Raw genomic sequence first — 288358 nt, 5'->3', positions numbered from 1 at the left:
TATGGTAAAGTCTTAGTCTTTCAATGAACCTGTACCTTCAGGCTGTGACCTTTACAAGTATTCCTCAGCTTTCCTCCTTTTCTTAGATGAGACAGGAAGGCTTGAGGAGGCTGGAGTTAGATATTTCTCTTCCCCCAGTTTCGGTAAAACCCAAGTAATTTAGGTTCTGCTAAAGAGTTTCACTTGAGGGCGTGCCTTTGTTAAGAAGAAAGAGTGCTCTGGGCTCATTTCAAGATAGTTGCTTTTCCCCTTCCTGTGCCAAAAGCATAAAGGATTCTCTGATCTTCACCCTGAAACTCTGGACAGGCTCTTGGAAGCAAAACTCATGAAAGTACAGGGCACCCCTAAGATTAGATCCCATGGAGTTTTTTTTTTTTTTTTAACTCTCAATCTAGTCCATATTGGGCCTACAGTGACTCATCAATTACATTTTAAGTGTTTTTATTCATGCTGATTCCTGCTCCTGGGTTTCTGCTCCCAGTACACTGTGATTCTCAGTAATTGTCTAGCTATCCCAAATTTAGGGGGCAGGAGTTTGCCCTGTGACCTCAATTCTCTGATGGATCTACGAAAAGTTGTTGACTTTTATTTTGTTTGCTTTTTCTCTTGTAAGGATGAGAGTGACAACTTCTAAACATTTTCTAGTATTACTTTTTAATAATAGGTCTTAACAATAAAACTTTTGAAACTAGTGATTTCTGTCACCTGAATTTTTTATTTTGCCAGTGTTCACTGTTGCCTATAACTTGCCTTCAATATTAATCCTTGGAATGAGATACTTCTGAAGTTATTTGAAGTATATCCCAAGACCCCCTTATTTGTATCCTCCATTCCAAAACCAGTCCCTTCAGTGTCTCTCTTTCAAACATTTTGCAAAAACCTGTTCCTATCTTCCCTCCTAGAAAACACTTCCTTCTTCCTTTTGTTTAGGCAGAGTCTTCTCAAGCCTTCTCCAGCTAATTTAGTAAATAATAATCTCTCCCTTTTTTGAAATTCCATTGTAAGAATGACTGTACCATCCTGTTTTACTTCATTCCGCCTATAATTTTTTCAGCTGTGTAGATTTTGTCTCCTTGTTTAAATTTTAATGCTTACTGGGAGCAGGCACCTGGTCTTTTAGTGCTTATACTGCTCTTACACCAAATACCTATCCCAGAGCTAGGCACTCAGGGGAATGACAAAGAATAATTGATAGATTGTTACATATCAATATTTGCTAGGAAATTGTGACTGCTCTGCAGAATGATTTATAGACATAAACACCAATTTTCTCTTTAATTACAAAAAAGCAGGTCTACTCTAGATTTTCAAGAGCTGATAATTAAGACACCTCATATATATTAATAGATGAAGGATCATTTTTCAAATCCTCTCTCTAGATTCTTTCTGCAGCCTGTGAAGAGCTGTTTTTGGAAACTGCATTAGAAATGAAGAGGGAAAGGCTTTGTCTGGAGGGACAGGATCAGCTTTCTGCCTTATGCCTGGCAAAGGCTGTGGCTGCCCTACATGTGAAGCTTTAAATCAAACTTAATTTGTGGTGCTTAAGCAGCTCTGGCCTAAAGGGGGTTATCACATAGCAGGTCACACAGAACTAAAAGAATTGAGTATAGTGTGATATACACATAGCAGGGGGAAAATAGAGTAAAATTCAATATAAACCATTAGGACAGTAAATTCCCATTTTTCCTTGTTTAGGTATGTGTTGGGAGAGGAGAAAGAGAGGAAAACTGCAAGTTTAGCCAGGAAGAAAAAAATGAATAGACTACCAGTGAAATATGGTTAAGAAAATTCTTATACTAAAGAGACTTACTCAAGTTACCAACGCCAGTATTGTCAACTCTCTGATATGTATATTATTGGAAGGTAACAGAAATAGGGTTAATTTTAAAAGCATCTCTATTTGGAATATAATCTGGGTTTAGGATTTCAGTATGGGAGATTCTCAGATTCTAAGAACTCCCTCTCACCAACCCAACTTTAAGTCTTTCCTTCTCTTAAAGGGGAGCCAGAAGAGATTAATCCAAACCAAATTGAAATATCAATAAGTATAAATACAAACATGTTTCGAGGAGCCAAAATTTATAAAGTTCACCTTTGGATAATGAAATGTTGGTGTTTAATAACATTCATTTGCATTTGCATATGCCATTTAATCTTGAAATCATTTTACCCATTTTACCCCCACAACAAAGTTAAGTATGGCAGGTATTTTTCCCAACTTAAAGATGAGTTATATTAAGGTGCCATTGAGTTAATTACTTTGTAAGAATACAGCTTGAGCTTGTAAGTGGGAGGCCCATATTTATAACCCAGTTTTCTCTGAGTACAGTTGTCTTTTCCAACTTTATGCTAAATGCCAGTAAATCTGAATGTTCTTCTCTGCCTTCCTAACCAGGTGTCAAAAAGGAGATGAGAATTACTTTAAATGCCCCAAATGTTCCATCTTGCAAATTCATGTATTTAACAACCTCACCCCAGAACTTAACAGCAGGCTTTCCACTATTTAGACTCACAATTTTCTCTTTCTTTGGTCAAAACCAGGAGTTAGAAAGTAATAGTAGGCAGTGTACCTACTTTCACCTCACCCAGGAGGCAGCTGGCCATTGGCAAGAATATAACTCTCCAGAGAAACAAGAGGCACGCTCCTCAGGAAAGGTTCCTGGCAACTCAGCTCCTCTGTGAAGAACAACTGTTACTGGCCATTCAAGAACCTTTGCAACTTCACTTGAGAAAGCAAAAGGCAGCACTATGAGAAAATGTCACATAGGGCAGTTCCTCCTAGGGGCATGGGAGGGTGTGGAGGGAAGGAGAAAGACAAATGGCGAGCAATGTCGGGAGAAAGCAGGGCCATGGTAGGTCATTGGAGGATTAGGGGTATATACCTGCATTGGACAGAAGGCAGGAGAAAGTAGAGAACAGGCTTCTCACTGATATTTGGGGATAAAAGGCCACTAAACACCCTTAGTTTAATTCTCATAAGGCAGTCATTTTCAAGGCCCATTTCTTTACCATCTTGCCCCCTGTTGTCAAAACTCTAGCCTCTGACATAAACTCTACATTTCTACAGACATTTTTCCCTTCATGCCGTGTTGCAAAAATCCAATTTGTTTTCATAAGCTCAGCTTAGAATATGGAGTCCAACGTCTCCTCCTCTTTGCCACACAAATCATATTGGCTTCATTTATCAAAGCCTAGTGGCATGATAATATTTCTTTTTGCTGAGTGAATTCCTCACTTTTTTCATTTTCCATCTGATCTTTGCATTAAGAGTCACTTTTTGTGTTTTCTTTTCCAAGTTTCTGCACATACACCCCGTCAGGACTCTCCAGCCCACTGGAGACCTTAGTAAGCTACGTAACCATCTTTAGTCCTTGCATGGCTGGGCTCTCCCCAAATCAAACCAATTCAGCCAAGAATACTTTCCTTTATTTCAGGCTCCTCAAAGAGCATCTTGGAGAAAAAGAAGTTGAGTTGGCACTCATCTTTGATTCAGTGGTGGAGGCTGACCTGGCAAATTATACCTGCCATGTGGAAAACCGAAATGGACGAAAACATGCAAGTGTTCTGCTGCGTAAAAAGGGTATTTTTTTAAATAACTGTTACTATAGTTTGTTTACCTATCAAGTAACTATTGAAGTTAGGTATGTTTCCTGGCCTGATTTTATCATTTAGTATAAATGTCTATTGAACATTTTGTCTTTTTAAGGAAATATCTCTCTCTTGCTGTGGATATTAGCATAAAATTCCTATGATCTTCCATACCATTAGGAAGTGGATAAATTAAATGAAATGTTGTTATTTGTTAAATCCAGTGAGGTGAAATATACCTTGGTTATAAGTGTTACATAAAATTTGATAGGCATTGATATTAAACATTTTCTCTATATTTCACTTCATCCTATATTGCTTAAATTAAATAATAGGGGTTTTACTATTGGATGAGAAACAAAATCACTTCTTTATTCCCTGACTAAAATATAAATAAAAATAATAGATAGTATCATATAATTTTTACAATTATTATAATAAAGATCATGAACAATATTTCATGATATGACCTGGTGTTGAAGGCCTTCAGCAGGTGCATATATTTTTAAATACTTTGGCATTTATGTAGATCCCTCTCTAGAGTTGATTCCATATGGGGTGGAAATTGTATATAATGAGCAAAGAAAAGAAACTATAAATTTACAAATAAAAGAGATAAAAACAGACATAGGAACAACAATCCCAGCTGCTGGAGCAACTTCTGAGATTGGCTCTTACCATGAAATAACTCCTGATTACTGCAAAAGGCTAAATACTTTCTGTATATGTGCATCTGGCAAAGGTTTTGTAAATGTAACACAACAAATGTTCTCAATCAGTGTTCTTTTTGTCTAGGCTATAGAGCTAGAACAGATTCAATCAGCAAGGTCACTAGTTGTACCTTGTAGCCAAGATGGAATTTCTATTTTCCAACCAGCCCTAATATATAACCTTGACCAGCAGTTCTAGGAGAAGCAGGGAAATGTCATTATTCTGAGAATAATGCTTTTATCTCTCTAGCACCATTTCTTACTCTGTTGGACTTGATTTCATCTTAAAATAATGGAGTATTTAAGTATAGAGGAGTCTAATATAGAAAGTGAAACTAGGAGACCCTGCTTCAGGAAATCCTGGTTCAGCCACTGCCTTGGCTACCTACTTCAGTAGGACTAACTTGTCTGATTAGACATCCTAAACTTTAGTTTCCTCATCTATAAAATAGGCGTAAAAATACCTACCTTGTAGAGTCACTTTAAGGTTCAAATAATAATGATATGGTGTGAAATATACCATGCTCAAACAAGATTTGTTATTAAATGGAATTTGAATAACTTGTATCCACTAAGCAACCACTTGTCCACCTACTTGATGGGCAGACATTGATTATGTCCAGATACCTTCTTGCAAGGATTGCTTTGTTCCTGTCCATCTCAGTCTTATTTTAGGCTTAGAGATCCTCCAAGCCAGACTCTGCTGCACCTCTGTATCCTCAGCAACTTGGGCAGTGTCCGGCCACTAATAGGCACTTAGAACTCATTCTGGTTAATAAATGAATAATGTTCTCTTTTATTATTGAGGATCATGTATAGCAAGCATCGTGTTAGGTACTAGGGAATAGTCATCCCCAAGTCTGTGGGGGGCTTATAGTCTTCAGGGCAGTGAGGGTGCAAAGAAAGACAAAGCTCAAACATGAAACAAAAAATTGCACAAAATGTGTATGGTGTTACAATTAAAAGCCTGCTCTGAGGAAAAATAATGGGGGTCTTACCATATAGTCAGTCAGTAGAGACAGAAATAGCCTTGAGTTTTAAAATAAATCCATTTCCCTTTAATAAGTAAAGCAACCACTAGCAGCTCTTCAAATTTCTAATAATCTGACACTAGAAACCAAGATACGTTGCAAAATTGCTGCCTCCCATGGCTTCTGCAAGGAAATGTGTCTAAATCATGAATAACTGCGCATATTAATTTTCATCTTCCTAATCGTTAAATATTAGAGTTCCCCAGGGTTCAGGTCCCCTTTTCTCACTCACTCCCTAGATGATTTCAATTCCATCTCCACCTCAGTTTTGCTTACGATTTATATGCTGACATCTCCCAAATTTATATCTCTAGCTTGGACTTCTCGCCTAAACTCCAGAGTTGTATTCCTAACTGCCTATTCAGCAACTATTCAAAAACTCCACTAGTAGACATATCTAGCAGGCATATCAAGCTTCACTTGTCCCACACAGGATTCCTGATTTCTCCTCCCTATAAACTTGATCCTCCAGTTGCCTTCTTCATCTCCATCACCATCCTTCCAGTTGCTCAGGCCCAAAATCCTTGGAGTCATCATTGACTTCTTCTTTTCTCTGCTCATACGCTATATCTAGTCTACCAGCAAATTCCATGGCTCTACTTTTAAAACATATGTACTCTGAGCACTTTCCCCATCTTCACTGTTATCATCTGAGTCTAAGCCACCAGCATCAATTGCCTGGATCACTGCAATAGCCCCGTGAACGGTCTCCCTGCTTCCCCCTTGTCCCCTCACAGTCTATTCTCATCACAGCATCTGGAGTGATCCTTTTAATATCTAGGTCAGATCGTATTATTTCCCTAATTAGAACCATCCAATTACAGGACCCTCACTGTTACACTTAGAATGAAACCCCAAATCTTTGCCATGGCCTTCAAGACATTTCTGATCTCATTTTCTACCACAATCTGCCTCAAACCTTGCACACACTAGCCTCCTTTCTATTTCTCACGCTCACCGAGCACAGTCCTGGCTCATGATCTTTGCACTTGCTATTTCCTCTGCCTGAAACACTGCTGTTTCCCCCAGCTGTTCCCATGACTCATTCCCTCTTTTCATACAGGTGCCTGCTTAAATATTACCTACTCAATAGGCCTTTCCCTGGCCACTTTTTATAAAATAGTACTACCCAATCATTTTCTTTTAAAAAAATTTTTAGCTTTATTGAGGTAAAACTGACAAATAAAATTGTATGATATATAGATATATTAAGTGTACAACGTGATGATTTGATATATGTGTACATTGTGAAATGACTCCCCACATTGAGTTAATTAACACATCAATCACCTCACACATCTACATTTTATTTCTGTGTGTGTAAGAACATTTAGGTTGTACCTTCTCAGCAAATTTCAGTTTATACAGTACAGTGTTATCCACTACTGTCACCATGTTATACATTAGATCCTCAGACCAGATTCATCTGCCTGAAAGTTTGTACCCTTTTACTAACCTCTCCCTATTTCCTTTCCCACCGTCCATCCCCTGACAACCACTTTTCTCCTCTCTGTTTCTGTGACTTCAGCTTTTTTTTGAGATTCCACATATAAGTGATACCATGCACTATAATATTTATCTTTCTCGCTCTGGCTTATTTCACTTTGCATAATGCCCTATAGGTTCATCCATGTTGTAGCAAATGACAGAATCTCCTCTTTTAAGGCTGAATAATATTCCATTGTGTATATATGCCATATTTTCTGGATCCATTCATCCATCGATGGACTACCCATCACCTTCTTTTCCCTCTCACTTGGCTCTATTTCTGTTTATTGTATTTACTACTATCTGATATCATATTACATACTTGTTTTCTTCTTGTCTCCCCCCCACTCCCCCCACCCCCCCCCCCACACACACTAGGATGTAAACTTCATAAGAACAGGGACGTTTTCCTGCCTTATTTACTGCTGTATCCCTAGCACATAGAATATAGTAAGTGCTCAAAAACATTTGTTGGGCGAAAATGGTCCTCCTAGAGGACAGGTGCAATAGGATAGAGGATGGGTAACGGGGATTGGTAAAGAGAGGATTTCCCTGAGATCTGGCCTTGACTAGTGTCTATTCTGGGTTATCTGAATGCATTTCTCTTTTCAAAACATTCAATTTCCAGATTGGGGGATAAAAACTCAAAGACATTAATAGCCAGGTAGATATTGAAATTAAAAGAAAAAGAGGGCTGGATATTAAACACAGGCTAGAGGAAACATGCCTTTCTTTAAAGGGCAGTCACTATTCTTTTCTAGATTATTGCCATGCTTGCTGAAATGTGAACCTAAGGATATGAGAGCTTCAAGGTTTTCAAGTGAAGTTGAAAGTCTGGATATGCAATATTTTTATTTTAAAATATTAGTATCTACTTTTTGGGAAACATATAGACCAACAAAAACCTTTTTTCTGGCCCACTGTATACCAGTTTGTACTCCCTGTTTTAGGTAGCATTTAAATTTTTTCACTGCGCTTTGCAAAAGGATACAGTTCATCTTCCCTTACTCCATTTTTTTAGGAGCTATCGACAATATGGTAGAGGTCAAGAAAAGAACAATAAGCCCTATGGTCCTGATCCAGCATATTAAATCAGACTGAGCTCTGGCTTGTATTGCAAAATTTCAGTTATTTCCTTTGGAGTTGAACCTTTCAGGCTTTATCACAACATAGCCTGGCATCAGTAGCCACAGGATTTCCACCTGGAATATGAGTATGGCTCGTTTTATGGAACAATAACTTCCTGATGATCTATAAGTCAAATATCAAAAATGCCATAAGTGATCATTATAGAGAAGAAACATTTCATGAATCCTTTCACAAAGTGAAAAGGCCTTTCGTAAAATGAAAACTCATGTCTAATATATGCAATTAACAGGGTCAGGCATTCTCAAAGCAAGATGTCTCTTACCTATGCAACTTCTACCTTCATTTACTAACCTGCTATGCCCTCACTCTCCAATGAACTATTTGCCAACAAGTACAGCTAACATTTTAGTAAGAAATTCTTTTTTTTTTTTTTTTTTTTTTTGGTGAACCAAGACTCTGAACTTAATGCTAGGAAAATTCTGATAATTATGCCTTCTCTGTATATACTCCCTTTCCCACAAACAGAGACATATCAATGACTCTCTCTTTCTCTTCATTCCTAGTGCTACTGCCCCACCCTGAACCCCCAACCTGTATAGGAGACCCTCAGGTGGGATCTCCTAACCTGCTTCCCAACTTATGAGCAAGCTCAGAACAGTTCCAGTCTTCCTGCTCTCCAGTCCCTTGACTTCAGCTATTATTTGTCCCATTCTATGCTGTCTGATCTTCATGTTCAAAGTGAAGAACTAGCTGGGTTCAAACTAAGAAGGTTAAAAAGAGCTACACTTGTACTTTGGGTGCCTGGAAAAAGTTACAATCCCATAAATATTTGCTCTTCTGGCTATCTCTATCCTTGTGAAGTGTATACACGACACAGTCCAAATAAAATGACTTCCACCTTCTCAGTCAGGAAATGTCCCTAGAAGTATAGATCCTGCTGAGATGGAAAATGGCAGTTGAAAACAGAAGACAAAAGAAAAGCTAGGTGTCAACTGGGTGATGGCAATTCTGCCCTCTGATTATAGGATACATGTTTCCCTTTTAATGTGACTGCCTGTGCTGAATCAAAGAATACTGGTTGAGTCTCAGGGACTCGGTCCACAGTTTTCAATGTAAACAGCCATCACTAGGTAATATCTTTCAAAGATATTTTTATAAAATGGACCCCGAAACCACAAAGGTACTTTTCACACCACAGTTTTCTTCCATATATTTACTGCTGAAAAAGGTGTCTGCTACTTGGGAGCACAAATTGTTCCTGCTGCTGAAGCTTTCCATCTACCTAATAGCAACTCTACTCTGTAAATAACATAGAAATTGCTGGAAAAAAATCCCATTCAGTGACTTTGAAAACAGTTGAAAGCTGTTCTGACCAGAGAGTGAGACAGAGGGAGAGAGACAGAGACAGAGAGTTAACAAAATTACAACATTAAATGAACATTTTACAACAGGAAAAACATGTTGAATCAAGTCAATCAATGACCTAAGATCAAAGAGAATTCAGTTTTCAGAGTAAACAAAAAAAAATCATATTGCCCTGTCAATTTCACACTGGCTAGAAAAACAAATACCGTATGCTAATATATATATGGATTTTTTTTAAAAAATGGTTCTGAAGAACCTAGGGGCAGGACAGGAATAAAGACACAGACATAGAGAATGGACTTGAGGACAGCAGGAGGGGGAAGGGTAAGCTGGGACGAAGTGAGAGAGTGGCATGGACTTATATACACTACAAAATGTAAAACCGAAAGCTAGTGGGAAGGAGCCGCATAGCACAGGGAGATCAGGTCGGTGCTTTGTGATGACCTAGAGGGATGGGATAGGGAGAGTAGGAGGGAGACACAAGAGGGAGGAGATATGGGGGTATATGTATATGTATAGCTGATTCATTTTGTTATAAAGCAGAAACTAGCACACCATTGTAAAGCAATTATACTCCAATAAAGATGTTAAAAAATATAAAGACACTTGATATTTTTTTTGAATAAAAAAAGAATGCATAATTGATAAAACAGTAAGAAAACAAGCAAAGGTTGTGATACTGCAGCCCCACAGAGGTCTCATAAGCAAGCCTGCCTTACCAACCACATAGAGACAGGCAGTGGTTCCTGGGGAGTCATTTTCTATAGGGAGGGCAGGAGGCAGAGCTAATATGAGGTAGGATTATTTTTACCTGAAATTTTGTGGCTTAATTTTCCAAATGACCACCTCTTGCAGTAGGCATGACAGAGATAGATTCCAATTTCCTATCCCTACTCATTATGTGGCCCCTCATAATGCTCCTTATTAATATATTTTGTCTCTCACAACAGCTTCACTCCCTTCTTTTTTCTATCCTTCTCCCTCTCTCCTTACTGAAAAAGAATACATTTATATTTCTTACATTTCTACTCAGCGACTCTCCTCATTGGCCATGCTGTCTCTGGCCACTACCATCTTCTCTATTACTCCACCTCCTTTTAAATACCAAACTCTCTATCTCCCTACAAAACCTAAAACTTTTCATATGCTGGACTCCAAGGAGCCCCTCGTTCCTTCTTGATATAGCTGCAGAATTCTTCAATACCCTCCAATAAACTGTCTGAGATCTGCTCGGCCCTATCATTCTGCCTGGCAATTGTAGTTTAGCTTCTTTCCTTGGAATTGAAAGGGCAGAAGAATCCAAAATTCACCGCAGGTCACATGTTCTTGAAAAGCATTACCAACAGTTCTATGGAGGAAGAGGGAGAAGGAATTTCATCGTCACTTTCCAGAGGAGCTTACAAAACTGTGGTGTAATAAAAAGAACCTTAAATATGAAGTTAGAATATCTGGGCTCAAGTCCCATCTTGGCCACTTCTTAGGTGTATGACCTTGGGTAAGTGAATTAAACTACTGAGTCTTAGATTCTTCAGTGATGAATTTGGACCAACAATTCTTGCCCTAAAGGATTACTTAGAGAATAGATAGTAGACTGGTAGAAAATTTTATCTATAATATACATTACTTGTAGTATATATTATATATGTTCATCTTTTTTCTTAATCTTATTGTTATACTGAGCCTAATTCATCTTGAGCAATAAGCCTATATAGAGACAAGGGACAATCCCAGGGAAAGGCTCATGATTTTACTGTCAAGAGACCTTCAAGAATGGCAGTCTGTCATTGTCATCAATTTGATTTTGTCAGTACCCCAGAATTGATCCATCCAGGGAGGCTGATTGCTGCCAAGCAAACTCATAAGCAACTGATGTACAAACTAAAATGCCACTCCCTTTTTCAGTTTGTAGTTACATGGTAAGCTGAATTAATAATAAAAGAATCACTTGGTAATTGTGGAATTAGATTAAGGGGAGCTTAGCTAATTTTTAAGATAGTTTTATCTGTATTATGTTGAGACCAGTGAATTTCCCTGTCACACAGTGGAAAATATCTCTGGTCTAGTGTCTTCCAGATTCAGCATTTCTCCTCTCGACATTGCTGAATTCATATTCTAAATTCTTCTCTGACTTCCCCTTTCTCTAAATTCCATGATGCTATCCCCTCTTTTGATGATACACCCTAGATTTTGTTAATATCACTAATTAAGCTACATGTAAGTCACTATTTCCTGGGCCTAGGATATACTATGTCTCCTTCCATTATGTGTTGATTTAATTGTTCCAACTCTCAGAGTTCTAGGGGTGCCCCACTGGAAAAGCCTAAGGCTGCTATCAGGTAGCCTGGTGTTGGCTGAATAGGCCAAGTGATTAGCCTAGATTTCTCATTCTCTTTTAGCCCCATTGGGCATATTATATCACATACAAATTATAGTCATTTATTCAGATAAGTAGGGGAAATGGATAAGCTAATTTCCCCTGCCTACCTTCTATTGGATTATGTTCTACTGTGGTTAAATGAAACAGTTAAATCCTGTAGGCTCATCGGATTTTATTTGATTCTGAGAATAATTTTATGATGCTGTTCTCCTGTAGAAGAATAGGGCCTGTGGCCTAAGAAGTATTAGATTGTAATCTTGCTAAGCCAAAAGATAATTTAACAGAAACAACAAAATATTGGACCTGAACCCAGTAAAAGGCAGCTCTAATAGTTTCCTGAAGTACACTTAAAGCAAAAGTATACATGTGAGGTCTAGATGTGTTCAAAACAAAGTGGGAGAGACTATTCTTTTTCAGATAGACATCACTTTCAACAGTAAAAAATTTCAAATATTTAGAAAAGAGTTAATTTAACAAGAAATTGATTTACACAAATGTATCAAGAATGCATCTACTTACTGCATTAAGCAAGAATCTTCTGTAAAGAAAAACAGAATGGGTTGTACATCTTAGAGACTAGAAATATGGGAAGTTCCTCAGTGTTGCTGATTTAATTACCTTTTCCTGCTTATTTTATTTGTTCCAGATTTAATCTACAAAATTGAACTTGCAGGAGGCCTGGGAGCAATCTTTCTCCTCCTTGTATTGCTCGTGGTCATCTACAAGTGCTACAATATTGAATTGATGCTCTTCTACCGACAGCATTTTGGAGGTGATGAAACTGCAGATGGTAAGCTATCTCTTATTGTTCAAATTCAATTAAAAGGCATGAATTTGTGATTATGTAAGAGAATATCCCTATTCTTAGGAGATACATGATGAAAAATTTAGAGTTAAAAGGCTATGACTAATGCAACTTACCCTCAAATAGTTCAGAAAAAAATGGTATTAATCTATCAAGAAAGACAGCAAAGGGGAGAAAATATTAATAGATGAACCTGGGTAAAGAATATATGGGTGTTCTTTAAAATAATTTTATTTCTTGAAATTTATTTCCAAAAAAATAGTTTAACAAGGAGATATTAGTTGGTCAGGAGATCAAACAATTGCTGTCAAAGCCCTTTCCCTTATTAAGAAAGAAATTAAGAATCAATTTCATTTTTTTCTTCCAGAAAATTCAAATTTAGGCACAGATCATATTTAGCTCTTCCTGGCATTGAAAAAAACAAATTATTCAAAAAACATATTAAAAGCTATGGAGATACTCATTTTAAAGCTCATAGTACATCTGGACTGATATATATTGTATGATTGTAGCACAATTCTCAAAGGTGACCTCAATGGAAAAAAATTCAGAATGTGGCTTATAATTTTCTTCTGTTTGCCATTTATGGCCCTTGAAAATCTTATATATGAAATATCAACAAAACGTTGTATTGAGCCTTGTTTCTTTGAACATTCAAAAATGATTTAATTTTTCAAGAGAACAAATTATCATATTTCCAATCAATATCAATAAGAAATCATTACATATCACTCCTTATGCATACAGTCCTCACCCACAAACTACTATAAGCCTTGGAAACATGTGTATGGAATGCCTTAGGTAAGCCAAGATAAAAAAGAAGTTCAATTGTAAGTCATTACTTTAAAAAGCCAGATTTAAATTTTAGTTTTCATTCTATTGGAATAATGAAAGTTAGAGCTTTTGTTTGTTTTGAGATCCTCAAAGGAGAGCAGTTTATGATTTTGTTTTATTTATATAGTGATAGGAGAAAGGCAGAGTGGTGAATGTAACATCAAAATTTTTGAAGAATCTTTGATTTTGGTCTTATTGTTACTATTATATGAACAATGATATGAGTGTGTTTTAATTGACTTTTATGTTTCCACAGTAAATTCGACAAATGCTGTTTGGTGAATACATATGCATGCTCATTATCAAAGCAGTGTATTTACCTAATGATTATAGCAGCCTATTTAAAAGTACCAAAGACCCTTATTTAGATATATCTTCAATATGGGAAATTAGGGCCTGTTCTGATGATAATTACATGCTCCAACAATATGTATGAAAATGTAGTCAATTACCTTCAGTTTCTGTATACAATAATTAATATTGAAAGATCTGACTTCTTAACCTGCACACATAAAATAATGAGATGAAATATGCTATTGAGGAAAATTTCACTGGTTCCCAAGCGCCAACAAATGGCTAAAGTATCTAACTGGGAATGTTAAAGATGCATTGTCTATATGAAAGTACATGAAAGGGAGTCTGCTCTGATTCATTTGCTTTAGGTCATGATTACAAGCAATTTGTTAATACTTTCTGCAAGAGGTGATATAGTTTATGAAGTTAATCTGAAATAATTACTTTCATCACCCATATCCAATAATCCAGACTAACTGATCAGTTGTAGTACATATTTGTAAGATTAAATTCATGCTAATATCATACGACATTTTGCATCTATATCGCCAATGTGGCCCATGTGGCCAAAGATGACAAGTAATCTAGAGCATTTTGGTTAGAGAATTGTGTGTATTGGTTCCAAACCAATTATCTTAGGGAAAAATTCAATTGGGGGGGAACTTCAAGGATTTTCAGCAGGAAGGAAAATTAAAATAGTTTATATTCCTACATGGAAACTTGGACTTTAAACACACAATCTCTGTACTAGCTGAATAGAATACTAAAAAGTCAGCAGATATGTAGTGAGGATGAATAAATGAATATTAAAGCCCTTCTAGAAATATCCAGTTTCATGATGCCAAATGTCAGCTGGATAGCCTACTGAATTTTCATTTCTTTATTTAAATATTTTGACATCTCATAGACACACCATAGTTTTACCCATGTACTTTTTGTTCATGTTTTCTCTTGGATTCATATCTATGGTAGCATTTCCTGAAAGTTCTTATAAAAATGCCATATTTTTTATAAAATAAAATCTATCAAACTGACTTCTTAAACATTTTTGATATAATTCATTTCATTTCATCAATGATTGCTTCATTTATTTGATCTTTGAATTATGCAGTCATTAAATACTTATTAAGTGTCTACTGTGTGCCAAGCACTATGAATGATGTATATACTTACATATATTCTTCACCTGGATTAACCCTACACACACACACACACACACACACACACACACACTGGTAGTATAGTAGGCATTGGAGACACAATAATCAACAAAGTTACACAGTCTTTGCACTTTAGAAGCTAAGGATTTAGCACTGTGTTTAGCAGAGCCCCAGAAGAACTACATTGTAAACAGGAATGGCTTCCTAATGGTGAACAGGATTAAAATGAGATTTTAAAATGGAAAGGACAGTGTGACAACAGGAAACTTCTTCCACAGAGAGTTTGGTTCCCTTTGTCATAACTTCTCTCTTCATTGGTAACAGCATACCTATGGTGACCACTGTGCGAGCCTTCTTCCTTATAATGTTTTGTCTCCATCGTGCTGTTTTCTGGTTCCTCAGTTGAACTTAGTCAGCATGATTTAACACAGAGGAATTCTCATTAGCCTCACCTAGCAAAGTGGTGTTGCTGAATTGCCATTCGGTTTTAAAACAATATTCAGGACTTGCTGTTAACCTTTATTTGCATCATATTTTTGATATTGCTCTATCCATCTTGCTCCTCTTTGTGAGCAACAGCTGTGGCTCTTCATGAGGTTTTCTTGGCTGTCTACATAGAGCTGAAGTGCACTTTTAAAACTGTTGCATCTGCATCACTGCTTGCTCACTAGCTGGCATCCTAGACCTTCTGGGACATCTGACATGGTGGCTTGAGAGCTCTCTTCCTGCTCTGGCCAGCTACCATAAGCTCTTCACCTTTAGTTCACCTTAAAGGGACATGACTGAAAACAGAAGCAACCATTTTCCAAAGAATGATGTGTTTCTAGAATGTTATGTACAATTTGTTATCCAGATGTGTTGGGTGTTAACACATAGCAAAGATATCCATTTTCTTTCTCATAACTTGACTTGGGATATGCAAATATAGCAATATTTTCTGGAAAAAAAGTCTTTGTAGCATCACCTATATTAGAATATAGGTGAAGCAAGTAAGGATAGGACCAGGGATATGTGAGATTAGGCATGGTTGGAGGGCAAATAGTCATAGTCAGGACAAGCAATATGGCATGAGTCTAGAAGTTCTGGCCAGATGGGTGAAAGAGTCAGGTAGTCATTGCAGATGGCTAGCTCATAATAGATGCTCAACAAATCACTGTTGAATGAATTAATAAGTGGTTGCATTTCAGGTTTGTAACATAGAGTTATCAAAGTCAGAGGAAACTAGGGTCTAGTCTAACATTATGAAGTTTGAGGCAGCAACACCATCCATCAAGAACAATGAAATACAGTCTGCTCATAGAAATGGATCTGTTTGTCCTTTGGCCTATTTTATTCTTCCAGCTGTGTATCATCGGCAGCTCTCAGTCCCAGGTGAGTAATTATAGCTGGAGAAAGTCAAGGGCCTGCAGGTGCATCCTGAGCTTGATTGGAACAGGGGCAGAGGTGCTAGGATTACCAGGAGGTTCTTACATTAGCATTGCTTATGAACATTCTCACTTCCAAGTGGCGTTTTATGCATAACAGCAGAATGTGCCCCATTTGTAAGCCAAGTGATCTCAACTATCAGGGCAGTCCTTCATGTGCATCTGCTTCTAGGCAATCAAGTACCCAACCAAGGTTCACAGCAGTCTTTTCCAGATAGAGGACAGGCTAAAGAGAAGCCTCCTGGCTTCAGGCACCATCTTAATATAAATAAGCAGAGTCCCATTCATGTGGGGGTAGTGAAGCCTGGAATCTTACTAGACTTAGAACAATATAATCCTGCCTCAGTTATCACTAGATAGTCAGGGGGTGCTGCGTACTCCTACCATAGGGTATTTATATCTCTTTATATGCCTATCACATATTCCTCTTTCAGCAGGTAGAACCACATTTTAGTGGTATAGGAAAGTGAGTGGCTGCTTCATCTTGTAAATTAACTTTTGGTCAAGTTTTAGCTATATTCTAATCAGGTCTGTTTTAATGGAAAATATTTCTGTGTTTTAGAAACAAATCCTGAAATGTTTGCTGGTCTTTTAAAATTATTATTTGTAAGTAACTAGATTTAAAAAATACTAATAGTTCCATATGAGTCTAGGTTCATTACATTAACTTTTAAATTTTTTTCTATAAATAAGGGAATTTTGAAAACCAATATAACTTTTCCAATGTGTTCCTTCTAAAACCAGTGGGGACTAATACTTTGAGAAAGAACTGCATATATATATATATATATATATATATATATATAGAGAGAGAGAGAGAGAGAGAGAGAGAGAGAGAGAGAGAGAATTTTCTCTTTGGGGAGACTGGCTCTGAGCCAATATAGCAAAGGAAGAAAAATACATTCTCAAAGCACAGTTAACCCTCTGACTAAATGTGTGAAGGGAAAACCTAATTTGGCAATATTGGAAGGATGTATATTCTGAAACAAAGGGTTCTTTTGGTAGCTTGTGTCAAATTAGTTGGCCATGGATTGAACAAGAATAACAGGCAATGCACTTGTATAAAACCCAGCTGCTGTCTCTAATATTTGGTAATGAACTGCATTTTGTATATAAGGATGACGACACTAACCAACTGGAAGTATGGCATGTGCTACAAGTAGTGTCTCCAGGAGTGAGGCTGGATTATTTCGATCTTCCACACTCTAGGGCCCAGCCCCTCTTGGATCTCTTACACATATTTGTGCAAACAAGGTATAGTCTGTGACCGAGTAACAGAGCCAAGCCAACTGGCACAGAAAGAGTTCAAATCCATGAGTCTATTTAGTCCTGCATTCAAACACACTGAGCTGATCATTCACACCAAAAGTCACAAATAATAGTTCTCTTTTATTCTGTCCTGACTATATGTTGCCCACTGCATAACAGTTTCAGTTCATATCCTACGACTATAACTAAGTTATGTTGAAATGTACTAGACTTCTTATAGCATTGCATGTAACTTATTTTTTCCAGTTATTAATGACAGTCATTAATTATAGTGCATATTCCAGCCTGTTAATGATTATAGACATTTAGTACTTAAAGAGAACCTAATGATACATACAACCCTTTTGTTTTCTTTGTTTCTAAGACAACAAGGAATATGATGCCTATCTCTCTTACACAAAAGTGGACCAAGATACTTTGGAATGTGACAACCCTGAAGAAGAGCAGTTTGCTCTTGAAATACTGCCAGATGTGCTAGAAAAACACTATGGATATAAACTCTTCATCCCAGAAAGGGACCTAATTCCAAGTGGAAGTAAGTACTTTCAATTTTTGTATTTTAAAAGTTTGGCTTCACTTAAGTTATGTGGAGACTTCATATGTCAGAGCCAAGTATTTAGATAGTTTTTCTTACAGGAGATTTTATTAAATTCAAATTTTTCCCCAATACCTGTGTTCTGACTTTCTAGCATCCAAATTTTTTTTAAAGGCACTCTCACTTATATTTTAGGTATGGTTTTTAAATTGTGCTTTAATGGTATGCTTTATTATATTGCCTTAGTGTTCTGAGAAAATGATGATCATTAAAAAAATGTGTATAAGTCAGATATTTTTTGCATTTCAGACTTTTTGCATTTCAGATTTTTTGCATTTCAGATTTTCAATGCATTTCAGTTCCAAATCTGGTCTTCTGTCATTGTGCTTCTACTTATACCTACAATCATTGTCACTAATAACTCTGAATTTATGCTTTAATACTCATTTCCAGATTTGCAGAAGAAAATCCACTTAAAAATGAAAGTGAGGCCATGGCGTATGGCACCTTCACTGTGTATTTAAATTCTTTTTAAGAAGTTCTAGACTATGTAGGCTTGAGTGCTACTTTTAAATTATGCTACATATTGAAAGCTATATATGAGCTTACAGAATAAATTCAGGTTCAAGTAAAAATATATACTTTTTTCCTGTTTCTGTTCAGTGTACTGTACACAGTAAAGTGTGAGGTAAATACAGAAAAGATATGGTCTCTGCCCTCGAGCTTGAAATGCCATTGAGGGAACATAAAAGTGCTAGAATTCATTTGCATGTCTATATTAATATCCTTGAGAGGGGGAGATTAAGCTGTGACCACAAATCAGAATATGGTAATTTATACACATGGGCTAACAAAATTTAAAAGCTTATATATTTAGTACTTCACAGTATATAGAATATTTTCACATACATTATTTCACATACATTATTTTCACATACATTATTTCTTTTCATCTTTACAATAACCCTATGTGGAGAAAGAGCAGGTACTGTTATCTTCATCTTACAGATGAGGAAATAAGGCCTGAAAGAAGTCCAAGACCAGTCAGCTGGCAAATGGTAGAGATGGAATAAGAACCTATATCTGTTTGATTCCGGTTCTCACTCCTCTAGATCACGCTATTTATTCCTCAATAACTTTTATTCAGATTATCAGAAGTCTACTGTGGTCACTAAACTGACAGGAAACAAATTGAAACAACTGAGTTTTTTTGTTCATCTCTTTTTTCAGTGTGCATACATTTCTGTATATGTTTGGGTTTGCACATGAGTATGCACACTTACACATGTATAGAAAGAAACCAGACAATATTTTCTGGTATATTACTTTCTACAAATGTAATATTTCCCCAAATTTCTTCCCATGGTCCTCTCCTCGCTTCTTTCTGTAATTTCCTTTATTTTCATGACTTTAAATACCACTTCTACATTGATCGAGCCCCAAGGAACATGCAGATACCTCAGAGTCATTTTTGATTCTTTTGTATCTCTCTCCCAAATCCAGTGCCCATTGCATCTTTTCCATTACCACTTCCACCATTCTAGTATAGGCCCTAATCACCTCATTCCTGAATGTTGATTACTCTCTGCCTTCCCTATTTTTCCTCTTACGCATCTAGTCCCACTAATATGTATACCTCCTTGATCATGTCTCTCCCCTATTCAACAACCTTAAATTCTTCACCATTTCTTATAGGATAATATCCATTAACCCTTAGCTAAACACTGCTACAGTCTGGTGCAACACTTTTGTTCATGTTAGCCTCCTACACCTTTACAAATACTATGTATACTCTCCATAACACTGCCTCTGTGAAAAGTCCATAATAATTTCTCTAGCCCTAGAGTATGTGGTGTATAATCACTTGTTTGACTATAAATTTTGTACTCCTTACTCCTGTGATATTTTGTATTATTTTCTTTTTTTAATGTAGTGTTCCAGCTATTTGTCTTATCTTCTCAGCAAAACTATAAGCTCCATGAGGGCAAGTACTGTCTCTCATTCATCTTCATACACCTGTTATCGTCTACCAAAATACCTAAACTCAGTAGATGCTTCATAGATGCTTGTTGATATTGTTTTAATAGTATTGGTTTAAGACAAGAGGAAATAATAAGAATGAAATAAGTAAAAATGTTAATTTTTGCATGACAGTAGCTGAAAGGCATTTTTTTAACAAAGTGAATGTGAAATCTAAACAAGGAACTTTCTGCTGAAAGAAAAAAAATGTAGTTAATAGGAATAGTTTCAGTCCTAATGTGTATACTACTTTTATTTTTTCAGATATTAGAAAGAATATCTACAAGAGGTTGAGCAATCATTAATGAAATATCAAAAATATCCCTTTACTATTTTTTGGTTTAATTCCTTAGATTCCTATGCACTTTTTGCATTTTTGCCAAGAGCATCTTGTTAACTATCAAAATTCTGCAACATCGATTTTTAGAGTGATAGTGTACTAAATTGTATTAAAGTAATATCATTACCAAAGTGGAATTTATACTCTATGTCAAGTCACCTTCAGTAGGATTCAATATGGATTCAATTTCTGCCTTATTGCATTACAAAATTGTTGGCACCACAATAGACAGTCTTTATCAACCCAAGTGACTTAAAAATGTCACCCTTCATGTCCGAACACATCAAATTTGATTATCTTTCTTCTGACCTGGAAAACAATGCTTCAACATTGTGCACATCAGAAAAGGAAATAGGGACAACATGGAATACAGGCGAGTCACTTTACCTGAGACTCAGTAGATGACACTTGCTTATTATATAAAGAAGCAGCTATTGTGCATGGGTGAGAGTGAGACCCAGAGAGCATGAGAGTGAGAGAGATGCATCCCCAAACTGTGTTCTCTTAGTTCTCTCAGATAGTCTATTTTGATGATGACAGGCCAATTGAATCAACCTGCTGTGTCAATTTAGCCAAACAGGTGGTAGACTATTTTACACCTCATTGAGTCAGCTAGTTGACTGGCTAAATTGATTGAAATTGATTAGTTGTTTTGGTGTATCACAGACAGGTCTGAATGTCCTCCTTGACCATGGGGTATGAGGCTTACACAAGCCATATTTCCTAGCACAAAACTACAAGATTTTAGTTGAGGACTATAACACGCTACATAAGAGATAATAGAAGGTTGTCACCTCATATACCCTGGCATTTAAAGAACTCAAAATAAAAATACCCAAGATGATGTTATTAGGGAGAAGAGAGATTTTTATAGTCCGTAGAAGATCATTTTAGTGTTTTTGAGATTGTACAACAATTAGACTGAGCAGGGACTTGGATCCTGGGTACTCAGTGGTACACAGGAAGACTCCTTTTACAACTAAGCCATTTGGGACAACTATGCAGTTTTTAGATGCAACCACTGGAGGGTGTTTGATTTTAATCCTTCCTTCCTGAATGAGGAAATTCATGTTCTCTGAATTCCGATTTGCGAGTGTAACCTGCAAAGGTTCTTAAAAAGGCCCTTTGACCATTTTTCTTTTCCATCAACATTTCAGAGCTGGCTGAGCAGTCACCATGTCACGATTAACGAGTTTTTCCTTGGCATTTTTAGCACGCATTCAGGAAGTCGATGAAGTATATGAATAATATACTTGATTTACACATGAATGACAGAGTAGAACATTTTGGACTTGGTGTATGTGTGTTATTAAAGAAGCTTCTGTGGTCTGTAGTTGCAGCCATTGGTACAGATTTAACAGGCTATGCTATATAAATATAGACACATTCCTGTGGGGGGGGGAAGTAGTTACAATATTATAAGCTATGTTTGTCCCTCACATCTCATTTAAAACATGTTGACCCAATACTGCTCCTTCCTCTAAAAACTAGCAATGAGGCCTTTGAGAATTGTAAAATCAGACTTCATAATATCATTCTTGACCTACAACAATAATTTTCTATGAATCAAACTAATGAAGTCTATGACATAAACCCATTCATGTTTAATGCCTTCACTTTTGATGTATCTTCAGTTTCATTTGTACCACTCTCGTGGTATTCCAATTCAACCTCATCAACACACAAATATTTCTAATGTATACAGTTTCAGAAGTACATGAATGGGTGTCCCCCACCCTTCTTCCTCCCCCTGACACCAATGCACGCATGACTGTGAGTTCACAGAAAGCTTCAATATAAAGATGTCACTCTCCAAGGTGAGGTATAGGTAACTGTACCCTTCTCGCATGCCCTACTAGAGAAGTGTCGTTTGACCATCATGGAACAGCACAGGTGGGAAGATTTGACACAAACATTTTTCCTAAATGCTAAAACTAAAAGTCTTCAGATCTGGACATTATTTTCCTGGCAGTGACCTACCTTTCCATTCTTGAGCCTGTGGCCAGGATCTTCCTTATGTTTTCTCAGGTTTGGTGCATGAATGTGGCAAGAATTTCTACTTTCCAGTAAAAGTTTGGTCTGTCTCTTCCCAGGCTAGAAACATCTGTAGTAGAATAGCAAAAGCAACTTTGTTGCCAACAGGCATCTGAATGTCAGGAGTGACAGGCAACCAAAAGAAAGCCAGAGAGAAAACACCCTACTCAAACTGCCTAGAGACACAAACTTGAGAAGTAGAGATTTTCTCACCCATGCAGCTGCTGGGTTTTGTGGTGTAAAGTACTCTACACAGAGCACATTGTGTTCATAGGGCCTAGTGGATCCTTTAGGAATGAACAGATGTGCTCTGAAGCTGACAAGTGACCAACAGAACCCAGCTGTGCAGTTGAGATCCTGAGATTGGGGATATTTTTGGATGAGTACCATTTAGGCTTTTGAGCCCATCTTATCTCAGTGTTTCTGCAGAGATTTAAAAGCATAAAAATATAAAAGTTAATCAACTGGTCAGATGGAGAGAATAGTACTCCAAGACTAAAAGTAGAAACAACCCAATCTTATAGCTTTTGTTTGCCCTTAAGAGAAAGCAAGCAAGGTGCTTAAAAGTGCATGTGCAATACTGATTAACAATTATAAATTGAGCTAGTTCTGGCTGAAGTTTTAGAAAAATCTATAGATGATTAAGTGCACATTAAAGAGAAAAAAATCTTTTAAAGTCTTTTAGCTGAGTTTCCTCTTCTAATCATAGGAAGACTATGGGGATCTCTGTGTGAGTTCTTCCTGCATTATTGCACCAGAGAAAGACACTAGTGAGTGAAAAATATTATCGTGCGTATGGCTGATCAGCCATGTCTATTGAAATTATATTTATGAATTTGGCCTCAAATATCAAGTTGTCTTTCCATTTGTTTTCATGCTCAAATTTCTATTAGTTTCTCTCACTCAAGAATCCTAGGACTCTTTCAGTAATTTAAGGGAAAATTATAATGTCTGATTACATTCTTGCATGTGCTAGACCTTCCTCCCTATTCTAATCTTCAGTTCTTTAATGGCCATGTGATTGTGCTGACATTGAAATGACAAATGACTAGAGAATACATCTGGTGTCACATGATCCCTAGTCACTTATGAAGTGAGGCATGCAAAAAACATTTTTGTACATGGATCTGTAGCTACTCATTGCCAATAGTTCCTCTAATAGCTGGACATATTGGATACCATTCAAGGAAATTGTCCTTGGGGAGTAATAAATTCCTTTTCCAGGCAATCTGACGTCTGTGACCTAAAAAGTGTGAGGCAGGGGTGACATGCACAGGCATGGAAATTTAACACATTGTGTACAATTTACTCACATGGAATAAAATTAGATAAGCCCACCATCCCCTTCATGTTAGTCAAGAGAGAGGGAACTGTATCTAATATGCCCAGCAAAATACTGCGGTCAATGGACTGAGGTTTCTCATCAATGTTTGAGGTAGAGGAAGAATCCACTGTGTAGAATTTCAATCAGGAAATCTACTTTTTGGATAGCACAAAGAACAGACACCTTAAAAAAAAAAGTAGAAGACCAGGATAAAATTGTCTTAAGTACCAAAGGAACCACAGAAAAGACTATATAAGGAGCAAGTTGTCTTGTTCCATATTTATCAAGATTGCACTGATTAGAATTAGTTATATCTACAAATTTTTAGGGCATGAGTTTAAGGGGGAAAAGAGGAGGGGAAGAACATTTTGCAGACTCTCTTTGTTTGCTACTCTCCACATTTTCTTTCTTTTAGTATTCTCTGAATGTGTTCTATTACTTACCTCTATTCTCAGTGAAGAGGTAAAGAGGGAAGAGAAAGAATTTAGAGATGTGGACAACATTCCAGAGTAAATTCTGCCCACTGTCATGCTTCCCTGTCCATCCACTGGTGAAATGCTATAGCAAAAGTAAAGGATTCATTACCAGAAATACAGCCTCCAAACTCAAAACTGTAAATAAATTGTGGTTCCCTGCACTCACAAGGACTCAACAAATCCATGTTAACGTTGATCAACTTTTTAATCAGAATCAGTTAGAACACTTACACTAGTCAATAGAAAACAAAACTCCTGCCAAAAAATTTAGCCCAGTGAACTATGAATTATCAAGCCAAGGACTTAGAGGAGGGGCCAGGGAAGGTTTTTATAGGGCAAGTAATATCACACACTGTTCAGAAAGCCCCCTACTCCCCTCACACACACCTGGCTAAATAAAAAATTTTGTACCCTCAATATCTGTGGCAGACAACACAGATTCTTACATCTGCCAGATACAGAAGCAAGACCCAAAAGCTTTAGCAACGTTGGCCAAGACAAAGAGTGAAGTTGTCAACCTGTATCTCTTTCAATAGGTTAGTATTAAGTATCATTATTTTACATGCAGGTAGTATTTTCAGTAAGACTACATTATAAAGTACCTCACTGTATGCCTCTATTTATACCAGAGGTCTAATAATTTTTTACCAAATATTTAGTGCTGAGTAATACACTTTTTTTGATACATGTGAAACCTGTATTATTTTTGCTGGTTTTTCCTCACCAGTCATAGGAGTGGATCAATCACTGTCAGAAATTGTCTTGATTTTAAGTATTGACATATTAACCCATAGGTTTAATAAATATCACCATTTATAGCTATCAATTAACTAATATTCACTAAAATTGGTAGGGTATTATTCAGTTTTGATGCATCCTATCTCACCCTAATGATTTTTCTGTTTAACTGATATTGGTTGTACATAGCTGTGAATATAAGCCAACCAAGATTCTATTATTTGAACCTGGCAAAGTAATAAATTATGCTTTTGTTTACAGACTAAGTATTTGTCTTTTAATTTTTAATATGCTATCTGCCCCTAATAATGATCCTGACATAAGTGGAAGTGTCAACACAAAGATAATTTATAAGTAGCTAATTGATTAGTTTGATAAATCATATGGTTAGTAGGCAGTAGCAAGACCACATAGAAATTCATGAATGAGAGTGTTTTCACCTTGTCCTTCTGCCTACATCTACAGTAGATTCAAAGCCTGGCATTTAAGAGTACTGAGTTCTTTTGGGAAAGAATATACATCCCATTAGAAGCAATTTCTTGGGGCTGCCATTATATTCTTTCTGCTTCTATTTTGTCCTTTTATTTCTTCCTTCAGTTTACATTTTGCTTTGTTAATGTGTCCTGTTTTCAAGTCACTTTTGTAGACTGAATTCTATTTTTCTAAATACACTGGAATTTTGGTTTATACAACTGTCCGTTTTGTTTGTTTGTTTGTTTTTTTACAAAATTGTGAAGATCACAAATAGGTTAAGTGTAATAGCTTTGTTTCATGGCTGATAATCTAGTGTGGTTTCATAGCCTTGTTTAGAGAAACAGAATGCTGTCAGACACAACCCTCTTTAGTTTTTTCTGTCATCGTAAGTTACTTCAAACTAAAATCTGCAAAGAAATAATGACCTTTCATTTAAGGGATACTTTATATTTTTATGTGGAAAAAAAGAGTCTTTTAAGGGATTCCTGCTACTCAGTTGCTAAATTTGCCTGAACAAGTCAGGGCAAGATTTAGCGAGTATTCTTATGTGCTGTGGATTTAGGGATTTTTTTTTTTTGAAAAACATTTCTTTATTATCTCTTCGTGGTAAGAAACCTTTTAAAACGGTTTCTGAAGTTTTCTAACATGTCTCCCACAAAACCACAGCCCTACCATGACAAACACCACTGCCTGTCATGGACTACACTAGCTATGGACCAGCAATGCCTTAACTTGATGCCTGTTTCTGCTTAGTTTATTTGGAACTTTTCCAAACCTAAACATCCTGATTGGTCTCTAATTCAGGGGTGGCAACCTTTCTCTGTAAAGGTCCAGAGAATAAATATTTTAGGCTTTGTAGGTTATATATGGTCTCTGTTGCATCATATTCTTTATTTATTTTACAACCCTTTAAAAATGTTTTAAAAAATCATTCTTAGCTCACAGGCCATACAAAAACAGGACATGGTCCTAATGGATCAGGCTCCAATTCACAGTCATTGGATACAGACATGCAACCCCAGGGTAAGGGGAAAATTATTTTGGGCACTTGCTGTGTAGGAGCCAGCAACGACTGCCTGGCTAAAGATTAGCAAGTAAAAAATATTAACTCTACCTGTTGGGTCCCTTGCTAATTTATTTATACTTTTCATGATATCTAGGTCCTTGTTTTTTTCCAAAGATAAAGAGACAGAAAGAAAAGATTTAGGAAGGGAGGGAGAAAGGGGGCAAAGGGAGATAGGCAAAAGAGGAAGGGAGAGTAAGACAGGGGAAGGGAGAAAAAAGTGAGAAAGAAAGCAAAGAGGGAGGTAAAAGGACAAGAGAAACAGCACAGGAAAAGAAAAAAAAAGAAATGGAGAAAGAAAGAGGAGCAAAGGGGGTGAGAATAAGAAAAAAAAACATAGAAAAACAGAGAGAACAAGCCAGAATATGGAAGCTAGGGCACAGTCTCTCCTTCTTTTCCTGAGAGCCAGGCAGCTCTTAGCGGCACCTCCCCAGCTGCTTTCAAACATTGAGGTTGCTGCCCAGCCACTGATCACCATCCCAAGAAGTGAAATGTGGGCTTCACATCTGAAAACTTCCACTTGGTTTTTCACCAAGTGAAATGGAACACGAAATTCAGGGCCCAAGAAAATGGCTCATGTTTTCTTTGGGACACTTGGGCTGTGTCTACCCAGGGAAAATTTAGATGTACTGACTGACTGACTCCAGTGCATATGATTAATGTATATATAGGGCAAACCAGGATAATTCAGACCTTTTTTTCTTCCAGAGCAGGTTTTCAGCCGGAATTATCTGGATGGTTGCCTCAACTCTCCACTAGGCTTTGCCAGGATAAGCACAGCCAGTGTAGTATGCAGGAGACAGGGACCACTCCCTCTCTCCAAGGTTCCCTTCAACACCCACACCCTGTGCAGCTGAGTGTAGTGGGATCTGTCCTGACAGGCATTCTTTCTGGGGGCAAGTGAAAATTCTGTTTAATGAATCTCTAAGAAGCCCCCCAAACCCTAAATTTTGCATTCTGCTTAGCTGTAAAATGGCAAAGTGTAATAGAATGGTGAAGGGGGAGAACAATATTAATGCGGAAAAATGTTGTACCCTGTTCCCTTCCCCAATCAAGAAAGAGGATAATAAAGCCAAAGCCTATGACTTCCCAGTCAAATTCATTAGTGTGTATGTATATAGTTTCTCTTATGACTGAACACTTGAGTTGTAATTTTCTTGAAATGGATAGAGATATGTATAGCTATACCTTTTGTTTTTAAAAGTATATTTTAAAAATAAATTACATCCCAACACATAGAAACAGCATTGTTCATAGAGGTATAGTTTCTGTGACAAATGTGCTCCTGCCAAGGTTTGTACAGATCAATTTTTAAAAATTAAATGTAAAGCTACAATTAATGAGGGATGAATGCTACTTGGAATAATTCCTCAGTAAATCATTTGGTAAGGAATTCTTCTGTAAAAATAACAATTAACTCATACATAACCTGGTAAAACTGTGTTTTCATGGACTCCTGCACTTATACCATGTATAAGTTTGGGGTTTGGTTTTGTTTCATTTTGTTTGGAGGAAAGGTGAAAAGAATAATGGGAAAGATGCATGATAGTTTATTTTACTGTATCTTACAGATCCAACTTCTAATGATGAAGCTTCCCACATAACTTCTTTCTTTTTGGGAGCAGAAAGAAAGGAAGAAAATGAAGAGTCAGAGCTGTTGATACATTGGGATAATATTTTTCCACTCTATTGAAACTTTCTACCTTTCCTTCCATTCTGTTTCACCAGTTCTCTAAATGACAATTACAGAGTGATAACTTCCCCATTGCTACTTGTGTGGTATTTTTGTTTGGTTTTTTGTTTTCATTTTTATTTTTTGCAGATTTCAATGCTGATTTTTTTTCCTTGAAAACGTGATCTCTAAAAGAAAATGCATAAAATTCTTAATGGGTTCCCTCCCCACTTAGAAGTTGCCTTATTCCCTCAGATACAGTCTCTGTAACTACTGCATGAGAAAGTCCTGAAATGTATTAAGTAAAAACCAAAACAGCAGTAACAACAAATTGTTAAATGGGCAATTCTCTGTGTATCTCTCAAAAAGTTTTTTGTTTATCTGTAGGGTGTATAGAAAATTTGCTCTTTTTCACTTGTGAAAGTGTTCTTGCTGCCAAATGGTAGAAATAAAACCCTGGAAAAGAGAGATCATCTGTAAAATATGCATCTGTAAAATAAGTTTCTCTTTTCAAATGGCTTGTACTGGGCTGTTTGGTGGCCCCTCACTGTGTACTGGACGTGACTCCTTGAAAGCAGTCTGTAACCTTGGGCAGATTTGCAGTGACAAATGTTGCTATGCTTCTGTAAGCACTGCTTCTGCTAGAGGGCACTGTACATTAGACAAGGCCTTGTGCTCTGCTTAGTAAAGACAGCTCTCTGTTGCAGCACCTGTGTCCAAGTCTCCATTTGTTAACACATGTGTGTGTTTCCCTTTTTGGCGGATAAGACTTTGGGAAGCACGGTTGCAAAAGGATTATTCCATGGGATAAACAAATCTAGAGTTTGTTGAGTGTTTTTCTACTAGGAAAAGGACATAACTTGTTCACCTCACTTTCAGAATTGTTCCACAAAGTAGAGCAAAGACTTCTCAGTTGATAGACTCCTCCCCCTTTACTGTTCTTTCCACACCACCCCCCACCTCTGACTCCACCCCTCACTCCTCCTCTGAACAAAGAGCAGCTGGTTCAGATTAAACTCATGGGCACACACACACACACACACACACACACACACACACACACCACTTCCCTACCTCCGGGTTTGAAGGGCAAAATGGAGAATGTAAGGTTGCAAAGAACAGAAGGTATTCTGAGAAACAAGCTAGGATTGTAGAAGAGATTTTCCACCATCTCTAGCACATTATCTTTGAAGCATTTATATATTTTTATATATATATAATATATATATATATTATATATACATAGACCCCCTACTTGTTTAGTAGTTGGAAACTGGGGGAAAAGCAAACCAAACCCGTAAATACAGTGACCTTCATTAAAAGGTTCCATTTCTCTTTTCATCAACCCGCTGATTGCTTGTTCACTTAAGAGTACTAGCCTTGAAGCCTGCCTTGAATTAAATGATTAGTAAATAAAAATAACTGAACTACACCTAAGCTCTTAAGAAGTCAGAGTTTATATAGCTAACAGAACACTGTAAGTAATGATGAGGGGAAAGAAAAGTATTAGAAGATTTTTTTTTCATTTTTATTTTTAAGGCAACAAGCCTTCTGAGTGTGCAATACAAGAAAAGAAAATGTGATGTACCTTAGTGAAAGACTGGATCTTTGCTATACTAGGGTGCAAACCTAATGCTTTAAAGACTGGAAATGTCTTTGTTTTACTTTTTCTCTCTTTCTGTGATTTGTAGCCTACATTGAAGATCTCACAAGATGTGTTGAGCAAAGCAGAAGACTTATTATTGTGCTAACTCCAGACTATATTCTCAGACGAGGATGGAGTGTTTTCGAATTGGAAAGCAGACTCCATAACATGCTAGTCAGTGGAGAAATCAAAGTGATTTTGATTGAATGTACAGAATTAAAGGGGAAGGTGAATTGCCAGGAAGTGGAATCACTAAAGCGCAGCATCAAACTTCTGTCCTTGATCAAGTGGAAGGGACCCAAGAGCAGCAAATTAAATTCTAAGTTTTGGAAGCACTTAGTATATGAAATGCCCATCAGGAAAAAAGAAATGCTTTCTCGGTGTCATGTTCTGGACTCCGCAGAACAAGGACTTTTTGGAGAACTCCAGCCTATACCATCTATTGCCATGACCAGTACCTCGGCCTCTCTGGTGTCATCTCAAGCTGACCTCCCAGATTTCCACCATTCAGATTCAATGCAAATGAGGCACTGTTGCAGAGGTTATAAACACGAGATGCCAACCACCACCTTGCCAGTACCTTCCTTAGGCAACCACCACACCTATTGTAACCTGCCTCTGACACTACTCAATGGACAGCTACCCCTTAATAATGCCCTGAAAGATACCCAGGAATTTCATAGGAACAGTTCCCTGCTACCTTTATCATCCAAAGAGCTTAGCTTCACCAGTGATATTTGGTAGCGGAAAATCTGAAGTCTTCTGAACAGCTATGTGAGCATAAAAATTTCTGCTATACCAAGCAAAAAGTACACCTAATAACATTGAGGTGCTGAAAAGGTGTTCAAAGAAAAAGGCACAGAAATCACTTTTGTATCTAATTTTTTTTGTTTACATTTCCAGAGTAGTGGGGGGATAGAAGGACCTGCTTTTGTAGTATAGTACGTTGTTCCAATGTACAGTTTTGATTTCTTCCTTAAAAGAAAACAATATTAAATTCTATTCTATAGAGTAGGTTTTATGATACCACTTAGACTGCAAGTTTGGTAGGTAAGTTAATATTTATGAATATTTCAGTATTTACATGTTATTTGAAAGCAGGAAATTTAAAGACTTTAACTGAATTTGAAATTTCTGAACTAAGTTTTAAGGGGAAAAGAGAACTTCTATAGAGTAACCAAAAATCAGGAATTATCAAGAAAGAAGTGTTGAGGCATCCCAAGTGGAAGATTGTTTGTAGAGGAAGATCAGTTAAGAAAAAATCTGATTGAAACGTTTAGAACTTCTTCAACATAATGGACAACTTCTGTGTACTAAATCAACACTCATAATGAGAGTTTTTAGTTTTATTAGGGAAGCACATCTTCTGTAGGCAAACTGGTAGGTAGATAAACAATGTACATTTCTTAAGCAAATGAATAGGCTGTTCTTTTAGGATGGTGTTAAACAAATCTTATGGCATTTTAGCCTATTAACAAAGTTTTACACATTTGAAAACACATTTTAAGTTATGCATTTTATTGCTTGCTAAAAAATTCAGATTTGGATTTTTTCCAAATGATCTCTTGACCTGCTATAAGCTTTATATGAAGATGCTCACATCTTCCTACTTTTATTTCAACATCGTTGGAGTTTGAATTTAAATAAATATTGACTGCAAGAGTCAGCAGTAGAAAAGAAATGAAACAATATTCACAGATGAAGTACTAAATGATTCAAGTTTACCAGTGTTAGAGCAGCAATTGCAGTGATTCTCATCTGAAATTTAGTTGTGAAACAGACTATTCTGTACATACACAATATCTGCTTGGCCATGTGTGCAAGGCTCCTTCAGAAGTATCTCTATTCCTGATGCTTCAATATGTATATTTTATAGACTAAACTTCTCTACCCTCACATTGTGACTGTGACTGTACCATATCAGAAAATTCCTGTGAATATCTAACATATTATGAATTTGCTGAAAGGAATGTGCCCCTATTCTAATATTTATTGTGAATTACTACTTTATGTTCTTTCTGATTAATTTTGGTGTGCTCTCCACAAAGATTCCTGTGGGGGGTCAATTGTTAATTGAGTTTCATTCTGGCATTTTGTATATGGTTCTTAAGTCATGTTTTGGGGCAAATATAAACAAGTACAAATGTACACAGTGTGTAAGAATTTTCCCAGTCCTTGTAATTGTGAAACTCAAATGTGTAAGAGAACATTAGGTAACATGTTTTGATTATTTCTTTCAACCTCTTTACATGACTGATTCCCTATAATCCATGGGTTTTGTTCAAAGTACTTGTTTTTCTGCTGCTTTTCTATATCCAGCTGCTCAGAAAATGCATTATGCACCAACAGTATGTGAAACCTTAGCAGTGATACATGTTCATTTCACAGTGGGACAATTAGTTGCTCCTTTAAAAAGTACTGTCCAACGCATAGGTGTTTCATAGATGTATTTTTTTCCACTGAGAAAAGTGATTTTTGCTTCTGTAGAAACTTTAGGTATTTCAAAATGGAAATTTATCGATTCTGAACTGTTTTCCAAGTGTTACAAAGTTGTATTTACTCTCATTGTTCTTTAGTGATATGTGTAATTACTAAGTTAATAACCTGCATGAAATGAGTAGTACATGTTTAAGTGACCAATTGTACTTTTTATTAGTTTGTTTTTCACAGAAGTCTAGATTAATTCAAATAGAATGTTCAGTGGTATTTTTAAACTAATAGTTCTGTATTGAGCATGCCAGTTCTGAAAATATAACATGGGTCTCTCTGCTTCCTTTATTTACAATGATTAAACGTGGGTAGCAATTTGAGTTGGCTGGCCACAATGTGTCCTTTCACTACTAGTAGGTAGTCAAAAACAGAGCATTCACACTTGTGTTGGGGAACTTGACAAGAAACCTTTTCTACCATTTTCAGGAACCAATGTGTACACTATCTATAAAAATTTATTTCTAGATGGCAATTCAAAATTCAATTTTCATCTGAGATTTTTTAAAAAGATATAGCCCATATGGACATAATAAGTATTTAGTCTAGAACATGATGCATTCTTCCAGTTGCTTTCACAGTGGGAAAAATTTTTCTTCTCAGTTTTTCACTGAAATGGATTTTGGAAATTTAGAAAAATACTGATGTAACTAGTTCCCATACATTCATAACAACTTTATATAGCTCATCCACCAACAGTATGCTTACTTTTTAAAATTGAGGCTATTTTAAGGTGAAAAATTCTGAAAATGTCAGAAATTATGAGACAAGTGAGAAATGCACAAAAGCAATAGATACATAGGAAATGAAAACTGCATTAAAAATAAACAACGCTCAGAGAGATGGACAACACATACATGGTTTTAATTTGACAAAGTGTGAAATCCAGCAGGTTTGGCAATCTATGTGCTCCAATCTAACTGGAGACTCTGAAAGGTAGCTGGATGGTTCTTGAAAAGACGTAAGAAGGTATCTCTTCTCATCCCCTCTAAGTCTTAATTGAATTAGATCCAAATATGTTCTGCTTTCAATCACTCTCATTTAAAAATGGGTAAAATGGCACTTGAGGGCTTCTGATAAGACAAACCCAACTTTTCATCATGTGAAAAGTTGATATTTTGTTGAAGATCTGTGGCTGTTTAAAAGTAGGAAATAGGCTTCAGTGAGAGGAGAAACAGTTCAGTTATGAAGGAAATTTATAGAAATTTATACAAGATTTTCAAGAGAACATGGAAATGAGTAGTATCCTATGTATTACCTCTGTAACAAGTTGGAAAATGGCTGGTGTGAGAAAGAAGGAAATCATGGCAAGTAAAAGAAGGAGACTCTCTGATGCACTTGGTGGTTGAAGGGCTTACAAGTATATAGAACCACTGGTTTCAAGCATTTACTGCCCTTTGGCATTTTATTTTTAAATAAATTAGCTGGTTTTCACCAAGTGTTTTCTAGAAGATTAAATAATGACCAAGGGAAATATCCTGAAAATTGCACATATAAATCTTTATGCTCCTTGTATTCATTTTCCAAGGTGAGGTAGTGATCTGATAAAACCAGAGTGAAGTTAAGACAGAAAATAGTTCCATAGTGTCCAGCTAAGTTTGAACACTTGCAATTGTTGTTGCTCTTTTCTGGGAGATAATTTAATGTAGAAAATTGTCTGGCTCAAATTTCTCTATGACTCATGCATTTTTGTTCTAAGATGTTTGATAGGAGGTCACAGTGTTGAACATCAAGGCACTCTGATGAATATATGGGGCTGTTTGATAAACAATAATTCACTTCAAACTCTTTCATATCAAATTTGTCCTTTTTAGAACTAAAATCAGCCATAGGCAATTTAAGAAGATTATTCAGCACTCTAATTGCTGTGAAATCAGAACTTGTAAAATCACCTACACCCATCAAAGCTTGTCTTCCCAAATGCTCACTGCTAGTTAATCAAACAAATTTCTCCAGATATTACTAAAGTCAATCGTGACTATTAGATGCCCACTGTGTACTCTCCACTACAAAAAGTATGATAGAAATATTTTTAAAAAATTGAAGTCCCTGTTCTCAAGTATTTTACACATCAAATGCAAGAAGAAAGGGGTATTTGCAGAACACGGTCCAGTGTAGAAAAATTAATATCGTACACACAGAGCTGATAAGTGAGGTGGGGTGATTCAGTCCTGAATTGGGCAAGAGTTAAGTTTGGAACAGAGGGAACAAGTAGTGAAAAAAAGGCAATTTCCCAAATGTGGAGAATAGCACATGTAAAGACTGAGGGGGAAATAAGTAAGTCCTATTAGGTGATGAGCAAATTTGGCTAGCAAGGGCAGAAATCTATGTGAGCGCATAATAAAAAATAAGGCTAGGAGAATCTCTGCAACATGCACCTGGTACGGAGAATTAGATGGAGGGAAACAATTGTGTCAGGGAGGCCAGTCGGGGGGCTGTTGTCATAGTCCACACGTGAGGTGATAAGAGATGGAGGGTGATGGCCTGGATATTCTCAAAAAAAAGGCAAATTTGAGGATGAAGAGGAATAGGCAGGATGTGGGATGTGAAAAATGGAAATGAAGAGAAAACACAGTCAATAAAGACTCCAAAGTTCAGAAAATTTAGTTGTATCAAAGGAATTATTTTAGAATATTTAACTTACCTTCTTAACTGAGCACCCTCACACTGTAAAGACAAGGATAGAGACAACATAACAATAGGTATATTTGCTACTGGATCAAACCTGAAGTGTTTGCAGGAGAATATTTGTCAGGAAAGGCAAAGTGCTTCAGCAAATCTGATTTAGAAACAAAATTACATTTACTCCACTGAGTATAATCACAAAATCTTAAACAAGGAATTGATGGAATTTGATCATTTATATCTCATCTGATTCTCTTCAAATTCTTCACTTCACTTTGGAGTAAAGAATTATGATCTTAAAGACACTGAAGTTATTCAATCAGAGGAAACTCTAGGAGGCAGAGATTGGGAGTGTTTGCCATGAGTTTTAAAACAGAAAAAGCAACAATATCTTTGATGAATATAGATACAAAATCCCCAACAAAATATTAGCAAACCAAACTCAACAACACATAAAAAGTATCATACACCACGATCAAGTTGGATCCATTCCAGGGTCACAAGAATGGTTCAACATATGCAAATCAATGCGATATTACACATCAATAAAAGAAAAAAAACACATAAATTCAGCAAAAGCATTTGATAAACTTCAATATCAGTTCATAATAAAAATTCTTGCCAAAGTTGGTATAGAGGGAACATATCTCAACATAATAAAAGCCATTTATGACAAACACACAGCCAACATAATACTAAATGGTGAAAAGCTGAAAGCCTTCTCATTAAATTCTGGAATAAGACCAGGATGCACACTCTCACCAGTTCTATTCAACATAGTATTGGAAGTTCCAGCCACAGCAATCAAACAAGAAAAAGAAATAAAAGGTCTCCAAACAGGAAGGGAAGAGTAAAATTGTCATTATATGCTGATGACATGATACTCTATATAGAAAACCCTAAAGACTCCACACAAAAACTATTAGAACTGATAAATGAATTCAGCAAGGTAGCAGGATACAAGATTAATATACAGAAATCTGTTGCACTTCTTTACGCTAACAGTGAAATATAAGGAGAAAGTAAAAACAATCCCATTTAAAATCACATCAAAAAAATAAAATACCTAGGAATAAACCTAACCAAGGAGATGAAAGACTTATAGGCTGAGAACTATAAAACACTGATAAAAGAAATTGAAGATGATTCAAGGAAATGAAAATGTATGCCATGCTCTTGTATTGGAAGAATTAATATAGTTAAAATGGCCATACTACCCAAAGCAGTCTACAGATTTAATGCAATCCCTATCAAATTACCCATGACATATTTTTACAGAGCTAGAATAATCCTAATCTTTATATGGAACTGCAAAAGACCCAGAATTGCCAAAGCAATCCTGAGGAAAATGAGTAAATCTGGAGGCATAACCTTTCCAGACTTCAGACAATACTACAAAGCTATAGTAATCAAAACAGTGTGGTACTGGCACAAAAACAGAAAAACAGACACATAGATCAGAATAGAACAGAATAAGAGCCCAGAAATAAACTAAAAATGGCTTAAAGACTTAAACATAAGGCATGAAACCATAAAATTCCTAGAAGAGAACATAGGCAAAACATTCTCTGACATAAATTGTACCAATGTTTCCTTAGGTCAGTCTACCAAGGCAGTAGAAATAAAAGCAAAAATAAACAAATGGGACCCAGTCAAACTTATAAGCTTTTGCACAACAAAGGAAACCATAAACAAAAAGACAACCTACAGACTAGGAGAAAATATTTGCAAACATTGCAACTGACCAGGGCTTAATTTCCAAAATATACAAACTGCTCGTACAACTCAACAAAAAACCAAACAACCCAGTCAAAAAATGGGCAGAAGACCTAAATAGACATTTCTCCGAAGAAGACATACAGATGGCCAACAGGCACATGAAAAGATGCTCAACATTGCTAATTATTAGAGAAATGTAAATCAAAACTACAATGAGGTATCACCTCACGTGGGTCAGAATGGCTGTCATCAAAATGTCTACAAATAATAAATGCTGGAGAGGATGTGGAGAAAAGGGACCCTCTTACACTGTTGGTGGGAATGTAAATTGGCGTAGCCACTATGGAAAACAGTATGGAGGTTCCTTAAAAAACTAAGAATTACCACATGATCCAGCAATCCCATTTCTGGGCATATATCCAGAAAGGTCGAAAGCACTAATCAGAAAAGATACATGCATGCCAATGTTCACAGTGGCACTATTTACAACAGGCAAGACATGGAAGCAACCTAAATGCCCATCGACAGATGAATGGATAAAGAAACTGTGGTATACATACATACATACATACATACACACACACACACACACACACACACACACATACATACACGCAATGGAATATTACTCAGCCATAAAAAAGAATGAACTAATGCCTTTTGCAGCAACATGGATGGACCTAGAGATTACATACTAAGCAAAGTCAGGCAAAGACAAATATCATATGATATCACTTATATGTGGAATCTAAAAAATAGTACAAATGAACTTATTTACAAAACAGATTCACAGAAATACAAAACAAACTTATGGTCACCAAATGGGAAGTTGGGGGGGGAGAGTAAATTGGGAGTACGGGACTGACAGATGCATGGTACCATATATAAAATAGATAAACAAGAGGGATCTACTGTATAGCACAGGGAACTATATCCCATGATAAATCATATTGGAAAAGAATATGAAAAAGGATATATATATATATATATATATATATATATAACTGAGTCACTATGCTGTACACCTGAAACTAACACAATATTGTAAACCAACTACACTTAAATTAAAAAGGTAATAGGAAAGAAGAAAAACAGAGAAAGTGGACAATGTTCACAAAGAGAAAAATGGGACATGTTGAAGTGTGTTGGAGTGGTGGGAGGGGGTGCAGAGAGTGGACTGTTGATGAACAATAAAGAATTAATAACCATATAAGTATTGAACACAAGGAACCAAATTTCCACCAAAATTGAAGGCAGAGTGATTACCATCTTTTAAAGTATGAAGAAATTTTATAAGGGACATCGTATTAGTAAGAATAGATAACTGTTGTTAAGGTCAATAACCCCAATCCTGCATGTATTGTTTTCTCAAATCAGTCCAATGAGGATTAGATGGGGTTATGAGGAGAGGCTCTGCTCCACAGTCAGAGATAGGGTTTTTCCATTTTGTTTCTCTGATATCCTCTAGGTCCAAGGAATCCTCACCATTTAGCCAGTAGATTGGTAAAGAAAGAGGACATGGAAGCTGGTACCAAATGGCCCATAAAAAACACTCATATGCCAAGAGGGCGGAAAGGGGGAGAGAGTTTAGGGGGTAGGAAATGTAGTCTAGCATTGCCCAGAAGGAAAAGGAAATGTAGCTTAATGAACATAGTCTCCATTAGTAAGATGCTGAGCAATTCTTTTCCATAATGCTAGAAGATTAAACTAAAAATAGGCAGGAAAGGGACTTCTTTGGTGGCACAGTGGTTAAAAATCCACCTGCCAATGCAGGGGACACAGGTTCGAGCCCTGGTCCGGGAAGATCCCGCATGCCACAGAGCAACTAAGCCCGTGCACCACAACTATTGAGCCTGCGCTCTAGAGCCTGTGAGCCACAACTACTGAGCCTGTGTGCCACAACTACTGAAGCCCATGCACCTACAGCCCGTGCTCTGCAACAGGAGAAGCCACCGCGATGAGAAGACCGCAAACTGCAATGAAGAGTCACCCCTGCTCGCCGCAACTAGAGAAAGCCGGTGCACAGCAACAAAGACCCAATGCAGTCAATAATTAATTAATTAATTAATTTAAAATAGGCAGGAAAGTTATAGGAAGGAGAGCCTTTACTTTCTAAAGCAGAATACACCAGACTAGATGAAGAGTTTCTGAAGATCAATGGTCATGTCTTATTCCTTGTTATAATCCGAGCACACGTAACAGTGCTGGTCACAGAGTAGACGCTCACATCACATTTCTTGATAAATGGACAAATAAATTTGAGAGCATCTGTGAACTTTTAATTCCTGGAGTCCTTAAAAATATAAGAGGAATTTTTTTTCTTTTGCTTCTTTCAACAAGTAATTTATTGTTTACAATTAAAAAAAAAGAAAAACAGATTATCTCTTTACATCCTGTCTAGGTCTAGAATTTTAGGATTCTAAGTCAATTTGTGGTTGGAGATCAAAGTTTCTTAAGCATTTTTCCAGTCAAAGAAATCATTCTTCCTCAGAACATTCAGACAATTTAGTTCTATGAGGCCACCCAATGTAGTTCATTGCTCCTAACCACATAGTCCTGTTTCTTAAATATATACTTTATATACTGACTTATTGCCAACAAAAACATTGTTTTTCTTTTTTGCAAAGGGTACTTTTATGCCGATAATTATCATATTGGGTGGAAGAATAGGAATTAGATTAACCTCCTTTACTGGGCAACTGGCGTGCCACAGTAGCAGGTCCACCAATTAATTCACTATGCAAAAATATCCAAGTTTCTCTCCTCTTTTGACATATTTTCTAGACAGTCAGTACATTGTAACCTGACCTTCTTGACAGAGGGAATGTGGGAAAATGAACAGAAAAATGAGAATGTCATCCATTTTCATCTTGGGCAAATTACTTAACTTTCTGTGACCCTATTTCCTCACCTGTAAAATGAGAATAATAATAATACACACAGGGTTGTTGTGAACATTGTGATTTAATGTTCTTAGCACATAAAGTGCTAAGAACAGTGTTTGACACAAAATAGTCACTATATAAGAGTTAATATTATAATAATTATAATTATTTTCATACAAAAATGGCACCACTGACCCACCATCCATAGGAAACGCATTTTTATTTTACTTTCCAATTGGTAGAGATCAGCTATTCAGTTTCTTGCATGACTACCTGTAGGACCAAGGACACTCATTTTCCAGACAGCTGGCTGAGGCTAGAGGTGCATTCTGTGGTCATGGAAAAAATCAGAGCTAACTGGCCCATACAAGGAACAAACCTATGGTAACTTTGACCTCATTAGTAATGTGTTCTGAGCTAGACAAAAAACAGGACTCTCAGAACATGGATTATTCAGATTTGCTGTCCATGTTAATCAAAGTCCCCAGATGATTGCTTGATATTCTCCTTCACTTTAGCTAGGTTTACATAAGACCAAAACATCTGGATGAGAAGTGAAAAAATGCAGATGCTTAAGCCACATGATGGGAAACATCCAGATGTCTCAGATTTTGGATTTGTCATTTTGTTCTTTGTTTTAAAAGAAAAAGAAGCCAAAAGAAAAAAAATTCCACCATGGTTTGTCTATTTCCTTAACCTGGGCAAAATTGAACTACTTTTTTGTCGTAGAAATTTAAAATGCACCAAAGCTTATTAGGAATCTTGTTGATAATATCACTAGATGAGCTGTTTTCAAGAGGAGTTTTTTTTTTTTAACTTAAAAAAGACATCTGATTCACGAGTAGCATTTGTGAGAAGTGATGCTTTTCAGAGTGAGACAATATTTTGGAAGAGTTGATCATAATGAACTATCTGGGAAAGTGTGGCTGGGATGATACCAACAGTAAAGGACAGTTTGCTAAAGAAACTTCAGAAATATTATTTATTTCCCTAAGAGGATCTGAACTCAACTAAATAAGGAGTTAAGTCCAAAAGAATACATATAAATCTTTTCTTCTGGTTATGAAATGACTGGATATTTGCTACCTGAAAACCAACAAAAGGAGTTGACTATAAACAAAATAGGTAGCCATTTATGGAATGTGATTTTAAGGAAATCAAAAACCATGAGGAATTCCCTGAAATGCCTATCATTGGTGTTCTAAAATAATTTTAACTACGTTAAATCATAATATTCCCAGGGAGTTGCCACAATCTGGCCTTTATGATTCTACCAAACTCTTCTATCAGGAAGTAAAGTACATTTACTAGATACCACATTAACACAGGTATTAACTCATACGATTCTAGAGCTGAACAGGGACCTTCAAGGTCATCTATTTCAACCCCTTTATTTTACTTATGGGAAAACTGAGGCCCAGAAACTAAGTGACTTGCTCAAGTGACATGGAATACAAAAGCCTATAATTATGAGGCAATTAATGTATACATTTTCATAAAGGTGGAAGGAGACAGAGACAGAAAATAGAAAGGATTCTGGAATTCGTGAAAGCACTGGGTACACAGGAAATGCTGGGATTATGCTGAAGATAGGAGTAAGACTTAGATGGACACCAAGCAGAGGACCCAACAAGAATATGCTTCACCCATGAATAATTTTGTCAATATAAACAACACTACTTAACACAGATAGCTGCCTTTGCTCCATCTTCCACAGTGGTTAAAAACCATTGAGCATAATGTTGTTTGGGGCTTGGATCAGCTCATTTGACAGATGAAGATGTAAAGGTTTAAGCTTTCCCCCAAAGACTCAAATAAGGCATCAAAGAACTAAGCTCAAATTTGGTGAGTTGGTTTTGATTATCAGGTGCTCAATTTCATAAGCACATGGCAAAAAAACAAAAACAAAAAAAAATCTTGCTTCAGATCAAAATGTATCTTTCCAAGGTCTCTAGCACTGTCTTTGGCAATATGTGTGGAGAAAATACAAATCAACTGTTCTCAAATGTTTTGAAAGTCACAGACAAAAAAATTTACAAAAATATTCTGCACACCTGTGTTTCCCCAAGTAGAAAAAACAAAAAGGAATTTTCTCTTCAGAGTTCCCTGGTCTTCTTGAAAGTACTCCCATATAATGAAAAAAAAAGCCTAAATTAGGATGTAACCTCAAGTATTAGGACCAAAATACATATAATTGTTCACTGATTACAATTATCACATGATGGCCATTTTGTCTAACACAGTTGAAACCTACCAGGGAATTAAAATGTATTCATTAAAGAGAAATATAGAATATCAGTATAGAATTCAGAGTTCTACCATTGCACCATACCCAACCATTTATCATTTCAATTTAAAAACAGTAATGCTGCCAGTGGAAACAGAAAACAAGTTGTCAGCATTTTTCCTTGAGCACGATGAAACCACAAAGCCGTAGACTAGGCAGTAAAATTTGTTTAAAAAGCTCAACGTTTCAAGACAAGCCAGATTATTATGGGAGATATACTGTAAACTACTCATCTAATTTGTTTTGCACTGATGCCAATTCACATGAAATTAGCTTTATTAGGTTGAAATATTTGTTTTTTCCTTCCCTTCCCTTTCCTTTCTTTTAATGTGAGCAAACCCAGTTCTGAGCCACATTGTGGAGGATGAGGGTCATTGATCTCCTTTGTTTTTCAGCTCCAGTTACAACCCAGGATGATTAAAACTGGTGAGGCCAAGGCTAGGTTTTATTTCTCCATTCATGGCGGTTCTTTAAACATTTTTTCTACTTCTCTACCATTGGTTTCCTTTAATCTTTTAAAACATGGAATGTTAGGATTGGAAGAGTCCTGAAAGATCATCTAATCCTCTTATTTTAAAGAGGGGGAAACTGAGACTCAGAAAGGTTAAGTGACTTATCCAAGGCCAGAGAGCTAATTAGTAACAGAGGCAAAAGTAGAATCCAATATTTCTATTTGACCTCTCTTTCCACTATTTCAGTCATGCTCTCAGCAATTCATAAACTGGATCCTTAAGATATTTATCCATCCATCCACCTTTTCAGGTGGAGGGCAGCCAATGTTTTGCCAATTCATATAACTTTAAATCTTTTCAAACGTCTTTATGTCATGTGGATTCATCTGTGAGATTTTAAAATGTTTAATCAAATATACTACATGCACAAAGGGACTGGAATCAATTGAAAAACTTCCTCCCCCACAACCACCACCACCACTTGCAGGAGAGAAGATATATTAGTCTGGAGTATAGAAACTTAACTTACTTAAGTTTGGTCTTCTTAGCCCAAGCAAGTTGGGGACATTTTCTAGATACTGTAAATCAGTATTTGGATTATGCTATTCTGATTGAAATGAGTGATTGTATATGAGAAATACTATGAGCACCAACTCTGGAGCCAGACTATCTGGATTCAAATTCCATATTTGAAATTACTGGCTTTGCAGAATTTAGTTAAATTCTCAATACCTCAGTTTCCTCAGCTGTAAAATAGAGATGAGGAAGTGATTATAACAATAGTGCTCACATTATGGAATCATTGAGAAGTTCAAATGAACATGTAAAGTGCTTAGAAGACAGCCTCACATATAGTAGTTGCTATAAAAGAGTTAGCTATTACTTGTATTTTTCTCTCTGCTGTATAGGGGAAAAATGTTGGCTCATCAAATTAATGTCCAACATTGACCATTACAGGGACTATTTTAAAGGATTCTAAACATGAAATATGTGTAAGGTAGGGTACTGTTAATTACTAGTCATGCCTGTTATTCAAAGATGACTAACACATCCTTTCCTTGAAAATTTCAAAGCCTTTATTCCAATTACTATTGTTATTTCAAACATCATTTTTTTCACATTAGAAAGTGATTCAGACTTTTCACTGATTCAGTAGATAGATCTTCCAACTACTCTTGAATTACTGAGTTGTAACTATACCTCAACACTCCCTTCTCCCCCAAAATAACAACAAACCTAGACATTTTTAAGAAAGAAGTTTTTCAACCTGCCTAGTCCCCTGGATTTTCTACTCACAAGATATCAACAGGTTTGAAAGGCCAAAATAGTAAAGAGGAAGTTCACCAGGTCAACAAGCCATTACATAGTTGTGGCTTTTAGGCAATCAGAAGTTGAAATGAGTCAATAGTGTGATGTAGCTTCTTAGAAAGCAAATGCAGTATTAGAAGAGAGCAATACAAAGAGAATGCCCAGTTCAAAGGAGGGACTCAGCACTAGTCAGACCACATCTTGTAGGCTGTGTTCATTTCTGGGCACCCACATTCTAATGGGAAGTCTATCAGTCTAAAGACATTTCAGAATAAGATAGTCCAGATGGTGAAGTTTCTAAAATCATGCCAAGGAGGGATGTTTGAATAAACTGGAAATGTTTTTTTCCTGAAAAAGAGAAAATTTAGCCAGAATATGATGTGGACACAAAATTAGACATATACAGTGCAGTACCAAGGGGAGAACCAAGATAATGAGTAGAAGTCATGAGGAGGCAAATTTAGGCTTAGGATCAGAAAGCTCTAAGGATACAAAATACCCATAAATGGAATGGGCTGCCTTGCAAAACAGTAAACTCTGTCACTGCAAACTGTCAGAGATTGGGAGAATGCAGAAAGGATTTCTACCTTAAGTGTGAGGTTAAAGTACTCGATATCTAAGAATATTTTCAACTGGGATCTATGATTATAGTTCCATGACTATATGCTCAAATAGTGAAATACCCATCTAGCTGATCTCTCTTCTAATCCACCTTGAACACTATTATTACTACACTCGTCAGACTAATCTTTTCACTCAATTTTTATTTACTACATTCCACCTCCCCTTCTATTTCACACACATGCACGTAATTGTTTAGACATAGATGGAGTTCACTGTGTGCCAGGCACTGTTATAAACACTATATGTACACATACAAACACACTTTATACATGACTGATTCTTATCTCCTGAATTGGGTCCAAGTCTCTTTTCTGACACTTTGCACCTCCTACTACATGAACTTCTCCCTCTTGGCAACTTTATCCCTCCCTCTTCTCCAAAATATATTCTCAACTATTGAAGACATCCTAACTAAGTCAAACTCATATTTTATTCTATGCCTTTGTATGTACTGTATTTCTTCCTGAAATTCTTTTAATCCTTCCATCCACAAAATTAACTGACATTCATCTTTCAGGGCCAAGTTCTAGTCCATCTTTTGCCTAACACTTTCTTTGGCTATTACAAGTCCACTGTGTCTCCTGTTTCTCTGAATTTGTAAATATAGCACTGTCTTATTTTCAATCTCTAATTTTATGTAATCCACAATTTTCCAAATAAGGAAATTATATTGCCCCCAAATAAAGTGACTTGTCCAAGGTATCCCAGCATATTAGTAGCAGAGCCATAAAGAGAACTCAAACATCTGTTTTTGGTCTGGGTGTTTTAGCATGTAATTGTTTTTCGGTTTTGGTTTTTTGGGGGTTGTTTTTTTAAACACCTTTATTGGAGTATAATTGCTTTACAATGGTGTGTTAGTTTCTGCTTTATAACAAAGTGAATCAGCTTTACATATACATATATCCCCATATCTCCTCCCTTTTGCGTCTCTGTAATTGTTTTTATATCTGCTTATTTAATCTTCTCAGGTGGATTCTAAATTTATGGAGGATAAGGAGTGCTTCATATTTAAAATTTTCTTCGTATCTTCAAAGAAATTACCACTTTGTTAGGCATATAATTACTGCTCACTAAGCTCTTGTTAATTGAGTCTACCTGGAAAGTTTTACTGTGCACTCTCTCTGCCAGGCACTGTTCTACTCACTAGGTCACTAAAGTGAACAAAACAAATACAAATGCCTGTCCCCATAGCACTTACATTTTAATGGATGGCCAATAAGCTCCCAGAAAAGAAGGGTTTGTTGAAACAATAGTTCATCTGACTTGCCCTTCTGTAAAACTTCCTTGCTCATCGCTAAATTGACTTGAACTAAACAACACAGGTCTTACCATGTGGAACAATTTTGGAAACTGGATTCTTTTCCGTGTATTTTAATACACCTATTAGAAGGGTCACCTGTCATGCTTGTGTGAATGAAAGTAAGTCCTGGAAGCTTCCAGTCTTGTCCAGTCTAACTAGTTATATCCAATCTAACTAGATCCAAACCAAGTTGACCACCAGTAAGAAAAGAATGCCTGTATTTGGTGATCTCTGCCTTTTGGTTTTGTACCTTTAAATGAAAGTCCAACCACCCTATCTCTAGGACTCAGAGATATCATTTTAAGTCAGCAAAGGTCAGAAATTACTAGTCAACATGAAAATTGAAATCAATCAGTAGATATTATTATATGCTGAACATTGTGCATGTAAAGTTTAAATCATGGTCCCTGCTTTTATGATCCTAGACAAGAAATGTACCAAGTATGAAATATAAGCACTTCATATGTAACCCTCCCCCATCTCACCAAGGCAAACATATGCATAGCGTATAGTATTGGGGAAGGGGATGATTTAAGGGCAGAAATTAGAGCTCCAAGTTGACAAAAGCTGAAAGTGCCCTACTTCTGATATTGTGCCTCAATGGGTGAAACTGTTTCTGAGAGTGTAGCTTAAGAAGTTGAAGAAACTTTTTCTCCCCACTTTTTACTTCCCCCACAGACCAATGCAGACTATGGAATGTAAGTCCACAAACCACCACATCTCCACTCTTTACCTTGTGAGGAGGCCAAAAATGTTTAGCTATGTCAGTGGGTCCAATAGCCAAACCTCATATTTTTATGCATAAATAATTGGGAGTATGTGTAACACTCTGTCCTCAGGGTATTCAGGGACTGGGAGGGTGTAAATCATTTTAGAGTGCTGAATAAATGCAGATTGATAAAGAAATGTACACAGGTTTACACATATAAATTCACAGATATTAATATGCTGGAACATTTTCCCCAGCAACCTACAAATAACAACTGGACCTCAAATATTTGAAAAAGATTTATAAGTCCAGCAACAGTTCCTTTGCTGTTTCTCCTTTAGGAGCTACAACTGGTGTTTTTTATGTGATTTCTAACAGCTCAGCTAGTAGTCTGTAAGTTCCAGCAGCTTGAACAAGGAGACTCAATCTCTAGGTGTGAGGGTGTAATTCCAAAACCAGTTTTTTACAGTCCAGAAAGTTCTAGTCTCATTTCATGAGAGCTCCCCAAAGAAAAAGAAAGCTCCTCTTGAGAAGCAACTCCTTTTCAGGCCAGAGACACTTTATTTTCTGAAGAAGTCTCTTAAGGCAGATTTGTCTAGGTTTGTATACAGTGATAGTTCTGAACATATTTTTGGCTCAGACCATGTTGAGAATCTGGTGAAATTTATGGATTCGATTCCTCAAAAAATATATGAATATACATAAGTTTGCTCAGCTCACAAATCTGAGAGGCTTCATGTATTTCCAGAAGCCCATCTATGTGTGCCATTAAGGGCCAGTGGTCCCTTATTAAGAGTGCCTCCTCTAGAAGTTGAAAATTAAATATGGGAAGGATGGGATGCATAATAAGAGAAAAGGTAGGGAGTATAGCATAACACTTTCAAGTAAAACAAAAATGCAAATGATACAAGCAATCTAGAATTAGAGCTGAGATAGTCCCATCCCAGGAACAAAACAAAACAAAAAAGAATGCAAGGAATTGTTACAAAAATGAGCTTTTTTACTTTACAAAAATAAAAGCAGAATATGCTTAAAGATATTCTTGCAGAATGTAGAAACTGTGACCCTTGGCTGCTATCATTTTTTTCTATTTTTCTTGCCAAACAAATGTTATGAAAGAATATCTCCAGGCATTCACTCTACCCTGAGGGTTAAAAACATGTACAGGATGGAAACTGGCAGAGTGCTGGGGTTGGCGGACTCATCTGCCTCGCTAAAGCTTCTAGAGACCTTCAAGGGCTCTAGGGATGAGGGAGTTGTCTTTTTTAGAGAAAATCAGGTCACAAAAGAAGTGTCCAAGTCTTCAGAACAATTGAGCCATGGCAGCAGATACAAGTAGTAAAAAAGTTCTTCGGTGTAGATCCCATGATCTCAGAATGCTGTATTTTACATTAAGAGCATCTACAGGAAATACTCTTGCCAGCACAAATAATCAGGAACCTTTCTGAACTGGAGAAGCTGGGAACAAAACAGCAGAGACATTATATCTTGGGAGGAGATAGATGATTAAGGCTTTGAGACAGGATTCCTTGAAGCTAAAATTCTCAAAAAGAATTCTATGGCAGCTGAGATCACTCTCAGATATTACTAGATTTCCAAGGGTGTTTTCATTATTTTCTTGCCTCCAAGAAAACCAACATCATACTGTCTTTTGCATAACATACATTTATGAATTCCTCTTATAGGCCCTGCAATTTCCCAGGCAGAAAATAACATAGCAGAGAGCATAGTGGATAAGGTTCCTGTCCTTAAGGAACACAGTCTAGTGTGGAAGTTAGAAATTCAAGCATGCAATTATAATTACCTGTCCTAAGTGGACTAATAGAAGTATGTACAAGATATTAGTTTTTCCTTCTGCTATTCTACCTAAGTCTTCTTGAAGAGGTGATACTTTGACTTAGGTCTCAAAAGAAGAGTAAAAGTGTGCTATGTGACCAAGGAGAAGAACATTCCAAAGAAAATGTACAGAAAATACCAAGAGAACAAGAAATGAAATAAAATTCATATCTGGAGATGTGCAAACAGGATACTGTTGCTGAAGCATAACATGCGACAAGTTAAACAGAAGAAAGTTAGCGTTTCAGTTAGACTCATTGATTTTCAATAGCCATGATCTATGGCACCCAAGAGAGTTATAATTAGGGATTAGGTTGACCCAGATGACTTTAAGAGCCTTTTAACTGGACATTGGGGCTCTCAACTGGCTAATACTGTTTTTTAAAAATATATACCTTTACCTCAAAGAGGTGTTTTTCTGTATCTTCTGCCCTCTAAAACCCAATTCATTTCAGAGTGCAAAATGTGAACCTCACTGCTATAACACACATTCCCACAAAAGCAACATGAATGTGACAGCCTACTAAAGAAGCCAGTAGAGTTCCTTGATAAACCAATAAGATAAAAAAATTTTTAACATTTTTGAGGTTAAATTCATGTAACATACAATTAACCATTTAAAGTGTACAATTAAGTGACATTTAGTACATTTAGAATGTTTTGTGTGTGACCAATACCTCTATCTAGTTCCAAAACATTTTCATCACACCAAAAGAAAACTCCATACCCATTAAGCAATCACTACTACTTCCCTCCTCCCCCCAGCCCTTGGCAACCACCAATCTGCTTCCTGGCTCTATGTATTTACCTATTCTGGTTATTTAATATAAATGGAATCATTCAATATGTGACTTTTTGTGTCTGGCATAATTCAGTTAGCATCACATATTCAATGTTCATCAATACTGTAGCATGTATTAGTACTTCACCCCTTTTAATGGCTGAATAATATTAAGTTATATGGATATACCACATTTTGTTTATCTCCTCATAAGCTGATGGACACTTGGGTTGGGTTGTTTCCACCTTTTGGTATTGTGAATAGTGCTGTTATGTACATTCATGTATAGGCTTTTTTCTTAAACATCCATTTTCAGTTCTTTTGGGTATATACCTATGAGTGGAGTGGAATTGCTGGGTTCTGTATTAATTCTATGATTAACTTTTTGAGGAACTGCTAAACTGTTTTCCTGCAGCTGCATCATTTTATATTCCTACCAGCAATATATGAGGGTTCCAATTTCACCACATCCTCACCAACGCTTACTTTTTTCAGGGTTTTTTTTTAAGTTATGGCCATCCAAGTGGGTGTGAATAAGGCAGGATATGCCACAATACAAGACAGGGAGAGAAAATAAATAGACTCCAAATACACTCTGACGGGCAATCACATCAACTAGTGGAAAATTTCGTTGGTCTCTGGACTAGAGCATTAAAATCTGTGGACATTTAGCACCACTGGTTAAAAACCATGAATATCAATAAGTCACAAGTATCACACTTTCTAAAAAAAAAGACTGTTTACTTCATTCTGGAGATAAGGAGATGTGTATATATATATACACACACACACACACACACACACACACACACACACACACACTCAACCCAAATCCTCGAAAGGAGAGTAAAGTGTATAACCATATCTAGCTACACAGCCAGAAAAAGAAAGAAAACCACACTGAAATCTCATGATGACAAGTTAGAACATCTTTATCTTCTATGAAGAATGTACTTCTTCATTAACATTAAAGCCTATAGATGCTATTTGTTCTGTCAAAATCTCATTTTTATAAAATATCTGATCCTGTTAAACCCTGGGGCCAGCTCAGGATTTCTTTATCATCAATTAGAGCTACAATAATTTTCCAGTGATTTCAATTCTGAGCACACTCCTGAGGGAACTAAGCTGCTTGAGCCGGGTGGAGAGCACAGAGCTTTGTATGAAAATTTTAGTATTGAGGAGTCTCTGGCAAGCCAAAGCAGCTGGATGAGCAGCATAGAGAAATTCATAAGAACCTAGGACCAGATTAATGACAATCTCTTACTTCCAGAAAACCAGGCCAGCAAATATTTGCCAAAATTAATTATCCCACAGATGAGCCCCACAGCCAAAAGCACATAAAATCCAGAGAGACCAAAATTTGAGCTCCATTTTGTCCTTAAATATATACATTGTATAAGTTGTAAATGATACCAAAGGTCAGCTAGTGAAGAAACTTCTAGGTATTTAGGTCTTTCTATGAGTCCAGGTATACAAACCAAGACCTAAGGAAGAGCTTCTTGAAGAGCTAAGGGACAGGAAAACATAATGGAATACTGAATAAAGGTGAGGTAGGGTGGATAAAGTTTCCACCTGTGAAGTTCTTAAAAAAAAATGTAATCATCTGTTGTTATTGGGCCTGCCATAGATATAAGAATCGATGGTGCCTTCCTTCATGGAGAGGAATTTGATGGATGTTTGGGAAAGTTCACCCCCTGAACAAAAACAAAACAAAACAAAAAAATCCACCCTATTAGTCTGCCTTAGTACCTGAGTATTTCAACATCAGACTCATTCTTTCAGGTTTAAGCATTGTCTCCAGAGGACCTCAGAGTCAATATATTAATTTAAAATAGGCCAAGATCAACCCAAAAATTTTGCCCTAGAGAAATGTATTTATAATAACACTTTAAATAACATGATACTTGAATTTATATAGTATTTACTTGTGTGGAGTACTATGATAAATATTTTAGGTGCATTATCTCATTTAGTCTACACTATGAGGAGGGTAATATTATTTTTGTCTTGCCAATGGGGAGTCTGAGTCTCCAAGATGGTAAGGAGCTTGGGTAAATTAATACAATTTGCCAGTGATAAAACCAGAACGCATTATATATGTAAAGATTCTTAGTTAAGTAAGAAGAAAAATATAGAAAGCTCCATTTTTTTACCCAATGGATAGAATTAGGGGTGAATATTGCTATCCCAAAATAAATTTTTCCCATTACAAAACATTCAGCATTCTTTAGAGAATCTGGCATATTTAAATGTTAAGAGGGAGAGACTTCTGGGAATGGAGTTTAGTGAGAAAAATTTAGCTAAACCATTAAAACAATTTTGAAGTTAGACTGCATGTTTCTGAAAGACAAGAACTTCACCATAATGTATATTGTATTCATTCTTCCATGACACTTGGAGTAGAAAGAAAACTAGAATTTCTTTTTCTAAATTATTGAGGTATAATTGGCATATAACATTTTATTAGCTTCAGGTGTACAACATGATTTGATATTTGTTTATGTTCCGAAATGATCACCACAATAAGTCTAGTAAATATCCATCACCATACATAGTTTCATTATTTTTCTTATGATGAGAACTTTTAGAATCTACTCTCTTAACAACTTTAAGATATGCAGTACAGTGTTATTAACTATAGTCACCATGATGTACATTAAATTCACATGACTTACTTATTTTTAACTGGAAATTTGTACCTTTTGACCCCATTTATCCATTTAACCCATGCCTCACACCAGGCCTCTGGTAACCACCAATATGTTCTCTGTATCTCTGAGTTTTTTTCTTTTTAGGTTCCACATATAAGTGAGATTATATGGTATTTGTCTTTCTCTGACTTATTTCGCATAGCATAATGCCCTCAAGGTCCATCCATGTTGATACAAATGGCAAGACTTCATTCTTTTTATGGCTGAATAGTATTCCATTGTGTATGTGTGTAACATTTTCATTATCCATTCATCTATCCATGACATTTAAGTTATTTTCATATCTTTACTATTGTAAATAATGCTGCAATGAACATGAGGGTGAAAATATGTTCTGAGTTAATGTTTTTACTTTTTCCTGATAAATACCCAGAAGTGAAATTTCTGGATCATATGGTAGTTCTATTTTTTAATTTTTTGAGGAATGTCCATACTGTTTCCCATAATGGCTGCACCAGTTTATGTTCCCATCTTCAGTGCACAAGAGGTGACTTTTCGGAACCCTCTTGCACTGTTGGTGGGAATGTAAATTGATACATTCCCTCCCCTCCCACATAGCACAGGGAGATCAGCTCAGTGCTTTGTGACCACCTAGAGGGGTGGGATAGGAAGGGTGGGAGGGAGATGCAAGAGGGAGAGGATATGGGGATATATGTATATATATATAGCTGATTCATTTTGTTATACAGCAGAAACTAACACACCATTGTAAAGCAATTATATCCAATAAAGATGTTAAAAAAATAAAAAAAGAGCTCCCTTTTCTCCACATCATTGGCAACACTTGTTATTTGTTGTCTTTGTGATGATAGCCATTGTGACAGGTGTGAGGTGATATCTCGTGGTTTTGATTCACATTTCTCTGATGAGTGATGTTGAGCCTATTTTCATGTACCTGTTGACCATCTGAAAGTCTTCTTTGGTAAAATGTTTATTCAGATCCTCTGCCCATTTTAAAATCAGATTTTTTGAGTTTTTGCTATTGAGTTGTATGAGTTCTTTATATATTTTAGATATTAACCCCTTATCAGATTTATGAATTGCAAATATTTTCTCCCATTTAATAGGTTGCCTTTTTTGTTGATTATTCCTTTGCTGTGCAAAAGCTTTTTAGTTTGATGTAGTCCTACCCATTTATTTTTGCTTTTGTTCCCTTTGCTTTTGTTGTCAGTTCCAAAAAATCATCACCGAGGCTGATGTCAAGGAGTTTACTGCCTGTGTTTTCTTCTAGGAGTTTAATAGTGTAAGGTCTTACATACAAGTCTTTGATCCATTTCGAGTTAATTTTTGTATATGGTGCTAGGTAGTTGTCTAGTTTTATTCTTTTGTATGCAGTTCTCCAGTTTTCCCAACTCCATTTAATTAAGAGACTGTCCTTTTCCCGCTGTATATTCCTGGCTTCCTTATAATAAATTGACCGTATATATGTGGGGTTTTTTTCTTAGCTCTCTATTCTGTCCCACTGATCTATGAGTCTGTTTTTATGCCAAAACCATACTGTTTTAATTACTATAGCTTTGTAGTATAATTTGAAATCAGGGAGTGTGTATCTCTAGCTCTGTTCTTCTTTCTTAAGATTGCTTTAGCTATTTGGGTCCTTCTGTGGTTCCATACAAATTTTAGAATTGTTTTTTTCCACTTCTGTGAAAAATGCCATTGGGATTTTGATAGGAATTGCACTGGATCTGTAGATCACTTTGGGTAGTATATATATATTAACATTATTAATTCTTCCAATCCATGAACATGGAATATATTTCCATTTATTTGTGTCTTCTTAAACTTCGTTCATTAATGTCTTATAATTTTAAGTGGAGAAGTCTTTTGCCTCATTGGTTAAATATGTTCCTAGGTATTTTATTCTTTTTGATGCAAAGAAAGAAAACTAGTATTTATTAAATATTTATCAGGTGTTAAGAGTAGTATCAGACACCCCTATTAGCTAGGACTAGATTTGTCTTCAAGTGACAGGAGACCCAAGAATAAAATCAAAATAAACAAAATAAAATAAACAAAAAGTTGGTATTTTTTCTCTCTGTTGTTTAGATAGATACAGATGATCTATAGCAGTATTTCACATAATAATTTCAGGAATCCAGGTCCCTGTTTACTTGTTGCTCTGCTCTGTTCTCACTTCACTGTTCAAAATAGCTGCTATAGTTCCAGTCATTGTATACTTCTTCCATCTATCAAGACAAAGGAGCTGAAGAAGGGCACACTCTGTCTCCTTAAGGACACTTTCTGGAATTCACATATTCCATTCATAATTTATCCCTGTCCCAATTTCCTACTGCTGCATTATACGTTATCCCAACATCTAGCAATTTAAAATGACTCAGTTCTGTGGGTCAAGAATCTGGGCATGGCTTAGTTGCAACTCCTGTCTCACATTCTCTCACAAGGTTACAATCAAGGTGTTGACTGAGTCTGTGTTTCATGTGAAGGTTTGACTGGGGACAAATCTGATTCCAAGCTAACTCACAGTTGGCAGGATTCAGTTCTTTCCTGGCAGTTGGCTGGAGGTTGCTCCCTGTTCCTTGTCAGTTCCTTCTTCTCCAACCTAATTGCTTTGGTCAGAACTTAGTCACATGGCCACACCCAGATTCAAAAGAGACTGGGAGATGAAGCCTTTATTCTAGATGGGCATGTGGCAAAATAAAAGTACCCATTCTGCTATAAAGAAAGAAGGATAGTGCAGAATTTGGGGAAACAATTCATGGTTTCTACCACAGACAATTTACGTATTTTTATCCCATCGATTCTCATAATTACCCTGTAAGGTAAATAATATTACTCCCATTATACAGATGAGGACTTTAACGCTCAGTCTCTGTTAAGTAACTTTTGAAGAGTTATAAAACCACTTAGGTTGGGTGGAAAAAAGAAAAAAGATAGTAAATGGTACAACCCTGCTTGAAGAGTGTCAATCAACCTAATCTTTTGATCTGTATGAGGGCAAGTACCTCCTATTTTCCATATATTTCACAACCTCTTACTTAATAGGAATCAAGCTTCCACACAGATGAGTGTGAAATCTGGCTCAAACATCAGCCATTTTTAAGAACTGTGATTTTGGCATATTATTATGGTATAACCTAGCCAATAAGAACTGAGATATCAAGGGGATTCTACAAGCTGCTAAACTACTGGGAGAAAACCAGCTGGATTGTAAGTTCTTGAGGGAGGCATACATGACTCTTTTTTATTTCCAAAGGTACAGTGATGGTAACCACCCCAATTTTCTTTGGGTGCAATGAGGTTTATCCTCTTTAAGCTGATCAAGATGTTGTAATTGACACATTGATAATCTGCATAGATAAGCACAATACAAAAGGAAATAAATGTCTAACAGTGAAAACTATGACCTTGATTATACAAATGGCTGCTTCAATAAACTTAGCTGAGTGGATACCAGAAATGTGAAAAGAAAATGATTTTAATGGGTGAGTCCAATCCTATATAAAAATCTGAGCTCAGATTCCCAGAACCTTCCCTAAGCTAACTAACCTCTTGCCAGCTAGACCCTTAAGACCACTCTGGTCTCTTGGAGTTTCTGGTTCCAACTTTCATTTTCTTTTGCTGCACAAAACCCAATGCAACACCCTGCTTAGTTGTATCTTGACATTTTCGCCATTTTTGCCTTCTTGGTTCCCACATACACACTTTTCCCTTGCTTTATGTCTCTCCCACTCTATTTTTCCCTCTGCATGACCCTCCTATGAGAGTGGGGAACAAACATGTCTGTGTGGTAGAAGGAAAGGAAAATGAACAAAACCTGTTCACATTCTTTTTACCCCCATATCAATTCCAGTCTCAACCTGGAATATGTCCATTGTATCCACTGAGCTGGGGCCCAAATAATTCCTTTGGTTTGGTTAAACTTGACAGGATCCTTTCTAGGGATTAAGAGTCTCTGAATTCCTTGGGATATTTAAGGGAAAATATTCAAAAGACCCCATAATCAATCTTTCTGTATACTTCTGCATGTTAAGTTTGCCACCTCCACTTAGTTGCTTTGCAGAAGCCCTTGGATCTATGTTTAAAAGGTGGATAGACATGTAAGTCACTAATGTTTATATGCATCACAGAAAAATGTTTATAACTGGGGCTGCAATGTAGGAAGGCTCAGCTTTGGCCATAACATCTATGATATGTTCTTTACCCTTGCCCTACATCAGTAATTAAACCATGCTTGTAATAGAACTTTGACAGCCTCTTAATTCTGGCAGAGCTTCCATGAGTGTCTTAAAAGACAAAAGAAATCTAGAGCATATGGGATACTTGGAATATAATGCCTAGTTTGTAAGTCAAGAATATCATTGAGACATGAAAGCCTCATTTTCTAATTATAATGACAGATGAGGTTGATATCAGTAAATTTATGTGCCTGTCAAGCATTCTGAAAGCAAATCTTGGAAGATAATTCATATATTAAGGTCCACATATGGAAACCACCAGGCTCTGTTGTAGCTAAGTCCTACTTTGCTAGGCAAGAGCCTATCAACTTTGCCTAAACATATTAAAACATTAAGGACTATGCAAAGGCAACAGAAACGTCAACACACAGAGAAAAGGTTATCAGAGGTGCCAATGCATATATCTAGAGCCTTTTCATAGGAGTGTATAGCTGCTCCTGTAACCTTAACCAAAGATTAAGGTTAAGGTTATATTCTTCTCTCTGTGAAGGTTACCTTCTTCCAACAAGTGTGGGTCTCTCATGGAACTGCACAAGAAGAACTGAGCAATGCTGTAGACTGATCATTCCAGATTTCACTGTAAACCTGCCTCGGTAATCATCATCTTAACCAAATCACAAATCCAGAAGAAGGTATTTAGGGGATCTTGCAATTTTGAAAAGGTGGAATTCAACAAGTAAGACAAAATAGAGGTTCTACTTTGACAAAGTTTTCTTCATGCTTTTAATGGTTACCTACAATGGTACCAGTGGGATGGGACCTACAATGTATTAAGTACTTCCTGTGTTCCAAGCACTGTGCATGCATTTTTCATATCATCATATTTAATCCTCTCAATACTTATGTTAGGTAGATATTATCTTTGTTTTATAGAAGAAGAAATCAAGGCCCATAGAAGTTAAGTGACTCGTCCAATGATAACACAGCTAAAAAGTGACAGAAAATAGAACCAAGGTAGCCTGATTCTAGGACTAATGCTCATTCAGAGATTCTCAGCCAAAGGAAAGAGAAGCATAAAGGGTTTTTCTGGCTTTTTTTGAGGCTGGCAGGTAGACTTTCAGAATTACATTTCTGTGATTACAAAATGTTTTCTCATACATTATCTCCTTTAATTCCCACAATAACCCCACAAGGCAGGTATTAATATTCCCAACAATAAACTCAAGTCTAAATATAAAATCCTTTACAAGATATTTCTGGAATGTATATATATATATATATATATATATATATATATATATATATACGCACAACTGATTCACTTTATTGTACACCTGAAACTAACACAACATTGTAAACCAACTCTATGTACTCCAATAAAAAAATTTTTTTAAAGCACCACCCAAAAAGCTTTGGAAGCTAAAAGGTGAGAAATTGGAAACTACAATGTAAGCCTGATTATTGTGAGTTCTATTGATTGGAGGAAAGATGTTAACCTTGGAGCAGAGATAGTTAATATCTCCTGTAGCTTTCACTTCAGTAAATTAAAAAGGATAGCAGACAGAATGTCCCTTGTTTGGAAGTAAAAGAGAAAATTAAGAAAATTCACTGTTGGTCCTTGAATGCTTTAAAAATTGCAAAAAAGGTAGTTTTTTTAAAAAAAGAAACAGAATAAAGTAATTTTCTCAGTTTTTATCTGAATGCCTTAACCTATCAGTAAACAAGTTCCAACCGCATGTCTCTATTCAGTTAGAAATCATTTAGAAAGAAGATGAATCTAACAGATTTAAATGGCCTTCAAAAGAGAATTCAAATGAGTCTTTGAAAAGGAGAGAGACTAAAAAGGAAAGATAGACCTCCAACATGGTTTGCAAGGTGGGAAAAAGGGGAAAAAAGATGGTAAATAAGAACAAACAACAACAGCAACAATAACAATGTGGAAACCATTGAGATAGGCAATGTTAATGCAATATACTGCTATGCAGGTAGGGTTAGGCCACTTGATGTACCTTTAATTGGGATCAACAGGCAAAATTGTTGAATTAATCCAACCTGCTGCCCAATTTCCAGAAATATCTAAAATATTTCCTCCCCCATTTCTTCCTATTTAAACTTCCTTACCCTGTGTCATATTCCTTTAGCAGCCTGTTTTATACTAGATATAATCTTGTAAATTCATATAAGCTAAGGAATTAAAGGCTCAGGGTGATTTATTAACTCCCATGTATCTATATATTTTAGCAGGAGACTTCGACAAAGACTTGATCCAAGGGATGAAAGGATACTCTAAGTTGGGAACTTCAGGCACTGGCACAGGCTGACTACAGAGACAATGGGGAGCAGGGAGGGATTTCAACATCTTTCAACTTATACCATGGAATCTACACATAGTGAAATACAAATTGCTGAGAAACAGGGTCATTTTAAAGTTGATAAACTACATTAGACAACAAATACAACAATAATAATATGATTAAAAGTATTGCATTAGGCAATAACATAAATTCAATACTAATCACATCTTGGGGGGCAATGTATCTCTCAATAACATATATTTCCCACCTACTGTCCACAACACCATACATAAGCAACATATTTTTTGGCACTTGCAGAGAAAGAAGAGCAAAAGGAGTGTCCAGGAGGGTGGAAGTATTAGTAGGTAGCTTCCAGGTCAAAGAGCAGACCTAATGTCACCAAACACAGGAATAATGTTCTTCCTGCTCTACTCTTGTCAGCCTATACTCACTCCAACCTTTGCAAGTACTGAACTCCTTATCACTTAAAAAATACAGTATGAGTTTCTTGTCTAAAAATACAAAAAATAATGACATTTCTTCATAATAGGGCAAGATATTGAATCAAGAATGAATCAATCAGGAAGACCTGAGAATTAAGGCAACTCTTTTGCTCAAAAGGAGAAGAGTGTTAAACAGAATGTAGCAAACACATAATAACCATTTACATAAAGCTACTCATCTTTAAATGGGTGTCCCCAGTGATATCAAATACAGAGCTAAGCCTCTCATTTCACCTTCTAAGGCCATCTAACTAACGACATGCCAGTACCCATATGGTGGGGGTTAGCAGGACCCTTCCTTTCCTCATAAAAATGCTGTCATCACACTGCTAACAGCCAAGTGATCCAATAGTTCATATAGAAATTGACAGTGGCAGCAAAAAAAAGTTAAATAAAATGAAGATGTTAAAAATCTCTCAATTCAAGTTGAAAATAAAAAGAAAATAGAATGACATTTTTTTCCCATCAGAATTTCTGTAAAGATTTAGACACCGGGGTGATGTATTCCAACTATGTGTTTAGATAAAAACAAAGACATAATTAGGGAGCATATTCCTTTCACTGCAACCTAGTTTATCCTGATCCTATAATAATACATACATCCTGTAACAGTACAAATAGCAATATGTCAGAGTGAAACTGCATTAAATGAACCAGAAAGTACTTTTTTGTCCTTTAGAAATCAATAAAATATAGTATTTGTGTTGATGAGCTTGAGGATTTCTTCTCACAGCAAAGTAGTTTGTTTTAAAGGCACTTGAAAAAATAATTAATATTACTTAAATTTAATTTTAATCTATAAATTTTAAATACTTAATATTTGAAGAATATTCATCCCAAACAAAAAAATCTCTCATTAGTTGGGGTCCTCATTTGCATAAATGAGAGTACATTCCAAGCCAAGGGCATAGACCCAAGGAAGCCAAATCCTAGCCCAGTAAGCAAAAAAATTTAAAAAGTAATTTGGTAGCCAGACAGGCCTATGGAAATACTGTTGAAAATTTCCCCAAAGGAAAATTCGCTGTGTGGGTGTGTTTGTAAATGTAAACAGAAAACCTCTAATAACCAGTGTTACTTGAGAAATCATGTCATATTGTAAGACAGATTTGAGCATAGAGGCTAATACTGTGAAGGAAAAAAATTATATATATATATATATATATATATATATATATCTCCTGAGAAACCCAGAAACATTGCTGAAAATGCTACTTTGCACAAATTTAATGGGTGGTATTTTTGAATAAAGCGCCAAGGAGTACATTTTCCAGTGACTAAAATATGGTGTGAGTGAGACTTGGGGCTCAAGTTTGGCTAAGGGGATTAAGGGTACAACATGGTTAACATACTAAGATCCTCTTCCAACTTGCCTCCTTCAATACTTGGGGGAAGGGAGAAACAGAACTTGTGAAATTTGGGGTGGGGCAGAATCCACTGAAATAAACTCAGAAGTCTGAGAGAAATAAAAGTTGTTAAAAATTACCATCTACTAAAGTAAGGCTATTAAATGGCATGTATATTAGCAACCTTTTATCTGTTAGTAGATCCATGAAGATAAAAAGCCAGTTGTCTTTTCCCATTACTAATGCAAGACCAATATAATTTAAGATCCCCAAATTAATGGCTATATCACCCAACTCAGAATTCAATATATTCTTCTGGGAATTGGGACTATTTCATTCACCTGCAAACTGATCATGGCATAATGGTCAAAGCGGGTAGAACCCACAAGTCAAGAAGAGTAAACTTTAGTACACTTTTGGATTCTGTTGTACCAACTGAGCAATGTTTATTCACTTTCAAAGGGTGCTAACAAATCAAAGGTTAGTATCAAGTAGTATACAGATTTAAACCCCTTGGGACATATGCTAACAATTCTCTAGAGAAAAATTTCCTTTTCCCTTTTCTCCAAAAGGGTATGATTTAGCATTAGAACCAGCTTGCATTGTTCATGCATAGGATAGAACAATGATATTTTCACCCATTCAGTAATGATATAGACTGAGAGACACTGGGCTTGGAAGAGCCGTTCTTCATCATTATGAGTAGTGAGTGGATGAGTAGTGAGTGGAATAGGCAGCCTAATTCATGGTGTGATTATAGGGATATCATGAAGACACTTTTTGTCTTCTTCCCTGTTCCTCACTACCCCACAAATACCTCCCTCATCCAGTTTGCTGATACCTAAATTGCAGTTAGTGCTTTGTCTTTTTGGTTTAAAGCCAAAATACTGTAGTATTGGTTAAGAACACACACTTAAGATTCAGTCAGACTTATATTCTAATCATATCTGTACTACTTATTAGCTTGGTGGGCTTGGGAAAATTATTCAATCTCTCTGAGCCCATTTTCCCAAATTTATAAAATGAGGGTGGTGCTAATAATAACAATGCCTACCTTATTGGATTATCACAGATTAAACTTAATTAAATTTATTAAATTTAATATTTAGCACAGTGTCAAGAACTTTGTAATACACATTAAATTATTAAAATTCAGCCACCCTCCTTAGGAAGAGAAAATGTTTAGCTTTATCCATCATTTTCTGATGAATTTAGCAGCTCCCTTCCTCAGAACAGTACATGAGGAGGTAAAAATGCAGAGAGGACACCAGGTTATAGAGGAGGCTATGTGTGATGGCAAGAGCACCGTCACTCTAGGTGAGGGGAGGGGATGCGTGAACAGCAATGCAGAACCTAAAATATACCCTCAACCTCACAAGTTTTCTAGGCTTCAGCCCCTCTCCCTTCTGCTTTCGATATTTTCCAGCTGCTTAGACAAATCAGGTTTGTGAGCCTTGGTTTTCCGAGTAGAACAACAAAACATCTGTCCTCATAATAAAAATGTTCAAAAACATCTTTAAAAAAAGTAGTACTGTTGGTGGGAATGTAAATTGATACAGCCACTATGGAGAACTGTATGGGGGTTCCTTAAAAAACTAAAAATAGAACTATCATACGACACAGCAATCACAGTACTGGGCATAACCCCTGAGAAAACCATAATTCAAAAAGAGTCATGTACCACAAGGTTCATTGCAGCACTATTTACAATAGTCAGGACATGGAAGCAACCTAAGTGTCCATCGACAGATGAATGGATAAAGATGTTGCATATATATACAATGGAATATTACTGAGCCATAAAAAGATACAAAATTGAGTTATTTGTAGTGAGGTGGATGGACCTAGAGTCTGTCATACAGAGTGAAGTAAGTCAGAAAGAGAAAAACAAATACCATATGCTAACACATATATATGGAATCTAAGGGGGAAAAAAGCGGTCATGAAGAACCTAGGGGTAAGATGGGAATAAAGACACAGACCTACTAGAGAATGGACTTGAGGATATAGGGAGGGGGAAGGGTAAGCTGTGATAAAGTGAGAGAGTGGCATGGACATATATACACTACCAAACGTAAAATAGATAGCTAGTGGGAAGCAGCCACATAGCAGAGGGAGATCAGCTCGGTGCTTTGTGACCACCTAGTGGGGTGGGATAAGGAGGGTGGGAGGGAGGGAGACGCAAGAGGGAAGAGATATGGGAACATAGGTATGTGTATAACTGATTCACTTTGTTAAAAAGCAGAAACTAACATACCATTGTAAAGCAATTATACTCCAATAAAGATGTTTAAAAATAAAAAGATGTGACACATATATACAGTGGAATATTACACAGCCATAAAAAGAAACGAAACTGAGTTAATTGTAGTGAGGTGGATGGACCTAGAGTCTGTCATACAGAGTGAAGTAAGTCAGAAATAGAAAAACAAATACTGTATGCTAACACATACATATGGAATCTAAAAAGAAAAAAAAAATGGTCCTGATGAACCTAGGGGCAGGACAGGAATAAAGACGCAGACAAAGAAAATGGACTTGAGGACACGGGGAGGGGGAAGGGTGAGCTGGGACAAAGTGAGAGAGTGGCATGGACATGTATACTCTACCAAACGTAAAATAGATAGCCGGTGGGAAGCAGCCACATAGCACAGGGAGATCAGCTCGATGCTTTGTGACCACCTAGAGGGGTGGGATAGGGAGGGTGGGAGGGAGACGCAAGAAGGAGGGGATATGGGATTATATGTATGCATATAGCTGATTCACTTTGTTATACAGCAGCAACTAACACAACATTGTAAAGCAATTATACTCCAATAAAGGTGTTTTTAAAAAAGTAGTAATGTATTGAAAACTATATTTAAAAGGAAGGGATGCTCACAGGCAGGCATTTTACTTCTGGCAGTAGGCTGAATTCACTCTCTTGCTGAGCTTCCCTTGTGACTTCTGGCTTTTTTTTATTTCCTAGGGGAAATAGCATTTCTTTGGCAAAGGAAAGTACCAACAGTATCCCCTGTCTTATTCCGTTTGCTTTGCATTCGGAGAGTGATCTTGTTTTACTGCCTCACTTTGGTCCCAGAGAATCTGGACCTGGATGGAAGAAATGTGAGGACCCAACTGAATGGTTAGCATTTCCTTCAACCTGACTTTGAGAGAAAGCCACTTTGGGAACATCAAACTGGCCCAGTCATAAGTCTAAAGCTTGACAAGCAGAGCACCTCCTGAAAAATTATCAGGTGGTGAAAGTGGGTATCTGTAATTGACTAGCTATGTGACTTGAGCAAGTTGCTTAAGTCTCCTAGTCCATGCTTGATTTCTTCATACATAAAATGTTAGTAGTTCCTGCAGGAACCAACTGTGGGTCAAGTGAAAGAATGTCCCTAAAGCTGTTAATGCAGTACCTCTCCCAATACGGTAGCAATGAGTATTCTTGGTGAATTAACTCACACTGCTGGGTAGCATCATGGTATAATAACAAGAACATGGATTTCAGAGGAAAAGCAATCTTAATTTTGAATCCCGGACTCCCACGTTACTTTGGCCAAGTTATTTTACCTTATTCAGTCTCAGTATGTTCATCCACAAAATGGAAATAATAATGCAGACTGCCTGGACCTCTTTTAGGAAATAAATATAATGAAATAATATATGTGAGGAGTCTGGTTGAGGGCAAATGCTCAATAAATATCAGTTCTCTTCCTTTCTGCACAGAACCTAAAAACTTGCTCTCTAATGTCTACAGATTATTTTAGTGGGAAAAGTTCTCATATAGAAAATATTCTCAGTAATTCCCTGGCAGTCCAGTGTTTAGTACTCTGTGCTTTCACTGCAGAGGGTGCAAGTTTGATCCCTGGTCAGGGAACTAAGATCCCACAAGCCGCACAGCATGGCCAGAAAAAAAAAAAGAGGGATAGAAAATATTTACCCCAACTCAATAAAACAGTTGGTCTTACGGCAAAATGAGGCATAAAACATATATAGCAGGTAGCATTCTCAGCTAAATGTCACCTTTTCAATGAGACTTTAATTTTACTACCTTATATAAGGACAGTCCCATTATTATTCTCCTATCCTTTTTATTATTTTCCTAGCAATTGTTAAAAGGCAGTTTTTGTCTATTTGACACATAATAGGTACCCCATAAATATTCCTTAAATGAATGAATCCTACTTATTTCCAAGAAAGTCTAGTCAGGGCCTAGAGATATGGCAGATAGTTTCCCTATTTTGCACACTGAAATAATAATCTTCCATCACTCCCCACTTACTTTTGTTTCCCTTTGGACATCTTTTCTAGGGTGACAGACACTTCTGACCCACCACCACTAGTAAGACATAGGCTATGAACTTATTTAAATGTAGTGGAGGGAGATTTTGTATTCAGCTATTCACATACACACTCTGCCCATCTTATGATGAAAGCCATAAGTTACACCATAGAATTGACAATGGTTAGTGTTGGGGTCTACAGTTCTGGAACACAGCAAAAACTAAAAGGTACACATGAAAACTATACCCACAATTTTGATCTTGTTAACCTTTTTTTCCTCACATTTATTCAGATAACAGAGCATACAAATAATAAAGCCAAGCCTACAGACACCAAGAAATAACTTCGCAATTCCCCTCACCAGACAGTAACTCTGGCCCAAATGATGATCTTCAAGGTATAGAATAGGGAGTTCCCTGGCAGTCCAGTGGGTAGGACTCGGCACTTTCACTGCCACTGCCCCGGGTTCAATCCCTGGTCAGGGAACTAAGATCCCGCAAGCTGCACGGCGCAGCCAAAAAAAAAGTGGTATAGAATAACTTGGGGGATTCTCCATCCCATCAGTCACCAGAAGTTGTGGAAGAGGAGGCAGTATCATTCTAAAGTAGTTTTCTGGCCTACCAGCAAATCCTCTGACAAATAAAAAATGTTGAAAACGTCTCCCGTTTTTCTTCCTCCCAAAGCTTTAGAATATCTCTGACCTGCCAGCATTTGGGGGACCATTAATCCTGTTGAAGAGACTAAATCTTATGCTGTATCTCAACAAAGTCATCAAAGCCCATGATCTGAGCAGTGTGGGAATTTTCCAGCTAACATGGGACGCTGAATAATTCAGTTATTTAACAAGTGAGTACCTACTATGTGACAGGCACTGTGCTAGGCACTGGTGAGCAAGACATTTGCTGCCACTGCTCCCATTTTCTCTTGGCATTGAGGGATAAAGTGCAAAAGAGTAATGTTTAAAGGAATCAGGAAAGAAAAAAAAGGCATTTCTTGGAATGGACTGCAATGTCTAAGAGCTTTTTAGTAATGCTGTCTATTATTGAAATCACTGACAATGGTATAATCCTTCAATCACTCTTAATACTTTAAAAGTTACATATTTGTTTTTTTGTTGTTTTAGGGGGTTTTGGGGGGGGTTGTGGGTTTTTTTGCGGTACGCGGGCCTCTCACTATTGCGGCCTCTCCCGTTGCGGAGCACAGGCTCCGGACACGCAGGCTCAGCGGCCATGGCTTATGGGCCTAGCCACTCCGCGGCATGTGGGATCTTCCCGGACCGGGGCACGAACCCGTGTCCCCTGCATCGGCAGGCGGACTCTCAACCACTGCGCCACCAGGGAAGCCCCATATTTGTTATTTTTATGAGAGTCATTAATTGCTGTGTAGAAGATGCCCCTAATCTGTTGGAGGATGAATATATTGTAGAACAAATGTTGGCATAGTGGGCAGACGTTTAGCATGGTATGTAAAATGAAGAGCCAGTTTAAAAAAAATAAAAGACTCCAATAAATACAGGATTGTTCAGTGAATGCTAGAATATTTGAATAGGTCCTTAGAAGAGGATTACTTTGTACCAGATAAAATCAGTATATATATGGTACTGAATAGACAAACATCTCCAAAAAGGCTTAGATGTGGGCATGAATGACTGACCCATATTGAGCTATTAAGAGAAAGTTAATGGCTGAAGAAGTCTTTCAATTTATGTGCTTGATAAGCTCTGCAACCTTTGAGATGCCATAGATTAGGGATCAGCAAACTATGGCCCCACAAGACAAATCTGAACCACCACCTGCTTTTGGAAGACCCATGATCTAAGAATGTTTTTTATATTTTTAAATGGTTGAAAGAAAAAGGAAAACGGTATTTCATGACAAGTGAAAATTATGTGGCATTCAAATTTCAGTATTTTTAAATAAAGATTCAGTGGAACACAGCCATTCTCATTTGTTTGTGTATTATCTATGGCTACTTTCATGCAACAATGGCAGAGTGAATTAGTTGCAGAGACTGTATTGTCTGCAAAGCCAGAAATATTTACTATATGACCATTTATAGAAAAAGTTTGCTGACCTGCCATGGACCATAGTAGCTTTAAAATTTCACAGAATTGGGTTTAAGTTCTCACTCTGCCTTGAACAAATTACTTCTGTGAACCTCAATTGTCTTATGCAAAAGTGGAGATATTAATGTCATCCTCATAGAACTCATATGAGATGATTAATGTAAAACATTAGCACAGTGATTTTCATGATTTAAGCATTCAATAAATCAAAGGTATTATAAATAATCTTCTCTGGGTCTGAGACAAAATGCTGGGCTGTATGGGTCATGAAGGACCCTTGGTGACAGTTCTGTTGTTCTTACTGAAATATCTGACCAAGAAGTTCTAGGCTGCAATCTGGAAAATCAATATTTGCTATTTTTTTCTTACCCCAAATAAAGCATCAGAACCTTCTTTTTAGGAAGTTTCTAATCTGCTAGAAAATCTCCATAAAAGCATACTACTACAATGATAACTTAATTCCTCAGTGAAATGATGATTATTATGCTAGTCTGGCCAGGAGGTGTGCAAAAATATTGCCTCTAAATTTTAGTTGGCACATTGGCTGTGTTAGTTGAACGTCTTCTCATCAGTCTACCAGATAGGCCAGACACCAAAGAATGAGCTAAGAATTCTGCAGAGTTAGATAAAATGAAATGAATGATAGGCCTCAATGTAATAATACTTTCTGCTATATTTAAACACTTTCCCCTACCACTATCACCCCCGGCCACAAACCCATACACTTGAAAGAAAAAAAATCAATAGATTCAAGACCCTGTTCTGTATGTAAGGTGTTTGGAAATCACCACTCTAACAAACAAGTGAAAAGCTGAACAGAGTGAAAAAAATCAACAACCATAAGAGAGGAGAGGGCACAAGTCAAACCATTGTCCTCAAAATTGGAGAGACAAACGGGAATACAGAGATTTGCAACTTATAAGAATGGAAACTCATGAGCGGAAACTGCCGTGGGAACAAATGCCTGGGTAGAAAAACCTGAACTGTAAATGAGGAATTGCTGGAGGCTCAGTGTGGACAAGTCTGAGAGTTAAAACTCCAGGGGGACCCAGTCAGAGGGGCCCCAATGATACTGTGAAACTTACCTCCCGGAGTTGAATAGGTTCTCACAGTAGATACTGGAGAAAAATCTTCTTGTGCTTCCAGCAGGGGAAAAGGTAAAGGAACCATTCTGAAATATCAATACATCAGAGTACTCGGTTCTCCTTAATGCCCACCCTCATGGGAAACTTGTTAACCAGAACCTAACCTTCCAGGGTATAATCAGAGCTTAACTGACCTGGGTGAAGTGAAATATCCAACTCCAGCCCACTCTAACCATTCTATCCCAACTAAGAGGGAAGGAAAAAATAACAGGCAAGAAAAGAAAAATCACATGAAAATATTAATAGACAGAAGAAACACTGTATCTAAAAAGTCATCATAATTGACAAAATCCAACATGTGTTTGTGATTAAAACTCTCAGAAAGTAGAAATAAATGGGAACTTCTTCAGCTTGATAAAGCTAACATACTTCATAATGAGAAACTGGAAGCTTTTCCACTAAGATCAGGAACAAGGCAAGGATGTCCTCTCTTACCACTCTGTTGGGCTGCAAGCCTTGTAGTCGCCCAGCCTTGAGACTGAGGAAAGAACCTGGAGACAACAACAGAGACATCAGTGGCTTACTGGACAGGGCATTTTACACATCCAAAACAAACGTCCTGGAGTAACTCCTCACCACAGATGGCAGACGGTAGGTAGGACCTGACAGCCATCTTCGTTACTCAGGGGAGAAGGAGGCTACCATTTACAGGGAGGAATTGATGTAAGGTTGGCTCATCAGTTACTAAGGAAATCAGCAGCTGGGGCAAGGGGCAAGTATTCAATACCTAGGCATTACTAATTAAGCCCTATAATTAGGAAGATTAGATAGTTATGTGAGAGAAGCAGGTACTGGTTGAGCACGGGGATGTACAGAGAGCAAGAGAACAGCCATCTTGATTGGCCTGATCATACACTCAACCGCTACACATTCTGCATGACACTTACAGTCTTGGTCTGCCCTTTTCCATGATATCCCTAGGGTCAGGTATGTAGAAGTGCACTGCCGCCAAATACCACAAGTGCAATAAAGACAGCAACTAAAGAGTATCAAGAGTCCTGGAGGTAGGCTAACTTTGGAGCCAGGTGCTTGTTGGGTCAGTTTTTCATCGAAGTCCAGAGGAGGACAACAATGGCATCTCACTGCAGACCCAGCAATCAAACTCGTTTTACAGTGAGGCCACCATTTTTGCCCAGTCCATGAAGAAATTCCCTCCACTGAGACTAGGGATGAAAGTGAGATGTTTAACAGGCACAATACAAAGAATATCATGACCATTAAACAAAATACAAGCAGTAACAACATTCTGAGATAATACCACCCCTGCCTTTGGTCTTTGTCCTGGCCTGCAGTACCATACTACCGGTCCACCCTCAGTTTCCACAGCCGGTGCCAAATACTGAAGAGGCAGTATAACAACAGACCATATGGTTAATAGAGTGATGTCTTTCTCCAGTAGGAGATCTGGATAAATTACCTTAGTAGTCTTAGGTGGGGTCGGGTAGAACACAGGTGAAACCTGTAAGTCCCTGTCTAATCCTATTCCCCATGGGGTGGCAAACCCAAACCACCAGGGACATACCTGCCAGTCCTAGGGCCATTTTATAACGTATTCACCTGGAAGTAGATCCTGTAGCTAGGGCAAAAGTAAGTTATTGTCCTGATCAATAGTTAGCAAAGGTCCTTCGGTGGTCAACAGTTGAACTTGATGGTGTTGACTAGTTGCTTCTGGGTTAACATAGCATAGGCACTGGGACGATTTCTCCTGGGACGTTCAGTTATAGTTCACAGGGCTTGAGTTAGCCTCTGGTCCACATGTTGAGAGCAAGTTTCCAGTCTCAACTGCTGTTTAAGCAGCCCATTCATCCCTCCAGTTAGCGTGGTAGCAATGGAGTTGTAGGGCAGGTGGAAATACCAGTGTATGTCATTTTTATTGGCCCATTCCTGAACTTCATGGCTGGTAAAGTGGATTCCTTGGTCGCTATCGATGCCCATGGGGGTCCTCTATGTCAGGCACAGCTGTTCTAGACCCCCAATAGCATTCTTCTGCATTGCTCAATGACTTGGGTAGGCCTTTTGTAATGTCTTCGACCTGTTGTAATGCACTGTAGCCTGCATATAGATGTTGTTCCACTACACTGTATTGTTGCTCTGCCCCCGCCATAGCTGGGACTAGAAGCCGAAGGATACTTTGCCATTGCCACAGGCCCCAACCAAACACCTCTGGGTAACTGGCCATGTCCAATTCACAAGTCTATCCCTGAGTCAATATCCCTAAATCCTGTGTCTGTTATTGTTTATGGGTAGCGTGTTGGGAGTATGCTTGTATTTTTTAGGTAATCCAGGTCCTTGTGTTTTGTTTGTATTCACCAGCCATTCACATGCAGTCAGAGGAACTATGAGCACAGGGCTGCAACTTTTAAACTGGAAAGAGACCCTGAGGTCAACAAAATATCATCAGTATAATGGCAGAGAAAGACATCTCTCATGGTAGTCAGCTGCCACAGGGACCCACATGCTAGTGGACAGCCACCTCAGGATTTCCTCCACAACGTTCCATTCCCTGTCCTTAATTCCCAACATCTCAGTGTTCACAGGAGCTTCCATGGCCTCCTGGATGTCTTGTCAATTGTTAAACTACACCCTGTGGGCCTGCAAGCCTTGTAGTTGCCCAGCCTTGAGACTGAAGAAAGAGCCCAGAGACAGTGACAGAGATATCAAGGGTTTTTTGGACAGGGGATCTTACATGTCTGAAACAAAGGTCCTGGAGTGACACTCCACCATGGCCAGCAGACGGCAAGCAGAACACGGTAGCCATCTTCACTACTCGGGTAAGAAGGAAGTTACCATTAATAGGAGAGATTGACGTAAGGTTGACTCATCAATTAGCAGGGAAACCAGCAGCTGGGGTAGGGGGCAACTTCAAAGGCAGTTACTAATTAAGCCCTATAATTAAGAGGATTGGATAGTCATGTGAGAGAAACAGGGCTGGTCGAGCAAGGGGGATGTACAGAGAGCAAGAGAACAGCCATCTTGCATGGCCTAACCATACACACTCCTTTCAACATCATCCTGGAAGTCCTAATTAATGCAATAAGACAAAAAAAGGAAATAAAAAGTATACAGATTGAGAAAGAAAAATTAAAACTCTATTTGTTTGCAGAAGATATGATTGCCTAAGTAGAAAATCTGAAAGAATCAACAGAGAAACTCCTGGAGCTAATAAACATTTATAGCTAGGATGGAAGACACAAGGTTAATATACAAAGTCAATCACTTTCCTATATACCAGCAATGAACAAGTGGAATTTGAAATTTAAAACACAATATCATTTACATTAGGACCCCCCAAAATGAAATACTGAGGTATAAATCTAAAAAAAATAATGTATAAGATCTACATGAGAAAAACTGCATAAATCTGATAAATGAATCAAAGAAGAGCTAAATAAATGGAGAGATGCTCCATGTTCATGGATAGGAAGAAAATACTGTCAAGATGTCGATTCTTCCCAACTTGATCTATAGATTTCATGCAATCCCAATCAAAATCCCAGCAAGTCATTTTGTGAATATTGACAACTAACACTAAAGTTTATATGGAGTGGCAAAAGACACAGAATAACAAACACAACATTGAAGGAGAGAACAAAGTTGGAAGACTGACACTACCAGACTTCAAGACTTAATATAAAGCTACACTAATCATGACAGTATGATATTAGTAAAAGAACATACAAATAAATCAAGGAAACAGAACACAAAGCTAAAAAAATAAACCCACATAAATATAGTTAATGGATCTTCGACAAAGGAGCAAAGGCAATACATGGAGCAAAAATAATATTTTCAACAAATAATGTTAGAATAGTTGGACCTCGATATGTAAAAATAAATAAATAAAACAAGAAAGAATCTAGATACAGACCTTATACCTGTTATAAAAATTAATCAAAATAAGTCAGACCTAATTGTAAAATGCCAAAACTACAAAACTCCTAGAAGATAACATAGGAGAATGCCTAGAAAATCTTCGGTATGGAGGAACCAAGATGGTGGAGTAGAAGGAGGTATTCTCACTCCCTCTTGTGAGAACACCAGAATCACAACTAGCTGCTGGACAATCATCGACAGGAAGACACTGGAACTCACCAAAAAAGATAACCCACATCCAAAGACAAAGGAGAAGTGACAATAAAATGGTAGGAGGGGCAAAATCACAGTAAAATCAAATCCCGCAACTGCTGGGTGGGTGACTCACAGACTGCAGAACACTTATACCACAGAAGTCCACCCACTGGAGTGAAGGTTCTGAGCCCCACATCCGGCTTCCCAACCTGGGGGTCTGGCAACGGGAGGAGGAATTCTTAGAGAATCAGACTTTGAAGCCTAGTGGGATTTGATTGCAGGACTTTGACAGGACTGGGAGAAACAGAGACACCACTCGTGAAGGGCACATACAAAGTAGTGTGCACATCGGGACCCAGGGAAAGGAGCAGTGACCCCAAGGGAGACTGAACCAAACCTACCTGCTTGTGTTGGAGGGTCTCCTGAAGAGGCGGGGGGTAGCTCTGGCTCACCGTGGGGACAAAGACACTGGCAGCAGAAGTTCTGGGAAGTATTCCTTGGCGTGAGCCCTCCAAGAGACTGCCATTAGCCCCACCAAAGAGCCCAGGTAGGCTCCAGTGTTGGGTTGCCTCAGGCCAAACAACCAACAAGGAGGGAACCCAGCCCCAACCATCAATAGTCAAGCAGATTAAAGTTTTACTGAGCTCTGCCCACCAGAGCAACAGTCAGCTCTACGCATCACCAGTCCCTCCAATCAGGAAACTTACACAAGCCTCTTAGATAGCCTCATTCACCAGAGGGCAGACAGCAGAAGCAAGACGAACTACAATCCTGCAGCCTGTGGAACAAAAACTACATTCACAGAAAGATAGACAAGATGAAAAGGCAGAGAGCTTTGTGCCAGATGAAGGAAGAAGATAAAACCCCAGAAAAACAACTAAATGAAGTGGAGATAGGTAACCTTCCAGAAAAAGAATTCAGAATAATGACAGTGAAGATGATCCAGGACCTCAGGAAAAGAATGGAGGCAAAGATCGAGAAGATGCAAGAAATATTTTTAAAAGACCTAGAAGAATTAAAGAACAAATAAACAAACATGAGCAATACAATAACTGAAATGAAAACCACACTAGAAGGAATCAATAGCAGAATAACTGAGGCAGAAGAGCGGATAAGTGACCCGGAAGACAGAATGGAATTCAGGTGGACAGGTGGAATTCACTGCTGTGGAACAGAATAAAGAAAAAAGAATTGAAAGAAATCAAGACAGCCTAAGAGACCTCTGGGACAACATTAAACGCAACAACATTCGTATTATAGGGGTCTCAGAAGGAGAAGAGAGAGAGAAAGGACCAGAGAAAATATTTGAAGAGATTATAGTCGAAAACTTCCCTAACATGGGAAAGCAAATAGCCACACAAGTCCAGGAAGCACAGTGAGTCCCATACAGGATAAACCCAAAGAGAAACACGCCGAGACACATAGTGATCAATTTGGCAAAAATTAAAGACAAAGAAAAATTATTGAAAGCAGCAAGGGAAAAATGACAAATAACATACAAAGGAACTCCCATAAGGTTAACAGCTGATTTATCAGCAGAAACTCTACAAGCCAGAAGGGATTGGCATGATATATTTAAAGTGATGAAAGGGAAGAACCTACAACCAAGATTACTCTACCCCAGAAGGATCTCATTCAGATTCGATGGAGAAATCAAAAGCTTCATAGACAGGCAAAAGCTAAGAGAATTCAGCACCACGAAACCAGCTCTACAATAGATGCTAAAGGAACTTCTCTAAGTGGGAAACACAAGAGAAAAAAGGACCTACAAAACAAACCCAAAACAATTAAGAAAATGGTCATAGGAACATGCATATCGATAATTACCTTAAACGTGAATGGATTAAATGCTCCAACCAAAAGACATAGGCTTGCTGAATGTATACAAAAATAAGACCCATATATATGCTGTTTACAAGAGACCCACATCAGACCTAGGGACATATACAGACTGAAAGTGAGGGGGTGGAAAAAGATATTCCATGCAAATGGAAATCAAAAGAAAGCTGGAGTAGCAATACTCATATCAGAAATAATAGACTTTAAAATAAACAGTGTTTACAAGAGACAAGGAAGGACACTATATAATGATCAAGGGATCAATCCAAGAATAAGATATAACTATTATAAATATATATGCACCCAACATAGGAGCACGTCGATACATAAGGCAACTGCTAACAGCTATAAAAGAGGAAATCGACAGTAACACAATAATAGTAGGAGAGGTTAACACCTCACTTACACCAATGGACAGATCATCCAAAATGAAAAAAATATAAGGAAACAGAAGCTTTAAATGATACAATAGACCAGATAGATTTAATAGATATTTATAGGACATTCCATCCAAAAACAGCAGATTACACCTTCTTCTCAAGTGTGCATGGAACATTCCCCAGGATAGATCACATCTTGGGTCAAAAATCAAGTCTCAGTAAATTTAAGAAATTTGAAATCATACCCAGCATCTTTTCTGACCACAACGCTTTGAGATTAGAAATGAATTACAGGGAAAAAAACGTAAAAAACACAAACACATGGAAGCTAAACAATACATTACTGAAAAACCAAGAGATCACTGAAGAAATCAAAGAGAAAATCAAAAAATACCTAGAGACAAATGACAATGAAAACACGACGATCCAAAACCTATGGGATGCAGCAAAAGCAGTTCTAAGAGGGAAGTTTATAGCTATACAAGCCTACTTCAAGAAACAAGAAAAATCTCAAATAAACAATCTAACCTTACACCTAAAGGAACTAGAAAGAAGAACAAACAAAAGGCAAAGTTAGCAGAAGGAAAGAAATCATAAAGATCAGAGCAGAAATAAATGAAATAGAAACAAAGAAAACAATAGCAAAGATCAATAAAACTAAAAGCTGGTTCTTTGAGAAGATAAACAAAATTGTTAAACCATTAGCCAGACTCATCAAGAAAAATAGTGAGAGGACTCGAATCGATAAAATTTGATATGAAAAAGGAGAAGTTACAATAGACGCTGAAGAAATACAAAGCATCCTAAGAGACTACTACAAGCAACTCTATGCCAAGAAAATGGACAACCTGGAAGAAATGGATGAATTCTTAGAAAGGTATAACCTGCCAAGACTGAACCAGGAAGAAACAGAAAATATGAACAGACCAATCACAAGTAATGAAATTGAAACTGTGATTAAAATTCTTCCAACAAACAAAAGTCCAGGACCAGATGGCTTCACAGGTGAATTCTATCAAAAATTTAGAGAAGAGCTAACATCCATCCTTCTCAAACTCTTCCAGAAAAATTGCAGAGGCAGGAACACTCCCAAACTCATTCTAGGAGGCCACCATCACCATGATACCAAAACCAGACAGAGATAGTACAAAAAAAGAAAATTACAGACCTATATCACTGATGAATATAGATGCAAAAATCCTCAACAAAATACTAGCAAACAGAATCCAACAGACATTTAAAGGATCATACATCATGATCAAGTGGGATTTATCCCAGGGATGCAAAGATTCTTCAATATACGCAAATCAATCAATATGATACACCATATTAACAAATTGAAGAATAAAAACCATCTGATCATCTCAATAGATGCAGAAAAAGCTTTTGACAAAATTCAACACACATTTATTTTAAAAACTCTCCAGAAAGTGGGCATAGAGGGAACCTACCTCAACATAATAAAGGCCATATATGACAAACCCACAGCAAACATCATTCTCAATGGTGAAAAACTGAAAGCATTTCCTCTAAGATCAGAAACAAGACAAAGATGTCCACTCTCACCACTATTATTCAACACAGTTTTGGAAGTCCTAGCCACGGCAATCTGAGAAGAAAAAGAAATAAAAGGAATACAAATTGGAAAAGAAGAAGTAAAACTGTCACTGTGTGCAGATGACAGGATACTATACATAGAGAATCCTAAAAATGCCACCAGAAAACTACTAGAGCTAATCAATGAATTTGGTAAAGTTGCAGGATACAAAATTAATGCACAGAAATCTCTTGCATTCCTATACACTAATGATGAAAAATCTGAAAGATAAATTAAGGAAAAAATTCCCATTTACCATTGCAACAAAAAGAATAAAATACCTAGGAATAAACCTACCTAGGGAGACAAAAGACCTGTATGCAAAAAACTACAAGACACTGATGAAAGAAACTAAAGACGATACCAAGAGATGGAGAGATATACCATGTTCTTGGATTGGAAGAATCAAGATTGTGAAAATGACTATACTACCCAAAGCAATCTACAGATTCAATGCAATCCCGATCAAATTACTAATGGCATATTTTACAGAACTAGAACAAAAAATCTGAAAATTTGTATGGAGACACAAAAGACCATGAATAGCCAAAGCAATCTTGAGGGAAAAAAACAGAGCGGGAGGAATCAGACACCCTGACCTCAGACTATACTACAAAGCTACAGTAATCAAGACAATATGGTACTGGCACAAAAGCAGAAACATAGATCAATGGAACAAGATAGAAAGCCCAGAGATAAACACACGCACCTATGGTCAAGTAGCCTATGACAAAGGAGGCAAGGATATACAATGGAGAAAAGACAGTCTCTTCAATAAGTGGTGCTGGGAAAACTGGACAGCTGCATGTAAAAGAATGAAATTAGAACACTCCCTAACACCATACACAAAAATAAACTCTAAAAATAAAAATAAATAAATGGATTCAAGTCCTAAATGTAAGACCGGACACTATAAAATTCTTAGAGGAAAACATAGGAAAAACACTCTGACATAAATCACAGCAAGATCTTTTTTGACCCACCTCCTAGAGTAATGGAAATAAAAACAAAAATAAACAAATGAGACCTAGTGAAACTTCAAAGCTTTTGAACAGAAAAGGAAACCATAAACAAGACGAAAAGACAACCCTCAGAATGGGAGAAAATATTTGCAAATGAATCAACGGACAAAGGATTAATCTCCAAAATATATAAACAGCTCATGCAACTCAAAATTAAAGAAAGAAACAACCCAATCCCAAAATGGGCAGAAGACCTAAATAGACATTTCTCCAAAGAAGACATACAGATGACCAAGAAGCACATGAAAAGCTGCTCAACATCACTAATTATTAGAGAAATGCAAATCAAAACTACAATGAGGTATCACCTCACACCGTTAGAATGGGCATCATCAGAAAATCTACAAACAATAAATGCTGGAGAGGGTGTGTAGAAAAGGGAACACTCTTGCACTGTTGGTGGGAATGTAAATTGATACAGCCACTATGGAGAAAATATGGAGATTCCTTAAAAAACTAAAAATAGTATTACCATATGATCCAGCAATCCCACTACTGGGCATATACCCAGAGAAAACCATAATTCAAAAAGACACATGCACCCCAAAGTTCATTGCAGCACTATTTACAATAGCCAGGTCATGAAAGCAACCTAAATGCCCTTCGACAGACGAATGGGTAAAGAAGGTATGGTATATATATACAATGAAATATTACTCAGCCATAAAAAGGAATGAAATTGGGTCATTTGTTGAGATGTGGATGGATCTAGAGACTGTCATACAGAGTGAAGTAAGTCATAAAGAGAAAAACAAATATCGTGTATTAACACATGTATGTGGAACCTAGAAAAATGGTACAGATGAACTGGTTTGCAGGGCAGAAGTTGAGACACAGATGTAGAGAATGAACGTATGGACACCAAGGGGGGAAGCCGCAGGGGGGTGGGGATGGTGGTGTGATGAATTGGGCGATTGGGATTGACATGTGTACACTGATGTGTATAAAATTGATGACTAATAAGAACCTGTGGTATAAAAAAAATAAATAAAATAAAATATAAAAATTAAAAAAAAAACTTTGTGTATGCTGATGACTTTATAGATACAATACCAAAGGCATACCCTATGAAAGAAATAATTGATAAGCTGGACTTCGTTAAAATTAAGAACTTCTGCTCTGTGAAAGACAATGTCAAGATAATAAAACAAGGCCCAGAATGGGAGAAAATTTTTACAAAAGACACATCTGATAAAAGCCTGGTTATATAAATACACAAAGAACTCTTAAAACTCCACAACACGGAAACAAATCTAATTTAAAAATTATCCAAAAATTTTAATGGAAATCTCACCAACAAAGAGATACTGATGGCACATAAGCTTATGAAAAGATGCTCCACATTATATGTCATCAGGGAAATGCAAATTAAAACAATAATGAGATACCACCACACATTTATTAGAATGGCCAAAATACAGAACACTGGAAACACAATGCTGGCAAGGATGTGGAGCAACAGAAACTCTCATTCATTACTGGAGAGAATGCAAAATGGTATAAACATTTTGGACAATAGTTTGGTGGTTTCTTACATAACTGAACATACAAATAATTCAACAATCATTCTCCTTGGTATTTACCCAAGGGAATTAAAATCTTATATCCATACGAAAACTTGCCCACAGATGTTTGTAGCAACTTTATTCATAATTGCTAAAATATGAAAGCAACTGATATTTCCTTCAGTAGGTGAATGTGCAAATAAACTGTGGTACATCCAGACAATGGAACATTATGCAACACTATGCAAGCTGTGAAAATACATAGAGGAAACTTAAGTGCATATTACTAAGTGAAAAAGCCAATCACAAAAGACTATATACTGTATAATTCCAGCTATGGGACTTCCCCTTTACTAGAAAAGGTAAAATTTTATAGACAGCAAGATCAGTGGTTGCCAGCAGTTGGGGAGGGAGGAATAAATAGGTGGAGCACAGAGGATTTTTAGGACAGTGAAAATATTCTGTATGACACCATGATGATACATACATGTCATTATACATTTGTCCAAATCCATAGAATGTACAACACCAAGAGTGAACCCTAATATTAAACTATGGACTTTGGTCATTATGATGTGTCAGTGTAGGTTCATCATTTGTAACAAATATCCCATTCTTATGGGAGATGTTGATAATGGGGGAGATTATGCATGTGTGGGGGCAGGGGTATCTGGAAAAACTCTGTACGTTCCCCTCAATTTTGCTGTGAACCTAAAACTACTCAAAATATATAAAGTCTTAATTTTAAAAAATTAAGGTCCCACAAAATAATTTAGAGTCGAATTTAGAGTCCCACACAGAGTCGAATAGCAAATACCTTTTATTTTATATGAGGCATATGTATATGCATTATATTGGCTTAAAAATGAGAATAATTATTGATATGGATGAACATTTGTAGGCTTATATTTTGTCATGAACCAAGCAGCATGGAAAAACAATTGTTATTTTAAAATACAAAGAAAACCTAGAGTCTGTCATGCAGAGTGAAGTAAGTCAGAAAGGAAAAAACAAATGCCGTATGCTAACACATATATCTGGAATCTAAAAAAAAAAAAGTTCTGAAGAACCTAGCGGCAGGACAGGAATGGAGATGCAGACATAGAGAATGGACTTGAGGACAAAGGGAGGGGTAGGTGTAAGCTGGGACGAAGTGAGAGAGTGGCATGGACATGTATACATAACCAAATGTAAATAGATAGCTAGTGGGAAGCAGTCATATAACACAGGGAGATCAGCTCGGTGCTTTGTGACCACCTAGAGGGGTGGGATAGGGAGGGTGGGAAGGAGACGCAAGAGGGGTGGGGATATGGGGATATATGTATATGTATAGCTGATTCATTTTGTTGTACAGCATAAACTAACACAACATTGTAAACAATTATACTCCAATAAAGATGTTTAAATAAATTAATTAAATACAAAGAAAAAGAAAAAATATTGGAATTATCTATTGGAGCAAATGTATAGAAATAGGAGAACCCTTGTAAACTGCTGGTAAGAATGTGCTTACCACCAAACATTTGGAAAGCAATGTGACAATATTATTAAAAATTTTAAACGGACATAACCTTTGAGACAGAAATTTCAGTTCTGAAAATCTGTAATAGATAATATAAGCATCAGCACATAAGGTATAACTATAAGGATATTTATTGAAGGATTATTTATAAGGGAATAAAATCTGGAAACTACTTGAAAGTCCACCAATAGGTTGAATAAATTGTGATAGATCTAACCTATGGAATACTATGTAGCTATTTAAAACAATGGGCTGAGTCTTTGCATATACACCAGGGAGGTATCCATGAAAATTGTTAAATGAAAAAAAGCAGGTTTCAAGGTAATATACTTAGGAGGTCACAATTTTATTTAAAATAGCTTTTGTTGGTCCAGATCAAGATGGTGTGGTAGGAAGATCGTGAGCTCATCTCCTCCCATGGATGCACCAAAACTACCACTACTTATAGAACAACTATCTCCAAGAATGACCTGAAGACAAGCAGAACAGATTTTCTACAACAAAGAATACAAACAAAAGGCCATATCAAGATAGGTAGGAGAGGCAGAGAGGTAGTCTAGTCAGAATCCACTCTCCTAGTGTAGCAACCCCCAAGCAGGAGGAATATCAAAACTACAAAGGTCTGCTCTAAGTAGAAAGGGCTCTGAGTCCTATGTCAGACTCCCCAGCCCAGAGGACTGCATTGGGAAGTAAAGTCCCCATATTGTGTGGCTTTGAAACCAGCCAGGCTTATGTCCAGAAGAGCCAGAGGGATGTGGAAAACGGAGACTGTACTCTTGAAGGGTTCATGTACATATTCATTTACTCTAAGGCCCAACTGCAGAGGCAGCAGCTTACAGAGTACCTGTGTCATATGAGAAAGAGATAAATTGACTAATTTCAGGGCATGTGATAGAAGGGAAACTGGTGGAAATTTCTCTGGGCATAGAAGTGACAATAGGTGTCATTTAAAAAAAAAAAATCTTTCACCTAGCTGGCCCGACAGTTATGGGTACCATTTCTGTCACTCTCCACCAACCTAGCTAACACCATGACCCGACCCCACAGGCCCTTCCAAAGTAGCTCTGCCCTGCCCCACCCAGTGGGCCACCTTGGCCAGCACCAGTGCCCCTCCCAAAGTGCTCTCAATCCAGGGGGCCAGCTCCAAACACCAGCATGCCAACAGTAGTCATAGGCAGTCCTCATAGTCAGCAGGGCCAGAGACAAGTCCCACCCATCAGGATGTCCATAGCAGTCATGACCAACCCATAGAGCCAGCAATGCCGGGAACCAGCCCCATACACCAGCATACACACAGAAGTATCAGCCAAGCCTCACAGCCAGCCAGTCTGGGGACCAACCCTACCCACCACTGTACCCATAGTAACCAGAGCCCAACCAAGCACACCTGGAAAAACTGGCTTTGATGACTGGAGAGATTGTACCACTGGGCCCCACAGGACATCTTCCACATAATGCCACTCTTTCAAGATAGGGAAACATAGCTGATATACCTAACACATAGAAACAAACACAGAGAGTTAGGTAAAATAAAGGAGACAAAGGAATACCTTCCAAAAAAAAGAACAAGACAAAAGCTCACTAAAGGAAAGGCAGATAAGCAGTTTACCAGGAAAAGAGTTGAAAGCAATAGTCAAAAACATGCCCACCAAACTCAGGAGAAGAATGGATGAACTCAGTGAGAACTTCAACAAAGAGATAGAAAATACAAAAAAAGAACCAAATGGATCTCAAGAATACAATAACTGAAATGAAAAATACAATAGAGGGAATCAACAACAGATTAGAGTATGCAGAAGAATGGACCAGTGATCTGGAAGACAAGGTAGTGGAAATCACCCAATCAGAGCAGCAAAAAGAAAAAAGACTTAAAAATGAAGACAGGAGAGGGGAAAGATGGCAGAAGAGTAAGATGCAGAGATCACCTTCCTCCCCACAGATACATCAGAAATATATCTACACGTGGAACAACTCCTACAGAACACCTACTGAATGCTGGCAGAAGACATCAGACCTCCCCAAAAGCAAGAAACTCCCCACGTACCTGGGTAGGGCAAAAGAGAAAAGAATAAACAGAGACAAAAGAATAGGGATGGGACCTGCACCAGTGGGAGGGAGCCGTGAAGGAGGAAAGGTTTCCACACACTAGAAGCCCCTTCGTGGGCGGAGACTATGGGTGGCAGAGTGGGGGAGCTTCGGGGCCACGGAGGAGAGTGCAGCAACAGGGGTGCAGAGGGCAAAGCAGAGAGATTTCTGCACAGAGGATCGGTGCTGACCAGCACTCACCAGCCCAAGAGGCTTGTCTGCTCAACCGCCGGGGCAGGCGGGGCTGCCAGCTGAGGCTCAGGCTTCAGTTGGAGCCCAGGGAGAGAACTGGGGTGGGCGGCATGAACACAGCCTGAAGGGGGTTAGTGCACCACGGCTAGCCAGGAGAGGGTCCAGGGAAAAGTCTGGACCTGCCGATGAGGCAAGAGACTTTTTCTTCCCTCTTTGTTTCCTGATGCGCGAGGAGAGGGGCTAAAGAGCGCTGCTTAAAGGAGCTCTAGAGATGGGCGCGAGCCGCAGCTAACAGCGCGGACACCAGAGACGGGCAGGAGATGCTAAGGCTGCTGCTGCCACCACCAAGAAGCCTGTGCGCAAGCACAAGTCACTATCCACACCTCCCTTCCCGGGAGCCTGTGCAGCCTGCCACTGCCAGGGTCCCGGGATCCAGGGACAACTCCCCTGGGAGGAAGCACGGTGCACCTCAGGCTGGTGCAACGTCACGCTGGCCTCTGCCGCCGCAGGCCCGCCCCGCACTCCGTGCCCCTCCCTCCTCCCGGCCTGAGTGAGCCAGAGCCCCCGAATCAACAGCTCCGTTAACCCCAACCTGAGTGAAGGACAGACGCCCTTCAGCGACCTACACGCAGAGGTGGGGCCAAATCCAAAGCTGAACCCCGGGAGCTGTGCAAACAAAGAAGAGAAAGGGAAATCTCTCCCAGCAGCCTCAGGAGCAGCGGATTAAATCTCCAAAATCAACTTGATGTACCATACACCTGTGGAATACCTGAATAGACCACGAATCATCCCAAATTGAGGAGGTGAACTTTGAGAGCAAGATTTATTTTTTTTCCCCTTCTCCTCTTTTTGTGAGTGTGTATGTGTATGTTTCTGTATGACATTTTGTCATATAGCTTTGCTTTCACCATTTGTCCTAGGGTTCTATGCATCCGTTTTTTTGTTTGTTTCTTTTACTTTTAAAAATAAATTTAATAATTATTGTTTTATTTTAATAACTTTATTTTACCTTACTTTATTTTATTTTATTTTATCCTCTTTCTTTCCTGCTTGCTACTTTTTCTCCCTTTTATTCTGAGCCGTGTGGATGAAAGGCTCTTGGTGCTACAGCCAGGAGTCAGTGCCATGCCACTCAGGTGGGAGAGCCAACTTCAGAACACTGGTCCACAAGAGACCTCCCAGCTCCACATACTACCATATGGCGACAATCTCCCAGAGATCTCCATCTCAACGCCAACACCCAGCTTCACTCAATGACGTGCAAGCTACAGTGCTGGGCACCCTAGCCCAAACAACTAGCGAGACAGGAACACAACCCCACCCTTTAGCAGAGAGGATGCCTAAAATCATAATAAGTCAACAAACACCTCAAAACACACCACCAGATGTGGGCCTCCCAACCAGAAAGACAAGATCCAGCCTCATCCACCAGAACACAGGTACTAGTCCCCTCTACCAGGAAGCCTACACAACCCAGTAAACTAACTTTAGCCACTGGGAACAGACACCAAAAACAACGGGAACTACGAACCTGCAGCCTGCAAAAAGGAGACCCCAAACACAGTAAGATAAGCAAAATGAGAAGACAGAAAAACACACAGCAGATGAAGGAGCAAGATAAAAACCCACCAGACCTAACAAATGAAGAGGAAATAGGCAGTCTACCTGAAAAAGACTCCAGAATAATGATAGTAAAGATGATCCAAAATCTTGGAAATAGAATAGACAAAATGCAAGAAACATTTAACAAGGACCTAGAAGAACTAAAGATGAAACAAGTAATGATGAATAACACAATAAATGAAATTTAAAATACTGTAGAAGGGAAAAATAGCAGAATAACTGAAGCAGAAGAACGGATAAGTGACCTGGAAGATACATTAGTGGAAAAAACTACTGCAAAGCAGAATAAAGAAAAAAGAATGAAAAGAACTGAGGACAGTCTCAGAGACCTCTGGGACAACATTAAATGCACCAATGTTCGAATTATAGGGGTTCCAGAAGAAGAAGAGAAAAAGAAAGGGACTGAGAAAATATTTGAAGAGATTGTAGTTGAAAACTTCCCTAATATGGGAAAGGAAATAGTTAATCAAGTCCAGGAAGCAAGAGAGTCCCATACAGGATAAATCCAAGGAGAAATATGCCAAGGCACATATTAATCAAACTGTCAAAAATTAAATACAAAGAAAGCATATTAAAAGCAGCAAGGGATAAACAACAAATAACACACAAGGGAATCCCCATAAGGTTAACAGCTGATCTCTCAGCAGAAACTCTGCAAGCCAGAAGGGAGTGGCAGGACATACTGAAAGTGATGAAGGAGAAAAGCCTACAACCAAGATTACTCTACCCAGCAAGTATCTCATTCAGATTTGATGGAGAAATTAAAATCTTTACAGACAAGCAAAAGCTGAGAGAGTTCAGCACCACCAAACCAGCTTTACAACAAATGCTATAGGATCTTCTCTAGGCAAGAAAAACAAGAGAAGGAAAAGACCTATAATAACATACCCAAAACAATTAAGAAAATGGAAATAGGAACATACATATCGATAATTACCTTAAATGTAAATGGATTAAATGCTCCCACCAAAAGACACTGACTGGCTGAATGGATACAAAAATAAGACCCATATATATGCTGTCTACAAGAGACTCACTTCAGACCTAGAGACACATACAGACTGAAAGTGAGGGGACCGAAAAAGATATTCCATGCAAATGGAAACCAAAAGAGAGCTGGAGTAGCAATTCTCATATCAGACAAAATAGACTTTAAAATAAAGACTATTACAAGAGCAAAAGAAGGACACTACATAATGATCAAGGGATCATTCCAAGAAGAAGATATAACAATTGTAAATATTTATGCACCCAACATAGGAGCACCTCAATACATAAGGCAAATACTAACAGCCATAAAAGGGGAAATCGACAGTAACACATTCAGAGTAGGGGACTTTAACACCCCACTTTCACCAATGGACAGATCATCCAAAATGAAAATAAATAAGGAAACACAAGCTTTAAATTATACATTAAACAAGATGGACTTAATTGATATTTATGGGACATTCCATCCAAAAACAACAGAATACACATTTTTCTCAAGTGCTCATGGAACATTCTCCAGGATAGATCGTATCTTGGGTCACAAATCAAGCCTTGGTAACTTGAAGAAAATTGAAATTGTATCAAGTATCTTTTCCAACCACAACGCTATGAGACTATATATCAATTACAGGAAAAGATCTGCAAAAATACAAACACATGGAGGCTAAACAATACACCACTTAATAATGAAGTGATCACTGAAGAAATCAAAGAGGAAATCAAAAATACCCAGAAACAAATGACAAGGGAAACACAAAGACCCAAAACCTATGGGATGCAGCAAAAGCAGTTCTAAGAGGGAAGTTTATAGCAATACAATCCTACCTTTAGAAACAGGAAACATCTCGAATAAACAACCTAAACTTGCACCTAAAGCTATTAGAGAAAGAAGAGAAAAAAAACCCCCAAAGTTAGCAGAAGGAAAATAATCATAAAGATCAGATAAGAAATAAATAAAAAAGAAATGAAGGAAATGACAGCAAAGATCAATAAAACTAAAAGCTGGTTCTTTGAGAAGATAAGAAAAATTGTTAAACCATTATCCAGACTCATCATGAAAAAAAGGTAGAAGAATCAAATCAATAGCATTAGAAATGAAAAAGGGGAAGTAACAACTGACACTGCAGAAATATAAAAGATCATGAGAGATTACTACAAGCAACTCTATGCCAATAAAATGGACAACGTGGAAGAAATGGATTAATTCTTAGAAACGCACAACATGCCAAGACTGAAAAAGGAAGAAATAGAAAATATGAACAGACCAATCACAAGCACTGAAATTGAAACCGTGATTAAATATCTTCCAACAAACAAAAGCCCAGGACCAGATGGCTTCACAGGCAAATTCTATCAAACATTGAGAGAAGAGCTAACATCTATCTTTCTCAAACTCTTCCAAAATATATCAGAGGGAGGAGCACTCCCAACCTCATTCTACGAGGCTAACATCACCCTGATACCAAAAACCAGACAAGGATATCACAAAGAAAGAAAACTACAGGCCAATATCACTGATGAACATAGATGCAAAAATCATCAACAATATACTAGCAAACAGAATCCAACAGCACATAAAAAGCATCATACACCATGATCACGGGGGTTTATTCCAGGAATGCAAGAATTTTTCAATATATGCAAATCAAACAATGTGATACACCATATTAACAAATTGAAGGAAAAAACCATATGGTCATCTCAATAGATGCAAAGAAAGCTTTTGACAAAATTCAACACCCATTTATGATAAAAGCCCTGCAGAATGTAGGCATGGAGAGAACTTTCCTCAACATAATAAAGGCCATATATGACAAACCCACAGCCAACTTCATCCTCAATGGTAAAAAACTGAAAGCATTTCCACTATGATCAGGAACAAAACAAGGTTGCCCACTCTCACCACTCTTGTTCAACATAGTTTTGGAAGTTTTAGCAACAGCAATCAGAGAAGAAAAGGAAATAAAAGGAATGCAAACCGAAAAAGAAGAAGTAAAGCTGTCACTGTTTGCAGATGACATGATACTATACATAGAGAATCCTAAAGATGCTATCAGAAACCTACTAGAGCTAATCAATGAATTTCATAAAGTAACAGGATACAAAATTAATGCACAGAAATCGCTGGCATTCCTGTATACTAATGATGAAAAATCTGAAAGTGAAATCAAGAAAACCCTCCCATTTACCATTGCAACAAAAAGAATAAAATATCGAGGAATAAACCTACCGAAGGACACAAAAGACCTGTATGCAGAAAATTATAAGACACTGATGAAAGAAATCAAAGATGATACAAATAGATAGAGAGATATACCATGTTCTTGGATTGGAAGAATCAACATTGTGAAAATGACCCTACAACCCAAAGCAATCTACAGATTCAATGCAATCCCTATCAAACTACCACTGTCATTTTTCACAGAACTAGAACAAAAAATTTCACAATTTGTATGGAAACACAAAAGACCCCGAATACCCAAAGCAATCTTGAGAATGAAAAATGGTGCTGGAGGAATCAGGCTCCCTGACTCAGACTATACTACAAAGCTACAGTAATCAAGACAGTATGGTACTGGCATGAAAACAGTAAGATATATCAACGGAACAGGAGAGAAAGCCCAGTGATAAACCCACGCACATACGGTCACCTTATCTTTGATAAAGGAGGCAGGAATGTACAGTGGAGAAAGGACAGCCTCTTCAATAAGTGGTGCTGGCAAAACTGGACAGGTATATATAAAAGTATGAGATTACATCACTCCCTAACACCATACACAAAAATAAGCTCAAAATGGATTAAAGACCTAAATGTAAGGCCAGAAACTATCAAACTCTTAGAGGAAAACATAGGCCAAACACTCTATGACATAAATCACAGCAAGATCCTTTTTGACCCACCTCCTAGAGAAATGGAAATAAAAACGAAAATAAACAAATGGGACCTAATGAAACTTCAAAGCTTTTGCACAGCAAAGGAAACCATAAACAAGACAAAATGACAACCCTCAGGATGGGAGAAACCATTTGCAAATAAAGCAACTGACAAAGGAATAATCTCCAAAATTTACAAGCAACTCATGCAGCTCAATAACAAAAAAACAAACAACCCAATCCAAAAATGGGCAGAAGACCTAAATAGACATTTCTCCAAACAAGATATACAGACTGCCAACAAACACATGAAAGAATGCTCAACATCATTAATCATTAGAGAAACACAAATCAAAACTACAATGAGATATCATCTCACACCAGTCAATATGGCCATCATCAAAAATCTAGAAACAATAAATGCTGGAGAGGGTGTGGAGAAAAGGGAACACTCTTGCACTGCTGGTGGGAATGTGAATTGGTACAGCCACTATGGAGAACAGTATGGAGGTTCCGTAAATAACTACAAATAGAACTACCATATGACCCATCAATCCCACTACTGGGCATATACCCTGAGAAAACCATAATTCAAAAAGAGTCGTGTACCAACATGTTCATTGCAGCTCTATTTAAAATAGCCAGGAGATGGAAACAACCTAAGTGTCCATCATCAGTTGAATGGATAAAGAAGATGTGGCACATATATACGATGGAATATTACTCAGCCATAAAAAGAAACGAAATTGAGATATTTGTAATGAGGTGGATAGACCTAGAGTCTTTCATACAGAGTGAAGTAAGTCAGAAATAGAAAGACAAATACCGTTTGCTAACACATATATATGGAATTTAAGAAAAAGAATTGTCATGAAGAACCTAGGGATAAGACAGGAATAAAGACACAGACCTACTAGAGAATGGACTTGAGGATATGGGGAGGGGAAAGGGTAAGCTGTGACAAAGTGAGAGAGTGTCATGGACATATATACACTACCAAAAGTAAAATAGATAGCTAGTGGGAAGCAGCCATATAGCACAGGGAGATCATCTTAGTGCTTTGTGACCATCTAGAGAGGTGGGATTGGGAGGGTGGGAGGAAGGGAGACGCAGGACAGAATAGATATGGGAACATATGTATATGTATAACTGTTTCACTTTGTTGTAAATCCGAAACTAACACACCATTGTAAAGCAATTATACTCCAGTAAAGATTTAAATAAAAAATGAAGACAGTTTAAGGGACCTCTGGAGAACATCAATCATACTAACATTCAGATTGTAAGGGTCCAGGAAGGAAAAGATAGAAAATTACAGAAAACCTATCTGAAGAAATAACAGCTGAAAACTTCCCTAACCTGGTGAAGGAAACAGACATCTACGTCCAGGAAGCAGAGAGGAGTCCCAAACAAAATGAACCCAAAGAGACCTACACCAAGAAAAATTATAATTAAAATGTCAAAAGTTAAATATAAAGATAGAATCTTAAAGCAGCAACAGAAAAACAACTAGTTATATATGAGGGAACCAATAGAAGACTACCAGCTGATTTTTCAGCAGAAACTTTAGAGGCCAGAAGGGACTGGGATGATATATTCAAAGGGCTGAAGGAAGAAAAAAACTTACAAACAAAAATACTCTACTCAGCAAAATTGTCCAGAATTGGAGAGATCAGGGTTTTCCCAGAGAAGCAAAAGCTAAAGGAGTTCATTATAGGGACTTCTTTAAACAGAATATAAAAGAAAAGAAAAGGCCATATTTAGAAATAAGAAAATCATGAAAGAAAAACTCTCACTGGTAAAGGCAAACATATAGTAAAAGTAGTGAATCAATCACCTATAAAGCTTGTATGAAGGTTAAAAGACAAAATTAGTAAAATCATCTATATCTAAAATAATTAAACAAGACAAAATATTAAAATATGTAAAGTATGATGTCAAAAACATAAGACAAGAAAGGGAGAGTAAAAATGTAGTGCTTTTAATATATGCCAGAACATAAGCAACCATTAAATTAAAGTAGACTGCTATATACATAGGCTGTTTTTTTTTTAACATTTTTATTGGAGTATAATTGCTCTACAATGTTGTATTAGTTTCCGCTTTAAAACAAACTGAATCAGCCATACATATACATATATCCCCATATCTCTTCCCTCTTGTATCTCCCTCCAGCCCTCCCTATCCCACCCCTCTAGGTGGTCACAAAGCACCGAGCTGATCTCCCTGTGCTATATGGCTGTTTCCCACTAGCTATCGATTTTACATTTGGTAGTGTATATATCTCCATGCCACTCTCTCACTTCGTCCCAGCTTACCCTTCCCCCTCCCTGTGTCCTCAAATCCATTCTCTACGTCTGCATCTTTATTCCTGTCCTGCCCCTAGGTTCTTCAGGACCTTTTTTTTTTTTTTTAGATTCCATATATATGTGTTAGCATATAGTACTTGTTTTTCTCTTTCTGACTTACTTCACTCTGTATGAGAGATTCTAGGTCCATCCACCTCACTAAAAATAACTCAATTTCATTTCTTTTTATGGCTAATGTTCCGTTGTATATATGTGCCACATCTTTTTTATCCATTCATCTGTCGATGGACACTTAGGTTGCTTCCATGTCCTGGCTACTGTAAATAGTGCTGCAGTGAATATTGTGGTACATGTGTGCTTTTGAATTATGGTTTTCTCAGGGTATATGCCCAGTAGTGGGATTGATGGGTCATATGGTAGTTCTATTTTTAGTTTTTTAAGGAACCTCCACACTGTTCTCCATAGTGGCTGTATCAATTTACTTTCCCACCAACAGTGCAAGAGGGTTCCCTTTACTGCACACCCTCTCCAACACTTACAGTTTGTAGATTTTTTGATGATGGCCACTCTGACCGGTGTGAGATGTAACTTATAGTTTGTAGATTTTTTGTGATGGCCACTCTGACCACTGTGATCTTCTTTGGAGAAATGTCTATTAGGTCTTCTGCCCATTTTTGGATTGGGTTTTTTTGTTTTGTTGATATTGAGCTGCATGAGCTGCTTATAAATTTTGGAGATTAATCCTTTGTCAGTTGCTTCATTTGCAAATATTTTCTCCCATTCTGAGGGTTGTCTTTTCATCTTGTTTATGGTTTCCTTTGTTGTGCAAAAGCTTTTAAGTTTCATTAGGTCCCATTTGTTTATTTTTGTTTTTATTTCCATTTCTCTAGGAGGTGGGTCAAGAAGGATCTTCCTGTGATTTATGTCATAGAGTGTTCTGCCTCTGTTCTCCTTTAAGAGTTTTAGAGTTTCTGGCCTTACATTTAGGTCTTTAATCAATTTTGAGTTTATTTTTGTGTATGGTGTTAGGGAGTGTTCTAATTTCATTCTTTTACATGTAGATGTCCAGTTTTCCCAGCACCACTTTTTCAAAGGCTGTCTTTTCTCCATTGTATATTCTTGCCTCCTGTATCAAAAATAAGTTTACCATATGTGCGTGGGTTTATTTCTGGGCTTTCTATCCTGTTCCTTTGATCTATATTTCTGTTTTTGTGACAGTACCATACAGTATTGATTACTATAGCTTTGTAGTATAGTCTGAAGTCTGGGGGCCTGATTCCTCCAGCTCCGTTTTTCTTTCTCAAGGTTGCTTTGGCTATTCAGGGTATTTTCTGTTTCCATACAAATTGTGAAATTATTTGTTCTACTTCTGTGAAAAATGCCATTGGTAGTTTGATAGGGATTGCATTGTATCTGTAGATTGATTTGGGTTGTATAGTCATTTTCACAAGGTTAATTCTTCCAATCCAAGAACATGGCATATCTCTCCATCTGTTTGTATTATCTTTAATTTCTTTCATCAGGTCTTATAGATTTTTGCATACAGGTCTTTTGTCTCCTTCGGTAGGTTTATTCCTAGGTATTTTGTTCTTTTTGTTGCAATGGTAAATGGGAGTGTTTCCTTAATTTCCCTTTCAGATTTTTCATCATTAGTGTATAGGATTGCAAGAGATTTCTGTGCATTAATTTTGTATCCTGTTATTTTATGAAATTCATTGATTAGCTCTAGTAGTTTTCTGGTAGCATCTTTAGGATTCTCTATGTATACTATCACGTCATCTGCAAACAGCACCAGCTTTACTTCTTCTTTTCTGATTTTGATTCCTTTTATTTCTTTTTCTTCTCTGATTGCTGTGGCTAAAACTTCCAAAACTATGTTGAATAATAGTGGTGCGAGTGGACAACCATGTCCTGGTCCTGATCTTTGAGGAAATGGTTTCAGTTTTTCACCTTTGAGAACAATGTTGGCTGTGAGTTTTTCATATATGGCCTTTATTATGTTGAGGAAAGTTCTGTCTATCCCTACTTTCTAGAGGGTTTTTATCATAAATGAGTGTTGAATTTTGTCAGAAGCTTTTTCTGCATCTATTGAGATGATCATATGGTTTTTATCCTTCAATTTGTTAATATGGTGTATCATATTGATTAATTTGCATATATTGAAAAATCTTTGCATTCCTGGGATAAACTCCAGTTGATCATACTGTATGATCCTTTTAATATTCTGTTGGATTCTGTTTGCTAGTATTTTGTTGAGGATTTTTTCATCTATGTTCTTCAGTGATGTTGGCCTTTAGTTTTCTTTCTTTATGACACCTTTGTCTGGTTTTGCTATCAGGGTGATGGTGGCCTTGTAGAATGAGGTTGGGAGTGTTCCTCCCTCTGCTATATTTTGGAAGGGTTTGAGAAGTACAGGTGTTAGCTCTTCTCTAAATGTTTGATAGAATTCGCCTGTGAAGCCATCTGGTCCTGGACTTTTGTTTGTTGGAAGATTTTAATCAGTTTCAATTTTAGTGCTTGTGATTGTTCTGTTTATATTTTCTATTTCTTCCTGGTTCAGTCTTGGAAGGTTGTGCTTTTCTAAGAATTTTTCCATTTCTTACATAGGTTTTCATACATGAATCTCATGGTAACCACAAATCAAAAACCTATAACAAAAACACAAAAAATAAAAAGAAAGGAATACAAACAAAACACTGAAGAAAGTCATCAAATCACAGAGGGAAAATGAGAGAAGAAAGAAACAGAGAAGAACTATAAAAACAAATAGAAATATAAAACCCACCAAGAAACAGTAACAATATGGCAATAAGTACATAGCTATCAATGATTACTGTAAATGTAAATGAACTAAATGTTCCAATTAAAAGACATAGCATGGCTGAATGGATTAAAAGAACAAGATCCATATATATGCTGCCAACAAGTGGCTCACTTTAAGAGCTAAAGACACACTCAGACTGTAAATGAGGGGAAGGAGAAAGATATTCCATGAAAATGGAAACCAAAAACAGCTGGGGTAGCAATACTTACATCAGACAAAATAATCTTTAAAACAAAGACTGCAGCAAGAGACAAAGCCATTATATAATGATAAAGGTATCAATCCCAAAAGACGATATAACACTTGTAAATATCTATACACCCAACATAGGAGCACTGAAATACATAAAGCAAATACATAAAGAGAGAAATTGAGAGTAATACAATAATATTAGGGCATTTTAACACCCTACTTATAAAACATCAGTGGGGGCTTCCCTGGTGGCGCAGTGGTTGAGAGTCCGCCTGCCGATGCAGGGCACACGGGTTCGTGCCCCGGTCCGGGAAGATCCCACATGCCACGTAGCGGCTGGGCCTGTGAGCCATGGCCGCTGAGCCTGCTTGTCCAGAGCCTGTGCTCCGCAACATGAGAGGCCACGGTAGTGAGAGGCCCGCGCACCGAAAAAAGAAAAAATCAGTGGATAAATCATCCAGTCCAAAAAAAAAAAAAATTAGTAAGGAAACATTGACCTTAAATGATACATTAGACCAGATAAACTTAGTAGATATATGTAACACGTTCCACCCCAAAATAGAAGAATACACATTGTTTTCAAGTGTACATGGAATATTTTCCAGGATAGATCACATGTGAGGTCACAAAACGTCTCAAATTTAAGAAGATTGAAATCATATCAAGCATTTTTTCCAACCACAATGAGGTAAGACTAGAAATTAATTACAAGAAAGAAACTGAAGAAAATGCAAACACCTGGAGTCTAAACAGCATGCTACTAAATGACCAATGTGTCATTGAAGAAATCAAAGAGGAAATCAATAAATACCTATAGACAAATGAAAATGGAAACACAATATTCCAAAAGCTATGGGACACAGCAAAAGCAGTTCTAAGAGGGAAGTTTACAGTGATACAGGCCTACCTCAGGAAAAATCTCAAATAATCTAAGTTTACATTTAAAGTAACTAGGAAAAGAAGAACAAGCGAAGCCCAAAGTTAGTAGAAAGAAGGAAATGACAAAGATCATAGTGGAAATAAAATAGAGATTAAAAAAAATCAGCAATAGAAAAGATCAATGAAACTCATGGCTGCTTCTTTGAAAAGATAAACAAAATTGATAAACCTTTAGCTAGATTCATCAAGAGAAAAAGAGACAGGGTCCAAATAAATGAAATCAAAAATGCAAAAGGAGAAGTTACAACATATACCACAGAAGAACAAAGTATCATAAGAGATAACTATGAACAACTACACACCAAAATATTAGACAACCAAGAATAAATGGATAAAGTCCTATAAACATAAAATCTTCCAAGACTGAATCAGGAAAAAGTAGAAAATATGAACAGACTGATTACTAGTAATGCAATTGAATCAGTAATCAAAAAGCTCCCAACAAACAAAAGTCCAGGGCATCACAGGTGAATTCTACCAAATATTTAAAGAATTAATATCTATCCTCAAATTATTTCAAAAAAATAAACAGGAAGAAATGTTTCCAAATTTATTTTATGAGGCTAGCATTACTCTGAAACAAAGGCCAGATAAAGACATTACAAAGAAGAAAATTACAGGCCAATATCCCTGATGAACATAGATGCAAAAGTCCTCAACAAATTATTAGGAAGCACAATTCAACAATACATTAAAAGGATCATACACCATGTTCAAGTGGGATTTATTCCAGTGATACAAGGTTGTTTCAATATCCATAAACCAGCAAACATGATACACTATGTTAACAATGTATAAAAATCATATGATCATCGCAATAAATGCAGAAAAAGCATTTGACGAAATTCAACATCCATTTATGTTAAAAACTTTCAACAAAATGGGTATAGCGGGAACATTCCTCAGCATAGTAAAGGCCATATATGACCAATCCACAGCTAACATAATACTCAACAATGACAAGCTGAAAATTTTTCCTCTAAAATCAGCAACAAGTCAAGGATTCACACTTTTGCCACTTTTATTCAACATAGTATTGGAAGTCCTAGCCACAGTAATCAGACCAAAAAAGAGATATAAAGCCAGCCAAATTGGAAAGGAAGAAGTAAAACTGTCACTACTTGCACATAACATGACACTATATAAGAAAACTCTAAAGACTCCACCAAAAACTGTTATATCCTATAAATAAATTCAGTAAAGTTGTAGTTACAAAGTCAATAAACAGAATCATTTGCATTTCTATACACTAATAGCAAACTATCAGAAAGAGAAAGTAAGAAAACAATCCTATTTACAATTGCATCAAAAAGAATAAAATACCTAGGAATAAATTTAATCTAGGAAGTGAAAGACCTGTACTCTGGAAACTATAAGGCATTGATGAAAGAAATAGAAGATGACACAAACAAATGGAAATATACACTGTGCTCATGGATTTTAAGAATGAATATTGTTAAAATGTTCATACTATGCAAAGCAATCTACAGATTCAATGCAATCCCTATCAAAATCCCAATGGCATTTTTTACAGAACTGGAACAAACAATCTTAAAATTTGTATGGAACCACACACACAAAAATAAACCTGAATAGCCAATGCAGTCTTAAGAAGAAGAACAAAGCTGGAGGTTTTATGTTCCCTGATTTCAAACTTTATTACAAAGGTATAGTGATCAGAACTGTATGGTACTGACACCAAAACAAAAACAAATACACAGATCAGTGGAACAGAAAAGAGAGCCCAGAAACAAACCTATGCTTACAAGGTCAATTAATTTACAACAAAGGGGCTATGAATATACAGTGGGGAAAAGACAGTCCCTTCAAAGGGCTATGAATATACAGTGGGGAAAAGACAGTCTCTTCAATAAATGGTGCTGGGAAAACTGGACAGCTACATGCAAAAGAATGAAAGTGGACCACTTTTTTTTTGGACCACATTTTTATTCCCTAAACAAACAAACACCACCCCAAAATGGATTAAAGACATAAATATAATACCTGAAACTATAAAACTCCTTGAATAAAGCATAGGAAATATGCTCTTTGACATCGATCTTAGCAATACTTTTTTGGATCTGTTTCCTCAGGCAAGGGGAACAAAAGCAAAAATAAACAAATGAGATTATATAAAACTAAAAAGCTTTTGCACAGCAAAGTAAACAATCAACAAAATTTAAAGGCAACCTATGGAATGGGAGAAAATATTTGCAAATCACATATCTGATAAGGTGATAATATCAAAACATATTACAAGCTCATACAACTCAATATCAAAGAAAAAAGCAGTCTGATTAAAAATGGGCAGAAGATCTATATTTTTCCAAAGAAAACATACAGATGGCTAACACGTACATGAAAAGATACTGAACATCACAAATCATCAAGGAAATGCAAATCAAAACCACCATGAGATATCAACTCACACCTGTCAGAATGGCTACTATCTAAAAGGCTAGGACTAACATATGTTGGTGAGGGCAGGGGAACCCATGTGCACTGTTGATAGGAATGAAAATTGGTAAAATCACTATGCAAAAGAGCATGAAGGTTCCTCATAAAATTAAAAATAGAACTACCATATGATCCAGAAATTCCATTTGTGGGCATTTATCAGAATAAAATTAAAACACTAATTAGAATATATATATATATACATATATATATATATAAATATATACATATATATATATATATAAACACATACACCCCTATGTTCATTCCAGCATTATTTACAATAGCCAAGATGTGGGAGCAACCTAAGTGTCCATCAACAGATGAATGGTAAAGAAGATGTGATATGTGTATGTATATATATATATATATATATATACACATATATATGTGTGTATATATATATATATAATGGAATATTATTCAGTCATAAAGAAGAATGAAATTGTGCCATTTGCAACAACATGGATAGACTAAGAGGGTGTTATGCTAAATAAAATAAGTCAGTCAGAGGAAGAAAAATACCATACTACTTCACTTATATGTGGAATCTAAAAAGCAAAACAAATTAACAAACAAAACAGAAACAGACCCATAGAAACAGGAAAAAACTGATGGTCTTTAGAGAGGAGGAGTTTGAGGGGTTGGGTGAAATCGATGAAAAGGATTAAGAAGTACAAACTTCCAGTTGTAAAATAAATAAGTCACTGGGATGTAATGTACAGCATAGAGAATAGTCAATAATATTGTAATAACTTTGTGTGGTGACAGATCATTACTATACATTGTGGTGATCAATTCATATTGTATATAAATGTCTAATCACTATGTCATACACCTGAAACTAAAATAATATTTTAAGTTAGCTATACTTCAATAAAATTTAAAAAGAAAAAAATAATGTAAAAGAATAGCCTTTGTTATGGGTTTGTTTAGGTTTGTAAAAGAATGGAGAATTGTGTGGTAAATAGTAAATACTGTTAACTCACGGAAAGTGAGACTGCAAAGGTGAAGATGAGATTATTATTCTTTACTTTATATACTTTTATTTCATAGTTTTACTGTTACCCTTTTTTACAATAAAGTTTTATTAGTTTCATAATTTTAATGAAATATCCTTTTTCTCTGGATTTAATTTTCCCTGACTACTATGAAGTAGAGCAAGTTTTTATATATTTATTCATTACTTGTATTTCTTCTTCTGTGAATTGCCTATTCATAGCTTTTGCCCATTTTTCCATTGGAGAGACTTTTTTCTCTATCAATTTTTAATAGCTCCTTGCCTATTAGTGAGATTAAGAATTTTTTGGTCATATATATTACAAATATTTTTCCAGGTCCATTGAATTATTTTAGTTTTTATGTGATCAAAGCTAACAGTCTTTTCCTGACACGCTTAAAACAGTAAGTTAGATCTATATGCTTTGCTGTGTATAAAATATTAAGTGAAATAAAACAAGTTGCTGAGTGATATGTATAGTACAATCTTATCTTCTCACTTAAAAAATAGAGGAAAATATATTATGATTGCATATTTTTATGAGAAAAGATAAAAGTATGGAAAGATGAAACCCAGACTATTAACACTGATTATCTCAATGATGTGAGATGGGAGAAGAAGCGATTATTAACTTTTTCTTTACACATCCATATATGACTTGACTTGTTACAGCAAGTATGTATGGTTATTGTAAATGGAAAAATATTAAAGAATACTATCACTGTGCTTTCAGTATCCTCCTTGGATGAGAATGTATATCATGTAGGGCATGTACCACTCTCACAGATTCTTCTTGGAAGCACTATAAGAGGAATAATTGATTGGATTTGTTCCCTAAATTATGGTTGGGAGAGTAGCATAGTCATACATTCCCAGAAGTAACACACTACCCCCCCAACACACACACATACACACACAAAAACCTGTCCTTAAAGACCCTCTTTAATGTTTGAATACTGCAAAGAGAAAAACAGAAGAAATGGAAGTACATACTTGCAGATTGTGATTGAGAGTGCACTTTGTGTGGTAACGCCTAGGATCAGGAGGAGGCTAAAGGGAGAGGGAAGGAGGGGTGGCAATGTTTGCATTGCTTGGCACTTGCTCCACATATAAAAATAGCTAGTTATGTCTTTGAATTCTAACCAAGTGTAGCATTTGTTCTGTGACTTTATATAAAATGTAGTTTCATGGGTGTGACTTAAGGATAGTACATGTCCCTAAGTTGGAAACAGAATAGCAATGACTTCTGAGTGAATAGCCAGATACCACAATACATAGGGGGAAAGAACAGTAGTTGCAGTTTCTCAGAATTGGAAAGGATTTAGGGTTGCTTTAGTTCAATCTACCTTCTAATCCATGAGTTCTTTGTACAAATCCAGGGAAGATGATCCATGGTAGTCTCCTCCTGAAATATTTCCACTTAGAGAGAGTTCTTTCCTTCATAAAGCAGCTAATTCTTTATAGTGACAACTATTAGAATGTTCTTTAAATTGCTAAATGTTTTACCTTCTTGGAACATCTATCCACTGATCCCTCTTTATTATGACTTCCCATTAAAAATATGTGAAGATAGCTACTCCATCTCCCTAAGCCTTCTCCTCAAAAGGCTGTACATCACCAGTACCTCAACATTTCCAAATGTCACAATTTCTAAATTATTAACCATTATTCATTTTCCCTAGTTTGGAGAATATTTAATTTGTTTAAATATAATATTCTGAAACAATCAGCCCTCTTCTGGTGTCTTTACCTGGGTACAATTTTAAAAATTGTCCTTGATTTGGTTATCTTACTGGTCTTTCTGGTATCACTGCAATACTAGATTAACGTTACCTTTTAAAGTTGTTTGTCCCCTTCTTGTTCTTATGGAATTGATTATTTGTTTTTCAAACCAAGATGCAAAAATTCACACTTATATCTGTAAAATGTCACCTGGTTGGTTTAGGCCAATAATTCTAGGTTCTTGCACAGTCCGATTCTCTACAGAATGCCTCTGCTACTTTAATGCTCTAGTCCATGCCCAGAGGGAATGCAAAATGCCATAAGCAAAAACAACCAGAGGAACAAGACAGCCAAAAGCCAGCAGAATGGGCCTTCACTTGTGCTTATTCTTTGCTGCATTTCAGTTTGCCCCCTGCCTCCCTTTCCTAACCCCCTGCTCATTCATCATTCTAGCTTCCTGGCAGCTGCAGTCTCATCTCTAGTTTATCTTCTCAGCTTATCTGCTTCACTGCCTCCCAAACCTATGGCCAATTTATTGTTTGTCTTCTCTACCCTATTCTGACCTTGGGACCCTTTCCCTTGAATTAACCCTAAAGACTACCTTATGTCTCAGCCCAATCACTTCCTTAGCTCTACTCCCTTCTTGCTCAGCCTTGAGGTGGTCAACCTATATATTAATAATTCTTCACAGTTTGGGTTCATCAACAAAAGTTATATACATGTCTTTCATGTTGTCACCTAAAACATTGATAAATAAGTTGAAAACCAAGACAAGGATAGAAAATCTGTATCACATTCCTTTTAGAGTTACTCTCCTTAGGATTCTATTTATTTTTCCACTAATTTTAACAAACCTTATTTCTTAAATCATAGAGAGTTGCACTGTCCAGTATAGTGGCCTCTAGCCATTGTATAATTTTAAATTATACACTGTATAAATTATGCACTGTATAAATAAATTTAAAGTTACCTCAATTAAAATTAAATTAAATTTAAAATTCAATTACTAAGTTGTAATAGTCACATTTCAAGTAATCAGCCACATGTTTCTAGAGGCTATCATACTTAATTAACAGTGCAGATATTGAACATTTTTACCACCACAGAAGTTCTACTGAACAGTGCTACTCCAGAATATATATTTCATTATGCTCAGCATAACCTTATATCAGTATCACAAATTCTCTTCAATTTGCTATTGATTCATTGGTCAACTGTTTTGTTCATCTAATCATGCCCTTCTGTGCTTTTTCCATCCCACATTTGCCTATCTAGTCTAAGAGGATATTATAAGATTCTTTACTGAAATAAAAATAAATTGACTATAGTAGTATCCTGGTCTACTTGGTGAGCAACTCATCTGACTAGTTATTTATTGCTTTGTAACAATTCATCCCAAAATTTAGCGGTGTAAAAATATCATCTTTTCTTATCTCTCATGTTTTCTATGGGTTAGGAATTTAGGAGTGGCTTAGTTCAGGGTCTGTCATGAAGTTGCAGTCAGATGTTACCTGTGAGTGCTATCATCTTAAGGCTTGAATGGGGCTGGGAAATTCACTTCCAATGTAACTCATTACATAATTGTCAAGATGGTATTGGATGTTGTCCACAGGTCTCAGTTCTTCTCCATGTAGGTCTCACCACAGGGCTGCTTCAATGTCTTCAAACCCTGGCAAATGGCTTCCACCAGATCAAGCAATCTGAGACACCTAGGTAGAAGCTTCAATGTCTTTTACGACCTAGCTTTATAAGTCATACATTAGCACTTCATCCATATTCTATTGGCCACACAGGTCAGCCCTCATTAATTGTGGGAGGATACCACATAAGGTCATGTCATGAATGACAAGATGCCTGGTTCACTGGGGGTTACCTTGAAGGTTGATGTCACATCATTCAAAATAAAATATGAGGTGATTTGTCATGGTACCTTATTAATGTATCCCTGCTTGCTCCTGGGAAGTACCTCATAGGAGCCATCTATATAATATTCTGTGAGAATTCCCTTAGAACCAATATCAAGTTTACTGGTCTATAGTTTCTGGAATCTATCTTTTTGTTCTGTTTTGAAAATTGGAATTTTGCCTGTTTTCAAATTTGCAGCACTTCTATTATATTCTGAAGATCACCATAATCACATATGTAGGGTTTTTAAAAAAATTTTAAGTCTGTCATTTTTCTGAGCCTAGAGATTTGCCCCTCAGCACAACAGCTGAGTACTTTATCAATTTTCTCTCTTTTCCAACACTATTGTGTAGTGTACCACAATATTTTTTTGTTGAAGTAATGTTCTCTCAGGACATTCTTGATTCTGTGTGTATTTGTGCGTGTATGTGTTGCTCTCTACAAGACAGAGCCATGAACAAGAATCCTACTTCTTGAGAAATAAATTAAAAAATAAGGGAACAAAAGAATAAGGAGAGAATGCCATGTGTGTGTGTTTTCCTAAAGTTTATTGTCATCGAGAATGGCGTACACCAAATTGTTAACAACTTGGGGGAGGGGGTTGTGGTGGTAGTATGTGATTGGATAGAGAAGGTAGAGACTGTTACCTTTTTCTGCATTCAACTTTGAGTTGTTTGACATTACAATGAGTTGATATTTTCTAATACAATAATATAAGACATTAAAAATATGCTATCATTATTACTTCCTCCCCCAGTGGCAGTGCTGTGACCTAGATTTAGGAAAGCATTGCCCATATATTTCCTGTCATCAGTCTATAGCACACTCTCATAACAATATCACTTCCATTTTCTCTTTCCTTTTAATCCTCAATTCAAAGGATATCCATCCTACTTATGTAATGTATTCCTTTCTACGTAAATGTTTAATTTCTTAAACTTCCGTGCTATTTCTCTCTTCCTCCTTTTATTTTTCTGTCTTTTCAAAATACACACACTCTAGTTGTGAATTGCTAATTGCAACTCACTTTTTTAAGTCTCAGTAATATTATGGAGATTAAACACACACACACACACACATACTTCAACTTTACTATGTTCTTTATACATTATGCATTCAGGGCCAAATCCAAGTTCTGTTGGATCTTAAGCTTTTATAATTTTGGGAGGCCACTTCAAAACAGAATATAAAATTGCCAATGCAGAATTACTAGTACTACTCCCAGGACCTTAGAAGTGCAAGTGAGGTATCTTGAAGCATAAGCTTCATTACCATCCTGGTAGATGTGTTCCTATATGTGTTTGTGCTAAGGGAGGGAGGCTGGCTAGCCTGAAGTTCTTGGGTTGGGAATTCCAGGACTAGGATGGTATGGCCTTCAAAGAGGGAAAAGAGTGAGAAAAAAGGAAGCCCCATGGCTAACTTCAGAAATTCAACTGACTTTTGGTTTTAATTTCCCTGTTTTAGGTCTCTTTATAAAACAATTGTCTTTTTTTAGAGTAGCATTCCAGTTTTCAATAGCGACAAGACCCATGTTCAGCTGGGATCAGATTTCTAGGGCCCCATTTTAGAAACAAGCATAGCTCAAATCATGCCGAGCTTAAGAGCATTCCGTGACAAGTGACAGAAGCTTTGCAAACTATGGTCAGAAGGCACATTTCATGACCTTTAGCCTGAGAAACATCAGGTGTTTTTTTTTGCTTTGTCCCCAGAAGATTGACACATAGGAAAAATCCAAAGAATCAGTGGCAAGAGTGTTGGGGACTGTGGCAGAAATCCTACAGTTTCAAAGTTGTCTCCAAAAAGAAGAATGAAAACCATAAGAAGGTCCTTTAGCCCAATGGTTCCCAAAGGAGGTTCCTCCCTCAAAGAGGAATCCTGAGACTTTTAACGATAGGCTGCCCCAGCCATTCACATGTATACTGGGAGATATTGGACCTTGAGTATTTACAATCACAAATGTGCAAAGTATCTTGTCAAGAAGATTGCTGTGTAACCTAATTCTGCTATTCCCACTAAGGATCAGTAATGTAGGCTGCAAACTTGTCCTAACAGAAGTTTACAAGACACTCATTTTCATACCCAAGGTGTCAGAATGGAGGAAAAACAATAAATGGCAGACCATTTTGTGTGTTTAAATGCTTAACAGATGTGTAATAAAGCATTTTATGAGATTCATTTTTAGTGTTGATTAAGATATATATTACCAGTTATAAATGTATAAATGAAAAAAGAAGAAAAAGCAGCCTAGAATCTTTTGAATCTGTATTTTTCATAACACACACATGCTCTTACAGTATAATTTCTCCAGATTACGGCAATTAGCAATTTACATGAAAAAACAAATATGCAATTCTTTGTATACAAAGATGAAAGCATCGCTGGCTGGCCAGAGGTGAGGTGCTATCAAGGGCCAAAGAGTAGAGAGATGCACACTGGCCCTCTGGAGGATCAAACCCATACCCTTGGCACCATGTCTGCAGTACTCTTACCAACTGAGCTAACTGGCTGTAACCTTGCCATTTAGCGTCTCAGGTCTGCTAAGCACGATTGCTCACAAACACAGCCTCCTTCAAGCCTCCACTGAATAAGGTTTCTTTTCAGCCAAAAAACTCTCTAGAAGGAATAGGAATGGATTTTAATATTTTCTAAGCATTGAAAATTGCTGGGTTTTTTCTCTGGAAGTTTCTTAAGCTTGAAATCCATGATTTTTCCCTGTGAGGTGATCCACTTGGTACTCTCTGCACAGGCAAGTCACTGGCTACTCTTGGGGTATAGCTGGGTTCCATTACTTCTTATAAAGCCCTTGTTATTTCTGTTAGGAGGGCTTGCAGGCCGAAAGCGGGGAAAGGGGAACTGGATATTCAGGGGCCTAGCTAATGTCATCTGATCTCACTTACCCTGAAGCTTTTTTGAATTTGGCTCCTCTTCACACAGTCTCAAAATATGCACCGGCCCTTCAACAGTCATTGACAAGTGGGTTCTGGAGTCAGACTGCCTGAATTGGAAGCCAGGCTCCTCCAATTACTAGCTGTGAGGCTTTAGGAAAGTTACTTCATCTCTCTGTGCCTCAACTTCCTTGCCTATAAAACAGAGATAATTTAAAAGCTGGAAGAATTTTTGACAAAATTAAATGAGATAATTATATACAAAACACTTTGTCCAGAACATATAGCAAGTACTCAATAAATTTTAGCTATTAAAAAAATAACAACAATCAAAAGTTACAAAGTGCACAGGGCCTTAAGATAACAGAATGGATTGGAGGAGAAATGGATGGAATAAATATGGGACATAAAGTGTTGGCAAAGAAATTATTTCTGGGTAAAATACAATCTGACAAGTTCCCAGACTCTGGATTGACTAGGGTTATTTTCACGCAGTTTGAGGTCAGGAAATAAAGAGAGAAAAAACACTTTGGAAGGGAGAAGGGGAAGTGATGGCTGTGGGGTGAGGGGAAAAGAAGTCCTGAAGTTGGAAAACAAGTGCCCTACTTCAGGGTTTGTCTCAGCCTCATGCTTGGGGGCCATCTATTTGCCTTCTGGTCGGCTAGCCGGGCTGACCTTCCCCAAACTGGCCACAAAAATCCCCATAATGGTAGCTTACAAGGCAAAGTTTCCACGCTCTTCCATAACTCTTTTTTCCTTGAAAATAATAATAACTTTAAAAATGTGTAGGTTGTCTGTCAAGTTCTGATCAAACACCTAGCTTCCCCTCCCCCTACCACGGGGGTTCCACCCGGCGATGCGGCTAATCCCCATGGAGTCAAGAAGCCGCTAGCCTCCCACGGAGCCTTGCAACTAGAGAGCCCAACGATCTAGCCTGGATTCTTTTGCCTGGTCTGGACTTGTCCCCTTAGACAGGCTAAAACACTCTCTGCCATCGGGGGCCACGGGGCATTTCCCCACACCCTACCGTCAGCAAGCTGCATTGTTAAAAAAAAAAAAGTCTCAACACTTCTTCCCTTTAGCAAAGATTCTCTTCAGATTTCCTTTAAATGTTGTATTTCTTGACTCTCTTGATTTCTAAAACCTAGATATGTATTAAAAAGTGTAACTTTCTATTAATTAGTTCACCTGCCCAGCTGTAGCTATGAAATGTTATTTTCAGATTAATATTTAGCAAGATCTAGAAGAGTTTTTCTGATCATTCAGGAATGCTTAAACTGTATTTTAAAAAGGCAAGATTTTGTGCGGTGGAGTTGTCAAGATTTGAATTCTTGGAAAATAAAATTTGCTTGGTTTACATCATATTTGAATTAACACGAAAATTCGATCCAGAACATCCGAGTCTCTTTTTGGGGGGAGGCGGCAGTTGGTTTTCCCGCACCCGTTCACAGAGAATTTTCTTTATTTAGCGAGACCGGGTTCTTCAGACTGTGGCGATTACAGAACTCACTGAGGTTGGGAGGTTAAGGAATGTAAAGGGGTCAAACTCGGAAGTTGAAACAGACACGAAATAAACAAAATCCACCAATATATAAAGAAAATAATAACAAAAGTTAGAAGCCAGGGTCAGAAATGGTGAGCTCCAGGTCTGTGGGAAGAATTATTCCTGTAAATCTTCCTAGAGGAGGTAGAAATTTTTTACTTAAAAAAGAAAGAAACCGGAAACAACCCCCCACATCGCGTTCTGACTCCGGAGTGCGGGTGCGCGAATGCAGTCGATGAGCTCCAGGGAAAGTAAGCAGCTTTGGGACGTTTTCTAAAGTTCTTTGCAGTGCAAGAGCTTAGAATGCGGTTAGTCGTACACACCATCTCCCTTTTCCATAAACTCTTCAAGAGGTGCCTTACCTCTCAAGGTTAAATCGCCTCTGTCAGATTCTTTTAAACCGTGTATCGGACCTCCTGCGCTTTGTGGGGAAACGGAGGCGAACAGCCTGGGCACCCGGAAATGTTCTGCAACAAAGGAGCGAATGAATGAAACCCGGCCCAAGAGCTGGAGACTGGGAAGGACGCAGGAACTTTCTCTGCGCTTTGCGAACGCGGCGAACTGCAAACTTAGGACCCGGGGTAACCAGGGCTTCTGAGACTCAGTCTCTCTTAACTCCCAGCACCTGTGAACAGGTGCGGTTCCGACTGGGCAGCCCGGGCCTAGTACCAACTAGCCCGGGGCTAGAAGAGATGTAGACCCCCTCGAGGGGACTTCGCAGCGGCCCTGTCCACGCTGCGCTGCCCTAGGCTAGTGGCTTCGAAGACCAAGCTGTGGTAGCCCTGCGGCGCACTTGGTGTTTTCTCCCCGCCCCGCCCGCACAGGGGCTCGCCTAGGTCTGATCCCTAACCCAGTGGTAAGTCATTTCCTTATCTATCTTGATGGGTCTTTGCAATAAATGGAGCAATAAAATTAGAGGAGCAGAAAGAGAAAATAGACAACTAGAAAAGTCACAAGTGTTTCGTGGAGAGGTGAGGGCGCGGGCTGTTTGGACTGCAGAGCTGTGGGGCCCAGACTGGGAGCGGCGCGGAGCGGGACCGGTTTTCCGGGGCTGGCAGCTGCCTCGAAAAAGTTTCCTGTGGAACACTCGCCAGCGGGGGCGGGGGCGGCGGGCTCAGCGGTGGACGTGGGAGGGGGCGGGCGCCGGGGGCCGGCTCGCAAACCGTTATAGTCCTTCAGCACCTCTCTCGGCCAGTGGCCCCCTCGCCCGCCTCCCCGCCGCGGGGCTGCCCACCTGGCGACGTGACGCTGCACCAATCCCCTTCGAGCTGCTCCCGGGCCCCCTCCTTGCACCGCCCCCCTCCCCACCCTGAAAGAGGCGCACCCTGCCGGGACAGACGCTACGCTCTCGCCCTCGGAGCACCCTTCTCACTCCTTGGTCTCCGGGACGGACGCTCAGACTCTTCTCTCGCCTTAGCCAGACTCGTTTTCCCGCCTCTCAAACTCCGGCTTCCCTCCACTCCTCGCTCTTTTCCCTCCACATTCCCCTCCTCTTTCTCCCACGCCGCAAACCCTGGTCCCCGTTGCCTTCCCCGGCCCTTTCCCTTTCCCTTCTCCTCCTTGGACTTCTGTCCGCTTCCACCTCAGACTCCCCGAGCGTGCCTAACTCAGTCACCCGCTCCGGTTCCGCTCGAAGTCATGGCGGGACCTGGGGGTTGGAGGGACAAGGAGGTCACGGATCTGGGCCACTTGCCGGTGAGTAGAGGACGCCCGTCACCCCCGAAGTGCTCTCTTCTGCGAGTTCTGAGCATCGATGGAGGGGACAGACGTCCGAAAGCCTGGCTAGGCCAGGACTTCGATAAGACCGCGACTGCAGGAGGGGGCCCCGGGAGTGGGCTTGCGGGAAAGGCGCCCCCTGGGTACCCGGGTTGCTCCAAACTCACGGAAAGGCAAAGGGCCGGGGGAAGAGGGATGGTGGGAAGAGGTGGCAGTAGGTTGGTGCGGGCCACAAACAGCGGGACCTGTTCTAAATGTGGCCCGTTTGGTCTAGCGGCGCTCGGGTACTTGTCCTAGCGGGGCCCAAGGAGAGGCCAAAGAGCGCGACGACGCGTGGCTTCCTGAAAGCACGCCTCTCTGTCACCCTGCCGCCCCGTCGTTTGCTTCTTCTTTTGCCAGAAGAGATGCCCACTCTCAGCGTGACCTTTCCTTCTAGGTGCCAGCGGGCCAGAAAATTCAAGCGTTGAAGTCTCACTTTCTAATAGCACTTTCTAAAACCTTCTTACTCTGCCAGGGCACTGGTCCTGATTTAGTATTGCTGGAGCTAAAGAACTCGACGCCGCTTGGGGAAGAAGTGAATTCTGCACACCCCAATTTAAAAAATAAAATGTATTGCGCTCACTTGCTAACCAGATTTAGCTTTTTCTCGTGGTTTTCGTTTGCGGATTCTCCTTTTCCCAAATGCCCAGCTTTCCTCCAGAGTTGTAATTGATTGGTGAGCTATTATCGCCGTCGTTATTAGTAGACTTATTATTTTAGCAGCACCGTTTATTTCATTGGCATCTGGTTTCTGGCAGATATTGGATCCCACCCAAATCCGTTTTTCAAGTTCCCGTTTTAGATTGGCATTTCACTCGCACCCTCTCTTGAATGCAAAGGGCCCCTGGACTCTCTAAAGGGAATAAGCATGCACCGTGCTGGAATGATCACCAGGCAACTGTAGTACAGGGCAGTGGCCTGCTTGCTTTGGGGAAAGCTAAATATTAACCTTGAGGTTATGGGGCTATTCAAAGTAGCAGTGCCTTAATTTTATACATATTTACATTTAAATATTGTTTTCCTGATGATGGCAGACACCTGTCCCCCTCAAAAATGGGGCATTCCCCAAGGCTCACCTATATAATTTCACACTAAAACAATGTGGAGGAGGAGGTGATGCACATGGGTAACATTTTAGCAAATTGTTCTCAGCCTTTTTTTTAAAGGAGCCTCAATGTAAACGTGTTGAATTACAGATAATCAGCATTGTGGTTATTGATGCAGCTTCATAAAATAAAGTCACAGAATTTTTAAAAGTTAAATATTTTTCCACTCAGTGTATACATGAGATTTCTGGAATATGGAGGCCTCAATTGGTGGTTTCCTTTCTGAACAGCACTTTCACATTCTGACTAGATTTGCTCCCAAGTGTAAAACCAATGAATGAAATGTTACCCTCCTCCAACATTCTCTGTGTACGGTGGGGGAAAGAGAAAAAAAAAAAAAAAACTAGGGCAAATATGGAAACCACACATAGGCAAACTGAAATAAACTCTTTTTTAAATTGACTGAAGGGAGGAATGGGAAAGACCTCCTAGAAATGATAGAGCACGGAATTCCAAAAACAAGGAGAAAAGGTTTGATTGCTGCAAAAAAAAAAAAAAATGGGGGGAAATGGCCCAGACTAACTGACCCGGTCATGGCCCTGGACATGAGAACTTGGTGAGAGCCAAGAAGATAAGGGGAAAGGCTACAATCTTTACATTGCAGCTCACTTAAATAGTTTTCTGGGGGTTGGTGGGGGTGTGGAGGGGAGAAAGATGAGGTTAGTTTTTAATATAGGGATAGGGAGAAGACAAAATTTCAGGGCATTGATGTTTGGCCTTATTTTACAGACTTCATGAAAGTCTCATAAGGTCCTCAACTTCTAACAATTTCTAAATTTCTATTACATAGGAGCTATTTTATATCATGGAGATCTTCACCATGTGAGCAAATTATGCATAAGTTTCCCCTCTTCCTGAACATCCATCAGGGTCTAAACCCTGAGAAATCAAGCAGAAGAAGAGCACCCCCATTTAGAATTCTTTTTTTACATCAAATTTTTAGAGATGCAAAACATTCACTGTTGTTTTGGTCACTGAGGTATAGATTAGTGATTTTGGATTTCTTTGCATTTGACTTATTTCCTAAGTTGCTGAAGAAATAAGAGTAAATGAAAAGGTCAAGAGATATCTAAGTTATCTGTTTGGAAGTTTGCATTTTGATGCAAAGTAGAGATGATAAAGCAAGCAAAGAAACCTGCATATGGTGAGATCCCTTGTGATAATTATCCTCAATAGGATACATATGAGGTCAGAAAGTTGGCATCTGTCAACACCAAGTATACCAACTTGGCAACAGCCAGATAATGAGGGGGGATTCAGACTTTGGAGTTTCACACTGAGCAAGAAAAGAATCTTGAAGAGTATAGAATGATTAAATATGGGTCTAGTTTAAGATTGATATATTATGTCCGTTCTAGGGCTGGCCAGCTAAATGACCACAAGACAAGGACCTTTGAAAGAGACCAAGCTGGCTGTGCAAATTGTGATTTAAAGAAAGTAGTAGAAGGTTATTTGGCATTTTTGTTATTAGATAGATATCTTTTAAGACCTAAAATATTAAACAATAGTGAAAGCTGGGGAAGCAGGGAGAGGGGAGAGAGAAATGTACTTTCTTTTTTGCATAATTCCCTAAAGTTAAAGACGTAAAATAAAAGAGTAAACATAATAACCAGAGACTGCCAGGTGGGTAAGCTACATTTTCTTTGTTAATTAGTGGGTTACTGTCATTTTTCCATTTTTCCTGACTTACTATTGAATAAACATTTCCTATAGGTGACAAAACAGAAAAGAAAGTACAGAGATTTGTGGTTTGTGCTTCCTTTTTGAAAAAGAGAATGGCAAAACCATATATATATATATGTATATATATATATACATATATATACATATGTATGTATGTGTGTGTATATATATATATATATATATATATATATATAAAATCTGTGTTTCACATTGTCTGCCAGCAGCAATACCTGGGGAGATATATATATATATATATATATATATATATATATAAGGTTTTTTCCCTACTATGCATATGTCACTCAATCCTTGGGACTGGAAACTATTTCTTCATCTCCAAATCTGGCATGTCTTTCACTATGATAGTCCCCTTTGCCTTCTGTGCCCAGTATGGTAATGACATTCCTCACAACTCTGGCCTTCGTATTTGACACTGCCGTGTGTAGTCCTAATCTATATTGGGGTCAGGATTAGACAGGCCTGGAGGACAGTGGTGGCAGAGGTGATCTGAAATAGTACATGATCCAAAAAACTATATTTGAATTACATTAAGTTTATATTTAAATATAACTGCTAGCTCTCCCAGTCTTCCTTCACCCAGACCAAGCCTGCTTTCCACACTCAGTCATGAGAAACTTTCACTTTCTCAAGTCCCTTAGCCCCCTATTTTGAATCAGTTTTACCTTCTAGTCCACAAAGATTGAAATATTCAACATATCCTCCATTAGGTATCCCAGAGCATCACCTCAAAATGACATTGTACTTCAATCAGTTTTCTCAGTCTTTTTCCCCTCAATATCTAGAGCAGTGGGTTTTATGTTAGTGCACCAGAACAGTGCCCAAGAATGATCTTGGATCTTGAGACCCATCCACAGAAATTCTAGTTTCATAATTCCATGGTTGGGACAAGGAATCTGTATTTTAAACAAGATTCTCCAGATGAGTCTCATGTAAGGAGAGTCTATGCAGTTCACAGTTTGAGAAACACTAGTCTAAAGGAAGAGATTGTCCTTTTTAAATTTTCCACTTGAATTGTGAAGCCCATTCCTCCAAATATCTCTGAAACTTACTCTGACACTTATTTTGTTTTATCTGCCACTTTCAGGTTCTCTCTCCATAAACTATTTTCATAAAATCACATTTTCTAATATTTAAAACAAAAGAACAATAGCCTCTGCTCTTTCTAGGTACTGTGCAATCTCTTTTCTTCCTTTAGCTGTCTAACTACTGGAATGTGTTCTATGATTCTCTTTTACTGCCCTAAATCTGAAATTTATTGCTACCTATGATGACCATTTATCATTTCCACTTTGTTCTTAATTTCTGCTGTATTTGGTCCTGTAGATCAGCCTTTGCTTTTGCGTCTCTTCCATGACCAGCAAACACTGCCTTCTAGTGGTTCTTTTTCTTCCTGTTACCCCCAACCCCCTGCCTTTAATAAAATTACCCATCAATGTTCCCATTTTCCCCCCTCTTCTTGAATTCAGAAGACAGAAACAACTCCCCAATTTCAGGATTTCAGGGGGCAGACTAGGACTTTTAAATTGCAAGAGTTAATTTAGATACATAGAAAAACATAACGAAGTATGGAGTATTTGCCCAACATTTTATGGTTCAAAAATGTTTTAAAACTTAGACTTTTAGTAATATCTTTTGAAAAAAACTTTCACAAATTAAGTTTTCTTGTTAAGTGACCATTCTTTTAACCAAATGGAACACCGGAACATACTGAACCACCAAGTATTCTCTAAATTGATATAGCAGTCATAAATATAAAGATCTTTCCTCTTCTGGTTTTCTTATCTCCGAGTAGCAGGGCAGAGGAGAAGACCAAGTAATCATAGAGACCCCCTTGGTGAGGACTTTAAATTTCACAGTGACCAAAAAAAGTTGACTTCTCAATACTTCCTTCTTTGGGAGCCCAGAATAAGCTTTCTCTGACTATAATTCAGTGGAAAATCTGATACAAGAAATTGAGTAATATTACTCTAGTAATTAGCATAGTTCCCTTCCTCTTTTTGCCGAGTTTGACAATCATTTAGTCTTGAAAGAGATTAGTGTGGAGATGGAAACAAAAAATATTACATAAAACTAATGAAAAAAATAGTCTTAGATGAATACTAAAATGAGCTGCCTTTAAGAACAGAAAAAAAGTTTTTAAAAACCTTTTTTTTATTAAATGTGAGCATGAGGAGAATTAAGATGTTCTGGTCATTTGTGAGCAGGAAAAATTTTCCAAACAACATGAATATAGATAAAATAAGGCCTTCAAGAATTCCACCGGCATTTTGTTGTCCCATTCATTTCCTTGGTGTCTTTTTTGAGTAGGTAGATACCTGGGTTCAAATATGAGTAAAGTACTTACATTATTGAGGGCTAGAAAAAGGATTACAGAAATTAAAGACCGTGCTCAAAGATTCGGAAATAAACTTGTTCAGATAATACAGTAGTTCTCTGATATATGATATTGGGGTTTTGTTTGTTTGTTTGTTTGTTTTTAGCTAAAATGCAGCCTCAACTGTAACAAAGAATGGTTTACCGATAGGAATCAGCTAACATATTTGATTCTTTTGACAGATGACCAGAGACTGTTTCTCCAGAATTAATAATGTCTCATATAAGTTCCTCAAAGATCTCCTTTAAAGAAATATGCTAAATTGATAAACTCTTCAAGCCAAACCTTAGGAACTTCTTTGTTGGCTTTTTCCCATAAATTTTTCAATGAATTATAACAGCAATGATATGCCTATTATCAAAGTCCACTATAACAATCTATTTTTAGTTTTCTTGAATCCTCAAAATTATCATTAAAAAAAAATTTGTATTTTCATTGGGAGTATGTTCCCTGAAATATTTTCCTACAGTAATACTGTGCATATTGTGACATTGAGTTTAATGCTAATTTTAAGAAAGTAGACTGCTAACAATTGTCATATCAATGCATTGGAAACATCTGGATTTTAGAATGTCAGAATCTGATTTTTTTCTAAAGAATTTTAGAGCTAGGAAATCACTTAACACAGCACCTTTATTTTATATATGTGAAAACTGAGTCCCAGAGAGAGTAAATAACTTACACAAAGTCATATAGTTAATTAATGGCAGAACTGGGGCTATAACTTTAGTCTCCTGACTCTGTCCAGTTGAATACTTATTGACTGAAGTAATCCCAGAGCTGTGTCATTTTCCTATGACACTTTTGCTAGATTAAACAAATATCACACCAGTTTAAAGGAATCTATAATTTGTCATATACATTGCATTTGCTCAATAGTTTTTCTGTTTAGCTCACATTTGTCACAGTGATAAAAATATTTTTAAACATAGTTATACAAAGTTTGTATATATAAAATGTGCTTTCTATAAGGCATGTGAATTTCCAAGAATTTGCCAGTGCTCCTATTACTTTGTGCATAAATTGGCATCTACTCATACTTCATATCTCTTTTGCTAAAATAGCAAAATAAGCTGCTAGAGTAAGAGTTTAAATAGTGATAAAATTCAAGAAACCATGTTTTGTGGTGAACAAGAAATGAATATCCATATTTTAAGGTAAGGAAACAATGTTTAAGGATAAATATGGAAGCCTTAAGAATCTGCTGATAAACATGTTATATTGTCTAGTTTTTTTTAAAAAAATGATGCTCTTTTAATACCATGATGTTATTTTGTTATTTATATTTAGAGGCAATATTCTTTCTTAAGAATTACTATTATATAAACAATCTAGACTTTGTAGCCAGTACCTACTCATCATTACATATCTACTCAATATTACCATTGCCATATGGTAAACTTTCTGCCTGTCTGGTTAGCACTCAAAAGATGGATATCAAAAGAGTATTTCAATTGCAAGTAAATTAATTTAGTTCTACTTTTAATAGCCTTTCTAATTAACTTATGAATATGCCTCAACTAGACATAATTGTATGCATTTTACAGTTTTATGATAATTATACAGTTAATGTTCACACCATTGCTTCTTTTTTGTAAATGACTACACTCAGTCCAGGGAGATTGTGACAACGCTATGCTTTTGGTAAATAATACTTAGGTTCTTCCCATGGAAATTCTAAAGGAACAAGACAGATTAGAAATTCCACTCTAGATAATTTAATGCTTGGCTGTTTTTCCAAGAAAATTGAAAAGTTTTATCCTACATTTTTGCAGGATCCCACTGGAATATTCTCACTGGATAAAACCATTGGCCTTGGTACTTATGGCAGAATCTATTTGGTAAGTGGAGTTACATTAGGTATTCATTCTGCATTTTCTAATAACAAAAATGATTGTTAAGTCGAAACCCTACACTGCAAATCAAATAATGCCAAAACATATTTCACTTTGAGAGAACGATCAAATTAAGATAGCTCAGTGACAACTGTGAGAATTATTACGAAAAAATGGATTGGAAAGCTATAGTGAACCAACCAACAAAACATAAGATCTAAACATTATTAGCAGAAAATTAATAAAATCACTAAAGGAAAAGAGAACTAATTCAAATAATATGTACTCAAATAAAAATATCACTTGTTTGATATTATATGTCCATACCATTCTAATTACTGACATTCAACTTTTAAGCTGAATGTTACAAAAAGTTTCCATAGCATTCTATATCATACTATGTACATGAATGTGCACACGTATGTGATAGCTTCCCAAATAATCTAACAAGGAAATCTCTGCATTTGTTTAATGATATTTATTAAGCATAAAATATATGCCAGGCACTGTGATAGTCTTAAGTGGTGAACAAAACAGGTAGTCCCTACTCTTCCAGGGTTTATGGTCTAGAAATATGTAAGTGATTAAATGTGTGTATTTGTGTGTGGGTGCGTGGGGGCTTGGAGGAGGCAAATATATAAGTAAGCACAGGAATAACTATATAATTGCAATTGTAATATATTTCTGTAAGAAAATTCATAGTGATATAAAAGTAAAGAACGGGGGGCTTAATTTAGATTGAAAGTCAGGCTCCCTGGGGGAATCACTGTTAAAATGACATCAGGAGGACAAATATGAGATAACCAAGCAAAGGTATGGTTGTAGAAGATGATGTTGATTCATTCTAGGTAGAGCAGGGGCAGTGGTAAGGGCTGGATTGGAGATGGGGGGTGCTTTAGTGGCCCTATCACCTTGATCAGGTGCCCTTCCCTCACTCTCTAATATGGTGAATAGACATTTTCTCAACCTTGTATAATGTTATGTACAAATGCAGGGTTCCTCTTCCCCAGGAATGTCCCTCAAAAACCAGATCACTGTCCCTAGGCTGATCCTTACTGTCGACTGACCACCAGTCCTCTATGTATGGGTTGTGTAGACGTGTCTTGAAATGGGTCCAGTGGAAGGGGCCTCTTTCTAGTTCAGACAAAGGTGCCCTCTGCCTGCCAAGCCTTGTAACCTTAGGGCTGCATCTGCCCAGAAGTAGCTTATTTTTTAAATTCATCTACCCAGGTAGGGTGGGGAGATCTTTAAAAGTTGCGCAAATGTGCCTAAAGCACAGACTTTGAGTAGGAGAAATAGCATTGTGGAAGGATCCTAAAAGCAGAAAGAACCTTGGTGAGTATAAGGAACAGAGAGAGTATCAATATTCATGACAAAAGTTTTTTCAAGCCATTTTGACCTGACCTATTAACAGAAACAATAAGCTATAGACGGAAATGTGATACAGACACAAATATATTGTTTCTGTTACTTCAATTGCATTCTAGACTGAATGATTAGTTAACATTTGTGTGATCTAAGCAAATTTTGCCACTTTGTGCATAGATACCTACACCTTATACATAGAAGTTTCTCTTCTTTATGGCACATTTATAATTTCCATGGCTCCACGCACATTTTAATTCCTGAGGGGTGTGTAGTTAAGTGTGTGTGTGTGTGTGTGTGTGTGTGTGTGTGCGCGCGTGTGTATACTTGGCTTGATTTGAAGGTATAGAGCTCTCTCCACCATCAGATATTAGGAGTAAAAACCTCAGTTATATAACGCAAAAAGCAAAGGTAAGGCTAGATAACACAAAAAGATGGTTTCTCATCAGCAGTCATCAGAATTGTGATGCCATAAGAAGAAAAGTCAAGAGGGTAAAAAGGTGAGTTGTGCATGATAATTCTCTTTTTTAAAAAACTAGGGCTTAGGGGACTTCCCTGGCAGTCCAGTGGTTAGGACTTCACCTTCCAATTCAGGGGGTGTGGGTTCGATCCCTGGTTGGGGAGCTAAGATCCCACATGCCTTGTGGCCAAAAAAAACCAAAACAGAAAACACAAGCAATATTGTAACAAATTCAATAAAGACTTTTAAAATGGTCCACATCAAAAAAATCTTTAAAAAAATAAATAAACTAGGGCTTATTTAGGTATAGTTTACACTTGGTAAATTCATCCTTTTAAGTGTAGAATTTTATGAGTTTGGACAAACATGTCCAGACGTGTAACTACCACCACAATCAAGACTTTTCAATATACATCTTAAATTACACAGTATACCTTCAAGTAGTATTCTACCACTTCACTGTGTGGTGTCCTAGTTTGTGTACTATGCTTATGGTTGTTATACATTTTGCTCTTAGGTATGATATGAACCTACACTACTACTACTATTTTCCCTCTACTCAATACTACTACTTTTTCTTTAGTCAGTTATCTTTTAGAGCAATTTAAAAAGAAGAAAAATTTATATTTATACTCATTTGAGCTATTTCTGGAATCTTCATTTCGTTGGGTAAATCCAAGTTTCTATCTGGTTACGATACTCTTTAAGCCTGAAGAACTTCCTCTAACATTTCTTTTAGTGCAGGGCTTCTGGTAATGAAGTCTCTGCTTTAGTGTGAGAAGTCCTTACTTCTTCATTTTTAAAAGATATTTACACTGGATATAGAATTTGGGGTTGACAGTTACTGTAGTTTCTTTCAGCACTTTAAAGATAACACTCTATTGTCTTCTGGCTTGCATAGTTTCTGAAGTCCGTTGTCATTTTCGTTCCTCCTTCTATCTTCTGGCTGCCTTTAAGATTTTTCTCCTTATCTTTGTTTTTCAGCAGTTTAAATATGAAATGTCTAGGGGTTTTGTTTTTATTGTGTGTGTGTGTGTGTGTGTGTGTGTGTGTGTGTGTGTGTGTTTGGTGGGGTATTTACCGTCCTCGGGTTTCTCTGAGCTTCTTCCTCATGCTTCTGTGCTTCAGATTCTCGCTCAATGCTCTCCTGCCTCCCCTAGTGGTATACTGCTATCGCTTCTTTAAGTGCTTTTTAGCCTGATGGTGTGGGGCAGGGAGTTCTCTGTTTTCCTGATTCAACCCCAGTCTTAGGCAGATACTGTGCTTCTAGGTCATGAGAGTGAGACTTTCTTATTTACCCTGCCCCTCTATTAGTGGTAAGACATCCTAAATGTTTTGGACCCAGGACTAATTCCTGCGCTACCCCCCAGAAATAGAGGAGTGAATTATTATTTTTTTTACATTTCCCCCAGCTATATCAGGTCTTCCTCTGCACCCTGCGGGGAATAGGGTTTGATGTGCCCTTCCCCTAAGGCTTAGGGCTTTTATTCCATGGGGGGCGGGGAGAGAAATTGCACATGGTTTCACGCTTTTCCTACTGCAAGGGCTTCTTCTCTCCATCAGGTCAGTACCAGAAATCTGTGGAGAAAAGCTTATGACTGTGCATGTATTCCTCTTGTATCTGTGGCTCATGAGCGTACTTTACTCTTATGCTAGCCCATACTTGGCCTTTAGCAGTTCATTAAAAATTCAGCAGAATTCTTTTTTTTAATTTTTATTTTTTATTGAAACAGTTGATCAACAATGTTGTGTTAGTTTCAGGTGTACAGCAAAGTGATTCAGTTATACATATACACATAGCTATTCTTTTTAAAATTATTTTCCCATTTAGGTCACTTCAGAATATTGAACAGTGTTCCCTGTGCTATACAGTAGGTCCTTGTTGGTTATCTATTTTAAATATAGCAGTGTGTACATGTCAGTCCCAAACTCCCAATCTGTCCCTCCCCTCCACGCTTCCCCCACTGGTAACCATAAGTTCATTGTCTATGTCTGTGAGTCTGTTTCTGTTTTGTAAATAAGTGCATTTGTATCATTTTTTTAGATTCTGCATATAAGTGATATCATGTGATATTTGTCTTTCTCTGTCTGACTTACTTCACTTAGTATGATAATCTCCAGGTCCATCCATGTTCAGCAGAATTCTTTATACCAGCTTCTATGTGATCCTGTCTTCCCTCTGTAGCCACGGGTGAGCCAGTGCTCATGTCCCATCTCTCCCTGCAAGTGCTTGTCTTTTTTCAGACTTCAGGCTGGCTGGTTGCCTTGAGACTTCTCTCTGGGTTCAAGAAAAGTAATGATTTCGTAGGTTATTCATGTTTTGATTGTTGTTAGGGTGGAGGTGGCACTCCTTTCAGCTTTCCACATCTTCATCAGGAGCCAGAAGTCCATGTCAAATTGAACCTTCATGAAGCATCTACTACATGCTATGTCCTGTACACATTTATAATTCCTAAGACTTTTATATGTACCTATTCACATCCAGAGGTAGAGAACACTTCCTACCATCAGATCTTCAAACTAGAAACCTCTATGTTACAGAAGGTGAATGATTACAGATGCTTTATTTACATTAGACAGATTTTCCTTTGTCACTCATTGATGTAACCTCTTTTTTCTCCCTCAAATTTATTTCCTTCTGTAAAAATTTTTGGGATAGTGGCACTTTATATAAATACCTCCTTCATGGAAAACAACCTTGAGTATGTAGTAAATGCTTTTAAAATGTTCATACTCTTTATACCAATAATTCCGCCTCTGGAAATCTATGATAAATACAAAAATATAGAAAAAGCATATATTCATTTTAGCAGAAAGGTGGCATTTTGTGGTGAAAAGTGGACCTGCTTTGGAACAAGACAGACTTAATTCAGTGCTTACTTGGCCATTAATTAGCTATGACCTTGAGCAAGTCACTTAACTTCTGAGTATAAATTTCCTTATTTATAAAATGGAGCTAATAATACCTACCTTGCAAGATTTTATAAAATTTAAAAACAATGCATATAAAGCACTTGGCACATGGTAGCTATCCTTAAAAGATAGCTACTGATATCATTATCACTGTTCCTATTACTTGTAGGAAGACAAATTCAGCAAAACACTAAATAGTAAAAAATTAAATGAAGTAAATTATCTCAGTTAATATATTATTTCTCTGAAAAGCAATGTTTATGAAGGTATCTAGCAGCATAGAACTATGTTTATGATATTTAGTAAAGTATTGCATATTATTTGTATACTCTTACAGTTCTGTTAAAACTTGCACATGAAAAATGGTGAATTAAATGGTTAGAATAGTGAGATACTGGATGTACTTTTCTACTCTATATTTTTTAATTGTATATTTCTAATGACTGTAATGTTACATGTTCTTTACCTAAATAATATATATGTATGTGTGTATGTATATTTTATAAATATATATATATATATATATATATATACACATACATATACAATTCTGTATAGATACCCTGTATAACAAAATGGAAGCATGATACCATTCAAAATTAATGTCAGAGTGACTCATAGAGTCCTTTGCTTTTTCAGCTCTGCCAACCACATCCCCTGCTGGTGTTTGTTTTGGTTAAAGTCTCTCCAATGTCTTCCAGCTTGTTTCCAAGGCCTCGTTCTCTGGCAGGTTTCCAGCTATCTACTGAGGTCTGTGCACGTTGAAATGAAGGCTGAGTTGCACATTCCATATTGAAACCCTTTTCCTTTCCTTCTTTTTCTTCTAATTAAATGCCTGTCTTTCTACCCTCTCCCACCTCCTGCCAGTACAAACCTCACTTAAAATTGTGGGTTTTATTTTTCTCTCTCTTTTTAGGAGAAAGTACTGCTCTTTCTTTTTTTCCTCTAGTAGAGTTATAAAACGTAGTTTCCTCTTCACTTTTAGATGCTAGTCTCATAGCTTAAGAATTGTCATTTGAATTAGAATTTGCCCATGTGAGACCAAATTAACAAAAAGAAAATAGTTTGAAACTTGTTTTTAATGTTACTATTTAAAAAATAAACAATTTCCTGAAGAGCAATATACACGGAGAGACCACAGTTATTTTATGAAATATTAAGAAAGAGACCAAAGCACCTTAGGTTGGCTCAGTGAGTGGCAACCTGACTCTCCCATTAACTGACACAATACTTATAAATTGACTTTTCTGGGCCTGTTTCCTCAAGTATAAAATAAATGTGTTTCGTTAGATAATCTCCAGTGTTCTTCTGGCTCTTCAACAATACACCTAGCACAGTGCCTGGAACTCAAGAATGTAAACTATTCTTATTCTTACTGTCACCAGCATAATAATAACTAGCTTATAGTTCTTTCACCACCTTGCAAAATAGAAGTTGATTATTGGCTATTAGGTGAAGTAGTTCCTCATTTCACCAAATAAAATGATTCTCATCATGTTTTTCCATTCTTTCGTCCACTTTACTACCTGATAGCAAGACCTAATATTTATCTCAGTAACTACTATGATGCCCAATGCAAAGGTAAAACTGTGTTACTGTTATCTAACAGCATTTTCTTAAGCAGAATACTATTGGGGTAAGACAATGAACTGAATCGCCAGAGTGAACCAGTTTGCCTTGCCCTTCATGACGTCTTGACTGTACTTCTAACTTTAATCACCTATTCCCACGTTGCCATTTGCAGGTGGTGAAGGCAGAAAAAGAAGTGGGAAAAGGTTCAAGGCAACTGTTTCAAGCAAAGGAAAAATTCACCTGAAATAGGGTAAAACTTTACAGTTGGATCTAGAGCTTAATTTTCACACGTCCCTGATGCCTAGTTGGAACTCAGTTAATGCTGGTGGAAGGAAGGGACTGGGCCAAATATATTATTGTCCTAAAACTTAAAAACATACCCTGGGCATAAGTAACCATCTGTCCTTGAGATATATTAGAGGGGTCATCTGCCCCTTGGCACTCAGCAGATTAAGTCAGATATAGAAGGTGTGTCATTACAATGATGAGCAAATTCCTGAATCTATTGCTCTCTGGAAGTGTACTGTTGAATACGGTAATTTCTTTTTAAAACACTGTCCAATGCGTCCCTGTTAAGTTTGATTTTTTTTAAATCACTGCTTGACACATTGCTTTTACTTGGAAATCTCACCAGACAGGTGATATTTAGGTTTACTAGTTACGTTTTCTGGATTTGCAGTTAGGACAGGGAACGGGAACAGAAAGGCAGGAAAGAAACGTCCTCAAAGTTGATGACATACAATTTATGATATTTTAAATTAAGTTTCAGAAACATGGTGCTGACATTTGGATTGCCTAGCCACTAGGCCTATTGGATAGGGGTTTGAATATTTTTCCTTTTAGGCTGAAATTATACTGTTTATTTGCCTAACAAATGTCTAGCACTGTGAATGCTTTCTTTTTAGGTAGGAAAGTTTCCTCACATCCTTGCCATTTTGCAAATATAGCTCAATTAAGTCAGCCAACAAATATTGCTTAAGCACCCATAAAGTGCATAACACTGTGCATTTCATTATACATTACAAGCCTCAGAATCAGGAACTGAAGCTGAAGCTGAGTTGAGGCCACAGGCTTACGAGGCTGTTGTGCCTTCCTGGTGCAGTACCATAAGACCAGATCCCTCTCTTGGTTCCTCCTTCTTCCTATGACATCACCCCCTTGTGATTATATGCCTCAAAAGTAGAGGTTGGTCTTTCTTAAGTAATCCTCTGGCTTCTCTAGCATAGGAAACATCAATTTATCCATTAAATAAAAACATTGCTTTGAATGTTTAATTTTCCATAATACAATTAAAAAATATTTATCGAATGTTCACTGTGTCCCAAGCAATATATTAAGTACTAGGTGTTAGTTAGAATTACCAGAAACCATTTTTTTGGGGGGGATGGTCATTTTTATTGATTTAGTTTTAGTAGACTTAAAGAAGGAAGTTATTTTCCCTATGACTGTAGCTCTATATTAAGGAGGGAGTGATGAGTAACAGAAAGGAAAGGGAGTGCCAGGGTGAGATTGGGCAAAAGGAGGGAGAACATAGGGATGTCCTTTTTTTTTTTTTTTTTGGATGTGGAAAGTCTAATGAACCTTCTAACTCACCCTCCAGGAACAAGTTTTTCCTCAACAAGAAAACTGAGTTTGAATATTTGCAATGGGGGTGAAAGAAACACATACACTAAATAAATTGAGACTCAGGGGACCAAATTAGTGGAAAGTGCTGAGGCTTAGCGGCCTTGGAGAAAATGGAATATTTCTATCATGTCCATGACATCTCTCCAACTGTGGAATATAACCCAGTCTCTGAGTTGTAGGCTTGTCTTTTTCTTTTTGTGTTATACCAAAATTTACTTCTGCCTCCTGATAAAACTTGAGGGAGGAAGAAGCAATAGCATGATAGAAATGAAAGGTAAAAATAAAAGTCGTATGTAGAATTTGTGCTCTCTGGAGGCCACAATAAAAAATTTTCACAACTACACATCTATTTAATAAGTTCACAGATATATATGGGGAGAAATTGAAATTCTATATTTGGTGTGTTGGGGTAATACAAAAATCATGGTCTCATGTCTTCATATCTTCATATACTTAATCCAGTTGATTTTATAAATGGGTTTTATGAGCAGAAAAGACAAATTTAAATGAATGGAGACAAATACATATTTCTAAACAAAAGCTAAGACTAATAAACTATAGCATGGTGGCTTTGTTCAATCAGATAAAAGCATCCCAATTATAGATTTTTAATAAAATATAAATCTCTGTGTGGGAAATAATGCAGTTACTTAAAAATTGGCGTACAATTAGGAGATTGGGATTGACATATATACACTATTGATACTATGCATAAAATTGATAATTAATGAGAACTCTACTCACTGCTCTGTGGTGACCTAAATGGGAAGGAAATACAGAAAAGAGGGGATATATGTATATGTATAGCTAACTGTGCTGTGCAGTAGAAACTAACACAATATTATAAAGCAACTCTACTCCAATAATTTTTTTAAAATAAATTTTTAAAAATTGATATACAAAATTACAAAATTGATGCTTCAATTTTACACTTAAAGATGTTTTAAATATATCAGTCCTAGGAAAATTTATGTGAAAAAGCCCATTTTAAAGAGTGCTGGGAGTATTGCTAAAAATACTAATGTGCTCTTTGTCTAATATATTGAAAATCAAGTTTTGTTTTATTTTGCATATATATGAATATATTTATATAAACTATATATGTACATTTATGTATAGGAATATACATATAAATGTACATATATATGTATATATATGTACATTTATATATGTATAATATATACATATAAATGTATATATGTATATACATACATATGTTTGTATATACATATATACACAAAATGCAAATATATGTATATACATACCATATATATTTTTGAGGGGGCATACAGTTTATTTTGACAATCAAGATATGGAACAGTTCCATCACCCCCCAAAATACCTCCTGATGCCCCTCTGTAGCCAACCCTTCCTCAACTCCAGCCACTGGCAACTAGTGGTCTGTTTTCCATCCCCATAGTTTTGCGTTTTCCAGAATGTCCTATAATTAGATGCACACATATTTATCCTTTTAAGTCTAGCTTCTTTCACTTAGCATGATGCATTTGAGATTCATCCTTGTTGTTGTCGGTACCACTACTTTGTTCATTTTTTATTACATATTTATTGGAGTATAATTGCTTTACAATGGTGTGTTCGTTTCTGCTTTATAACAAAGTGAATCAGTTATACATATACATATGTTCCCATATCTCTTCCCTCTTGCGTCTCCCTCCCTCTCACCCTCCCTATCCCACCCTTCTAGGTGGTCACAAAGCACCAAGCTGATCTCCCTGTGCTATGCTGCTGCTTCCCACTAGCTATCTATTTTACGTTTGGTAGTGTATATATGGCCACGCCACTCTCTCACATTGTCACAGCTTACCCTTCCCCCTCCCAATTTCCTCAAGTCAATTCTCTAGTAGGTCTGTGTCTTTATTCCTGTCTTACCCCTAGGTTCTTCATGACATTTTTTTCTTAAATTCCATATATATGTGTTAGCATACAGTATTTGTCTTTCTCTTTCTGACTTACTTCACTCTGTATGACAGACTCTAGGTCCATCCACCACATTACAAATAGCTCAATTTCATTTATTTTTATGGCTGAGTAATATTCCATTGTATATATGTGCCACATCTTCTTTCTCCATTCATCCGATGATGGACACTTAGGTTGTTTCCATCTCCTGGCTATTGTAAATAGAGCTGCAATGAACATGTTGGTACATGACTGTTTTTGAATTCTGGTTTTCTCAGGGCATTTGCCCAGTAGTGGGATTTCTGGGTCATATGGTAGTTCTATTTTTAGTTTTTTAAGGAACCTCCATACTGTTCTCTATAGTGGCTGTACCAATTCACATTCCCACCAGCAGTACAAAAGTGTTCCCTTTTCTCCACACCCTCTCCAGCATTTATTGTTTCTAGATTTTTTGATAATGGCCATTCTGACTGGTGTGACGTGATATCTCATTGTAGTTTTGACTTGCATTTCTCTAATGATTGATGATGTTGAGCATTCTATCATGTGTTTGTTGGCCGTCTGTATATCTTCTTTGGAAAAATGTTATTTAGGTCTTCTGCCCATTTTTGAATTGGGTTGTTTGTTATTTTGTTACTGAGCTGCATGAGCTGCTTATAAATTGTAAAGATTAATCCTTTGTCAGTTGCTTCATTTGCAAATATTTTCTCCCATTCTGAGGGTTGTCTTTTGGTCTTGTTTATGGTTTCCTATGTGTGCAAAAGCTTTGAATGTCCCATTTGTTTATTTTTGTTTTTATTTCCATTCTCCAGGAGATGTTTCAAAAAGGATCTTGCTGTGATTTATGTCATAGTGTCCTGCCTATGTTTTCTTCTAACAGTTTGAGAGTTTCTGGCCTTACATTTAGGGATTTAATCCATTTTGAGCTTATTTTTGTGTATGGTGTTAGGGAGTGATCTAATCTCATACTTCTACATGTACCTGTCCAGTTTTCCCAGCACCACTTACTGAAGAAGCTATCATTCCTCCACTGTATATTCCTGCCTCCTTTATCAAAGACAAGGTGACCATATGTGCGTGGGTTTATCTCTGGGCTTTCTATCCTGTTCCATTGATCTATCTTTCTGTTTTTGTGCCAGTACCATACTGTCTTGATTACTGTAGCTTTGTAGTATAGTCTGAAATCAGGGAGCCTGATTCCTCCAGCTCCATTTTTCGTTCTCAAGATTGCTTTGGCTATTCGGGGTCTTTTGTGTTTCCACACAAATTGTGAAATTTTTTATTCTAGTTCTGTGAAAAACGCCAGTGGTAGTTTGATAGGGATTGCATTGAATCTGTAGATTGCTTTGGGTAGTAGAGTCATTTTCACAATGTTGATTCTTCCCATCCAAGAACATGTTATATCTCTCCATCTATTTGGATCATCTTTAATGCCTTTCATCAGTGTCTTATAATTTTCTGCATACAGGTCTTTTGTGTCCTTAGGTAGGTTTATTCCTAGATATTTTACTTTTTTGTTGCAGTGGTAAATGGGAGTGTTTTCTTGATTTCACTTTCAGATTTTTCATCATTAGTGTATAGGAATGCCAGAGATTTCTGTGCATTAATTTTGTATCCTGCTACTTTACCAAATTCATTGATTATCTCTAGTAGTTTTCTGGTAGCATCTTTAGGATTTTCTATGTATAGTATCATGTCATCTGCAAACAGTGACAGCTTTACTTCTTCTTTTCTGATTTGGATTCCTTCTATTTCCTTTTCTTCTCTGATTGCTGTGGCTAAAACTTCCAAAACTATATTGAATAAGAGTGGTGAGAGTGGGCAACCTTGTCTTGTTCCTGATCTTAGTGGAAATGGTTTCAGTTTTTTACCATTGAGAATGATGTTGGCTGTGGGTTTGTCATATATGGCCTTTATTATGTTGAGGAAAGTTCCCTCTATGCCTACTTTCTGGAGGATTTTTATCATAAATCAGTGTTGAATTTTGTCAAAAGCTTTCTCTGCATCTATTGAGATGATCCTATGGTTTTTCTCCTTCAATTTGTTAATATGGTGTATCACGTTGATTAATTTGCGTATATTGAAGAATCCTTGCATTCCTGGAATAAACCCCACTTGATCATGGTGTATGATCCTTTTAATGTGCTGTTGGATTCTGTTTGCTAGTATTTTGTTGAGGATTTTTGCATTTATGTTCATCAGTGATATTGGCCTGTAGTTTTCTTTGTTTGTGACATCCTTGTCTGGTTTTCGTATCAAGTTGATGGTGGCCTCGTAGAATGAGTTTGGAAGTGTTCCTCCCTCTGTTATATTTTGGAAGAGTTTGAGAAGGATAGGTGTTAGCTCTTCTCTAAATGTTTGATAGAATTCGCCTGTGAAGCCATCTGGTCCTGGGCTTTAGTTTGTTGGAAGATTTTTAATCACAGTTTCAATTTTAGTGCTTGTGATTGGTCTGTTCATATTTTCTATTTCTTCCTGATTCAGTCTTGGCAGGTTGTGCATTTGTAAGAATTTGTCCATTTCTTCCAGGTTGTCCATTTTACTGGCATAGTGTTGCTTGTAGTAATCTCTCATGATCCTTTGTATTTCTGCAGTGCCAGTTGTTAATTCGCCTCTTTCATTTCTAATTCTATGGATATGAGTCTTCTACCTTTTTTTCTTGATGAATCTGGCTAATAGTTTATCAATTTTGTTTATCTTCTCAAAGAATCAGCTTTGAGTTTTATTCATATTTGCTATCATTTCCTTCATTTCTTTTTCATTTATTTCTGATCTGATCTTTATGATTTCTTTCCTTCTGGTAACTTTGGGGTTTTTTGTTCTTCTTTCTCTAATTGCTTCAGTTGCAAGGTTAGGTTGTTTATTCGAGATGTTTCCTGTTTCTTAAGGAAGGATTTTATTGCTATAAACTTCCCTCTTAGAACTGCTTTTGCTGCATCCCATAGGTTTTGGGTCGTTGTGTCTCCATTGTCATTTCTTTCTAGGTATTTTTTGATTTCCTCTTTGATTTCTTCAGTGATCACTTCGTTATGAAGTAGTGTATTGTTTAGCCTCCATTTGTTTGTATTTTTTACAGATCTTTTCCTGTAATTGATATCTAGTCTCATAGTGTTGTTGTCGGAAAAGATACTTGATACAATGTCAATTTTCTTAAATTTACCAAGGCTTGATTTGTGACCCAAGATATGATCTATCCTGGAGAATGTTCCATGAGCACTTGAGAAAAATATATATTCTGTTGTTTTTGGATGGAATGTCCTATAAATATCAATTAAGTCCATCTTGTTTAATGTATCATTTAAAGCTTGTGTTTCCTTATTTATTTTCATTTTGGATGATCTTACCATTGGTGAAAGTGGGGTGTTAAAGTCCCCTACTAAGAATGTGTTACTGTCGATGTCCCCTTCTATGGCTGTTAGTATTTTCCTTATGTATTGAGGTGCTCCTATGTTGGGTGCATAAATATTTACAATTGTGATATCCTCTTCTTGGATCAATCCCTTGATCATTATGTAGTGTCCTACTTTGTCTCTTCTAATAGTCTTTATTTTAAAGTCTACTTTGTCTGATATGAGAATTGCTACTCCAGCATTCCTTTGGTTTCCATTTGCATGGAATATCTTTTTCCATCCCCTTACTTTCAGTCTGTATGTGTCTCTATGTCTGAAGTGGGTATCTTGTAGACAGCATATATATGGGTCTTGTTTTTGTATCCATTCAGCCAATCTGTGTCTTTTGGTGGGAGCATTTAGTCCATTTACATTTAAGGTAATTATCGATATTTATGTTCTTATTCCCTTTTTGTTAATTGTTTTGAGTTTGTTATTGTAGGTTTTTTCCTTCTCTTATGTTTCTTGCCTGGAGAAGTTCCTTTAGCATTTGTTGTAAAGCTGGTTTGGTGGTGCTGAACTCTCTCAGCTTTTGCTTGTCTGTAAAGCTTTTAATTTCTCCATCAAATCTGAATGAGATCCTTGCTGGGTAGAGTAATCTTGTTTGTAGGTTTTTCTCCTTCATCACTTTCATTATGTCCTGCCAGTGCCTTCTGGCTTGCAAAGTTTCTGCTGAAAGACCAGGTGTTAACCTTATGGGCATTCCCTTGTGTGTTATTTGTTGTTTTTCCCTTGCTGCTTTTAATATGTTTTCCTTGTATTTAATTTTTGACAGTTTGATTAATATGTGTCTTGACCTATTTCTCCTTGGACTTACCCTGTATGGAACTCTCTATGCTTCCTGGTCTTCATTAACTATTTCCTTTTCCATATTAGGGAAGTTTTCAACTATAATCTCTTCAAATATTTTCTCAGTCCCTTTCTTTTTCTCTTCTTCTTCTGGAACCCCTATAATTCGAATATTGTTGCATTTAATGTTGGCCCAGAGGTCTCTTAGACTGTCCTCAGTTCTTTTCATTCTTTTTTCTTTATTCTGCTCTGCAGTAGTTATTTCCACTATTTTATCTTCCAGGTCACTTATCCGTTCTTCTGCCTCAGTTATTCTGCTATTGATCCCTTCTAGAGTGTTTCTAATTTCATTTATTGTGTTGTTCATCGTTGTTTGTTTCATCTTTAGTTCTTCTAGGTCCTTGTTAAATATTTCTTGCATTTTGTATATTCTATTTCCAAGATTTTGCATCATCTTTATATCAATATTCGGAATTCTTTTTCAGGTAGACTGCCTATTTCTTCTTCATTTGTTAGGTCTGGTGGGTTTTTACCTTGCTCCTTCATCTGCTCTGTGTTTTTCTGTCTTCTTATTTTGCTTATCTTATTGTGCTTGGGGTCTCCTTTTTGCAGGCTGCAGGTTCATAGTTTCCGTTGTTTTTGGTGTCTGTACCCAGTGGCTAAAGTTGGTTCAGTGGGTTGTGTAGGCTTCCTGGCGGAGGAGACTAGTGCCTGTGTTCTGGAGGATGAGGCTGGATCTTGTCTTTCTGATGGGGAGGTCCATGTCTGGTGGTGTGTTTTGGGGTGTCTGTGGAGTTATTATGATTTAGGCAGCCTCTCTGCTAATGGGTGGGTTTGTGTTCCTGTCTTGCTAGTTGCTTGGTATAGGTTGTCCAGCACTGTAGCTTGCTGGTCGTTGAGTGAAGCTGGGTGCTTGTGTTGAGATGAAGATCTCTGGGAGATTTTCACCGTTTGATATTATGTGGAGCTGGGAGGTCTCTTGTTGACCAGTGTCCTGAAGTTGGCTCTCCCACCTGAGAGGCACAGCACTGACTCCTGGCTCTAGCACCAAGAGCCTTTCATCCACACGGCTCAGAATAAAAGGGAAAATAGTAGAAAGAAAGAAGGAAAGAAAGAACGGAAGAAAGAAAGAAAGAAAGGAGGGCGGGATGGAGGGAGAGAGAGAGGAAGAAATGAAGGAGGGAAGGAAGGAAAGAAAGAAAGAAGTTAAAATAAAGTAAAAGAAAGTAAGATAAAGTTGTTAAAATAAAAATTATTAGAAAAAAATTTTTTTAAAGAAAAAGAAAAATGGATGGATAGAACCCTAGGACAAATGGTGAAAGCAAAGGTATACAGACAAAATCTCACACAGAAACATACACATACACACTCACAAAAAGGGGAAAAAATCATAAATCTTGCTCTCAAAGTCCACCTCCTCAATTTGGGATGATTCGTTGTCTATTCATTTATTCCACAGATGCAGGGTACATCAAGTTGATTGTGGAACTTTAATCTGCTGCTTCTGAGGGTGCTGGGAGAGATTTCCCTTTCTCTTCTTTGTTCTCACAGCTCCCGGGGCTCAGCTTTGGATTTGGCCCCGCCTCTGCGTGTAGGTCGCTGGAGGGTGTCTGTTCTTCGCTCAGACAGGATTGAGTTATAGGAGTAGCTGATTTGGGGGCTCTGGCTCACTCAGGCCGGGGGGGAGGGAGGGGCACGGAGTGCGGGGCGGGCCTGCGGCGGCAGAGGCCGGCTTGATGTTGCAGCAGCCTGAGGCGTGCCGTGCGTTCCCAGGGAAGTTGTCCCTGGATCCCGGGACTCTGGCAGTGGCGGGCTGCACAGTTTCCCTGGAAGGGGGTTGTGGATAGTGACATGTGCTCGCACACAGGCTTCTTGGTGGTGGCAGCAGCAGCCTTAGCGTCTCATGCAGTCTCTGGGGTCCGCGCTTTTAGCCGCGGCTCACGCCCGTCTCTGGAGCTCCTTTAAGCAGCGTCTTAATCCCCTCTCCTTGCGCACCAGGAAATAAAGAGGGAAGAAAAAGTCTCTTGCCTCTTCGGCAGGTCCAGACTTTTCCCTGGACTCCCTCCCGGCTAGCCGCGGTGCACTAACCCCCTGCAGGCTGTGTTCACGCCGCCAACCCCAGTCCTCTCCCTGCGCTCCGACCAAAGCCCGAGCCTCAGCTCCCAGCCCCGCCCACCCCGGCGGGGAGCAGACAAGCCTCTCGGGCTGGTGAGTGCCGGTCAGCACCGATCCTCTGTGCGGGAATCTCTCCGCTTTGCCCTCCACACCCCTGTGGCTGCGCTCTCCTCTGCGGCTCCGAAGCTTCCTCCCTCTGCCACCCGCAGTCTCCGCCCGAGAAGGGTCTTCCTAGTGTGTGGAAACTTTTCCTCCTCACAGCTCCCTCCCACTGGTGCAGGTCCCATCCCTATCCTTTTGTCTCTGTTTATTCTTTTTTCTTTTGCCATATGCAGGTACGTGGGGACTTTCTTGCCTTTTGGGAGGTCTGAGATCTTCTGCCAGCGTTCAGTAGGTGTTCTGTAGGAGTTGTTCTATGTGTAGATGTATTTCTGGTGTATCTGTGGGGAGGAAGGTGATCTCCGCGTCTTACTCTTCCGCCATCTTCCCCTCTAAGCTCTACATACCATCTATTTATACTACATAGAATATTATATACGTGTGTGTGTGTGTGTCTGTGTGTGTGTGTGTGTGTGTGTGTGTGTGTGTATGACACTGTTGTCAGATTTTCAGTAAATTCGGTGAAGGTGGTTGAAGGATCAAAAGTTCTTTCTTTCCTTGATCCTCTAATAGTTGACCACAAAAAATTAGTTAGCTGGGTCCTCTCCACATTTCTTGAAACAGACACTTTGGAAAATAGCATTTAGGCATTTCTAACTCTTGAAAATAACAATGAGCCCTAACTTGGTTTTAGGACTTTTCAACATTATACCATACTTGTGTATCTGTGTCTAAGGTAGTTTTGTAGATGATGCCAAAATAGCATTTAGAAATTAATGTGCCACTGTAGCTCTCTGGAGGTGCCAAAGCAAAAGTGGAAGCTCTTAAACTTTTATGTTGCTGGGGCTACATTAAAGGCAGGCTCTTATAAAGAGGCTATGAGTAAAATAATGCTAAAATATCAAAGAATGTCAGAATATTAAGCAGTTATTTAACCAGTACTCTTATTTTTCTCTGTTCAGCTACACTCAGTAATTTGTATTCCTCCTCTAGCAGAGCATGGAGAGAGGAACAATAAGGCATAAATTATGTGTCTTTTCAATTGGAGAAATAATAATATGGAGGTGGTTTATGTGTAATTCGTGCTGGAAAAACAATAAAGCTCATTTTAGGTATGTCATTTATAGGCAGAGTTCCTTTATGACTAGGAAAAGGAGGTTGGATTACTCAGGTTCCCCTGAGGGAAAAGAAGATTGATTACATTCTAAGCACTGCCAGTAACATTTTGTATAAATCATTAACTCTGAAGAGAAACAAAACAAAAACACCACCATGATCAAAAAGGACACGTCTGAGAGTCCTCAGAGAAGGACAGCTTTTCCTAACTCTGAGAAAAGAATTAAAATTAAATAAAATTATTTGGTACACAAATTGAGTGAGAAAAAAAGATGGAGAATGAAATGTTTGTCACTTTAGAGATAGTGAGCTCAGTGTTCTAAGAACTGGTATCATTAAAGAAAAACTGGGTAACATTCACTGAGTGCTTACATTGCGCCTAGTGCTTAATTTACACTATCATTTATATCTCATACAAGTGTTTTGAGGTAGGTACCATTGTTATCATCATCTCCCCCATCTCATAAAAGAAGAAATTAAGGATCCAAAATTTGAGTTACTGAACAAAGCTATTAAGTTGCAAAGTTAGGAGTCAAACCAAAATTTGCCTGGCCACTAGGTCTGTGTTCCTAACTCTACTACATTATATTCAGATCAACAGGTACAAGCCAGAGTCAAAAAACACTAAACTAGATCAGCCAGTTGAAAAATATATCTGCCCAAATATAAAAATTTACAGGAGACTGGTGAGCTGAGGTCAGTGATGACGATTATTTATGATTTGTCCCTCTGGCATATTTGTTTTTTTCATGATGGGCACTAAGGCACAGTCTAGTCTGAGGGACTTAGTAGAATTCCAGAAGTGGACTGGAGCAAGCAGATGGGCTTTATAGGACACTCGAAGCTCATGACTAAATCCCCACTCAAACCCTTAGAAGCCCTAGAAAGGCAAAGAAGTGCTTGCTAATGCTTTACTCTCGTCTAGTGAGCAGGGCCAGAGGTATTTTGCCTCACTTACTGCTCCTACTGGGAGCCCCAGGGAAGGGCGAGGCAACAAATGATCATTGAAAATTAGTGGCTCTCAAAGATGAAACAGAACCTCAGGATCTCCTTTGTGGATGATTGGTTTCTGATTGGTGGGTATTTTTAAAATTAACAAATTAAAAATAATCTGTGTATTATCTAATAGATGCATTTCTAGGAATAATTGTTTGTTTCCTGCTTAAGAGCACAACTTCTCCCACAGTCTAGGCTGGGAATAAATTACATGTAGGGGCTAAGTGGCTATAGCTTGGAAGATTAGAGGCTGGCAGAGGAAGAGAGTTGAACAGGTAGATGGAGGCAGGTTTGGCATTGAGATGAGGAAGATGAGGAGGTGTATACCAGGTGTGCTGCTTAAGTAAAATTCTTCTTATAGTATCCCTCCAGATGGAGATGCAAGTTTTAGCAGAACTTGAGGCTTTCCTGGTGGTTAGCCTCTACAAGAATTTTGTAGGCAGCCAAGTTCCTCCCACCTTGTCACAAAATAATGTGTTGCAATGACAGTAAAAAAACCAGTTCCAAAGCTTGCAGTTGATGCCTAAGAATTCATTAGTCTTTAAAACTAGTTCACAATAAATAAATATATAAATAAAACTAGTTCACAAATTTCTTCAGAGGCAGAGACCAGGACATTTTCATTTTGGCTGTACTTCCAGAACACCTCATAAAGTGCCTTGCACGTACTAGGCACAAAGAGCATCAGGAATGTATGCCAAGCAAAAAATTCAATGTAAATGTCTTAGTATGTTTTCTATTGCCTACATTCATTTTCTCATTTTATTATCATCGTTGTCATTCTACAAGTACGTGCTATGAAAAAATTAGGTGTGTCCAGAAAAATCTATCTGAATCACCTTTATAATCTCTTTGGGACTAGCAGAATACCTTCTACATGTGGGTGCTTGGCACAATTTCTTGTGGGACTAAAAAGATGTGTACAAAAGTGACCCCCTCCCAAATGACATATTTTAATAGGGGCTGTCTGCAGATGTGCCTTGATGGAAAGGATTGACTAATGACACCCTGTTAAGCCAGTGCTGGAGACAGGTTGGCCTTTAAAAATTATGCCACCTAAAAAAAAAAAAATTATGCCACCTAAGTAAATTTCTACTCTGACTATTAGAAAAAGGTGGCACTGTGTAGAGATAAATATTTCCAAAGGATGGAAATATTAGCCTTACTTTTTTTTTAATTACTTTCTGCTGAATGAGTCATTTAAGAAGCTTGAAAGAGTATATTTTTTCTTGGGGTACTGTAGTTTGCTGTAGTGTCTTTGGCACAGCTAAGTGTAAGGATGGTTTCAAGAGAGCCTCATACCTTCAGGAAGATGTCTAGAACATGTGCAAATATTTCCTGACTTGGAAGATTGGCAGCCATTAGAAAGAAAAACACATAAATAAGAGCCCTCAAATGCCTTTGCTTCTCTCAGCCTTCTACCCACGCTTGCCAGTTGCAGTAATGGGTTTTTAAACTACCTTAAATTTTAGTGAGTTTCAAAAAATTAAATGCCCCAAAATGTTAAACTCTAAAAGTTTTAGTAATGTGGATTTTGCAAGGCCCTACACTGATATATATATACATATATATGTATATGTATATATCTATGTATATATCTATATATATGTGTGTGTGTATATATATATATATATATATATATATATATATATATATATACACACCTTGGTTGTTGGGTTACATTTCTAGTCCCATGTCTTGGGAAACTCCCATCAGTTAGGGGCACCATACATACATGCTTGATTTATGCCTTTTCATACTTGAGCAACATGTTGTACTGAGTAAGAGGTAGTTGTATCCTCCCCTCAACTGTACTCAGGACAGAACTAACAGATGGGAGTAGAAAGGTGCAAAGTAGTTTAAGAGAAGTGAAAAACAGAGTGGTGATATTTGTAGGGAGCAGAGTCTATGTTTACCCCAGCCAGCACAATGTGAAAATTGGTTTGACTGATTTCTTCACCACCACCACCATCCCCTCCAAAAATAAACTGACATAATTAATTGACTGATTATTTGACAGAAATTACCAAAATGTTTGTTGCCATCTAGTACCCATAGCCTTACTAAAATGGAAAATGGATGTTTTACATTGTGTCCAAAATGGTTTTTAGAAGGGACTTCTCAGACAGATCTTAATGCTTGGACATCAAGGGAGGGAGATTAGAGAAGCATAACACACTGTCAACTTACCTCCCTGACGCCCTTCAGATGGGATGCTCCAGTATGAGGCCAGAACTTTTCAGATTAACCTCCCCCCATTCCCTTCACCATTTTGGATCTGGCAGTGGCATGAGTGATGAGTTGGGTTGGGAGAGGGTTTACATAAATCAATTAGAATATGGCCAGTTAATTTATAAGGATAATTCATTTAAAGAAATAAATATCAAAGTAACTATTTACATGACTCCATTGAAATTGAGTTGTAAAGCCTTCCTAACTCTACAAATCAGCAGAGTTTGTATTTTTTAAAAAAAATAGGCAAATGATTGGCCTTTCTACAGTATTGGTAAATATAGTAATGTGGTATCAACTCCTTTATAAATACTTATCTCTTCTGAGTTCTGTTGGTGCTGCGAATTATCTTGCCATTTATTTGCATTTAATATATCATTATGTACTTAGTAGAGAAATGCAATGCAGTTTGAATGAGTTATAGCAACAGAGATTTAGTGCCTAAGGTTGTATCTCAGGTTTATATAGAAGCAAAAGTCACTTGAGCCTTTAAGGATGCAACTTGCCCTTTATTTGCATTAAAATATGCAGAATGAAATGTGGCCCCAAGTAACTTCACTTGGCCCCAATCAAACTTTTTATTGTAAAAAGGCTGTGAGGTCAGGGACTAGATACTATACATTGTTTCTTTAATATCCCCTGAAGTAGCATTATGATGAATGAAATTTCATTGGTTAATTCTATACTTTGTGGTTTTCTTTATTAAAATCTTATATTCCAGGGCCCTGATGATCAGATGGGGGAGTGGGGGAAATGGAGAGGAAAAAATTAACATATACACACTACTATATATAAAATATATAATCAACAAGGACCTACTCCATAGTACAGGGAGCTCTCCTCGATCCTCTGTAATAACCTATGTGGGGAAAAGAATCTGAAAAAGAATAGATAAATGTATATGTATAACTGATTCACTTTGCTGTACACCTGAAACTAACACAACATTGTACATCAACTATACTCCAATATAAAATAAAATTTTTTAAAAAATAGAAGGGTAAGAGAGAACTTACAATAAAGGCTGCCAGATTTTACAAATAAAAATACAGGATGCCCAGTTAAATTTTAATTTTGATAAAGAACAAATTTTTGTGTGTGTGTCAGTATGTCCCAATAGTATATACTTATGCTAAAAAATGTTTGTTTATTTGAAATTCAAATTTAACTGGGCCTGTCCTATAGTTTATCTGCCAGCCTTATCTAGAACAGCTTTCCCCAGATCACAGATTTGCCATCCACCAGCCCTGTGTTAAGAAGTAAGAGGGAGATTATCTCACCCACCTGCTGTGGTATGGTAGAGAATGCCAGTTCAGCCTACTAAGAAGCTTCCAATGTCTAGATAGGAGTGGTCTTCTGGTCCTAGAACAGCTGCTACTCCTCCTTGCTTCTTCTGGCAAATGTTTGGTGTGCTTTCAGGCTCCATAGCAAGGCTGCTTTGCTGGTAGCTATAGGGCCCACCTAGTACAAGTGTGTAATTTTCTCTTTGCTGAGAGGCTGAGTAGAGGAAAGGAGAGATTTCTCTTTGACATGCCGAGGAGAACATTTTGCCTGCTCAGTCCCCTGGGCCGAAAAAGAGAATCAATATCACTTTTTTTTTTCCTTCTCTAAAAGTGGAAGGGCACCGGGCTGATGACTTGATTAGTCACTCTCCAGTTTTATTGTACCTAATATGGACCCAAGCACCTAATGTGATTTCAGCCAATATCAGTCAATGATGTTTGTTTGTTTTGTTTCTCGGTAAACAGTCTTCGTTATTCTGTTTCACAGGCCAGGATATCACTGGCTTCAATTTACAGAGTTGTTTCTTCATAGGAAGACCATTTGTGTTGTTTAGAGCCCCGCTGCATGTGGTTCATTTCTTTTTAAGAGTTGTGAGTTAAATCATTTTGCCTATGATACTGGGAGTTTACCTTAAAGAAGGATACATAGGGCATGACTGATCTACAGTGCAGAATAGAGACATTGCCAGCAGAACTGTTTAAATCCAACCATCTCGCTCTGCTCCTAATTCCCTCAGGGTGGCCCAGAGAATGTCCTCAAGGACAACTGATAATCACACAGGAAGAATGCTTCTGTAGATTTTAAGAAGATTACAAAAGGGGCAGTGATATACTGGAGCTCTCTACTTGATGTGACATTGTTAGTTATGCCCTCTCTGGATTTGCTAAGAGTCCCCAGTAGAGAGAGAAATAGAGCCTGAAACAAGGTCACCATCTCCCAGCTTTCTCAGTGACTTAATTTATTGGACCTTCTGCCATCATCAACTCTTTCTAGTGTTTCAGGCAAAAGTAGTTCCTAAATAATAAGTGGGGAAGGCCATGCACTCTAATATATAGATAAAAAGTAAATCAGTCTTGAACCCTAGCCCAAAACAATTCATTACCATTAATTGCTTACTATATACCAGACACTATTCTATATACTTTATAGACATTAACTGACTTGAGCCTCATAGAAATCCCATGAGGTAGATTTTATAAATCTTATTACTCATTTTGTATATGAAACTGAGGCATGGAGAAGTTAAATAACCCATCTAAAGTCAGGCAGTAAGTGGCCAAGCCAGGTTTGAAACCAGATCTCTCTGGCCTTCAAAGCCCTCACTTTAACTATGCTATATAAAACCACAAGAGGATTGGTAAGTACAAAAAGTAACACCTTTCTATTGATACATGATATAGTTGGATCAATGAGAACCTAGAAGGTGGTTCCACCAAGCCCCAAAGGAGTGTTTAGGATAAGGCTCCAGTGTATATAATTCTCCCAGTTTCAAGCATTATTGTTTTCTTCCACTCAGTCTCAGAGAGCCTTTCTAATGAAGACAGAGAGAATTAGAGAATTATCTTTTCAGTCAATTGACAAAGCCAAATTACATGGTATATTTTATGGGGAACATTAGAAGCTACATGAGAAATTAATTAGCCATTCATGAAGTGCCTATTCTGAATAGTAAAAATTTAAGAAGGATCCAATTAAATTTTCTCACTGAGAACTGGCTTTTATTTTTAAGAATAAATTTTATGTAAAATCTTTCAACAGCAAAGTGTCTGGTGCACAATATAGGTTTTGGAACCAACCAGAACAGAAATAAATTAGACATGCTATCGATATTGTGCTATACAATTTCAAGAGGAAAAGCTCTTCTCTCAAAAAAACTAGACAGTAGACACATACTGTTTAAAAAACTAATCCCTTTGATGAGAGCCCTGGCCAGGAAGGTTTCAGTTTAGGTTCATAGTATAGATTCTAAGTAGTCAGCTAAAAATTCATGTAGGGACTTATTTTGACACAAGTTTGAAGTATGCAGCTTCCATCCTTGGATAATCAAGTCTGTCTAGTCCCCTGCCATGCCATAATGGGAGCATGTGTTTTGGTGTCATACAGATATGAATTTAATCCATGAAGTGAGTGACCAGGAGGTGGGTCACTTAACATCTCTAAGCAGCAGTTTCACAAAAATAATGGGGATAATAAACACATTATTCAGTGCATCTGTTATTATCCCCAGGAGAGAACATGCAAAAAGCCTTTCATCAAGACTGAAAGCATTATAAAAATGTTATTACCACTGAGTGCAGGAATTGATGGAGGGATGCCTTTCTTTAATATAAAAGTTATTTTAATATTCGCTAGTCAGAAAGCTGAGACAAGTGAGGAAGAATCAAACTTGACTGCAGGATAGAGCTGGAAGGACTCCCTAGAGGTCAGATTTTTACAGATGACGAAACTCAAACCCTGAGAGGAGATGTGACTTGCTTAAGGTCAAATATCTAAAGGTGTAAAGCCTCACTTTGTTTTAGAAGTACCATGTTCCAATTCCTTGTTAACTCATACTCAGTTGTTCAAGGCTTCTTAGATGTTAGCTAATGCTCTAATTTCCAGATAGTCATCCCCTAAGTATGCTAATTCTTCATAGGGACCTGAGATGAAATATCTCATTTTCCCTCTCATACCAGATTATGACTAATTAAAACTGTAATAATTCAAGTTTATAGTTATAATTATTCTCTTATTATACCAGTGAAACTATAATTTTTGAAATCAGAATGACGATTCAAATGTACCTTCAGACTCTTCTGAGTGACGGCTAGGAATAAAGGATATTATTCAATTTACATTAAGGAGGCTTATTAGTATTTATCAAAATACAAGGAGAAAAAGAAATTTCATAAATCAGGCTTTAGTTATTCCAGCCTCTGAAAAATGAATCCTCTATCTTCAACTCACATCAGCCCCACTTTACATCTCTTTGCCTTGACAAGTTCTTTTATTTTCGTTTCATATACCCTCTCATTTTTTTCTTTACATACTGACAATTCTAAGTGTGGTAAATGACCTTGACTGCTATAAGTCTCTTTAATTTTTTTGGACAAAATCTGGAGAAATGTAAAAGTGACTTATTAGTTGACTTTCCAGAGTCACTTTGCACCATGCTTATCTCCATATGCTTTGTATTATTATGTAAAATTTTGAGTAATTTGTCCCAGATACATTAGATGGCGATGAACACTTGAAAGCACTGAAATTAAGTGAAGTCCTGGCCTGCTTAATCTTAAAATGTCTCTCTGTATTGTTCCTTATGGCCCTGTAGCAGGTCAAATAACCACTGATAATTGATATGCAGGGGTGGGGTGAGAGGCAGTAAGGGAGAGAGAATCAATGAAAGAATATATACTCATGGATTTCAATGTTGCATTTTTTCCAGAGCAATTCATAATTTGACATGAACTAAGAAACTGTGTTTAAGCAGCATTATGAGCAAAGGCAGTATCAGGCCTGGACTTGCTGCCTTCTGATGGAGCAGAATGCCCTTACTTCTGTATTTCCATGGTTCTCAAGCAGGAGTGCATATCAAAATCCTCTGGAGGAATCATTTAAAAATGCAAATGTTCAAGACCCACACTAAGAGATTCTGACTGGGAACCACTGCCTAGGTGAACTTGAAATTCTACGTGTAACCTAGAAATCTCAGAGAGGGTATATTACTTTTTTCATAAGTGGAAAAAATTAAGTATATGTGCTGGGAGGGCAGAGATTTGACTCAGTATGGTATGAGTTTCAGGAAAGATATCCCAGACCAAATATATATCCCAAAGACAAACCTGCTGCATTCCTGAAAATTCCCATTATTAAAGAGTCATTTCTTTGGACTTCTCACCAGAAATCACCTATTTACATGCATATTATAAATTAAGTAATACATTAAACTACTAATTAACATTTTAGCACAGATGAGATTAGTTCTCACCCTAATCCCAAGGGAAATGAGGCACAAGGCAGGTAAATTATTTTTGGTGGCTATGAGAGAGTCGGGAGGGAGAGTTTTGTAACATGGGAGTTGTTCCCAAGGAAAGCAAAGCCAGATGTAGCACCTCTGTAAGAGAGAGCCTTAAGGGCGACATGGGAGGAGCCAGTGAAAGTGGGGCAGGAGATGAAGGCAAAATACACTTTGCCAGAGGTTATCCATTTGCCCTTGATGGAGGGAGCCTGTTTCTCTTACTCTCACAGGCTCAAGTCACTTTTGCTTAGAATGACCCTCCATTGACCCTGGTTCATTTAAATGCAAAGCAACAAAAGGAGAAAGGCTGGAGGGACTTAACCCTACCATTTAGGTTACACTGTATTTAACAGCTGATTGATGTGGCCTATTCAGTGAAGAGAAACACACAGACACACACGCATGCACACACGCAGGCAAAAACACAAATTCAAAGCAACTTTAAATTTATTTGTCAATTCAGGGAAATTAGTTAAACTACGTCATATCATTTTGAAATGCCATTTTCTGTTTGCTCACGTGAACCTCAGCCAGAGTTGTGTGTCCTACTACGTCCTCTGGCAGATAGGGGAACTGACTCTTAGGTGAAAGAAACCTTTCAGAAGACCTGTCAGAACCTTTCAATATGCTGAAAATGCAAGCACAGGGATCTTGGCTGAAGGCTGGTTAGAGGGGATGGGGAAAATGGTCTTGTAGATTAGGTTGTTTTAAGTTAAATGAAAAATAGTGAAATATTGAAAGTACTGGTCTCGTTAAAAAGAAGTTTTGGGACATTGGTAATCATGAATTCTACCATGACTTTTATCTTTCTTTCCAGATATCAATAAAGCCCATTTGTCCAGACGTCCTGAGCAACATATAGTTAAGAGACTACGTTCCCTTAAAAAATGTGGTTTTAATTCATCTGCTCTTGGATTTTTTCGTTGCTCTTTGGTCAGATGACTTGAGTCTTGGACTTTTTATTATTTTTTTTTCTTTTTAGTATTTGGCCATGTAAAACAGGGATTAAAGCACATATCAAATCTAAGCAGCAGGATTTAAACCAAGCCAAGCACATGAACTCATTTTTACTCCCCTGGCTCCCAAGTTAGCATCTATTCCCTAAAGCAGCACCAATGTTTTTAATTAAGGAAGCCAGCTGAAGTGGCATGAGTGGGGACCACTTTCTTTACGGGGAGCCCAGAAGCTGGTACTGACGTCTTGGCAGATCATACAGTAGAATTAAAATCTAGTCAATATGGACTTACTGGAAATATGCTCAACTTCCCAAAACCCGTAAGACCTTAACAGCCTTGGTGGCAAAGGAAGGTGGGATATAATGACTTAAAAATCCTTTTGAATACCCTATTACACCCTTGTGAACTTCACATCCGTCAACTGAGTAATGAAATTAGTTTTTTTCCTCCCCTGGTTTACCAGGTTCTTCCTGTAAAGTTCAGTGCAGTGTCCCAGTGGTCCTTAGAATTACTCTTTATTTTTTATTTTTATGACCTTTTGGAGCAGTTGATTCACAGATTCTACTTTCACATGTTAATACCCTTACACAGTGGTTCCCAAAGTTTGGCATCTGGACCAGCAGCATCAGTATCACTCAGGAACTTGTTAGAAGTACAAATTCTTGGTTGCCACCTCAGAACTACTAAATCAGAAACTCAAACTCTGTGGAAGGAGTGCTGGTTGTGCGGACAGGCAGTTTGTTTTAACAGATTAAATAATTCTGATGCATGCACCAACCTGGAGAGCCACTGCCTTAGTACATTCCTTAGCTATATACCATCCTTGTAGGTGCTCTTTTGTCCCTCCATTGCACATACTCTATGTCCCCATGTTAAGCACATGCATTTATATAGGTTATCCTTCAGATTAAGTTCTTAGAGGATATAGACTTGAGGAAGGTATTTAAGACTCTCTTTCACAGTAAAAATAAACTATAAACTATGCAAGCATGTCCTTGGGCATTGATAAAAGCAAATCTCCTCACTCCTCTACTCCCACACCGCAAATCCCTAAAAGTTTAGAAATACATGTAGCCCTGGTTTTGATTATAGAATTAGTTACTTTTCCTTGCTTTGCATATGTATCCTGTTAGTGAATTGGAAACTTAAGCAATTTGTTCCTTATATCTTAATACACAGTCGAGTAGCATTTTGGGGCTGTCTTCGCAAAGTTCTTTTTTGGCAAGTTAGTGGTGGCAGCTTAGTGCCATGGTTTGGAATACTGTAACAGCATTCTGCAGTAAATTTCCCTGTGATGATGGGCTAGAATTCACTAAATGTTTCTGCAGAACTTTCAGATCTGTAAACCAGTGCAAGATTTCTCAGAAAGGGCAGAAGTTGAGGATGGTAATGGAGAGAGATGTATGATCCCCTCTCCTGGTAAGATTTACAGAGTGAAATACTTTGCAAATGATTTTAGAACTTTTGTTGTTTTGCCGCCAAACAGATTGGTCTATTCCAGTCAACTTAGCCAATCAGTTTAATAATGAAAAAGAAACATTGTCAAACCAATTATTTGGTTAAATTAACTCTTGATTAACTATATGGCTGGCTATTTCATTCAAGACACAATAGCCTCAAGACACAACCTACGTTTGATATATTCCCAGAAAGAAACTGAGGAAACGCTAACATCTGCAAGCCACATGAATATAATTTTATATCTGGTTGATGGGCTTCAGATGAAACTTAATCATTTTTTTTTTTTTAAAGTTGGGTTTTCTCTTTATTGTTGAGTTGTAAGGGTTCTTCAACTCATATGTGGACACTAGTTCTTTATGATTTTCAAATATTTTCTTGATTCTGTGGGTTGTCCTTTACAAATTACTGATGGTGCTTTGGAGCCCAAAGATTTTAAATTTTTGTAAAGTACAATTTATCTATTATTTTTGTTTTGTTGCTTTGCTTTTGGAGAAATATGTAAGAGACATTGGCTAATTCAGAATTACGAGGATTCACACCTACGGTTTCTTCCATGACTTTTATAGTTTTAGCTGTTACATTTAAGTCTATGATCCATTTGTGTATTTTTGTGTATGAATGAGGAAAGAGTTCAGCTCATTCTTTTGCTTATGTATATACAGTTGTTTGGTCATCATCATTTGTTGAAAAGAGTATCCTTTCTCCATTGATTTGTCTTTAAAACTTTGTTCTTAATTAATTAACCATAATTTAAGTGTCTATTTCTTCACTCATTTCTATTTTGTTGACATATGTAGCTGTAGCTATGCCAGTGCCATACTGTCTTGATTACTTGTAGCTTTGTAGTAAGTTTTGAAATCAGGAAGCTTGTGTCCTCCAATATCCTCCAAATTTATTATTTTTCCCCTAGGATTTTTTTTGGCTGATCTGCATCCCTTAAAATTCCATGAAGTTAAAATAAGCTTGTCAATTTCTGCAGAAAAGGCAGCTGGGCTTTTGATTAGGATTGTCTTCAATCTGTAGAACAATTTGGACAGTGTAGGCATCATAACAGTATTAATCTTCCAGTTGAGTTTTTTTCATTTATTTTTGTCTTGTTTAACTTCTTTTAACAATGCTTTGTAGTTTTCAGTGAACAAATCTTGCATTTTTTGTTACGTTTATTCCTAAATATCTATTCTTTTTGATGCTATTGGAAAAGAAATTGTTAATTTTGGAACTTTTCATTGCTAAATTGTTGAAATGCAATTGACGTTTTTAAATAGATCTTGTGGCCTACCAACTTGATGAACTTGTTGATCAGATCTAATACATTTTTGTTTATTCCTTAAGTTTTTCTAAATAAAAGGTCATGTAATATGTGTGCAGAGATAGTTTAATTTCTTTCTTTTCAATCTGGATGCTTTTTAAAAATATTTTTATTGCCTGAATACATTGGCTATAACCTCCATCTTAATGTTCAATAAAATGGTATGGTGGACATCCTTGGCTTGTTTTTGCTCTTATGATGAAATCTTTCTTCTTTTTCCCTTCAGTTTGAGGTTAGCTGTGGGTTTTTCAAATATACGTCTTTTATCTGCTTGAGGAATTTCTCTTCTATTTCTAGCTTGTTGAGTGTTTTCATTATAAAAGGGTGTTGATTTTCTCAAAATTTTCTTTACTATTGACATAATCATAAGTTTTTGTTATTTTTTCTATCACTGTAGGGTATTACATTGATTAATTTTGATATATTAAACCAACTTTGTCAGCTTGAGCTAAATCTACATAGATCATATTGCTGGATAAAATCTGTTCGTATTTTGTTGGGAAATTTTGTGTCTATATTCAAAAGGGATATTGTTTTGTATTTTTCACTTCTTGTGATTCTAAACCTGGTTTTAATTTCAGTTTAATCCTGGAATGAGTTTGGAAATATTTCTCCCTTTTCTACTTTTTGGGAGAGTTTGTGAAGTATTGGTGTTAAATATTTAAACGTTTCTTACAATTCAAAAATGAAGTCTTCAGGGCTGGACTTCTATTTCAGGGGAGTTTTTTGATCAATAATTCAGTTATTTTACTTGTTACAGGTTTCTTCCAATTTCCATTTCTCCTTGAGTCATTTTTAGTAGTGTGTGTCTTTCTAGGCATTTGTCCATTTCATCTAGGTTATCTAATTTATTGGCGTACATAACATTTCCTTATAATTATTTTTTTAATTTCTGTAAGATTAGAATTAATATTCCATTTTTTTTTAACATCTTTATTGGGGTATAATTGCTTTACAATGGTGTGTTAGTTTCTGCTTTATAACAAAGTGAATCAGTCATACATAAACCTATGTTCCCATATGTCTTCCCTGTTGCGTCTCCCTCCCTCCCACCCTCCCCATCCCACCCCTCCAGGCTGTCACAAAGCACCGAGCCAATATCCCTGTGCCATGCGGCTGCTTCCCACTAGCTATCTACCTTACTGCGTTTGTTAGTGTGTATATGCCCATGACTCTCTCTCGCCCTGTCACAGCTCACCCTTCCCCCTCCCCATAACCTCAAGTCCGTTCTCTAAGAGGTCTGCGTCTTTATTCCTGCTTTACCCCTAGGTTCTTCATGACATTTTTTTCTTAAATTCCATATATATGTGTTAGCATACGGTATTTATCTTTTTCTTTCTGACTTACTTCACTCTGTATGACAGACTCTAGGTCTATCCACCTCATTACAAATAGCTCAATTTCGTTTCTTTTTATGGCTGAGTATTATTCCATTGTATATATGTGCCACATCTTCTTTATCCATTCATCCGATGACGGGCACTTAGGTTGTTTCCAGAAACTTAATCATTTGAGTCACAGGAAGCACCAAACTTTTTATAGTAAAGTACACTTCACCTGTGTTTCTTTTAACCTGCACCCAAGTTGACTAAACCCAGGTTCACTATGGTCTGGTACATGACATCGTAAGTGCACATGTCAGATGATAAATATTCTGCTCTCTCTGAGGTTGAGTTTCAGTATTTGCAAGGGAATCCTCAGTTGTACTAGCTCTCCTGGATTGCCTTCGGGAGCTGCATAGTGTATTGCAGAAAGCATGAGCTTTGGAGTCACTCAGACCTGGGTTTTAACCCTAACTCTGCCCCTTTCTGTGTGACCTTAGGCAAATTCCTTAACCAGTCTGAGCCTCAGGTTTCCTCATCTGCAAAATTAATGATAATAATACTTACCTCACAAGATACAGTACCTGATACTTAAGAAGTACTCAGTAAATGTTAGTTACCACCTTTCAGGACACAGAAATCTACACTTGAGAAACTAATCTTAATTAAGAGGCATAAACACTGAGTTGTCCTAGTGACCTGAAGGGAGTATACTGTTTGTCTTCCTGACAGAATCAATCATGAACTGTGCACATGGTAATACATAAGCTGTTGAACAGAGGGAAAGAGAAGGTGAAAGGGCCTGAGGTTGGCATCTCTGTGCTTTGATTCAATAACAAGGATAAAAAAGAGTTTTGGTTCAATGGAAGAAACAATATTGAACGGTAAAATGGAAGTACTGATCTCAGGGAAGAAGCAAAAACTAGAATTGGGAGAAGGGGAAATGTATCTTCATAATTCAACCAGGAGAGAATTCAGAAATAATTGTAATACAGTGCATATTGAAATGAGTACTATAAAAGGAGCTATGAATGACAGTGGGGGTTTGTGGGAGAGAAGGAGGGAAAGACATTGAAATTATTCTGATTGAGAAGATTGAAATTGGGGGAGTTTCTGGAAGCTTTCTCCTCATGCCCTCTCACCTCCTCTAGCTGGGGACAAGTCTGCATTTGCAGCATACATAATTGTTTATCTCCTCAGGTTACTATCTCCTAAATGATGATCTTTATCTTATAAAACAAAAGAATGAAGGAAAATTATTGGCAGTAGAGACCCATAGATATTCATGCCTCACTTTTTATTGAGACAGTAATATCTTTTAACATCTTTATTGGAGTATAATTGCTTTACAATGGTGTGTTAGTTTCTGCTTTATAACAAAGTGAATCAGTAATATTTTTTAATTGTGGTCTGACTCTGACACAAAGAAGATAGCGTGAAATCCACTAAACCACTGTAGATACTATATTTTTGTGGAAGATAAAATATGTAATTAAGGTATTAACTTAGGCCTCACTTCTTTGTTCATGCCTCACTTTTAAACACCACTCTAATGTACCTAACATTAACAGAACAACAAATTTAATAAATAAACTAAGGGTCATTAGGATGAGTAGTCACTCTATAGCTATTAGTCAATCAACAGTCATTATATTGATAGTTTTCCTCTGAGCCATTTGATCCATGAAGATACTTTTTACCTAATTTTTACCATCTTTCTTCAAGTTTTTTGTTTATCAACCACACTCAAAAGAAAAATTGGGGATAGTAACTTTTTTGTTGCTTCTATTGATCTATGTCCTGTAATCATTCCTTCTTTAATTAAAAAGAAATCTTTTGGGACAGTTTGTCAAAGCTTTGAATTGATACCTTATGAAAATATATCTAATCATTTTATTTAGATACATTAATTGTTGCTTACAAAAAATTTGAAAATCAAGAAATTTATGAGAAACCTTTGCTGAGAAAATACCTAGGTATCTAACAACTCTCACCAGAATTCTTGTTCTTAAAGGAATTCCAAATTCTGGGAGTGTGTTTATTTTCCACTTTTGCCACTTTGTCTTCAGTGGTATGTAAACAGTCTGTAATAAAGTAACACTAATGCTCCTGGGATGCCATGAGAAGTCTCATTGTAGTCCACTATGTCATAGGGTTAGTGCTTATGTACATAAGATGCTAAACATCTAGATGTTTGATTACAGCATCACATCAATATTGCCAATGTGCGTGATCCTTATTTAAGACTCTTCATGGATGCAATAGCAGTAGAAAACGACATCAATGTTTATTATGCTTGTAGGCAATTCCAAGTAGAAAAAAACAATATACCAAGCTAAGGATACCACCACCACAGGATCACTGACTACTTAGGGACAGAAATAGGTACCTCAGGACCACTTATAGAGATAAAAGGGCCTGGTTTTCTTAGATACAGTAGTATCTAAACTTAACTATCCATGTATATGAGGCTGTTTCAAATAGATGCTAAATCAAATAGGTTTGATCAGTAAGTGGGTTGTTGGGTTCAGTTAAGAGAATTATTTGACTCAACAAATAGTGAAAGGCAGTGTTGTATAATCATTCGAAACATAGGATCTGGAGTTTTGAATTTGTATCCTGGCTCTGACACTTAAGTACCTATGTGATCTTGGACATGGGACCCCTTAATTTTCTCATCTGCACAGTGGGTGTAATAATACTACTTACCCAATAAGGTAGTAGTGAGGATTAATTGGGCTTATATATGGTAATAATTGTTAGAACAAAACCCAGTACATAGAAAGCCATATAAAATTTTAATTTTTATCGTTGTCATTAGTTATTTGAGTCTAATGGCTCTTTGTCCTGCAGTAATAGTGAAACAATAACCAGCATGTAGAAGAAATTGAGATTGATTTATTTCCTTTTTAAAGCAATCATTATTTTTATTGCTCTGATCTATTATTAACAAAGTAGTGTTGCTCTATAATCTTTGATTAGAATCACACTCCTCATAAAATGGGCTGTCAGTTAAAAAGCAAAAGGTTGGTACAGATTTAGATTCCACATTACTCTTTTTTAGCCAGTTTCCAAGCAACCGGATGTAAATAATATGTAAATTAAACCTCTCCTTTTTCAGAGAAAAAGGTAATTTATAATATTAGGTAATTTATAATGTTGAGGTAATTTATAATGTTAATATACATTTGTTAAGATCAAGGTGAGAGATCAGAAACCAATTAGGAGAAGAATAAAGATAATTACACCAGTAATCTAACATCAGAAAATGAGTTAGTTGAATAATAAAGATCTGGATTTCTCAGCATCTGAGGCCAAGAAAAGGAAATTTAAAAAAAAAATCCTGATGGCATTTATATCAATTTGTAGAAAACTATATTAAAAGAAAAAGAAAACTAATTTTTTTACAATCCTATCTTGATTGGTTAATCCCAACCTAAGGGAGCCTTAATTTACTGGGGTTTTGTTACATAAATAACTTGTAGGACAAGGAGGAAAATAACAAAATAAGCATAAAAAGCTATTTCCAGGCATTTGCTGTCAGGCAAGCACACATTCCCCACGGTTTCACAAATCTTCTGTCTATATCAACCTTTAAGACTGTCTGCAAAATATATGAATAAGCAAAATTTCCTTTGCCATCTCCCCTTCCTCTTTTGTTCTTCCTTCCTTCCTTCCTTCCTTAACTTGGTAGCATCCCTCCCAGACTTGTCACCTGAGGAACCCTACTTGATCAAGTAAATCGGTCTGTATCTCCTGCCTTTCTCTTTTCTACATAATAAGGCAGCAAATGTACTCTGGCATTTTAGAAAGCTTTTCAGCAAAAGTGGAACCAAAAGTGTTTATGGTTACCTCACAGTTAAGCTAAACATTTAGTCAAACAGAACTTTCCATTGACTGCTAAGTTCATTACCAGCACTGTCAATATAGTAAGAATAAAGTGCCACCCAAGGGAATTTTCCAGGATAATGAAACTACTCTATATCTTGATTATGGTGGTAGTTACACGACTGTGGTTGTCAAAACACATAGAAATATACAGTAAAACAAGTAAATTTTACTAATGTAAATTTTACTTAAGTAAACCCGACCCCCCAAAATGTGCTCCATCTCCAATTGTTTTCTCCTTGGATTTTGAAAGGGAGTGATTTAAAAGATATCTGGATGGATGAATGGATAGATATCCAAAATGCTATAGAGATAAAATTATGTAGTTATAGAAAAGCACTGAGACTGAAACCCCAGAGGCATAATTTCAGGCTCAGCCACACCACTGGCTACACCCCTCCTCCAAGTGACACCGCTAAGGTTACTTACACTTTCTGGAGGTTGTTTCTGCCTCTTATAAGCTTAAGGGGTTGGACTAGAACCTCATTAAGGTCACCTCATTCTCTGTTGAGGTGACCTGATTTGGGGGGAGGGTGGGAGGAGGGGAGATTTGTTTAAGTGTCAGAAAGTAAATCATCTGTCACAAAAACAGGTGGAATGGATAATGTCATGTGAAATTTGAGAAACATCTGTTAGCCTATCGCAGTGTCTGGGTCAAGATGGAGTCACCTGGGTCAAAGTGATGTATCAGGTTGCCGAAATCAGAATCTAACTGACCCAAGACATTTTGGCCAATGTAAAAAAGACTATTATCAGTTTTATAGTTTTTAGGATTATTTTCACTTTCACTGGGAATTGTTGTAGATTTTTTTTAAGCTATGGGGGAAGGGGGAAAGAATTAATGAACAGTTATTCTCAGTGTAAGAGAATTATACTCATCTTAGAAGAGTAAAGATTGCCTCTAAGAGGAGTGGGTATTATTTTCTGAATATTTTACTGTCTTGCTTTCCTGTAATTGCTTGCTCAAAAATATTTCTTTCAGTTAGAGAAATGAGGAAAACCTGTATCATTGATTGTATCAGTATTGAATGTGAAAGAATAATTCATTGAGCAATATTGAGCAATATATGCTGTAATATAACCTAATTATGTTTGGGAGACCTGATTTCCATTTCCAAGCACAAATAGACCTATTAAAATAGTAAACTTGATAAGGTGATAATTTTGAAAAAGAAATAAGAGGAGCCAAGGCAAACTATGCTCTCTGGTTGAACATGGTTGTCTTCAACCTATAAAGAGCATCTATAAATGAAACCTATGAGACAAGAATCCCCAGTGATAAATTAGAGTACTTTTATGTCAGTGACTTGTCAAACAATTATATATAGCCAGTATCAGCATTATTTTAGTTACTCATAACCCAACAAGGGTGTGGTTAAGATAAAATGTGGCTTGAACCTAGAGAACAGCAGCAACTGAGAAGTCCTCATATATCTCAGAAACACACTGGAATGTGTTTCTCAACAGAGTGCATGGAAACCAAGCTTCTACTGTAAACTACTTTTTAAAAATATACTATAGATATCCCCAGTGAGAAATAACTGCTTTATAGTGTTCATTTAACAACAACATACACAAGTAGAATTCTTTGTACTAACTTACTTGATGTTTCCATAATCATGTGTGACAGTGGGGGTAGGAGGGTACAGAAATCTTCTGAGGGGTAAATAGGCAGTTGAGTAGCCCTTGCTACACAGAAAGCTTGGAAAGAATAATAAACCTGTTTTATGGTAATTTTTAATAGCCTAGTTGACCCTGAACTTCTTGAAGGTGAAGTCCTTGACTTAATTTGTTTTTAAAGCTCAAGCCCAGCACCTTGCATTGAATGAATTAGTTCTGTTTGGATTCTTTTTTTTTTTTGGCTTGCTTTGTGTCAGGCACTGTGCTACTTCTTTCATGTACGTTATTTCTTTATTTTTTTTAACATCTTTATTGGGGTATAATTGCTTTACAATGGTGTGTTAGTTTCTGCTTTATAACAAAGTGAATCAGTTATACATATACATATGCTCCCATATGTCTTTCCTCTTGCGTCTCCCTCCCCCACACCCTCCCTATCCCAAGCCCTCCAGGTGGTCACAAAGCACCGAGCTGATATCCCTGTACTATACGGCTGCCTCCCATTAGCTATCTACCTTACGTTTGGTAGTGTATATATGTCCATGCCTCTCTCTCGCTTTGTCACAGCTCACCCTTCCCCCTCCCCATATCCTCAAGTCCGTTCTCCAGTAGGTCTGTGACTTTATTCCTGTCTTGCCCCTAGGTTCTTCATGACATTTTTTTTCCTGAAATTCCATATATATGTGTTAGCATACGGCATTTGTCTTTCTCTTTCTGACTTACTTCACTCTGTAGGACAGACTCTAGGTCTATCCACATCATTACAAATAGCTCAATTTCGTTTCTTTTTATGGCTGAGTAATATTCCATTGTATATATGCGCCACATCTTCTTTATCCATTCATCTGTTAATGGACACGTAGGTTGATTCCATCTCTGGGCTATTGTAAATAGAGCTGCAATGAACATTTTGGTACATGACTGTTTTTGAATTATGGTTTTCTCAGGGTATATGCCCAGTAGTGGGATTGCTGGGTCATATGGTAGTTCTATTTGTAGTTTTTTAAGGAACCTCTATACTGTTCTCCATAGTGGCTGTACCAATTCACATTCCCACCAGCAGTGCAAGACTGTTCCCTTTTCTCCACACCCTCTCCAGCATTTATTGTTTCTAGATTTTTTGACGATGGCCATTCTAACTGGTGTGAGATGATATCTCATGGTAGTTTTCATTTGCATTTCTCTAATGATTAATGATGTTGAGCATTCTTTCACGTGTTCGTTGGCAGTCTGTATATCTTCTTTGGAGAAATGTCTATTTAGGTCTTCTGCCCATTTTTGGATTGGGTTGTTTGTTTTTTTGTTATTGAGCTGCATGAGCTGCTTGAAAGTTTTGGAAATTAATCCTTTGTCAGTTGCTTCATTTGCAAATATTTTCTCCCATTCTGAGGGTTGTCTTTTTGTCTTATTTATGGTTTCCTTTTCTGTGTAAAAGCTTTGAAGTTTCATTAAGTCCCATTTGTTTATTTATGCTTTTATTTCCATTTATCTAGGAGGTGGGTCAAAAAGGATCTTGCTGTGATTTATGTCATAGAGTGTTCTGCCTATGTTTTCCTCTAAGAGTTTGATAGTTTCTGGCCTTACATTTAGGTCTTTAACCCATTTTTAGCTTATTTTTGTGTATGGTGTTAGGGAGTGATCTAATCTCATACTTTTACATGTACCTGTCCAGTTTTTCCAGCACCACTTATTGAAGAGGCTGTCCTTTCTCCACTGTATATTCCTGCCTCCTTTATCAAACATTAGGTGACCATATGTGCATGGGTTTATCTCTGGGCTTTCTATCCTGTTCCATTGATCTATCTTTCTGTTTTTGTGCCAGTACCATACTGTCTTGATTAATGTAGCTTTGTAGTATAGTCTGAAATCAGGGAGCCTGATTCCTCCAGCTCCGTTTTTCATTCTCAAGATTGCTTTGGCTATTCGGGGTCTTTTGTATTTCCATACAAATTGTGAAATTTTTTTATTCTAGTTCTGTGAAAAATGACAGTGGTAGTTTGATAGGGATTGCATTGAATCTGTAGATTGCTTTGGGTAGTAGAGTCATTTTCACAATGTTGATTCTTCCAGTCCAAGAACATGGTATATCTCTCCATCTATTTGTATCATCTTTAATTTCTTTCATCAGTGTCTTATAATTTTCTGCATACAGATCTTTTGTCTCCTTCGGTAGGTTTATTCCTCGATATTTTATTCTTTTTGTTGCAATGGTAAATGGGAGTGTTTTCTTGATTTCACTTTCAGATTTTTCATCATTAGTATATAGGAATGCAAGAGATTTCTGAGCTTTAATTTTGTATCCTGCAACTTTACGAAATTCTTTGATTAGCTCTAATAGTTTTCTGGTAGCATCTTTAGGATTCTCTATGTAAAGTATCATGTTATCTGCAAACAGTGACAGCTTTACTTCTTCTTTTCCGATTTGGATTCCTTTTATTTCTTTTTCTTCTCTGATTGCTGTGGCTAAAACTTCCAAAACTATGTTGAATAAGAGTGGTGAGAGTGGGCAACCTTGTCTTGTTCCTGATCTTAATGGAAATGCTTTCAGGTTTTCACCATTGAGGATGATGTTGGCTGTGGGTTTGTAATATATGGCCTTTATTATGTTGATGAAAGTTCCCTCTATGCCTACTTTCTGCAGGGTTTTTATCTTAAATGGGTGTTGAATTTTGTCAGAAGCTTTCTTTGCATCTATTGAGATGATCATATGGTTTTTCTCCTTCAGTTTGTTAATATGGTTTATCACATTGATTGATTTGCATATATTGAAGAATCCTTGCATTCCTGGAATAAACCCCACTTGATCATGGTGTATGATCCTTTTAATGTGCTGTTGGATTCTGTTTGCTAGTATTTTGTTGAGGATTTTTGCGTCTATGTTCATCAGTGATATTGGCCTGTAGTTTTCTTTCTTTGTGACATCCTTGTCTGGTTTTGGTATCAAGGTGATGGTGGCCTCGTAGAATGAATTTGGGCGTGTTCCTCCCTCTGCTATATTTTGGAAGAGTTTGAGAAGGATAGGTGTTAGCTCTTCTCTAAATGTTTGATAGAATTCACCTATGAAGCCATCTGGTCCTGGGCTTTTGTTTGTTGGAAGATTTTTAATTACAGTTTCAATTTCAGTGCTTATGATTGCTCCATTCATATTTTCTATTTCTTCCTCATTCAGTCTTGGCAGGTTGTGCATTTCTAAGAATTTGTCCATTTCTTCCAGGTTGTCCATTTTATGGGCATAGAGTTGCTTGTAGTAATCTCTCATGATCTTTTGTATTTCTGCAGTGTCAGTTGTTACTTCTCCTTTTTCATTTCTAATTCTATTGATTTGAGTCTTTTCCCTTTTTTTCTTGATGAATCTGGCTAATGGTTTATCTATTCTGTATATCTTCGCAAAGAACCAGGTTTTAGTTTTATTGATCTTTGCTATCATTTCCTTCATTTCTTTTTCATTTATTTCTGATCTGATTTTTATGATTTCTTTCCTTCTGCTAACTTTGGGGTTTTTTGTTCTTCTTTCTCTAATTGCTTTACGTGCAAGTTTAGGTTGTTTATTTGAGATGTTTACTGTTTCTTAAGGTGGGCTTGTATTGCTATAAACTTCCCTCTTAGAACTGCTTTTGCTGCATCCCATAGGTTTTGGGTCATCGTGTCTCCATTGTCATTTGTTTCTAGGTATTTTTTGATTTCCTCTTTGATTTCTTCAGTGATCACTTCGTTATTAAGTAGTGTATTGTTTAGCCTCCATGTGTTTGTATTTTTTACAGATCTTTTCCTGTAATTCATATCTAGTCTCATAGCATTGTGGTCGGAAGAGATACTTGATACAATTTCAATTTTCTTAAATTTACCAAGGCTTGATTTGTGACCCAAGATATGATCTATCCTGGAGAATGTTCCATGAGCACTTGAGAAAAATGTGTATTCTGTTGTGCTTGGATGGAGTGTCCTACAAATATCAATTAAGTCCGTCTTGTTTAATGTATCATTTAAAGCTTGTGTTTCCTTATTTATTTTCATTTTGGATGATCTGTCCATGGGTGAAAGTGGGGTGTTAAAGTCCCCTACTAAGAATGTGTTACTGTTGATTTCCCCTTTTATGGCTGTTAGTATTTGCCTTATGTATTGAGGTGCTCCTATGTTGGGTGCATAAATATTTACAATTGTTATATCTTCTTCTTTGATCGATCCCTTGATCATTATGTAGTGTCCTTCTTTTTCTCTTGTAATAGTCTTTATTTTAAAGTCTATTTTGTCTGATATGAGAATTGCTACTCCAGCTTTCTTTGCATTTCCATTTGCATGGAATATCTTTTTCCATCCCCTTACTTTCAGTCTGTATGTGTCTCTAGGTCAGAAGTGGGTCTCTTGTAGACAGCATATATATATGAGTCTTGTTTTTGTATGCATTCAGCCAATCTGTGTCTTTTGGTGGGAGCATTTAGTCCATTTACATTTAAGGTTGTTATCGATATGTATGTTCCTATTCCCATTTTCTAAATTGTTTTGGGTTCGTTATTGTAGGTTTTTTCCTTCTCTTGTGTTTCTTGCCTGGAGAAGTTCCTTTAGCATTTGTTGTAAAGCTGGTTTGGTGGTGCTGAACTCTCTCAGCTTTTGCTTGTCTGTAAAGGTTTTAATTTCTCCATCAAATCTGAATGAGATCCTTGCTGGGTAAAGTAATCTTGGTTGCAGGTTTTTCTCCTTCATCACTTTCATTATGTCCTGCTACTCCCTTCTGGCTTGCAGAGTTTCTGCTTAAAGATCAGCTGTTAACCTTATGGGGATTCCCTTGTGTGTTATTTGATGTTTTTCCCTTGCTGCTTTTAATATGCTTTCTTTGTATTTAATTTTTGACAGCTTCATTAATCCGTGTCTTGGCATATTTGGCAATATGTGTCTTGGCATATTTCTCCTTGGCTTTATCCTGTATGGGACTCTCTGTGCTTCCTAGACTTGATTAACTATTTCCTTTCTTAGGGGAGTTTAGGGAAGTTCTTAGGGAAGAACTTAGGGAAGTTTTCAACTATAATCTCTGCAAATATTTTCTCAGTCCCTTTCTTTTTCTCTTTTTCTCTTCTTCTTCTGGAGCTCCTGTAATTCGTATGTTGGTATGTTTAATGTTGTCCCTGAGGTCTCTGAGACTGTTCTCAGTTCTTTTCATTCTTTTTTCTTTATTCTGCTCTGTAGTAGTTATTTCCACTATTTTATCTTCCAGGTCACTTATCCCTTCTTCTGCCTCCATTTTTCTGCTATTAATCCCATCTAGAGTAGTTTTCATTTCATTTATTCTGTTGTTCATCATTGTTTGTTTCATCTTTAGTTCTTCTAGGTCCTTGTTAAATGTTTCTTGCATTTTGTCTATTCTATTTCCAAGATTTGGGATCATCTTTACTATCATTATTCTGAATTCCTTTTCAGGTAGACTGCCTATTTCCTCTTCATTTTTAGGTCTGGTGGGTTTTTGTCTTTCTCCTTCATCTGCTGTGTGTTTTTCTGTCTTCTCATTTTGCTTATCTTACTGTGTTTGGGGTCTCCTTTTTGCAGGCTGCAGCTTTGTAGTTCCCGTTGTTTTTGGTGTCTGTCCCCAGTGGCTAAGGTTGGTTCAGTGGGTTGTGTAGGCTTCCTGGTGGAGGGGACTAGTGCCTGTGTTGTGGTGGATGAGGCTGGTTCTTGTCTCTCTGGTGGGCAGGTCCACGTCTGGCGGTGTGTTTTGGGGTGTCTGTGGACTTATTATGATTTTAGGCAGCCTCTCTGCTAATGTGTGGGGTTGTGTTCCTCTTTTGCTAGTTGTCTGGTATAGGGTGTCCAGCGCTGTACCTTGCTGGTCGTTGAGTGAAGCTGGGTGCTGGTGTTGAGTTGGAGATCTCTGGGACATTTTCGCTGTTTGATATTATGTGGAGCTGGGAGGTCTCTTGTTGACCAGTGTCCTGAAGTTGGCTCTCCCACCTCAGAGGCACAGCACTGACTCCTGGCTGCAGCACCAAGAGACTTTCATCCACACGGCTCAGAATAAAAGGGAGAAAAAGTAGAGAGAAAGAATTAGTAGAAGTAGGAAGAAAGAAAGAAAGAAAGAAAGAAAGGAACGAAGGAAGGAGAAAAGAAGGAAAGAAGGAAAGAAAGAAAGAAAAGAGGGAGGGACAGTGGGAGGAAGGAAGGAAGGAAAAAAGAGAGAAAGAAAGAAGATAAAGTAAAATAAAATAAAGTTATTAAATTAAAAAAATAATTATTAAGAAAAAAATTTAAAAAAAAACAGATGGATAGAACCTTAGGACAAATGGTGGAAGCAAAGCTATACAGACAAAATCTCATACAGAAGCATACACATACACACTCACAAAAAGGAAAAGGGGAAAAAATCATAAATCTTGCTCTCAAAGTCCACCTCCCAATTTGGGATGATTTGTTGCTCTAAAGGAGGGAAGGAAGGAAAGAAAGAAAGAAGATAAAGTAAAATAAAATAAAGTTATTAAAATTAAAGTTAATTATTAAGAAAAAAATTTTTTAAATATTTTTTTAAAAAAACGGACGCATAGAACCCTAGGACAAATGGTGGAAGCAAAGCTATACAGACAAAATCTCATACAGAAGCATACACATACACACTCACAAAATGAGGAAAAGGGGAAAAATCATAAATCTTGCTCTCAAAGTCTATCTCCTCAATTTGGGATGTTTCATTGTCTCTTCATGTATTCCACAGATGCAGGGTACCTCAAGTTGATTGTGGAACTTTAATCCGCTGCTTCTGAGGCTGCTGGGAGAGATTTCCCTTTCTCTTCTTTGTTCTCACAGCTCCCAGGGGCTCAACTTTGGATTTGGCCCCGCCTCTGCGTATAGGTCGCTGGAGGGCATCTGTTTTTCGCTCAGACAGGATGGGGTTAAAGGAGCCGCTTATTCGGGGGCTCTGGCTCACTCAGGCCGGGGGAAGGGAGGGCCACGGAGTGCGGGGCGAGCCTGCAGCGGCAGAGGCCGGCATGACGTTTCACCAGCCTGAGTGAGGCCCGCCGTGCGTTCTCCCAGGGAAGTTGTCCCTGGATCCCGGGAACCTGGCAGTGACAGGCTGCACAGGCTCCCCGGAAGAGAGGTGTGGATAGTGACATGTGCTCGCGCACAGGACCCTTGGTGGCGGCAGCAGCAGCCTTAGCATCTCCCACCCGTCTCTGGGGTCCGCGCTTTTAGCCTCGGCTCGTGCCCGTCTCTGGAGCTCCTTTAAGCAGCGCTCTCAATCCCCTCTCCTCGCGCACCAGGAAATAAAGAGGGAAGAAAAAGTCTCTCGCCTCTTTGGCAGCTCCAGACCTTTTCCCGGACTCCCTCCCTGCTAGCCGTGGTGTACTAACCCCTTCAGGCTGTGCTCACGCTGCCAACCCCAGTCCTCTCCCTGCGCTCTGACCAAAGCCCGAGCCTCAGCTGGCAGCCCCGCCCACCCCGGCGGGTGAGCAGACAAGCCTCTCGGGCTGGTGAGTGCCAGTCGGCACCGATCCTCTGTGCAGGAATCTCCCTGCTTTGCCCTCTGCACGCCTGTTGCTGCACTCTCCTCCACGGCTTCAAAGCTCCACCCCTCCACCACCCGCAGTCTCCACCCACGAAGGGGCTTCCTAGTGTGTGGAAACTTTTCCTCCTTCACAGCTCCCTCCCACTGGTGCAGGTCCCGTCCCTATTCTTTTGTCTCTGCTTTTTCTTTTTTTCTTTTGCCTTACCCAGGTACGTGGGGAGTTTCTTGCCTTTTGGGAGGTCTGAGGTCTTCTGCCAGCATTCAGTAGGTGTTCTGTAGGAGTTGTTCCACGTGTAGATGTATTTCTGGTGTATCTGTGGGGAGGAAGGTGATCTCCGCGTCTTACTCTTCCACCATCTTCCCCTCGTCCTCCATGTACGTTATTTTTTTGACCTCCAAAACGTTCCTGTGAGAAAGGTATCATCATTCATATTTTACAGATGAGGAAACTGAGATTCAGGAAGGTCAAGTAACTTGCCTGATAGCTGGTTACATAATCATGTAATGGTAAACATCTGAAATTCAAAGACCAGCACACTCTTTTTACCATACCAGAGCTTGCTTCACTGTCCAAAGAGATTAAACATATATTTATGTGCCATTCTAATATATTAGCAATTATTATTAAGCTGTTTCTTTTGCTACATTGTTCTGTTAAGACTAGAGGAGATTCATACTTAATGTTCCTACAGTCATTATTTAACTTATTTTCATTTTTCAATAACAGCTTTGTTGAGATAAAATTAACATAAATTTCACCTTTTAATAGTGTGTAATTCAGTATTTTTTAGTATTGATATATTCACAAATTGGTGCAACCATGACTACTATCTGATTCCACAACCTTTTCATTACCCACAAAAGAAATCCTGTACCCATTTGCAATCATTCCCCATTCCCCCTTCCCCCAGCCACTGACAATCACTAATATACCATCTCAAAATATTTGCATATTCTAGAAATTTTACATAAATATAATAGAATCATACAATATGTGACCTTTTTGTGACCAGATACTTTCACTTAACATACTATTTTCAGGGTTCATCATGTTGTAGTGTGAATCAGTGCATCATTCTTTTTTAATGGCTGAATAATACTTCATTGTATGGATATACCACACTTTGTTTATCCATTCTTCAGTTTTGATAGAGATTTAGGTTATTTCAACATTTTTGACTATTATAAATAATGTTGCTATGATGATTCATGTACAAGTTTTTGCATGGATGTATGTCTTCTATCCTATTGGGTATACACCTTGGGATGAAATTTCTGGATCACATGATAAGTATATGACTGAGGAACTACAAGACTGTTTTCCACAATGGCTGCACCATTTTACATTCTCATTAAAAGTGTATAAAATTTCTGCTTTCTTTCCCTCCTCACCAACACTCTTTTTCATTATAAAAAAATATTATAGCCATCCTTGTGGAGACAGAGTAGTGTCTCATTGTGGCTTTGATTTGCATTACCCTAATGACCAATGTTGTTGAGTATATTTTAATGTACTTATTAACCACTTGTGAATCTTCCTAGGGTAAATGGCTACTCAAATCCTTTGCTGATATAAGTCCCTGATCAGACACGTGATTTGCAAATATTTTCTCCCATTCTTCTTTTCTTTTAATTTTGATGAACTCCAATTTATCTATATTTTCTTTAGTTGTTCTAAGAAACCATTACCTGATCCAAAGATTTACTCCTATGTTTTTTTCTAAGAGTTTTATAGTTTTGGCTCTCATGTTTAGGCAGCTGATCCATTTCAGGTTAATTTTTGTATATGGTATGAGGGAGGGGTACAACTTAATTCTTTTGCAGGTTATCCCAACACCGTTTGTTAAAAAAATTTATTACTTCTCCACGATTGTCTTGACACTCTTGTCAACAACCATTTGAACATAAATATAAACATATAGACATAGTTTTAAATAATTTAAATTATTTTCATACCAGCTCGGTGCTTTGTGACCGCCTGGGATAGGGAGGGTGGGAGGGAGGGAGATGCAAGAAGGAAGAGATATGGGAACATATGTATATGTATAACTGATTCACTTTGTTATAGAGCAGAAACTAACACACCATTGTAAAGCAATTATACTCCAATAAAAATGTTAAAAAAATATTTTCATATATTATCAAATTTTTATGATGTCTGCCATGAATTTAATTTAGATATTTGAGCTTCACACAAAATGAAACAGTGATAAGATACAAACTTACTTGCTCTAAAATAGTTATTGAAAGAATTTTGTCATCAAGGAAGAAAAAGTGAGTGGCTTCTAATTTTGAAAATAATTATACTTGGGTCTTTGTTACAGTAAATTATTCTCTACTGTACTTTCACCTTAACTGTGAAATGGATTACTCAAGAGCTAGTTTTGAACACAGTAATATATAAATATCATTGACTGCCTTCTATTAAATGCAAGAATAATTTTTTACTGGTTAACCACTAAAATTACAAAGGGGAAAAGAAAAAACACAGCCAGATAATTATCCTACACAAATGAAATATAATCATAAGACACTAAAAAATCAGAATAAAAGGAAAGTTGTCACACATCTCCAAAATGAAGAAGAAATATATTTTATAGTCTCTAAAGTGCTTTCCTTAGAACTTTCCTTTGGCTAAGATTATTCATAGATTTGTTTCAAAAAATAGCAATGGAGGACAGAATATTTTGGTATTATGATATGGATCATTTAATACACAAAGTATACAGAGAAAAAGTTGGTTTTAAAATGTGTGTGTTTGTACTAAAGCAGCCATTGACAATATGTAAATGGCTGTATTACAATAAAACTTTATTTATAAAAACAGGTGGTAAAATCCCTATGTTGTGTAACAGGAACTAACAGTGCTATATGTCAATTATACTTCAAAAACAAACTCATAGAAAAAAGAGATCAGATTTGTGGGTACCAGAGGTGGGGGTGGGAGAAGGGGAAATTGGATGAAGGTGGTCAAAAGCTACAAACTTCCAATTGTAAGATAAGTAACTACTAGGGATGTAATGTACAACATGATAAATATAATTAATGCTGCTGTATGTTATATATGAAAGTTGTTAAGAGAGTAAATCCTGAGAGTTCTCATCACAATAAAAATATTTTTGCTATTTAATTTTGTATCTATGAGATAATGTTCATTAAACGTATTGTGGTAATCATTTCATGATGTACGTAGTTCAAGTCATTGTGCTATACACCTTAAATGTATACAGTGCTATATGGCAGTTATATCTCAATAAAACTGGAAGAAAAAAATTAAAAATATGAAATGCATGTGTTTGTAGCTTTAACTTTCCTAAGTCAGCGTTTATGATGGATACAATTAATGGCAGATGCTAAAACCAGGGTGGAGGGGCTTGTGCTTGTTATGCTCTTGATGCATCGCAGCATCAAGAGTTGACTGAATTTGTTTCCAGTGGGCAATACATTTGGGTGAGAGAGGCCCTGCATAGTACTTAGCAAATTCATACTTTAACTGTCCTTAAATCTTCTGAATGCTGAGTGACTGATTTGAGAATTAGGAATTGTATTCACCAAAAAATTAGGAACTAGCATGGGAGTTTATATTCCATTTATCCTGCATGATAGGCCTGGGAAAAACAAAAGCAATATTGTATAAATGGTGGACAAGGAATAATAGTTAAGCTATGGGATGGTATGATATATGATTTTTATGAAACCTTAGCCCAGTCTTTTGTACTACATTGATTACATTTCCTGAAAGACAAGAAGGAAAGCCACTATGAAAACACTAGAGATGATTCTAAGGATGCTAAAGTCGCAAAAGATATGAAGGCAGTTGTATTATTGAATACTGTTAATATCAGAGAATAGAGAGTTTTGTTTCAACACCAAAACCTATATTTAGACTGGCCAAACTTCATACTTTCAAGTTAGTTATACACACACACACACACACACACACAGTTTTTAAAAGTCTCTGTGAAAAGAAGGTAACACATTCCCATGTATTATCATTCTAATTGTCAAAGAATTCTTGCTTCCATTTAGTCAAAATCTTTCCTGCTTTATGATGAACTGGGAGACTGGGATTGACATGTATACACTGATGTGTATAAAATGGATGACTAATAAGAACCTGCTGTATAAAAAAATAAATAAAATTAAATTAAAAAAATATTTCCCGCTTTAATTAAAGCCTATTTCCTTTTTATCACTTTCCTGTAGTCACACCATATGTATATATGTGTGTGTGTGTGTGTGTGTGTGTGTGTGTGTGTGTATGTATATATATATATGTGTATATTTGAAGACAATCTTCCAGGTTACCATTGAACCTTCTCTCAGCTTTATAACCTTAATACCTCTAAACTTTCCTGGAAAGATTCAATTACCATCACTTCAGTGATTTCTGTTATTCTTTGTAAAAGAATATTCTTCTCTTTAAAAAATGATAATGCTCAAATTGGCTTAAGTAGAGTCTCTTCAGGAGCGTCTGAACTTTTTGTATTTTTCAAATGAAAGAGGGAGCCTAACAATCTCTGAATTCTATTTAGGAGACTTTCATTTCTCACCTTGACATTTCTCAAACTGTTGTTTCTCACCATGTGTGGTCATATCTGAAAACTATATAAGAAAACCTTATGCCAAAGCATCTCTCAGATGCTCTGCCTTTGGAGTCAATTTGGTCATTAATGCAGGAGAACAATGTGTTTAAACCAAACTGAGTCACTTTTTGCAAGAGGATGATCTTCTAAGTTCTTCTTTATCCATGGTCATTCAGTGTCATGCATAACAGTATAAAGTTGTAATTTGAATGGAAACTTTTAAAAAAGGATTAAAAAGGTTTTTCTCTATTGTTATAAGTATATTTAGAATGCATACTGCAAGGACATACTGAGTTTAATTTATATATCCGAAGGGGCAGAGCATAGAGTTACAAATTCCTGAAGAAATGATCCTGCAGTTCTCGGTGCTGCTTAATTTCAAAACTCTAAATGGGACACAGACAAAAGACAGATATTTAGTCTGTAATGTGGTATAGTACATCTCATTACCTTGTAAGTATAGAGGAGATCTTAACATATCTATAGGCCACTGCCCAGTTATATCCGGCCAATTTTGCAAATTTATTCACCCTATTGATTAGAAAAATCTCTCCCTATTGTTTGAGCTAGAAGTTTCAAAATCCTTTAAAAGTAAAAGGAATAAAATATGTATTAGTGGGAAAACTCTGAAACCATCAAATGTACCAAGTAGAGGAAAAAATCTGATCTTTATAGAAAATTGTCATTTATTTTAGCTGGTAGCAAACGTACCAAACCATCCAAAGTTTAATGAATATATACCTAATAAGTGAAACACACATATGCTCATGCACACACATATATGGTTCTCAATACCTGAATAATCTTATTGATGTAATTTGTTAGTTAAACTTGTCAAGGTAGAAAACTAGTTTCCATTTGGCTTTCTCTGAGGCAAGAGTTGGTTAGTCCAGAGTTAATTTGAAAGAGTAAACCTAAGTCATTTAAGGTGTCTGAATTTTGCTACGAGACTAGTAAACTTCACAGATACTAAGAAGAAAGGACTTGTAAAATGAATTGCTTTGGCTGCACACTTTGCCTACTCTCAAAGAGAGTCAGTCTTTCTCATCTCCTCCCCTCTCCTCCTTCCCCTCCCCTCCTCCTCCTCCTTCTTCTCCACCTTCTCCTGCTCCTCCTGCACCTCTTTCTCTTCCTGCCTTCATCATCTTCCTCCCCACTCCCTCTTCTACCTTCTCCTCCCTCCCCCCTCCCTCCTCCTCCTCGTCTTCTTCTTCTTCTCCCTCTTCTCCTTCTCTCTCTCCCTCCCTCCCCATCCCTCTCTCTCCCTCTCCTTTCCTTCCTTCCCTCCCTCCCCTTCCCTGCTTCCCCCAGTTTCCCACCTTCACCCAGTCAAAGTGGATGAGTCTACTCCATTCTTCTACACAGCTCCTCTTCAGGGTCCTCTTCAGAAATATTTTTCCCCTTCATGATTGCCCCAGATGTTTATTTTAATTTGTGAATCTCCCCTGAACGTAAATGTTTTTGCATTCCTTTCAGCTGCTGAAACATATTACAGGGGTTCCATTTCAGCAAGACAATTATAAAACAATTTCACTATTTCTCTAAGCTTATGCCTGGAGTGGTAGTTTGGGGAAGACAGGAGGAGAGATAATGGAGGATAGCAGATAGCATTTTATTCCTTGGAGGGAAGGCTCAATTTTTACAGGTACAGTGTCCTCCCAGAGGAGGCCCCTGAGCTCACACCCTTTCAGGTACTGCCCCACAAAGACAAGGAATTTTCTGACTTCTCATAATTCACAGTGGAATAAAGGTACACTATATGATAAATAAGAGCAACTTCTGTATTACCTCACTGACAGTGACTCATGACCATATCACCAGCAAAGACCCTTGGAACCAGAGTATTTTGGTTTTGTGAAATCCCACTTGTGGACTTAGAGAGATAGTGGAATCTTTTTTTAAATAATTGTCTTGCTGAAGTGGAAACCCTGCAATATGTTGCAGCCTCTGATAAGCGGTGCAACAAACATTTAAACCCACACAAGTGGTGAAGGCTGCTGAGCTACTGTTTATGTAAATATTGTAATTTGGGCCTGAAAGGAATTGGACTTTGTGTATTAATAAATAAAATTGGAATAAAAGAAAAAATCTGCCTTTGCTACCTTGCTTTGCAGGTCTCTAGCTCTATTTCCCTATCTGTTGAACACTTATTTAGGAAAAAGATATTGGTCTTACAGCCTTGTAGGCATTACTACGGCAAAATAATCTTTTCTTCTTTTAGATTCTGCCAACACAGCCATTTGTCAGTCAATTCAGGGATAAACCAGTTCAGTCAGTTGTTTTGTTTTCAAAGTTTGGCCCAAAGGACACTCCTTAGCCTGGGAAGTACTCTAGGTGGCATAACTCTCAAAAAGTGTAAGTCAGGTGCTTAAAACAAACCAAAACAAAAAGTAAGTAATAAAAGCAGGATTTTTTTCATGATAGATTTTAATTTGAGTTATGAACTCAAATGGATTTTTTTCCTGGCTTAAGTGTATTTTTATTAAAAGAAGTTTATTGTATAATGATGAAATTTAAAATGTATCGGTAAAATATTAAAATATCAGAAGTAAGTGAAGCTAAATTGATAGAATTACAAGGAGAAATTGGTCTATCCCCAATCACAGTGGAAGACTTTGACCCCTGTCTCAGAATTTTACAGACCAAGTTGACAAAAATAAAATTAATGAAAATATAATTAGCAAGCTTGATTTCTTAGAAATAAGTAGAACTCTGCAACCAACTATTAGGGAACAAACATTCTTTCCCAGCACATAAGAGGCATTTTGAAAATTTGGTTATATGCTTGGCTATAAAGAAAATCTTAAATATTAAAAAATCTGTATCCCAAAGAACATACTCTCTGACCAAAAGTCAATACAATTTAGAAAGCAACAACAAAATGGTAACAAAAATCCTCATGTATTTAGGAATCAAAAACTTGTATATATAAATAGTTCATAGAGAAATTAATATTTTAATATATACTCAAAAATATTTTTTTACTCAGATATTTATCCAATCCAGCAATAATTTTGATTAAATAGGAAAGGGCTATTTTGAACCTCCCATGGATATCAAATAATAGTAGTAAGCACATAGCATAATAATTAATAATACTTGTTGGTTGATTGGAAAAAAGTGTTAAGCAAATTAATATAATAGACAATCGTAAGATTATTTAATCTGTTAAGAATAACAATTTTTTTCAAGTCCTTTGGCAGCACTAGATTTTCTATCACACACTTCCTAGCAAAATGCTTTGCAAACAGGCATTCAATTAATTTTTGTTGGATTTTATGCAGTAAAAATTAATGAAAAACTATCCTTGGTATAGTCTTGATGAGTTAATTGAAAATCATTCTTACCCAGTCATTAAAGTAGATTTCTTAATATTGTCTATTTGGCAACCTGGATAAATATACTGAAGTTATTTCAATTTAGATTTTGAAATAATTCAGAATGTCTTTTCTGAAAATTCTTCTAAATTATGAAGCATAATCTACTTAATCTTCTGAAAAGGCAAAATGACAACCAAAGCTACATCTTACAGATGCTCTTTTGACAAAGTGAGGTATGGGTGAAGTGTCTTCTCTGGACTCTGTACTCTGATCCTAAGCCAGGTGTGATATATGTTTGTTTTTGTTTTTTTGGAGGTTCTGAGGAATACTATGGCTATACTACGCAAAGCAATCCACAGATTCAATGCAATCCCTATCAAACTACCAATGGCATTTTTCACAGAAGTAGAACAAAAAATTTCACAATTTGTATGGAAACATAAAAGACCCCGAACAGCCAAAGCAATCTTGAGAAAGAAAAATGGAGCTGGAAGAATCCAGCTTCCTGACTTCAGACTATACTACAAAGCTACAGTAATCAAGACAGTATGGTACCAGCACAAAAGCAGAAATGTAGATCAATGAAACAGGATAGAAAGCCCAGAGATAAAACCATGCACATATGCTCACCTTATCTTTGATAAAGGAAGCAAGAGTATACAATGGAGAAAAGACAGCCTCTTCAATAAGTGGTGCTGGGAAAACTGATATATGTTTTTGAAAGGTCTGATTATTAGCCAAAATGAGCCTGCTAAGGTTATATATAGGCCACCTAAACGTAGTGGCCTAATGACAGACTAAGAATTAGGCCACAGTCCCTGACTTACACAAACCCACCCTGAAAATAAATCTCATCAAACATATTTCTATTATTTAATGTCTCAGCATTGTCAAAGAAACACTTATCTGGCTAAAATAATATTTAAACAGCACATCTGTGCCTGCATTTGAATTCACAGGGATCTTTACAGATGAAACTCTTCCTTCCATTACAAATAAAAATTAAAACAAAAAATTCAAATAGCCTATTATATCAGTTCTTTTCCTTATATCCTCTAAATATTAGCAGATTGCTCCATTGGATTTCATCAAGAATCCACCCTGAAGCTTATAATTATAACAGTAATATGTGGCATTGCCATCAATATGAGACCATATAGAACATATGGCCTAAGAAAATGTAGCTGTTATGTATGATTTCAGTTATATACTAGGAATTTGAAAATAGTCAAATATATAGGATCTCACTGATTTACAGGAATGCTGGTCTGGATTTGTGAAATACTTTCAATAGGAAAATCTTAAGTATAATTCTGATACTTTCAAGGACCTCATAAGTTTTCATGTGCACCCTTATAAAAGTTGCCACTTTTTCTCCTTCATGTTGGTAGTTTGTGTACCTTTATTACTATCTAGAAAATTATTTAAAAGTAGAAACTATAACTAATTTTTATAATATATTGCCTGGTGTCTAGCATATAGGTGGGATTTAATAAATATTCCTTAAATATGGAGGTTGTGTGAAGGAGTGAAAGGAGCATCAGACTGTGAAGGAAGTCTTGGGCTTAATTGTGCCTCTGCTGCTAATCTGGGGGACTAGTGGTAGAGAATACAGCAGGAAAAAATGGCAAAACTATTTGAAAGAGGAAAGGAAAAAGTCAAAATTGTGTAAAAGGCAAAGTTTATTTCTATACGCCCCCATGATCCTTTAGATCTCTTTTGTTCCTTTCCTGCAAATCTGGGAGTCGTCATTGCTACACACACACACACGCACACACTGTTCCCCACTGATGCTCCTCCCACATGTGTGTGAACACACACACAGAATTTAATGAAATAATGAGGTATTTGGCATAAACATATGTTTTCAGCCTTATTATTCAGCCTTATTATTGCCTTAGTCTCTTAGTCTTCCATATTGCCTTGCTAGATTTGACTTGCCTCGGTAGCTTTCCTCTTTTGATTAGCCTTATCTAAGATCTTCCTGTACTTTTATTTCCCTGTGTACTAGCACCATTCTCCTTTTATCCTGTTACAATTTTCAACTCAGCATTTTTTGGGAGGCTATATCCCGCTATCCTTTCTCCCCACCCACTTCTGTCTGCACACAACTGTGAGAGATGCACTGAGGGGTTTAACTTCGAGCCTTTTAGTTGATTTCACACTCTTCAGATTTCATTTCTGCAGACTTGATGTAAACAGCCTGTTATTGGCAAATCCAGCACTATAGTTGCCAAAATGTGTTGAAATTCCCTTTGCCTAGATAATTCCTTTGAGTTAAAAAGGCCCTCCAAAAAGCAGACAGCTCTAGTTAAAATGCACGTGTAGTTCCTTGGTGAGAAGGAAGGTCACTAGACAAGACCTTCCCAATACATCAGTAAGAGAAGGTTAGCTAATGCTTTGACTTTGGAAAGGCCAGAGCAGGATCCTGAAGGAATGGGGTATCAGTGGAGTAATAAGGGGGTAAACATCTAAGGCATGAAGTATTGCCCACAAAGGTCAGTTAAAGGTCAGTTCAATGAGATGTATGTTTAAGTCATCTTAGGGGCTAGAATGAGGACTCCCAAACTTTTTGAGGCTGGCAGAGATGGGGAGTTAGTGGTAAATTACCAAATTAATATTGGTGGAAAATGCCCTTTAATTTCTTCACATCTATGCTTTAGAGCATTGATTAGACCCTGAAAGCTGTTGGTGTTTCTTGGCCTATCTTCTGTGGAAACCATTTTTCTCTCTTCACCTCCTTTCTCAATCTTTTCTATGCCCTGCCTGTTCTCTCACTTCCCCCACTACTCCTTCTTTTTCCATTTTCCCTTCTCCTTGGCATTTCCCTAAGTCTTAGTGTCCATCCCTGTCAAATATAGGTGCTTCAAAGGTGCCTTAGAGAACTGCTAATCACTGCTGTAGATTATGGAGACAATTAGGTTTTGTTTTGTTTGTTTGTTTTATGCGGTACGTGTGCCTCTCACTGACGTGACCTTTCCCATTGCGGAGCACAGGCTTCGGACGTGCAGGCCTAGCGGACATGGCTCATGGGCCCAGCCACTCCACGGCATGTGGGATCCTCCCAGACCGGGGCACAAACCCGTGTCCCCTGCATCAGCAGGCGGACTCTCAACCACTGCGCCACCAGGGAAGCCCGACAATTAGGTTTTTAAGGACTTTTTTTCTTTAAGGCATCAGCATCCTCTCCACCTTAGCTTCATACTGAGGGTGTTGTGTTTGTACCTCTGTAGACAGACCTGGGAGAGTTGAGGATCCTGTTTTGATTGGGTAGATTTTGACGCAAAGCTGCTTCTTTTGGTTGAGTCTCTTTCCTTACCCATCTGTCTTTTTCTTTCAACTAGCTGTGCTATTTGATGGAATTGAAAACACTGTAGCTTTCATCTGTGTGAGCAGATGGAATGCATTTTGCCTGAGTGTTAACTGATTCATGCATTGCATAAAGACAGCAATCTGCGTTAAAACATTGTGACATTGCAAAGAAGCATTATCTAGTGTATGCTGAAGCCTGTTTGCTTATAGAGGGGTTCATCCTTTGCCCTTGCCCATGCCCTCACCAACTACCCCATAGTGAAGCCCAGACAAATCTTAAAGAAAAAAAGGATACTATCTATGGCAATGGAAGAAAATGGAAACTGAGAGGAAAAAAATCTGAATACAAAAGTGGCTTCTAGTAGCTGAGTTCTTTCTTTATTTTTGTAGTGTATTGGGCCTTCAGAGGGGGAAGATATCACTGTGGGGAAGCTTCACACATGGAGAACTAAATCATCATCTCTCACTTGATCATTATTTCACTATATATTATAGACAAAGCTGTTTGGAAGTGTTTTCAGAGCATTTGACATAGTGTGGTCCCTAGTCTCACAGAGTTCTTACACAGTTTACTCAGCATGAGCATAGTTACAGACTGACTTTAAACCTGAGTTTGTGACCAGCATCAAAGTTTTCATGATGTCACCCATTTGTAGCACAAATACTCAATGGCTTTATACTTTTGTCCCTCGTGGACACTGACGTGCTTGCCACATAGCAGTGCGTTGAGAGCTTCCCTTAGTGGCCTACTAGTAGCTATTCATTTATTTCCAGCAAATGTTGTGTGTATCCTGCAGCCAAGAACATTGAGCTTTATTGTCCATTTTGAGCAATTTGCTGTTTGAATGCTGTAGCACAATAGAGAGTAGCTCCATTTGCAAATGATGTTGCTACATATTTTGACCTATTTTTCCTGCAGGAGTAATAACAAGGGTAATAAAACTCATTTGAAGCTGCTGTATAAGCATACATAACTGCCTCAAATTACAGGGCAGTTTCTAAGCTACATAGGCACCTAAACCATGAAGGCCCTCTTCCGATTCCCTTCACAGTTCTAATAAGCATTGCTATGACTGTCCCAGATTTCTGGATGAGGAAAAACATTATTCTGTTGGATTATGCTGATGGTTAGTAGCTTTTTAGCTACAAAATTTGTTTCAGTACATATTATTTGGCTCCATTTAGCCAGGTAATTTGGGTAATTTGGGGGCTTGCTAACAAAAAGAAAAAAAGAAACGAGGAACTTGGAACTCTTTCTGTCTCATGTAGTTGTAGTAGATATAGCCACAAGGGGTATAAACAGCAGATCTTTACTAAAGAAGCTTTGGGAATAGTAGCCATGGGTTAAGGGAAGCATGGATAAGAATTAGGTAATTTCACCTGACAAACCAAACTTGTACCAATTTGGCAAGAGCCTTGGTACTTCTATTATTTATGTAAGATCATGCCCTCTGACTAGCACATATCATCTCCCTTGAGGATCTCTGACAAAAGAGAATTGTGAGGAATTTTGAGTGGCCTCAGAGTGGAACCACAAAGGTGATTATAGGGTCAAAAAATGAAATTCATCTATGGACAAGTAACGGTCTTTGAGTTCCTGGAGTAGCCTGCTGCACTGCAGCATTTCAGTCTTTGTCAGAAAACCCAGTGTATCATAAGGCACATTGGACTCTGGCCTCTCTCCAAATCTTTGCCCACATAATTTGGCATATCTCTGCACACTCCCCCACCATCACACCCACACATACATACACACCTTTGCCCATGCGTTGTCCTCCCCTATTTAGAGCTCCATATGGAGACTGACTTGGTTTAGTTTAACACATATTTGCTGTGTGATGGTGATATGCCAGGCTTTGTGCTAGACTATAAAGATATACAGAGAGGAAATTTGTCCTTAGAGAGCTGCCAGTCTAATAGTGGAGATGGATAGGTAAATAGACTAATTAGGTAAAAGGAATTTATGAGGCCTCAGAAATATAAAGTACCAACTTATAATGTAAGTTTCATTTATGTTGCTGAAACAACATGAATGCAGATTAAATCTCATGATATATTTATACAGATATGACACTTCTTCATAGGGACCTAGAAGTGACAACTGTGTCATAAAAAATATAAAGTCCAGCAACAATCTGTTTGTTACTATTCTTGAAGGAAGTGTATCTCCTGTTTCCCCCAAAATTGCAAGTTCTGCAAGTTGTAGCAACTTGATTATGGAAGCTTTCTATCTTAAGGTGTCAAGGTTAAAATAGTATTTATTCAACTCCAGGCTCCATCTGCTCAAAGCCAGAAATATCTGCTCCTGCTTATTCTGAATTCTCTCCAAAAGGAGATAGTCACATCCAAAAAGAATTTTCCAACTTTTATACATTTGGTTGTATCAAGACTTTTGTGATGATGGGGTACTCATGCAAATATCAAATCAAAGAGTCTTTTTAGTACCCCTTGTCAGTTAAATAACTATTTCCCCTCAATCAAATTTAATGAACACAGCTGTTGTGTCCTAGCACTGTACTAGGCTTTGTGGGAGTTATAAAAATTGTGAGTCTTAATAATCTTGTCAATTATCAAATTGTGCTTTTCAAACATCTACACATCTGTGAGTTCCTTGCAACATTTTAAAGCAAATCTAAAGTTAAAGTCTATGGAGTTCCTTTAAGGAGCTCCCCTAACAGACTGCATCTCTTCCTTTGGCAATCTTTAGAGTAAATAAATCTTCCTGATGGATAAGCAGTGAGGTGTAGGGTGATTAACATGTTCCCTTATACGTCTCCCAACTCTGCCCACTCACCACTACTACCAGTCTGTGCTAGATCCTCTCCAATCTTGGCCACACCTCCAAACCCTGACTTCTCCAAATTCATCTGTTCCTTTGGCATCGTTGAGCTTGTTGGTAGTGATGAAGACTAAAAGGGGAAGCAAAGGAAAAGACTTTTCAAACAAGGACCAAACCACCGTTACTCCCCATCTCAAACATTGGTTAAGGAAAGTCCCTGCTTGGAGGCAGGGTTATGGGCTTGCTAACCTTTGAAAGTTCTCTTGAGACCCACGTCTTTGTTTTTCTGCATAGACACGATGCTGACAAAAACGATCCTGTTAGCCATGTTGTCTTATCCCTCCACAGCACAGCATGAAGTACTCAGTCAATGCTGTTTAGGGCTGCACTCTTGGTGGCCTTGAAGCCTCACTTGGTTTGTTTGCTAGGAGAAAGCTGGCACCCAAACAAATGACTAGAAGGACAAAACTGTGTGAATGAAAAACAAGGTTACCAAATGGACATGAGTGCAGTGAGTGCCTTGTGGCCTTTTGCTACCACAAAACCAATTGAAAAGAAAGAAAGAATGCCCTGGAGATTATGTGGTTTAGATTTGCCAACAGAAGGCAAAGTAAATAACTAGAAGGACTATGTAAGAACTGCCGAATAGTTGGCAGTCTTTCCACAACAGTTTCCTTAACTGCATTATTAAAAATAAAGTTTTTAGCCTAATCAAAATTACAAGGCCATTGAGGACTGTCTTGTGTTCTTTCCGGGGGGAAAAAACGTGGTAATTAACTGCTGCATAATGATGGATTTTTCCAACACAGCTGTCACAACTGCTATTTTAAATCATTTGTTATGGTTTAAAATGTGTAATCCCCAAGAAATTGATCATTACTGAAATTCAGTGCTGGTTTTTCATTGCTTTAACCACCTGAGCTTTGCATTAGACCATTAGCTAACAAAAGCCAGTCATAAAGTACTATACTACTAATGGCTAATTTCTCAGTGATCACTTCTGTCCTCTTTTAAACAAGATTTTAGTTTTTAAAAATTTACACTGAAATTTCTGGCATTACAAAAACAGGTGCACTCTTGTATTCTCTCCTTTTCATCTCTCTTCTATTTATGGCCACTCCCACATTTTCCTTTTCTTTTCTTTTTCAGTGGCTGTGCCTTCATAATCTGTATTACCTCATAATCTTTGTTCATGGTGTATCACTCACTGGGTCCATCCTGCCCTTCAGAATCTGTTCAAATGCTATGCCATCTTCATGGTCCAATTGATATTCTACCTCTTCCAGGAAGCCTTCCCAGTTACTCTATTCATCATTCACTTAACTAGTATTCGTTAAAAGGGTCTTATATACTAGCCGTTGTGCTAGGCACTAGAGATACCAAAATATAAGACATATATTCCTAGATTTCAGGAACTTTTATTTTTTACCTGAGTTTATTGATGAAGTGACTAAATCCTTGATATGATTATGTGCTTGAGAACTAGACTTTATTGCCTTAATTTATTTTTCCATTGTAATTGTCTGCATGTAATTAATTTACCCATATATCTTATTTATCATTGTCAATGTGGTTCTGTATAATAACGGATTTGAGAAGATTGGGCCCTGCCTGGGGCAGTCACCTGTTCCCTGCTCTACTACTGTCCTTCTCCCTACTCTTCCTTCTCCCTACTCTTCCTTCCATATCTACATCTATCTTCTAGATTTCCTAACAGAAATCATAATGAATAAGTGGAATAGCTATTTATCACCATCTGAATAGGTCCAAAGGCAGAAGATAAGCCAATCAAACAAAAATGGAAATCTTGAGATGCTGTGGGCCAAAAGGAAGTATGGTGGACTGGTTGGTCTGCTAGAAGTCAATAAGGCTAAGTTTCAAGTGACCAGGATACTGACAATTTGTAATTTTCTTTTGTAATCATTAGGTAATCTATAGTTTGATTCTGGATTCCCAATCTACAAGTTGACCTTGCTTTACTACTTTTGATATATTCCCTCAAATTGGAAATAATCTGAAATGTGGTAATTTGACTTTCCAAAAATAAATTTGAGGAGTTTGGTGTTTAATGAAAGCTAGTATAAGTCCATTTGTAAACCAGAGAGTTCTTTTATGGCCATTACTTCATTTATTTTGTTATGTATACAAAGATTTTCCTGTAATGTTTTTTGTTTAAATCAGACACATATACTTTTTAACAATGTTTTATATGTAACTAGTGCCCTAAATTCAGGGACATGTCACATTTTATGTTCATAGGACAGATTCACAATGCTTATATTCAGCTTGGAGCCATTGAAGAACAACAGCACAGCAATAAACTCTGTTTTTCCTGGGGGAGGCAGATGAAATAATGCTGTTTATTTGATTATCTAAATTAATTAATTAATAAGAACACAAATCACTGCCAAATTGAAATCAACACATTGAGGAATTTATGTTCTTTCCTGGATAATTTCAAATGGTCCTGGAAAAAGAATACAAGTTTATCCTAATTACTATATTTTGGAGTACAATCCTAGAAAATAGTACCATCATAAATTAGTAAGGGATGTTTCTTAGGACTTTATTTAAGACCTTCTTGTTTTATCATATATTTAGTCTCTTGAACCCTTTAAACTGTACTTAGACTATATTTGGGACCAATGAGTTCATGTTGTTAACTAGTCTTTGTATTTGGTTTCATTCTGTAATTGTTTCAGGTAATACATCTTAAATACTGTATATTTCTCCAGTAAAATTGGACTTGTTGCATTTTGTCTCTTCATCTCTCCACCCCGCCACCCATTTTTTTTACTCCCTCACACTTTGAGAATGCCTTCTCAGCCACCTTCACCCATTCTAGGCACCTCCTACCTTCATTATGGCTGAGGAGCAATCTCTCCTGGAACTCCTCAGACTCTAGCCCTTTCCTTCCTCCATCAACACTTAACTGTTCATTATCAATCTTGCAGTTATTTAATCGGATCCTATAACTCATGCTAAAGTGTTAATGACAAATGATAAATCAATGTGTCTTTCTCAGCTAACATTTGAATGATCAGAGAGTATCATTCCTTTAATAAAATTGAGGCCATAATAGTGATTTTATACTTTGTAGTGGGTTGTAAGGTGGATAGGAGGGGGAGATTTTTTGAGTAGTTGACCTTCTGTTGCCCCTAAAATCATATCATATGAGCTTCATCTATTAATAACTAAACTTAAATAAATTAAATGAGCTTATTGACAAGACAGACAGTTGCCTGAGGTGGAAATATAGGTGATTTGGTGCCAAATGTCAATAGGCTTGAGCCTAGAGTCAGGAATGGCTACAAACAATTGTTACTACATATCTTCTGTTACTCAAATATGAGAGGGTGAAACTCAGATCTGAGACATAAACTAGACCCCAGGCACCAGCTGAGCCTACTAACACTACACTCTGGAGCTGAGATGTAGCCCTCCAGGCCCGAGCACCCAGCGCCCTGCATGCCTCAGACCTAGTGCCTGGCCCTCAGAAGACTGCACCTGGAGGAGGAGCCAATGACAGGATGGCCACCCCTCAGGTGTCTCTGTGACAAGACGGCCACCCAGATGGCTCCTGTGCTGGAAGCCTCATGCCAAACAACCAGCAAGACAGGAACACAGCCCCACCCATCTGCAGACAGGCCGCCTAAATTTGTACTAAGCTCACAGACCCCCCAAAGCACACCACCTGAAGCTGCCGTGCCCATCAGAGGGACAAGACTCAGTTCCACCCACCAGAGCACAGGCACCAGTCCCTCCCACCAGGAAGCCTACGCAAGCCCCTGGATCAACCTCACCCACCTGGGGGCAGACACCAGAAGCAAGAGGAACTATGACCGTGTGGCCTGCAGAAAGGAGAACACAAACACAGTAAGTTAGACAAAATTAGAAGACATAAAAATATGTTGCAGACGAGGGAGCAAGATAAAAAACCCACAAGACCAAATAAATGAAGAGGAAATAGGCAAGCTACCTGAAAAGGAATTCACGGTAATGATAGTAAAGATGATCCAAGATCTCGGAAATAGAATGGAGGCACAGATCAAGAAGATACAAGAAATGTTTAACAAAGACCTAGAAGAACTAAAGAACAAAAAAACGGTGATAAATGACACAATAACTGAAACGAAAAATACAATAGAAGGAATCAATAGCAGAATAACTGAGTCAGAAGAATGGATAAGTAAGGTGGAAGATAGAATGGTGGAAATAACAGCTGCAGAGCAGAAAAAAGAAAAAAGAATGCAAAGAATTGAGCACAGTCTCAGAGACCTCTGGGACAACATTAAATGCAACAACATTTGAATTATACGGGTCCCAGAAGAAGAGAAAGAGAAAGGGTCTGAAGAGATTATACTTGAAAACTTCCCTAACATGGGAAAGGAAATAGTCACCCAAGTCCAGGAAGTGCAGAGAGTCCCATACAGGATAAATCCAAGGAGAAACATGCTGAGACATATTAATCAAACTATCAAAAATTAAATACAAAGAAAAAATATTAAAAGCAGCAAGGGAAAAAGCAACAAATAATATACAAGGGAATCACCATAAGCTTATCAGCAGATTTTTCAGCAGAAACTCTGCAGACCAGAAGGGAGTGGCAAGATATATTTAAAGTGATGAAAGGGAAAAACCTACAACCAAGATTACTCAGCAAGGATCTCATTCAAATTTGATGGAGAAATCAAAAGCGTTACAGAAAAGTAAAAGCTAAGAGAATTCAGCACCGCCAAACCAGCTCCACAACAAATGCTAAAGGAACTTCTCTAGGTGGGAAACACAAGAGAAGAAAAAGACCTACAAAAACAAACCCAAAACAATTAAGAAAATGGTAATAGGAACATACATATCGATAATTACCTTAAATGTAAATGGATTAAAGGCTCCAACCGAAAGGCACAGATTGGCTGAATGGATACAAAAACAAGACTCGTATATATGCTATCTACAAGAGACCCACTTCAGACCTAGGGACACATACAGACTGAAAGTGAGGGGATAGAAAAAGATATTCCATGCAAAGGGAAATCAAAAGAAAGCTGAAGTAGCCATACTCATATCAAAAAAATAGACTTTAAGATAAAGACAATTACAAGAGACAAGGAAGGACACTACATAATGATCAAGGGATAAATCCAAGAAGAAGATATAGCAATTGTAAATATTTAAGCACCCAACATAGGAGCACCTCCATACATAAGGCAAATGCTAACAGCCATAAAAGGGGAAATCGACAGTAACACGATAATAGTTGGGGACTTTAACACTCCACTTACACCAATGGACAGACGATCCAGACAGAAAATTAATAAGGAAACACAAGCCTTAAATGACACATTAGACCAGATAGACATAATTAATGTTAATAGGACATTCCATCCTAAAGCAGCAGAATACACTTTCTTCTCAAGTGCACACAGAACAGTCTCCAGGATAGATCACATCTTGGGTCAAAAATCAAGCCTCAGTAAATCTATGAAAATTGAAATTGTATCAAGCATCTTTTCTGACCACAACACTATGATATTAGAAATCAATTACAGAAAAAAAAACTGTAAAAAACGTAAACACATGGAGGCTACACAATATACTACTAAATAACCAGTGGATCAGTGAGGAAATCAAAGAGGAAATTAAAAACTACTTAGAAACAAATGACAATGAAAACACGACAACACAAAACCTATGGGATGCAACAAAAACAGTTCTAAGAAGGAAGTTTATAGCAATATAATCCTACCTCAAGAAACAAGAAAAATCTCAAATAAACAACTTAACCTTACACCAAAAGCAATTAGAGAAAGAAGAACAAATAAAAACCAAAGTTAGTAGAAGGAAAGAAATTATAAATATCAGAGCAGAAATAAATGAAACAGAAATGAAAAGAACAATAGCAAATTTCAATGAAACTAAAAGCTGGTTCTTTGAGAAGATAAACAAAATTGATAAACCATTAGCCAGACTCATCAAGAAAAAAAGGAGAGGACTCAAATCAACAAAATTAGAAATGAAAAAGAAGAAGTTAAAACTGACACTGCAAAAATACAAAGGATCATAAGAGACAACTAGAAGTAACTATATGCAAAAAAATGGACAACCTGAAAGAAATGGACAAATTCTTAGAAAGGTACAACCTTCCAAGCCTGAACCAGGAAGAAATAGAAAATATGAATAGACCAATCACAAGTAATGAAATTGAAACTGTGATTAAAAATCTTCCAACAAACAAAAGTCTGGGACCAGATGGCTTCACAGGTGAATTCTATCAAACATTTAGAGAAGAGCTAACACATATCCTTCTCAAACTTTTCCAAAAATTTGCAGAGGGAGGAACACTCCTGAGCTCATTCTACAAAACCACCATCATGGTGATAATGAAACCAGAAAAAGGTATCACCAAAAAAGAAAATTACAGGCCAATATCATTGATGTACATAGATGCAAAAATTCTCAACAAAATACTAGCAAACAGAATCCAACAACACATTTAAAGGATCATACACCCTGATCAAGTGGGATTTATCCCAGGGATGCAAGGATTCTTCAATATACACAAATCAATCAATGTGATGCACCATATTAACAAATTGAAGAATAAAAAGTGGATCAAGTGGGATCAAGTGGGATTTATCCCAGGGATGCAAGGATTCTTCAATATACACAAATCAATCAATGTGATGCACCATATTAACAAATTGAAGAATAAAAACCATATGATCATCTGAATAGATGCAGAAAAATCTTTCAACAAAATTCAACACCCATTTATGATAAAAACACTCCAGAAAGTGGGCATAGAGGCAACCTACCTCAACGAAATAAAGGCCATATATGACAAACCCGCAGGAAACATCATTTTCAATGATGAAAAACTGCAAACATTTCCTCTAAGATCAGGAACAAGATAAGAATGTCCACTCGCGCCACTTTTATTCAACATAGTTTTGGAAGTCCTAGCCATGGCAATCAGAGAAGAAAAAGAAAAAAAGGAGTCCAAATTGGAAAAGAAGGGGTAAAACTGTCACTGTTTGCATCCTAAAGATGCCACCAGAAAGCTACTAGAGCTCATCAATGAGTTTGGTAAAATAACAGGATACAAAATTAATGCACAGAAATTTCTTGCATTCCTATATACTAACGATGAAAGATCAGAAAGAGATATTAAAGAAACAATCCCATTTACCGTTGCAACAAAAAGAATAAAATACCCAGGAATAAACCTACATAAGGAGGCAAAGGATCTGTACTCAGAAAACTATAAAATACTGATGAAAGAAATTAAAGACAACACAAACAGATGGAGAGATATACCATGTTCTTGGATTGGAAGAATCAATATTATGAAAATGACTATACTACACAAAGCAATCTACAGATTCAATTCAATCCCTATCAAATTACCAAGGGCATGTTTCACCAAATTAGAACAAAAAATTTTACAATTTGTATGGAAACCCAAAAGACCCCAAATAGCCAAAGCAATCTTGAGAAAGAAAAATGGAGCTGGAGGAATCAGGCTCCCTGACTTCAGACTATCCTACAAAGCTACAGTAATCAAGACAGTATGGTACCAGAACAAAAACAGAAATATAGATCAATGGAACAGGATAGAAAGCCCAGAGATAAACCCACGTACATATGGTCACCTTATCTTTCACAAAGGAGGCACGAATATAAAATGGAGAAAAGACAGCCTCTTCAATAAATGATGCTGGGAACACTGGACAGCTACACATAAAAGAATAAAATTAGAACACTCCCTAACACCATACACAAAAATAAACTCAAAATGGATTAAAGACCTAAATGTAAGGCCAGACAATATAAAACTCTTAGAGGAAAACATAGGCAGAACACTTTGACATAAATCACAGCAAGATCTTTTTTGACCCACCACCTAGAGTAATGAATATAAAAACAAAAATAAACAAATGGGACCTAATGAAACTTAAAAACTTTTGCACACCAAAGGAAACTATAAACAAGATGAAAAGACAACCCTCAGAATTGGAGAAAATATTTGCAAACAAACCAACTGACCACGGATTAATTTCCAAAGTATACAAATAGCTCATGCAGCTCAATATCAAAAAAACAACCCAATCAAAAAGTGGGTGGAAGACCTAAATAGTTATTTCTCCAAAGAAGACATACAGATGGCCAAAAAAACACATGAAAGTATGCTCAACATCGCTAATTTTTAGAGAAATTAAAATCAAAACTACAATGAGGTATCACCTGACACTGGTCAGAATGGCCACCATCAAAATATCTACAAACAATAAATGCTGGAAAGGGTGTGGAGAAAAGGGAGCCCTCCTGCAGTGTTGATGGGAATGTAAATTGATACAACCACTATGGATAAAAGCATAGAGTTTCCTTAAAAAACTAAAAATAGAACTATCATATGACCCAGCAATCCCACTCCTGGGCATTTACCCAGAGAAAACCATAATTCAAAAAGACACATCCACCCCAATGTTCATTGCAGCACTATTTACAATAGCCAGGACATGAAAGCAACCTAAATGTATGTCAACAGAAGAATGGAAAAAAGAAGATGTGGTACATATATACAGTGGAATATTACTCAGCCATAAAATGGAACAAAATTGTGCAATTTGTAGAGATGTGTATCGACCTAGAGACTGTCATACAGAATGAAGTAAGTCAGAAGGAGAAAAAGAAATATTGTGTAATATCGCTTATATATGGAATCTAGAAAAATGATACCAATGAACTTATTTGCAAAGCAGAAATAGAGACACAGATGTAGAATGGATGTATGGATACTGGGGGGAAAGGGGGGTGGGTGAATTGGGAGTTTGGGATTGACATATATACACTACTATGTATAAAATAGATAACTAATGAGCACCTACTGTATAGCACAGGGAAATCTAATCAGTGCTGTGTGGTGACCTAAATGGGAAGGAAATCCAGAAAAGAGGGAATATATGTATACGTATAGCTGATTCACTTTGCTGTACGGCAGAAACTAACACAACAATGTAAAGCAACTATACTCCAATAAAAATTAATTTAAAAATATGAGAGGGCTTCTTTTCTTATGGTAGGAATGAGAGCTAGGAAAATATTCTTCTTGCTCTGTGATGCTTGAGAATTAAAAGGTCATTCTTTGCACACAAACTCTATTTAAGGGAGCATTGCTAATCCAGTGCAGTTAGTACCTCCTGCATGATATTATTGGAATTACTGATGGTAGGAAAATCAGACCCAAAAAACCCACATTTATAGTTTAAGGTTTTCCTTGTGATTTTCCTGTATAATAGTCACTAAGACCAGTGGGAAATGTGAGATTATTTAACATTCAATCTAGAATTCAAAGCCAAACTCCTTTCTTAGCGTTCTCTATGTGTGTTTTCAACAAATGGTGTTTAAATTTCCATAAAACATACATTGTAATTGATAAAAGGCACATTCTAGAAATTGAATTTGCTGGTGCTGGTTCAACATCTCATTTGGGAGACAATCTGTTTATGACAACATGACCTTCAGCTAAGATCACAAAACAGCTTCTATGTAGTCAGTGAACCACAAGATGGCACCACTGAACAAATATTGTTTATCTCAAGATGACTTCTACGTTCTTTAGATAAATGCTCAAGAATAGTGTTATCCCTCTTCAAAAGCAACATCAATCACTTCTGATTGATAGAGTGAATAGAGTATGAAAGGGGCAAATAGTAACTTTACAGTAAAGAAACCTGGCAGACATCACTTAAACCAAGTGATCTAGGTTAACTTCACCAGTGATAAGTCATGGTTATACCATGTACCCCTGACATGATGTAATGAGAAAGGCACTTCATCTCTGTGGTGTTCTTTCCTCAAACCCATGACCTCAGTCTAATCATGAGAAAACATCAGACAAACCCAAAGTGAGGGACATTCTATAGAATACTTGACCAGTATTCCTGAAAAGTCTCAAGTTCATGAAAAATAGAAAAGTAGACTAAGGAACTGTCACAGATTGCAAGAGCCTAAGGAGATATGACAGCTAAATGGAATGCAGGTTCCCAATGCAAGTCCTACAAAAAGGACTTTAGTGTAAAAACTGAGGAAATCCTAATAAATACTATAATGCAGTTAAGAGTATTAGACCAATATTAATTTCTTAGTTTTGACAATTGTGCCATGGTCATATAAGATATTAACATTAAAAGAAGCTGGGTGAAGGATATACAGGAACACTCTTTTACTGTCTTTGAAACTGTTCTCTAAGTCTGAAATTATTATTTAAAATAAAAATAGTCTAAAAGTCCAGATACAAAAGATAGTCTCTGAAATACTAAGTTAACAGGAAGCAGTTTTCCATTTATCTATTATCTGGATATTCTAGACTTCTATGGAAGCTTGCATAATGGTTAGGCATATTAACCCCATATATGGTTCCAAGATCTGGGGTTTAATTCCTCTATAGACACAGTGAGCATGTTTTTAAAACCCCACATTAGGATTCCTTGTCTGTCAAAATAATTTTGTGCAGTTTTCAAGTGAGAGAATAAATCCCAGATAATGAGGATGGAACCAAGTTGATTTTCTCTGTTCTATGGCAATTGGTGGCACCTTTTAAAGATATTCAGTTATCTCACTAATATGTGACATGAGTATGATGGCTGTGTATTCCAGACTTTAAAAACTTTTGTGGTTTACTAACCATAGATCAAATAATGCAATATATGGCTAATACCTTTGCTAACAAGCCGAATATTTGTGTTGCACAGGATAGTATTTTGGCTCACAAAAACCTCTTAGAATCAAGGGAGTAAACATTTTAACTCCTCTAAAGGGTGTGTGAGAACCAGTTTCCAACATGTTGTATTTGTGCACACAGATGTGAGTAAAATTTGACTAAAAAGTGTTTATGGGAATAATTAGAAAAACAATACTTTCTACGTCATGATGGGGCTAAATAGATTAAAATATTAATATATATTTTCTCCCAGAGCTGTAAATAAATGTGGGACTCTCCAACATATTTAAATTTCCACATGCAAGAGAATGAAATTGGACCCCTATCTTACACCACTTACAAAAATTAACACAAAATGGGTTAAAGACTTAACCTGGAGTTGTAAAGCTCCTAAGAAGAGAACATAGGGGGAATATCTTCTTGACGTTGATCTTGGAAAGGATTTTTTGGATATGACACCAAAAGCACAAGCAACAAAATCAAAAACTTAAGTGGGACTACATCAAACAAAAAATCTTCTGCACAGCAAAAGAAACAATCAGCAAAATGAAAAGGCAACCTACAGAATGAGAGAAAATATTTACAAATCATCTATCTGATGAGGGGTTAATATCTAAAATGTTAATTACTTTTCTCTGATCAGTCAATAACCTACAACATTTTCCTTTCCTTTAAAAATTCTAGTCTTTGGTAGCTGTCATGCTCCACCCAAACTGCTCGCCTGATCCTAGACATTTCCTTATACCTTGATCATTAGTTTCTGAACTGTATCCCAAGTCCAGCCCTATTCCTTTGCTTAGTTTCTATCCTTCTAGCCTTGTGTACTAGTTTCCTAGGTCTGCTGTAACAAATTACCACAAACCGGATGGCTTAAAAGAAAAGAAATTTATTCCCTCACAATTCTGGAGGCTAGAATTCCAAAATCAAAGTGTCTGTAGGGCCATTCTCCCTCTGAAGGCACTAGGGAGGAAGACTTCCTTGCCTCTTCTAGCTTTGGGCGATTGCCAGCAATCCTTGGTTTTCCTTGACTTGCAGACACACTGGTCCAATCTTTGCTTCTGTCATCACATGGCATTCTCCCTGGGTATCTGTGTCTAAATTTTCCTCTTCTTATAAGGTCACTAGTTATTGGCTTTAGGGCCATCTCTAATTGAGTATGACTTCATCTTAACTTGATTACATCTACAAAGACTCTATTTTCAGAAAAGGTCACACCCACAGGTACCAGTGGTTAGAACTTCAGCATATTTTTTTGGAGGACACAACTGAACACAAAACACCTTGACCTGACTCTCACAGGCCTGACTGCATAAAGTGAAACCAACAATCCATGCCATTCCCCATCAGTGCTACAACAATCTAACCAGTATAGCTGTTTAATGCTAGTTCTTAGGCATGAACTGGAGTTAAATCAAAGTGCTGGTGTTTCTAGAGTTACTGTATTTCCTTGAAAGTTTTCTGATCCATTTCTGACACATGGCTTCATTTACAAACAGTGGCTTGATCAATAGGATTGAAGTAACCTTAAATGTATGGGATTAAATCCTATCAAACATATCAGTGGATAAAATGGAGTTTTGACACTCATGTAGCATGTAACATTGACAGTAATGGTAGAGTGGGATTCTTTTTCTTTTGAGCTTCTTTGATCAGTTGGCTTTATTTTGATGAGAAAACTTGTAGGAATCATCTAAAAACAGTATTCATATACTTCAAAGCATATGCTTTATAAGAGAGGTTTAACAACAAACTAACAATATATTTAAGTATCACTGTCCTGAAATCAAGGAATCTCGATATTTTGCATAGTTACTCACTTGACAGGTTACCCAAGATATTTAAAATATTATACAGAAATACCATCCCTCATTTGATCATTCTATAAGTTAAAAAGTGTGGCTGTTTTTCACATGAGATCTGTGACTAGTGACAGTCCTTTTTTTGCCCCTATATTAGTTTACTACAGTTGCAGTAATAAATCCACAAATTAGGTGGCTTTAAACAGAAATTTATTCTCTTATAGTTCTCAAGACTATAAGTCTGCAGATTCATTCTCCCTCTGAAGGCTCTAGGGAAGAATACTTCCTTCCCTCTTCCTAGCTTCTAGTGGTTGCCAGCAATCCTTGGCATCTCTTGACTCATAGCTGCATCACTCCACTTTTTTCCTGTCTTCATATGACCATCTTCCCTTTGTGTGTGTGTGTGTGTGTGTGTGTGTGTGTGTGTGCGCAAATATCCCTCCCTTTTCTCTTATAAACATACTAGTCATTGACCATTGTAATCCAGTATGACCTCATTTAACTTGATAACAACTGCAAAGACCCTATTTTCGAGGAAGGTCACAATATGAGGTTATGGGTGAACCTGAATTCTGTGGAGATACTGTCTAACCCAGTACAGCTGAAGAATCAAATCTGCTGGAGAACTATCATAAAAGGCATTCTGTTTCAAGTTCAAGCTTTACTCATATCAATATCAGACTGATTTTTTTCTATGACTACAGCTTGAAATATTTTAAAAGGCACCAGCCACAAAACAAGAACTCTTGTTCCAAACTTCTGTGTTCATTTATGAAAATTATAAACTTGTAACTTGTACTCACATTTTCTAAGTCCAAGTACTTAGAACTCAGAGTGTTTTCAATAAGAAAGAATCTTTCAGAACTCCTGTTCATAAATATTTTTAGTTCATATGATTGAGGGCACACTAAATGGTTTAAAGGCCATTGAATTAATTATGTATCACTCTTATCTGTGATCATTATGGAAAAAACTTTTTTAGTATGTGAAGAGGTGTTCAATAGAAATATCTGTCTGCATAGTACCACATAATCAGTTGGAAAAATGTTCAATAAAACATTTCCTTTTACCCTATCTCCAGTCTGAAATTTTTACTTTTTATCTGGGTGCTTCAGTGCCATGTAAACCTAGATTAAAGATACTAAGAAAGCAATGCCTTCAAATGGCCAATCATGTCCACTACTCAAATCAAAACATAAAAAGCAAACTGCATAAATTTGCTTGATTTTTTGAGTGACATGGTTGGGGTTTCTTTAAAATGTTCATAATTTAATATTTCTGTCCTCTACATAATACCTTATAGTTAATCTCTATATAATATTTTATATTTCACAATAGGCTACAATGTTTAACCTTATTTAATTTTAATATTTTTTACTTTGTTTACTTCTTGATTGCTAGATTATATAGCCAGCATTTGATGTTTATTACTATCCTGTGTTTCAGGGACTCCATGAAAAGACTGGTGCACTTACAGCTGTTAAAGTGATGAATGCTCGTAAGGTAATATTACCTCCTATCTGTATTCTGTTCCCTTAGTGGACTATGGTCTTGTGATAAACAGCTCAGAAAATACTGTATTTGTTTTTTCCATCATTGTTATATATAATTATCTTAATCTGCATTTATTATATTTAGAATTTAATATTATTTCTATCATTAGTATATTATTTTTATTATTTATTACATTTACACATAAAAAACTTTTATTCACAATGAAAGTGCTATATATTTTAGTATTCTGTAAAAATGAAAAAATAGCTGTACTCCTGTCTATTTCTAGTTGATTATCTGTTTCCAGGGATAGTAAAAAGTCGATTTCCTCTAATGTTGTGTTAATCCTCTGTTTCATCATTATTTCTTTCCCTCCCCAACCATTCGTTTTGAGAGTTGAGGACACTAGATTTTCAATGACAGGTAGAAGGAAAAGAACTTGTCTGAGATGCACATTTTTCATGTATTTTCTGACAGATGCGCAAGATAGGCAGTTTAATTGGCACTGTTCCTGCTAACATTCATAAAGCTGTGTCGTGGTTCATAACATATTGTCATAGAATTTGTTAAGCCCTGATTTCTGTCCTCTTTCTTTAGCATGAGTGCCTCACTTTCTCAAGATAATATTAGCATGAGCATAGCAAAGGTCAAAACATATTCACTTCACTACACCCTAAAGGAAAATTCTCAAATATTATATCTGAAAAATTGTACATGTTGACTGAGTTGTTATCAATGCCATAAACTGTTCTTTTCCAATTTGTGCAGGAAGTGAATTGCTGAAACTATTTAAAGAGTTGCATGCTTTTTGTTTTGCCAGTAAATGTCAAATGTTGCAAACCAACGTGAGTTTCAATGAATTTTGAGGTTTTGTGGATTTATTTTGCCCTATAAACCATGACTTCCAAATAATCAGCCTGGTGCTTTTTGAGTGAGGCTCTCTAAAATACTTATTTCCTTTTTTTAACTTGAGAGACTTTGACCCACAATCTACATTTCAGATACTCTAACTTGAAATAGTTAAAACTCATGTTCAGCCCATAGATAGTGTCAATTACCTTGTTTATTTTTTAGGGGAAATAGCACTTTACTAATATCAAATTGTAATATACCATTAATGGCAGTTAAATTTGTTACTATGAATTTGGTGCCAAGTTTCTGTATATATTAGAATCTGATTTTTTATTAAAACTATTAGTAAAAATTGAGAGAGGAATAATATTATGTTACTCTTCCATTTAGTACTAGAAGAGCACAAAGCACTTAAGAATAAATCATTTTCAGAGTGTACCAGTGGGTTTAATAACATTTTGTTCTTGGTTTTGCAGACCCCTTTACCTGAAATAGGGAGGCGAGTGAGAGTGAATAAATATCAAAAGTCTGTCGGGTGGAGATACAGTGTAAGTACTGAAAGTCTTCATTAGCCCACAAGCCGTCTTTCCTTTAATTTTCAAGTTAAACAAGTCCCTTTGTGTTGTATCATTATCTTTAGAAGGCCACCACTAAAATTTTCTTGCCTAAAAGTGATAACATATTTATGTTTTTAACATATTCACATAGTTTCATTCATTATATGTGAACACTAGCATCTATCAGAAAGCAAGGCCTAGAAGAAATGGTTCCCTGAACAGGTAAGCGTTGACTGCAGATGAAGGACTGAGTAAATTCACAGTGCTCTATGCCCTTTAGCTGAGTAATAACAAAAGAGATGATGCGAACAAGAGTGAATTTTGCCTAAAATTGGCCTTGGCAAGGTCCTTTTTACACCTTTTACACGGTATTCCGGACTGACTGGCTTTCCCCCCATTATGATTCTAAGAAACATTGCCATCATATATGAGCACAATGATGACTACTTTTTTGTATGTGTGAGACCAGTAGCAGACAGAAAACCAACAGGCTACCCAGCCTAAGAGTGTTCAGACATCTGGCACAGTACTTGAATACATGAAGGAGTGTGAAAGTGCTTTCTACTTGAAGCTTTTTAACTGCTTTACAAAGCAATCTCTATTACTCTGATAATTTGCTGGCTCTAGAATAAGCTCTGGCAAAGGAAATTCTTTTTCAGTAGATGTTGATGATCTAGATGTTAGTGATCTATCAAAATATTCTCTGGGCCTAAACGTAGAATTTTGCTCTTACAATATAATTGATATTTTTTTTCTTAATTGTCTCCCCTGCAGTTAACTATCTAGTAGTCAAATATTTTCAACCTTTTGTGTCTTAATAAATGCTCTCAGGCTCATTTAAAATAACCTTTTCCATTAACAATCACATCCAGAAGAACATTCTAGTTATATTAGGAAGGTATTGGTAAAGAGTTTCATGATTGGTTTAGTAAGTACTGGGCTTCTGTTTTGTTTACAGTGTATCTTGGGAAACAAAGCATATCCAAAAGTAACAGGCAGTACTGATTAATAACATGCTTTGGTTGATCAAGAATCTGTGAAAGGGACTTCCCTGGTGATGCAGTGGTTAAGAGTCCACCTGCCAATGCAGGGGACACAGGTTCGATCCCTGGTCTAGGAGGATCCCACATGCCGTGGAGCAACTAAGCCCGTGTGCCACAACTACTGAGCCTGCGCTCTAGAGCCCTCGGGCCACAGCTACTGAGCCCACGTGCCATAACTACTGAAGCTCGCGTTCCTACAGCCCGTGCTCCACAACAAGAGAAGCCACCGCAATGAGAAGCCCCCGTACCACAAAAAAAGTAGCCCCCGCTCACCACAACTAGAGGAAGCCTGTGTGCAGCAACGAAGAACCAATGCAGCCAAAAAAATAAATAAAATAATAATAAAATGATCACATTCTTTTTAAAAAAAGCTGTGGAAGGTAAGGTATGAAAATTATAATTGTTTCACCAATTTTGGTTTCATCAAACATTTGTGTTAATAAATTCATTTAAAGTTCATCTTCAAACCCTCTCTGATATTCTTTTTATAAGGAAAAACATTTTGATTCTAGAACTGGGTGAAATTTCAAAGCAAGTTTTGGCATCCTTGAGCTGCCTCTTCTTGACAAAAAGCAGGATATTCAGGCCACTCTGGGATCAACTGGCCCTGAGCCAGGAAATGCTATAGCATCATATTACTGGGATATATGTGACAGTTTTAAATTACCCACTTGGCCTGATAGATATAATGTACTTATGTGTTTCTCACAAGCTCAACTTCCTGTTAATTGAGAATGACAAACATACTAATGCTTTCCAAACATATCTGATCTTGGTCTATTGGTTTTGGGGGAGTTTACATTTATATGGGAAACCCACTCTTAAAAGTTTTTCTAGTTGGGAACTTTGTATCCTCTGATTATATATTTTAGTAAGAAAAATAAGTGATCAGCCAGTTAGCGTCTCTAAATCACCCTGAATCCTTTGGGGTAAAGAGTTTGTGACTTGCACACACATCTCATTAAGTCAGGAGTTTATGGAAAGAGCAATAAAGTGGAAGTCCAGAAACATGAGTTCAAATGCCAAATCTACCACTAAGTAGCCAAGAAGTACTTGGAAAAGTAGTCTTACCTCTCTAGGCTTCAGGTTTCTCATAGGTAAAATGGCACCAGAATATTTGGCCTGCCTATAACAAGGTTAAAATTACGGTTAAATGTAACTACAGAGCTGCCTAGAGCCGAGCCATTCTCCTCTTCCTGCCTGAGGACATGAGATTTCTTACCCAGAAAAGAAAAGGAAGCTCTTTGATATCAAACTACCAAACAAGTTAAACGACTCAATCTAACCTGTGCTTCTTTTTAACCTGTTCTTTGAGTTCTTATCCTCACACCATCATCTCATTCTTATTTATTGCACTCTTTATGAGTTCATATTTCTCTCAGCAGAACCTTGATGCTTTGCTAGGAACTGAGAGTGCCCCTGTACATAAAGAATTGCTAGATTCTGAGGTTTATTCCTATATGATTGCAGATATTGTTACAATTTCAAAGAAGGGCAACATCACAAGGGAGGCAGAACGTTTAAGGGTCCTACATGGCAAGAATGAAAGCCACAAGGATTGATCTTTACCTTGTAGAAAACAGGTTAAGGGGATTCGAAGGAAACTTATTAACCAAGCTTCCTTGGGAGGCTGGGACGAAACGGGAACCTGAACTTCCATATAATTCTCATGCTACAAGTGATTGTTTTATTCATTCATGCCTTTATTACACAATAAGTACAAAGAGAAACTGTCATTGGGGTTTCCAACTGGAGAAATACGGCTCCATCCCCTCCCCCAAAGACATACAGGTGTCTAGATTTTTTTATAGTAATTGAATGTTTATGGATAAATCCACTGGAAAAGCCTAGGGAAATGCTAAAAAATGTTCTAGAGATGCATTTTCCCCTACCTCCAGGTCTTCAAGTCAAGATAATTGAGGGAAATGCTGAGGAGAACTAAAGATAGTTAAAAGTTCACACATTAATTGCTTTTAATGTCAGTTGGCCCTGTTCTAATTCATTGCCCAAAATAAGCCAAAGGTATCATTTTTCACTGGATTTAAGAACAGGAGTTTAACTGTATCTTTAATTTGAAAGTCTTCACTTAATAACCAAGAGATCACTGAATAAATCAAAGAGGAAATCAAAAAATACCTAGAAACAAATCACAATGAAAACACGAGGACCCAAAACCAACGGGATACAGCAAAAGCAGTTCTAAGAGGGGAGTTTATAGCAATAAAATCCTACCTTAAGAAACAAGAAACATCTCAAATAAATAACCTAACCGTACAGCTAAAGCAATTAGAGAAAGAAGAACAAAAAAATACAAAAGTTAGCAGAAGGAAAGAAATCATAAAGATTATATAGAAATAAATGAAAAAGAAATGAAGGAAACAATAGCAAAGATCAATAAAACTAAAAGCCGGTTCTTTGAGAAAATAAACAAAATTGATAAACCATTAGCCAGACTCATCAAGAAAAAAAGGGAGAAGACTCAAATCAACAGAATTAGAAATGAAAAAGGAGAAGTAACAAATGACACTGCAGAAATACAAAGGATCATGAGAGATTACTACAAGCAACTCTATGCCAATGAAATGGGCAACCTGGAAGAAATGCACAAATTCTTAGAAAAGCACAGCCTTCTGAGACTGAACCAGAAAGAAATAGAAAATATGAACAGACCAATCACAAGCACTGAAATTGAGACTGTGATTAAAAATCTTCAACAAGCAAAAGCCCAGGACCAGACAGCTTCACAGGCAAATTCTATCAAACATTTACAGAAGAGCTAACACCTATCCTTCTCAAACTCACCCAAACTATAGCAGAGAGAGGAACACTCCCAAACTCATTCTATGAGGCCACCATCCGTCTGATACCAAAACCAGACCAAGATTTCAGAAAGAAAGAAAACTACAGGCCAATATCTCTGTTGAACACAGATGCAAAAATCCTCAACAAAATACTAGCAAACAAAATCCAACAACACATTAAAAGGATCATACACCATGATCAAGTGGGGTTTATCCCAAGGATGCAAGGATTCTTCAGTATACTCAAATCAATCAATGTGATACACCATATTAACAAATTGAAGGAGAAAAAATATATGATCATCTCAATAGATGCAGAAAAAGCTTTCGACAAAACTCAACACCCACTTATGATAAAAACTCTCCAGAAAGTAGGCATAGAGGCAACCTATCTCAACATAATAAAGGCCATATATGACAAGCCCACAGCCAACATTGTTCTCATTTCCACTAAGATCAGGAACAAGACAAGGTTGCCCACTCTCACCATTATTCAACATAGTTTTGGAAGTTTTAGCCACAGAAATCAGAGAAGAAAAAGAAATAAAAGAAACTCAAATCAGAGAAGAAGAAGTAAAGCTGTCACTGTTTGCAGATGACATGATACTATACATAGAGAATCCTAAAGATGCTACCAGAAAACTACTAGAGCTAATCAATGAATTTGGTACACTAGCAGGATACAAAAGTAATGCCCAGAAGTCTCTGGCATTCCTATACACTAATGATGAAAAATCTGAAAGTGAAATTAAGAAAACACTCCCATTTACCATTACAACAAAAAGAATAAAATATATAGGAATAAACCTACCTAAGGAGACAAAAGACCTGTATGCAGAAAATAATAAGACACTGATGAAAGAAATTAAAGATTATACAAACAGATGGAGAGATATGCCAAGTTCTTGGATTGGAAGAATCAACATTGTGAAAATGACTATACTACCCAAAGCAATCTACAGATTCAGTGCTATCCCTATCCAACTACCAATGGCATTTTTCACGGAACTACAACAAAAATTTTCACAATTTGTATGGAAACCAAAATGAGCCCAAATAGCCAAAACAATCTTGAGAAAGAAAAATGGAGCTGGAGGAATTAGGCTCCCTGACATAAGACTATACTACAAAGCTACAGTAATCAAGACGTATGGTACTGGCACAAAAACAGAAATATAGATCAATGGAACAGGATAGAAACCCCAGAGATAAACCCATGCACATATGGTCACCTTATCTTTGATAAAGGAGGCAATAATATACAGTGGAGAAAGGACAGCCTCTTCAATAAGTGGTGCTGGGAGAACTGGACAGCTACATGTAAAAGAATGAAATTACAACACTCCCTAACACTATACACAAAAATAAACTCACAATGGAATAAAGACCTAATGTAAGGCCGACACTCTCAAACACTTAGAGGAAAACATAGGCAGAACACTCTATGACATAAATCACAGCAAGATCCTTTTTGACCCACCTCCTAGAGTAAAGGAAATAAAAACAAAAATAAACAAATGGGACCTAATGAAACTTCAAAGCTTTTGCACAGCAAAGGAAACCATAAAGAAGACGAAAAGACAGCCCTCAGAATTGGAGAAAATATTTGCAAATGAATCAATGGACAAAGGATTAATCTACAAATTATATAAACAGCTCATGTAGCTCAATATCGAAAAAACAAACAACCCAATCCAAAAACGGGCAGGAGACCTAAAAGTCATTTCTCCAAATAAGATATACAGATTGCCAACAAACACATGAAAGGATGCTCAACATCACTAATCATTAGAGAAATGCAAATCAAAACTTCGGTGAAGTATCACCTCACACCGGTCAGAATGGCCATCATCAAAATATCTACAAACAATAAATGCTGGAGAGGGTGTGGAATCCCTCTTGCACTGTTGGTGGGAATGTAAATTGATACAGCCACTATGGAGAACAGTATGGAGCTTCCTTAAAAAACTAAAAATAAAACTACCATACGACCCAGCCATCCCACTACTGGGCATATACCCTGAGATAACCATAATTCAAAAAGAGTCATGGACCACAATGTTCATTGCAGCTCTATTTACGGTATCCAGGACATGGAAGCCACCTAAGTGTCCATCAACAGATGAATGGATAACGAAGATGTGGCACATATATACAATGGAATATTACTCAGCCATAAAAAGAAACGAAATTGAGTTATTTGTAGTGTGGTGGATGGACCTAGAGTCTGTCATACAGAGTGAAGTAAATCGGAAAGAGAGAAGCAATTACTGTATGCTAACACATATATATAGAATCTAAGAAACAAACAAAAAAAAATGGTCATGAAGAACCTAAGGGCAAGACGGGAACAAAGACACAGACCTACTAGAGAATGAACTTGAAGATATGGGGAGGGGGAAGGGTAAGCTGGCACAAAGTGAGAGATTGCCATGGACATTTATACACTGCCAAATGTAAAATAGATAGCTAGTGGGAAGCAGCCGCATAGCACAGAGAGATCAGCTCGGTGCTTTGTGACTACCTAGAGGGGTGGGATAGGGAGGGTGGGAGGGAGGGAGACGGAAGAGGAAAGAGATATGGGGATATATGTATATGTATAACTGATTCACTTTGTTATAAAGCAGAAACTAACACACCATTGTAAAGCAATTATACTCCAATAAAGATGTTAAAAAAATAAGTCTTTTTTTACATACTACAAATATATTTCACTTTGTACAATAATAGTATTCCTGAAAAGTTTAAATTGAAGTTTTATAGATGCTGTAGGAGAGCTTTGTTTATTTACAATGAAATGAAATTTATAGCTAGTAGAAATTCAGACCACTTATCTCTCTAGATAGATAGATAGTATTTTTTTACATATTTACCACTGTAATGATTAGGAAAATAATGAATTTCAGCATTTAAAAAGATAGGACAAATCAATCCAATACCTTTAAACTTCAGTCAATCACAAATTAATCAAGGCAGTGTGGTGCAAGCATAAGGATAGATACATAGATCAGTGAAATAGAACTATTTCCATATATCTGTGGTCAACTAATTTTTGACATGGGTGAAAAGACAATTCATAGGGAAAGACTAGTCTTTTCAACAAATGATGCTGAGTCAACTGGATATCCACATGTAAAAGAATGAAGTTAGTCCCCTACTTTATATGAAAATTACCTCAAAATGGATAAAAATCCTAAATGTAAGAGCTAAACCTATAAAATGTTTTGAAGAAAAATTGGAGTTCATCTTCATGACCTTGGATTTGCAATGGATCCTTACATATGCCACCAAAAGTACAATCAACAAAATAAGAAATTGATAAACTGGACTTCATCAAAATTAAAAATTTTGTCCCTCAGAAGGCACTATCAAGAAAGTGAAATGAGCACATGCAGAATGGGAGGAAATATTTGCAAATCATACACTTATAAAGTACTTATATATAGAATATATAAATAAATCTTACAGTTCAATAATAAAAAGACTATTAACCCAATTTAAAAATAGGGGCAAAGATATTCTATTAGACATGCCTCTGCCCATAAAATGATCCTTAACACCATCAGTCTTTAGGGAATTACAAATCAAAACCACAATGAGATACAACTTTCCACCCACTATGATGGTTATAATAAAACAGAAAATAATAAGTGTTGGTGAGGGTATAGAGAAATGAGAACCATCATTGATCTGGGAATGTAAAATGGTGTAGCCACTGTGGAAAAGTTTGGCATTTCAACAAAATGTTAAATATAGCATTACCATTTGACCTAACAATTTCACTTCTAGGTATATACCAATGAGAAATGAAAACATATCCACACAAAAAATTGATATGAATGCTCATAGCAGCATTATTCATAAGAGCCAAAGGGTAGAAATAACTCCTTCAGTTGATGAATGGTAAATGAAAAGGAATGAAATACTGATATGTAGTACAAATGGATGAATTCTGGGGAAAAAAAGCTAGTCACAAAAGTTCACATACTGTATGATTTTCATTTATATAAGATGTTAAAGATAGATAAATCTACAGAGATAGAAAATATATTTGTGGTTGCCTAAAGCTGGAATGTGTGTGGCAGAATTTAGGGGTGATAGCTAAAGGGTATGGGGTTTCCTCTTGGGGTGATAAAAATGTTCTAAAATTGATTGTGGTGATGGTTGAATAATTTTGTAAATATGCTAAAAACCATTGAATTTTACACTTTAATTGGGTGATTCCAGTTAGTGAAAACTTTACAGTGGCCATTGCTGCTGGTCCAGGGATCACACTTAAAGAACCATTGAATTAAAAGATATTTAAATAACCTTTATTTTCTCCCCAATTCCCAGTTAACCCCAGATCTCCATCCTGACAATTCTAGTTGAGATCTTATTATAAATTGCTGTGGGATATAATGGGTTGCCATAGGATTCTCCTTCTTTGATCTACTATAGTTTAGGGTCCCATAGTCATTGAGTGGCATAGCTTCGGAATTTTATTGTCTATTCTTATTCTACAGGATGAAGAAGAAGATCTCAGGACTGAACTCAACCTTTTGAAGAAGTACTCTTTCCACAAGAACATTGTGTCCTTCTACGGTGCATTTTTCAAGCTGAGTCCCCCTGGCCAGAGACATCAACTTTGGGTGTGTATTCAGTTACCTTGATCTTATTGCATAAGACTAAGTCTCACTTGAGGGCATAAACTTTCATAAGCTGAGATGTCATTTTTGTGCACCTACAGGAAAACTTAAGCATTCAACTGATCAAAGTAGTATGGAAAAAAAGTGCTCTGATTCCTGGATATGGGAGTGATAAAATATGGAAAAATAAATTAAGTGCCTGTCAAGGGGCTCAGGGGTAGGATGGGAGAAGACTCGAACTCTGGAAATATCTAACATATTTTTTAATAGAGTTTTGTTGCTTTTAACTTTATGTAGTTACTACATTTACTTGTAAATTAAAGGTATAGCTAAGGAGACTACCTGATGGACCTGAGAATAATGACTGGATAAATATAGATTCTAATTCACATTTGGGAAGAGCATATGAATGCAATTTAAGTGTTTGCTAAGTATATACACTTATGTTTAAACATAATTCCTAGAAACTGTTTTCTAAGTGGTTAGTTGACATCCTTTTCTTAGGCTTCATGCCTATAACATCATGAATTACAAATCAATGAAGATATAAATTTTAGAGGCTAAATGAGACCCATGCTACAGTTACCAGAATTGTTGCTGCCTCCCCCTATAGGAGACGTAATCAAATCACAGGAAAATGAGCTTTGATCAACGATATCTTTGTTTAAAAAGGCATATTTAGAACATAATCTGGGGTCGGTGTACACTTGCTTACATTTCGATTTCTAGTCCAAGTCAAGAGCAGCATTTTTTAAAAAAATAATGACTGAGACTTTTCAGGATCTTCAATAGTCAAAGAAAGATTCTGTTACATTTTATGTGTGAACTTTAGGAAGCAGGATAGTGGACATAGAATGGTTTTCAACAAGGGATTGAATTGAAACAGTGGTTCTCAAACTTTAGCCTGCATCAGAATTTCATGGGGATCCTGATAAAACACACATTGCTGGGCCCCACCCACAGAGTTACTGATTCAATTGGTCTGGGGTGTGGGTCCACAAATTTGGACTTTTTAACAAGTTTACAGGTGATGTTGATGCTATTCGTCTGGGTACCACACTTCGAGAACCCTCAAATTTAGAGATCTTCGATTTAACCCTATTTTCTCCCAAATGTCCAGTTAACTAAATCCTCTATTCTCTGACAATTCCAGTTCAGATTTTATTAAATATCACTGCACATTTTTCACGGCTACTGTTTTTATTTTTCTTTTGTGGGGGCATACAAAATTTGTCTTTTAATATATTTTTACTTACAAGTTTTTTTCCTCCTGACAGTATGGCGGTCTACTTATTAGATATGTTTCTTAGTGCTCAATTTGTTTAGTCATTCAACATCTATTCATTCGAAACCCATCGACTTGCCAGGCTTTGCTAGATGCTGAGAATACCATGGTAAGCTGAATTGACATGACCCTGGCCCACTGGAACTTAAAGTTTACTTGCAAAGACAAATATCAATCAAATAATCACACAAATAAATGTATAATTTGTCAGAAGGGAAATAACATGCTTCTGTATGGGCAAATAACAAAGGAATCTAAGTTAAGGAATGGGAAACTCTTCCTTGAGAAACTTTTTCTTGCACTGAGATCTGAAGGATGAATAGGCACTGCATGCAAAAGTTATTTGTTGAGGTAAGAATTTTCATGGGACCATTCACACTTTCTTTCCCATGTTAATCAGAACACATAGGAAGTAAATGACTAAATAATTACCATGTATAAAATGTATGTGCCAGGCACTGTGCTTACAAAGCCAGGAAAATGAGAATGCCTTGCATTCCTTTCACAGTAGAGCTCTTCTGACTCTGGTAATACTAGCAAGATTTTCCAATGTTCATCTTAGTGAATGGCTTTAATTCATGTTTGTCGTGATTCAAAATGAGCCCCTTTTCTTCCATTACCACAGTGTATATGTTGTGCCTGTTTGATATAGTTGACATGAAAATTAACCTTTTGGGTTTATCTGTATTATTGATTTTGTTAGGCTGTTTTTCTTTTCTTCTTTTTTGGGAGAGTATACTCAGGTAAAAAACACATGATATATCAATTGTGAACAAATATAAAATAAGGGAGTAATTTTCTGAAAAGAAAATCTTAGTATTCCAAAAGGAAATAAGGTAGACTTTTTGAATATTCATGATTTGGGGTTTATCCTTTTGCTTCCCTTCATCTATGGCAATAATTAACTTACCTACACTTATTTTAAAAAAAGGCATGTCTTGTTCTACTGGCAAGGTAGTATTGACATGGGCATTAATGCATAAACCTGTGCTTAAAGTTTGTGAAGTTGATTATAATAGTTACATTCTCCTTCACATTGGTCAGCCCTCTAATTAGCTAATATAGGGAAGCAAATTTACTAGTTGGGCACCTGATTCATTAGTGGCAAAAATAAATTTCCTGAGAAATTGCATTTATTAATAAAGTAAAATCTGAATGAGATACTGTCAAAGTATTAACCTTAAAATAGATTTTCTTTAGCAGTAAAGTTATTTGGAAAAAAATGCCCTACAGTAATGGAACTGACAGTTTCCCCCTTGGAGTTGTATTTTGCCAGTTTCTTGGGGAAAATATTCTAGAATTTGAAAATAAAACAACAATTTAAAAAAATCTAGTCTTAATGTTGAAGTGTAAATTGTTTTGAGATCCTCCATATCCTGCTTCTCCACCTGCAAACTATTCCCTCAACTGTGTTTTTTGTTCTACTCCAGTCATCACTCAGACTTACCCCTGTACAAGCTTCTTTCTAAAGGCAAGTCTTATTCGGTTTTCAATAAACTGAACGTTTTTCTTTCTCAGCATATACAAACACTACCTATCCTTCAAGGCTTAGCTCAAATCCCAGGTCCTGGTTAAAAATCCCTGGTGTGGTACCTGCCTTCTCTCCCTCCACAGATCTTTGGGTTTTTTCCCAGTTCTTTTTCATTCTACCAGACAATTGAGCCAGTCTTTGCAATGTCTTAGTGTCTAAACATTGCATATAAACACAAGCCATATGAACTAAAACTCTCCAGATATTTTCAGAGAATTACTTCCTAAACCTTGATACTTTGCTGGCTTCCCTGCAGATGGTGATGGAGTTATGTGCAGCAGGCTCAGTCACTGATGTAGTGAGAATGACCAGAAATCAGAGTTTGAAAGAAGATTGGATTGCTTATATCTGCCGAGAAATCCTCCAGGTGAGCATTCATATAGTCATTCTCCCCTGGTCTTGAAAAAACCTGGTGGTAATATATACAATGTACCTTATACCCGCTCATAGAGGATGATTTGAGAATTCTTAACATAACTTCTGGGTCAGGATACTGAAAAAGGCTTTAGAGAAAGCAGATTTTCAGATGATGTCCTTAAACTTTAAGGTACACCAGCAGATGGCTAACCAGGTCCTTCCAAATCATGGCTTTTAATGGCTCTGTCAAAGTCAGACTGTAGTGTTCAGTGGATCAGGGATATGACAACTTGGAGTATTTATTATGTTGTTATGATTTTTAAAGTTTTTTTTTAAAAAAGCATAGCACTGTCATTAGAGATTAAGATAAGTTGAGAAGTCAGTGTTTTACTCAATGGCTCCAAACCATCTACAAACTGTTTTGCAGACAGATATTCTCTCTGAATAATGGCTTACTTTTAAAACGTTCCTTATTTTTAACAACAAATTGGATGAAAGTGCCAATCTTCTTGATCTACCAAACTCAAATTTTTCTTTGTGTCTTAAGTGCTTAGGGTCACCCAAGAAGGATATTAACAGAACTGAACAGCACCACTGATAAAAGATTAGAATGTCTTTCCTGTCATCTTAATTGGATTCACTTGTGGTAATAGTGTAAATATTAAGAGTGCAAACTCTGGACTGAGTTTAAATTCTGGTTCATCATGTATTAGTTGTGTGTCCTTGAGCCAATTACTTAATTTCTCCAAATCTCATTTTCCTCATCTGTAATTTGGGGTGGTATTAGCACCTTCCTTAAAGGGTTGCTATAAGGACTTAGTAATTTACTCCACGTAAAGCACTTAGCAAAGTGCTTGGCCAAGAATAAGGACCCAATAAATATTAGCTGTTTTTACTGTTACTTCTGTTATTAATCCCCAGTTCGTATCTAGAGCAATCTCACTGAAGCCAGGGCATGGGTTAGCCAGGTCAAGGGTTAGTTTTAGTGGTGAATGGTCTGGAGACAGCATGGTAAGCCAATACAAATGGCAAATGCTTTAAAATGAATTTCCATATTCCCCCAAATTCTCAGCCTACAAGGTTGACTAGAAAATATTTTGGACTAAACAAATGGTTGGATGAGGAATAGAGTAAAACAATGCGAGCTATGATATTTAAGATATCCAGGTCTTTACTCATATGGTTCGTTGGAAAAATGGAGGCTAGAAAGGACGGTAAATGGCCCAATGTATACAAACATTAATTTTTGGTGTTTTGTTTCTTTCATGGGTGTCCTGATTTATTTTCCTTTCCTTATAGCCAAAAGTAGTATGTCTGGGAACTGGTTGTGGTAATTCCAGCCTAAAGAAAGAATTTTGTCTGAAAAATGCAAATCTGGGCCATTTTTCTTACCAAAAGTTTTTTCAAAAATACTAAGAAGAGTACCAGAAAAAGAGAAAAATATATACTGATGTTGCTTTTTAATATAAATGTGTATATATATATATATATATGTATATATATGCAGGGCTTAGCTCATCTTCATGCACACCGTGTAATTCACCGGGACATCAAAGGTCAGAATGTGCTACTGACTCATAATGCTGAAGTAAAACTAGGTAAGTTTATTCTTGTAATACTTTAAGTGAGGCCCAAAATATCTTAATAGAGAAAAATCCTTTAAGATTACTGTGTTTTCTATCATGTCACTAACAATCCCCTCTACTTATTTAGGCCGTGTCTTCCCTGCCTGCAAAACAAGTCAAAGTTTGAAAATTTGTTTGGGAAGGGAGGTTGGGACAAGAGAAAGATGCACTTAACTGCTTCTCTGAAATCATGTAGATAAAAACAACTTTTCAAGTATAATAGGAGTTTTACATTTTGATCATTGCTTAACCCTCTAATAGATTCAGCTATTACATTTATTTTAACAATTGAATTGAGTATTTACTATGTGGAAGTTTCTGCGCCATGGACAAGGATTAAACAAAAAGACAATTCTTCCACATCACAGAGCCATATTTTCCAAAGAAAATCAAAGAACTTTTAAATGACTTAAGCACAAATTGCTTCATTGGAATTTCCCCTCAAATATTTAAAGAACTGATATCAGTTAGAAATAATGCTCCAGTAATATCCAAATCAAATTGAGAATTAGAAATCAAAATACCAAAAAGTTCCTGGCTTTCTATTCCAGGGTTCAGAATGGCATAATTTATTTGAAAAACTACACATAATGTCTCACAGGCACACAGGGGACAATATATTGCACCTTTTAAGGTTTAAAATAAATATTGTTGATTTGTTTTTAAATAATACCATATGAATAATGTCAGTACTATGTAATGGCAGATGACCTCACTGATATATACAATAGAACATAAAATCACTGGTATCAAACCCTGCATTACTTTTTAATCATATCAATTCTTGCCTACCATGTCTCTAGCATGACTTTAAAATCATTCCCATTTTTCTGCTAAATAAATATAACCAAAGAAGAGAGTTTGTTCATTCACTGAGAATGCTTTTCACTGAATATTTCTGGAAGAAGCATGAGGCAATAATTGTTCTTAAAATAAGTGAAAAGTAATTTCAAGAAAATGTACTGTGTATTTTGTGTCTACAAGCTACAAAGCTAGAAACAGAATTTTAAGACACTGTGTTAAAATTCATGAGAGTCATTTGGATCTCACATTCAAGTGTGCAGGGTAGATAGTATGTCACACAGCTACTCTGTTCACATGTGGCAGCACTACCATATATCTGGGTCAAGTTGCTGGCCAGCCCTACCATTTGCAACACAGAAGAGAAATTGTAAATACGTGAAAAGCCACTGAAAAACCTGTCACAAAGTGCATGCACTAAAGATCATGTACTTGACTCTGTAGGAGAGACCTTTTAGCACTAGAGTAAAATTTAATCAGGCTTATTATATACATAATCCTTATACATTTGGTTTTAGATTTCTTAGATCCCAGCATATTTTGAAACAACATGTTATAAGGAGAAAGTTGCAGAAACCAAACTCAATGACAGCCAAAGGGAGTAACAGAAAGGAAAGAGACTGGACAGTGATTCTGTTGCAATTGCAATTGATCAATAATCCTCATATTCTGGTACCTAGGTCTTTAAAGAAAAGGTGAATGATGCCACTGCTGGGGTCTCATCTCTACTTTTAACTTCAGCTTTTCTTTTTTCCCTTTTCTTCCATTCATCACTGTTTCTTCCAGTCTTTTCTCCTTTCATTTTCTTCTCTGAATGTCATATATCAGTTTATGGCCTTCATAGGTATTTCTTGGCCCTTAATGTTGGCCCTCAGGGATAGTGAAAATGCTGAGCTCTGATGTAACCTATTCTCAATAAAATATCTAGCTAATGAGATCGTGCAACACCCAATGATGATTTTCATATATTATGGACATTTTGTTGTTATTGTTCTTCTTAGTCCTTCCTTTAACACTGCCTTAAACTCTTAACTTTAAAAATTTTCTTTTCCTTTCCCAAGTTCTTTAAACTACTTTTCAGTCAAGGTTGTTAGCCATCCTCTAGATTCCTGGAAACCATTCTAAATTAGGAAATCTACTTCATTTTTCATCCCTGTCTTATTTTTCTGGACTAAATAACCCCAGTCTACTTTAGCCTTTTTTCTGTCTGTTTCTGAGGATACCATACTAAATATTTTCATATAATATATCCCACAGATGAATAGAAGACTGACCTTTTATAGTCTAAGCTAAAATATGGATACTGCAGTAAATATTTGCATCTGATTCAGAAGATCTGTAGAAGAACTTAAACTAAATTTTAGCATAAATTCCTTTTTCTTTATCAGTGTGGTAGGGCTTTCTAATATCACAAATGAGACTTCCTAATAAAGTACTAATAAGTTTTAGATTTCTTAGATGTTGCTTATAGTGCTGGTCTTCCTCCAGCTTGGTGGCAGGTCCAAATACTACATATGTTATCACTTCAGAGGTTCAGGGTGTACTGATGGAACTTTATTTTTAATATTCATGGTAAACATTCAGCCAAACCTACTGTAGATTTATAATAGCACTGCTGATTCTCTTTCCAATATAAATACCAGCAAAAGCCTATTTCCCAGTGTTCCTGGAGTAGACTTCATGGTAAAGTTTGCTGGGCTGGAATGAAAATCTGTTATCCATTGTGGCTTTTGTATTGGCTTTCCAAGTTAAAGCAATAATTTATTGACCTTTTTGTTACTGATTAATTATTCTGACAAATGAATTTTGCAGTGGATTTTGGAGTGAGTGCCCAGGTGAGCAGAACTAATGGGAGGAGAAATAGCTTCATTGGGACACCATACTGGATGGCACCTGAGGTGATTGACTGTGACGAGGACCCCAGACGCTCCTATGATTACAGAGTAAGTGTAAGGATTCAGATAGTAGGAATCAAATTTTGGAAAGGACTTTTGACTTTTTATTTTAATTTATGAAATAAAAGAATAAAAAGCAGGCAGCTCCCTTTTTATGATTCTTTTAATGTATTCTTTTTTATATCTTTATTGGAGTATAATTGCTTACAATGTTGTGTTAGTTTCTGCTGTACAACAAAGTGAATCAGCTATATGTATACATATATCCCCATATCACCTCCCTCTTGAGCCTCCCTCCCACCCTCCCTATCCTACCCCTCTAGGTCATCACAAAGCATCAAGCTGATTTCCCTATAAAAAGCAGGCAGTTGCTTCTTTCACATAGACTCTAATAAGAAATGCTAGACACTGTTCCTATATGTGGTTTAATGATGTTCATAAAAATAATATTTTCTAAGAATGTAGACAAAGTAGACCATTGGGAGTTATCCATATTTGAGGAAGAATGTCTAGTTCATATTGCTTGCAACTTCTTGGTAAAAATATTATATTATGTGGCTTTATATGGAAATTTAACTTCCAGGGACAGAGTGCTTTGTAAACTTAAAAATGAATAAATGTAAAGCCAATTATTAATCCCCACAGTAACTTAGCTCCAGAGAGAAAAAAATAATAATTTGATTACTCAGAGTAATGGAGAAAATCCTTGGCATGGTTCACCTCCAAACCACAGAAAATCAGTGGAATAGACAAATTAAGTAACAATTCATGCTATTTATTAAAATTTCCACTGAAGCTGCAATTTGGACAATATACATCTATGTACACATTTCAAAAAGCTGGTGTGGAAAGAAAACTCTCCATTTGCTATAGACTGGAAAAACCACACTCACTCTCCACATCATAAGTCATCCAAACAATTCATTGTGGTTTCGTTGTATGGAACCTAGGACTCAATACTTGAAGTTGATTAATTCAAGTTTCATCTCTTTTCCCTTTCCCTTAAATGCCCCCTGCTTGATCTGCAAGCAGACCTGATGAGAGCTTATTATAGCCCAGTACTATTAGGAGCTATGGAGACAATGGAAGTGTAATGTTCTTTAAGTGGCTTGCTGTAAAAAAAATAATGTTTTATAGCTGTACAATTTTTGGCAGTCTTCCAAGGACTTTCACCCATTTTAATTATATGTCTTTAATTTTTAGTCCCATGTAACTTAAAGAAAACTTAAACCATCACAACAACCCTTTGAAGCTAAGACATCTATAAACAGGTGTTTTAACAATTCAGTTAACTTGCTTAGGAGTCATTAAGCCAAACAGTGCACCTCTAGCCCTGTGCCCTTTCCACATTCTAAAAAACAAAGTACAGTTAATAGTAGTGAGGGTCATTTCCTAGAGCCTCCTAGAACATAATTTCCTAGAATTATAATAATTCTATCTTCAATATACTATATTCAAGGCACTGCTGAAGTGCTTATATATAGTATTTCATTTAATACTTATACTAGTTCTATGATGTGTATACCATTATCATCTCTACATAAGGTGAAATTGAGATACAAAGAGTTAAATCATTTACCTAAGATCCAACTTCTTTACAGCTAGTAGTATGTGATAGGACTTCTTTACAATAAATTCCTTCTGTTATTTCAGTTAAGGTAACAATAGCAATACATCCAAGATGAATTTTCCTTACATTGAATCCCATCCCACGTCAACTGGTTGTGTAGTGTAGTACTGGCTGGTCACAGGGTCAATAAGATCTTCCTATAACATCAGTCTCTAATGAAGCCCCATTATAGAAAACCCATAAAATGGCTGTAGCATTGACATCTCCCCTCAGCCAAAGATTGTTTTGAGATTCTAAATACTATCAGTTTCCCATTTTTAAGTGACATTTTTTTGATCATCTTTTCTTTTGCAGAGTGATGTGTGGTCCGTGGGAATCACTGCTATTGAAATGGCTGAAGGGGCTCCTCGTGAGTAAAAATATTTGTTGTTTGTTCAAAGTTAGGGAAACATGTTGTACAAATCTGTCACTTGTACTAGCTAGCTTGTACTGGCTACAAAGGTGCCACACTATGTGCCAAACTATAAATGGTGGCCTTTTCCTGCTTACCGAACGCTGCAGTCAGAATGGCCAGATATGTCTATAAGAAGAGTTTGTATTTTTCTCTCTTAAGATATCTTATTTTAGGATGATTGAGTGTTGTTTCAATTTAGCCTCAATAACATTTGGTCCTGATAGTCCTAACCAAACAGAATATAAAGGCATTCAGTACATATTCACTGGTGGAATATTTAGGTTCCCAAACATTTACAGTTATACCCTGCTACTACTTCAGACTGTGACAGTTGAGAAAATCCCCCAGTAGTTCCTTTTAATTGAGCCAATCCTCAACAACATTGAGAAGTAAGTTTTTTATTTTCCTTTGGAGTCAGTCTAGCTCATCATTGGTGCCTTCCTTGCTCCTATCAGCCACTTCATTGCCCCTAATTGTTCAGAAGGCTTCATTTCCTCTTGTTTCCCCCTCCTTCCCATCATTTAAATGACCTGTCAGCATTCTGTTCTCTCAGGACACTGTTTTCTGATAGGAAAGTGAAAATAGAATGTGAACTTGTGTATAAATGATTAATAACCATCTAATGTATGACCCCATAAGCAGAGCATATTTGTTGTCCTCAATACCTAAATCCAAGGATATAAATAATAAATACATTCCTAGTATTGATGAGAAGTGAGAGAAGTGCCTGGAGTGTGTGTGTGTCAGGGGGCAGGGGTTGGAATTACTTTGCTTCTCCCTCTCCAAGCAGATCTTGTAGGTTCCCATGTCCCTACCTGCTTCATCTGCACAGTATCTACTATATTATCACTGTGTTTCAAGGCTAATGGGAGTAGAAATAGTGGTAACAGAATTGTTAAGAATTCCTGGTGTCCCTTGGAATATCACATATCATAGAACGGGCTTGGATTAAAGCTGAGCCAGATGTGGAGATCAGGTCACTGCTGCGTCTCTGCTAGTGCCCAAAAAGCTACAAAGTACCTATATTGGGTGAGTTTTTAAATGATGGAAAAATTGTTTACTCCACATATATATAATTGAGATGAAACTGGGAAGGTACATATTATTCCTCATTATCTCATGATGATTTCTCTTTATGAAACATGCTTAAATTATATTGAGCTCCTCCACTCTTCCTCTTCCTCCTCCTCTCTTGCTCTCTTTAAATACACATATTGTATTTCATGAATATTGATGCATGTATTTGGTTAGGATGAATGACTGCATCAAGTAGTATATTATTTCTATTGTCTTTCCAAAAAGACTAGCTTTCTACATTTTGCAGATTTGTACTTTTTGATTCACCTTTTTTGGTTTCACTTTTTTATTCTAAAACAATAAATCATTGGAGAAAAGAGGCGTAATGAGCAACTCACAGAAGAAATACAGAGAGGGAGTTCTTCACAGAATACACAAATGGCAACTTTTTGCAAAAGATAGCTGAGGACCAGGAGATTCTTAACTAACAGTAGAAAATAGGACCAGCATGCCTGGATAAGTAGTCATTGGAATGGTGCAGCTTTAGTCATGAACAACTTGAAATAGCCATACTGCTAAAACATTTGTCTTTCACCAGTCTCCTTTATTGCCTGGAGTATTAATTTTGGATGGAAATGGCTGTCATCAATTTAAATACAGAAATCCCCCAGGTTGTGATATTTATCATCTCAGAAAGGATGGCCTTCCAAAGTGACAGTTATGTGTTAATTACCTCTGAGGTCCAAATAACAAAATCCCCTTCTGCCTTTGGTGAGTCTCTCCCAGGGAAGTAAAAAGAAATAGAGAATACCTTCTCACTAAAAGGGTGCTGTAGGGACTCTCAGAGGAGAGAGAATCAGGACGCTTGCACATCAGGACTTTAAGTCCTTGGATTCTGGATAGAAATTCAAACTTGATGTGCAGTCCTTTAAACCAAGGCCAGAACATTACTAGTAGTTATTCAAACACCGGAATATCATAGGTCAATTAATATTGAATATGTGTAGTTCTTAGTTTCTTTGTTTTTTATAGAAAAGTGAATCGTTGCCTGGAGAAGCAGGACTGGATTGACAGTTTACTCCAACTCTCCTTCCTTGTCAAGGATCTACACCAGCCAATTTACCTTAATCAGAACTGTATCTTTTCCTATGTTAGCATTCTCCTTGGTGTTGTAGAGATTGTTTGTAATACTATCAGACATGCTTGTTTATAGTCCTACTTCTATTCCTTGTAGTGTCCTTCCCTTACACCCCAGATCAATCTTTACCTGAGTGTCTTTACCCCTGTCCCATCAGGAGATCCATTTCTTCAGTATTCAGAAGATTCCTTTGGATCTCAACATATTGTAGGTGTTAAACCACGTTATTTAAAATAATTCAAACTACACCCAGTTTAATGTTTCTAATCTATCAAGATATGTATTTTTAAAGTAGATTTACTACTTCAAAGGAATGAGCTTCTAATGGTGAAAATTTAGGCAACATTAGGATATATGGGGTGAAGGGGACATTAACTGGAATTCCTAAAATTAAACAATATAGGAAACCTCCACAATTGCTGTTTGACATAGTTCTTGTACCCACCCTATGCCTCATTCATTTGTGGACTTCTCCTTTCCTTTCATGAAAACTTACCCAGCCTATGCCCTAACTCTTGACACTGAAGATGTTGTTAGTTAACTGAGATGCTCAGATGTTAATAAATGACAACTGCTTAATATTGTAAAAATTTACTTACAGTATGTTTAAAGGACAGATTCTGGTGATTGATTGGACACAGTAAAGGAATGAAGAGAATCAAATATTATCCGGATGTTTTGAGCTGGGGGCTAATTTTGCCCTCATTTATATACCTGCACCTTCTATTAATTTATACCCATGTAATTGAAACGAAAGTTTGACCTTTGAACAATTGCCTTTATATTACTCTAATGAAATTACCCTGGGGAGTTTCTTTCTACTACTATGAGAGGCCAGTTTGACATTGTAATTTCTCTGGAGATGTATTTTGGGAGAGGAAGGATGCCTCTAAAGAGTTATTAATATCAAAATGTCCTCAGATGAATGGCACACTTCTAGTGTTAGATGAAATTTACACTATGGCTTTCCTTTGGGGGAATTATTGCACTGCCTGTTTTCTTTAATCAAAACACAAGAGGAAATAAGTGAAGTGAGACACATATTTAAACACTTACAGAAAATCCCAGAATTCCCAAGCCAATGAGGTAATGAAATTATATACCACATATTGGAATAGGCTTTTCTTTGTATGGCTGTGTGTCTAAAAAAAGAGAATGAAAGTCTAGTAATTTGGCACAGAATTGAGGTGCCAGATAGTTAAAATCTTATAATATCAATAGCTAATATTTATTAAGTGCTTACTCTGTGCCAGACACTTTTATATGTAGGTTGCCATTTAATCCTCATAGCAACTCTTTGAAGGAATTCTTGATATATTTCCTGTTTTTAAGATGAAGAAACCAAGGCACAGAGAGGTTAAGTAATTTGCCCAAGGTCACAAAGGTAGAATTAGGATTTGAACACAGATGATCTTACTCTAGAGGGTGTGTTCTTAATAGTTACTCTATCTACTTCTTTTCCTAGGACTGTCAGCTTCCAAAACAGATTATTCTCCTCTTTTTAGACTACTAAATCATTGTTTATATATTATTGCAAATAGTTATTAGTCTGGTTGACTTTTTCAGCCTATAATTACATATTCCAATTTTACAGCTGTAGATACCTGCAGTACAAAACACAGAAGAGTGCTTGTCTCCACCTGTATTGTTTACTTCTCTAGATATAAATTATCAATCACACATTTCAAAATTTTTATCTAGTGTAATTTATTATTATTTGTCACACCTGGCAATAGTGAAGCTTTAGGATCTTATATAATGGACTGTTTGCGTTAAAATCAGCTTTCCTCTAACTACATACTTTTGTATCTATTCCTTAGTATCTATTCAACATGATATGTGAAAGAATAGTGAGAATCCCCTCTGGAATAAGAAGTGTGTTCTGTAGTTACCCTTATTACTCATTCTAAGCTTATCTATTTTACTTTGCAGCCCTGTGTAACCTTCAGCCTTTGGAAGCCCTATTCGTTATTTTGCGAGAATCTGCTCCCAAAGTCAAATCCAGCGGATGGTAAAGATGAATGACTTAATCTCTTAAACACATTAACCTGACATTTTTATGTAGCAGAATTCATTTGGTCAGTCCTGCTTCAACATCCTTATTGGACAATATTTCCTAAAAACCAATACCTTAAGTAAGGGGGTCTAAATGACTAGTGTTCATTAAGAGCTAGCTAGCCAATCAGAAATAATACTCTCCATAGTATATTGTGATGACATTACTGTCCTGGCATTAGTGGCATATTCAGTTATTTCTTCAGTAATGGGATGGACTAATGGAAGCCATTTGAGAAGTTTCTCACTGAGCCCAGATAGGCAGTCAGTGATTGTGATATATAGCCCAGTCTTTTTACCCATTAAACTAAACATCCAAAGACCTAGAAAAGAGGACTTGTTCTCTCAGCGTGCTACAGCCCAACTAAACTTGGGATTCTTTCTTCCTGAAGCTTTTTGATCTAGTACCTGAAGCTCTTGCTTGTCTTAGTATTTATTGCTTTCCTGGTAGAAGTGGTTACTATGATTTGATTGCAGACATTCTTCCTTGTGATTAAATTTAACCCTTCCCACAGATTCAGGCTTTCTGGTCACATCTGTTTCTGTGGGCCATTTTATAAGATTAATTAGTCATGGTACTATTAACACCCTTTTCTGGATCATTACATTGGCACCTTTATAGCTTAAAGTGCATATAGTCAAGTGAAACACTCAGGCTTCAAAGTATGACTACTGTGGGATGACCAATCTAGTCTCATGGTCTACATAAATCACATCAACCACTTAATTGCCTTCACACCACTTGACTTTTTATCATGTACATACTTCCGAACTCATTGAAGTTTCTACTATTATTTGGGTAGAAAATGCCATTGACTCTGGCCTCTTCAGAGGTTTGAATGGCATTGCTGTGTAATGTATATTGTCAAACTGCAGAATATTTGGCTATTGAAAAGACTATTAATAGCTAGAGACAACTCTCTTCAAAAATACAACCTTCAGAGTGGCATGTGGGTGGAGGTGGGAGGAGGTGTGGCAGGCCTGAGAATGCTCTTTTATCTTTTTGACTCATTTCTTTTAGGTCCCGCAAGTTCCATAATTTCATGGAAAAGTGCATGATAAAAAATTTCTTATTTCGTCCTACTTCTGCAAACATGCTTCATCACCCATTTGTTCGGAATATAAAAAATGAAGGGCATGTTGTTGAGTCATTAAAGAAGCACCTTACTGGAATCATTAAAAAGAGACAGAAAAAAGGTAGAATATGTGAATCTTCATTTTACTGGAATAAATATTCAAATGAGAGCAAAATTTATTAAATTTTTTCAGAAAAAAATATTTAAGAATTAGGTTGAAAGTAAAAATTCTGAGACCACTGATATTTAGTTTTTCCACTAATATGCCATATGCATTTAATTCATTGTCTCTTACCTGATCATATATATATACATAAGATTATAATTTTTTGTCAGTTACAACTGGCACGTGTTCATATTTACAAAGACTTTGAAGGCCTCCAGAAGAATTTTGTGATATGCCAATTTCATTTTAAGAAAACTCCTAACTGAAGAAATAAAATTTTAAAAAAGATAACAAAATCTATATCTTATTATTCTTTTTTGGCTAATATGTTAATTAACTCCAATGAGATAAATGGATTTGTAATTATCCATTTTCTGACTACTAATTTTGAAGTAATATCAGTGTACCATACAAAGTTGATTTTATGTACGAATCTCCAACTTTAAGATGAAATTAAAGGAACACATTTATGCAAATAAAAGTAAGCTTCTAGATTTTAATGTCAAAAATGGCAGGATGAATGTTCATCAAACCCAGAGGAAATTACTTAGGAAGTTCTAACTTTATAGGCTGTATACCATATTCCGCATTTAACTTAGGGCACCATAGGCAGGGTTGAGTGGTAATGGAATAGCAAGGGGGGAGCCTGAAAAAGATAGCAGGCATTCTCAGATTCACTCTAAGATTGATTGCAGTGAGCTCCTTCCATCTACATAAATATACATATCTTATTTTGGAGTGAGAAGCAGAAGGAATTAATTTATTTACCCATGGTGGAGAATTTATTGGACCAGCAACACAGAAGCCGACCAGTCACAAATGGATACAGGAAGACCACACATCTAGTTGAGAATTCGCTAATTACCAGAGCTGCAAGATTTTCAAAATGTAACCTGCAGGAAAAGACACGATTATATGGAGATTACGTGGAAGATGTAAATATAGTTGTCCTAAACTCTTTTTTTTTTAATGTCTTTATTGGAGTATCATTGCTTTAAAATATTCTGGTAGTTTCTTCTATATAACAAAGTGAATCAGCTATATGTAGACTTATATCCCCTCCCTCTTGTGTCTCCCTCCAACCCTCCCTATCCCACCCCTCTAAGTGGTCACAAAGCACCGAGCTGATCTCCCTGTGCTATGGGGCGGCTTCCCACTAGCTATCTAATTGACATTTGATAGTGTATATATGTCAATGCTATTCTCTGACTTCGTCCCAGCGTACCCTTCCCCCTCCCTGTGTCCTCAAATCCATTCTCTATGTCTGCATCTTTATTCCTGTCCTAACCCTAGGTTCTTAAGACCTTTTTTTGTTTTAGATTCCATATATATGTGTTAGCATACGGTATTTGTTTTTCTCTTTCTGACTTACTTCACTCTGTATGACAGTCTCTAGGTCCATCCACCTCACTACAAATAACTCAATTTCGTATCTTTTTATGGCTCAGTAATATTGCATTGTATACATGTGCCACATCTTCTTTATCCATTCATCTGTCGATGGACACTTAGGTTGTTTCCATGTCCTGGCTATTGTAAATAGAGCTGCAGTGAACATTGTGGTCCATGACTCCTTTTGAATTATGGTTTTCTCAGGGTATATGCCCAGTAGTGGAATTGCTGGGTCGTATGGTAGTTCTACTTTTAGATTTTTAAGGAACCTCAATACTGTTCTCCATAGTGGCTGTATCAATTTACATTCCCACCAACAGTGCAAGAGTATTCCTTGCTGGTTTCCTCTCCAGCATTTATTGTTTGTAGATTTGCTGATGATGGCCATTCTGACTGGTGTGAGGTGATACTTCAATGTAGTTTTGATTTGCATTTCTCTAAGGATTAGTGATGTTGAGCATCCTTTCATGTGTTTGTTGATAATCTGTATATCTTCTTTGGAGAAATGTCTATTTAGGTCTTCTGCCCATTTTTGGATTGGGTTTTTTGTTTTTTTCATATTGAGCTGCATGAGCTGCCTGTATATTTAGGAGATTAATTCTTTGTCAGTTGCTTCATTTGCAAATATATTCTCCCATTCTGAGGGCTGTCTTTTCGTCTTGTTTATGGTTTCCTTTGTTGTGCAAAAGCTTTTACGTTTCATTAGGTCCCATTTGTTTATTTTTGTTTTTATTTCCATTTCTCTAGGAAGTGGGTCAAAAAGGATCTTGCTATGAATTATGTCATAGAGTGTTCTGTCTATGTTTTCCTCTAAGAGTTTTATAGTGTCTGGCCTTACATTTAGGTCTTTAATCCATTTCATTTTTGTGCATAGTGTTAGGGAGTGTTCTAATTTCATCCTTTTATATGTAGCTGTCCAGTTTTTCCAGCACACTTACTTAAGAGGCTGTCTTTTCTCCATTGTATATTCTTGCCTCCTTTATCAAACATAAGGTGACCATATGTGTGTGGGTTTACCTCTGGGCTTTCTATCCTGTTCCATTGATCTATCTTTCTGTTTTTGTGCCAGTGCCATACTGTCTTCATTACTGTAACTTTGTAGTATAGTCTGAAGTCTGGGAGCTTGATTCCTCCAGCTCCGTTTTTCTTTCTCAAGATTGCTTTAGCTATTTGGGCTCTTTTTGGTTTCCATACAAATTGTGAAAATTTTTGTTCTAGTTCTATGAAAAATGCCATTGGTAGTTTGATAGGGATTGCACTGAATCTGTAGATTGCTTTGGGTAGTAGATTCATTTTCACAATGTTGATTCTTCCAATCCAAGAACATGGTATATCTCTCCATCTGTTTGTATCGTCTTTAATTTCCTTCATCAGTGTCTTATAATTTTCTGCATACAGGTCTTTTGTCTCCTTAGGTAGGTTTATTCCTAGGTATTTTATTCTTTTTGTTGCAATGGTAAATGGGAGTGTTTCCTTAATTTCTCTTTCAGAGTTTTCATCATTAGTGTATAGGAATGCAAGAGATTTCTGTGCATTAATTCTGTATCCTGCTAGTGTACCAAATTCATTGATTAGCTCTAGTGGTTTTCTGATAGAGTCTTTAGGACTGTCTATGTATAGTATCATGTCATCTGCAAAGAGTAACAGCTTTACTTCTTCTTTTCCAATTTGAATTCATTTTATTTCTTTTCTTGTCTGATTTCTGTGGCTAAAACTTCCAAAACTATGTTGAATAATAGTGGTGAAAGTGGGAAACCTTGTCTTGTTCCCGATCTTAGTGGAAATGGTTTCAGTTTTTCACCACTGAGAACAATGTTGGCTGTGGGTTTGTCATATATGGCCTTTATTATGTTGAGGTAAGTTCCCTCTCTGACTACTTTCTGGAGGATTTTTATCTTAAATGTTGTTGAATTTTGTCGAAAACTTTTTTGCATCTATTGAGATGATCATATGGTTTTTATCCTTCAATTTTTTAATATGGTGTTTCACATTGATTGATTTGCGTATATTGAAAAATCCTTGCATCCCTGGTATAAACCCTACTTGATCATCGTGTATGATCCTTTTAATGTACTGTTGGATTCTGTTTGCTACTATTTTGTTGAGGATTTTTGCATCTATGTTCATCAGTGATATTGGCCTGTAATTTTCTTTCTTTGTGACATCCTTGTCTGGTTTTGGTATCAGGGTGATGGTGGCCTCATAGAATGAGTTTGGGAGTGTTCCTCCCCCTTCTATGTTTTGGAAGTGTTTGAGAAAGATAGGTGATAGCTCTTCTCTAAATGTTTGATAGAAGTTGCCTTTGAAGCCATCTGGTCCTTGGCTTTTGTTTGTTGGAAGATATTTAATCACAGTTTCAATTTCAGTGCTTGTGATTGGTCTGTTTATATTTTCTATTTCTTCCTGGTTCAGGCTCAGGAGGTTGTGCTTTTCTAGGAATTTGTCCATTTCTTTCAGGTTGTCCATTTTTTTTGGCATATACTTGCTTGTGTTAATCTCTCATGATCCTTTGTATTTCTGCAGTGTCTGTTGTTATTTCTCCAGTGTCATTTCTAATTCTGTTAATTTTTGTCTTCTCCCTTTTTTTCTTGATGAGTCTTGCTAGTGGTTTATCAATTTTGTTTGTCTTCTCAAAGAACCAGCTTTTAGTTTTATTGATCTTTGCTATCATTTTCTTCATTTGTTTATCATTTATTTCTGATCTGATCTTTATGATTTCTTTCCTTCTGCTAACTTTGGGTTGTTTTCTTGTTGTTTTTGCTGTTCTTTCTGTAATTGCTTTTGGTGTAAGGTTAGGTTGTTTCTTTGAGATTTTTCTCATTTCTTGAGGTAGGTTTTTATTGCTATAAACTTCCCTCTTAGAACTGCTTTTGCTGCATCCCATAGGTTTTGGGTCACTGTGTTTTCATTGTCATCTGTTTCTAGGTATTTTTTGATTTCCTCTTTGATTTCTTCAAGTGATCTCTTGGTTATTTAGTAGCATATTGTTTAGCCTCCATGTGTTTGTATTTTTTACAGATTCTTTCCTGTAATGGGTATCTAGTTTCATAGCGTTGTGGTCAGAAAAGATACTTGATACAATTTCAAGTTTCGTAAATTTATCAAGGCTTCATTTGTGGCCCAAGATATGATCTATCCTGGAAGATGTTCCATGAGCACTTGAGAAGAAAGTGTATTCTGTTGTTTTTGGATGGACTGTCCTATACATATCAATTAAGTCCATCTTGTTTAATGTATCATTTAAAGCTTGTGTTTCCTTATTTAGATTCATTTGGATGATCTGTCCATTGGTGAAAGTGGGGTGTTAATGACCCCTACTATGATTGTGTTACTGTTGATTTCCCCTTTTATGGCTGTTAGCATTTGCCTTATGCATTGAGGTGCTCCTATGTTGGGTGCATAAATATTTACAATTGTTATATCTTCTTTTTGGATTCATCCCTTGATCATTATGTAGTGTCCTTCTTTGTCACTTGTAATAGTCTTTATTTTAAATTCTATTTCGTCTGATATGAGAATTGATACTCCAGCTTTCTTTTGATTTCCATTTGCATGGAATATCTTTTTCCATCCCCTCATTTTCAGTCTATATTTGTCCCTAAGTCTGAAGTAGGTTTCTTGTAGACAGCATATGCACACGTCTTTTCTTTGTATCCATTCAGCCAGTGTGTGTCTTTTGGTTGGATGATTTAACCCATTTACGTTTAAGGTAATTATCGATATATATGTTTCTATTAACATTTTCTTAATTGTTTTGTGTTTGTTTTTGTAGGTCTTTTCCTTCTCTTGTGTTTCCTGCCTAGAGATGTTCCTTTAGCATTTGTTGTAAAGCTGGTTTGGTGGTGCTGAATTCTCTTAACTTTTGCTTGTCTGTAAGGTTTTAATTTCCTGTTGAATCTGAATGAGATCCTTGCTGGGGAGAGTAATCTTGGTTGTAGGTTTTTTTCTTTCATCACTTTAAATATGTCCTGCCACTCCCTTCGGGCTTGTAGAGTTTCTGCTGCAAGATCAGATGTTAACCATATGGGGATCCCTTGTATGTTATTTGTTGCTTTTCCCTTGCTGGGTTTAATTTTTTTTTTTTTTGTATTTAATTTTTGATAGTTTGACTAATATGTGTCTTGACGTGTTTCACCTTGGATTTATCCTGTATGGGACTCTCTGTGCTTGTGGACTTGATTGACTATTTCCTTTCCCATATTAGGGAATTTTTCCAGTATAATCTCTCCAAATATGTTCTCAGTGCCTTTTTTTCTCTGTTCTTCTTTTGGGACCCCTATAATTCGAATATTGGTGCATTTAATGTTGTCCCAGAAGTCTCTGAGACTGTCCTCAATTCTTTTCATTCTTTTTTCTTTATCCTGCTCTGCAGTGGTCATTTCCACTATTTTATGTTCCAGGTCCTTTATCCGTTCTTCTGCCTCAGTTTTTCTGCTATTGATTCCTTATAGAGAATTTTTAATTTCATTTATTGTGTTGTTCATCACTGTTTGCCTGCTCTTTAGTTCTTCTAGGTCCTTGTTAAATGTTTCTTGTATATTTTTTTTTTCATGGTTTCTAAAAATTTATTTCAGTTTTCAGTATTTAAACTAGACTTTGTGTAAACCCTCCCCAACCTCCTCTTAATGAGTTTGGATTGTTTAAATCTCAATGCATAGACTTGATTTCCCCTGAGCATAAGCAGGTACAGAACTTATTCTCATTCTCTCAGAATAAAGGTAAAATTAGGGAAAATGCATGTTGAGGTTAAACTCTGCTTCAGTTAACAACCATATAATAATATTTATACTTGCATATGAATATATGCATATATATTCATATATATGCATATATATGAATATATCACATTGACACTTGCTACATATTTTATGAATTAATGTAAAATATGCATTATGGTGAATTGTTACCTGCACATTCATTCCCTGGTTTCTTTTTGGTTTTTTTCTACATCTTTATTACATTATAATTGCTTTACAATCGTGTGTTAGTTTCTGCTTTATAACAAAGTGAATCAGTTATACATATACATATGTTCCTATATCTCTTCCCTCTTGCATCTCCCTCCCTCCCACACTCCCTACTCCACCCCACCAGGTGGTCACAAAGCACCGAGCTGATTTCCCTGTGCTATGCAACTACTTCCCACTAGGTATCTACCTTACATTTGGTAGTATATATATGTCCATGCCTCTCTCTTGCTTTGTCACATCTCACCCTTCCCCCTCCCCATATCCTCAAGTCTGTTCTCTAGTAGGTCTGTGTCTTTATTCCTGTCTTACCCCTAGGTTCTTCATGACATTTTTTTCTTAAATTCCATATATGTGTGTTAGTATATGGTATTTGTCTTTCTCTTTCTGACATACTTCACTCTGTATGACAGACTCTAGGTCTATCCACCTCATTACAAATATCTCAATTTTGTTTCATTTTATGGCTGAGTAATATTCCATCGTATATATGTGCCACATCTTCTTTATCCATTCATCTGATGATGGACACTTATGTTGTTTCCATCTCCGGGCTATTGTAAATAGAGCTGCAATGAACATGTTGGTACATGACTATTTTTGAATTATGGTTTGCTCAGGGTATATGCCCAGTAGTGGGATTGCTGGGTCATATGGTAGTTCTATTTGGAGTTTTTTAAGGAACCTCCATACTGTTTTCCATAGTGGCTGTACCAATTCACATTCCCACCAGCAGTACAAGAGTGTTCCCTTTTCTCCACACCCTCTCCAGCACTTATTGTTTCTAGATTTTTTTGATGATTGGCATTCTGACTGGTGTGAGATGGTATCTCATTGTAGTTTTGATTTGCATTTCTGTAATGATTAATGATGTTGAGCATTCTTTCATGTGTTTGTTGGCAGTCTGTATATCTTCTTTGGAGAAATGTCTATTTAGGTCTTCTGCCCATTTTTGGAATGGGTTGTTTGTTTTTTTGTTATTGAGCTGCTTATAAATTTTGGAGATTAATCCTTTGTCAGTTGCTTCATTGGTAAATATTTTCTCCCGTTCTGAGGGTTGTCTTTTGGTCTTGTTTATGCTTTCCTTTGCTGTGCAAAAGCTTTGAAGTTTCATTAGGTCCCATTTGTTTATTTTTGTTTTTATTTCCATTTCTCTAGGAGGTGGGTCAAAAAGGACCTTGCTGTGATTTATGTCATAGAGTGTTCTCCCTATATTTTACTCTAAGAGTTTGATAGTTTCTGGCCTTACATTTAGGTCGTTAATCCATTTTTAGCTTATTTTTGTGTATGGTGTTAGGGAGTTATCTAATCTCATACTTTTACATGTACCTGTCGAGTTTTCCCAGCACCACTTATTGAAGAGGCTATCCATTCTCCACTGTACATTCCTGCCTCCTTTATCAAAGATAAGATGACCATATGTGCGTGGGTTTACCTCTGGGCTTTCTATCCTTTTCAATTGATCTATCTTTCTGTTTTGTGCCAGTACCATACTGTCTTGATTACTGTAGCTTTGTAGTATAGACTGAAGTCTGGGAGCCTGATTCCTCCAGCTCCGTTTTTCTTTTTCTTTTTTTTTTAACATCTTTATTGGGGTATAATTGCTTTACTATGGTGTGTTAGTTTCTGCTTTATATCAAAGTGAAACAGTTATACATATACATATGTTCCCATATCTCTTCCCTCTTGCATCTCCCTCCGCCCCACCCTCCCTATCCCACCCCTCCAGGTGGTCACAAAGCACCAATCCAGCTCCGTTTTTCGTTCTCAAGATTGCTTTGGCTCTTCGGGGTCTTTTGTGTTTCCATACAAATTGTGAAATTTTTTGTTCTAGTTCTGTGAAAAATGCCAGTGGTAGTTTGATAGGGATTGCACTGAATCTGTTGATTGCTTTAGGTAGTAGATTCATTTTTACAATGTTGATTCTTCCAATCCAAGAGCATGGTATATCTCTCTATCTATTTGTATCATCTTTAATTTCCTTCATCAGTGTCTTATAATTTTCTGCATACAGGTCTTTTGTCTCCTTAGGTAGGTTTATTCCTAGATATTTTATTCTTTTTTGTTGCAATGCTAAATGGGAGTGTTTTCTTGATTTCACTTTCAGATATTTCTTCATTAGTGTATAGGAATGCCAGAGATTTTGTGCATTAATTTTGTATCCTGCTACTTTACCAAATTCATTGATTAGCTCTAGTAGTTTTCTGGTAGTATCTTTAGGATTCTCTATGTATAGTATCATGTAATCTGCAAACAGTGACAGCTTTAGTTCTTCTTTTCCAATTTGGATTACTTTTATTTCCTTTTCTTCTCTGATTGCTGTGACAAAACTTCCAAAACTATGTTGAATAAGAGTGCTGAGAGTGGGCAACCTTGTCTTGTTCCTGATCTTAGTGGAAATGCCTTCAGTTTTTCACCATTGAGGACGATGTTGGCTGTAGGTTTGTAATATATGGCCTTCATTATGTTGAGGATAGTTTCCTCTATGCCTACTTTCTGGAGGGTTTTTATCATAAACCGGTGTTGAATTTTGTCGAAAGCTTTCTCTGCATCTATTGAGATGATCATATGGTTTTTCTCTTTCAATTTGTTAATATTGTATATCACACTAATTGATTTGCGTATATTGAGGAATCTTTGCATTCCTGCAATAAACCCCACTGGATCATGGCGTATGATCCTTGTAATGTGCTGTTGGATTCTGTTTGCTAGTATTTTGTTGAGGATTTTTGCATCTATGTTCATCAGTGATATTGGCCTGTAGTTTTCTTTCTTTGTGACTTCCTTCTCTGGTTTTGGTATCAAGGTCATGGTGGCCTCGTTGAAAGAGTTTGAGAGTGTTCCTCCCTCTGATATATTTTGGGTGAGCTTGAGAAAGATAGGTGTTAGCTCTTCTCTAAATGTTTGATAGAATTCGCCTTAAGCCATCTGGTCCTGAGCTTTTGTTTGTTGGAAGATTTTTAATCACAGTTTCAATTTCAGTGCTTGTGATTGGTCTGTTCATATTTTCTATTTTTTCCTGATTCTGTCTTGGCAGGTTGTGCATTTCTAAGAATTTGTCCATTTCTTCCAGGTGTCCATTTTATTGGCATAGAGTTGCTTGTACTAATCTCTCATGATCTTTTGTATTTCTGCAGGGTCAGTTGTTTCTTCTCCTTTTTCATTTCTAATTCTATTGATTTGAGTCTTCTCCCTTTTTTTCTTGATGAGTCTGGCTAATGGTTTATCAATTTCGTTTATCTTCTCAAAGAACCAGCTTTTAGTTTTATTGATCTTTGCTATCATTTCCTTCATTCCTTTTTCATTTTTTTCTGATCTGATTTTTATGATTTCTTTCCTTCTGCTAACTTTGGGGTTTTTTTGTCTTTCTTTCTCTAATTGCTTTAGGTGCAAGTTTAGGTTGTTTATTCGAGATGTTTCCTGTTTCTTAAGGAAGGATTGTATTGCTATAAACTTCCCTCTTAGAACTGCTTATGCTGCATCCCATAGGTTTTGGGTCCTCATATCTCCATCGTCATTTGTTTCTAGGTATTTATTGATTTCCTCTTTGATTTTTTCAGTGATCACTTCGTTATGAAGTAGTGTATTGTTTAGCCTCCATGTGTTTGTATTTTTTACAGATCTTTTCCTGTAATTGATATCTAGTCTTATAGCGTCATGGACAGAAATGATACTTGATATATTTTCAATTTTCTTAAATTTACCAAGGCTTGATTTGTGACCCAAGATATGATCTATCCTGGAGAATGTTCCATGAGCAGTTGAGAAAAATATGCATTCTGCTCTTTTTGGATGGAATGTCCTATAATTATCAATTAAGTCCATTATGTTTAATGTATCATTTAAAGCTTGTGTTTCCTTATTTATTTTCATTTTGGATGATCTGTCCAGTGGTGAAAGTGGCATGTTAAAGTCTCCTACTATGAATGTGTTACTGTCGATTTCCCCTTTTATGGCTGTTAGTATTTGCCTTATATATTGAGGTGCTCCTATGTTGGGTGCATAAATATTTACAATTGTTATACCTTCTTCTTGGATCGATCCCTTGATCATTATATAGTGTCCTTCTTTGTCTCTTCTAATAGTCTTTATTTTAAAGTCTATTTTGTCTGATATGAGAATTGCTACTCCAGCTTTCTTTTGGTTTCCATTTGCATGGAATATCTTTTCCCATCCCCTTACTTTCAGTCTGTATGTGTCTCTAGGTCTGAAGTGGGTCTCTTGTAGATAGCATATATATGGGTCTTGTTTTTGTATCCATTCAGCCAATCTGTGTCTTTTGGTGGGAGCATTTAGTCCACTTACATTTAAGGTTATTATCGATACGTATGTTTCTATTCCCATTTTCTTAATTGCTTTGGGCTTGGTATTGTAGGTCTTTTCCCTCTTTTGTGTTTCTTGCTTAGAGAAGTTTCTTTAGCATGTGTTGTAAAGCTGGTTTTGTGGTGCTGAACTCTCTCAGCTTTTGCTTCTCTGTAAAGTTTTTAATTTCTCCATCAAATCTGAATGAGATCCTTGCTGGGTAGAGTAATCTTGGTTGCAGTTTTTTCTCCTTCATCACTTTAAATATGTCCTGCCAGTCCCTTCTGGCTTGCAGAGTTTCTGCTGAAAGTTCAGCTGTTAACCTTATGGGGATTCCCTTGTGTGTTATTTGTTGTTTTTCCCTTGCTGCTTTTAATAAGTTTTCCTTGTATTTAATTTTTTACAGTTTGATTAATATGTGTCGTGGCGTGTTTCTCCTTGGGTTTATCCTGTATGGGACTCTCTGTGCTTCCTGGACTTGATTAACTATTTTCTTTCCCATATTAGGCAAATTTTCAACTAAATATTTTCTCAGTCCCTTTCTTTTTCTCTTCTTCTCCTGGAACTCCTATAATAAGAATGTTGGTGTGTTTAATATTGTCCCAGAAGTCTCTGAGACTGTCCTCAGTTCTTTTCATTCTTTTTTCTTTATTCTGCTCTGCAGTAGTTATTTCCACTATTTTATCTTCCAGGTCACTTATCCGTTCTTCTGCCTCAGTTTTTCTGCTATTCTTCCCTTCTAGAGTATTTTTAATTTCATTTATTGTGTTGTTCTTCATTGCTTGTTTCATCTTTAGTTCTTCTAGGTCCTTGTTAAATGTTTCTTGCATTTTGTCTATTCTATTTCCAAGATTTTGGATCATCTTTACTATCAGTATTCTGAATTCCTTTTCAGGTAGACTGCCTATTTCCTCTTCATTTGTTAGGTCTAGTGGGGTTTTATCTTGCTCCTTCATCTGCTGCATATTTTCTGTCTTCTCATTTTGCTTATCTTACTGTGTTTGGGGTCTCCTTTTTGCAGGCTGCAAGTTCGTATTTCCTGTTGTTTTTGGTGTCTGTCCCCAGTGGCTAAGGTTGGTTCAGTGGGTTGTGTAGGCTTCCTGGTGGAGGGGACTAGTGCCTGTGTTCTGGTGGATGAGGCTGCATCTTGTCTTTCTGGTTGGCAGATCCACGTCTGTTGGTGTGTTTTGGGGTTTCTGTGGACTTATTATGATTTTAGGCAGCCTCTCTGCTAAAGGGTGGGGTTGTGTTCCTGTCTTGCTAGTTATTTGGCATAGGGTGTCCAGCACTGTAGCTTGCTGCTCGTTGAGTGAAGCTGGGTGCTGGTGTTGAGTTGGAGATCTCTGGGACATTTTCGCCATTTGATATTATGTGGAGCTAGGAGGTCTCTTGTGGACCAGTGTCCTGAAGTTGGCTCTCCCACCACAGAGGCACAGAAGTGACTCCTGGCTGCAGCACCAAGAGCCTTTCATCTACCTGGCTCAGAATAAAAGGGAGAAAATGTAGAAAGAAGCAATTAGTAGGAGTAGAAAGAAAGAATGAAAGGAGGGAGGGAGGAAGGAAGGATGGAGGGAAGGAAGGAAAAGAAAGAAAGAAAGAAGATAAATTAAAATAAAATAAAGTAAGATAAAATATAATAAAGTTATTAAAATAGAAATTAATTATTAAGAAAAAAATAAAAATAGATGGTAGAACCCTAGGACAAATGGTGGAAGCAAAGCTATACAGACAAAATCTCACACAGAAGCATACACATACACACTCACAAAAAGAGGAAAAGTGGAAAAAATCCTAAATCTTGCTCTCGAAGTGCACCTCCTCAATTTGGGTGATTTGTTGTCTAAAGAAGGGAAGGAAGGAAGGAAGGAAGGAAAGAAAGAAAGAAAGAGAAGATAAAGTAAAATAAAATAAAGTTATTAAAATAAAAAATAATAATAATTTTAAAAAACGGACAGATAGAACCCTAGGACAAATGGTGGAAGCAAAGCTATACAGACAAAATCTCACACAGAAGCATACACATACACACTCACATAAAGAGGAAAAGGGGAAAAAATCATAAATCTTGCTCCCAAAGTCCACCTCCTCAATTTGGGATGATTCGTTGTCTATTCATGTATTCCACAGATGCAGGGTACATCAAGTTGATTGTGGAGCTTTAATCCGCTGCTTCTGAGGCTGCTGGGAGAGATTTCCCTTTCTCTTCTTTGCTCGCACAGCTCCCGGGGTTCAGCTTTGGATTTCGCCCCGCCTCTGCATGTAGGTCTCCGGAGGGCGTCTGTTCTTCCCTCAGACAGGACGGGGTTAAAGGAGCAGCTGCTTCGGGGACTCTGGCTCACTCAGGCCGCGGGGCGGGCCTGCGTGACGTTGCAGCAGCCTGAGGCGCGCCGTGCGTTCTCCCGGGGAAGTTGTCCCTAGATCCTGGCACCCTGGCAGTGGCGGGCTGCACAGGCTCCCCGGAAGGGGAGTGTGGATAGTGACCTGTGCTCGCACACAGGCTTCTTGGTCGCGGCAGCAGCAGCCTTCGCGTCTCATGCACGTCTCTGTGGTCCGCGCTTTTAGCCGCGGTTCGCGCCCATCTCTGGAGCTCCTTTAAGCAGCACTCTTAATCCCCTCTCCTCATGCAACAGAAACAAAGAGGGAAGAAAAAGTCTCTTGCCTCTTCTGCAGGTTCAGCTTTTCCCCAGACTCCCTCCCGGCTAGCCGTGGTGTACTAGCACCCTGCAGTCTGTGTTCACGCCGCCAGCCCCAGTCCTCTCCCTGTGCTCTGACTGAAGCCCAAGCCTCAGCCCCCAGCCCCGCCCGCCCCGGCGGATGAGCAGACAAGCCTCTCGGGCTGGTGAGTGCCGGTCGGCACCGATCCTCTGTGCGGGAATCTCTCCCATTGCCCTCCGCACCCCTGTTGCTGCGCCCTCCTCCGCTGCTCCGAAACTTCCCCCTCTGCCACCCGCAGTCTCCACCCGCGAAGGTGCTTCATAGTGTGTGGAAACCTTTCCTCCCTCACGGCTCCCTCCCACTGGTGCAGGTCCCATTCCCTGTCCTTTTGTGTCTGTTTATTCTTTTTTCTTTTGCCCTACCCAGGTACGTGGGGAATTTCTTGCCTTTTGGGAGGTCTGAGGTCTTCTGCCAGCGTTCAGTAGGTGTTCTGTAGGAGTTGTTCCACGTGTAGATGTATTTCTGGTGTATCTGTGGGGAAGAAGGTGATCTCCGCATCTTACTCTTCCACCATCTTCCCCTCGTCCTCTCTTCTATATTTTATTTCCAAGATTTTGTATCATCTTTACTATCATTTTTCTGAATTCTTTTTCAGGTAGACTGCCTATTTCCTCTTCATTTGTTTGGTCTGGTGGGTTTTTACCTTGCTCCTTCATCTGCTGTGTATTTCTCTGTCTTCTCATTTTGCCCAACTTACTGTGTTTGGGGTCTCGTTTTCACAGGCCAGAGGTTCATAGTTCCCGTTGTTTTTGGTGTCTGCCGCCAGTGGGTGTGGTTGGTTCAGTGCGTTGTGTAGGAATCCTGGTGGAGGGGACTGGTGCCTGTGTTCTGGTGGATGAGGCTGGATATTGTCTTTCAGGTGGGCAGGGCCACGTCTGGTGGTGTGTTTTGGGATGGCTGTGAACTTATTATGATTTTAGGCAGCTTCTCTGCTAATGGCTGGTGTTGTGTTCCTGTCTTGCTAGTTGTTTGGCAAGGGGCGTCCAGCACTGGAGCTTGCTGGCTGTTGGGTGGAGCTGGGTCTTAGCATTGAGATGGAGATCTCTGGGAGAGCTTTCACTGATTGATATTATGTGGGGCTGTGAGGTCTCCAGTCGTCCAATGTCCTGAACTCAGCTCTCCCACTCAGAGCCTCAGGCCTGACACCTGACTGGAGCACCAAGACCCTGTCAGCCACACGGAATTATTTAGATAGTGGTCCTTGGCAAGTGAAACCACAAGATAGGAGGCTCGTGCTATGCCTGGTCCTGCTGAGCAATTTTCAGACTTTAGCTCATTTTGGCAATAGGGCGACTGGTTTGGTGACGTGAGGCAGGATGGGTCCATGAGGCAGGTGATGCTCAGCCAGTGCACAGCCTGAGGAACCCAGTCAAAGCCCTCAGGGAAGGCCAACAGTGACCAGGACTCCCACCTCCTGCAGCTGCGGCCTCTTTGGGATCTCCCTCCTGGTGTCAAGTATCTCTTACTCCTGCTTTGGCAGCTGTGCCTTTACCCTGAGCTTCTTCATGAGGCTATAGAAGTCCCTGAGGCGATGCATGAAAAGTGGGGGCCGCATTCCCGAAGTCTTTAATATAGGAAATTCAAAAGAAAAGTCTTTTATTTTTAAGCTTCTATATTTCAGTACTGCACAGCTGACAGGAAAGATGCCAAACATTTTCAGTGTGTCAAGTGTAAAACCCAGAATTTAGATTTTTTACCTTCTCATTGAAAGGACAAAAGATAGGTGTGAGCTCAAGCCATAAAGTCCTTAAATCCAGAGTACACACCTGTAAGCCATGCTCACCAACCATCTAGTTTCTCTTGGCCCTTTCCCTTTTTACCTTTCTCAATTTTTCCTCTTTAGAATTGCAGCAATCAGATTGCTAAATATTTTTCCTATGCTGAGAGAAATTAGTCTCTATGGAATAGATGCACCGTGCTGCAGAAGTAGGCCTAGGAACAAGGATATTGTCTACATTACCAACTAGGCGTTATGTGAAGGGTTACAGTCCTCTTGTCCTTATAAATTCACTCAGCTTCCTGAGCAGTAAAGGTGCACATTGACTAAGGTGGATTATCTTAATCTCTGTTGACTGTTATGCATTTTTTTCCTCTTTCATAAAAAGGAATACCTCTGATCTTTGAAAGAGAAGAAGCTATTAAGGAGCAGTATACCATGAGAAGATTCAGGTGCGTTAGACATATTACATATATAATTTGATGTTAGCAATTCATGTAAGACAGTTGATTCCATACTGTTGTATGTGACTCAGAAAACTTAATCCTTTCTGATAAAATAAAAACAGATCTGTATTTGCAAGAGATATTTGAGTGGAAATGTTGAGGAAAAGTTTTTATTACTACCCAAAGAGTCCTTAATTTCTGGTAATAGAATGATCAAGTATATTATTAGACCGTTTGTACTGAATATATTAGTAATGCAAAGACTTTCAGACATTACAGGAATGATTCAAGAAAGATTTACTGAAGATACCTTTATTGCAGAAAATGTTCATCTTTTAAAATAAAAGCATTTCCCCTGAATGACTTCACTCTACTGACAACTCTAATTGTACAGCATTCATTTGTATGTTTATTTCTAGGGGACCTTCTTGTACTCATGAGCTTCTGAGATTGCCTACGAGCAGTAGATGCAGACCACTTAGAGTCCTGCATGGAGAACCGTCTCAGCCAAGGTGGTTACCTGATCGAGAAGAGCCACAGGTTCAGGCCCTTCAGCATCTCCAGGGAGCAGCCAGGGTGTTCATGCCACTACAGGCTCATGACAGTGCACCTAGGCCTCTACAGGGGCAAGCCCAGGCACCTCAGCGACTACAGGGGGCAGCTCGGGTGTTCATGCCACTACAGGCTCAGGTTAAGGCTAAGGCATCTAGGCCCCTACAGATGCAAATGAAGGCACCTCCACGACTACGGAGGACAGCCTGGATGTTTATGCCACTACAGGCTCAGGTTAAGGCCCCTAGGCCTCTAAAGGTACAGGCCCAGGTACCCAAAGAGCAGCAGGCTCAGGCCCAGCCCCAGGCCTCAGGAGAGCTGCAGGATCTGGACCAGGTACCAGAGGAAGTTCAAGGGCAAGATCAGGTACCTGAACAACAGCAAAGGCAGGGCCAGGTCCCTGAACAACAGCAGAGACAGAACCAGGTACCTGAACAGCAGCTGGAGCAGAACAGGGCACCCGAGCAGCCAGAGGTACAGGAACAGGCTGCTGAGCCTACACAGGCAGAGACAGAGGCAGAGGAACCTGAGTCATTACGAGTACATGCCCAGGTATTCCTGCCCCTACTGTCACAGAACCACCACGTGCTGTTGCCACTACATTTGGATACTCAGGTGCTCATTCCAGTAGAGGGGCAAAATGAAAGGTCACCTCAAGCACAGGCCTGGGCACTAGAGCCCACGCAGGCAGTTGGCTCTGTTCAAGCACTGATAGAGGGACTATCAAGAGACTTACTTCGAGCACCAAACTCACATAACTCAAAGCCGCTTGGTCTACTGCAAACACTGATGGAAAACCTGTCATCAGACGTGTTTTACTCTCAACCAGAACAAGCACGGAAGAAAAAATCAAAAGTTTCTAGTCTAAGGCAGGCATTGGCAAAAAGACTATCACCAAAGAGGTTCCGGGCAAAGTTGTCACGCAGACCTGAAGAGTTTGAGCTATCAGATTTAGAAGCCCATAGGCAAAGGCGCCAACGCAGATGGGAGGATATCTTTAATCAGCATGAGGAAGAATTGAGACAAGTTGCAAATGTAAGAGTTTCTGATATTTTTCCTAAGTCAAATATGCAGAGAAAATATGCTAGTTCATACTCAAGTGTTCCCTCTGTAAAAACCAAATGAAATAAATATTCCTTGTGTCCCAGAGAAGATTATCTAAATAACTTGTGCTTCAAATAAATTATCCTGAAATTTCCAGATAATTGTGACTAAATTTGAGAAAGAAAAATCTGCTTGAATGACCCAGGTAATTGCTTAATATCTCTGTAGAGATATAGCTTTAATTATTAGTTAAATTTCTACCTATTATTCCCTTAGCCAATAAAGGGATGTCATATGCACATTTAAAGTTACTATACTGGATCTTTAAAAATTACTTTCAGGGCTTCCCTGGTGGCGCAGTGGTTGTGGGTCCACCTGTCGATGCAGGGGACACGGGTTCGTGCCCTGGTCCGGGAAGATCCCACATGCCGCGGAGCGGCTTGGCCTGTGTGCCATGGCCGCTGAGCCTGTGCATCCCGCATACAGCAAAAAAAAAAAAAAAAAATTACTTTCATAGGTCAAAATTTCAAATATAACTCATTAAAACTAAACACAAAAACAAATTTGATTTTGTTCCTCCAACTTCTAAGTTTATTTTGCTCTTCCTTCCCATAGAATGCTGAATGTATTATTTAAGAGAATTGCACTAGCTTTTGTACATCAGGATGTTAAAGGTCAAACTGAGAAGGAAAAGCATTTTCTAAAACATTTTGTACATGGTTACCATAAGTATGACTTGTCTCACTTATTTTTCACTCATTTTACATAATTGATGAAGTACCTGCATAGAACATGACACAAGTTACAAATTCATCTCTGCACTCTTTTGAAGTGTGGGGTACAATATGTTAATCTCTTTATCTTATTTCGATTTAGTCAACAAAACTTCATTCTTTCAAAATTCTCTAATATAAATGGATATAATTGGGCTAGAGTTCATGGATACAATCTGGCAAATCTAATCTGATCCTGAAGGGTTTGTGGGCTTTGTAAGCAAATTATAGAGGTCAAAAAGACCAGGAGAGCAGTTGTTTCCTAATACTTCATAGCATCCATTTACATAAAAGGAATCATTGTGAAGATCCTAAATTAAACCCTGGTATCAACATCCATTTACCTAATAATAATTAATGTAGTTATTACAAATGAACCTTGTCTGAATGTCTGAATAAGGGAGACTTTTGGTTTTTGTCCATTGAGTTAATTGAGCAAATACTATTTCCCTGATATGTTTAACATGAGAAAAGGTAAAAGCAACAAGAAAAGAAAGACCCAAAAGGGGAAATGAATGTCTAGTCCCCCAAAAAACAGGAAGATAAGAAGCAAAAGAAACCAAATAGAGAAAGGGTGGCATGAGTCTAGAATGCTACTATTTGCCTGACATTAAGGCATCTAAAATGCTAATGACTATTCCCAATGAGCCTTAGTAACAATTGGATCTAATGGGCTTTGCATTTTTTAAAAAGACTTTTATGCATTTCTGCAAGACTAGTAGCATGACCCATACTTATTGGCATTCAGTGTTTTAAATATTTATGTGAGAAGCCATTCTAAAATGGAAGAAAAAGTCACTAAATAATAGTTACTAATCCCATGACCCTAGGATCTTGTATAGGCATTCCTGCCTTTATGTGTAACTCTTAAAGAAAGCATAAAGAAAAAGAAAATTATTGATGTTCTAGTCAAAGTCATAGGTCTTTTGAAATACCTGAAAATTTATTAGAGTTTAAAGACATATGTGAGTGCTTCAACTCACTAGAAGGAAAGAAAACACATTCCCATTATTCTGTTTGAGTTGAAGAAATATCAGTTGGCTTAAATGGGAAAACAGAAACTTTCCTAAACTACTAGGACTCAATCAAGAAGAAATATTTGCACTGCTGTGTTGCAGATCTTCCACTGCACAGGAGGACCAAACTTTGTAGCTATAACCGCTTATTAAATATGACAGTTTGCGGCTATGAGTTAAGCTTTAGACCAGAGATTTTTAACCTGGGTCTAATAGGTGAGTTGCAGGTGGCCAGTGATCCCCCTGAAAATACTTGCAGAGATATGTGTCTGTCTGTATGCAGTTTTCTACAAAGAATCTGTAGCATTACTCAGATTCTGAAAGGGATCCAGGACCAAAAACTATTAGAAACTACAGGCTTAAATCAATTTGAATATTTGAAAATTATTTTTTTAATTGAACATTAAGATGATGGGAATTGCTCGTATTATTTACAGGTTATTATTTACAGTTTAAAATATTTATTTTCCTTTTTGTTTCAAGGAAAAGGAAGATGAATCATCAGATAATGATGAAGTATTTCATTCGATTCAGGCTGAAGTCCAAATAGAACCATTGCAGCCATACATTCCAAATCCTAAAGAAAATGAGGTGAGTTTCTCTATATGAGTTGCTGTGGCACTAATAAGTGCCTGGAACAATGGTTCTTAAACATTTTGGTCTCAGGATGTCTTTATACTCTTTAACATTGAAGACCCCAAAAGCTTTTACTTAGTTGGATTGTGTCATTCAATGTATGATGTATTAGAAATTAAAACCAAAAAATTTAAAATATTTATTACTTCATTTAAAAAGTAAGAAAACTATTAGATATTAATATAAGAAACAAATTTTAGTGAAAATAACAATTTTCCATCTTGCTTAATGGAAAACAGCTGGATTCTCATATCTGCTTCTGCATTCAGCCTGTTGCCATATGTTGTTTAGGTTGAAGTATATGAGTAAAAGCTGACTTCTCACATATAGGTGGTTGGAAAAAGAGAATTTCCATAGATTTTTCAGATAATTGTGGATATTCTTTGAAATACACCACAACTAGAGAAGTGGAGTCCAAAACCATATCAGTGAAATTTTGAATATTCAGTAATATTAAAATCTGTAAGTCTCTTGTGTGCTGTGAATATATGTTTTGCTCATACACAATTTTGTATCCTCGTGCATTGCTCAGTCGGAAAATATTGGTTCACTGTGTATGTAGATCTTTCCAAATATTTACATGTTTTATTTTACAACACCAAAAAATGGCATTTGTTAATATCATCAATTTCATCATAAAAATTATTGAGTATTGATAAGCTGTCAAATGCACAGTGATAGATGAGTTTAAAATTCTAATATTCAATTGAAAACTCAATTTTATCATTGCTAACAACTAACATCAGTTGCTTTATCTTTGAATTGATAGGCTTACTTTGTTGATTTTAAATAAAATGCCTGCCAGATACCCAAGTTGAATAACTACAGTTTGTCTCATCAGTCATTCTTCTAAGTAAAAATATTGCCCATGAAATATTCAGTAGTTCAGCTTGTAATACAATCACACATACTTCTTCCCTTGATCATTTCTGTTCTGAGATGTAGTTTATGACAGGGTCTGGGTTATTTAATCTGTCACTTATTTTCTTAGATTTATGGGAATAATCAAGTCAGTCCTGGTGTCCAGGTTGACTTTTGTTTTCACGAGTTTATTAATAGATATTTAGCACATGGTATTGGTGAGGACCAAGTAGCAGTTTCAATTCCTGTGTGGACAAGGTAGTGTCATTATAGACAGCATTCCTTACAGCTAGCTAGCTAAAAAATTTTTGGTCACTAAGGACAGATAGGTGGATGGGTGAAGAACTCAGAAATTCTTGCCTTACTCATAGTGAGTCATGAGTCTCATTGCTGTTCTTAATTAGGACAAGGGCCCAAGATCACTATATTTCCTCTTTCAAGATACTTCACAGTAGTCCATTATGATGTATGTCATGGACAATCATCCTTCTTATTTTTTTAATTTTATTTCACTTATTTATTTTTTATACAGCAGATTCTTACTAGTTATCTATTTTATACATATTAGTGTATATATGTCAATCCCAATCTTCGAATTCATCCCACCACCACCCCACCACCCTTGCTTTCTCCACTTGGTATCCATATGTTTGTTCTCTACATCTCTGTCTCTATTTCTACCTTGCAATCTGGTGCATCTGTACCATTTTAATAGATTCCACATAAAAGCATTAATATACGATATTTGTTTTTCTCTTTTTGACTTACTTTACTCTGTATGACAGTCTCTAGGTCCATCCACATCAGTACAAATGATCCAGTTTTGTTCCTTTTTATGACTGAGTAATATTCCATTTTATATATGTACCACATCTTCTTTAACCATTTGTCGGTTGATGGGCATTTAGGTTGCTTCCATGACCTGGCTATTGTAAATAGTGCTGAAATGAACATTGGGGTGCATGTGACTTATTTTTTATATATTCTTATGTGTTTAATTCCATATCTGTACACATACACACACAGAATGGCATGATAGATGTTTTAAAACATCCTTTACATGCAGCTGTACATATTTTTTTAACATCTTTATTGGAGTATAATTGCTTTACAATGGTGTGTTAGTTTCTGCTTTATAACAAAGTGAATCAGCTTTACATAAACATATACCCACATATCTCCTCCCTCTTGCATCTCCCTCCCAGCCTCCCTATCCCACCCCTCTAGGTGGACACAAAACACCAAGCTGATCTCCATGTGCTATGCAGCTGCTTCCAACTAGCTATCTATTTTACATTTGGTAGTGTATATATGTCCATGCCACTCACTCAGAACTTCCCAGCTTACCATTCCCTCTCCCCGTGTCCTCAAGTCCATTCTCTACATCTGCCTCTTATTCTTGTCCTGCCCCTAGATTCTTCAGAACAATTTTTTTTTAGATTCCATATATATGTATTAGCATACAGTATTTATTTTTCTCTTTCTGACTTACTTCACTCTGTATGACAGTCTCTAGGTCCATCCACCTCACTACAAATAAATCAATTTCATTTCTTTTTATAGCTGGGTAATACTCCATTGTATACATATTGCCACATCTTCTTTATCTATTCATCTGTCGATGGACACTTAGGTTGCTTCCATGTCCTGGCTATTGTAAATAGAGCTGCAATGAACATTGTGGTCCATGACTCTTTTTGAATTATGGTTTTCTCAGGGTATATGCCCAGTAGTGGAATTGCTGGGTCGTATGGTAGTTCTATTTTTAGTTTTTTAAGGAACCTCCATATTGTTCTCCATAGTGGCTGTATCAATTTACATTCCCACCAGCAGTGCAAGAGGGTTCCCTTTTCTCCACACCCTCTCCAGCATTTATTGTTTGTAGATATTTTGATGATGGCCATTCTGACTGGTGTGAGGTGATACTTCACTGTATTTGCATTTGCATTTCTCTAATGGTTAGTGATGTTGAGCATCCTTTCATGTGTTTGTTGATAATCTGTATATCTTCTTTGGAGAAATGTCTATTTAGGTGTTCTGCCCATTTTTGGATTGGGTTGTTTGTTTTCTTGTTATTGAGCTGCATGATCTGTCTGTATATTTTGGAGATTAATCCTTTGTCAATTGCTTCATTTGCAAATATATTCTCCCATTAAGAGGGTTGTCTTTTGGTCTTGTTTATGGTTTCCTTTGCTGTGCAAAAGCGTTTAAGTTTCATTAGGTCCCATTTGTTTATTTTTGTTTTTATTTCCATTTCTCTAGGCGATGGGTCAGAAAAGGATCTTGCTGGGATTTATGTCATGGAGTGTTCTGCTATGTTTTCCTTTAAGATTTTTATAGTGTCTGGCCTTACATTTAGATCTTTAATCCATTTTGAGTTTATTTTTGTGTATAGTGTTAGAGAGTGTTCCAATTTCATTCTTTTACATGTAGCTGTCCAGTTTTCCCAGCACCACTTACTGAAGAGGCTGTCTTTTCTCCATTGTATACACTTTCCTCCTTTATCAAAGATAAGGTGATACGTGCATGGGTTCACCTCTGGGCTTTCTATCCTTCCATTGATCTATATTTCTGTTTTTGTGCCAGTATCATACTGTCTTGATGACTGTAGCTTTGTAGTATAGTCTGAAGTCAGGGAGCCTACTTCCTCCAGCTCCGTTTTTCTTTCTCAAGATTGCTTTAGCTATTTGGGCTCTTTTTGGTTTCCATACAAATTGTGAAATTTTTTGTTCTAGTTCTGTGAAAAATAACAGTGGTAGTTTGATAGGGATTGCATTTAATCTGTAGATTGCTTTGGGTTGTAGAGTCATTTTCAAAATGTTGATTCTTCCCAATTAAGAACATGGTATATCTCTCCATCTGTTTGTATCATCTTTAATTTCTTTCTTCAGTGTCTTATACGTTTCTGCATGCAGGTCTTTTGTCTCCTTAAGTAGGTTTATTCCTAAGTATTTTATTATTTTTGTTGCAAAGGTAAATGAGAGTGTTTTCTTAATTTCTCTTTCAGATTTTTCATCATTACTGTTTAGGAATACAAGAGATTTCTGTGCATTAATTTTATATCCTGCTACTTCACCAAATTCACTGATTTACGTTTACCAGTTTTCTGGTAGCATCTTTAGGATTCTCTATGTATAGTATCGTGTCATCTGCAAACAGTGGCAGTTTTACTTCTTTTCCAATTTGTATTCCTTTTATTTCTTTTTCTTCTCTGATTGTTGTGACTAAAACTTCCAAAACTATGTTGAATAATAGTGGTGAGAATGGGCAACCTTGTCTTGTTCCTGATCTTAGTGGAAATGGTTTCAGTTTTTCAACTTTGAGAACGATTTTGGCTGTGGGTTTGTCATATATGGCCTTTTTTATGTTGAGATAGGTTCCCTCTATGCCTACTTTCTGGAGAGTTTTTATCATAAATGGCTGTTGAATTTTTTTGAACGCTTTTTCTGCATCTACTGACATGATCATATGATTTTTCTCCTTCAATTTGTTAATATGGTTTATCACATTGATTGATTTGCATATATTGAAGAATCCTTGCATTCCTGGGTTAAACCTCACTTGATCATGGTGTATGAATCTTTTAATGTGCTGTTGGATTCTGTTTGCTAGTATTTTGTTGGCGATTTTTGCATCTATGTTCATCAGTGATATTGGTCTATAGTTATCTTTTTTGTGACGTCTTTGTCTGGTTTTGGTGTCAGGGAGATAGTGGCCTTGTAGAATAAGTTTGGGAGAGTTCCTCACTCTGGTATATTTTGGAAGAGTTTGAGAAGGATAGGTGTTAGCTCTTCTCTAAATGTTTGATAGAATTCGCCTGTGAAGCCATCTGGTCCTGGGCTTTTGTTTGTTGGGAGATTTTTAATCACAGTTTCAATTTCAGTGCTTGTGATTGGTCTGTTTATATTTTCTATTTCTTCCTGGTTCAGACTCGGGAGGTCATGCTTTTCTAATCTAAGAATTTGTCCATTTCTTCCAGGTTGTCCATTTTATTGGCATACAGTTGCTTGTAGTAATCTCTCATGACCCTTTGTATTTTTGCAGTGTCCGTTGTTACTTATCATTCTTCATTGCTCATTCTATTGATTTGAGCCTTCTCCCATTTTTCTTTATGAGTATGGCTCGTGATTTATCAATTTTGTTTATCTTCTCAAAGAACCAGCTTTTCATTTTACTGATCGCAGCTACTGTTTCCTTCATTTCTTTTTTATTTATTTCTGATCTGATTTTTATGATTTCTTTCTTTCTGCTAACCTTGGGGTTTTTTTGTTCTTCTTTCTCTAATTGCTTTAGGTGTAAGGTTAGGTTGTTTATTTGAGATGTTTCTTCTTTCTTGAGATAGGATTGTATTGCTATAAACTTCCCTCTTAGAACTGCTTTTGCTGCATCCCATAGGTTTGGGGTCATCTTGTTTTCACTGTCATTTGTTTCTAGGTATTTTTTGATTTCCTCTTTGATATCTTCAGTGATCTCTTGGTTATTTAGTAGTGTGTTTTTTAGCCTCCATGTGTTTGTATGTTTCACAGGTTTTTCCTGTAATGGATATCTAGTCTCATAGCATTGTGGTCAGAAAAGATACTTGGTAAGATTTCAGTTTTCTTAAATTTACCAAGGCTTCATTTGTGACCCAAGATATGATCTGTCCTGGAGAATGTTCCATGAACACTTGAGAAGAAAGTGTATTCTGTTGTTTTTGGATGGAATATCCTATAAATATCAATTAAATCCATCTTGTTTAATGTATCATTTAAAGCTTGTGTTTCCTTTTTTATTTTCATTTTGGATGATCTGTCCATTGGTGAAAGTGGGGTGTTAAGATTCCCTACTATGATTGTGTTACTGTCGATTTCCCCTTTTATGGCTGTTAACATTTGCCTTATGTATTGAGGTGCTCCTATGTTGGGTGCATAAATATTTACAATTGTTATGTCTTCTTCTTGGATTGATCCCTTGATCATTATGTAGTGTCCTTCTTTTTTTCTTGTAATAGTATTTATTTTAAAGTGTATTTCGTGTGATATGAGAATTGCTACTCCAGCTTTCTTTTGATTTCCATTTGCATGGAATATGTTTTTCCATCCCCTCACTTTCAGTTTGTATGTGTCCCTAGGTCTGAAGTGGGTCTCTTGTAGACAGCATATGTACAGGTCTTGTTTTTGTATCCATTCAGCCAGTCTGTGTCTTTTGTTGGAGTATTTAATCCATTTACCTTTAAGGTAGTTATTGATATGTGTGTTCCTATTACCATTTTCTTAATTGTTTTGGGTTTGTTATTGTAGGTGTTTTCCTTCTCTTGTGTTTCCTGCATAGAGAAGTTCCTTTAGCATTTGTTGTAAAGCTGGTTTGGTGGTGCTGAATTCTCTTAACTTTTGCTTGTCTGTAAAGGTTTTAATTTCCTGTTGAATCTAAATGAGATCCTTGCTGGGTAGAGTAATCTTGGTTGTAGGTTTTTCCCTTTCATCATTTTAAATATGTCCTGCCACTCCCTTCTGGCTTGTAGAGTTTCTGCAGAAAGATCAGATGTTAACCATATGGGGATTCCCTTGTATGTTATTTGTTGCTTTTCCCTTGCTGCTTTTAATATTTTTTCTTTTTATTTAATTTTTGATAGTTTGATTAATATGTGTCTTGACGTGTTTCACCTTGGATTTATCCTGTATGGGACCCTCTGTGCTTGTGGACTTGATTGACTATTTTCTTTCCATTATTAGGGAAGTTTTCAAGTATAATCTCTTCAAATATTTTCTCAGTACCTTTTTTTCTCTCTTCTTCTTTTGGGACCACTATAATTCAAATGCTGGTGCATTTAATGTTTTCCCAGAGGTCTCTGAGCCTGTCCTCAATTCTCTTCATTCTTTTTTCTTTATCCTGCTCTGCAGTAGTTATTTCCACTATTTTATCTTCCAGGTCACTTATCCGTTCTTCTGCCTCAGTTTTTCTGCTATTGATTCCTTCTAGAGAGTTTTTCATTTCATTTATTGTGTTGTTCATCACTGTTTGTTTGCTCTTTAGTTCTTCTAGGTCCTTGTTAAACGTTTCTTGTATTTTTTTAAATTATTTTTGCGGTATGCGGGCCTCTCACTGTTGTGGCCTCTACCATTGTGGAGCCCAGGCTCCGGACGCACAGGCTCAGCGGCCATGGCTCATGAGCCTAGCCACTCCGTGGCATGTGGGATCTTCCCAGACCAGGACATGAACCCATGGTCCCTGCATCAGCAGGCGGACTCTCAACCACTGCGCCACCAGTGAAGCCCGTTTCTTGTATATTTTATTTCCAAGATTTCGGATCATCTTTACTGTCTTTACTCTGAATTCTTTTTCAGGTTGACTGCCTATTTCCTCTTCATTTATTTGGTTTGCTTGCTCCTTCGTCTGCTATGTATTTCTCTGTCTTCTCATTTCGCTTAACTTACTGTGTTTGGGGTCTCGTTTTCACAGGCTAGAGGTTCACAGTTCCCGTTGTTTTTGGTGTCTGACCCCGTGGGTGAGGTTGATTCAGTGGGTTGTGTAGGCTTCCTGGTGGAGGGGACTGGTGCCTGTGTTCTGGTGGATGAGACTAGATCTTGTCTTTCTGGTGGGCAGGACCATATCCGGTGGTGTGTTTTTGGGTGTCTGTGAACTTATTGTGATTTTAGGCAGCCTCTCTGCTAATGGGTGGGGTTGTGTTCCTGTCTTGCTAGTTGTTTGGCATAGGGTGTCCAGCACTGTAGCTTGCTGGTCGTTGAGTGGAGCTGGGTCTTCACGTTGAGATGGAGATCTCTGAAGGAGCTCTCGCCATTTGATATTACGTGGCTCTGGGAGGTCCCTGGTGGTCCAATGTCCTGAACTCAGCTCTCCCACCTCAGAGGCTTAGGCCTGACACCTGCTGGAGCACCTAGAGTCTGTCAACCAAATGGCTCTGAAGAAAAGGGAGGAAAAAAAAGAAAGAAAGAAAAATAGTTATTAAAATAAAAAATAAAATATATATTATTAAAAATAAAAAGTAATTAATGAAAGAAGAGAGCAACCAAACCGAAAAGCAAATCCACCAATGATAACAAGTGCTAAAAACTATACTAAAAAAACCCCCCAAAAATCCGACAGAAAGAACCCTAGGACAAATGCTAAAAGCAAAGCTATACAGAAAAAAATCACACAAAGAAGCATACATACTCACGAAGGGTGAACAAGGGAAATATATATATATATATATATGTATATATATATAAAGAAAGGGAGAGAGCAACCAAATCAATAAACAAATCTACCTATGATAATAAGCTCTAAATACTAAACTAAGATAAACATAAAACCAGAAACAAATTAGGTGCAGAAAAGAAACCACAAGTCTATAGTTGCTCCCAAAGTCACCGCCTCAATTTTGGGATGATTCGTTGCCTATTCAGGTATTTCACAGATGCAGGGTACATTAATTTGATTGTAGAGATTTAATCCACTGCTCCTGTGGCTGCATGGAGAGATATCCCTTTCTCTTCTTTGTTCACACAGCTCCTGGGGTTCAGCTTTGGATTTGGCCTCACCTTTACATGTAGGTCGCCTGAGGCATCTGTTCCCCGCCCCGACAGGACAGGGTTAAAGTAGCTGCTGATTTGGGGACTCTGGCTCACTCAGGCCAGGGGGAGGGAGGGGTACGGCATGCAGGGCAAACCTGCAGCGGCGGAGGCCCACGTGACATCGCAACAGCCTGAGGCGCGCCGTGTGTTCTCCCGGGGAAGTTTTCCCTGGATCACGGGACCCTGGCAGTGGCGGGCTCTACAGGCTTCCAGGAGGGGAGATGTGGATAGTAACCTGTGCTTGCACACAGTCTTCTTGGTGGCTGCAGTAGCAGCCTTAGCATTTCATGCCTGTCTCTGGGTTCTGTGCTGGTAGCCATGGCTCACGCCCATCTCTGGAGCTTGTTTAGGTGGTACTCTGAATCCCCTCTCTTCACGCACCCCAAAACAATGGTCTTTTGCCTCTTAGGCAATTCCAGACTTTTTCCCAGTCTCCCTCCTGGCTAGCTGTGGTGCACTAGCCCCCTTCAGGCTGTGTTCATGCAGCCAACCCCAGTCCTCTCCCTGGGTTCTGAATTCCGAAGCCCAAGCCTCAGCCTCCAGCCCCCACCCACCCCAGCAGGTGAGCAGACAAGCCTCTAAGGCTGGTGAGTCCTGGTCAGCAGTGATTCTCTGTTGCGAGAATCTCTCCGCTTTGCCCTCAGCACCCCTGTTGCTGTGCTCTCCTCCATGTCTCCGAAGCTTCCCCCCCCCCGCCCACCCCCTATCTCTGCCAGTGAAGTGGCTTACTAGTGTGTGGAAACTATTCCTCCTTCACAGCTCCCTCCCAGAGGTGCAGGTCCCATCACTATTCTTTTGTCTCTGTTTTTTCTTTTTTCTTTTGCCCTACCCAAGTATGTGGGGAGTTTCTTGCCTTTTGGGAAGTCTGAGGTCTTCTGCCAGCGTTCAGTAGGTGTTCTGTAGGAGCTGTTCCTCATGTAGATGTATTTTTGATGTACTTGTGGGGAGGAAGGTGATCTCCATGTCTTACTCCTCTGCCGTCTTGAAGCTATCCACATGTGTCTTTTGGAATTATGGTTTTCTCTGGGTATATGCCCAGTAGAGGAATTGCTGGGTCCATCCTTTATAAATATGTTCTTTCTGATACTAACAGTCCTCTGAAATGAATAACAGAGTACTGCTTTATAAATACTAATTACTGGCAGAAGGAACATAGGCTGGATTTTATTATTTAATTACAAGAGGCAATATGTCCCCCTCTCTGCCTTATTAAATGATGACTTTACTCTTACTCCCAGATAAGAATTATTACTATAAGCATGATACGTTAAGCCCAAAATATAATGAGCTGTGTCTGGTTGATTTGGAATACATCATTTGCCATAACATATGCTATTCTTACTACTCATTTTCTTCTCCCCATTTTTCAGAACAAATACAGTCAATTCATATTAGGCATTAGCCTTACTTATTTTGGGCCTTTATCTCTTCTGAGTAATTTTGGCCTCTGGTAAACTAGTTTCAATAAACTTTCTGAGATCAGCTTCATGAACCAGGAGGCCTAGACTGGGTCAATATGATTCCAGTTATCTGAATCAAAAGTGGAAAAAGTCAGTCAGATGCTTATCCTGCATACTGCCAAACATCTGGTTGTATTTGGAAACATTCATTAACAAAACATGTGAACGATTGACAACATTTCTCACTTCTTATGTATCTGTCTGTTGGAGTATAAAGACAACCTTGATAAGTTACTACATAAGAGAAAAAAAGTGTAGTAAGGTTATTATAGTTTCTAGAAACTATAGCGTGATGTTATCAGCATGAAAATGCTAAATTTATTTTTTATTGTAACATGTTGAATTTTCCTTTCTAAAGAATCTAATATGACTGCCTTGTTGAATGTCAGAATGATCTATTTTGGGGGGTAGCTAAAAACTATTTTGAGTAGAAACCTAGAGATATAAAATTAAATTAGGCAAGGCAACACTCCATGGCCCTATATATTAATGCTGGCAGAAGGTAAATCTGCACTGCTGATGGAAGCTGGATCATTATATGTGCTCTTTCTTGTCTTTTGCTGTATGAGATGAATGAATAGTTAATAAAATAAAAATTTATTTATTTAGAATTGAAAAGTATTTGGAACTCTGATTATTACATTACAGTCAAGTTGTAAAGTGAAAAAAACATACTTTCTTAAAGATGAGTAAGGCCAGACACTATAAAACTCTTGGAGGAAAACATAGGCAGAACACTCTTTGACATAAATCTTAGCAAGATCTTTTTTGACCCACCTCCTAGAGTAATAAGAATAAAAACAAAGATAAACAAATGGGACATAGTTAAACTTAAAAGCTTTTGCACAACAAAGGAAACCATAAACAAAACGAAAAGACAGCTCAAAGAATAAGAGAAAATATTTCCAAATGAGGCAACTGACAAAGGATTAATCTCCAAAATATACAAACAGCTCATGAAGCTCAGTATCAATAAAAATAAACAACCCAGTCCAAAAATGGGCAGAAGACCTAAATAGACATTTCTCCAAAGAAGACATACAAATGGCCGACGCACACACGAAAAGATGCTCAACATCACTAATTATTAGAGAAATGCAAATCAAAACTACAATGAGGTACCACCTGACACCTGTCAGAATGTCCATCATCAAAAAATCTACAAACAATAAATGCTGGAGAGGGTGTGGAGAAAAGGGAATCTTCATGCATTGTTGGTGAGAATGTAAATTGATAAAGCCACTATGGAGAACAGTATTCAGATTCCTTAAAAAACTAAATATGGAATTACCATATGACCCAGCAATCCCACTACTGGGAATATACCCAGAGAAAACCATAATTCAAAAGACACATGCACCCCATTGTTCATTGTAGTACTATTTAAAATAGCCAGGACATGGAAGCAACCTAAATGTCCGTCAACAGAGGAATGGATAAAGAAGATGTGGTACATATATAAAACAGAATATTACTCAGTCATAAAAAGGAGCGAAATTGGTCATTTGTGCAGACGTGGATGGACTTAGAGTCTGTCATACAGAGTGAAGTAAGTCAGAAAGAGAAAAACAGATATTGTATATTAACACACATATGTGGAATCTGAAAAAAATTGGTACAGGCGATCTTATTTACAAAGCAGAAATAGAGACATAGAGAACAAACATATAGATGCCAAGGGCAAAAGGGGGGGTGGGATGAATTGGGAGATTGGGATTGACATATATACACTATTGATACTATGTATAAAATAACTAATGAGAACCTACTGTATAGCACAGGGAACTCTACTCAATGCTCTGTGGTGACCTAAATGAGAAGGTAATCCAAAAAAGAGGGGGGCTTCCCTGGTGGCACAGTGGTTGAGAGTCCACCTGCCGATGCAGGGGACACAGGTTCATGCCCCAGTCTGGGAGGATCCCACATGCCGCGGAGCGGCTGGGCCTGTGAGCCATGGCCGCTGAGCCTGCGCGTCCGGAGCCTGTGCTCCGCAACGGGAGAGACCACGGCAGTGAGAGGCCCGCGTACCACAAAAAAAAAAAAAAAAAAAGAGGGGCTATATGTATACATATAGCTGATTCACTTTGCTGTACAGTATAAACTAACACAATATTGCATCTATACTCCAATAAAAAATTTTTTAAAATAAAGAAGGAATACTTTAGACTCCTGAGAGGTTTTTAGTGATGTGTATGTGTGTTACAACTTTTGAAAATCTAGTATTAGCTTTAGAAAGGGTGAGTGAGTGAGAAGTTTGAACTTGGTATAAAAAGTAATATGAAAACATAGAAAGAACATTAAATTAGCAGGTGGGAGACCTACAGTCTGATTAAAGATATCCTTTGACTTGATGTAAAGTTCTTAGAAAAGTCATTTTCCATCTCTGGGATACAGATTCCTCAATAATAAATGAGGGTGTTTTATTATATGATCTCCAGAATCTGTTGTTATACTAAAATTCAAGGATGTATTCAAAAATTATGGTTAAGTAGTTCTAATGTTATACTATAAGTAATAATGAAATACAATCTATTTATGAAAATCAGATTTTATAAGCTAGATTTTTAAGAAAATATCTCTTCGTGAAGAATGACATTTTCCCATGAATTAATAACTCAAAAAACGTATGATTCAGAATTCTACCAAAGTATTGCATTGTATCTTTAAGGTTCAAGAGAGATCTATTTCTATGCCTTACAACCAGGATCGTGTACATCGTGTGAAGTTCTCTTCAAGGTATGTGTCTCTGATTTCTATATTCAGATTACTCTGATTTACTGTCATATGAGAAATTAAAGCTTATTTATGTGATACTAAGTTCTGTGTGAATTCAAAACTAAAATATTAATGACAACATAGTCATCAATGATATCACCGGCCCATATTTAAAACCTTAAAACTGCAACAATCCATTAACTAGATCTTTCACCTTTGGACATACTGCAATCTCAGTGTTATTTAGTTTGATGATTAGCTGGTAACATTCACAATTTAATAACACAAACAGCAGTGAATTCTTGGACAGCGTTCAATTAGTAATTTACAATAAAAAGATGTGAAATTTCATGTGTATCATGTACACTTCAATTACATGATATTTGTGATGTACTACATGGTAAAACACACACACAATCGCTAACCTCAGAACCTAATGCCACAGAATGGGCAAACCTAAAATAACCTATAGGGAAAATCAAATCTAAAACTCAATATTATAGCAATATTTTATACCAGTCACTGTAATTTTTAACTCTGTAATATTGATAATCTTCAGTAATTTTCAAAGATCATGTTTCATATTTTAGATGTATGCAATGTGTTATATTTGGGGTTTTTTTACATCTTTATTGGAGTATAATTGGTTTACAATGGTGTGTTAGTTTCTGCTTTATAACAAAGTGAATCAGTTATACATATACATATGTTCCCATCTTATCTCTTCCCTCTTGCGTCTCCCTCCCTCCCACCCTCCCTATCCCACCCCTCTAGGTGGTCACAAAGCACCAAGCTGATCTCCCTGTGCTATGCGGCTGCTTCCCACTAGCTATCTATTTTACGTTTGGTAGTGTATATATGTCCATGCCACTCTCTCGCTTTGTCACAGCTTACCCTTCCCCCTCCACATATCCTCAAGTCCATTCTCTAGTAGGTCTGTGTCTTTATTCCTGTCTTACCCCTAGGTTCTTCATGACATATTTTTTGAATGCTAAATTTTAATTTAGATGTTCCTTGAAAATCATACCCCTTCCAACTCCAACTCATAGTGGAGAGAACTTAACCTATATTCATTCACTCAGTCATTCAGTAAATACTTATTGAGTACTTACTGTATTCAAGATTCTGGACAGTATGGTCAGATAGCATAGAGCTGATAGTATTTAGCATGTATATTCTTATCTTATTATTCTTTAAAACCCCCATGTATTTGTGTCCTTAGATTTAACTGGTGTGCAGAAATTTTGAAAAATTTTAAAGCAAGATTGGGAACTTTCTCTTACTATGCATTCAATGAATGAGTTGTCATGATCCTTCTGACAACAAAGGGGGAGAAATCAGTTTAGTTTTGTGTATCTGTTTTGGTATCATGGGGTATGATATAAAATCAATATAACTGTTAAGCATGAGGTATATAAAAATCAATATTGCTACTAAACTGGAATTGGTTGTTCTTCTTACAAAAAAGGGTTTTGAATTTATGAATTGCATATATATTTACTTTAAATATGGTTATATTTATGAAATCAATTTAACTGAAACTTAAGTCTTTCCTGAAATTTGGGGTCATAGAAAAGACTCTTGTCTGTTCTAGGCCTAAATCAATAACCAAAGTCCTTCCTATTTAGAAATTCCAAAGCAGCTATAAAATTTAGCAGAACTGGTCCAAAGAAACTTTCTAAATATTCCCTGAATTTGAATAGTGAAAACTAAAGTGTCCTATCTATTTATCCATGTATCTAAATTAGGAACAGGACATTAAAAAACACAAATTCCAAGCATTTGAAATAAGGATTATAATAGTGGAATATTTAACATAAAAATAACTTAGTTTTTATCATGTTAGAATACTCACATACACTATAAATTTATGTTTCTTGCTGTTTTACCCAGGTAGCAATAATGTCTGAATATTAGCTTAAAGAAAGTTCATAGAAATTTTTAGAAATAAATATATATGTGAAGGAAACATACTTGTATAAAGACAATTTTTTATATTTTGGAAATTGTTTCTCTCTTCTAGATAAAAGAGCAGATCTGGGGAAATTGGAAAATATTACTTAAGCTCTACTTCTTTTTAGTTTGATATATACCCATATACTTAAAACTTTTGTTGGTCTTGATGTGGAGTTGTACATTCCCTTTATGAATGTTAGGATGTGACACATGCTTTTCTGTCTTTTCATTAGTGTTCCTCAGCGGTCTCTTTTGGAACAAGCTCAGAAGCCCATTGACATGAGACAAAGAAGTTCGCAAAATCCTCAAAATTGCCCAGCAGCATCAGGTGATTCAAAGCACAAAGTTTAAACAGTCAAAACGGAGTTAATGTTTAATAGTTTATTTTGCAAAAGTTAAGAAAGAATTTCAAGAAGGAATGAATCAATAGGGTCAGGGAAGCCAAGTAAGATTAAGACCAGGAGGCCGTTGGATTTGGCAATTAGGTGATCAGTGATGACCTTTGAGAAATGGAAAGTAATTTTTCTGAAGTTTCTTCTTTCAGTTGGGTAGTAGTTAAGAATGTGTCTAGGGAGGCGGGAGGGGGGGTCAGCTTTAGTTTCTAAACCATGTGTGAAAAATATGGGAAAGGAATTTGAGAGAGGCTTCTACAACAGGCTAAAATTTATAGGCAATCTTTAGAATATTGAAATATTAAATGGAGTAGTTGCGGGCATGTGTTTTATTTATCAGTTTGTTATTTCACCTCCCCAAAGTAAGATATATACAGTATCTCTTAAATGTTAAAAATTAATGTAGTTACTCAAAATGAAAAATTAATCCATAAAATCATAGAAAATAACTTTACAAACTGTGGTATGAATTTCAAATAAGTATTTTATTTTATGATGTACTTTTGAGAGAGTTTAAATGAATTATAGATTTGTGACATATCAGATAAACAAAGTGAAAAGTTATGCCTTGGGTCATAAAATCTTGCACTATCTACTTTTAAGCAATTCAAGTAAGTTAAGTAAGGGAAAAATGCCTGACTGAGTCCCCAAGTTGTCTGTAAAATATAGCATATAGATTTTATTAAAATGTCAATAATTAAATGGATATATAGGTACACTGTATGAAAATCATATAGTCGAAGACCTGAATTTTAAAACCCCATTCTTCTTCTTAGGAGACTCAGATAATGGCATAATTCTTTTAAATGGTAGTGTCCCCTTGTGCAGAAATACTATCTTGTGAGAAATAAGATAAGCCTGTGTGAAGAGAAACTTTAGGACTTTTTTCCCCAGAATCTTTCTGGTTTGACTAGGGTTAATTTTGCTAATACTGAAGAAACAGCTAAAACTTTAAGGTTTATTCATATTGTATATTTTGAAATAAGGAAACTCTGGAATAGGCCCCAAAACGTTTATGAACAGTGGTGGGAGGGAGAAAGGGAGAGTATCTGGGTAGATAATAGCTAAAGTTCTTTTTAGCTCTAAAATTCTTTTATTTTATTGTGTGTGCTACATAGATGATTTGAAGTTCCCATGAGACTCAATACTTCATGATGCAGGAAATCAGAACACCTTACTACAAATTTGCCTCAAAATCTCAGACATTCACCCAAACTTCTTACTTAGCCTAATGATACACCAAAAGACCTGAGAGAAAATAGTTTCCTACGGAAAGATAATAAATTGCAAAAGTACAACAGTGTCAGACGATGTGAACATAAAGTGTAAGATGTGTTCAGTACAATATTCTCAAAAGATAGAAATGTTTTCAAATACATGCTTTTTCGAGTTCTAGTGTCAATACTTTGGATATGTATCAAGGCTGCAAATAAAAGAGGGATGGTACTATTTATCTTCAAATTCCAAGCACACAAAAACCATAAAAAGGGACATGAGAGTCCCCTTAGTGAAGCTTTTTCTAAGTACACTCACCCAGATCTACTGATCTTTGAGCCTAAATATTCTCACTCTATTTTAACCACAGATGCTATTTACTATACCACAAATCTTAATATCAAAAATCCAGTCTTCTGGGCTTCCCTGGTGGCGCAGTGGTTGAGAGTCCACCTGCCGATTCAGGGGACACGGGTTCGTGCCCTGATCCAGGAAGATCCCACATGCCGCGGGAGCGGCTTGGCCTGTGAGCCATGGCCGCTGAGCCTGTGCGTCCGGAGCCTGCGCTCTGCAACGGGAGAGGCCACAACAGTGAGAGGCCTGTGTACCGCAAAAAAAAAAAAAAAATCCAGACTTCTAATCCAGACAAATTTGCATTTTAAATGGAAATATTTACACTATAGAAATGAGCTGTGCATTGTGATACAACTAGCAAAATGTGGCTATTAAAATTAAAACTAAAATGAAAATGAAGTTAAATTTTAAATTCAACCTCTCAGACACACTGGCCATATTTCAAATGCTCAATAGCCATGTGTGGATAGTGACTACTGTATTGGACAATGCAGATACAGAATATTTCTATTACTGCAGAAAGTTCTATTGCAGAGAGCTTCTATAGAAGGGTTCCTGGCTTTATAAAAAAGGCTAAGATTTGCCACTTTTCAGTTGTTCACTTTTCAACTGTATTGAAATACTTGAAGATATATCATTGAGTAGAAATTGGGGGATTAAGATTCAAGAGTCAACTCTCCTCTTGAAAGTTTTGTCTAATCCATCATCTTCTAGTATACTGTTGGGCTCTTTTTCTACTGGTTAGTATGGGAGGCCAGAAATACCACCCAGCCCTTCCTTTTCTTGATACATTCTCTTTTTTCCATGGGACTATCTGTATACCAGTCTTATTATGTACCTTGTTACACAGATAGAGAGAAATACCTAGCAAGTGTACACTTAATACTGAAAAAAAAAAAGCCATGCAGGTCTAACAGAACAAACCTTGAGCCTGTCACTGTCTGTGAAAACAGAACATAGGATCTTAGCCCCATAAGAATTTACCAAGTGATATCTCCAGAATGGAAAGAGACTACAAGAAAAATACCAAGGGATTGAACTGGTACACTATAAAAATGAAGTCCATGGCTGTGATCACAACTGTTACTAATGTCTTTTTGGCATTCCACAGAATCTTCTTCTGAGGAAGAGAGCCCTGTGACCAGGAGGAGGTCCCAGTCATCACCACCTTATTCTACTATTGATCAGAGGTTGCTGGTTGACATCCATGTAGGTTTCCATCTTAACTCTTAAAGCATTTATATCTGTTCTTTTTAAATTTCAATTTCTTTTAACTTACATATTTTCAGCTTCATTCGAGGGAAAGGCTAAAGTGTTCAGTTTTTAAATTAATCTTTCAAATATATATTTCTATTGGTATGTCAGTATGCAGAATATGAAATCTAGAAATTAAATTTAATCGATGTAAAAACATTTAATGTAAAATGTTTTGTAATGTAAAATATAAAAACATTTAATCTATCATAAAATATTTTACTTTCACATTCTTGTGTCATAACATATTCGGGAGAGGAGTGATAAAAAGCTATTTGCAGAAGCTAATCTCAAATTAAGGAGTAAGGTTTAGATGCTCAGTTTTTGTCTAATATTTCGTGGATGATGAGGCAATGCATAAAGATAAAACATTTAGCAAAAAATAAAATGCCTTCCAATTTCATAAATAAAAAGGCCTTCTACTTATTTTTGCAGTTTGCTTTCAGATCATTCTGTTTTACTTTTGTAATTACCTCTACTCTACTACATATACACCCCTTTCAGATTGCTCAGAGGTTGCTTATAGGACACATACCATACTTAAAGGTGAATTTATATGAATTTACTTCTTAGAAGTGTTTACATTACTTTAATACAACCTATGTTGTATAAAACTAGAGCTGGGAAATTAACATATCAATTTTAAGAGCTAATCCCAATATCAAAGGATAAAGCAAAAGGAAAAAAGTGACAGTCTTCTCTAGAATGTTAAATCATCTGTTCTCTTCTCCAGCACCAAAACCAAATGTCTAGTTCTCAGCAGATAAGTAGGACTAATATAAAACAAAGTGAGTAAATTTTGCCCTGTGTGATCCAGAAAGGCCATTAATGATCATAGCCTGAGGTTTGGGTTTTGGCAGCTCATCCTCACAAAAATGTTGGCTCTATATAGTGAGTGAACATCTTCATTTCAATTGAAAATACATTTTAAAATATTATCAGCCTGGAAGCTTTCCAATCTAGAAGAAAATGAAAGGCTACTAGAGACTACATTAACCTTTCTTGTGCACACAGGTTCCAGATGGATTTAAAGTAGGAAAAATATCACCCCCCGTTTACTTGACAAATGAATGGGTAGGCTATAATGCACTCTCTGAAATCTTCCGGAATGATTGGTTAACTCCTGCACCTGTCATTCAGCCACCTGAAGAGGATGGTGATTATGTTGAACTCTATGATGCTGGTGCTGATACTGATGGTGATGATGATGATTCTAATGATGCTTATGAAGATACTTATGACCATGACAATGGCTGTGATGAGTTGGATAACCAGGTTGATCAGGCTAATGATGCTGGTGAAGACCAAGATGATGATGACAATGATGAGGTTGTTGATGACAAAGGCAATAGTCGTGATGATGCTCCTAGTTGGCCAAGGTTGGTTTTTCTGGATTACTTGCATTATCCATATTTTATCATTTCAAAACTATTTGCATCTTTGGTTTACTTTTAAAATTTATTACCAAGAGGATGAATGAATTGCACTTGCATGTTGGTAAATGGTTGATTTTCAACAATAGATTTTAAATTATTTTAATGCAAAACACTTAATTTTGCATTTCTTGTAATACTATATTTTATTAGCATTCAACTATTTTTTAAGTTCTTTATAACTGGACCTGTCTGGGTGTTTCTGTTAAAATTAATGCTACTGAATCATTCTACCCTGTAAAACACAATGAGTGTGAGAAATGGGCTGACAAATTAAGTAGTGTGCCTATTAATAATTGTAAGTTGAAGCCCTGATGTTTGTTAACAAAATCTCTAAATTTGCTGAGAAAAATGAAGTGCAAACATGATACTCACTTGATAGTTTTAAGCTCCAACTTACTAACATAGCATTATCCTTGGGATTCTGAAGACTGCTGTAACTAAATTCAGTGCTTGTTCAATTTTATCTTCTTATAGAGTAGCTGCTCAAAGAGGTAATATTTAGTGAAGTAGTGTTTTTGGCATACCACCAGTATGCTATATATATATATATATATAGTTACTTGTTCCTGCTCTATAAGCAGCCAGTGTGTTCTTATTTACATGTGCTTATGGTTTGTATTTAAACTGCTCTCAAAGGTGATTCATTAATATAGTATATTTTTAGAAAAGTAATTAACAGTGGGAGAATTGTTTGCTTTATAATATTGAAATCCATATTTTATTTTAATTTTCAAATGTTACTGGGGATATACATGACAGAACAGACTACAATTCATTCAACATTTTTTCTTTTTTGCCAACTAAAAAACTACCAGGAATTCCGTTCTTAAATTCATTTGCTTTTAGAATTATCATAGGTACATATTTATGTTGTCCCTTATGCAAAAGATCATTGAGACATTTTGCTAAGCTTGGTGTTCTTAGCAAATAATTAAGTGACTATCTTAACTTAATGAGATCTATATTACTGAACTTCCTGATGATAATAGTAGAACAATCAATGGAAATCTGTTGCAAAGCAGACAATACACGTTAGAAAATAAAGGCACATGTTTAAATTAACATAAATTACATATATTATAAGAATTATTTAAATATGTTGTGGTTGAACCAAAAATATGGGCTTGATCATTCATGTGGCTGTGAAGTTGCTAATGCATGAAGTAGTCTACGGTTTAAGAAAATAAAACATATTATTGCTACTAACCTAACACATGTTCCTAATAAAGGATGCAAGTTCTCTTCCATCTGCCATCCAAATGCAGCCAGGGAATTGACAGTGGCTATGGTGTTAATTTAATATTTAAGACTGACAAGACATAGGGACATTTTTCATATCTATATCATACCAGTAGTGTTCACATAGAACAAAAACATGCCTGGAGATAGTACATATGTGTAAGGCATACTAATTTTGTTTCATTTGTTGACTTTCAAATATGTTTTTGTTGGGTGGTTTTCTATCATTAATTGGATCTTGTTATCAGACCAAGCTGTGGCAGAGGTGGAAGTTACAAGCAAGATGGTAAAGATGGAAGTGATGGAGGGGAAGGAACTTTCAGCAGCAATGGAAGCCAGAGAGCTAGTAGAAGCCACGGAGGAAGTACAGCCATTAGGGGCAGTGAAGCCATTGGAGACCATGAAGGACACAGAGCCAATACAGGCAGTGGAAGAAGAGGCAAAGAGAGTAATGGAAATGAGGGAATCAGTGGAACCAATGAAGAGAGTGAAGCCCTTGAACTCAATGGAGAAGAAAATTGCTCAGAGATACATGATCCAGTATTGGAGAGACCAGCATCCCAGGAATTTGAACATAAACCAGAGGTAATGTGCCATTTGAAAAGGAGAATGAACTCTTCTCCTTGTGAATGCATTTCTTCATGTGATATGTCATATTTCCAGCCATTACAAATATATTTTAAACTTCTATCCCAAAGCCTTAAAGACTTTTAATTATAGCTGTAGATAGATCTTTATTTCTTCTAATTTGGATGGTTCCTATTTTCTTCCAGGGACAAAAATATCTTATTTGTTTACCTTTATTACTCAGATCACATGCTTGGGATAGTGTCTCTTAACACATACATTTTTCTGGGAGGTTTTATTGTGATAAAATACACATAACATAAAATTTTATGTTTTAACCATTTTTTAAGTGTACAGTTCAGTGGAATTAAGTACATTCACGATGTTTTACAACAATTACTACTATTCATTTCTGGAAATTTTTTATCATCTCAAACAAACAATTTACTCCCCATTATCCCTCCCCCCAGTCCCTAATAACCTCTATTCTGCTTTCTGTGTAGGTACCTTATATAGGCAGAATCATACAATATTTGTCCTTTTGTGTCTGTATTTCACTTAGCATAATATTTTCAAGGTTCATCCATTTTGTAGCATGTATCAGAATTTCCTTCCTTTTTAAGGCTGAATAAGATTCTGTAGTATGAATATATCACATTTTGTTTATCCATTCATATGTTGATAGACACTTGGGTCGTTTTCACCTTTGGCTGCTGTGAACATTGGTATACAAATATCAGTTGTTGGAGTCTCTCTTTTTAATTCTTTGAGCTATATACCTAGGAGTGGAATTGTTATCTTCTATTTTAACTATTTGAGGAAGTGTTAACACATACAATTTAAAACAGAAGTAGTGTACTGTGTTTAGACAATTATTTTGTCATTCACAAAATATTTACAGACTTTATAGATATGTTTTAAAATACTCAAGTAGCTTCACATATGCTAGATAAATAGGAATTATCACAGAGATTTCCTGGAACACGTGGGTTTTGAACTAATTCTTGACAAATGGGGAGTATTGGATATCTGAAAACAGATGAGATTCCAGACAAAGGAAAAATCATGCCAATTTATTTTCCCAGCCTATTGTCCTATCATAACTAGCTTAGAAGATGCCATGCTCTTTCATGAATTAGTGACCATGTTCAAGCACTTCCTTTTGTCTATAAGGCTTCCCCTTACCTCTTCTCTGCTTGTGAACTAGTCATCCTTCATGATCCAACTCATATATCATCTTTGACTTCCCAAGGCAGAATTACACACCCCTTCATCTGCACTTGCAAGCATTTTGCCCATCGTTTTATTTTAGTACTTATGACTTTGTAATTTATTTATTTGTTTACTTGCTCTTCTGTCACGATAGATTGTAAACTCTTAAAAGGCAGGAACTATTTTTAATCCATCCTTGATTACTTTTCTTTACCTACTCACACAATCCCAGGGTCCAACCTAGGGCTTCGTCTATGGCAGGCATACAGTAATTACGGAAGAAATCAATGAAGGAAGGAAACAAAGAAAACAAGGAAGGAGGAAACTCCCTAGATGGTTTCCAATGGGAAAGCAACATCAGCGGGAAAGTATCTATGCCTGCCTCTCTATCTGTCTATCTATCTATCTACCTATCTATCTATCTGTCTATCTAGCTATCTTTCCATCCATCCATCCATCCTACCTACCTACTACCTACCTACCTAACTGCCTACCTACTTATCTTAATTAAAAACATTAAAAAAGGATGTCCCAGGACAGTTTTCATAGCACCCCTGGTTATCTCCAGTTATCTTAAGAAATGTTTTTGACGTTTACAGAGTAAATGGATCTTTTTATTTTAATTTTTTTTAGGATGAGATAATCTTTTATTTTTTTAATTTAACATCTTTATTGGAGTATAATTGCTTTACAATGGTGTGTTAGTTTCTGCTTTATAACAAAGTGAATCAGTTATATATATACATATGTTCCCATATCTCTTCCCTCTTGCGTCTCCCTCCCTCCCACCCTCCCTATCCCACCCCTCTAGGTGGTCACAAAGCACCGAGCTGATCTCCCATTGCTATGCGGCAACACTTTTGTGGCAGGAAAGGTCATAAAAACAAGTCTTTGACAGGGCAGCACAGCTGTCTCAATCACTGTTTAGAAACAAAGAAATGCTTATCAGCAAACAGGCTTACCAAAACCTGTTGGTATGTTTTTCCACAGGATATGGCATCCCACATAAATTCTGTCACATTTTGTGACTTTTATCGTTGAATTTCTTCTCTGTAAATTAATGGAATCTGGCTAAATTTTCACTGAAGCATGTTCACACTCTTGAATTTGTGTTAGTTGATTTTCCATCATTAGCTTTGTCATTTGACAAAATGGAATTGAATCTACCATAGCATAGCTGAATGTAAGCTTTGGAATCAAACAGACTTTGGCTTCAAACTGATCCTCTTAATTATCTCTATGACCTTGAATAAATTATATAACTTCGCTAAGCTTTAGTTTCCTTGTAAGTAAAATGGAGATGATCTTACTTTTTGGGTTGTTGCAAGGATTCACAACAATATGTAAATAAGATGCCTAGCAGGGTATCTAATGCATAGTAAAAACTCCACAAATTTTAGGTCCGTAAATTATACAGCTAAGGAGTTCATGCTCCTTGAATTTCTACTTTGGCATCAGTTGTCTCAATATAGGTTAGTTAGTTTTGGTTTTTTTTTCGGTACGTGGGCCTTTCACTATTGTGGCCTCTCCCGTTGCGGAGCACAGGCTCTGGACGTGCAGGCTCAGCGGCCATGGCTCACGGGCCCAGCCGCTCTGCGGCATGTGGGATCTTCCCAGACCAGGGCATGAACCCGTGTCCCCTGCATCGGCAGGCGGACTCTCAACCACTGCGCCACCAGGGAAGCCCTATTTCTTTTTTGATAACATTGTTGAGTTCTACTGGTAAATGTGGATTTTATAAGGATAAAGAATTATAAGATGTTACAAATTTTGTATTCTCTTTTTCAAATAACCGCTAGGCATATCATATTTCTCTCACTGTTAATTTCCTAATAAAGTCAAAATAAATTTTTAATCATCTTTTAGGAGTTAGGTGGTAGAAGTGAAGCCTCAAATGCCGTTGCCTCAGGCGCTGCACCTGCAGCACCTGGTGATGAGAATGACACTATGGACATATCAGAAGTATCAACAGAATCAGGTTTTTCTGCCAGCCACTCATCTCCTTCCAAAGGTTCTGAAGGGGCTGCAAATGCTGACTTTGCCAGTACCATCTGTAAGTGTATTTAATATAATCTCCGAATGCTGCAGTCTGTTCACATATTAAATACAGTGTTTGACCACTGGTTCATTATCAGAAAAGAATCAAATCATTCTGATACTCATTTGACATAAATTCAGATGGATGTATATATATTTTTAAATCTACTCTTCACTTAGTCTTTATGGCACCTAAATTTGAACTACAATTGAGAAATTGGGTCCCTCTTCTGGATTTTACTTGCAATTTAATCACAGTAACTTGAAGTATATTCATATTCAGAAATGTATTCTGACCATCTTGATTTGTGTTAACTGATGGTTTAGGATTTATAGAAATTATAGCTCCAATAAAAAAATAAAATACAGTAAAGGAAAAGGAATATTTCTAAGCTATGTCTCATTTGTGGAAACACTCAAGCGCATATGGTGTAAGTTCTCTCAATATCTTCTCTTCACAGTATATGCTGGATTAGTGGAAGTACCTGAGAAATCATCTAAGCAACCCTCTGAAGTCAATGTTAACCCACTCTATGTCTCTCCTGAATGTAAAAAACCACTAATCCACATGTATGAAAAGGAATTCACTTCTGAGATCTGCTGTGGTTCTTTGTGGGGTGAGTTTTGTTTCTTAAAACTGAGTTGTTATACTTTAAAGAATATATTTTTATCTATATAGCAAACTTGTGAAAAATCATAGATGTAAACATGTGTTTGCTATTGAAAAACCATTTCCAAGTATATACATATATACACATACATATACACACACAGTAGTTAACTTGCTTATTTATTTACTTGCTGATTTATTTTTACTCAATGCAGTTTGCTGTTTGAATTACTTCCTACCCTTTTTATTCTGTTTTTCTTTACGGCCCAAATTAACTTGGCTAAAATATAAAATTGGACTAGGTTATGATTATTTGAAAATTCAAGCTTAGCATTTTTAATTTGGGCAGAATGCAACATATAATACCTAATGAGATATTAAAAGAAATTTCTTCAGGTTCTTGTTTTTAAAATATCTTGAGGATTTGTAGAGAAAGTTCCTTGTGTAATATCTTAACTTTGATAGACTTTTTCAACCTTTTGTTCCAGAAGAATTGTAACCACATTGGTAATGCTGAGACAATATTTTACCTCAAGCGGGTCTGAATCATAAATGAAACAGAATAAATGAATGCAAGGAAGGGAAAAATCCCAAATAAATGCCAACATCCTACCTTCAGTTTCATAGACTTTGCTTAATGTATGATTGAACAGGAGACAGAATTTTAAATTAAAAATAGAGCAGTGTAGCAAACATTATAGTTATGTGGATTAAACAATTTGGAAAAAAATAAGCCATCCTCAAAGTTCTACTAATAAAATGTATTGGATAACAAGAAAGCAAAGTTTACTTCATTATCATTCCAGTCAGGCAACTACCCAGAGATGAACTTAATGTCTAGTAACTCATTTTTATCATTTGTGGTTTTATATTTTGAAAAATAAAAGATTATAATATGTGTCAATGTGGTAGACCGAGATCCCCAAAATGGCTGCTGCCAGTGTCAGTCCTCAGGGGGGTCCCAGCTGCCTCATGCCTCTCCAGGGGGATTCTCTAAGAACAACAAGTGGTTCTGACCCAGGCATCTTTCACACTACTGCATCTGCCCTGCGTCATGCCACTTGGAGCATGTGAGATTTTGTGCATGCCCTGTAAGAATGAAATTTCCTTTTCCTATAGCCCTCCAGCTCCCCTGAACATAAGCCCCACTTGATTTTCAAAGGCAGATGTTCTAGGAACTCATTTTCCCAGTGCCAGACCCCCAGGCTGGGGAACCCAATGTGGGTTTCAGACCCCTTGCTCCTTGAGTAGAACCTCTGTGGTTATGATATCCCTTTTGTTTATGAGTCATCGACCCTGGGGTGTGGGTCTTTACTAAACCACATCTCTGCCACTCCTTTCCATCTTGTTGTGGCTCCTTCTTTATGTCTTTAGTTGTGGAAAATCTTTTCTGCTAGTCTTCAGGTCATTCTGATACACAGTTGCTCCGTAAATAGTTGTAATTTTTGTATGCCCATGGAAAGAGGTGTGTTCAGGGTCTTTCTACTCCACCATCTTGAGACTGACCCCCATTTGAAGTATATTCTAACTTTACTTCAATCTTCTATTTTAGTCTTCTCATTCAGTCTATAAACAGTGCTTCTATTAGAATGAATAAAGCCAGCACACAAATAACAGAGTGTAGGAGTGTAAATACATGAAAGTAGAAACTAATTTTATAGGCATTTAGCAATATACGTTTTTTTAATATATGTGTGAACACAGAATCACTCAATTTAAAAACAATTTACATGCAATTATTCTAAAAGCATTAAAACCATGTTACAGTTAGCAATGAGAAATCAACTGAATTGAAGGCTTGATATATACTAGGCATATTTTATATTTAATGGTAACTTTCAAAAAGGTTGATTGATTTTTATAAAGTTTGGAACACTACTGAAAGGTGCTGAGATATACATAAAGTTCTATTTGTGTGATGGCAAACAAGACACCAGCCAGTAGAATATTGCCAGAGGGTATTATCTTCAATATTTTAATGAAAATAAATTTGTTCTGTTGGCAGAGAGTTCATTTTTACACAGAATGAAGTTAACATTAGCCTAAGATGATAAACGTCACCTTTACATAGATCAGCACACTGGAGTAGCAAAAATACTAGTATAAATTCAATTATAAAAATGTAATCTGAGCTAATATAGCACTTTTCTTTTCATATACGAACAGGAGTGAATTTGCTGTTGGGAACTCGATCAAATCTGTATCTGATGGACAGAAGCGGAAAGGCAGACATTACTAAACTTATAAAGCGAAGACCATTCCGTCAAATTCAAGTTGTAGAGCCACTCAATTTGCTGATTACCATCTCCGGTTTGTTTAAGAACTAAAATTAACTGAGTAATTATGCAGATAAATTAGGTTTCAAACTGGGCTAAAGACTCTCTCAAGTGAAAGTATTCATAGGAAAGCACTATAAATATACACTTTAATTGGGACACCAGGCTTTCCTACTTGTATTTTCTTACCTATTTACAATTTAAACTTCTGACTCTCCTTTGGTGTCTGGATATTTGATTGCAATGTACCTGTCCAAGGTCAGTGACAAGAAAAACCATGCCATTTGCATCCTTTCACGTCTTTTCTGAGTAGCCACCTACATCTTCACAACTCACAGCTTCACCCACCCATGCACACACGACCACACTAACCACCACTATATACCTTTCTTGTGTTAGAAGCAACAAAGAACAAAAAGGACAATAATTGGATAAAAATGAGACTCTGTTGTCTCTGCCACAGCTGTATAATAAGGGCCTACAGATAGGACTAGTAACAAGAATGGATCCCCTAAGATCTCTCCATTCTTCCCACATAGTAGTTGAACTTCTTAGTTTTGGTCAGTCAGATCCTGAACCTTGAAATATGAAAGACCAAGTATATGGATGTTAATAATTATTGTGATTACTAAACAGTACTTGGTATCAGGAAAGCACTAACATTAATGCTGACTTTAGGCAAAAAAATGACTGTTGAAAGATTAGGAAAAATTTTTTAAATGGTTCGACTGTAGAATAAAATTATGCTAATCACAGTAATTTTATGTGTTTATATACTTCCTGTCTGTACCTAATAACGATATTGCACATTAATTAATGATTATGTATAGTCCTAAATATGATTAACTTTGCTTTAAGTTTTGGTTAAAGATCTCCTCTACAGATATACTAAAGTGTCATGATTTTTTGGTCATTCATTTTTAATTGCTTGAGGCACACAGAAGCAACATTTAGTTTTTGAAAACATCTGGGTGGCTTACAGACTGCACATTTGGATAACAGATTTCTTTACGTTTTATCCAGCTTTCTCTAACCCAAATGTTCTCTTTTTAATTCTTAAGTTTCTCTTAAATGTGGATTATTTTTGCATCAAATAGTACTGAGAATGTCAGTATAGAAAGATATCTAATAGTTTGGATTTCAATTTTATTTTACCATTTGAGAATAGAATGGCAATAGCTATAGATGCTTGAATTCTAACACTGCTCAAAAATGTTGTATAAAAATATATTTAAGATTAATTACATAAATGAGAATCTTATTGTTGGGCCCAGGAATCTTACAGTCATAAACCCTAAAAATGGATGTAAAGTCACTATATATGAAAAGAAATGTGTAATTTTAATGGCTTGTTTTTCTGAAGGAATTGTAGAAATTTGATGGGACTTACTTCGTAAGTATACTGGAATGAAAGAGTACAAAGACCCATCTCACTGGCCCAGAATGCCTAACAAGCAATACATAAGACACCCTTCTCATATATACACACTACCAGAGATAGCTTCTGGGTCTCTGAATCCCAGAAAGGTCATGACTTAGATAAGAAGCTAAGGTACAAATGAATGGATGGTGATTCTGTTGCCTGCACAGTGGCAGTCTTAACCTGTCCCAAAGAAGTATTTTACATTTGCTTCTACATAGGTAGCTGGTAGATACTTCAGCTATCTCTTGGAAGTGAGAGACTGAGAGACTTTGCTATCACATTTCCAAACTCTAAAGGGAAGACTCTGATGCAGCATAGATTTTTTAAAGTGCATTTTTACTTTAATGAAAACATTTGGTTAAAAAGACAAAAATACCTTTACCATTTTTGTTCTTCTAATATATAAAAAAAATAGACTGAATTGAAACATTGTATCTTTTCTTATTAGGCCATAAGAACAGACTTCGGGTGTATCATTTGACCTGGCTGAGAAACAAGATTTTGAATGATGATCCAGAAAGTAAAAGAAGACAAGAGGAAATGCTCAAGACAGAGGAAGCCTGCAAAGCTATTGATAAGTTGACAGGCTGTGAACACTTCAGTGTCTGTAAGTCTCATTTCGTGTTTACTATAGCTATATAAATTTTGCTTCCCTTCATTTGGTGAAGAACATTATTGTGAAAGGCAAAGTAGAGAAAGAAAAGAATTTGCAACTTCAAATACAAAAATGAGTGAATTTCACTGAGATACCTTTCAGGTCTTTTATGTCACAATCTTGGCTGTTATTGAGAAAATATAGATTGACTGAAATAGCTATTGGAGTTAAGTTTGGTTCACTTTCTCACCTTTCTTCCCTTCCCAGTCACTCTAATTAGTTCATATGAACTGATATTTCTTCCTGCTTCTATCTAACTTCAATTATATAAATGGTGTTGATGTATCTTCAATAACCTACAAGGAGATTTATATGACATTATCTTTTCTTGGAACAGCAATAAAATAGGATCACATAATAATTCCTATTTTTCAAAATCAGAAAATCCCTCCTAATATTGACCAGGAAACTTTACCATGAGTCAAAACGAAAATTCATCAATTATCTGCTGGCTCTCATTCCCACTGTCGATATTCATGAGTATAATTGCTAAATATTTCCTATCTGATTACTGTGTTTTCATTTCCCCTGTCTCTTTACAACCATCCACTGTGAAATGGAGTAACACATCCAAGGTCTTAGAGTCCTGCTCTAATCTGTCAACAACTTGGAAGTAATGTTATCCAATTCTTTCTGTTTCTGAAGCAAATCCCCTCTACTCTCAGCCTTTGTTTTCTTCTTTCCTCTTTACTAATTGCCTGTGAGGCAGAACTAGTGGCATAGGTAAGAGATAGCTGGAATCACATAATATGAGTTGCAGCAGTATATTTCTACACTGACTGACCGTTTTTGTTCTGCATACAAAGAGCCTTTCCAAGGATAGGTTTCCATATGTGTGTACATATGTACACAAACACCAATAAAGGTAGGAATGAGCACCCAGACAACTTAGGCATCAACTAAATATACTACTTTCTTCTAGTTTTATGTATCACTAATTTCCTCCCAATCATATTACATAAATGTGGTAGCCAGAGGTGAAAGATATTCCCAGATGTTAACCCAAAAGTTTACATAGCAGAACTGCCTCTTACTAACTTATCGAGTTTTTAGTTGAATAAGAGAGAGTTTACAAAGATAATCATCTTGCAAATCTATGCTTTTGGTAAACAGATGGACTAGTTTAGTCCAGTTTTCCTGGCTGACTGCATTCCAACCCATCCCAGCTCTCATAACAACCAATAACATTTGTCCTACTGACAGGTGGAACAGTAGCACCTTTACATAGGAGGACAACAACATAGCCATACTTGCGTGGTATTTTCATGGCCTTCCAAGGTCAACAAAATAATGGACCGACATCAGTTACTGTCGTTTATTAAAATTATTGGAACTATTTGCTTAACAAAGAATTCCTTTGCTTCTTGGGAGTTTATTAATCATGCTTCTTTGACCTACTTCTGAACGGTTTAAAAAAAAGAAAGCAAAGCTAGACTCAGAGAGACAGCGACACAGAATGAGAAAGAGAAGGAGAGAGGAGGGGAGGGGAGAGGAGAGAGAGAATTCGTATATATTAGTCTCAGATGAAGTCTGGCTAGCGAATATAGAAGCAGTGTCTCAGTCAAAGAAGCGGGGTTTTAGCACAAATATAAATCTAGAAGTAGGACAAAATATTTCATGAGAGCCAGAAGGTCTAGCCAAGAGCAAGCATATACTTTTTATATTTTTTCTCTTTTTTAATAAAAAAATGCTCTATTGAAATAATTTACATATCATAAAATACACCCCATTAAAGTGTACAATTAAAGGCTTTAGGGTATGTTTATAGAGTTGTGTAACCATCACCATGATCTAATTTTCATCATTCCAAAAAGAAACCTCATGGCCATTAGCAGTCACTCCATATTTTATTCCTCTTACCTTATTCCCCTCATAGTCCTAAGTAGCTACTGATCTACTTTCTTTGCTGTGGATTTGTCTTTTTTCCACGATTTATTTAAATGGAATTATACATTATGTGGTCTTTTGTGACAAGCTTCTGTCACTTAGCATAATGTTTTCAAGGTTCATCCATGCTTTAACCTATTCAACATGTATCAGTATTCCTTTCTATTGCTGAATAGTATTGCATTGTATATATATATATATATATATATATATATCACCTTTTGTTTATCCAATTTTTTATACTTCCATTGTTTTATACGTTTGCACTTTTTCCACTTTTTGGCTATTAGGAATAATTCTGCTATGAACATTTTCATACATGTCTTTGTACATTGGAGTGCATATTTTCTTTTCTCTTAGATAGTACTGCCAGAATATTTTTAAAAGTGACTGACAGAACTGTTTTACATTGCCATAAGTATGAAAGCTCCATTTTTCTCTTCATTCTTACCAACACCTGTAAATGTCAGTCTTTTGATCCTAGCCATCCAAGTGGGTGTAACGTGGCATCACATTATAGTTTTGATTTGCACTTCCCTGATGAATAATGTTGTTGAGCATCTTTTCAAGTGTTTGTTGATCATTTGTATATCTTCCTTGGCTTATTTATTTTTTTGTTGTTGAGTTGTAAGTATTCTTTATATATTCTGGACATTAAACCTTTATCAGATATATGATTTGCAGATATTTATTCCCATTCCATACTTTGCCTTTTCACTTTCTTGATAGTGTCCTTTGATACATAGAAGTATTAATTTTAATGAAACCCAATTTATCTGTTTCTTTCTTTTGTCGCTTATGCTTTCGGTGTCAAATAGACTCTATTGCCATGAAGGTTTATTCCTATATTTAATTCTAAGAGTTTCATAGTTTTAACTCTTACATTTAGGTCTTTGATCCATTTCAAGTTATTTTTTATATATGGATTGAAGTAGGAGGTCCAATTCATTTTTTTGTGCTTGGATATTCAGTTGTCACAGTACCATTTGATGAGATTATTCTTTCCCTATTGAATAGTCCTGGCACCACTGACCATAAATGAATGGCTTTACTTGTAGATTTTCAATTCTACTCCATTGATCTATATGCGTGTCCTTAGGTCAGTACTACACTGTTTTGATTACTGTAGCTTGTAGTAAGTTTAGAAATTGGGAACCGTGAGTCCTCCAACTTTGTTTTTCATTTTCAAGATTGTTTTGGCTATTTGGAACCTCTTCCAATTCCAAGTGAATTTTAATCAGCATTTCCATCTATGCATAGGGGGGCATTGGGACTTTAATAGAGATTGCAATGAATCTGTAGATCACTTTGGATAGTACTGACCTCTTAAGGTCAGTACTGCTGACTGCTGATGATTTTTAATCACATCTCTCATTTAACAATGTTAAGTCTACCTGTCCATGAACAGAGGAAGTATTTCCATTTATTTAGGTCTTCTTTAATTTCTTTCAGCAATTTTCTGTAGTTTTCAGTGTACAATTTAGAGTGTTCTTAAAGGCTAATGCATACACTCCATAAAACTATACAGTATTTTTGTCACCTTCTTTTGGGAATCAAATTGTAACCAAATAACTATTCTAAAATAAATGATCTATGGTCTTACATTGTTATTATGACATTTTCAACAACAAACACAAATACTTGAGTGTTCTTGTTAACTCTGTGGCATCGTTACTTCTTTGTATTTTATCACTGTAGTGCAACATGAAGAAACAACATATATTGCAATTGCTTTGAAATCATCAATTCACCTGTATGCATGGGCACCAAAGTCCTTTGATGAAAGCACTGCCATTAAAGTGAGTGGTCTCCTTTTCCTTTGGTTTTTCTTTTGAGAAATTGTAAACAGAACAGTATTTGGAATAGAGTAGCGGAAATATATACCATTCTTCTACAATTAATGTAATTTAAATATACCATGTCAATAATTATCATTTAACCCTTTTTTAGATAATTCACAGGCACCACACCAAGGGAGAGTGTGAGGGAAATCCCTGACCCCTCCCCTTAAAGGACCTCCCCACCAGCTCCTCACTCCCAATTCCTGTAGTCAACATGAAGACCTTCTCTTCTAAAGCCACAAACACAAGCTTTGGGTGCCACCCCAATGACTTGAAGCTGAGAAAGTCCCTGTTCTCTCTTAGTGGGGGGTGGAGAGCAGAGGGAAGGTAAGGAAAGGTGTGACAATGGTAAAGGGGGAAACCTCTACCATTGTAGAGGAATGGTAGAGGAATGAACCTGGAAGAGGAATGAAGGAAGAGAAAGGCTTTGCTCTAATTACCAGGGCTACAGTAGATGGGGGTGGGGAGGAAAGGATGGCTCTATATTCCTTCCAAGCTGGATCTCTAAACACATTCTTCTCTAGAACTATTACAAGGAATGGTGGTTAGGCTTATTTGGATTATGAGTACTGTTTCCACCCTTATTATGGTTTAATTGAACTTCTATGGATCAGCCTCTTAAGGTAACCATTTAGTGTCCCAAACACTAAATTTTTAATCACATCTCATAAACTAGGGACTATTTTTATCTTCATTATCTTTTTATAATGCTCCAGAATTCAACATAAATAAGATTATTTTGTATTTATTCTATAGTAATAAGGACTGATTAATGAGCTGGCAATATTACATAGAGTCCAGTAGCTCCTAACCTGGGATATACATAAGAATCATCTGGAGCATTTGTTAAAAGTTTAGATCTCAGACCCAACTCCAGGCCAAATTAGTAGGTCTGAAGTGGAGCCTGGGAATCTATATTTTTAGCAAACAACCCAGGAGATTTTGAACTGGTTGGTCCCTGGACAAGTTTTTACAAAGCACTGATAGGGATACATCATGATAGACCCCAACAACATATTCGTGAAATACTATTGTATCTTAGGTCAGGATCTGATTACGTGGTATATTTTGTAGGCCAAAACATCACATGTATACAATAAAGATGGGTTAATATCTATGACTACTCCTCAATGTCTATTTGTACAATAAATATGTTCTTTTATAAATAGCACAGACTACTATATAGATAGTCTGGGTCTGTCCTGACACAAATCACATCCCTGATCTGATCTCCCTAAATTGGGCCTTGGGTCAGCTGTCAGTATTTGGATATGGGTTTGTTCTTGGGTGTCTGCTGATTGGTCAGAGCTGCCTGGTATGGAGCTGGAAAGCAAAGAAGGTAAGTACCAACAGTCTGTGTAGCCTGATACACAATTCCTGGTCCAAGTCCTCACTCCAGTTCTTGAATCCCACCTCATGACTACAGTGTGGTGAAACCTGTGATGCCCAGTCCTCTACTGTGACCTGAACTTGGCAATGAATCCTGTTTGGCTTTTTGTTTCCTTGGACTAGGAGCCATAAGAGCCTAGAGTACATCCAGTCTATGGTAGGTTAACATGTCTGGCCTTTCTCATTCCCTACCAAGTGTGCATTGATCAATCAGCAGACTCCGAAGGAGACTACATGTCCTATGAAGCCTATATACGAATACTGGCAAAAATACAGGCAGCTGATCCAGCAAACCGGTTTAAGAGACCAGATGAGCTCCTTCATTTGCTGAAGCTCAAGGCAAGGAATTTAAAGACAGCAAACAGAGTACAGGGCCATACAAGGCTCTTATGATTTTTGGAGATTTGGCCTTCGAAGGAAAACTCAATATTTAGAACCTGAATATAATCGTTCTTATTGTAATAACAGACCTAAGAAAAGTTATAATACATAGGTCTCTAAATATATTACGTAACTTTAAAAATAATTCTGGGTTTTATAACCTGTTAAACAAAAGGGCAGGGGAATTTTCTCCTTAGACAGAGTGTCATTTTTGGCCTTTTGGCCATATTTGGTTTTATATCTACAGGTGTTTCCAACACTTGGTCATAAGCCAGTGACAGTTGACCTGGCTATTGGTTCTGAAAAAAGACTAAAGATTTTCTTCAGTTCAGCAGATGGATATCACATCATTGATGCAGAATCTGAGGTTATGTCTGATGTGACCCTGCCAAATAATGTAAGATCCCTAGAAATTACTGTATAACACAATTTTCCAACTGTCAAAACTCTTAAAGTTTTAAAAATATGAGTATCAATATCTATATTAGAACTGAGATGTAAAAGGTAAGTATAAAGTGCCAGAAAGTAGTAATGGATAAACAAAAATCACTGATGGTTTCTTAGTCCAGACAGCTAAGTCTGTTCCGCAGATAGATTTTGTCTGCAACAGTGATTTTTGTTTGTTTTTAAGTGAATATCATTTACATTTAAAATCTGGTTTTCTATTGAAAAACCAATGATCTGACAATATCAGGCCAACATTACTATCTGGCCATAATCAACTGGAACCAATTTGTGCCTGTCCACTTTTAGATGGAACATATGCTATACATTCTCTATCCATCCACCATTATGTATTTATAATAACTGGCCCTTGTAGCCATATGAGTTTGCAACCCTTGCTTTAGTCTTCTGCACCTCATAATGCATTAATAGATTTTTTTAAATTACACCAGTATTGCAACATTATTATGTGTATGTCCTTTCTTTATCCAGATTGTAGTACTTTAACTGTGATATATAGCAAATTATCATAAAGTATTCTCTTACAGTATAAGTTATACTTAGAATTTCTGATCAAAGATTCAGCATTTTAAAAGCTAATGCACATCAACTCTTAACTCAAATAATTATAAATATGAAAATATGGCACAGCATCTAAAATATGGATAGTTGTAAAAATACTATACACATCATTTGTCTAAAGAGATTGAACATAACACAATACCCCTCACACACACGTACCATATATAATATAATTCTCCTATATCTCAAATTTGATGGTAGAAATGATATTTGTCCTATTGAAAATTATATTAAAAAGGAAGGACTGAACCAACAAATCTCTGCTTCACCCTTTTTGAATTCCCCATTTTGTCAATCACTAAAGTTTTAGCAGTTTAGCATTATACAAAATTCCAGGAGAAAACTTTTATGTACTGCTAAGCCACTGTAGTAATGTGATATTTTGCACAGCTTTCAGAATTATCTATATATCTCTGACAGATTACATGGAGCAATTGTCAGATCATTAGTGGAGAATTTTTTTAAAGTTTTGGTCATATTTAACAATCGAATTAGCTGATCATTCTGTTGTCACCTATGACTATATAGAAATCACTGTTCATAAGGCAGAAAATACTGAACCAAGCCCAGCCAAAGCCATTTAAATGAGTGTAGGTTAATTTTACTATAAATATTATAGTACTTTTCACTTGGAGTGTCTTCCATCACTTCCTGCATCTTATTTTTTATGTCATGTCAGATAGCCTTTATTTTGAAGGTAGTGCATTATTGAACACCACAGTGTTGGTCCAAGTTTATACTTATTTGGAAAGTCATTTAGGAAGATTGAATTCTGTGTTCCACTTGACTACTAAGCAAGAAGAATTATTTTCTTTTGAAACGATCAGTTAATTATTATGGAAACAAGAATAAGAGAAGGTGAGGTTTTTAAAAAGTCATTTTCTGGCCTAATTAGGATACCTTAAGTGTATTAAAAAAATAGAATTTTTAGCTAAATGCCCTAGTGTCTTGACCCATTAAAAGAGAAAGGACTCTAATATAAAGGAGGAGAGAGTGTCTTCTGAAACAGAATGTACTAAAAATAATACTTTTCCAAAAGTGCTAGATTACAAAAGCTGTAAAGCTACAGAATATCTGGTTACTTCAGGAATCATCTGAGAAGCAAGAAGATTACCTCTGAGGCTTTCTGGATTTACAACAGCCCAGATCTATTCTAAACAAATTTTTTGAGACAATCTTTTTTCTTGAATTTCTTTTTCTCTCTTCCTTCATCTCTTTTCTGATTCAACTGCTCATGAGAGTGCCCAGGGAACGCATTAAAATTGCTTTTCGCCTCTGGATCCCCATTTTAGTTTTAAGAATTGTTGTTGCTGAGACTGAGACATGGCCTCAAGCACTTGGCCTGAGTACGCTGGGTTTGGCAAGTATAGTTTCTGACATTTTTTCCTTTAACTTGCTAAATTCGAAAAATGATAGAGGAATTAATTGTTCGATTTTTAGGGAAATATGATTAATGTGACAATATCTGTAGTTTAGGCAAGTTTTGTCACATTGTTTTATGCATCATGAAATTTAGAAATTCTTAGATATTTCTTAGTATTTCATCTTCTGTCACCTAATACATCTCTGAATTGAAGATATTTTAAGATTATATAAATTAGATAAGAAATTCCATATTTTTGTGAAGGGAGGATATATTTCAAGCAGTGAAGGATATTATAAAGCTGCCCCTTGTAAATATTTAAACTCAAGCTATTTTAAAGTTAATTTTCTATTTCTGATTTGAATAAATTGGTTGATAAGCAGTGATTTTGTATTTGTTACTTGGTTCACACATTCCTTACTAAAGTATTAATTAGTGTGCTGAAATGAATCTGAAATCAAACAAGTAATGTTTCTTCTATCATTATACATAATAGTTTGTGAAATTTCAATGAATTTCTCTGTGTTGGAAGTATATCTCTGCTTTTTACAAAGTTTTCTCCTAAATATAAAGGAGAATATTAAACAGTGACAGATTTATGACATAGGGAAGGCTCTTTTCAAGTGTTGGATAGCATGTTGTTTAGTACTGAAATAGAAATTTCTCTCCTCCCTGCATTTTGAACCCCTTTTTGGTCTTTATTGCTCAACCAAGCTGCTTCAATGAAAGTAGTAGTGATAAAATGTTGGACATGTAAATCCTTATGAAACATAATTCCAGCCCCTGGAAATCATTATACCACAGAATATCATCATTTTACCTGATTCCTTGGGAATTGGCATGATGCTCACTTTCAATGCCGAAGCCCTTTCCATGGAAGCAAATGAACAACTCTTCAAGAAGATCCTTGAAGTGTGGAAAGACATACCATCTTCAGTAGGTATGTATAAAATTTTTCTCCTTTCAGATGATCCCAGAAAAGCTTCTATTTCCTGAAGTATCACTTTTTCTCAAGGCATATAGTGTTAATTTGGGATATGGCATACTTACTCCCTTGTAAGGTAATGTGTATGTTTGTCTTATGCTTAATTACTTCACAAGGCTATCACAAAGAGACTGATTATGGCTGTCTTAGTTGTTCATTTTTAATAATCATGTAATTAAAATAGGAAAGTAATTCTTTTCCACAATAATCTGTAATTTTATTTTAAATACCTTTGCTTGCAGCTTTTACACAGGTGTTGAAAGTGTTTCATTCCATCACATTGATTTTTGGGGTTTACCTTTATCTTAGGAGACTGCCAAATAGTCATAAGAGAAGAGCAAAATACTTCCATTTTATACAGTCAATAGTGTTCTGTTCAGCATGTAATATTTCTGTGAAGAATCAAATACAAACTGAATATGTGACATATAGGTTGTCACTAAGATTTCGTCAAACTTCATTTACAAAATTTTCATCTTCATTAGACCAGGACATCTTTTTTTCTTCCTGACCATCGCAGGACTGCTGATCTGGGCAATCTGAATAACTTGAAACTCGTATTTCTCTGAGTCTTGATGACTACAGAGGTGATTCTAGATAGGGAACAGAATAATGCATATGAACAGTAAAAATATTAGAGAGAGAGTAGAATGATTTGCTTGAAGATAAATGTTCCTGGAAGTAAGATAAGGTTAATGAAGCAAATAAAGGAGAAGGGAGAAGGAGAGGGAGAGGGAGAAGGACAAGGAGAGGGTGAGGGAGGGAGGGAGGGGGGGAGAGAGGGAGAGAGAGAGAGAGAGAGAAGGAAGGGAGGGAGGGAGGGAAGGAGGACAAGAGAGACAGAGAGAAAATAGTTTATCAATAAAGAAGCCAGAAGCTTCTGAAATCTCTATAAAATGGCTAAATGTGATCCACATGTGGCTTTAAAGACCAGTTTGAAAGAACTTCTTTTTAATGGACATTTTTTCCATTATGGGATGATGGCACTTTGCACTGCATCTGCAGAATCCTTTCCTTTTGCATACATAGTGTTAAGGATTATCCTGAAAACCTCCAATTTCTTCAAAAGGTAAGAACTCACAGAGGGTTTAAAACCATTTTGTGACAAGACGTAAACGCTTACAATATAATTGACAGATCTGGGACAAAAAAACCCTGAAATAATGAATCTTGTTCTAACCTTTACAGTGGTTGTGATCAATATATTAATCAGAAATTGGAATAAGGAAATTCAGTTCAAATGGGAAACAGAACCCCTATATTTATGCCATATTTATGCCACATGTAGACAATGATAGGACTCAAAGAGGTCTTAAAAAGTCATCTGGTACAGTTCTTGTCCTTAGGCAGGACAACTTCTGACCTAAAACAAAGAGCTATTTTAAGTCACTAAAATTGAAAAGCATCCCTCTATGTGTAAACTAAATTATAGCACTATAAAAACATGATATTTTGGTCTGTGTAAGAAGGGTATTTTGAGCGTATATAAAGATTGCATTATAACACTAATATTAAGAAAATCAATTACTCTCTTTTTCTGTCTAAAAACAACTGCTTTGTTATTTAAAACTAACCTAGATCCAGATTTTCCCAATCTACATTCCTTTAGATATAATGAATGTTTTTACGAATAAGATCTTTGCTTTGGCTTTTCAAACAAATATATAGAGACTTAGCAATCACAGCAAGTATCATTAAGCATTCTGAACTAAATCACTGGATTCCATCCCATACACAAGCTAGCTCAGTAGCTAGGTTAAGTGGCTGATTAATGTGTTTTAGAATTAAGGTAGAAATTATGTAATGCCATGTGAACTGTGTATTTGGGCTCAGCAAGTACACTGTGCATTATGTTTAGAAAATTTTGCTGTATGCAGTTGTTGGAAAAAATACTGCTCCCCATGTCAGAAAATACCTTACAGTGTCAGCTGACTATATAGCTATTTACATAATTAGGTTTTCTGCTTTAAAGCAATTGTCATAGTCTTTATTGTCACTGAGTAATATAAAACAGGGTCCAATAGTTTATATCTTAATAAAAATTTCCTGAGCAAGAGAAACGCTTAGCAGTATCAAATTAGCTTTAGTTCTATGTATAACATGGTAATTAATTGAATTACATTAGAGTTGCTAAAGTCATTATTTGAGCGAGTCATTTTTTAGCAGTTTTAATTTTGAAAAGTTAGTCAGGTTTCCATATATGTCACTTAAGCACAAGTAGAAACCCTTACAGGATGTTGTACCTCAACTAGATTATAAAATAAAGAATCACTGTAGCTAGATTTGACTTTCTACAAACAGGATTAGATTAACCCTTAGCTTTTTCTGTGGTATTGGAGAATATGAATACAAACATTAACTGAGATCTAGTTATTCACAATGTTAAATAGTTGGTCACAATGGTGATAGTACATAGCAGGTTTGAACAACACTGTTGAGCAGCATAATGGCCAAACAACAGTCTTATAAGCAGGAAAAGAGGAATGTATTTACCTGAACTGTAATAATGTCCCTCTTAATAATCAAATGTTGACTGCGTTTATAATTTTCTATCACTGACAGAAAGATATTATGTTTTTCTGATTTTTAAATTTTTATTGTAGCTTATGAGTGTTCACAGCGAGCCACAGGATGGGGCCAAAAAGCCATTGAAGTCCGCTCTTTGCAGTCAAGGGTTCTGGAAAGTGAACTGAAGCGCAGGTCAATTAAGAAGCTGAGATTTCTGTGTACCCGAGGTGACAAGGTATAGTTTACATCCCCCAGTTAAAGCAAAAATAAAGCAAGTGATGAAATTAACTAAGGAAATTTATATCCTTTTCTTTCTGGCTATAAATATATTTCCCAAATTGGCATACTCTTAATAATATAATAAATTAATAAAAATAATTTTGCAATTTGCATTAGAAGCATTGATTTGGTAAATCATGAAATTTGATTTCAAAAGAAATCATTTTCAAAAATGTAAAACTTCTAATTGTGTCCAAAGCAAAGTTTAGCCTTTATTTTATTTCTTACAAATTCCATTATTGTCTTTGGTGCATAGTTCTTTTCATGTTCATATTAATATGATATTTTGAAAAAGAATGCTTGAGTAAATCTGCCTTTTATAGTTTTCAACGTAATCCAATAACAGAAGAAGGAAAAAGTTACTTATGTTTGCTGAACACCTAATTACATGGTAGAGTTTGTGCTAAATACTTTAGAAGCTATCATAGTTAATCTTCACAAGTGGACATTATTATGTCCATTTCACAGGAAAGAAAAATAAAATCAAGATTTGGCAATTATTTGTGTAATGTGATCAATTTTAACCAATTCATATAGTTTAGATGGAAAAATGAATTGCATGACATCATTACAGTCCCGACATGTTATGAGAAATAATAGCGTGAAGAAATAATTCTAATAAGACCAGAAAACATTCACATTTGGAAGAAATTGCAAAGGATTTGAATTAATATCAGAACAAACAGGGTAAAGCACTGGGCATCAAGAAAAGGTACTTTTTTGTAATATAAAGGGATATAATGGCAAGAACCAGTGATTGAGATCGGATAGATCTAGGATGCAGTCCCAGCTTTGCCACCTAATTATGTGTAAAAACCTAGAAGTTTGACTAGTCCTTCTGAACCTTAGCTTTTTCATCTCAGGAATGGGAATATTAATAACTACTTTGGGAACAATTCTGAAAATTATCAATAATATGTATATAGTAAGCATCTCACAGATTGACTGGCACATAAAAGTGTTAAATCACGGGTAGCTAGTGTTATTATCATCATCATCATCATTACATCACACACCCTCCTAAGTATATCCATTGTGGACGTTGAAAACCTTAGTCCTAACAAGGATACCTCTGTTTGCTATTTATATTATTGTACTGTCCTAATTTTCTTTATGGCACAGACCATATTTACACAACATGTTCCTCTCTAAGCCGATTGGTTTAGCTCATAATCTCAGTCTATTGATGTCAGTCTGTTCCACTGAAATAGAGACTTGCACCAAGTAGAAAATTTCAGTGGCCACTTAAACACCAGCAACAATGTGAACATCTAAATAAGGTAATATTTTCCATATATTAAAAGAAAAAGGAAAGCCAGCTTGAATAAAAATAGATTTTAAACAAATAGCAAAGGAGAATTGTTAACCAAACCAATCAAGAAGTTTAGCAGATGAATTCCACCTACAAAAATCTAATTTTATTTAAACTATATGAAGTACAATTATAGGATATGGTAAAAGGTTATTTTTTAATTGTAATTTAGACTCCATACCAATTTAAATTTGTATTCTTTAATCTGAGGAAATCCCTTTCTGAAAAACAGTATGGCTTAATATTTTATTCGTTGGTGAAGATAAATTGAAGTTATAGTTGTACCTATCAAATATCAGTTTGCAATGTATTAAATATTTACTGATGGTGTCTCTTTCTCTCTTTTTAAAGCTGTTCTTTACCTCTATCCTGCGCAATCGCCATAGCCGGGTTTACTTCATGACCCTTGGAAAACTTGAAGAGCTCCAAAGCACTTATGGTGTTTAAAAGATTCCAATGATTTATTATAACAATTACAAACATCATAAATATACAATTTGCATTTTAAATTTCTGATATTAAATGAGCATACAGTTTTACTGGTAGGGAAAAATTAAATCAGATACTTTTAATGTAGCACAGAATAGTTTTAATGAGAAATGTAGCTTTATATATAAAATTAACTATAGCAAGCTCTATGTACTCCAATGGTGTACAATATCTTTTGCACAAACCTTGTAACTTTTGTTACTGTGAATTCAAACATTACTCTTTGGACAGTTTGGACAGTATCTATATTCAGATTTTACAACATGGAGTTAAGAAACCTGTAATAAGTTAGATTCCAAACAGCTTTCAAAAGAATTGGCCCTAAATGAGGGGGGTTTTTTTGGAAAAAAATAAAAATAGCAACAAACCATATGTAAATTTGCCAAGTCCTATAAAGAACCAAAGGTTAGATTATGAAATGAAAATAATAAGGACTAAACATAAACCAGACTAAGGCTGAACAACCTGCATGCCTGGAGAAAACTACAGTGATAAAGGGGAAAAGGCCACCCATTTCCTCATTGCTCCATGACAGTTAAGCCCACAGACAGAGAACAGTTGTGTTCTTTCACCCCATGTTAAGCTGGTTTTCTCCTGATAAGAAGAAAGGAAGAAAGCCTCGGATGCTTGATTTTCCTCAGAAACTCCAAAGATGTGCAATAGCCGTTTTTAAAAACCACCGAATAATACACTTGCAAGCCTGAATACAGGACTGAACTCCTATACACATGTACTGTAGAATAAGTTGTATATTTTAATACTTTAAAGTAGGCGTCAAATTCTATCCCCAAAGACAAATTGGTTGATTTATCAAAATTCTTATCTGGCCAACAGTGTGACCATCAGAAGCATTAAATATTTTCCTGATTCCAGATTAAACTATATAAAAATTTCACTCCAGTCATTAAACAAAAATTACAAAATGTAACAGCAAAAAGTTTTGGCTGCTAATACTTGTGTTTTTCATGTTTCTATTTCTGTAATATCAGAAATTAATCTAAAAGTGATAAGTCCACATGTAGGGACTTAATGTAATAGGTTAAAAAAGATTTTGAAAGAAAATACAACTTTCATCAAATACCTAGGTCTACAAATTTATAGTCGTGAAAAAATCATTCTAGTCCATCACTCCAATAAGTTATAGACGCCATAGATAGGTGGCGTTTGGTCACCTATGGTAATTGCTACCTGGTGAAAAGCATCATTTCTGCATATCCATCCTCAATACCATGGTTAGTTCTGGAGCAGTAGAGAAGCAACAGAACTACCACAAAGTATACCTCACTATAATTCCTCTAGTTCTGCTTCTAAAATCTGAAGACGGTGCTAGTGGGATAATAATTTTCAAGCTACCTGGTTAAACCAAAATACAAAAGCAGACTATGTGTGATTTCATGATAGCACGTTATTTCTTGGCACCTTGGCGCCAGGAATGATGATTTGGATTTTCCTAACAACTTATATCAAGAATGTAGTAGCTCAATAATGAGAATTTAGGAGAACCTGAATCCGTGAATTAAAAGTAAATGTGATTCACATTTCTGTTACTGTGACACAATAATGTGATCTTAAAACTGGCTTATCCTTGAGTGTTTACAACTCAAATGACTTTTTAAATGCAGTAGTTTAAAGAGAAAACAAAGTTTTATGTCAAATTATTTCCTTAGAAGTAGTCTTCATTATTATAAATTTGTACACCAAAAAGGCCATGGGGAACTTTGTGCAAGTACCTCATCGCTGAGCAAATGGAGCTTGCTATGTTTGAATTTCAGAAAATTTTCTCATTTAAGTAGCGTGTAGAATCAAGTTTTAAGAATTCATTTTTTCTTCATAATATTTACTCAGTTAAGGTTCAAAAATAAATTTTATCTTAAAATCATATTTTTAACACAGTAAGACAGTAAACTATTTTAGGAAGTCAACTCCCATTGTGCTCTGTGGCTGTTATTCTAATAAATATACACAATAGTGAACTGCATCTACAGAGGTGTCCCAAAGTAAACAAGCAAGAGACATTGCAAATGTGTAATTGAGCGTTAAATGATAAGGTGCTAATGAGGAAAGGAAGCTGGGCACATATTAAGAAAGGAGATTGAGATGTTGGATAGCCAACTTAGGAAAGACTGAAAATATTTAAAGTGGTTTGTAGGTAATGAATATTTCCAATTTAGATGTTAATCCATCTGGAATTTTTACATCCTTTGCCAGCTGAAACAAGAAAGTGAAGGGACAATTAAATTTCACAGTCAGTGCACAGTGACAGAAAAAATTATAACTACACCTCACCTTGTAGCAGCAGTACCTGGAAGCCCTGGCCCACCAGAGAAGCATTGAGGGGGATTTCTGAAAAGCCAGATTCCCGAGTCCTGTGAGTTGAAGCATGAAAGTTCTGGCAAGTTGTGAGTAGCATTGGGACAGAGTACAGTGTTATTTTAGTGTACTTTAGTTCTTTCACCAAAGCCCTTGTCCAAAATAGAAGGAATTATTGAAAATGTTCAAAAGCTAGAAAATGATGTATGCAAAGGGCTGACAAGAAAAGTTCAGTGTGATTAGGTCTCTTGAAGTAAGGTAAGAGCCTCAGAGGAAACAGTAAGAAAGGATAATCATTAAGATAGTAAAATAGGCAAAGCAGAAATCACACATGTATACATAGAAGCATACACACGCAAACCGTTAGAATGCATACATTTTAATATTTTCAGTGCTACCAGTTTCTAGATAAATTAATCACTAAGTGTTTTCTGCCAGGACATTTAATTGAGACACTATCGATAAAACTAGGAATAGTGCCACATGAATTCAATGGGATCTTTTAAGTACTCTTCAGTTCTTTTCAAAACTGTGCCTATTTAAATCAATTTATATTCAATCTGTGCTCTAACTTTAAAATTTATTGAAATAATCTTTGAGACTGCTAATTGTTTCATCAGAAAGTCTGCAATGAATCATTGTTCAACCTCTAAAAATAAAATGTTTTTAAATGTATTGATTGATGTCATTATTTGAAATACACTCGTCCAATACCTCAGAATTAAGACTCATTCAAGGAATATTCATTTCTATAAAGTATATAATAATGCACTGATTGGGAGGTGTTACATGTTCTGCCTATTGTTCCATTAGGAATTCTAGCCAAGGAGGGGTATATTAACCTGACTAAAATCTTTCTGTGTACAGCGGTGGAATTAGAAAGTAAAATCTTTCTGGGTACAGTGGTGGGATTAGTTTTCCTCTAAATATGTGGAACTTTAAACAGACACACAGACTCACAGGGTATGGGTAAAACCTGAGCAAGTTTTAATGTTGACTTCCTTCCCATCCCATCCCAGTGTCTGTCCTGAAGTCCAGTGGAGAAAAAAGAGGAGAAACTTTATCCAAAAAGTGGAGTAAAGATTTATAGTTTATTAACATTCAATAAAGGGTTTAGTGCAGAGTGATGGTAGAAAATGGAAGATAAACATGGAAGATTGTCAAGGAAGCCAAGTTCTTCAGTTAGGATCAGGAGAGGAATAGCACTTCTCTCAGCAGGTCACAAAAGCGTTAGAGGACCGGTCCCATGAAGATCCTATTGTCTCAGAACATTCTGGAGAGGTGTTCATCAGACTTTCCTGTTAGAGCCAATTGGTGTGGTCCTAATTTGTCAAGTATGGCCAGACATTCAGGAGTTGGGTTACGTGGACATGACATGCTTGCTCAGGCTTTTAGAGGCTAAATTCAAAATACTTCATTATGATCAAATTGACTCATTCGGCTTGATACATAGGACCCACCGACTTCAACTACTTTAAGGGACAGTGTTATGAGCCAAGGAACAAAAATATCGTCACAGATTGGAATTAGAATAGGCAGGGTGATGCCCTAAGGCTGAAAGATGGCATTATCCTGGGGATCCTTTACCAAAGGATGGGATAGTGTAGGTCATGAATAGAAATCGCTATTGGTAACTTTATCATTCTCAAAGGGAACAGTGGGTTTACAGACTCCAACACTGCAAGTCTATTAACAATCTTTTTCCAGTATAATAACACTTTTTTCTTTATAGGTCCTTTAACCCTCACCTAAGGATAGTCAGGTTGAGTGTGCCTGCTCTTTAATAGACAGCTAATGTAATAAAGGCCAACATGTTTCAAAAAACATTGTCAGTATTACATTTTATATTGTTTACAACCATGGCAACTGATTAAAGAAGAATAGTTCCTAAGGGAATAAAATTGATTCTATATGGATTTATATTTTCAGCAGCTAGTGCACAGCCTACTTTGTAGAGAAATACAAAATCAGGTTTGGGATTAACTTTTTCTTATAATGTTGCCATCCCATACATCAAAGTGCCTCATTTGGTGCTTATACAGCAAAGACCCAATAAAAACATGAGTTTAAAGGGAAAACTGAGTCTTTTTGATTTGATTGTCCTTAGTGCTATTTAATTTACAACAGCCTGAAATGGAAACTCACAAATCCAATTGTTTAATCAGAGTACCATCTGGGTTCCAGTGACCAAAGTGTAATGACCTATTTTGGGTAACTTCAAATTACTTTACCCTACAAACCTGAAATGTAACAAAGAGTAGGTCAAAACAAAACTAAAAGGGTGTCTTTTAAAGTTTTGTTTACCTTTAAAAGCAACACATAAGGGACCACTATGCCCCTTTAGTAATTACCCAAGGATCATGAGAAATGACAAAGGTTATTTAATAACATAAAAACAGCACAAAAACAAGCTATATAACTGTCTGTTTTGTACAAACATTTGATTTGAATCTGATTCTTTTTCACAAGAATGACTCAACGTTGCAGCATCCTGAGACATATTTAAGGGTCATCAAAGTTTGTCAATATACTATTGATCCCAAAATTTAAAATTATGTTCCCATAAACCGATATATCAAATTCCAGGCATCCCCTGAAGGTACTTTTTTAGCTGATGAAAGAGTGTGTCTGACTTGCAGGTAGCCATTAAAATGCATGCCAAATGGAACAATATTTCCAAAATTCTAAAAGCAAACTTTTAACACCATGAAGTTGAGTCTCACAAGTCCAGATAGTGAGAAATGAATATAATGAAGTTCAAAGTAAATTGGACTACACAAAAATGAAAATCTTCTCTCTAAAAGTAAAATTAATATTATACGACAGGCTGGGAAAATAGGCACTTCATTTCACAGTGTAGAAAGTATTTATGAATTTTATTCCACAAACCTGTATGTGCAAAAACCAATCCAAAACAAACAAAAACTGGTTATTTGAACTCCAACTCTTATCCCACCAGTCTGAGAGGAAATTTAAACTTAATCATTATTTGTTCTTTCCTTATTTAGCTACTAGGGTTGTACGAAGGTCTGAGGGATCAGAAAAAATAGGGGTACCCCACCGATCTATAGTCTACACTGGTCAAGATTGTTACACTCATTGCTCACTTAGTCTCTTGTGGTGACTCTGCAACTTCTGTGTCTTGTGTAGCTATGGAAATCTTTGTCAAAGCAGGGAGCCCAGATACCTAGGGTCATATCCACGGTGGTCACAGTACCTCCCTGGGTGCTGGGTGGGCATAGGTCCCTGCTGCTTTAAGTAACCACAGTTCCTCATATCCTTTCCTATTCCTGGTGAATCTCTCTCTCTCTCTCTCTCTCTCTCTCTCTCTCTCTCTCTCTCTCTCTCTCTCTCTCTCTCCTGTTAAGCTCTTGTACTTCTGTCCTCACCTCATCCCATATAAAATGTAATTACCTCTTTCCTTTCCCTTTGTGAAAATTTTGTCAAAGAGCTTAAGCAAAAAGTAAACAAAAATCCAGCATGAGATTTTGACACAATTTTTACCTTGAGTTCCACTGTATAACCTTTGTACCTGCCCAAGGAAAAGGACCCATCCATAAACTTGGGGAGAGTAAATTCAGTTAGAACAAATTAAGACCACAATTACTTATCCTGTCACCTACATATGAAAAAATAATTCAACTTAATGTAATCAAAGAAATGAACATTTCAAAGTGAAACATTATTATTGCAATGATAAGGAAGTACAGAAATGTCTAATCACTTCTCATTACTCTCTCTACAGTCCCCTCCCTAGTACCCTGACCCTTTCCTTTGTGCCCTGTTGCAGCTTCCAAACAATTGTCCCTTCTAAGTCATTGTCTCTCTTTCCTTGGTAGTCTCCACTGTTGAATCTCTTGCTATCAGACTATACTATCCATTACTCATCCTTGTTTCAGTCATGTATAGACCTCCACATCATTCCTCTTCATTCCTTAAAAATTTTAATGCTGGCTTGCTGTCATTTCCTCCAACACTATTTCTAATTCTTGATAAAGTTAATATCTACTTAGATGATTCTGTCAATATCCTTTGGCCTGTAATCCATGGCTTACTATCCAATTAAACTTGACCACATTATCTCAGCCACCCACCTCCAGAGTAATACACTCTAGACTGTATCATTACCATTAATTATACTTTTACAAGCTTAGGTTCAATTGTTCCAGTCTCAGACCACCACCGTCATTTTCCAACTGACTCCATCACTGGACTCCAAAAATTCTTTGACTTCATATGGACCCACAATTCAATGATCCTAACATCTTTTTACTGCCCTTCACCCTCACTCAGAGAAGTTCTCAATCCCTTATTGGCTCAGCTAACATTTCGTGGTATATCAACATAATCAGTCCTATGCATGGGCCCTTAACTTCATTGCCTTTCTTTAGCTTAGCAAAATTATAAATTTCCTTGAATCATATTCTTTGTCTCCTCCACACCCACATCAGTGCAGCGGATTGTGGCTATAGAAAACACACAACTGTGCTAACTTGTCTCATTTTGAATTCATTCCTGAAAGCCACCAGTGGGCTGGCAATGCAACTCAGTAATTTATACAACATTTCCCTATTCCACTCACTCTTCCCACTTACATATGGGAAGATGAAAATTTCATATTTTCTCTTCTGTCCTTAATCTTCTAAAATCTGCCTCCACTGATTCTCCTTCTCACCTAATGACCTGCATTCTTCACTGAGAAAATAAAAGCAATCAGTAGCTCCCACCATCTTATCCACCCATGTATTAAGTTGATTCTCTGCAATTCCTCTTCTAAAAATCATTTTTATAGTAATTCCAGTCAGATTTTCATTCCCATCATTCCACAGAAAGAGCTGATGAGTTCTTTGCAAGGTCATCAATGACCTCTACATTGTTAAATACAGTGCCAGTTTTTCCCAGTCCTCTTTCATTTAACATATCAGCAATGTTTGGCAAAATTGATCAGTCCCTCCTCCTTGAAATAATTTCTTCTCTGGCCACTGGGATACCACTCTCTCCTGATTTGTCTCCTACATCACTAGTGCAGTTGATTGTGGCTCTACAGTCATGAACAATTTTGCTAACTGGTCTCATTTCTTCCTGTCTCCTCTTCTGATTTCTTTTCATCTCCGTGATCTCTAAATGTTGTAGTATCTCAGGGTTCAGTTCTAGTATATTATATCTCTTCTATCTACAATTTCTCCTTAGGTGATAACATTTATTCTAGTGCATTTTAATGTCATCTATACACAGACAACATCCAAATAATTACTTCCAGTCTGAACCACTCTTCAGAGCTCCAAACTCATGTAATCTACAGCTTATATGATATATTCATTTTTGGCAGAATTCTCCAACAAAACAACTTGTGCCTGAAGATTTCTTTTTGGGGAGTAGCTGTGAAACTATGAATTAAATTTTTTAATGGTTATAGGGCTGTTAAGATTGTTTAATTCATCTTGGTTGAGTTTTAGTAGTGTATTGTTTTTGAGGAGTGGTCCAATTGTTTTAAGTTGCTGGATCCTTAGTGATATTCCCTGCCTCAGTCTTGGTAGTGGTGATTTATGTCTTCTATCTCTTTATTTTTGTATGTCCTGCCAGAGGCTTATCAATTTTATTGACTTTTTGAAAACCTTGTCTTTGTTTTGTTGATTTTCTAGATAGTTTTCCAATTTTCACTTTTATTGATTCTTGCTCTTATTTTTATTATTCTCTTCCTTCTGCTTTTTATAGATGCATTTTGCTCTTCTTTTTCTATTTCCTTGAGGTAGGAACTTACATTATTGGTTTGAGACATTTCGTTGTTTACAGTGCAAGTATCTAGTGCTATAAGTAATTTAAAACCTAATTCTGTCATTGTATTATTTTTTTTTCTTCTAGTTCTTTCTTCTAGTTCTCTTTTCTTGACTTCTTGTGGGCTACTTGGCCGTTTCAGTTTATTTATAATGATTTTTAGTGTATTGCTTTGTATAATTTTTTGGTGGTTACACTGGGTATTAAAATATACTTATTGGTTCTTTACACTAATAATGAAATATCAGAAAGGGACTGTAAACAAACAATTACTTTTAAAATTATATCAAAAACATAAAATATTTAGGAATAAATCTTACCAAGGAGGTGAAAGACTTATATGCTGAGAACTACAAAACATTAATAAAGGAAATTGAAGTTGGAAAGATATCCTATGCTCTTGGATTGGAAGAATTAATATTGTTAAAGTGGCCATACTACCCAAAGCAATCTACAGATTTAGTGTGATCCCTATCAAATTACCTGTGACATTTTTTACTGAGCTAGAACAAATAATCCTAAAATTTATATGGAACTATAAAAGACCCAGAATTGCCAATGCAATCCTGAGGAAAACAAAAAACAAAGCAGAACACATAACCTTTCCAGACTTAAGACAATACTACAAAGCTACAGTAATCAAAACAGCATGGCAATGGCACAAAAATAGACATACAGATCAATGGAACAGAATAGAGAGCCCAGAAATCAACCCACACACTTATGGACAATTAATCTTTGAAAAAAGAGGCAAGAATATACAATGGGGAAAAGACAGTCTCTTCAGCAGATGGTGCTGGGAAAGTCAGATAGCCACATGTAAATCAATAAAGTTAGAACACACCCTCACACCATACACAAAAGTAAACTCAAAATGGCTTAAACACTTACATAAGACAAGGCACCATAAAACTCCTAGAAGAGAACATAGACAAAACATTCTCTGACATAAATTGTACCAATGTTTTCTTAGGTCAGTCTCCCAAGGCAATAGAAATAAAAGCAAAAATAAACAAATGGGACCTAATCAAACTTACAAGCTTTTGCACAGCAAAGGAAACCATAAACAAAATGAAAAGACATTCTACAGACTGGGAGAAAATATTTACAAACAATGCGACTGACAAGGGCTTAATTTCCAAAATATACAAACAGGTCATACAGTTCAATAACAAAAATAAACAAACAACCCAATCTAAAAATGGGCAGAAGACCTAAATAGACATCTCCCCAAAGAAGACATACATATAGCCAATAGGCACATGAAAACATGTTCATAATCACTAATTATTAGAGAAATGCAAATCAAAACTACAATGAGGTACCACCTCACACTGGTCAGAATGGCCATCATTAAAAAGTCTACAAATAATAAATGCTGGAGAGGGTGTGGAGAAAAGGGAACCCTCTTACACTGTTGGTGGTCTTGTAAATTTGTGCAGCCATGTGGAGAACAGTATGGACCCTCCCAAAAAAACAAAGATAGAGTTACCATATGATCCAACAATTCCACTACTGGGCATATACCCAGAAAAAACAAACTTCAAAAAGATACATGCACCCCTATGTCCATAGCAGCACTATTTACAATAGCCAAGGCATGGAAAAAACCTAAATGTCCATCTCCAAAGAAATGGATAAAAATGTGGTACATATATACAACGGAATATTACTCAGCCTCAAAAAAAAAGAAAGAAAGAATGCCATTTGCAGCAACGTGGATGGACCTAGAGATTATCATACTAAGCAAAGTAAGTCATAAAGAGAAAGACAAATGCCATATGATATCACTTATATATGGAATCTGAAATATGGCACAAATGAACCTATCCATGAAACAGAAACAGGCTCACAGACATAGAGAACAGACTTATAAACTTGTGGTTGCCAAGGGGAAGGGGGTGGGGGAAGGAATTACAGGGAGTTTGGGATTAGCAGATGCAAACTATTATAAATAAGATGGATAAACAATGAGGTCCTACTATATAGCACAAAGAACTATATTCAATATCCTGTGATAAACCATAATGGAAAAGAATATGAAAAATATATGTGTATAACTGAGTCACTTTGCTGTACAGCAGAAATTAACACAACATTGTATATCAACTATACTTCAAAAAAATTTAAATTATATATATACTTATGGGATTCATCATAGCCTAATGATATCAACATTTGACCACTTGAAGTAAAATGTGAAAACCTTACTTCCATTTAGGTCCCTTTACCTTCTCCATTTTAAAATATCTTTAACTTGAGTATCAGATTGTGCTTTAGTCTTCAACTATCATTTTTAGATAATGGCATGTAAATATCATTATAATTTATACAACTCATGAGGGAAGGGATAGTTTATTGTATTATCATATTTCTGGCTCTTTCCGTTTTTCTTCCTTCTTCCTGAGTCTCCAGATTGCTTCTCGTATCATTTCCTTTCTGTTTGAAAAACACCCCTTCACCAATCTTTCAGTGTAGCTCTTCTAGAGACCAATCCTTTTAGTTTTCTTTAATCCTAGAATGAATTTACGTATTTCTACCTTTATTCCTGAAGACTATTTTCACATGATATAGAATCCAAAATTGACAGTTCTCTTATTTCAGCACTTGAAAAATATGTGCCAGTTCCTTTTGACCTCCGTGGTGTTAGATGAAAAAACTGCTCTCATTCTATTTGATGCCCCTCTATAGGTAATACATTTTTTTCTTTCTGTCTCCTTTCAAGACTTTTTCCTTTGCCTTTTGTTTTCAGAAGATTATTCTGTGCCTTGGAGTGGATGTCTTTGGATTAATTACTTTTGAGTACCGTCAAGGTCCCAGATGGAGAGAAGAGAAAGAGAGGGTAGTATGGAAAATAATATAAAGAAATAATGACAGAAAATGTCCAAATATGGTGAAAGACATAAGCCTAACAATTCAAGAATCTGATTAAACTCTTAGAACTGTTTTTACAGCATCCCATGTGTTTTGGTATGTTGTTTTTACATTTTCATTTCTTTAATATATTTTAAATTTCCCTTTTGGTTTCTTCTTTGATTCATTGGTTGTTCAGGAAAATGTTGTTTAATTCCATATATTTGTAAATTTTCCAGTTTCTTCATTTTGATTTCTAGTTGCATACCATTGTGGTCAGAAGTGATATTTGGTATGATTTTAGTCTTCTTAAATTTGCTAAGACTTGTTTTGTGGCCTATTATATGATGTATCCTGGAAAATGTTCCATTCATGCTTGATAGTAATGTGTATTCTGCTGTTGGTAGATGGTAGAATGTCCTGTATGTGTCTGTTAGATTCATTTGTTCTAAAGTGTGGTTCAAGTCCAGTGATACCTTGCTTATTTTCTGTCTGGATGATCTATCCATTTCTAGAAGTGGGGTATTAAAGTTCGATACTATTATTTTATATTGTCTATTTCTCCCTTCAGATCTGTTAGTATTTGCTTAATATATTTAGGTGCTCTGATGTTAAGTATGTATATATTTACAATTGTTATCTCTTCTTGTTTAGTTGACCTCTTTATCATTATATAGCGACCTTCTTTGTCTCATTATTGTTCTTGGCTTAAAATCTATTTTACCTGATATAAGGACAACTATCCCTTTTCCTTTTTGGTTTTCACTTGCATGGAATATCTTTTCCTTTACTTTGAGCTTAAGTGTGTCCTTAAAGCTGAAGCAATTCTCTTGTAAGCAGCATATACTTGGATGTTTTTTTTCAATCCATCCAGTCATTCTGTGCCTTTTTATTAGAGAATTCAATCTATTTATATTTAGAATAATTATTGACATATAAGGACTTACTAATATCATCTTATTAATTGATTTCTAGCTGTTTTGTAGTTCCCTTGTTCCTTGCTATCTTTCTTACTGCCTTCATTTTTGAATTGGTGATTTTCCACTGTGGTATGCTCTGATTCCCTTCTCTTTATTTTTGTGAGTCTACTATGGAGTTTAGCTTGTGGTTACCATGAAATGTACATAAAATATCTTATAGTTAAACACTCTATGTTATGCTGGTAAAAACTTAACTTCAATCACATACAAAAACTGTACCCTTTTACTTCCCCCTTTATGTTTTTAATGTCACAATTTACCACTTTTTATACTATGTATACATTAACAAATTATAGTGGCTACAGTTATTTTTAATACTCTTGTCCTGTAATCTTTATACTATAGTTAAGTAGCTAACACATCATCATATTACAGAATTAGAGTGGTCTTAATCTAACTGTGTATTTACCTTTACCACTGAATTTTGTATTTTCACATGTTTTTGTCACTAAATAGTGTCCTTTCATTTCCTTTTTTTTTTTTTTTTTTTTTTTTACAGTACGCGGGCCTCTCACTGTTGTGGCCTCCCCCGTTGCGGAGCACAGGCTCCGGACGTGCAGGCTCAGCAGCCATGGCTCACGGGCCCAGCCGCTCCACAGCATGTGGGATCTTCCCGGCCGGGGCACGAACCCGTGTCCCCTGCATCGGCAGGAGGACTCTCAACCACTGCGCCACCAGGGAAGCGCCTTTCATTTCTTTTTGAAGAACTCCTTGCAGTATTTCTTGTAAGGCATGTCTAGTGGGGATAAATTCCCCAAGCTTTTGTTTGTCTGGGAAAGTCTTTATTCTCTTTCATTGAAGGATAACTTTGCCAGATAGAGAGTTCTTGGTTAGCAAATTTTTTTTTCCTTTCATCACTTTGAATATATCATCCTACTCTCTCTTGGCCTGTAAGTGTTCTGCTGAGAAATCCACTGATAGTCTAATGAGAGTTCTTTTGTAGATTACAAACTTCTCTTCAACTTGCTGCCTTTAAAATTCTTTCTTTGTCGTCATTTTGGAAGTTCTATTACAATGTGTCTTGGAGAAGATTGTTTTGGATTGAAATAATGGTGTGACCTATTAGTTTCATGAATTTGGGTGTCTAAATCTCTCCCCAGTTCTCAGCCACTATTTATTTAATAAGCTTTCTGACCCCTTCACTCTCTCTTTGCCTTCTGGAATTCCAATGATTTGTATATTGGTTTCTGTTATGGTCTCTGATAGATCACATAGGATTTTTTCACTCTTTTTGTTGTTCTCTGACCGGGTTATTTCAAAGTCCCTATCCTCTATCTTGCTGATTCCACTGATTCTTTCTTCTGTTTGACCTATTCTGCTGTTTATGTTCTTTACTGCAGTTTTTTTCATTTTATTCATTGAATTCTTCAGCTCTGACTGTATGTTTGGTTCTTTTTTATGATTTCTCTTTGTTAAATTTCTCATTTTGATTGTGTACTGTTTTCTTGATTTCATTGAATTGTCTGTGGGTTTTTTTGTAGTTCACTGAGTTTCCTTAAAACAGCTATTTTGAATTCTTTATTGTATAAATCATAGATCTCCATATCTTTGTGTTTGGTTACTGGAAGATTATTGTGATCTTTTAGTGCTGTCATGTTTCCTTGATTTTTCATGTTCCTTGGAGGTTTGTGTTGCTGCTTTCACATTTGAAATAACAGTTACCACCTCCAATCTTTACTAACTGCATTCAGGGTAGAAATACCTTTAATCAGTCCTGCTGTAAATTCTGAGAGTCTCTCAGACCTTGTATGGATACAGCTGTTCCCTGCTTCCTGTTCCTTCTTGTGGCAGAATTCTTAAGCTTGTATGGCTTCTCTTGATCCTACAGTGCATCAGGCCAGTTGCTGATAGTCTCTCTTTTGCTTTCTTGAAGGAGATACTACAGCTCAAGTTTGTGCTTTCTCCCTTGCCCACAAACCCTGGCCTGCTTTCTGTGAATGTTCCCTAGTCTTCTTCCAAATCACACTCTCATGGTCACCACAGGGAGCCAGCTACAGAGTTGGAGGAGGTGTGGATTTGGTATGCAATACACTGTGGGTGTCTATGGGCCAGTCCAGGGGATCTGTGGTTGAGATTTTCCCTACAGCTTCTGGGTAGATTTCCTAATTGAGTCCAGAATGCAGTCAGTAGGAATCATGTCCTTTTAATACCCTCCAGGAATCTTTTATGCCACTCCCCTGATCTGTTTCTTCCTCCCAGTAGTGGAGCTCACAAGTTAATACTCCAGATGCTATGAGGGAGAAATGAGTCTCTTTGGCAGTGTCCCACACAGCTGGGAAAGCCAGGTGTTTACCCATCTACTCTCCCATTCTCCTCTGGGAGAGATCACAGGCTCAAGTCAGCGTCCTCCAGTTGTTTGCAGACCATAGGCGATAGGGACTAGAACCAGTTCATTGTCTCCTGCAAATTCCAAACCAGTACCAAGGTCTGTCTGACTGCTATCCAATGCACAGGTGGATGAGACTCCTCCCAGGTGCTTTGGCATATTGTGCTGGATCTCAGAGAGGCGATTTTGTTCATAGATGGTTGTCAAAGTTTTGTTGTTGAAGTGGGAGGACAAATACAAAGGACGACTTATGGTACCATGATAGTGATGCCCAGATGACTCCAACATTTGATTCATCTTACTTTTGGCATCTGTTACTTATCTTTTCTTATTCAAGTTATGATTTCCCTGATTCTTGGTATGATAGATTTATATTTCCTATACATTTTATTGATTATGTTAGGAGACTCGCATTTAAATCTTTTATCTAAGCAGGAAGCCATCATGCCTAGATTTAACACCAAAGTCCTGGTCTACTTTTGTGATCTGTGGTTACAATGACAGTTTATTTATTTTCAGAGTCTTTGCAGTATTATTTTGGTCTGTTTGGTTTATCTGGTGCTGCTGTAGCTCCCACCTGCTGCTGGGGTGGAAGATGTTTCCCTAGTCCTAGGTACCTGGTTCTCTGGGTAGGAGAGGGGAGTCTCAAACCATGGTCCAAAGAGGCTTCCCTGGCAATGAGGTTGTTGTAGCATAGTTTCCTCTGTCTGTGGATGATGGAGTGTATATCTCTGGCTGGTCAGTTGTTGTAGGAGCTCATCTACTGGTGAACTAATGTCTCTGGGCTAGGAAGGGGAGTCTTATGCTAGTGGAGACAAAGGAGCTTTCCAGGCTGGGCTGATTATTGTGGTGGAACCCCTCTTGCTGGTGTTACCAGGCTACCCCCAGTATTTTCCAGTGTGGGATTGGAGTCTCTGGCCCAGCGGGGTGAAAGAGTGCCTCCTTTGTTCACTTATTTCTCATGAGGTTACTGATAAATTTCCTTTTCTAGTAGTGTTGGGCTTTCTTGATGTTGTCAGAGGGACTCTCTTTAAATCTGGGGGAGAAATTATCCTATCTGGGCTATCTCTTTTTCTCAGCTGAGGATTGGGAATACTTATGATAACTTGCCACTGTGTTGTTTCTCCAGTCTTGGGAGTCCCAACAACCTTGCCTTCCTATTACCACCTTTTAGAATTCTTTGGTTGCCAAATGCACTGTAAATTCAGAGTTTACAGCTGTACCTGGTGGGAAGGGGCAGGGAGAAATGAGTCTGTTCCATCTTGTCCCTAAAACTTGCAGTGGCCTATATAATGCATCCATACATCATTTTATTGTCTTTCCTTCCTCTTTTTCTCACTCTACCAACTCTCCAACTCCTGCTTTCTGAGATCATCTCTCAAATAAACTATCTGAATCCATATCCTTGTATAATGTTCTCCTTTCAGTGCCAAACTAAGACAAGCCCAATAGACTAAAATAGGCTAAAAACATGAACAATAAGGTCATCAAAAGAAATATGAATAACTTATAAACTTATTAAATATGTTTGGCCCACTCATAATGAAAAAAACACAGGAATGAGAACAAAAAAAACCCATTTTTTATCTGTCAGATTAGCAAAGGTTAAAGATTTTG

General features: G+C 36.9%; 2 protein-coding genes across 3 annotated transcripts in view; both read left to right on the top strand.

Annotated features, from left to right (window-relative positions):
* IL1RAPL2 (interleukin 1 receptor accessory protein like 2) overlaps positions 1–32448 on the top strand; it is a 1145014-nt gene extending 1112566 nt beyond the window's left edge. Inside the window, exons 8-11 of the mRNA XM_060292358.2 lie at positions 3435–3580; positions 12295–12438; positions 17799–17969; positions 29801–32448. Of these exons, the coding sequence (XP_060148341.1) occupies positions 3435–3580; positions 12295–12438; positions 17799–17969; positions 29801–30498 (1159 nt within the window). The 3' untranslated portion in view covers positions 30499–32448. The remainder of the gene's footprint in view (positions 1–3434; positions 3581–12294; positions 12439–17798; positions 17970–29800) is intronic.
* A 73641-nt stretch (positions 32449–106089) lies between these two features.
* NRK (Nik related kinase) lies at positions 106090–275473 on the top strand. 2 transcript variants are annotated; one of them, XM_060292645.1, is made up of 28 exons: positions 106090–106404; positions 113424–113489; positions 185364–185420; positions 186740–186811; positions 195170–195295; positions 198365–198475; positions 199973–200063; positions 202704–202834; positions 204711–204765; positions 208898–208976; positions 210042–210217; positions 225744–225807; positions 226221–227388; positions 229670–229777; positions 242365–242432; positions 244601–244695; positions 247440–247537; positions 248597–248961; positions 250506–250842; positions 253903–254089; positions 254535–254690; positions 256850–256993; positions 258831–258989; positions 262623–262723; positions 264783–264932; positions 267729–267864; positions 270513–270652; positions 272360–275473. In XM_060292645.1, the coding sequence occupies exons 1-28, from the start codon at positions 106348–106350 to the stop codon at positions 272453–272455; spliced, it is 4593 nt and encodes a 1530-aa protein (XP_060148628.1). In that variant the 5' UTR covers positions 106090–106347; the 3' UTR covers positions 272456–275473. The 2 variants fall into 2 exon arrangements, with proteins under 2 accessions (XP_060148628.1, XP_060148627.1); XM_060292644.1 differs by having other exon boundaries at positions 267705–267864.
* Positions 275474–288358: the final 12885 nt, after the last annotated feature.

The sequence above is a fragment of the Globicephala melas genome, chromosome X (genome assembly GCF_963455315.2).
Source record: "Globicephala melas chromosome X, mGloMel1.2, whole genome shotgun sequence".
NCBI lineage: Eukaryota > Metazoa > Chordata > Mammalia > Artiodactyla > Delphinidae > Globicephala > Globicephala melas.
This window is presented reverse-complemented; position numbering and strand designations above follow the sequence as displayed.

Coding starts and splice junctions, on each gene's coding strand:
- NRK (XM_060292644.1), top strand. CDS start 106,348: ATGGCGGGACCTGGGGGTTGGAGGGACAAGGAGGTCACGGATCTGGGC. Junction 229,778..242,364: donor CAAATCCTAAAGAAAATGAG/GTGAGTTTCTCT, acceptor TGTATCTTTAAG/GTTCAAGAGAGATCTATTTC. Junction 250,843..253,902: donor AATTTGAACATAAACCAGAG/GTAATGTGCCAT, acceptor ATCATCTTTTAG/GAGTTAGGTGGTAGAAGTGA.